General features: G+C 55.5%; 6 protein-coding genes and 1 long non-coding RNA gene across 12 annotated transcripts; 5 read left to right on the top strand and 2 right to left on the bottom strand.

The window, feature by feature from the left end:
* Window positions 1-12,168: 12,168 nt before the first annotated feature.
* Window positions 12,169-20,381, top strand: LOC125345725 (proline-rich protein 36-like). Its single transcript, XM_048337768.1, has 6 exons — window positions 12,169-12,438; window positions 14,542-14,850; window positions 18,024-18,852; window positions 19,183-19,398; window positions 19,570-19,676; window positions 20,169-20,381. Exons 1-6 carry the CDS (start codon window positions 12,169-12,171, stop codon window positions 20,379-20,381), a joined length of 1,944 nt encoding a protein of 647 aa, XP_048193725.1.
* A 45,123-nt stretch (window positions 20,382-65,504) lies between these two features.
* On the top strand, window positions 65,505-73,313 carry Shh (sonic hedgehog signaling molecule). Its single transcript, XM_048337765.1, has 3 exons — window positions 65,505-65,804; window positions 70,289-70,550; window positions 72,520-73,313. Exons 1-3 carry the CDS (start codon window positions 65,505-65,507, stop codon window positions 73,311-73,313), a joined length of 1,356 nt encoding a protein of 451 aa, XP_048193722.1.
* A 13,959-nt stretch (window positions 73,314-87,272) lies between these two features.
* Rbm33 (RNA binding motif protein 33) lies at window positions 87,273-165,252 on the bottom strand. 6 transcript variants are annotated; one of them, XM_048340523.1, is made up of 19 exons: window positions 165,172-165,252; window positions 156,954-157,032; window positions 155,056-155,104; window positions 151,618-151,694; window positions 149,220-149,532; window positions 145,403-145,522; window positions 133,380-133,551; window positions 127,508-127,719; window positions 124,971-125,253; window positions 121,827-121,885; window positions 109,653-109,785; window positions 108,970-109,313; window positions 107,489-107,794; window positions 105,725-106,009; window positions 102,868-103,527; window positions 95,281-95,490; window positions 93,212-93,400; window positions 89,942-90,030; window positions 87,273-89,691 (listed from the first exon to the last, which is right to left on the bottom strand). In XM_048340523.1, the coding sequence occupies exons 1-19, from the start codon at window positions 165,212-165,214 to the stop codon at window positions 89,643-89,645; spliced, it is 3,672 nt and encodes a 1,223-aa protein (XP_048196480.1). In that variant the 5' UTR covers window positions 165,215-165,252; the 3' UTR covers window positions 87,273-89,642. The 6 variants fall into 6 exon arrangements, with proteins under 6 accessions (XP_048196480.1, XP_048196481.1, XP_048196483.1 ...); XM_048340524.1 differs by having other exon boundaries at window positions 95,281-95,487; window positions 165,172-165,251; XM_048340526.1 differs by lacking the exon at window positions 95,281-95,490 and having other exon boundaries at window positions 165,172-165,251.
* LOC125347352 lies at window positions 96,775-108,317 on the top strand. Its single transcript, XR_007210151.1, has 3 exons — window positions 96,775-96,820; window positions 104,164-104,169; window positions 108,190-108,317. It is a non-coding gene; the product is annotated as an uncharacterized LOC125347352 (long non-coding RNA).
* A 55,874-nt stretch (window positions 165,253-221,126) lies between the features above and the next one.
* On the top strand, window positions 221,127-226,748 carry Cnpy1 (canopy FGF signaling regulator 1). Its single transcript, XM_048337971.1, has 3 exons — window positions 221,127-221,373; window positions 223,057-223,153; window positions 226,702-226,748. The coding sequence occupies exons 1-3, from the start codon at window positions 221,230-221,232 to the stop codon at window positions 226,737-226,739; spliced, it is 279 nt and encodes a 92-aa protein (XP_048193928.1). The 5' UTR covers window positions 221,127-221,229; the 3' UTR covers window positions 226,740-226,748.
* Window positions 226,749-235,295: 8,547 nt separating this feature from the next.
* On the top strand, window positions 235,296-236,459 carry LOC125345720 (putative uncharacterized protein NEXN-AS1). Its single transcript, XM_048337764.1, has 2 exons — window positions 235,296-235,517; window positions 235,947-236,459. The coding sequence occupies exons 1-2, from the start codon at window positions 235,296-235,298 to the stop codon at window positions 236,457-236,459; spliced, it is 735 nt and encodes a 244-aa protein (XP_048193721.1).
* A 12,449-nt stretch (window positions 236,460-248,908) lies between these two features.
* Window positions 248,909-253,076, bottom strand: En2 (engrailed homeobox 2). The gene is made up of 2 exons (XM_048337970.1): window positions 252,426-253,076; window positions 248,909-249,738 (listed from the first exon to the last, which is right to left on the bottom strand). Exons 1-2 carry the CDS (start codon window positions 253,066-253,068, stop codon window positions 249,422-249,424), a joined length of 960 nt encoding a protein of 319 aa, XP_048193927.1. The 5' UTR covers window positions 253,069-253,076; the 3' UTR covers window positions 248,909-249,421.
* Window positions 253,077-282,779: the final 29,703 nt, after the last annotated feature.

Genomic DNA, 282,779 nt, shown 5'->3' with positions numbered 1-282,779 from the left:
GTGGGATTGGGAGAGATGGAGGAGGAGGAGGAGGAGGAGGAGGAGGAGGAGGAGGAGGAGGAGGAGGAGGAGGAGGAGAGGGGGACGGGTGGGATTGGGAGAGATGGAGGAGGAGGAGGAGAGGGGGTGGGTAGGGTTGGGAGAGATGGAGGAGGAGGAGGAGAGGGGGCGGGTGGGATTGGGAGAGATGGAGGAGGAGGAGGAGAGGGGGATGGGTGGGATTGGGAGAGATGGAGGAGGAGGAGAGGGGGTGGGTAGGGTTGGGAGAGATGGAGGAGGAAGATGAAAGGGGATGGCACTGATCAAGATGCACTCTTTTCATAAATTGATATGTTGAATTGAAATCCCTCTGTATAATGACTTGAAGATAGTTCTTTTTAATTAAGTAATTATAGGTGTACAGCTAACCATGCAGGAAGATAATTTTTCAGGCCATTCTGAAGAAATACCCTCATGACCTGGGTTCTATAGTTACTAGGGGAGCACTCACGTCAAAGACAAATTCATTTCTGGAGAAATAGGGAAGTAGGTTATTTTGGATCCCTAAGAAACTAAAATAACTTTCCTCAAAATAGCGAACACATCATAGATTTGTGTTCGTTGCATAAAAATGCTGTTGTGGCTGTGCACCTAGAATCCTAGCTACTCAGAGAGCTGAGATCTGAGGATCAATGGGCAGGAAAGTCTGTACGACTCTTGTCTCCAACTGACCACCAATGGAAGTAGAACTCTGCCTCAAGGGGTAGAGTGCTGGCCTTGAGCACAAAAGCTCAAGGACAGACAGTGCCCAGGCCCTCAGTTGAAGCTCCAGGACCAGTGTGGGACGGGGGAAACCTCTGGCGGGCTAATGATACCTTACACTCAGCTTCTCTGGGGATGCCACTGTCCTTAGCCACCAGTCCCTGCCCACCCCAGGTGCTGATAACAACAGCAGCAGCAACAACAAATCACTCTGTCCTGATACACTGGACCAAGGAGCACTGAGCTGTTGCCACTGTCCTGAAACCCGAAGGGATCATTAATATTCAGACAAATTACAAAAGCAATTACAACAAAAGGTGAATGGTACGAATGGGGCCTGGAATTGGCTGGTGGGTTTCTCCAGTAGCAAGCTTGTGGAAGAAAACAGGCCATGGGTGCCATTCAGCTTAGAACATTACAGTTCCATAGGTGACACATAAGTCACTTGGGTAACTATGCCCACTCACTGTCTTACACGAGTCTGTCTCTTGGGGCCCAATCTATGAAGTGCCAGAGCCATCATCAGAGGAACAGAAAGTAGCGATTAGTTCTTTAATGGCTACAGATGTCTGTATTTGAAAAACTAAAAGTTCTGAAGACTGTTGTACAATTATATAGACAAACCTCTCATTTCTGCACGATAACATAAAAATGGTAACAGTGGAAAATTTTATGTTCCATAATTTTTACCATGATCAAACTCTTTAAAAAAAAATACTTGGAGAGCACTGGTGGCTCACATGTATAATCCTAGCTACTCAGGAGGATGAGAGCTGAGAATCATAGTTTGAAGCCAGCTTGGGCAGAAAAGTCTGTGAGACGCTCATCTCCAATAAACTACTCAGAAAATACTAGAAGTGGCACTGTAGCTCAAGTGTTAGAGTGCTAGACTTAAGCATAAGAAGCTCAGAGACACCACCCAGGCCCTGAATTCAAGCCCCAAGATAGCACCAACAATTTTTTTTAACGAACTTAAAATATAAATAAATAAATATCCTTAATCATAACCACCCAATTCTAGTACTAGTGGCTCATCCCTGTAATGTGAACAAGCAAGGGAAGAAGACTACAAGGACCTGAATTCAAGGCCCAGCTCAAGCCCCACCCAATATAATCTGAGCTCAAGGAAAACTAGCTTTGTGTACAGGCTGATATCCACAGTTCTTCATCTGAGGAAACAGATGTACAAATGGTACAATATCAAAGAAACAGAACGGGTGACTGATGTTTCTTTAAACAGAGTGGACAGACAACAGAAGTTTCTTTCTCTTCTCAAATATCTGTGGAGGAAATATTTTTGTATCCTTTTCCTACCTTTCAAACATGTGGTCAAAAGGGAACCCTAATATACTGTTGGTGGGAATGTAAACTTGTTCAACCACCCCAGAAAGCAGTATGGAGGTTCCTCAAAAAAATTAAACATATAATGACCCTATGGTCCAACAATTCCTCTCCTGAGCATTTACCCAAAAGATTACAAACCAGGATACAGTAAAGCCACCAGCACAACCATGTTCATTGCAGCACTGGTCATCATAGCCAAGGTATGGAATCAGACCAGATGCCCCTCAGTGGATGAACAGATCAAGAAAATGTGGTATATATACACAATGGAATTTTGCTCATCCATTAGAAAAAATGATATTGCACTATTTGTAAAGAAGTGGAAAGACTTAGAAAAAATTCTAATAAGTGAACTAAGTCAGGTCCAGAGACAAAGGATGCACGTTTTCCCTTGAATTGAAGTAAGGAAAACGGATCTGGCCTGTGCCATCTTGGCCACATGGTGGTGGTTAGGGAATTGGGTTTAACTGGTGCCATCTTGTCTTTATGGTAGAGGGAGGGAAGACCCACCTCCCAGGTGATGGGCGTGCCTGAATTCCTAGAGGTGGGGGGGTGGGGGGGAACTTGGATGATGAGTTACTGGACCTGTCAGTCCTGTGCCTTGAACTCTCGAGCTTCCTGTGACCCTGCCCCTTGACCCTGATTCTGTTTAGGCCTGGATCAGCCCGGGCACCATTCGTGCTGTGCCTCCTGTCTCAGCGTTCAAGTCTCCGCATCTCCTGGCTCTCCTCCCGGCCAACATGGCGCCCCACTTCAGCTCTCCATTGGGGCTGATTTGGTTTGTTGGTATTGTTTTCCTGCTCTTTCTTCCTTTCCCGGATTTCATGGCTCAGTTTCCTGAGTGTTAAGTATATTCTCGGGGCTGCAGATCTTTGTGGCGGGAGTCCATTTGCAGACCACGGGCACTCCAATAACAGGCTCCAAATTCCACCTCTCAGAATGTGGCTTCTCTGTTTTCTCACCGTACAACATGTAGAAGCTAGATCTAGCTTATGAAGTTTTAAGTAAATATGTCGGATGGTATGCAAGTGTATATAAATGTATTCAATGAAATATGATAGATTCAAGCAAGAACTCAAATACTGTAATTTCTTAGAAGGCCAAACTCAAAATTCAGCAAAATAAAACATCAGGAAGCAGGTACTTGTAAGGAATGGGGTGGGGTCAGGGGGAAAGGGGCAGATGAATAAAGAGGAGAGCAAGGGGGAAATGCAGATGAGAATCCAGTGTAATCCTACAAAGCTAAGAAAAGTGAGAGAAGAGGTAGGCCGAGGAGAGAAAGGGCGAGAACGGTGAAAGAGCGACATTGGTCAAGATGCACTCTAGTCGTATGCATTCACGAACTATTTTGTTAAATAGCAACTCCTTTAGTACAACAAAAGATAATTGTTTTTAAATTTTTTCAAAAAGAAATCAACTCCAAGGCCTTTCTTCCTGCCATCTAGCCTAACTGCGGTGACCAGCGTTTGGTAAAGGGGCGTAGACAGATGGCCTCGTGGCGGTGTTACTTAGGCCTGCACATCAGACTGGGGAAACTGGTCTCTTTAACAAAACAGACCTTTCCTTTGCTCATCTAGAACTTTCAGTCACTTAGTCTCCATGTGGTGTCAGCATCCAGGCCTCTTGTGGGGTGTTTTTTTTTTTTTGTGCCGCTCCCCGGTTTATTCGTATTTTGTCATTTTAGGGTTATTCCTGGCTTGGCTTCGAGCACGCGGTGTAAAACGGGAGCTGGAAAAGGGGGACGCGCTGCCAGCGGACTGGGTGCTGGCGGCTCCTTCGGCATCCGCCTCCTGGGCTGAGAGCCTCCACGCTCGGGGTCCCCACCAGACGGGGCGTCCCCTCCTTCGCTCACCCTCCCGAGCCGCTAGCCAGGCGCCACTCCTTGCTTCATTCTCCCCGCAGTCCTCACGTTCAAGTCACTTCCTGAAGCGCAGTGTGTGCCTGACCATTTGGACTTGGGCTCCCTCGGCCTTCTGCGTCTCTGACTGAAGCCAGTGCCCCCACCCTGGAGGCCAGGGTCCTCGCGGGGACACCTGGCCCCGTCCACGCTGCTGAGGCTCACTCGGCTGAGCACCCCCGCTGGGGTCCCGTCGGGGGCCCATGCTGCTCACCCTGGACCACGAGTCCTCGGTGGACTCGGCCCCTCTCCACCACCTTCGTCAGAGACACACGCTTCCGCCCACGAGAACGAAGCCAGCAGCCTTCCAGAGCAAGACGAGTCTTCCCGGGTAGCCCGGACGGGCCTCGCGTTCTTGATCCTCCTGCCTCCCCCTCTCAAGTGCCAGGACTGCAGGCGTGACCACCACGCCCAGCTCTGCACGAGCACCGTTGTACTTGGCAACAGCTACCACACGACTGATGAGGGGAACGTGCACAGCGCAGACACCCCAGACGGGGCCGGGAGGGGTACCCCAAAACGAGAAGGTCTGGATGGCGTGGGCTCCGCCGTGCTAGAAGGACACGCAACTTTAAAACGGATCAAAGAGGAGTTTCTGGGGCCTTTCGATTGAACATGAGCAGACTGCTGTTGACGGCCAGCCACCGAAACGGCAGACTGCGACGGGGAGAACCCCCGCCTCGGGCATCACTGGTTCAGCTGGGGGGCAGGGCACACGTTAGCCGCCCCCCCCCCCCCCGCCAAGGATCACAAGCCAGCTGGTTATCTCGAGATCCTCCACCAAACACAGAGACAGAGCCGTTCGGCAAACCACACGTATCTGTCTTCCCATTAGAATCGAGGAGACGCACCCGAGTCAAGTGACCCTTTTCAAAGCCACACCGTCAACGGAGTCATTAATTACATGATTGCTTTGATACTGCGATCCAAACCTGGCACTAACAAAAGCCGGTCCTCCCCTCTGCCGCTCTTCAGGGCCCGGGAACACTGGGCAGCTTTTCCGCCGAGTCCGCGACACCCCGCGAGGTGCCAAGGGACCTGGCAAACCACGGGAACACATTGCTCTAAGCCGGGGACGGAGAGCTCGGCTTCCAGAAGGAAAATGACTGGCATCGGGACTGGACGCAAGTTGGGAAGAATCAAGGGTGTTCTTACAGGGATTTCGTTTTTGTTTTTTTTTTTAAGATTGAGGTCAACGCCTGAGCAGCAGAAGCGGGGCTCCCGGTGGGGGCGGAGGGGTGCGTGGGGCCCAGCGACCTCCACTCTCTGCCCCCATCCGGGGCTCCCCATCTTTTCCCTGCCGTCTATGCGGCTCGGGGCTCCCTGGCGGGCACAGAAGGCGGCCGGGGGCCCCTCCGTCTCCCCCGGCAGCGAGGCCCCCCCCCCCCCGTCACCTCCCGGAGGAAACGGTGCCCTGACCTCCGCCCCGGAGGGGAGGCTGCAGGTGTCAGAGACGGGACGGGCAGGAGAGACGGGCCGACAGCGGCCCCGCCACGGCTTTGCACGCCCGCGTCTCGGGAGAAGCAGACGCCCGTGCCGCCCGCCAGCCCGAGGGTGCCCGCGCTGGCCAGACACACCCCGGACCCCCAGAGCCACGCACAGCCCGGCCGCAGAGCCGGGGCGCGCAGCAGGCCCGCCCCACGGGGCTGGGGTCCCCCCCCCCCCCCCGCCGGGCTGGAGACAACAGCTCAGCTCCATCCACCCTTGCAGAACCTGGGCTCGGGGTTTCTAAGAGGCCGTGACGTGAGGCTCTGGAGGGGTGACGTGCAGAGGCCCGGCACACCAGACCCCACACGCAGCCCCCCGGCCTCTGCCGCGCACGCCCCACCCACCCAGGGTGACCAGCGTGGGACCTGCCCGATCCCATCGCACCCCGGGGAGCTGCCCGGTCCCCGAATAGCGTTGAGACGAGGGCCAGCCCTCCCCCCAGAGTGGGAGATCCCGAGGGTCGGGGGGTTCACCCACACACGCGAGCCTCCCAGGGTCACCACGCCCTTCCGGTCCCCCGTGACAGAAGGAGGGGGCAGGAGTTCGGTCTACACCTCCCCTCCCCCAAGGGACGGAAGGAGGAGGGGGTTCAGTCTGAACCCCCATGACGGAAGGAGGAGGGGGTTCCGTCTGCGCTCCCCCCCCCCCCGTGACAGGGCAGGAGGCGGGGGTTCCGTCCGGTTGGCTGGGGCGGTCCCCAGGACGCAGACACCCAGCCTGACCGTGCCCGTGGCCGCCTTGCCTGGAAGGAAGAGGCGCGTGCGCGGCCAAGCCAGGGCTCCTCGTCACGTCCTGCGGTGGCCGCCGCGGAGGAGGAGAAGCCGCACCCAGCGCGCGGGGCTTCGTGAAGAGGAGACGGCCGCCGCTCGCTGCGGAGGCAACCTCGGCTCGCTGCAACGCTCCCGGTGCCTCTCGGAAGGTTCTGGCTCACGGCCACGCCCCTGGGACGACGGGACGGCTGCCGACCTGGGGGCCACGGGCTCCCAGGAGCCACGCGGCAAGCGGAGCGCTCGGCACGGCCGGGCGAGCACGAACCCCCACACGCTCGTGCAAGCACGACTGCATCGTCCCTGGCGTGCTCCGCGTGTCCCTGCACGGTGCACACGCGCGTGCGAGAGAGACAGACAGACAGACAGGGAGGAAGGGGGGAAGAGGGACAGGGAGAGAGAGAGGGAGAGAGGGAGAGAGAGGAAGGGAGGAGGGGCTGCTCCCCGGTCCCCAGGCCCCACGGTGTTAGGGAGCAGGGCGGTGGAGCCGAGCCGGGCAGAGGCTCCCCCCCCCACCCCCGAGCCCACACAGGCCCCCAGAGGGGCCCCAGATCCTCGAACCACAGACTCACACGCGCGCCTCTCACGCTGGCCGCGCACACGGCGCTCAGGCACCCCAGCTGCACCCCGGACGGTAAGAGGCCACTCCCTCAGTGTGGGGGGGCGGGGGGGATCGATGAAGACACCTGCAAGAGACGCGGCAGGACTCACTACCAGCGCCATCGCCACCAGCGCCAGCGCCACCGCCACCGCCACAGTCGCCATTATCACTGCTGCCATCACGATCACCATCCCCCTGCGATCGTCATCCCCGCCGCCGCCGCCACCACCAGCTCTGCCGTGCACACCGGAGCGTGGCCGCCCCGTCCTCGGCGCTCAGGGCCTCGGGACGGACCCCGAGGGCGGAGCCCGCGGTGCCCCAGCCCTGCCCCGGCACCACCCCGGCCTCGCCGATATGCCCCCCCCGCCCCGCTGCTCCCCAGAGACCCTGCGGACAGACACGCGTCCCACGCTGTCCCCGAGAGTCCCGCTGCCGGCCCACGGCCACAGCCACATCCAGGGCCCGGGGAGCCGGTCCCCGCGCCCAAGAGCACCCGGGAGCAGCGGGGCGCTGGCTCCCTCCCCCCGGGGCCCTGCCAGGGCTACCTACCCCCACGCTTGGAACCTTCCGGTGCTCGGTGAATAGTGAGTGAGTGAATCAGAGGAAGTGTTCGCTGGAGCTCGCTCACGCTAGGGTGTCGATGGCTGATAGGCATCTTTCCCTGAGAGCAGCCTCTGGCGGGGAGGGCAAGGGGAAACCCACGCCCTAAGGGAGGGAAGCAGAGGGAGCCCCTCCCCCTGTCCCCAGCCCGCCCCGAAACGTGGCCGGCATTGCTCGGAAGACTAAGCCTGAGGGGATCCCGGTTCAAGACCAGCCTGAGCAAAGCATACGCAGGACCCCACCTCAAAGCAGCGAAATCAGAGATGAGCTTGGTGGTGTACACCTGTCATGTCCACTACGTGGGGAGCATAGATTGGAGGGTCACGATCCAACCAGCCCAGTCGCAAAATCCGGACCCTATCCAAAAAAGCAACGAGCGCAAACTGGTTTGGAAACGTGGACAAGGGGTAGCACATCCGGCGGCAAGTTCAAACCCCGGTACCGCTGGACTTGCTAGAGACGGCCCGGAAGCTCGAGCCTGCAGCGCCCATCTGGGCAGCCTGTCGGGGGGGGGGCCCTCCTCCCCCCAATTCCAGGCCCGGCCACCCTCCACGGCTCCCCACTGGCCCCGGCTGCCCCCCCACCCCGGTGCAGGAGGAAGTGAGGGCCACAGTTCACCCCCTTCCGCCGGACAGCGAGAACCAAGCCTTCCGTGCGAGCTGGGTTGGTGGCAGCCCGAGAGGAAGAAGCGGGGCTTCCCGTCGCAGGCGCAGGGGACGGGATGGAGAGGGAGACTTCCAGCCGCTCCACAGACGAGGGAAACAGTCACCCCAACGGCGGGCGGGGACACGGCTCCAGCAGCAGAGCGCTGGCCTAGCAAGAAGGAGGCCCTGTGTGCAAACCCTAGTGCTGCCAAAACACAAAACAGAACCACGAGCACCAGCGTTTAAAAAGTCTCGTGCGTGTGCGTGCGTGTGTATGCATGTGTATGTGTATGTGTGTGTGCATGTGCGTGTGCGTGTGTGTGTGTGTGTGCCAGGTGGTAACTGTGAGGAGGCCATGACAGCCTTGCCTCCAGGACTTCCCTGCAGGTTTTCCTGGCGAGAGAGACCAGCCGCAAAGGGCCACGGAGGCGGCGTCCTGGGCAGTGGCCATCCGGGTGAGCTCACCGAGGCACGCGTGCTGGGGAAAGAACCAGAAGCCAGAGCCCCGTGGCCAGGCGGCTCCGTGTGGGCTCTGGGGAAGCCGCCAGAACGACACCAGCAGTAGAAGCAGGATGCCAGCGAGCGGGCTCTTCACAGGGCTGGGACCGTGGGCGGCAGGGACCCCACCGTGTCTGCGCTGCCACCAGAGGGGGGGATTCCAGGTGTGATCTGAAACCAGATGGCTTGTGCACCGGCAGCAGGGGCTGCGCGCGAGCGAGGCTTTACTGGTGCAACTGTGCAAACACCGGTGGCACTGTGTTGAAATTGGAGAATTACAGGAGAAGAACTGGAGGCAACGGTCACGTGTCTACGACACTCACGTCTACCTGTGTCTGAGACCGAGGGGTGTCTGGGACACAACCGTGCCCATGGGCCAGGAGCCCAGAAGGACACGGAGGCTACAGTCGAAATGTGGGTGCCACCGGCGGTACGCAAAGCCCGAGCCTGGATGGAGTCCCACGCGGCTGGGTCCCTGTGACGCCGCTGTGGGCAGGGAGTGGCTGGAGGGTCCGGAGGGGTTACGGAGCCGGGCGCGCGGTCCTGGCCCCTCGGCTGCTCCCGGACTACGGCGAAAACGTCCGTGAGCCCACTCTGGGCTGAACTCTGCCTCGGTGACCTAGTCTTTATCCATGTGCTAAGACCACGTAGCTTTATGATGTGTCCATTTCTGCAGGGCTTGCCCGCCCATTGTGTTTGCATGCTAGTAAAAAAAATGAGGTCAGAGAAGAGAGATTGGCCCCGATGGTGCTGGAAAAGGGGAGAATTGAAGGCCACGAACAGGAGGAAGAGACTGAGATTCATTGCCTTTGTCCATGCAAAGATTGTCCCAAAGCAGGAAACGTGCTCCCCCTTGTAACCAGTGAGAAAAAGAAACATTTGAGTGCAGATGTCCGTTCACGCCCACGTATCCGTTTTGATAGAAATTACATTGAATGTATAAATTAACTTGAGTGCTGGATAGAGTAACAACTATAGCTGCCTGTCCATGAAGGAGGTGTATCCCTGAACACCGTCTTTTCCTTATCTCCTCGCGTTGGCTAGGATCTTAGTGCCCACGTGTGGGAAACGCGTGCTCCTTGCCACGTGTGGGAAACGCGTGCTCCTTGCCACGGGGAAAAGCAACAGACCTGCCTCGGCCGCCCTTCAGCGACGGGTTACCTCAACGTTTCCCACGGCTCTCTGTAGAGCTGCCCATCTCTATCCCTGACACGCGCACACGCGCACACACGCATACATGAGCACGCACACGTGTGCACACACACACACACTCTTCCTGTGGCCTCAGCCCACCTCCCTTGCGGCAGGCTCCTCCACGGCAGCCACGCAGGAAGAACTCTCCTGGGGTCCTATTTCACTTCCCCCAAACACAATGTCTGTGAAACACCCCTGCTCTCAGGAGGGCGCTGTCTCCTCGGCCCCCGGCCCGGTGCCATCGTGGCGGCGGGGAGAACGCTCCCCGCTTGCTGTCCCTCACCGCAGCACGGGCATCTCGCTGTGTGTGGCCACCGAGGGAGGATCGGAGGCCAGGAGAGACTCCGGGCCACGCCGCCGCCCTCCCTGCGGGGCTTTCCTGGGGCCCGCGGGCCTCCCCTCTGTCCCCCCAGCCCCGTCTCCCCCGCCAGCCGCAGCCCGAGCTCCTGCTTGGCGGCGGATCGTGCGCCATCCGTCCCAGCTTCCCGGTCCCCGTTCCACACCTCGAGATGCAGACCCGATTATGCCCGCGAGGAAACCGAGGACCCCGCGTTAAATCGCCCAGCGGTGGCCGGGGGATGGCCGAGTCCCAGCCCCGCGGGGCCCAGACGGAGCCTCGGCGGCTGTGGGTCAGCGGGGCCGCACGGGGCAGGGGCCACGGGGCCACACCTCACCACGACGGCCACGGTGACCGCGTGGGCCCGGCACAGCCGTGGCGGTGTGGACAGCGGCGATGGCGCCACCGTCATGATGCGCGTCGCACAACGCGGATGGACGCCCGTGGCCCCGTGACGGGCGTGGCCACCCCGGGCTCTGCGACGTGCCGGGACGTGGCGCGGGGCGTGGAACTCCACCCCGTGGCTCCTCCTCCGGAGCTCTTCCCGTGACTCACGGAAGTCGTTCCGGGCGGGGGACCTGGTGGAAGGAAACGCTCTGCTCTCGGCTCCTTGCTCTATCGCTGGGCTGCCGACATCGAGGGCCACAGTCCCGAGGCCCTGGGCGTGGGCAGGGAGGACGGGAAGGCCAGGGGACGACGATGCCCACGCGCCCCGCCCGCGTGCCCGGTCCCGAGGCCTCCGCAGGCCTCCGCGACCCCCTCGGGAGACGCGCTTTCCCGGGGAGGGGGCGGCCGCCCCCGCCCTTCGGCCTCTGTGGCAGTGTCCGGGGGAGGACGCTTCTCTCGGCACCGAGCGGCTTCGGGTTGTGGTTTTTAATCCATTCCATCTGACTATTCACGGGGCCATCGCAAAGGATTAATGAGATAACACTTGTAAAGCGATTGGCGGTAACCGGATGAAAAGCGCCTACAAATGCGAAGCCTTAGCATTAAGTCTCCCAGGAATCGCACGATGTGTGATGGCATGTCTGGTAATCTATACTTAATTGTGTAATTTTCTGGTGCCCAGAAGGTACACGCAGGCACAGATGAGTAAATCGGATTTCACTCCGTGAGGTCACTGGTCATTCACGTTTAATCACCCCCCCATTAACAAGGAAAGGTTCTTGTTTTGCCGTTCCCCCCGCCCCACCGTGCCTACACAGGTGCGCTGGGTCCCGAATGGGCTCATATCAACTGGGCAGGGCAGCAAGGCTTCCTATCGGGGTCCCCCCCCCCGCCTCTCCACCCTTCCCCAACAAACACCTGCTGGGCCATCAGAAACACTCGGGGCGTGGCCGGCGCACAGATAGCACCCACCCGCGAGAGACAGCCACCGGCCCTGGTGTGCAATTAACTACTACCCTGCAGGGCTGGCTCCGAGACAGGCTGTGGAGACGGCGGAGCGCGTCCCAGGGCCAGCACCTGCCCCCCTGCTCCTCCTGGCTGGGACGCACACGGGCACGGAGAGGGGGGACCCCAGCCTCTGGATGCGCACGCCTGAGCCCCGGAAAGGGCTGAGAAGGAAAGCCACCGCGGGGGCCCCAGAGAAGGGGCCCTGCCAGCAGGAGACCTTGCCGGTGGCTGTGAGTCAGAACACTGGTTTGACAGTTCCCACCCGGGACTGGGGACCCACGGTGAGCCAGCGCGGGGGTCAGCGCGGGGGTCAGCGCGGGGGTCAGCGCGGGGGTCAGCCTCCAAGTGGAAGCCAACTGGAGGAGGCCTCGCGGGGCCGCGCGGGGCTGGGGGGACCCACCTCGGCTACCCAGGCCCGGCCCGCCACAGAGGCCGGGTGTGACGCCGCAACGTCCCTAGTCCCTCACGCCCGCGCTGGCAGCCAGCGCACCCCTCGTCTCCCCCAGCCCCCTCGGTGCCCGCGCCCGGCCATCCCCACGGGGTAGAGGGGCGCCCCGCTCCGTGCCGGGGGCTCTGCGGGTGGGCGCGGCGGAGCGAGCTCTTGGCTCCCTTACAGAACGTGGGGGACCGTCGTTCCGCCCAAGCTTGAGAGGACGCCCGGAATGACGCCCCGCCAGATAGCGGCCGATAACGAGGACACCCGCCCCGGCGAAGCGGGGCCCCCGTGCCCGCTGGGGCGGGACGCATCGGACCATCTGGGTACACGGGGTCTTCGGCCCCCGCCCCGCCTCGCGCCGCCTCCTCCCGGGCCCGGTGCCAGGGGCTCCGCTGGCCCGGGGCCCGCGGCCCTGCCTGAGAAACTCCCTGCCGGCTCCGGAAGGCCGTCGGGAGACAAAGAGCCGCGCGAGCCGGGCCCGGCAGCTCGCCGGCAAGTATGGAGGCGTTCCCTGCAGACCTGCCGTGTCCCCCCACCCCGCCCGTCCCCCCCACCCGTGGGAGAAGCGGGAGCTCCAGCTTCTGGGCCGCGCCGCGCACCTGACCTCCTGCTCCAGCGCATTTGTTTTCAGGGCTCGTCCCCTGAGGACACCACCGCGCGACGGGCAGGGGCCCTGGGAGCGCCCCCCCCCCCCGGGACCGGGACCACGGTGGGCGCCCCGTGCAGCCGCCCCACCAGGACGGAGCTCTCAGCCCCCTCGGGCCGCGTCACGGGGGGCTGGCCCAGGTGGGGGCGGGCCACACGCCCGTCGCGGTGGAGGAAAGGCCGCAGGGTGCACGGCAGGCCCGTGGCCACGCCCTCCGCACTGCGTGTCCCGGCGGGTCTCTGCAAGGCTCCGCGCTCACCGCTGGGCTGGGAGCGAGCCTGTCCTCAGCCCCCCGCCCACCGCGGGACACGGACCACAGGGCCCGGCCACAGGGCACTGACCACAGGGCCCGGCCACAGGACACTGACCACAGGGCCCGGCCACAGGACACTGACCACAGGGCCCGGCCACAGGACACTGACCACAGGACACTGACCACAGGACACTGACCACAGGGCCCGGCCACAGGACACTGACCACAGGACACTGACCACAGGGCACTGACCACAGGGCCCCCCCGCACGTCCGCTGACGACGCTGCGGGGACTCCAGCAGAGGCCAGGCCGCGCCTCTGAGCTCCTGACGCGTTTCCTTGGGAAGTCAGTCAGCACCACCCGACCCGGGATCTGCTTCACAGGGACACGCGCATCCTCGCACACCTGACCTGCCATCTGCTTCAGTGACACGCGCGTCCTCACACACCCGACCTGCGCTCTGCTTCACAGTGACACACGCATCCTCACACACCCAACCTGCCATCTGCTTCACAGTGACACACGCGTCCTCACACACCTGACCTGCCATCTGCTTCACGGTGACACGCGCATCCTCGCACACCCGACCTGGGATCTGCTTCACAGGGACACGCGCGTCCTCACAGTGACACACGCATCCTCGCACACCTGACCTGCACTCTGCTTCACAGTGACACGCGCGTCCTCGCACACCTGACCTACCATCTGCTTCACAGTGACACGCGCGTCCTCACACAGCAGACCTGCGATCTGCTTCACAGTGACACACGCGTCCTCACACACCCTTCCTTACACACCCGACCTGGGATCTGCTTCACAGTGACACACGCGTCCTCACACATCCGACCTGCGCTCTGCTTCACAGTGACACACGCGTCCTCGCACACCCGACCTGCGATCTGCTTCACAGTGACACGTGCGTCCTCACAGTGACACACGCATCCTCGCACACCCGACCTGCGCTCTGCTTCACAGTGACACGCGCATCCTCGCACACCCGACCTGGGATCTGCTTCACAGTGACACACACGTCCTCACACACCCGACCTGCGCTCTGCTTCACAGTGACACACGCATCCTCGCACACCCGACCTGGGATCTGCTTCACAGTGACACACGCGTCCTCGCACACCCGACCTGGGATCTGCTTCACAGTGACACACGCGTCCTCACACACCCAACCTGTGATCTGCTTCACAGGGACACACGCGTCCTCACACACCTGACCTGCGCTCTGCTTCACAGTGACACACGCGTCCTCACACACCCGACCTGCGATCTGCTTCACGGTGACACACGCGTCCTCACACACCCCACCTGCGCTCTGCTTCACAGGGACACGAGGGTCCTCACACACCCTTCCTTACACACCCGACCTGGGATCTGCTTCACAGTGACACACGCGTCCTCACACACCCGACCTGCGATCTGCTTCACGGTGACACACGCGTCCTCACACAGCCGGACCCCACACGCCTCCCTCGACAGTATGTTTACATCTAACAGTCAGTAGGGTGGAGCTGTATACCCACATGCTCCCCACACACGCACGCACAAGCACACACACCCGGTACACACAACACACAGGCATGGGACACATGCACATCTGCCTAGGACATGCACACACACACACACAATGTACACCACAGACACACCCTCAGCACACACAGTGATAATGTACATGTGTTTCGTCATGCAGGCATGGTTCCTTCGCTCACCGCGCACCCACAGCACACAGAGGGAGGAGCGCACGGCAGAGCCCGGTGTGATGGAGAGGCCGTGTGCCCATCCCCACGTGCGCTCGCCCCCAGAGGACACCGGAGCCGTGAAGACACAGTCCGCACTCGCCCGGCTCTCTCCATGTGCCCAGCACGTGGCAGGCCGCACGCGTGTGCTGGGGACTCGAGGCTCTGGGGACCTCACGAGCAGTCCAGGGGCCGAGCCGGAGGCCAGCGGCCATCTCCCGACCTGCAGTGCTCGTGAATATGCAAGTGGTGATAATTACCGTGTGAGCCTCCATTCATTCATTGACTGGCCTGCCATGGTGACAGCTGCTCAGACCTTACGGCTGGGTTGAGGGCAGAGCGTTAGACTAAGAAAGCCTTCCTTATCCTAGGCTTCCTTCCTTATCCTAGGGGTTCTTCAGTCCCGATGTCTAGGTGCAGTAAGATGGACCAACAACACAGCACAACTATCAGGAATACGGCCTTGGGGGTTCTGGGCTCCCTAGAGTTCCACCACTCAGCTCCTTCAGCCCCTGGGGCTCCGGTGCATGCGTCAGCTGGGGAGGACAACAGTAAGGACCGGCATAAATACCCCCTACCTCCACCTCCAACTGGGGTGGGTGGCGTCGGAAGGAAGCAGCCTTGAAGCTGTCTGGGGAAGACCGACAGGGCCGAGCAGAATGGGCAGGTGTGCAGGCAGAGTGGGGGCTGGAGGAGTTATGACAAGAGGAACATTCTAGAACCACCGGGTCAGACTACACAAGGGAGGTCCCTAAATGAAAGGCTGGCTGTCACCTGCATGTTGATACAGAAATCTCGATCTCAAGAGCCGTAGACCCCATGTTGCCCCAAGTGCTGAATGGACCCAGACCGCCCTGGGGCACACATCCCACTGAGCCCACACAGCCCACCAACCTCTGCAGGGCTCAGGTCCAGGACCCCTGGGGCAGAGAGTCCTGCAACCTCTTCCTGAAGCTCCCCAGTGAGCCCTCATTGGAAAGCTGAGGAAACTGAGCCGGGGAAAAGAAGGTGATATCCTCAAGGTCAAATGGCAGGCCTTGTCAGACTCAGCACTGCCCCCAAGTCCCCTCCATGGAGCCCAAGGGGGCAGCACAGACCCGGGCACCATCCTGGCCCCACCCAGGGCCCTCTTTTCTCACCTCTTACCCCCCTCTGGTACTCTGCCTCTGTCTTCACAAGAAGCTAGAGCCAAAGGCTCAACCACAGGCAGCAGAGATGCACTGGCAAGTGGCAGGCTGTTGATCCCTGAGACGCATGGCGTCTCCCTGTGTGCGCTGCCCTCCTTCCCTCGCCTCCCTCTCTGCCCTCCTCCCAGGTCCCTGTCCTCACACATCATCTCAGGGTGCAAAGAGCCAGTCAAATAAATGCTATCCAGATGAGAATAGGAGTTCATGTTTCCAGATCCAGATGCACAGCAGGACAGAGGGGCACTGCTCTCAGAGCAGGGCACACGCTCCAAGGTCAAAGGCATTAGAGAGTGTTTACATCCCCGTGCCGCTGCTTGACATCTTGTGGCAAATTAGGTAACTTCTGAGCAGCTATAATTGTACAATCCAATACTGCAGGCGTGAGACAAGGAGAGTTTGAGTTCCTGAATCCGCCCTCTGCCAATGCTGGGTATTTTTATAACTGACCAAATCCTGGGGTGAGCAGGAGCCCATGATTCATGAGCTGTCTCCAGACAAGGAGGTGGGGCAGATGCCAGCACAGACCTGACGCCCATGCAGACCTGACCACTGCAGACCTGAACACGGCAGACCCTGCCATGCAGACCCTGAACACTGCAGACCCTGCCCACTGCAGACCCTGCCCACTGCAGACCCTGCCCACTGCAGACCCTGCCATGCAGACCCTGAACACTGCAGACCCTGCCCACTGCAGACCCTGAACACGGCAGACCCTGCCAACACAGACCCTGCACACGAAGACACTGCCAACTGTGGACCTGCCCACGCAGACCCTGAACACTGCAGACCCTGAACACTGCAGACCCTGAACACTGCTGACCCTGCCCACGCAGACCCTGAACACTGCAGACCCTGCACACTGCTGACCCTGCCCACGCAGACCCTGAACACTGCAGACCCTGCACACTGCTGACCCTGCCCACGCAGACCCTGAACACTGCAGACCCTGAACACTGCAGACCCTGAACACTGCAGACCCTGCACACTGCTGACCCTGCCACGCAGACCCTGAACACTGCAGACCCTGAACACTGCAGACCCTGAACACTGCAGACCCTGAACACTGCAGACCCTGCCCACTGCAGACCCTGAACACTGCAGACCCTGCCCCCTACAGACCCCGCCCACTGCAGACCCTGAACACTGCAGACCCTGAACACTGCAGACCCTGCACACTGCTGACCCTGCCCACGCAGACCCTGAACACTGCAGACCCTGAACACTGCAGACCCTGCACCAGCACAGACCCTGCCCATTACAGACCCTGCCACGCAGACCCTGAACACTGCTGACCCTGCCAACACAGACCCTGCACACGAAGACACTGCCAACTGCGGACCCTGCCCACTGCAGACCCTGCCCACTGCAGACCCTGACCACTGCAGACCCTGCCCACTGCAGACCCTGCCCACTGCAGACCCTGCCCACTGCAGACCCTGCCCACGCAGACCCTGAACACTGCAGACCCTGCCCACGCAGACCCTGAACACTGCAGACCCTGCACACTGCAGACCCTGCCCACTGCAGACCCTGCCCACGCAGACCCTGAACACTGCAGACCCTGCACACTGCAGACCCTGCCCACTGCAGACCCTGCCCACTGCAGACCCTGCCCACTGCAGACCCTGCCCACGCAGACCCTGAACACTGCAGACCCTGCACACTGCTGACCCTGCCCACTGCAGACCCTGCCCACTGCAGACCCTGCCCACTGCAGACCCTGCCCACTGCAGACCCTGCCCACGCAGACCCTGAACACTGCAGACCCTGCACACTGCTGACCCTGCCCACGCAGACCCTGAACACTGCAGACCCTGAACACGGCAGACCCTGCCCATTACAGACCCTGCCACGCAGACCCTGAACACTGCTGACCCTGACAACACAGACCCTGCACACGAAGACCCTGCCCACGCAGACCCTGAACACTGCAGACCCTGAACACTGCAGACCCTGCCCACTGCAGACCCTGCCCACTGCAGACCCTGCCCACTGCAGACCCTGCCCACTGCAGACCCTGCCCACTGCAGACCCTGCCCACTGCAGACCCTGCCCACTGCAGACCCCGCCCACTGCAGACCCTGCCCACTGCAGACCCTGCCCACGCAGACCCTGAACACTGCAGACCCTGCACACTGCTGACCCTGCCCACGCAGACCCTGAACACTGCAGACCCTGAACACGGCAGACCCTGCCCATTACAGACCCTGCCACGCAGACCCTGAACACTGCTGACCCTGACAACACAGACCCTGCACACGAAGACCCTGCCCACGCAGACCCTGAACACTGCAGACCCTGAACACTGCAGACCCTGCCCACTGCAGACCCTGCCCACTGCAGACCCTGCCCACTGCAGACCCTGCCCACTGCAGACCCTGCCCACTGCAGACCCTGCCCACTGCAGACCCCGCCCACTGCAGACCCTGCCCACTGCAGACCCTGCACCAGCACAGACCCTGACCACTGCAGACCCTGCCCACTGCAGACCCTGCCCCCTACAGACCCCGCCCACTGCAGACCCTGCCCCCTACAGACCCCGCCCACTGCAGACCCTGCCCACTGCAGACCCTGCACCAGCACAGACCCCGCCCACTGCAGACCCTGCCCACTGCAGACCCTGCACCAGCACAGACCCTGCCCACTGCAGACCCTGCCCACTGCAGACCCTGCCCCCTACAGACCCTGCCCACAGCAGACCCTGCCCCCTACAGACCCCGCCCACTGCAGACCCCGCCCACTGCAGACCCTGCCCACTGCAGACCCTGCCCACTGCAGACCCTGCCCACTGCAGACCCTGCCCACTGCGGACCCTGCACCAGCACAGACCCTGCCCACTGCAGACCCTGCCCACTGCAGACCCTGCCCACTGCAGACCCTGCCCACTGCAGACCCTGCCCACTGCAGACCCTGCACCAGCACAGACCCTGCCCACTGCGGACCCTGCACCAGCACAGACCCTGCCCACTGCGGACCCTGCACACTGCAGACCCTGCCCACTGCAGAACCTGCCCACGGCAGAACCTGCTACAGCCAAGCCGGGCCTACAGAACAAGCACATGCACGTGGGGACCCACCGTGCTGAGGCATGAAGGGTGGCTTGCGGGTGACAGGAAGAGGGCCGTCCCCAGGACAGCCACAGGCCAACGCAGCTCAGAGATCACTCGGTGCCGCAAGGCAGCCAGCTGCCATGGGCGACAGCCAGAGGGGAGACCAGGGATCTACCCACAGAGGAACCTGGCTCTCGGCCCAGCTTCGTCATTGATCTGTCTTGTAATGCCGTCATTGTTCTTCCCTGGGCCTCAGTTTCCCCATCTGAGGGTGGAACACAAGGGGATTAAATACCAGGATGTGGAACTTGCTAGAACTTGCTAGAGGTGCTTTGCCCTACTGGGGCCACACCCGCAGCTCGCTTGCTCACGCTTTCTCTGGGCGACAGTGTCTTCGCGGGGGCAGCCTTCCAACCCGCGATCCGCCCGCTTCCGTCTCGCAAGAGCCTGTGGTCTCGGGTGTGCGCCACGGCCTCCCGCGCGTCTGTCCCTCCAGACTCAGAGCGGTCCCTGAGGCACAGCAGCAGCGAGGCACCGCGACTCGCACCCGTGGCCTTCGCGCCGCTTCGTGAAAGTGTGCGACGGCGTCTTTCCCTTCGACCGTGGGACGACTGCTGAGACCCGACAAGCCACGCTCCCGGCGGCGTGACTTCGCACTCCGGACAGCTACCCAGAGACAGAGGGGAGACCCGGGCTCAGGGCGGCCCGGCTCGTCCGGCCTGCGCGAGGGGCGTTCTGTTTCTAGGCCACAGTGACCCACGGCTCACGTCCCGGCACGAGGAGCCCCGAGCCCGCGCCGGCGACGGGCAGGGGATCCAGCGCTTTGGGCCACGCGCCACGGCCGGCTTTCTGGTGGCTCACGGGAGGTAAGAATCTCGTGGGCCTTCCTGCCCAGACTGGCTTCAAACCTTGAGCCTCAGATCTCGGCCTCCTGGGGTCGCCCGCACCCCGCCCTTCTCCCCTCCTCTGCGTAAGCGCTCTTACGTCGGGCGCACTTCCCTGGGGAGACGCGTCCATTTCCACGGCCTCCCGAACCCCATCTCCTACGACCTCAGGGGAACCACGGCACACGCCCGCACACTCCCGAGTGGACGGAGTGCCGGAGAAGCCCCTGGAGTCCACCCCTGCTTGTTGTGCCGGAACAGATGGCTCTGCCCAGCTGAGGCCGGGACCGCCTCCCCGCGTCCGTCCACCCGCGCCCGCCACCGACCGACCGGCCCCACACCAGCCGGAGCCCAGGCTGCTCAGGCCCCGCGCGGGTGGTCGGCCCACCCCCCCACCCCCCGTGCGGACCTTCCCTCCAGCGGCTCGGGGGCCCGCTTGTTATGACGCATTGTGTCTCAGACTCCTACAGGCTCTGAGCAGCAGCTGGCACCGGGGCCCCCATTGTGCAGGGAGGAGGAGGCCTCGGTGCCGGACTTCCGAGCAGCCCCGGCTGAAGGTCAGCCCGGGAGGGGACGAGGCCCGGGCCGGCGGGGTGAGCCAGAGCCTCCGGGAACTGAACGTGCCTTTGTTGGGCGGCGCGAAGGTCAGACGCTGCCATTTGAGATCGCCTAGACACGCGGGGCGCCCCGTGCGGGGAGGGGGGGCCGCGCGGGCTGGACGGTCAGCCCCTCCCCCCCCCCCGGCCTGGCCGCTGTGCTCGCGAGCTCCTCTGATGGGGCGCGGATGGGGCACGGATGGGGCGCGGATGGGCCGCGGATGGGGCGCGGATGGGCACGGATGGGGCACGGATGGGGCACGGATGGGGCACGAGTGGGGTCTCTCCGCACTGAGTGCCCGCCCCGCGCGCCAGCGGCCTTCCGCGTGGAAGGGACCCCAACACAGCCGCAAGCACCGGGGCCGGGGGAGACGTAGCCGCGGGTGGATTCCACCTGCAGCCTCCGTGAACGAGGAAGCGAGCGAGAGAGACAGCCGTCTCCAGCGGGGCCCTAACCCTCTCGGGGCCCGCCCCAGCTTCAACAGCCGCTCTCGCCGTGACGTGAGCCCGCCGCCCGCCCGGCCCCGCGCCCCCTCCTCCTCTCTCGCCACCCTCCATCCGGGGGCGTCGGGCCTGCCTGCCCGCCCGCCCGCCCTTCCGTGCAGGGCACGGGGTGGGCAGTGGGCTGCGTCTCCTTTAGGAAGCCCTCTTCTCAGCCTCCAAACCGCTGAGACGGTGTCACGCCGGGCCTGTCCCCCCCCTCGCCCCCCCATCGCCCCCCCCCGATCCTGAGCCCCTCTGGGGGCCACCCCTGCCACGGGCGCCTGACGGGGGTCCGCAGCCCCGGGCCCGCACTGCTGGAAGGCCGTCTGGGAGATGAACACCGGCGCCACGCAGATCCGCGCACCCGCAAGCGCCAGCCAGGAGGCGGCCAGAGCAGGCGCTTACGCTGTTAGATCAGCACAGCCGTGACGGGGCGCGGCTCCGACCGGCGGGCCCGGCAGGCTCGCTGCTGGCTGTCTACCCCAGCAAAAGAAATGAAGTCCGTCTGCCCAAGAGATGCCCACACGGCCCTGCTTCCGTGAGCCTTGTCCACAGACGCCAAGAAACAGAAACCATGCGGGTATCCGGGGATCGATGACTAGACGAGGGAAGCGTGGCCTATGCACGCGATGAGGCCATTCGGCCGTTACAGGGCATGACGTTCCGCCGTTTGCCGACACTTGGGGAGAGCTGGACGCCGTGTTGTTAGGTAAAATCGGCCACACACACACACACACACACACGGGTGGGGTGGAAACGCGGAGAGCAGAGTAGAAGGGTGGTTTCAGAGGATGAGGAGAACCGGGGAAGGGGAGGAGACAAGAGAGACGCGGTCCCCGAGCCTAACCGTATAGTTAAATAATAAATAACAGGAGCGATTCCGGGTGTCCCGAGGCATACTGACAGCACCCCGGGAGCGGTGCAGAGAATACTCCGGCACACCTGCAAGGAAGGAGCGTGACTGTGCCCCTCGTAAAGAAAAGACAGAGGCTCAAGGTGCTGCAAAGAGGTGAAACTGGAGTCGGAGCGCATCACAGGGTGCCAGCTCAGTACCATTGCCGTAAGCACCGATACAGAACCGAAAACAGCAGAGGTCAGCCACCTTCCCCTCGCCAAGCCAGACCCGCCCCACTGGTCCAACTTCACCACCTCCGCCCTCCTCCTCCTCCCTCCCCTCCCCCCTCCCCTCCCCCCTCCCCCCCTCCCCCATCCCCCCCTCCCACCGCCCTTCTGACGGCTGCCTCCTCCCCAGGGCTCGGGCCTAATGCAGTGGCTTATTGATCTCTTTGGGAACGGACCGTACAGAGCCAGTGTGGAGGCCCGCGCAGCCCAGAACGCCCCTCCAAAGGCTTCCGTGCCTTTCCACCACAAAACCAGCTGGAGGAAGGGTCCGGATCAGACGCCCCGGCTGGATGAGCCCCAGGCCCGGAGCTGCGACTCCACACACCCCCCACCACCACCACCACCCCCCCCCCCGGCCTCCCAGGCCCAGTCAGCTCTGATTCACAGCAGCCTGCCGGGCCGTGTGCAGACAAGCTCCACGTCGGGGCCGGCCTTGGGCCAGCACGCCCTCTCAGCCTCAAACATTCCTCCACCTTCCCCCGGTGCACGCCCATGTTTGCCCAGCTTCAAGGCCTCGCTCTCCCCACTCTTGCCTTTGTCTTGAGGGTCCCCAGGAGGTCAGCTTCCCTAGGAGGCCCCCCACCTCTCAAGGGGGGGAAGCAGAGATGCAATCCTACTGATAACACGCCCTTCTCTGTTAGTACAGCTCCCAGGGCAAAGAGCAGCGCTTGATCCACCCAAACAACCCTGGGTAAGCAAACGCTCCACCGAAGACCTTAGGCAGCCAGACCTTCCCCGGCGCTGTGGGAGAAGCCAAGATAAGGTGGCGAGGTCCCAGCCCCGGCGGGGCACCCCATCCTGCACGAGCTTCTTTGTGTCTCAGAGCCAAGCCCCGGGGAGGCCCCTTTATGGAGGGAGGGGGCCGTAGTAAAGGCTGAGGGAGGAAGAAAGTCCTCGGTCCTCAAAAGCAAACCACTGTGCTGCGTGCCCCGGCTCTGAGCGCTTTACAGGGAGTGGATTTATTTCCTTCTTATCTCCAGCTTGGGGGGGGGGGGCGAGGCAAGGCGTGTGCACCGACAGGTGTTACGCTCTTCAGACAGGCAGGTGGCGGCCACTCCTCCCTCCCTCCCTCCCCTCCTGCAGCCTGCAAGGCCACCGTCCTCTCCGCGGGGAGCTCCGGGCAGCGGGCAGCAAGCGTGTGTGAGCGATAGAAACGCCCCACCGTCAGTGACGGTGATGGCTGTGCACCTCTAACTACACCAGCGCCCTGAATGTCACACTGCAAAAAAGGGGATGAAGCCATAAAGCAAAACCAGTGGGGTCCAAGCAGGTTCACGCCCGCCCCTTGCCTTCCGCCTGGGACTCCTCCCTCTGAGCTCGTCCACAGACCAACCTACCTTCCTCACCACCCTTCCTACGCTTGCTCCAGGTCCCTGCAGGCCACAAGCTCCAGGGTGCCGAGGTGTAGACTCACGCTCTGTCCCTAGACCCAGGTCAACTGTTAGGGAGGAGACACTGACCAAGTCAGTGGGCAACTGGACCGGTGAGTAGAGAGATGGACGAATGGATGAATGAAGGGAGGATAAACGATGGGTAGATGGATAGGTGGATGGGTGAACAGGTGGATGAACAGGCGGGTGAACGCGTGAGATGGGGGATGGAGAGGCGAGGGGATGAACCGGGTGATGCATGGGTGGAGGGTAGATGAACGGATGGGTGGTAAGTAGGTTCGATGGGTACATGGATGAGTGTCCGGATGAAGAGGGATGGGTGCATTGCTGGATAGGAAGATAGGTGGTAAGTGGATGGATGTGTGGAGGAGGAAGATGGATAAGCATGTGGATGGAGGTCTATGGGTACATAGATGGATGGGTGGATGGGTGGATGGTTGGGTGGTGATTAGATGGATACGTGGGTGGGTAGATAGAGAGATGGATGAGTGGATAAACAGATTCGATGGATGCATAGAAGAATGCGTGAATGAAGATGGATGGGTGCATAAATGGACAAGTGGATGGATGGATGGGTGGATGGATGGATGGGTGGATGGATGGATGAATGGATGGACAGGTGACTAGGTGGATGGACAGATGGCGGGTATATAGATGGGATTCTTTTTTTTTCCTAATGCAAAAGCAAGGCAAGGCTTTATTCAAGCGAGCTGCAACTCGGGCCTCGTCCTACCCACCGACACAGCGGAGGTTAGGAGGGAGCCTCTAGCTGCGATTACAAAGAGCTTATAAAGGCAAAGAACAAAGTTACAACAATCAGGTGTTCAAGCAAGCAAGATTAGGACACAGGTACAAATCTGATTGGCTCAGGGCTCGAGGCATTCTGGGGGCGGTCAGAGTTAAGCATTCCCAGCGGTTAGAGTTCTAGACCGGCTGGGCCCTAATAAGCTTGTCCTGGTTTGCTCACAGGGCCTGCTTATCTCAGGTTCACGTGGTAAAGTGGGGTTTGTGTGGTAAAGTGGGGTCAGACTTCAAAGTCTGGCACTTCATTTCCCCCTTTTTTCTTTGGTACCTTGAGAGCCAATCATGGATCCATTCTGTCCATTTCAATGGCTTGCCTGTCTAGGGGATGATATAGAGATAAGGCATGGGCCAATAGGGCCCAAAGTAGTAACCAAAAACAACTCTGGTCCCTTGGTTTTAAAGTGGGGCTGATGGGTGAAGATCATCCATCTTCTGTAGCTTCTTCAGGCTGACTGAGGGGTGTTGACCTTACCTGGCCAGAAACCTATAGCCTTAGTCTACTTTACCAAGGGACTGCCAGATTACTTCAAACTGGAAATTAACTTTCAGCTATACAGGCTTACCATTAGCTATATAACGTTTAAGATACGAATGTCAGCAACAAAACAATACATGAACTTCTCAGCTGTGCTTAGCTGGGATTCTTATCCTCATCCCCACAGGGAGCTTTAGCCATGCGCTAAGAACCGTAGGCACACCCTGCAAGGACAGTCACATCTAAGGAGACAAGGGAAGCTCGGGAGCCACTGAATCTAAGAACCATCACGCCACCCCACCCTAGCCGAACTGGTCCCCGCCGCACCTCTGCCTAGCAGGAGCCATAGGGAGGGCGACGCAGAGAGTCCAGGTGCAGACTAGACTGCCATCTTCCAGAATGCCTCCCCCACTTCCTCCCTCCCCCATCTCAGCATACCCCGGGCATGCCCCGCTCTCTCACTGCTAGAGGACCAGGGACACTCATATAACAAGATTCCTTCTCTATGTCTTTCATTACCTCACCCCCCAATATCGAAGGAAGGAGGAGGTGGAGGAGGAGGGAAAAGAAAAGAGAGAACAGAATCGAGTCAGAAGGCAAATGCACACTGAATCAAAGGGGAGCCCAGAGTCCTGGGTGACAAATCCCGGGAGCCGGGTGAGCTCACCGCCTCCGAAGGAGGAGGCGCGAGGGCCCCGGTGGGTCAGCAGTGACTCAGACCCATGAAGAGCTTTGTCTCTTGTCACAATGGTGGGACAGTGAACAGCCCCATGCAGAACAAAGCAGTTCTGTGGAGCAGCCACGGCGCAGAGGGCAGCGCCGGGGACTGAGCGCCGGGGACAGACGGGAAAGTCAAGTGTAGGCTGAGGGTCCGCGTAAGTGCAGAATCATTTCGGGTCTTCCAAAAGGCAAGTGCTCACCGTGGGCCGAACACAAGGCTGGGAGAGCGAGAGAGCGACACAAGGGGACAGCCGTGTGACTGCCCAGAGCCTGGCCCGGCGCTCCCCCACCTCCCTGCCCCCCCCCCCCCGCAGCCCAAGCCGGACCCGAATCCCAACACGGGGCGGAGAGATGCCCTTGCAATAGGACCCTCTTCCCACACGAGCCCAGGGAAGGGGTCCGACCCCTCGCGGAGAGGCACAAGGCCCACGGTGTCCGTGCACACGGCCGCCAGAGCACCTGGCAGCAAGCACCCGCCTCCGCCAGTGCCGCGGGCGCGGGGGGGGGGGGGGTGCCCAACCCGGGGGGAGTGCCCAGCCCAGCCCGGGGGGAGTGCCCAGCCCGGGGGGGGGTGCCCAGCCCGGGGGGAGTGCCCAGCCCGGGGGGGGGTGCCCAGCCCGGGGGGGGGGGTGCCCAGCCCGGGGGGGGGGGTGCCCAGCCCGGGGGGAGTGCCCAGCCCGGGGAGAGTGCCCAGCCCGGGGGGGGGGTGCCCAGCCCGGGGGGAGTGCCCAGCCTGGGGGGAGAGTGCCCAGCCCAGCCCTGGGGGAGTGCCCAGCCCAGCCCAGCCGGCCAGAGAGGAGCTCCACTCCCGAGAGCCGACAGCCCGCCATCGCAGCCTGGCCCGTCTCTCGCTTGCCTGCTGCGTGACCACGGCCCGGCCACGGTGCCCTGGACCACGCGGGCCACTAAACGAAGGGCTTCGTGCTATGGCGGCTCACGCAGAGCGCCTCTGAGCAAGGAGGTCCTCCCCACGCGCGCCCAGACGGCTGTGCGGGCGTCCCTAAGGCTCCAGCTCCATGCCCTTAAGTCCCCCTCCGCGGCCTCGCCCCGCCCCCTCCGGCCTCGCCCCGGCCCCTCTGGCCTAGCCACGCCCCTCCGCGCCCTCGCCACGCCCCCTCTGCACTCTCGCCCACGCCCCCTCCCCGCCCTCGCCCCGCCCCTCCGCGCCCTCGCCCCGCCCCCTCCCGCCCTCTCCCCGCCCCTTCCCACCCTCGCCCCGCCCCCTCCACGCCCTCGCTCATGGAGGCCGCCGGCCGTTCTCGCCCTCCCCTCCAGCGCTCCGGGTGACTCGGGCTCCCGCTTGGTGTCGCGGGATCTCACCTGACTGACTCTGCGGTTCCCACACGGAAGCTCTCCGATTGAGGGGAGGCGCTGCACCCCGCGCGCGGCCTCCGAGGGGACCCCGGGGCCCAGCCCTCAGCCGCGGCCGTTCTCTCGGGGTGGGCAAGGGCGCGGGGGCCACAGCAGGAACCTCTGGGAAGACCAGGACCCCGTGGGCCCGCGGTCCACAGACGCTCAGGCCAGGGCGCGCGCACGCACACGCGCACGCACGCACGCCACCATGTCACCCCAGAGAGCCATCCTGTGCCCAAGGGACCAGGGCCACAGGCACGGCCGGGTTGGACAAGACAGCTAGCGTGCTCCCCGCGCCCGCGCCCCGGCCTCGGCGTGCTCCCCGCGCCCGCGCCCCGGCCTCGGCGTGCTCCCCGCGCCCGCGCCCCGGCCTCGGCGTGCTCCCCGCGCCCGCGCCCCGGCCTCGGCGTGCTCCCCGCGCCCCGGCCTCGGCGTGCTCCCCGCGCCCGCGCCCCGGCCCCCGGCGTGCTCCCCGCGCCCCGGCCTCGGCGTGCTCCCCGCGCCCGCGCCCCGGCCTCGGCGTGCTCCCCGCGCCCGCGCCCCGGCCTCGGCGTGCTCCCCGCGCCCGCGCCCCGGCCTCGGCGTGCTCCCCGCGCCCGCGCCCCGGCCTCGGCGTGCTCCCCGCGCCCGCGCCCCGGCCTCGGCGTGCTCCCCGCGCCCGCGCCCCGGCCTCAGCGTGCTCCCCGCGCCCGCGCCCCGGCCTCCCGGGCCTCGGGTTGAGTGCTCAGAGCGCGAGCAAGGCTGATCACAGCCGGCCCCGTGCTCCCCCAGTGACACGCGCGTGTCCGCGCGTCAGGAAGACAGACAGGATGACGGGCACGGTCCTTTTCCTGAGCGCTTAAAGCCGATCGTTATTTCCGGGCCGTTCTAGAAACGACTCCAGCGCGCAGCCTCGGGGACTCGAGCGCACGCGAGACATCGGGGCTGAGTGTCGGGGTGGCCACCAGCCCCCGTCACCTCCCTGTCAGGGGAGCTGAGGAACACCGTGCAAGCGACGCCCCTGAAGAACCGACGTCCTCGCCCTGTGTCCGGGACCCCCGCGCCCCGGCCCGAGAGGTGCTCAGGGGTCCTGAGCAGGACAGGGGCACCCGGGGGCGGGGGGGGGGGGTGGGGGGGTGAGCTGTGAACCTGGCTGGTTTCACAGGACAGAGACCTTGCAACGTGGGGGGGGGGGGGACCTCGAGGGAGGCATTGCCCCATGATGCCTTATGAGTAAAGAAGATGGTGGAGTGTAAAGCTCACAGAAACCTCTGATACAGACAATACACAAGTGACCGGATCCACGCGCACACACACACGTCTCCAACGCCCCTGCCGGCTTTGCAAGCTCTCCGCACCCACCTCTCTGGAGCTGTGTGACTCGGGGCAGCAGCTTTACCTTTCTGAACCCCCGTGTCCTCCTCTGCAAACAACCCGGACTTTCTAGAACGTAGACGATGGGAAGGCAGCCCTCCTCCATCTCCGTGAACTCCATGAGAGCTGGCGGACGGACCGTATTACACGCGCGCTTACTCTACGGCGCACCTTTATTGTGAAACCTCGCCTGTAAGACTTCTTACAAGTGGAAGCCCTTCTGTCGATCGAGATCCGGGTTCCCGGCTGTCCTTTGCACGTCTAGCCGGGTCTGCTGCCGCCTGCCCGCCGTTGCATCGCAGACATCTCCCGCGTGAGGGGACAGGGCCAAATCCAGTGTCTTGATATAATATACAGCGCTGAAGAAAACCTTCCTGTGCTTAGCGTTTGGTTATTTAAGACTCCCGGGACGAGCGGCTGGCTTAGCGACGGCTGGGTCGAGTGATTTAAAGATGAGGGTTGTTGATAAAAGGCAATAAAGTTACTTCCAGAAAATCACACTCACATCTGCGTATGAGTGTGCCACACTGACTTGGCCAGCAAGTCTAGCTCTGATCTCACCGTCTGGTGTCAGCCAACTGGATCCCCAAAATAAGACCTCTTTAGTTTAGGGGGAATTATGTGTCTATTGGCAGGCTGAACATTTTATTTATTTTTATCGGTCACTTACTTCTGGAAAGTGTCTGTTAACACCAATCATTCTTCTCCTAGGATGCTCAATGTTTTCTTATTGATTTTTGAGCGCATGTAAGGTTTTGAACTTTCTGTCTGCCGTATGTGGATATTTTTCCAGTACATTTTCTTTTTCTTTTTTTTTTTTTTTGATGTTTTCTTTTTCCACATGAAATTACTGAAGCCAGGGGTGGGGTTGGGAAGGCAAAGGAGATGATGCAAAGGCCCACGTGGACCAAGTTGCATTGCACTCACACGCTGCTCTGCTGGAGGGTAACTCCTGTCAACAACTACTTAAAGACAAGAACAAAGTAAAAAGGACACACGAATGATTAATTTTGCTTTTCCGTAGGAAGCAGAATTCTAAATTCCTTTCCTAATAGTTGTCTAGTGTCCTGGTTCTGTTCTTTGAGTAGCCTGTTCTTTCCCTATCGATGTGAAAAATTTAGCTTGAACAACAAAAAATGAGTGCTGGCTCTGTTTGCCAGTGTCCTTTTTCTGTTCTGACCACCTACATGATTTTCATGAATACTTCCTCACAACTTCATCCTGACAGAGCAGAAGAGACTATCATGGGTTTTCTTTCCCCCAAAACATTGTCTCTTTCCATGTATTCGTTCATTTCTCTAATTTAAGATCTGTTGCCTGCTTCGGACAAGACCTGAACATGATTTCAGTTGGAACCACATAATTTTTTTAATTATTTATGAGAAAAATATCTTTATAAAATGGACTCTTTCCACTGGGAAATTTGGTGTATCTTCCTATCTAGTCACATAGAAAGTGTTTGGTGTCACATCGTTCTGTGCATTCCTTAAATTTGTTCCAAGTTGGTTTTTTGGTGTTGTTTTTTGGGGGGTGGGTGGGTAAGTGATGTGTGTGTGCGTGTGTGCGTGTGTGCGCGTGTGTGTGTGTGTAAACAAGCACACACACCGGTCTTGGAGCTTGGACTCAGGGCCTGGGCACTGTCCCTGAGCTTTTTGCTCAAGGCTGGCACTCTACCACGTTAGCCACAGCTCCACTTCCAGCTCTTAGTGGTTAATTTGAGCGAGGTAAACGTCTCATGGTTTTCCTACCCAGGCCGGCTTTGAACCTGGATCGTCATATCTTAGCCTCCTGTAGGTAGAATTGCAGGCGTGGGACACCGGTGCCGGCTGCTCTGAGTTGCTTCCTATGCTGCTCTGCATGTGATCCTTCCTCCTTCATGTTTGCGGGCCGGTAGAGACCAATGGGTGGCACACCTTCGGGGAAATACTTTTATGTCGTGACTAGCTGACGTCGCACAAACTATGGATTGCAGTAGCGCTTTCTTTCTCTGGAATTCTCGCAGGGAGACCAGCGAAACACGTACACGTCGCGACCCCTCTGCCTGCCTTCCTTCTGGGTGCTGCTTGAAACCACAGGCTTTGCACCTACCACACAAGCATGCTGCTACAAAGCTGCGCCCAGCTTCCTCCGCTTCTCTACAACTTGGAGATCAGTGTTGAAGTGGCAGTGTGGCCTTTCTTGTTCCATTCTTGACATTAAGGGCTATCTCTTCACTGTTCTCATTGTAATGGCGGTGGTAGGTTTTAATTTAAGACAGATGATTAATCAAATAAGGAAAGAATAATTCTTTTCCCTTTATGAACACAGCCTTTTTTAAAAAAAACAGTTTAGATGGACATTTTTCTGTCATTTGTGCCTACGAGTAGGATAAAATGTATGAATAGTATTCTACATTAAACCAGCATCTTATTTATGAGATAAATCCTTATTGGAATCGGGGTGTGATCGTATTTCCGTAGTCTGTTGGGTTGATTAAACAAAATTCTAGTTACAATCTAATGTACCCATGAAGATAAGTGAGCTTGGGTTGTAATTTTCACACAACTTTGATCGAGATTAATATGCAAATTACGCTACAGCTGAGAAGGCAGACCTGGTTTTAAAAAGCGTCTGGTGTACAAAACGCCTTAGCTGCAATGTCTTTTTTTTTTTTTTTTTTTTTTTTGGCCAGTCCTGGGCCTTGGACTCAGGGCCTGAGCACTGTCCCTGGCTTCTTTTTGCTCAAGGCTAGCACTCTGCCACTTGAGCCACAGCGCCGCTTCTGGCCGTTTTCTGTATATGTGGTGCTGGGGAATTGAACCTAGGGCCTCATGTATCCGAGGCAGGCACTCTTGCCACTAGGCTATATCCCCAGCCCCTGCAATGTCTTTAAACACGTAAGAAATTTGTTTTGGATAGGTGTGGTGGTACGCGCAATTCCCGCACTCGCGAGCGTGAGGTCCAGACCAGCCTGTGCGGTTTAGTGAGGTCCCGGCCCAACAAAGCGGGACCCCAGGGGCTCACGCCTGTCAGCCTAGCTACTCAGGAGGCTGAGAGCTGAGGCTCTGGGTTCAAAACCAGCCCGGGAAGACAAATCCAAGAGACTCGAGAGACTCTTATCTCTAGTAACCAGCAAAAATCCAGAAGGCCTGGATCAAGCGGTACAGGAGGAGCCTTGAGCAAAAACCTGAGTAAGAGCACATGACCTGAGTCCAAGCCCTAGCACCAGCAAAAAAAAAAAAAGAAAAAATAGAAAAATAAAAGTAAGCAAGCAAACAAACAAAAGGAATCAGGCTAACTTTGCAAAACAAGTTTGGAAGAAAAGTTATTTTGTGTTTGCATATTTATATAACATTAAAAAAAAAATCGGGCTGGGAATATGGCCTAGTGGCAAGAGTGCCTGCCTCGGATACACGAGGCCCTAGGTTCGATTCCCCAGCACCACATATACAGAAAACGGCCAGAAGGGGCGCTGTGGCTCAAGTGGCAGAGTGCTAGCCTTGAGCGGGAAGAAGCCAGGGACAGTGCTCAGGCCCTGAGTCCAAGGCCCAGGACTGGCCAAAAAAAAAAAAAAAAAAAAAAATCTGTTTCCTGAGAACGTAAGCGTGTTCCACTGGTAGTGTCTGAATTCTGGAACCATGTTTTCTTGACAACATATAAATTTTATTCTAATGATATTTATCTCCTCATGCTTTGAACACCTTATTGAACCAGTTTTGTCAATTTGTTCTCCCTTTTCGTTAATGTACTTATTTCAAATTACTATGTGGAATCGTCGCTATCTATGGGGTGCTGCGGCTTCAGAATGCAATGCGATTCACGGACGGTGAAGTGAGGCCAGCTGAGTCCAGAGGCTGCGGAGACTCACCAAATCCGTCGCCATCCTATTCGTTCGCATCTTCTACCTGGATCAATTTGCACCGACGCGTGTACGTCTTTCTCTACTTTGGAACGCTGGGTCTTTTTTCTTTTTCGTTTGGCTTCTTGGATGCCCTCACTCTTGTCCCGGCAATGGGTTTGTGGACTGGCAATCTACCTGTGGGTGTCCGTCTTCTCCACCGCGTTCCTTCCGTGCACGGCGCTGGTTCTCCCCCCCCCCCCCGGGAGTGCTGGTGGGAAGAGGCGTTTCCACTCCCTCCCTGGTGCCGGTCACCTCCCTGCGTGACCATTTCCCCACGCGGCGGCCCTTACAAAGCTGACGACGAGCAAGCCCAGGGCACACGGGCTACGCAGCGTGGCGACCGCGGGCCGGGTCTTCCTGACGCCAGCTGGATGCTCTGACTTGGGCCAGGCAGGTGTGCTCTGCCGCCATGGCCCTCTCCGTCTGACTCTTTGTCCCTCGGTCTCTGTCTCCGTCCCGTGTCCTCCCTCCCTCCCTCCCTCCCTCGATTGCTCTGCTGCTCTAGCTATCTCTATAGTGATCTCTCTCTCTCTGTCTGAAAACATGAAACAGAAGCAAAACTTTTCTTCCCGAAAAATCCCTGCTCCAAACTATTACAGCTGTGCTCTCCGATTCCACAGCTTCTCAGCTAGAACCTGGTCCCCACGCACACGCGCACACGCACGCGCACACACACGCACACGCACACGCCGGCGCGTCTCAGAACCCCTTCCTCTGCCACGGGGATGGAAAGCACAGAGGACTCCTGGTGAGGACCGAGCCACCAGCCCCCCCCCCCCCCGCACCTGCCGCGCCCCGTCCGCCATTGCCCACGGCCAGCACGCCAGCGGGCGCCTACGAGTCACCCACGGAACGAGGGTCCGCGTTAAGACAAAGCCCATCTCCAGCCCTCCTGGGGCCCCTTTTCTCCAAGTCCACATGGGCGCCGACTGTGGGACGCGGCTCCCTGCGGCTCCCTGCGGCTCCCGGTCCCTCTGACCCGCTCCGACGAGCGAAGCGGGAGCCACGGGGCTCCGCGTGGGGAGCAAGGGCGCTGTGAATCCAAGGGGGCGTCGGGGAGGGCAGATGCCCCTCGTGGCTGCCCCACAATGCTCGGCGCCTGACAGCCAAGGCTGGCGCCCTGTGACGTCACAGGTTAAGGTACCCTGGGCACCTCTGTCGGGGAGGGGGCGCCCCACCCTGGTCAGCCAGTCACTGCTCTAAAACAATGCCAACGGGAGACAAAGTTATTTCGACCCGCTCAGAGACCGAAAGGCCTTGACTGCTCTGCGGCAGACAATAGGAGCAAAGACTGGAAACGGGGAGGAAGGAAAACACGATTAAATCACAGGGGTGACGGCAAATCAATAGGAGCAGAGCGCGATCGATGCGCCCTGGCCGGGGGTAACGGGGAGGGCTCGCGCACGCGTTCAGGTCGCTTCAGGACCGTTTCCTGTCCACGTCAGACGGAGACAGATTTAGGAGAACCACGTCGGGTGGGGGGCTGCCATCTGCTTCAACGTCTAATTAGATTCTCTGAGTGCGGTTATGTCTTTTTCTTCCTCCTTAATTCACATGATGGTCAACCAGTTGCGGCCCTGCGCCCCGAGGAGACGCCAAAGCCAATCGCACGTGGGCAGCTGGGTAGTCGCCCGGCAGAATGACTCCCAGTGAACCAAGAGGCCAGCCCTGGGGCCACAGCGAAGGTGGGGCCCCTCCCCACACTCCCCTCCGTCGGTGGACCCCGCCCCCCACCAGACCCACCAGACAGCTTTCCAGGGCGAGCCAACGGGGGATCTCCGTGTCCAGCGAGAGAGGAGACTCCGCCAGGAAAACAGTGGAGCCCGGCCCCCGAGCTTCAGAGCTCCGAGCCTCCGCTCGTTCACCTCTGCGACGAAGCCTTGGGTGCTGGGGACTCTCCTGCCGTTTTTAACCTCCAAGATTTCATCCCATTCAAAAACAGGGGGCTCAGTGAACCAATTAGGAAGTGCGCAAAGGAGCTAAAGAGAGACTTCACAAGAGAAGAGATAAAAATGGCAAAGAAACACATGAGGAAATGCTCAACATCCCTGGCAGTAAAGGAAATGCAAATAAAAACAACCCTGAGATACCACCTCACCCCAGTTAGAATGGCCTATACTCTGAACTCAGGCAATAACAAATGCTGGAGGGGGTGCGGGGAAAGAGGAACCCTTCTCCATTGTTGGTGGGAGTGCAAATTAGTACAACCACTTTGGAGAACAGTATGGAGGTTCCTCAAAAAGCGCAACATAGACCTACCCTATGACCCAGCCATACCACTCCTAGGCATCTATCCTGAACAACAGGTCCCAAGATATCAAAAAGACCTTTGCACTTCCATGTTTATCGCGGCACAATTCACAATAGCCAAAATATGGAAACAACCCAGATGCCCCTCCACAGACGAATGGATCCAAAAAATATGGCACCTATACACAATGGAATACTACATAGCGATTAGGAATGGCGAAATATTGTTATTTGCAGGGAAATGGTCAGAACTTGAACAAATAATGTTGAACGAGACAAGCCTAGAACACAGAACACAAAGGGGCATGATCTCCCTGATATATGACTGTTAAGGTGGGGGGAGGGGGAGACAGTAGAGACCAGGTCTGTGAAACCAAAAACTGCTTGTCAAATGGTATTTCCCACAGGTTTGGGTCAGCGACCCTACAATATGTAACTAAAACCAAACAACTACTCAACATATAAAGGTCAAAAATTGACCTCTCAGTGGATCACAATAGCTCAACAGCTATGTATGTATGATCATATAAGACAAGGATAAGCAAACTCTATTTTTGACGTTATATTTAAAGTTCTAGATGAATTTCCTTTGGCGTAGGCCACGTGGCTACTGTATACGTTCTTGGTACACTGGGTATTGTATATATGCCTACCTGATCTAGGGAAGGGAAAGAAAAATGAGGGTGTAAGATAGCACAAGATATGCACTCACTGCCTTATTATGTAACTGTACCCCTTTTGCACAACATCTTATCAATAAAATTTAATTAATAAAAAAAATGACAAAAAAACATGGGGCTAACGTTGCTGTGATTTATTTTTGCGGAGCAGAGCCAAACGCAGGGAAGGAAGTGATAGCAAGTTGTTCACCAGGCGTCCTGGGCAGCCATAGCAAAGCAGCGCTACACACAGGTCACAAGCACGTTACCTGCGCGGAGATCCACACGAGCCACACGCGGCACGCCCACCTCCTGCATCGATCTGCGCACGGAGGAGGCCGGACGTGGCCGGGGGCCTGCACTTGGCATTAATGGGAAGGCTGAACTTTTCAGGACCAAAATAGCATTATCCTCTGAACTGAGGAAATGGGAGGCTGTAAATAAAACAGATGCGCTTGCTAGCTCGGAACGGCATCCGGGCGGCTCTCCAAAATACCTCCCCCCTCGGGACCCATAGACCCCCCCTCCCCCTCCCCCTCCCTTCCCCCCTCCCCCCTCGGGACCCATGGACCCCCACCCCGGGCAGCGGAGGCCTTGGATGCCACCCTGGGGCTCTGGGTCAGCAACACGGAGCCTGGGCTAATGGTGTGGATTTCCTGCAGACGGGGCCCCCGCGCCCCAGATGGGCCTGGCTGTCGGCAGAGCAAGGAAAACGCCGGCTGGAGCCCCCCCCCGCCCGGCAGCGAGGCGATGGTCCAGAGGAGGGCAGGGAGGGACGCACCACTGCACCACTGGCCCCCTCCAGCTCAGAGACGTAGAGCCGGAGGGAAAGGCCCGGCCTCGGCCTCCCGGCCTCCGGGGCTGTAGCAGTGTGCGGCAAGCCCAGGGAACCAACACAGGGCCGGAGCCGCCCACCCCCGCCCAGGAAGGGGACGGCAGCCGCCGGGAGGCTGTGTCCCGTGCCCGTCTCCGCGGCACGCAGGAGGCGGGAGGTGTGGAGGGTGAAGATCCCAGGCCCGCAGGGGTGGGGAGGGGGAGAGGTGTCGAGGTGCGCCCGGGGTCCCGCGGGGCCCCCCGCGTCTCCCGTCATCTTCTCCTGCAGGAGTCTCAGGGAGGAGAATCCGGAAAAAACGGCACGTCCGTGCAACACTCCACGCGGGAGGCGGGCCACCACGGGTGGACAAGGACCCTCAGCGGGGGGACGTCCCGCCGGCCCTGCGTCCCGCCTCCAGCCCGAGCCGGCCCAGGCCCGATCGGACCCCCACCCTCGGGGTGCAGACGCGGAACCCACGCCCGCCCGCAGGGCCCGGGCTCCTCTCCCCACCACACGCACGCCTCCAGGGAACACTCACCAGCGAGCCTGGCTGGGGGTCTGTGCCGCGACCCCGCCCGGGGGGGCGGGAGCCGCGGAGGAGGGGTGATCCGAGCCCCCAGGGCAGCCCGGCCCGGCGCCGCCCCAGCCCCCCAGCTCCGCTGCGAAGAGAGAAGTCCTCTGTCTGCTTTCTCCGCGCACCCCAACAGCCGCTCCGGACTCCACTTGCCTCCCGTGTGGAGGACCACGGGGGCCGGGGGCCGGGGGCAGGCTGGTCCTCCAGGGCAGGACGCCTCCGGCATCGTTGTCTCCCCCCATCCAGGCCGCATGCTCGCTCTCTGAGCTGCTGAGACACCAGTGCGTCGGCGGCCCCAGCGTGAGCGGATACCCGAGCAGGTTCTCACTGCCAATAGGCACCGTGTGGCGCGGGCCGCCGTGAGAATGCCCTGTGGCAAGAGCGGTAGCTCCGTGGGCTACGTGTTCTCTGCCGCACCTCCCTCGGCAACCCCGCGGAGCAGAGGGCGTGGCTCTTCCCCCGTAATTACACAGACACAGAAACCCCAACTTCACACCACGCCCACATGGCTAGAAGGTCACTCCCCATATGACTGTGTTGTTGCTGTTCTTGACCACTTAAGAAAGTTATTCTTAAGTCAACAGCCATGTAAATGCTGGCAACAATCAGATTTACTCTCCTGCCAGTGTGTGGGCCAAGGCATAGCATAGGTCACCTACAGCCCAGGTCAGGGACAGCACAGGGCAGGGACAGCACAGGCCAGGTGTAGCACTGGTCAGGTGTAGCTCTGATCAGGTGTAGTACTGGTCAGGTGTAGCACTGATCAGGTGTAGCACAGGTCAGGTGTAGCACAGGTCAGGTGTAGCACTGGTCTGGTGTAGCACAGGGCAGGTGTAGCACAGGGCAGGTGTAGCACAGGTCAGGTGTAGCACAGGTCAGGGACAGCACTGGTCAGGTGTAGCACAGGTCAGGTGTAGCACAGGTCAGGTGTAGCACAGGTCAGGTGTAGCACAGGTCAGGGACAGCACTGGTCAGGTGTAGCACAGGTCAGGTGTAGCACAGGGCAGGTGTAGCACAGGTCAGGTGTAGCACAGGTCAGGGACAGCACTGGTCAGGTGTAGCACTGGTCAGGTGTAGCACAGGTCAGGGACAGCACTGGTCAGGTGTAGCACTGGTCAGGTGTAGCACAGGTCAGGGACAGCACTGGTCAGGTGTAGCACTGGTCAGGTGTAGCACAGGTCAGGTGTAGCACTGGTCAGGTGTAGCACAGGTCAGGTGTAGCACAGGGCAGGTGTAGCACAGGGCAGGTGTAGCACAGGTCAGGTGTAGCACAGGTCAGGTGTAGCACAGGGCAGGTGTAGCACAGGGCAGGTGTAGCACTGGTCAGGTATAGCACAGGGCAGGTGTAGCACAGGGCAGGTGTAGCACAGGGCAGGTGTAGCACAGGGCAGGTGTAGCACTGATCAGGTGTAGCACAGGGCAGGTGTAGCACAGGGCAGGTGTAGCACAGGGCAGGTGTAGCACAGGGCAGGTGTAGCACTGGTCAGGTGTAGCACAGGTCAGGTGTAGCACTGGTCAGGTGTAGCACAGGGCAGGTGTAGCTCTGATCAGGTGTAGCACAGGTCAGGTGTAGCACTGGTCAGGTGTAGCACAGGTCAGGTGTAGCACAGGTCAGGTGTAGCACAGGTCAGGTGTAGCACAGGGCAGGTGTAGCACTGATCAGGTGTAGCACAGGGCAGGTGTAGCACTGGTCAGGTGTAGCACAGGGCAGGTGTAGCACAGGGCAGGTGTAGCACAGGGCAGGTGTAGCACAGGGCAGGGACAGCACTGGTCAGGTGTAGCACTGGTCTGGTGTAGCACAGGGCAGGTGTAGCACAGGGCAGGTGTAGCACAGGTCAGGTGTAGCACAGGTCAGGGACAGCACTGGTCAGGTGTAGCACAGGTCAGGGACAGCACTGGTCAGGTGTAGCACTGGTCAGGTGTAGCACAGGTCAGGTGTAGCTCTGATCAGGTGTAGCACAGGTCAGGTGTAGCACAGGGCAGGTGTAGCACAGGGCAGGTGTAGCACAGGTCAGGTGTAGCACAGGTCAGGTGTAGCACAGGGCAGGTGTAGCACAGGGCAGGTGTAGCACTGGTCAGGTATAGCACAGGGCAGGTGTAGCACAGGTCAGGTGTAGCACAGGGCAGGTGTAGCACAGGGCAGGTGTAGCACTGATCAGGTGTAGCACAGGGCAGGTGTAGCACAGGGCAGGTGTAGCACAGGGCAGGTGTAGCACAGGGCAGGTGTAGCACTGGTCAGGTGTAGCACAGGTCAGGTGTAGCACTGGTCAGGTGTAGCACAGGGCAGGTGTAGCTCTGATCAGGTGTAGCACAGGTCAGGTGTAGCACTGGTCAGGTGTAGCACAGGTCAGGTGTAGCACAGGTCAGGTGTAGCACAGGTCAGGTGTAGCACAGGGCAGGTGTAGCACTGATCAGGTGTAGCACAGGGCAGGTGTAGCACTGGTCAGGTGTAGCACAGGGCAGGTGTAGCACAGGGCAGGTGTAGCACAGGGCAGGTGTAGCACAGGGCAGGGACAGCACTGGTCAGGTGTAGCACTGGTCTGGTGTAGCACAGGGCAGGTGTAGCACAGGGCAGGTGTAGCACAGGTCAGGTGTAGCACAGGTCAGGGACAGCACTGGTCAGGTGTAGCACAGGTCAGGTGTAGCTCTGATCAGGTGTAGCACAGGTCAGGTGTAGCACTGGTCAGGTGTAGCACAGGGCAGGGACAGCACTGGTCAGGTGTAGCACAGGTCAGGTGTAGCACAGGTCAGGTGTAGCACAGGGCAGGTGTAGCACAGGGCAGGTGTAGCACAGGTCAGGTGTAGCACAGGGCAGGTGTAGGACAGGGCAGGTGTAGCACAGGGCAGGTGTAGCACAGGGCAGGTGTAGCACTGGTCAGGTGTAGCACTGGTCAGGTGTAGCACAGGGCAGGTGTAGCACAGGTCAGGGACAGCACAGGTCAGGTGTAGCACAGGGCAGGTGTAGCACAGGGCAGGTGTAGCACAGGTCAGGTGTAGCACAGGTCAGGTGTAGCACAGGGCAGGTGTAGCACAGGGCAGGTGTAGCACTGGTCAGGTATAGCACAGGGCAGGTGTAGCACAGGGCAGGTGTAGCACAGGGCAGGTGTAGCACAGGGCAGGTGTAGCACTGGTCAGGTGTAGCACTGGTCTGGTGTAGCACTGGTCAGGTGTAGCACTGGTCAGGTGTAGCACAGGTCAGGTGTAGCACAGGTCAGGTGTAGCACAGGGCAGGTGTAGCACAGGGCAGGTGTAGCACAGGTCAGGTGTAGCTCTGATCAGGTGTAGCACAGGGCAGGTGTAGCACAGGGCAGGTGTAGCACAGGGCAGGTGTAGCACTGGTCAGGTGTAGCACTGGTCTGGTGTAGCACAGGTCAGGTGTAGCACAGGGCAGGTGTAGCACAGGGCAGGTGTAGCACAGGTCAGGTGTAGCTCTGATCAGGTGTAGCACAGGTCAGGTGTAGCACAGGGCAGGTGTAGCACAGGGCAGGTGTAGCACAGTTCAGGTGTAGCACAGGGCAGGTGTAGCACTGGTCAGGTGTAGCTCTGATCAGGTGTAGCACAGGGCAGGTGTAGCACAGGGCAGGTGTAGCACAGGGCAGGTGTAGCACAGGTCAGGTGTAGCACAGGGCAGGTGTAGCACTGATCAGGTGTAGCACAGGTCAGGTGTAGCACTGGTCAGGTGTAGCACAGGGCAGGTGTAGCACAGGGCAGGTGTAGCACAGGGCAGGTGTAGCACAGGTCAGGGACAGCACTGGTCAGGTGTAGCACAGGGCAGGTGTAGCACAGGGCAGGTGTAGCACAGGTCAGGTGTAGCACAGGTCAGGTGTAGCACAGGTCAGGGACAGCACTGGCCAGGTGTAGCACAGGGCAGGTGTAGCACAGGTCAGATGTAGCACAGGGCAGGTGTAGCTCTGATCAGGTGTAGCACAGGGCAGGTGTAGCACTGGTCAGGTGTAGCACAGGGCAGGTGTAGCACAGGGCAGGTGTAGCACAGGGCAGGTGTAGCACAGGGCAGGTGTAGCACAGGGCAGGGACAGCACTGGTCAGGTGTAGCACAGGGCAGGTGTAGCACTGGTCAGGTGTAGCACAGGGCAGGTGTAGCACAGGTCAGGTGTAGCACAGGGCAGGTGTAGCACAGGTCAGGTGTAGCTCTGATCAGGTGTAGCACAGGTCAGGTGTAGCTCTGATCAGGTGTAGCACAGGGCAGGTGTAGCACAGGTCAGGTGTAGCACTGGTCAGGTGTAGCACAGGGCAGGTGTAGCACAGGGCAGGTGTAGCACAGGGCAGGTGTAGCACAGGGCAGGTGTAGCACAGGGCAGGGACAGCACTGGTCAGGTGTAGCACAGGGCAGGTGTAGCACTGGTCAGGTGTAGCACAGGTCAGGTGTAGCTCTGATCAGGTGTAGCACAGGGCAGGTGTAGCACAGGTCAGGTGTAGCACAGGGCAGGTGTAGCACAGGGCAGGTGTAGCACAGGGCAGGTGTAGCACAGGGCAGGTGTAGCACAGGGCAGGTGTAGCACAGGGCAGGGACAGCTCAGGTCAGGGCCAGCTATTCTGTGCTGCAACCCTGGCTGGAGCCTTGTCTTCCATCCCTGTTAGGTTCCCGCAGACTAATAACTCAGTTGATGGACACCGAATTTGTTGGAACTCACGTTAATTCACTCTACTGCTTCCTCTGACAGATTCTCAGTCTCCCGCCTCTAGTCCGGGGCCCGCCAGAAGTGAGGAAGATAAGCGGCCCGCTAGGATGCGGTGGGTAAGCTTTTCCTCCGTGCCGAGAGCGAAAGCCTCCCTTCCCTGCCTGCCTTGGTCCCGATCCCTGCCCCCGCGTGCCGGGTCAGCACTGGCACGGAGCGGGCCCGGCGAACAAAGCATCCTCAGGCCGAGGAAGGCGGGACGGATGGGGGCGACACCTGAGTCCACGAGCCGAGTGTCGAAGGCACGTCCTCGGTCTCCACAGACTCGTGGCTCCGTGCTTCTTCCTCGCGTTCCTTGCTGACCTTCGTGGACTTGCTGGAACACACCCTCGGGCAACCCTCTCAGAAGAGGTCCACGGAAGACGAACTGCCTCTCCCCTCTCCTTCTGCCTCGTGTGTCCTCACCCGGGGTGTGGGTGCCGGGAGACACGGATGCCGGTGTCCGTCCCTCTTTGGGTGGCCCTGCTGGACGGCTCTCCGGAGCCAGCCCCGTGGACAGCGAGGAGGCGCCGGGTCTCCGTCCGGGGCACGAGGGCGCCAGAGAGATCGTAGGGAAGAACCAGGTGTGCAGAAGGGGGTCAGAGGCACTGTGAACATCCCAGGCCACGGGGCGACGGGGGAGCATGGGAGGAGCACGGGGCGGGGGGCAGGGAGCATGGAGAGACGGGGAGCGCGAGGTGCGGCTGCCGAGAGGCCTCCACGGCCACCGTGGCGCTGGGACTCGTGGACTCTCGGCCCGGTGGCGGTGGGGATTTCTGAGGGGCCGCAGATGGGGCTCGAGGGCCCCAGGCTCCGTGCGGGGTGGGCGGGGGGGGGGGGGTAGGCCCTCCCTGCCATGTGGCCTGGCCTGTCTGAGGCCGTCTGTCTGTCCAGGCCAGGGTCAGGAAAGCCTGGACACCAGCGAAGCGGCATGGATCTCGACGCCCCGGCATCTGGACAGTGGTGTCCCGGATGAAAAGCTGAGGACCGAGGACCGCCCTGCAGAGCTGAGGACCGCCCTGCGGGCTGAGGACCGAGGACCGCCCTGCGGGCTGAGGACCGAGGACCGCCCTGCAGAGCTGAGGACCGAGGACCGCCCTGCGGGCTGAGGACCGAGGACCGCCCTGCGTAGCACCTGGGGCGTTACCCTGAAAAGACCAGGAGTGCAAACCATGTGTGTCCAATGGGAGCAGGACAGGTACCAGAAGAAAGCACGCACGGAGGTAAAAGAGGCAGGGCTGCGGGTTAGCCCTGGGCACCCCCGAGGCCCACCAGACCCAGGGCTGTCCTCTGCCGGCAGGCTGGACGCGCGCACACACACACACACACACACACACACACACACACGAGGCCCACCAGACCCAGGGCTGTCCTCTGCCGGCAGGCTGGACGCGCGCGCACACACACACACACACACACACACACACACACACACACGAGGCCCACCAGACCCGGGGCCCCGTCTCTGCTGGCGGGCCAGTCGAGGCTCCGCCCTGTGTGTCTGGGACTGGCTGCAGACACCGCACCGGGAAGGTCTGCCCACAGTTAGCAGCCTCAGGTCAGCCCTGCCCAGCTGCGCTGGGGGACCCCGCGAGGTAGGGGCTGGAATCCCCACCTCCCCGCTGTCCGAGCCAGAGGCCGGCTGCTCGTTTCCCTGAGGCCTCGTCCTAAGGACGAGGACCGCCGGGCCCCACGGCTTACAGGGGCTGCCCCCCGACACCCCCCTCGCCCCCCGAGCTCCGAGCCTGAGGCTGCCCTGCTCAGGTCGCAGTCAGGCAAACCTCAAGGTCAGGGTCAGCCATCCCTGAGCAGAGCCCGCCAGAGCCTCCGGGAGGCATGGCCGGAAGGGCGGCAACGCCCTTTGTGTTGGATCATCCGGCCGAACCCCACGCGGGGTCGGGTGGAAGTTTGCATTTAACTCTGCTTGTCCGTGGTAAGCACAAGTTTACAGCCCGGCACGGGTAACCGGAGGAGAATCGCTGAGATGCCATTTGTTGTCAAACGACGCAGGAAGAATGGCTGACCACGGAGCAGGCGGGAGAGGTCTCTGCCAGGCCGAGACAATAGCTCAGCAGAGCCAGTGTTTGCCTTCCTTAAGAATAGCCTTCTCATTTATAAAGCATGAGTAATCGAATCAATACTGCTGAACCCGAGCCAGCGCAGGGCGGGGCTGGTGCAGGGCCTGGGACAGGTGACCAGATGAGAGCCCTCCATTTTCTCCTGGGGCGGAGAGGTCAGTCTCCCGTTCAGAGTCACGACGGGCTTTTCTCCTTTTTCCGGAGATGCAACGTGCAGTCTCACGTCGGTGAGAAGCATGGCCCCTCGTGGATCAGCCCCCTATCTTGACACTTCAGCCTTCAATCGCTAGGTGGGCTCCTCGGTACCCATCCTTCATTGAAAACCCGTGAGCTTGAGTGTGCGCTGGGCCCCGGGGGCTGGGCCCGCTCCTTTGGGGGGGCCCTCCCGCCAGGTGGGCGCCTCCCCCACCAGGAGCAGCCGGCCGGCTGTGGCTGAGGCGGTCGCCATGGTGATGGCGAGTCCCAGGGCCGGCCAGGGCTGCGAAGGCCTGGGCGGGCACAGGAGTGGCCGAGGGCCGCGCCGCCTGGCCCTCCAGGCCATACTGGGGGACGGGGGGGGGGGGGGGGGGGGTTGGGGGGCTACAGTGACTTCTCATGTTGTGCTGCAATCCCCATCAACAGCCACATGCAACTGTGGCAACCGTGTCACCAGACCGGCCGGGGCTCGGCTGGGGTTGAAGGCCCGGCCCGTCTGGAGACCTGGCCCGGACGCTTCCCCACCGCACCCGGGCTCCACCCGCCCTCCCGGCCCCACCCGGTCTCCTGCCAGCGCCCGTCCATCCTCAGTGCGGCCCTGCCTGAGGTCATGTCTACAACCCGGTGGCCGTGTCCCCGAGACCAGGCCCAGCCCTCGCCGCGCCCCGTCAGTGCCAGAGCAGAACCAGGTCCCTGGAGAGGCCCCGGTGGGTGACGGAAGGCGGCCCCGGGGGGCACTCGGGCCAGCTCCTGGCTGCGCCTCGGGGGGCCGAGGAAGGAAGCACCGACCTCATGCGCCCACCGCCCCGCTCTCCTCTCTCCCCTTCAGCTCCTCCCTCCTCCTCCCCCTCCCCTCCCCACCCCTCCCCCTTCCTCATCCTCTCTCCCCCTCCACCTTCTTATTCCCTCTGCCTCTCACCTCCTCCTTTCTAGCTTTGTTCTAGTTTTCTAGGGTTTGTTTTAAATATTTTATTACCTCTTAGTCATTGTATCAAGGAGCTGCCACCTTTGACATTTCCCCCCCCCGCCCCCTGCAACCCACCCCTTCCCTCTCTTTGCTTGGTTTTTCAGTTATGAACTGAAGTTTTAACAAAGCCGTTTGTGTGTACAAAAATTCTAGTTTTAATCAATGGTTTCTGGTTTCCTATTTTCTAGTTTTCCGGGTTTTCTGTTTTCTAGTTCCCGTGCCTAAGCCCTTTCCTCCTTCGTAAAAGTTATTCCGAGTTTATTTTGTTCTTTTTGGGTATTTTGAGTTGATGCTTATAGAAACAATAGAAAAGGTAAATGAGACTGAAAGCTGATTGTTTGAAAAGGTTTTTCAAAGCTGAAAAAAACCTTTAGCTAAGCTAAGAGAAGAAGAGTAAACTCAATAAATAAATCCATAAAGAAAAGGAATGCTACAATTGATATCCCAGAAATACTCAGCATCAACAGGGAATAGCCTAGGAGAAATGGAAAAATTCTTAGACTTGTACCACCCAGAAGACAACATCAGAGGAAATAGAAAATCTAAACAACTGGTAATAAGTAGCACCTCCCAACAATGACCCCCGCCTCCATCATTTAAGTAGATGTGACCAAACACTAAAACACTTGTCCTCCTCAAACTCCAAAACACAAGAGACAGCACTTTTCACTTACGTTACAAGGCCAAATCCTCCCAATAACACAGCCACACTGGGGCACTAAATGAAAAAAAAAAAAAAAAAAAACTATAGGCCAATATAAACAGAAAACTCCTCAACAAGTTAAGAGCAAATTGAATGCACCAGAAACTTTAAAAGGCCACATTTCCTACCCAGTAGGCTTTATCAGAGTGCAAGGGCGCTTCAGTAGACACAAATAAATCAGTATCAGTCACCGTATTTACAGAGTACAGCACACAGGCCATGATCATCAGTAGCTGCAGAGAAAGCATTCGACAAAAGTCCAACACCCTCTGGAGAGAGTCGAAAACTCCCCGCCAAGTAGGCAGGGAGGAAGAGGAGTAAAGTGCTGTACCTATATTAGGTAAGAGGGATCAAACTGCACGCGACAAAAGCCCTGTCTGAAAAGCCCAGAGCGAACGGGTATGGAGCATCCTACTTCAGGGCAGAAGTTAAAAGCTTCCAGTAAGGTCAGGAACAAAACAAGGATAGTCACTCTCATCACCGGTGCTCAATACGGAATGGAAGTCTGAGCCTCAGCAATTAGGCCAGACAAAGAAACACAAGGCTGGCAAATTGGGAAGGAAGAAGTAAAATTATCTCTGCCAAGAATACACTGTTGGAGCTAATAAATGTACTGAGCAGAGTTGCAGAATAGAAGACCAACACCAAATTCCACATACTAATAAGGAACTATCTGGAAAAGGCATTAAGAACACAATGCTGTTTATGTCTTCTCTGAGCTCTGTTAGCTCCTTCCTCCTGCTAACTTCGGGCTTGGTGTATTCTTTCTTTTTTTTAAATGTAATTTCATTTTGTTGTAAAGGTGATGTACAGAGGGGTTACAGTTACATAAGGACGATAATGGGTACATTCCTGGTTGAACATTCTTACCCCCTTCAAGTTTCTCCCACTATCCCTCCCCACACACACATTTATTCTTTTGATGGTTCCTCCAGGTAGAAAGCCAGGCTGTTCATGTGAGATCACCTTAATAGAGTCATTTATCATTTAAGCTTCCCTCTTAAAACTGTTTGTGTATACCCATAAGTTTAAACTGTTGTGTTTTCATTTGTCACAAGGTAGTGTTTCGACTGATTTTTATTCTTTCAAGGCTCATTGATTAAGAGAGTTTTGTGAACTTTTCAGGTATTCCTGAGTTTTCTTGATAAGTATTTTGATATAGGTACTTAGTTTAATTTCAGCCATGCTACATTTAAGACATGCTTTAATTTGAGATATGCTCTGATCTGGTGAATGTCCCCTGTTCACTTAGAAAAAATGTGTATTGGAGCGGAGCACAGTGGCTCACGCCTGTAGTCCTAGCTACTCAGGAGGTTGAGATCTGAGGGTTGCAGCCCAAACCCAGACTGGAGAGTAAAGCCCATGAGACTCTTATCTCCAATTAACCAGGAAAAAGCTAGAAATGGAGCTGTAGCTCAAATGTGCTAGCCTTCAGCACAGGAGTTCAGGGACAGCACCCATGCCCAGAGTTCAAACCCCAAGACCAACACTGAAGAAAAAAAAAAAGCATGTATTTTACTGGTAGTGGGCAGAATCACCTGGACGTGTCTGTGATTAATACACAGTGATTTCAAATCCACTGACTGATTGCTGATTTTCTGTCTTAATTATTTATCCACTGTGGGAAATGGGATACCACAGGCCCTGACATCACGTTGCTCTTTATTTCTCATTTCAGTTGTTGACACTGATGATGTATTTAGCCTTATGAGTTACTATTGTCATGTCTTGATGGCCTTACTTTTTGTTCGATGTATTACAATCTTTGTCTCTCCCTTGGTACTGTATGTTGGACTATCATGTCTGTATTTCTCTTTTGGCCTACAGATGTCCTTAAAACCAAAGCGAGTTTCTATAGATGAATCCCATTTCTTATCCCTTCAGCCACTCTGTCTCCTTTGATGGAAATTTTAATACATTTGTGAATTAATTGAGATAAAGATTCACTGCTGCCATTTGCTCGTTATTTTCTCCCTGTTTGGTCATTCCTTTTGCCTTTGTTCCCTAGCCATCCTTAATTTTTGTAGTGAGATGCTGTATCTTGTCTACAGGTCTTTTCTTTGTAGCCGCTGTGCAAATTACTGACAGCATTTTGTAACTGTGCTCATCTATTTTGGACTGAGGACAGTTTATTTTCACCACATACAGAAAACTTCGGTCCTGTCCATCCCCTAAACATGGTGTGTTTGGAGCCGCGGCTCCCAGAGTGTAACGTTCTATATGGCGTACACGCTAAGGCTGACTAAAGCTTACTTTCAACATATTGGCATTGTAACCTTGTCATTGTGTCTTATACTTTGAGATTCATAGACCACTGTTGCAGTGTCATTCTCAATTTGACGATATATTTCTCTTTACCAATCGATTTTATATGGCCATATGTGCTTTGGTTAGTAATTAGTGCCTTTTGGTGTCCACTGAAGAATTTCCTTTAGCAATTCTTGTTATGTAGGCCTACTGGTGGTGAAATCTCCCCCTTTTTGCTCCTAAAGAAAAGTCCTCATCTCCCCTAATTTATGAAGGAGTGACTTTACCAGATATTCTTTCTGGACAGGATGCTTCTTTTCTTTTGGCACTTTGAAACACTCCTTTTCTGCTGAGCCATTGCTCTCCTGGTCACCCAGGTCTCTGCTGAGAAGTTCACTGGTCGCCTAGCCCGCATTCCTGTGTACTGCTGGGCTGTTTCCTCTGGCTGATTTCAAGTTTTTCTCTGTCCTTGACTTTTACAACTTGATTGATCTAAACCTAGCTTCAGAGTTTGAGCTTCATTGGTCTTGAAGTTTATATCTCTCCCCAAGATCTGGGGAGTTTCCAGCTATTGTTTCCTTAAATAAGCTCTCTTCCCCATTGCTGCTGCTGCTGCTGCTACTTCTGTCTATCGGTTTGCTTAAGACATTCCAAACGGCCTATAGGCCTTATTCACTCTTTCTCATATTTTCCTTGGAGAGTTTTAAGAGACCTGTCTTCAAGTGCATGCATTCTTTCTTCTACTTTATTGAGACTGTTGTTGAAGCCATTACGTTTTCTATTTCATTCATTCTATTCTTCAGCTGTGGGGTTTCTGATTGATTTTTTATGACTTCTATCTCTGTTGATCTTTTAGTTATCATCTATGTATTTGCTTTCCTGGTTTCATTGAATGATTACTATATTCTCTTGTATCATGCTGAAATTCCTTAATGTAATCATTTCTAATTCCTTTAATTCCTTTTTTAGGTGTCTTGTATATCTCCATTTCTTTGGTTTATTACTGGAGGAGGACCGCGTTCCTTGGCGGTGTCGTTTCCTTGCGTATTCACACTTCTTGCGCGCACCTGAGGGACGACAGTGAGGAAGGCCGCTCCCCTGCCTGTCGGTACCGGGTTAGCCCCATACGGTATGACACCCGTGACTTCCGGAAGCTCAGCGACAGGCAGGGTCAGGGAAGACCGTGGCCCCCTCGGCAGCTAAGTCGGGGTACTGGGTCTTCCGCGGTAGAGCTGCGAGTGACCCCGGCCTCCCTCTGCCTCCCTGGAACGTCCCCGTCAGCGGGTTCTCCAGCAGAGAGCTATGGGAACGTCGAATTCCGGAGAACCAGGGCCCCGGAGCAGCCGTAGAGCCGAGCTTTGGGGTTTGAGGCCTTGCAGAACTACTGCGGCACCTCGATCCTACGCCATGGGGGCCCTTTGCTAAATCTCAGGACGGGCAGATAATCCTTAGAGCGGGAATCCAGGATCTGGGACGCACCCCAGCAGCCCGGGCTCACATCGGACCCGGCAGCAACGCATCCGTGGGTAGTAAGAGGTGATCCGGTGATTCCAGTCCCGAGCGAAGCAGAAAACATAGGTTTCCTATGGATGCCGGGGCACACTTATCACTCAGGCCCAAAGGTGGGGAGTAGCACGGCAACAACTCAGGCTGGTGGAGGGTGGTCCACCACCATCCTGGGGCGGGCTCTCGGCGTGGTGGGGGGGCCTGGCACCGTTGTGGTGCTGGCTCTGAGCATCGAGAGCAGCGGGCATAATGCCACAGGGGCAGAGGACCCAGGGCTACCAGGGCAGAGCGCACCACGGTAGCGGCTCCGACTCAGGACCGCTGGGTTTGCAGCTGCCCAGGGCCCGGGTGTGGGTGGGTTTGGGTTGGACGAAGTCCCTGGAGACATGGAGAGGACCTCGGGAGCGTCCTGGAGCCGCGATGGATGGAGGTCAGGGGGGCGGGGAGCCTGGGAACGGCCCCGGGCCGGGCCGGGGCTGGGAAGGGCCGCGTGCAGGATCAGGACTGGCCAGGCCCAGAGGGCGCGCCCGCCTGCTCCCGGGCAGGGGCTCCCGGGCAGGGGCTCCCGGGCAGGGGCTCCCGGGCCTCCCGCTCTGCCCGAGGCCGCCCCTCCAGCCCCCGCGGAAACCGCAGCTCCCCGGCCCCGCGCCCCGCCCCGCCCCGCCCACGCAGTCTCCCTCCTCAGCCTCCGCGGCAGCCACGTCCCCCACAGCCGGAGCACAGACGCAGCCTGAGTGTCCACCCGCGGGTGGACGGGACCCAACCCTCGTCTGCACGGTGGGATCGCGCACACACGCACACACGTGTGCACACACACGCGCGCGCACACACACACCTGAAAAAGGTGAGCGCTACCGACGCGTTCTACACCACGGCTGGACCTCGAGGACAGAACCCGAGGGCAGCGAGATGGACGCAGAAGGACGGTTGCCATCGGATCCCGCTTCTATCAGACACCTGGATTGCAGGGACGGGAGGTCAGCGTGACAGTCCCAGGAGCCCGGGAGGCGGGGGGGGGGGATGAAGGGGGGATGGCCTGGGGGGGGGCGGACGCTCAGATCTGCTATCGGGGATGCAGAGGAGTTCCACAAGCAGCAGAGGCGCTGGCCGCGCCCGCGGAGAGTGTGACCGCTACCGTAACGGCCCGAGGGGGACACTGTCTGTGTAGCTACATGCTGCCACAATTTTTACGTGTGAATGAGCGAATAGACCAGAACGATAGGCTCGAAATGGGTGAAGTGTATATAGTTGTAATGATATTTCAATGGATTGGAAAAGGAAGGAGGGAGGATGGGAGGGGAGGAGAGGGGAAGGGAGGGGAGGGGAGGGGAGGGTTAATCATCTTTCCATCATTATAAGAAACACCTCAGCTGGAAGAGACGCTCGGCCCCTTGAGCGGGGCTGCGGTGTGGGGAAGAAAGGAGGAGAGGCCGGAAGGGCCCGGGCCCCGTGTCGCTCGAGCCCGGCCTCCTGGAGTCTCCGCTGCCTCTGTTGGGGTGCAGCCGCTAGGAACGGCATCGCGTCGGGGACCGGGCCCCGAGGAGCCTTCCCGCACAGACTCCGGAGCCGCCCGGAGCCGCGCGAGAGCCCAGCCCCCTGCGCGGGCCTCCGGGCGGGCGGCCCCTCCCCGGTGCCTTCGGCTTGGCCCCCATTCCAGAGTGGGTGAGGCTGGAGGTTAATCATTGACAGCACCTGTGCCCAAGGAGCCGCTGGGCCCCAAGAGCCAGCGCTTTGAGGAAACGGTGAGGAGGAACCTGCCAGGCCCAGCCCTTCCCCAGGGCCCCACGGGGGACAGCCCCAGGCAGGCCGAGGAGGGAGGAGGGGCGTGGGGGGGAGGGGAGGTGGGGGGGAGGAGAGGCGCGTCCCCCCGTCCCCGGCCACCTGACCCACGGGGCACTGTCATTCTCCCAGCTCGTTGTGGTCACGTGACAGGGGCCGCGCGGCGTCCCCCTCCCGTGTGCCCGAGGGCCCCCACCTCGGTGGCCACCAGGAAATGTGGGTGTCCCCCCTCCCCCCCCACGCCGCCTGTGTCCCCACGGCACCCACAAGTGAACCGACACGGTGTGCACAAGGCCACGTCGCCGGCTCAGCGTGTGCGGCTCTCACACTCACGTCTGACAGGGATGGGACGCGCCCCAGCTCCGGCCCCCCTCCCCCCTCCCCTCCCCCTCCCCCTCCCCCTCGCTCCTCCCTGGCCACCATTGGGAAACCAGCCTCCTTCACCACGTTCCTACCCCGGTGTGTTGGGCTACGCGGGGCCAAGAGGCCACGGGCCGAAACCGCGAGCCGAAATAGACCTGTCCTCCTTTGGTCTTGTTGTTCAGGCGTCGTTTTTCTCGGCGACACCGAGTCACTGAAGCAGGTACTGGGTAACCACCGCTTTGAAGAGCAAGAGCACCTCCGAGGTGCCTGCCAGCGCAGCCACGCTTACCGGTTACCGCGCCGCAGCCAGGCTGAGGAGGCCGCCCGGGTGCCCAGCCACCAGGGAGGAGATGAAGCAGCACGGGGCGGCACCGACGGACACAGCCACGCAGCCGCCGTAAAGAAGAATGAAACTAGGCCGTTTGCAGAAAAACGGGTATGGAGCCAGAGGTCATCCCATCGAGCAAGAAGAGCCCAGCTCCAGACGCCCAACACAGCCTGGCACCAGAGGCTCAAACCTATACTCCTGGCTCTCCGGGGGGGGGCGGAGGTCAGGGGGTCACGGCTCTGGGCCAGCCCCGGCGGAAGCACAAGACCCCGGTGCCCTCGGGAGCCCGGGCGCCGGCCTAGCCGCAGGGGAGGCGTGCACAGCTGCGGGACTCTATTCGAAAAATAGCAAAAAGGCAAAAAGGGCCTGGGGCGCGGCCCGAATGACGGAAGAGCTTCCCGACACGCGCCAGGCCCCGGGTTCAAACTCCAGTCCTACCCTCCCTCCCCCCCGCCCCTCCGAGCCAAAGTGTCGCATGTTTTCACTCATGAGTGGGACCTAGACCTAAGATGAAAATAGAGGGGCATGAGTACAGAAAGGGGGGCTGAGGGGGGGTCACAGGAAGGGACGGAGAGCAGCCGAGCGGACCTCAGAGTGAGAGGACCAGAGCAGGGGTGGATGGAAGCCTATCAACATAGAACATGCTATAGAGAGAAGAGAGTTGACCAGAAAACATAGAACATGCTACGCAGAGAGGGTAAACGGACAGGTAGACAGAGAGGTAGGCGAAGAGCGCGTGCTAAACCCCCCACGCCCTGTGTGGGCAAGCGGGGGTCCGGAGGGAGGAGTAAAGGAGCAGGACGGAGGGGACCGGTTTATTCACGGCAAGAATCGCAACGGACGCCCCGCCGGGGAAAGTCAGCCCAGGGGAGCCCGTCCACCCGGCCCGGCCCGGCTCGGCGCCGTCTGAAGCGTGGCCTCCCGGACGGAGCGATTCACCCACGCACGAAGCACACCCACAGTCCGTGACGGGACTGAGACGGCCTGAGACACAGCCGGTCACGCGCTCCGGGACGCCCTCTGGTTCTGTAAGGAAAGGGACCCGTGCACAGGAAGCCCGACGGCAGGGTGGAAATGACAGGGTGGGCCGGTGGCTCCGCCGCCTTGACTCTGCCGTCGGGCTCCCGGGCTCCTCGGCGATGCTCCTGCTGTCCCGAGCCCCAGGGGGGGGCGGGGGGGGGGCGGGAGGAGAGCCCCGCCGTGCTCCGGGGGTTCGAAGCTTCCTCTGTCTCCACACACAGCCCAGGACGAACCGTGCCTGAGTTCAGGGAACACAGCTCTCCCGGTAGACGGGGTCGTTTGCCAAGTCGAAATCCAAGCCCTTCGTACGTTCAGTCAGGAGCAAAGACGAGGGTTCTTCGTGGAGAGCATGACAGATAGAATCGTAGCGACCGAATCCCCGGAGAGCAAGTTGGGTGCTGCAGCCTCGCCGGCCCAGGGCCGTCCCCCCCCGGAGACCGCAGGGCCCGCGGGCACCCAAGCCAGCCCCTGACAAGGAACGGGGACGGCTCTCCGGGGTCAGCGGTTCCGCGGCCGCTGGCACCCTACGGGTCAGTGTGAGAGGGAGGTCAGATCTGGCCAGTGCCATCATTGACAGTGGAGGGGCATCAGGTTGACTGCAGCTCAGATTAGCGCAGAAGCCGACTCCATCTCCACTAAGCCCTCCCCCACCCTAGCCAGGGAAGCTCCCCTTGATGATGATACGTCATGTAAATTGACCACCTGAGGCCTGGGCGGTTCAAGGGCACCTGTGCCCTGCCATGGGTAGGCGTATCCACCTGACGTCAAATCCACGTGCCCTCCAGAGCGGGCGTTTCCACCTGACCTCAAATCCACGCGCCAATTCTAACTAGAACGATAGGTTGGTCCAAACAGATACTAGGAGACAGACTGTAACTCTACTGGCCACCTGCGTGCGGCCCAGCATGCTCTGTGAGTGTTGTATCCTCATTGGCCGCCTGTGTGTGGCACGTTTGGCTGTGATGTTTGCCTTATAACCAGGCTGGAAGGCCACCCGTGCGGGCTGTTCCGGCATCCGAGTCTGGGCTGCACACGTGCGGGTGGTTCCGGCTCCCGAGTCCGGGCTGCGACCAAGGCCGGTCGGTTCACTTTTTGTTCACTTTTTACTTCCCCAATAAATCCGTCTTTTTGTCATCTTGTAGCTGGAGGCTGTGTGGTGGACTCTCGGGGGAACCAGGAATCCCCTCCCTGGGGTGGGGGGGACCCCGTTTCATTGCAGCGAACCCCCACCTTACCAGTGGTGCACTCGCGTGGTGTCTTCCCCAGACAGGAAGCACAAGCCCTGCCTTCCAGACCCCGGAGCTGCACCCCGAGACGGCGTGGCAGGTAGCGGCTGCTCGCTCGGCTTCCGGCTCCCGGGGCAGGGCTCAACTCCTTAGCCACGGAAAGAACGGCCACCCGTGAACGGGGCTCCAGGCCACGACCTCCACGGGTGGCCCTCGCACGCCCTTGCACACACACACACACACGCACACGTGCGCTAAGCGTCAGCCCTTTCTCTGGAGATGGCATTAGTCTATCTAAAACAACCAGGGGAATCAAAGCAATTTACCCCTTGAAAGACCAAGTCGGTGAGCATCTAGCTGCGTGGTCATGGCCCCGCGAACACAACGAAACCGCTGCTCAGCCAAAGGCCGTGTCCCACAGAGGCTTCCGTTCCGTGGGCGTGGCTCGTGGATCGCCAAGCGTCCTTATCGCTTGCTCTGCCATTTCTTCACGCTAAAGGTTGCCAACGTCATGGAAATTCGTGGAGAAAGCCCGATGTGGCGGCACTTGTGCCCTTTGAACGTTTTTTTTTTCTAACTCGGTTCATTGAGCTTTAAACTGGATGATAATGAACTCTCCCTCCCACCCCGGGCCCCTGGGCTTGGACGATGCGGTGTTCTGTGACGTCATCGGAAGGCATTCTGAAACTCAGCCTGCCGTCTTCCCACCGCAGCCAATGCCTCTGGAGTCACATCCGTGCCCCACGCACAGCAAAAGGGAGGGACGGTGAGAGCCAAGACGGCCCGGTCACGCAGTGTCACGAGCTCCTGCGTGGCCCCATTCTGTCTCCTTCTCCCCTCCGTCCAAGCTTTCTACGCGTCGTCTCTCTTACACACTTCCACCCCACCCCCCACCCCCGTGGCTCCAACCACCAGCAAACCTGGGGCAGGAAGGGCATGTGTTCCTCCTGGAAGTTGAGCAACGGGGACCCCACAATAGCTTCCCAGGCTTCTTGATAGAAATGGCCAAGGCGGGCGGTGTCCGGGCCGCCCGGGCCGGGCCTGGAGGCCGTCAGGGTTTCCATCACCTTCCCCTGGGGTCCGCACAGGTGTGGCAGGTGGGGACATTGGCCAGAGCTGCTCTGGCACTTCACCAGCATGGGGGAAGTACCTTCTGCGGGCCAAACGCCTGCCTATAAGGCCGGCGGAGGGGGGGGCCAGGACCTGCGAGACTTCGTCCTTCAGGTCGCGGCCTCTGAGGGCCCGGAGCCCAGCGACCCCTCAAGGCCAAGTTCCTAGGAAGCCGCCGGGCTCCAGCAAGTCTTCTCATAGCCCTCTGGCCAGCGTGTCCTCCTCTGACTCGGGGTCGCGGGGCTCACGTCGCTCGAGATGCGCAGCACGCATGAATCGACTTGTTGGGTGGCAGCTCATTTGTACAAGTTAAAGGTGATTAAAAAAAACACAGTCCGACAAACAAGCTGGGTGTGGCGGCCAACACCTGTGCAGGCCTAGGCAGGAAGAGCAAGGCCTGGGGCTGACCCGGACAGGAGCACGAGACCCTGTCTGGAAAATACATCAAAAGCAAAAGGAAAGGCAGGCACCGGCGGTCACGTCTGTCATCCTAGCTATTCAGGAGGTTGAGATCTGAGGATCACGGTTCAAAGCCAGCCTGGGCAGGAAAGTCTGCGAGACTCTTATCTCCAAAAAAAAAAAAACAATTCAGAAAAGGTGGCAGAGCTCTAGCCTTGAGCACAGAGAGGCTCGGTAACGGCTTGCAGACCCAGAGTTCTGGCCCCAGAAGTGGCAAAGGCAAACAAAACGGGATGGGGCTCAAGAGGGAGCACAATTCACTGACAGGCACAAGGCTCAGGGCTCAAACCTTAGTGTGATAGATAGATAGGTAGACAGACAGGCAGACATGTTTTACATGGAGTCAGAAAACCTGCATCCTCTTGCCCTTGGCTTATGGACCCCGGGCCGGCCACCCGTGAGTGGGGTTTCTGGAGACTCTCAGCAGGTGGCCCGGCCCCAGTCATTCCACCTTTACACTCAGGGGCTTCCTGAAAAGTAGCAAAACTGCACCTGAAAACCTCCAGGGTTTAGGGTGCCAGCCAGCCGGACCTTCGTCTCCAGCAGAGGTCCTGCTACACCAGCCCCCATCTCCCAGGGCACAACCTGCCCCCCCTCCCTCCACCCCCCTCCCTCTACCCCCCCCCCCCCCGCCCCAGGGAGGCACTGTCCCTGGCTTCTTTTTGCTCAAGGCTAGCACTCTACCACTTGAGCCACAGTGCCACTTGTGGCCTTTTCTGTTTATGTGGTGCTGGGGAATCGAACCCAGGGCTTCCTGCACGCAAGGCGAGCGCTCTACCGCTAAGCCACAGATTCCCAGCCCCAGATTAAGGATCTTCAAACTATTTCAAGTGCCAGTGATCCGTGCCTGTAAACCGCGCTGAGATCTGAGGACTGCCGGTCAACGCCAAGCCAGGCAGGAAAGCGTGCGGGACTCGTCTGCAGTGACACACCGGCTGAGCCCTAGAGCGCCAGCCCTGAGCACCACAGCCCAGGCACAGCGCCTAGTCCCAGGGTCCAAGCCCCAGGAACGGCACCCCCCCAAAAAATCAGTGCTCTACACAGGCGCACAGCCCGCAGGACGGCACCAGGGACGGGGAACCCGGCCTGCCTGCTCCGCGCGAGCTGAACCTAGAGCCCGAGGGCTTGAAACCCGGCCCGCCTGGAGGACATCACTCTGGCAGGGCCCACCCTAGGCTGCTCCGGCCCGGGCTCCCGGGTGGGTGCCGACGGCCGGTACCCACCCCGGGCCGGGGGCCAGCCCGTTCTCTCGCGCCAGCTTGACAGCCGTCAGTGTTGGCGGTAGTCGGCGTGTTAGCGCACGCTCGCTCAGCTTCACCCGCGCCGGGCTGGCGTCTGACCCCCCGAGCCCCACACGGCCCCTCTCTCCCTGCTCGCCGCTCGTCCGTCGGAGGGCAGCGTCTCAGGTCTGTTTGCCTGGGCCAGCTTTGCACTGGGATCGACGACAACGCTCAGCCTGCCCGGTAGCCTCACTTTCCGCACCTCCCGTGCACACGCGGGCCGGAGGCACACCGCCGTGGAGGGCGGGAGGAGGCGGGCGTCCTGGTCGCAGGCGGGTGAGACCGGCCTCCGCCCCCCCCGCCCCCCCCCCCCCGCGCCCACCGCAGCCCAGCAGTCCACACAGGGCCTCCTTCGCCTTCGCCTTCCTCCTCCCGCCTGGGCCGCAGGCGCGGAGGCCCGTGGCCCGCGCTGGACGCGGAGGCCAGGAAGGAAGCGCCCTTCCCGTGGCGGCCGGCTCCGTGCCCTCTTTCATGGCGGCCCTCGGAGCACTCTGCGTCTGTTCTGCTTTCTCCTCTCTGCCCTCTGCGTGGTGATTTATCTGGCTTTCAGAACACAAGGCTGAGAGGCCCTAATTGTGTGTGTGTGGCTTCTGGGGTTGTTTAGATGTATAAATATTTTAAGAGGGTTCTTAGTCCTTCCTAGCAAATACCTTAGGAATCCTAGTACCGGGAGAAAACGCCTTCTCTTTTCCTATTAAAACAAGGGAAGTTTTTTTTCTTTTCTTCCCCCTTCTCTACCCTAAGAGAGAGAAAAGACAGGAAACTTGTCACACCTTTAAATGTCCCTCGAAAGCGCGTGGCACGTCCCGCTACTCGACAGCCGCTCTCCGGATCTCCGATAGCGTGGGTTATCCATCGCCCCCTGTAGGACTCAGCCCTCCACCCCCAAACCGGAAAACAGCCACCGTCCGGAACAGCCACCCTTCACTGTAACGAGGCCTCCTAAGGAACATGGTGCTGCCGGATGAGACGAGGAACTCACGCCGCTAATCGGAGACGTTCTGAAGGCCACGTGGGCCACAGGAAATGCCACCACTGAGTTCCAGAAGAGCCCAGGCGCGTGAGTAGACCACATCAGAACAAGGGAAGGGACAGGGCCCGGGAGCGGGGGGGGGGGGGGGAAACGCCCTGGATCGGGGCAACCTACACCCACCCCTGCCTGCCCGCCCAGGCTTCTTGCCCTGACCTCACGGTTGGGCGTGGAGTGGACACTGCCTGGCCCTGAGCCCCGCACACACACACAGGAACACGCACCGCTGCCCGCAGAGCCGCTCGGAGGGAGCCGCGATGCCGGGAGCCAGGAGATGACGGCAGAGTTGAACGATTGCCTAAAAGCAATTACCGATTGGAATTACTTCCACGAAGGAAGGTGACCGACGGACTAGCTGTCACGGCGCAGCAAACGTGGCCACCACCTTCTTCCTAACTGCTACGTGGACGAGGCGACCGGTGGACACGCCGGGCGGAGAGCGGCCGACGCCCGCCCGCAGGCCTGGAAAGGGGTCCTGTAAAACCAAGCTGGTCAGGGCGGTCCCCGGGGACCCTGTCCCTGCCCTCCCGCCCCGAGGACGCCCTAGCCGCCCCTAGATGTGAACACGGAGCGCGCCCGCGGCAGGCCTCACTTGCCGTGTGATACGCGAATGGGACTGGACGTTGGGAAGTCACCGCCGCGCCTCCCTCCATTCGCCTCACCACGCGGTGTCCTGCCTCTCTCCTGCCACCACACATACCGGACGCGGAGCGGTTGCCATGGCGGGCAGCGGGGGTGGGGGGGGGCTCCCGGGGCCGGGGCGGGGGGGCTCCCGGGGCCGCAGGGGGAGGGGCTCCCGGGGCAGGCTTTGTCTGGGCCCTGCTCAAACAGAGCGCTGGATTCCGCCTGCGGGTTTGTGTACTTGGGGTGAGCCGCCCCACGCGGAGAGGCCGGGGGAGAAGGGCCGTGTCGGGCCCGCTCTCATCCCTCTGGGTCTCTCTTGGCATCCCGCCCTCCCCCAGGCCCCCCACCTCCCATCTGGGGACCGGCAAGCTTCTGGAAGGGACGGCTGGACCCACAGGCTCAGCTGGAACAGGAAGGCGCTTCTGGATCCGTGAGCCTTCAGGCCGGGCCTCCTCCTCCTCCTCCCCCCTCCGCGGGGGCGGGGGGGGGGAGGTCACGGCCGGCGGCCCGCACCCGACCGCCCTCCCTGAGGACGACGTAAACCCTCCACCCCCTCGGCGGGTGCAGAAGCGGAAGGGGGGCTCCGCTCCCCGGCAGCCGCGTCCCTGCGACGGATCCCCGTCTGCTGTCAACAGCCACGGGAAGAAGAGCTTCAGCCAGAACGATGATTTAATTTAACTCAATTCGATTGACTCTCTTTTTGTCAAATTAAAGTGGCTGGGTGCCAGTGGCTCTTGCTTATAATCCTACTTAGCCAGGAGGCCGAGGTCTGAGGACGGAGGCTCAGTGACAGCCCAGGCAGGGAAGTCGATGAGATTCCCATCTCCAATCACTGGATGCTCAGGGACAGGGCCTGCGTCCTGAGTTTAAGGCCCCAGGACCAGTGCGCTCTCGTTCTCTCTCTCTCTCTCTCTCTCACACACACACACACACACTCACACACACACACACTCACACACACACAGCAACCTCTATCACAGGCCTCCTCCGTTTAAAACCCATTAGATGCTTCCTTTCACTTCAAGCTGCGTCTGGCCCGACCGTGAGTGTGCCGCCGTGATGCTGAAATCCCAGTGGCAGTGGGTGTCGCCATCGCTTGCCCGGTCACCCGCTTTGTCTCGTCGGGGTCCTGTACCAGTGGCAACCCGCGAAGCCCATTCCCACCAGGCCTCTGGTTCGCCCAGCCGATGGATACAACTGAGGAGCACTTGGCGAGCATCTCCAGAGGGGAAGGGAGCGGGAACCTGAAGGCGCTCTTGGAACTCAGGAGCTGAGCGGCGGGTACCACGACCGCGGCCACGTGAAGCTCAAGCACCGGAAGCACAAGCCCCGCCGTGACCCACAGACCAGACGACCGTGCGGGGACCCTCCCGCGCTCGGCCACGGGCCTGGGGCCACGGGCCACGACGCCTGACGGACCGACACGGGAGTCCACAGGGCGCGCGCCGGGTACGGCGACCACCCCAGTGTCGCACGCGGAGCGGGGGGTTCTGTGCAGGCTCAGGGCTGGAACCCGGAGCGGGGGATCACGCTGAACACTTCCTTCCTCACTAAGGTAATCAAAGGCTCTGAGTAAAGAGCCCAGAATGGCGGGGCGCGGGGGCTCAGGATCGTGACCCCAGTTATGAGGGAGCCCAGGCGGAGATCGGAAGGGGGGTGATTGGAGACGCGCATGGACAAAAGGGAAACTGAGATCACATTTCACCAGGTCCACTCCTGTCACTCACGGGAGCTGACGCCCACTTCCTCCTGTCACTCACGGGGCCTGACGCCCACTTCCTCCTGTCACTCACGGGAGCTGACGCCCACTTCCTCCTGTCACTCACGGGAGCTGACGCCCACTTCCTCCTGTCACTCACGGGAGCTGACGCCCACTTCCTCCTGTCACTCACAGGAGCTGACGCCCACTTCCTCCTGTCACTCACGGGAGCTGACGCCCACTTCCTCCTGTCACTCACGGGAGCTGACGCCCACTTCCTCCTGTCACTCACGGGAGCTGACGCCCACTTCCTCCTGTCACTCACGGGAGCTGACGCCCACTTCCTCCTGTCCCTCACAGGAGCTGACGCCCACTTCCTCCTGTCACTCACAGGAGCTGACGCCCACGCCCCCTCCTGTCACTCACGGGAGCTGACGCCCACTTCCTCCTGTCACTCACGGGAGCTGACGCCCACGCCCCCTCCTTTCACTCACGGGAGCTGACGCCCACGCCCCCTCCTGTCACTCACGGGAGCTGATGCCCACGCCCCCTCCTGTCACTCACGGGAGCTGACGCCCACGCCCCCTCCTGTCACTCACGGGAGCTGACGCCCACGCCCCCTCCTGTCACTCACGGGAGCTGACGCCCACTTCCTCCTGTCACTCACGGGAGCTGACGCCCACGCCCCCTCCTGTCACTCACGGGAGCTGACGCCCACGCCCCCTCCTGTCACTCACGGGGCCTGACGCCCACTTCCTCCTGTCACTCACGGGGCCTGACGCCCACTTCCTCCTGTCACTCACAGGAGCTGACGCCCACGCCCCCTCCTGTCACTCACGGGAGCTGACGCCCACTTCCTCCTGTCACTCACGGGAGCTGACGCCCACTTCCTCCTGTCACTCACGGGAGCTGACGCCCACGCCCCCTCCTGTCACTCACGGGAGCTGACGCCCACGCCCCCTCCTGTCACTCACAGGAGCTGACGCCCACTTCCTCCTGTCACTCACGGGAGCTGACGCCCACGCCCCCTCCTGTCACTCACGGGAGCTGACGCCCACTTCCTCCTGTCACTCACGGGAGCTGACGCCCACGCCCCCTCCTTTCACTCACGGGAGCTGACGCCCACGCCCCCTCCTGTCACTCACGGGAGCTGACGCCCACGCCCCCTCCTGTCACTCACGGGAGCTGACGCCCACGCCCCCTCCTGTCACTCACGGGAGCTGATGCCCACGCCCCCTCCTGTCACTCACAGAAGCCTTCCCTACACCATGAGCACCTCCAGGGAACCAGGGAACCTCCTGGCAGGGTCCATGCTCCACTGGGACTAGACCAGTGCCTTCAGGGTAGTTAGTCGGGGTTTCCCGTGGTGAAATCTCCGAGGAAAGCCTGACCTCCCGTGACCCCAGGTGCCTGTGTGGGCCGAGGCTCAGGAGAGGAGGTGCGATCCCCCCCCCCGTCCTCCCCCCGTCTCCCTGGCTCTCTCTCTGGCTCGCTCGCTCGCTCTCCAGATGGTTATCGTGTCCTCCTGCCCGCATGACAGCCTTGGCCCTCGGAGGACTTCCCCAGCACCAGGGCAGCGCAGGAAGCAGGCGCCGCGGGCTGTGTCTTGCTCCCCTAAGGGGGAGGGGGGGAGGGGGTGCAGCCCAGGGGCTGCCCCTCCACAGTCACTCTGGAGAGAAGAGCCCAGCACCGCCGCCGCCGCCGGTACCCTCTGGGTGCCACCCTGCCTCTGTGCCCCCCCCGGGGACCAGCCTCTCCCCGCACACAGGCCCCCCCCTCCAGACACAGCCAGAAACTCACCATCACCCCTGGGCCTTCGAGGCCGCATCACAGAACACCGTGTGCACGGGGCACGGCCTGGGGGGGGCGCGTGGGGGGGGAGCTGGGGCCCCGGAGCCTCCCGGCCGGCCGGGCGAAGGCCGGGCCCCGGGACATCCAGCGAGAAAGTCAGCAAAGCAGAAAGTTTGATGGGGTTGCCGGGAGGGAGGCCGGGCCCTGCTCGCCGGCGTCTGTCTTCAAAGCGCGGGGGGATTCTAATCGCCTTCCCGGGGGCGGCTGCCCCTTAAGCAGCTCGCAGATCGAAGGGGCGATAGCCCCACTGTTGAGCTCCAGTAGCCGTGGTACCAGGAACAGCCCGGACAGACGCGGGATCGGAGGAAGACCAGAAGGGGAAGGCCCTCTCCCCGGGTCATGGGGTGCCGGGGTGCCCGCCCTCACTGCGCTCCCCGTCTCCCGTGCCCCCACAGAAGCCGGCCCCCAGGGACCACACAGCTGAGGCCTCTTTGGACCCACTGGGAGGGGAGGCAGGAGAGGTGCTGGCCCGGTGGGGTTCAGGCTGGGGTTCAGGCTGGGGTTCAGGCTGGGGTTCAGGCTGGGGTTCGCCCAGGCTGACTCCCCGCCGGGTCCTCGACTTGACGGGACGCGGCTTTCTGCTGGCGGGTGGGTGAGCTCCCCAGCTGCCCCCCCCTCGGAGCTGCTGTCCAAGCCTCCCCCCCGCCCGTGAGGCCGGGGCAAGGGGGCCCGCCCTGCCGCCCAGGGCCCGGAGCAGATCAGGACGGGGGTCCTGGGAAGGCCACGGCACCGCCGGGAGGGACGTCCGCCCCAGAGCAAGCCCGGCCCAGGGCTTGGCGGCCCGATGGCGCTGCCCGGGGCGGGGTGGGCGGGAAGACCCCGGGGTCCGCCTGACCGCGGGCTGGCGGGCGGCGGGCGGCCCGGTGCGGGCGCGGCCAGCGCCCGGCCGGGCAGCGCTGAGCACGGCCCAGAGGCCCCGTCCTCGCCTGCACTGCTGGGCACCAGCGCGGGTGCGGGGAGCCGGGGCCAGGGCTGCCCCGGAACCTCGCCCCATGCAGTGCCCCCGTCCACCACCGCCAGGGGCTGGGGTGTTGGCCAGCGGGAGACGCGCCCTCCGGGGGGGGCACCGGAGAGCCGGGGGGCTGGGCGGGCGGGCGCAGGGACAGCCTTCCCCGCGTGCAGAGACCTGGCTGCCCATCCCTGCCGAAACCCAGCTGCCCCGACTGGGAAGCACCCTGACGACAAGCCCGCTGGAGGCCGGCGTGGAAAGAGGTGGTGTGGAATGGCTGTAAGGAAGAGACAAGGGACACCGAGGAGAGGAAACTGACGCGTGAAGTGCGGGCGGGGACTGGGGTGTGGGGCCCCCTACTTCAAGCTGGGGGGCGGGGCAGAGGATGTCAGAGCGGCTAGCCAGCCCGTTCCAGGCCCTTCCAACCCCAAAAGGTGGAATTTCCCAACTGCTCCGAGCCCAGGCGGAAGGCAGAGTGAGGTCGCCATCTAGCGGCGGGGGCTGGAAGGGGGGGGAAGGGGCAAGGCCTCCTGGGGGAGGGGCGGGAGGCAGGTGGGGAGGGCAGGATCACGGGTGGGTGGGTGGGTGGGTGGGAAGAGGAAGGCATTCCTGGAGGGAGAGGTGCAAATGGCCATCAGGAAGAAGGGTGGGGCCCGAGCAGGATGGAAATGGCCCCCCGAGGGTCCTGTCCGGTGGAGGCTGGGGTTTGGAACTTCCAGCTCGCCCAGGCAGGGGCCCAAGTCGTCTGGAGGGGGAAAGGCAACGGGAGAGAGCCATCTGGCGTCTGGAGGAGGAAGGCGGCGGACGGGGTGGCCGGGCCGCGGGGAGGGAGTGCGGGCAGTGGGCGGCCGGGCCCCGGGTGCAGGGCCCAGGGCCCAGGCTGCAGCTTCTCTCCCCGGGTTCCGTCTGGCACTCTGGTTTCCAAGACAATCAGTGGAAACTCTGACCGCCCCCTCCCCCTCTCCCCTCCCCCTCAGCGAGCCCTCCAAAGCCAAGCCCGGGCGGCGGCAGGTTTTATGGCGAATCCTTACTTTATCCTGGAAAGGCCAGCCTTTGACCTGCCCTCTGGGTGTCTGGAGCTGGCCAGACAAGGAAGTGTCATTCCTGTCTCTAGGGCAGGGCCACCAGACAAAACCTCCCCTCCCCATACCAGCCGCGAGGGAGCTGGTGTGCCCGGGCGGCCGTGCCCACACGCGGTCCTGCCCAGCCCAGGCTTTTACCTCCAGAACACTCCCCACCGACCCTGCGGAGAGCACTCTGCACGTGTGCGCGCGCGCGCGTGCAAGTGTGCGTGCCTGTGGGCCTCTGGGACCCAGCACCCACTGGGCATCCATTGATCTGTAGCCCAGGCCTGAAGGACTTCTAGGAAAGGGGGAGGGCTGGAGCCACAGGGGCCGCCCCGCGCCCCGACTTCCACATGGGGTCCCAGTGAGTGAACCACGCCACCTCCTTGCTGGAAACACTTGCTGGAAACTTCTTCCTAGAGCACAGGGAGAGAGCAGCCGAGTTCTGCCCCCCTGAAGACCCTGGGTCTTTGCTCCACACCCATAGCGCGCTGGAGGCGTGTTCCTCCACTGGCCCAGGAGTCCACACCTCTTGAGGATTCCTTCCTAAATCCCAGACTAGAAAAGTGAGCGTGAGGTGGGAGAGCTTGTGCAAATCACCCTCCTGGGGTGGGGGTAGCGGCCAGACTGGCTGGACCTTGTGTTCTTTCTCTTGAGATTCCTGGCAAATGGACAAAATGAACGAATGAATGAACGAACAAAGGAAAGGGAGGGAGGGAGACGAAAGTGCATCTGCAAAGGACATGGCTAGAAGGTCCTATCGGGCTGGCGGGGGCCCTTCCCACACTGGGATGGGCCGGAGGCCCAGGGCAGCATTTGGCCCCACAGGGCAACAGACTTTATTTCTGAGTTGTAATCAGGGCTTTTGTTGAGATTTTTTTTTTCCTTTTCCTGAAAGCAATGAGCAGATCAGAGACGCCCCTACTTGGGACCTGGGGACTGTGTCCTCCTGTAGGCTGGATGAGTGCGCGGTCCCCGAGGTCCCTGGCCTCCGGCGGCTGCAGCCCCGGGATGGTCACCGCTGTCCTTGGGGCTGACTCGGAGCTCCTCCTGGGGTCAGCGCGGGTGGCCGGCACTGTGCTCCAATGCATCTTGCTCCTGGAGGAGTGCATGCCCGCCTCCGTCCCCGCCAGGGCCCGCAGGCCCCTTCTCCCCACCGGGGCGCTGCACCCGGGCCCGCGGGGCTAAGCCCAGCACCTGCCCTAACCGAGGGCTCCCCCTTCCTTCCCGGAGACTGAGGCTGCGTGCTGACGGGTGGCGTTCCCCGCTCCTCCTAAAGCACTTAGGGTCGCCATGCCTGGCGTGGTCGCCGGTGCCCCGGGTGGGCACCTAGTCCCGATTGGGGCCCGGGGTGCGGCCGCCTCTCCAGCGGGCACGAGGGCCGGCGGCTTCTTCTTCACGCCTGCGGCCGGGGAGGGGGGTCCAGACTGTCCTTCAAAAACTTGTGTCGGTTTTCAGCGAAGCACCTACCATTGCAGAGCCAGTGCGGGGGAAGCGCGGCGGGGCACACAAAGCGCGGGCCCGGGGGGCTTCCGCGGGCGCGCACCGCCTCCCGCCGCCCACCTTCCGCTCGGGCCAGGCCTTTCGTTTTTATTATTATGTCTTTATTTTATTTCCACTCGGGGCCTCAGGTGAGAGGGGAGCGAGGAGAGCCGCGGGGGGAAGCGTAGTCTTCAGGGTTAACACGGGAAGACGAGCTGGGAGGCGGTGGCCAATCAGATGCGCGCCTGCCAGCTATAATATAGTGCGGCAAGGCAGGCGCTTTCATAAGCTCTCCGGGCTTCCTCCCCTCGGAATCCAGCCTCTTTTTGTCTGTTAATTGCTGTCTCGAGACCCAGCGCCGCCGATGTGTTCCGTTATTAGCGACCCGCAGCCCGCCACGGCAGCCCCGGCCTGGGTGGGGATCGGCGGCGAGTCCCCGGCGGCGGCGGGCAAGGTGATCTAGGAGGCCACCGCGAGGCAGCGGCGCGGGAGGGAGCGAGCCGGGGCGCCGCGGAGCCGCGGAGCCGGGGAGCCAGCGAGCCAGCGAGCCGGCGAGCGGGGAGGACGGGGAGCCGGGCGCACCCGCACACCGCCGCCCGCCGCGCGCGCCCGCCCGCGCACACAGCCCCCCGCGCGCGCGGGGACGGCGACGGCCCGGCCTCCGCGCCGCGGGCTCCGGGCTCAAGATGCTGCCGCCCGCCAGATGCCTGCGGCTGCTGCTGCTCTCCGCGCTGCTCGTGGGCGCCGGGCTGGCGTGCGGGCCCGGCCGGGGCTTCGGGAAGAGGCGGCACCCCAAAAAGCTGACCCCGTTAGCCTACAAGCAGTTCATCCCCAACGTGGCGGAGAAGACGCTGGGGGCCAGCGGGCGCTACGAGGGCAAGATCTCCCGCAACTCCGAGCGCTTCAAGGAACTCACCCCCAATTACAACCCCGACATCATCTTCAAGGATGAGGAGAACACCGGCGCCGACCGGCTCATGACTCAGGTAGCGCGCGCGCGGCGGGCGGGCGGGCGGGAGGGCGCGCGGGGCTCCGCCACGGGGCTCGCGTGGGGCCGGGCAGCCGGGCGCCGCCGCCGTGTTTGCTCTCGGGGCGGAGGAGAGGAAGGCGGCGTGGCCCTCTCCCTCCCTCCCTCCCCACCTGCCGGCCCACCCCACACCTGGCCCCTTCCGGGAGGAGAAAGGAGGTGAAGGGTCCGGCGGCGGCGGCGGCGGCGGCGGGGTGGCGCGCGGGCTGGGGGTGGGGTGGGGTGGGGACACGCAGGTCCCGCGGGGCCCGGATTGGATTCGTCTTCTGGGCTGACCTCCCTCCCTCCCCCCCCTCACCCCACCACCTGCCTCGGCTCTGCTTGCAACTTGGGGTGCCCCTCACTTGGAGGGGTGCGGAAATGGAAGAAGGGATTGGGAGAAGTTGCTGCCGGGGCTCCGTGCAAACCCAGCCTGGACCTTCAGAACTGGGGTGCCCCCCCCGCCCCCCAGCCCCGCGCTCCTTCCCCTTCTCCCCCTGCTTGTGGTCAAGCCTGCCCTCACCATTGGGCCTCATCACCCCTGACACCAGCGAATGCTACCTGGGCCAGCCCGGGCGCAGCTCCAACAAAAGGCAGGGACACCCGAGGCGCCGGGCCTGCCCCCCCCTGCCCAGCACGTAGCGGGTCTGGGGCCCCCCGCGCCCCCGATTGCGTCCTCGGGCGCGTGAACACACCCGTGTGTCTCTAAGGATGCTCCCTCATTGGGCCCAGCCCGCGGTACCCGAGGGGAGGGACGGGGAACTTATTGGCATTGCATCACTTTAGTTTTCAACCTGCTTGCATAAGAATCAATAGGAGTGCGGGGTGGGGGGGCGCGGGGAACGGCCACGCGGAACGTGAATTCCGCCTCCTCCTCCGCCGCCGCCGCCGCCGAGACCTCGGGCCGCCAGGCGCCCAGCCAATGCCAGACTTTCCCGAACTCCACGCACGTCTCGCCGGAGCTGGAAATGGGTTTCCTCGCGAATATAGGTCACCATCCTTCTCACTGCCCTATTAAAAGACTCCAGTCCTACCTGCGGGCTCGGGGCGCCGCGCGGCCGGCGGGAGCGGCGCGGGGCAGGGGCTGCGCGCGCCTCGCCACGGGAGCCGGACGCGGAGCCCCGCTCGGAGGTGGTGGCGAGGGGGCTTGGGGGCCGAGGGGGGGCGTGGAGGGAGCCCCGGCCCTTCCCCCTCCCTCCTCAGCCCGACCACCTTACATCTGGACCGCGAGTGCGGACGCGCGCCGGAGCCCGAGCGCTGCGCGTGCGGCCGCTCACTCGGCGCGGCCCGCGGGGTGCGGTGCGCGCGCTGGCGGGGTTGCGGGGCGGGCGAGGGGGGGGCTGGGACGCCCAGCCCTGCGCACCTCCTCTCCCCGCGGACGAGGGACTGGACACGGGTCCCGCGAGAGGAAGAGGGACCGTACTAAAGGGCGCCGCTGGGGCGGAGGACCCACCCCACCCCCGAGATCCCGCAGGTCCCGCAGCCCGAGCGGCTGGGCGCCCGCCCCTGCCTGCCCCGGGAGGGCGGGCGGGCGAGCGTCAGAACCGGGGTCTGCGGACTCGCCGCGCGCGGAGGCGGACGCGCTTCAGTTCCCGGGGTGCCGACCCCTCCGCCAGGGTCCCGGGGCGCGCGGGGCTGCGCGCGGGCGGCCGGCTCCGCCGCTCCGGGCACCGGGCACCGCCCCAAAAGAGCCCGGAGCCGGTGCGGCCGCCGCCGCCGCGAGCGCGGGGGAAGGAGAGGGGCGGCTGGGGCGGGGCGGGGGCTCGGGCCGCGGTTGCGCCGAGCCGGGGCCGCCCGCCGCCCCCGCCCCCGCGCCCGGGCCCCGCGTCCCCGGCCGGCTCCCTCCCCCCCGGAGACCGTCCGGATCGCGGCCCCCGCGCCGGGCCGGGCAGCCCCGCGCCCGCCGCTCGCTCTCCGCCGCGCGCAGGCAGCATTTGAACTTCTGACCTTCGGCCAACTTCCCTCAGCCCCACGGAACGAAAACAAATAGCTTCTTCCACCTGGGTAGTGGCCACTCCCGTTCCCAACACCAAAGGAGGGGGCACAAACGGCCGGCGAAGGGGTGGGGGGCGCAGGGCCGGGCCAGGACCCCATCAGTGACCCCACAGAGGCCCCCCGAAACACGCCGCCGGCCGCCTCTCCGGCCGGCCCCGGCTGCGCCTTCCCAGGCCGCCTCCCCCGGCTCCGGGAGCTCCGGGGCGCAGGCGGGGGGGGCGAGGAAAGGACCCAGGCCCCGCGGGGGTGTGCGCGCGCTCGCGGGGAGCCCCCTGCCCGCCGGCCCCCAGCTTTAAAAGCCACCGATCGGGGCCCAGGTGCGCACCCCAGTGCTCCGTCTCGCCTCCCTCCCCGTCTGCCTCTAACGTGACTGCCGCCCGAGTCCCTCAACCATGGCAAGATCGTCCCCAGTGGAACTTTCGGAGCCGTTCTGGAGCTGGAGCTCCGGGTTAATATTAACTCGGAGCGGGAAGCTCAGACAGACACTGCCCCGCGCAGGCCGGGCCCGGCCTCGGGTGCCGGGGCGGGAGGCCTCGAGGAGCCGCCGCGGGGACCCCCGAAGCGCACCGTCGGATCCATCTCCTGGTGCTTCGGGGTGCTGGGGAAAGGCGCTCGGGTGCCGGCTGGGGGGTGGGGGGCGTTTCCGGGTCTGCGGAGAGGGTCGGTTTTTCCCTAAGCCTGGAGCTGTTCAGGGGCCGGGGGCCTCTCCAAGTTGGGGCGCCCCGTGGGGGAGGTCAGCCCACCCTGGGCGGGTGCGCGTCGGTGGGCGGGAGCTGGGGCGTGGGGAGCAGCCCGGCCTCCGCCGACACAAAGCCGCCCGGCGGGCCCCGCCGGCTTCACGGTGGCTGCACCGGGTGGCACACGACCCGATGAATTAATAACCCTCCCGGGCTCCCCGCTCCTCCGTGTCGAGGGCCGCGCGCGGGGCCGGAGCGCCAACGGGGGAACCTGCGACCCGTCCCCGCCACCGGGGCTTCTTGCGTGGGGTCCTCTCCCCGGCGTTCCCCAGCCCCCTGGGGTCCCCCTCACCCACCCTGCCCTCCCCCTTTAAACAGCTTCCCGGGTGGAGCGGCGCCAGGCTGCCCCCTGCCCAGCCGGGAACGCGGGTGGGGTGGGGGCTGGACCGGGGCTGGCGTTGCGCGTGTGCGTAGCGCGGTGTGCGCCTGCGCGCACCGGCTTCCAACCCCGGCTGCCAGCAGACCCAGGTTTACCCATTGATTTTCGCGTAAAAACCCATTCGGTCCCCAAGATGACCTCGCTCTAACTCTGCCCTTCGGACTTTTTCACTGAAAGCACACCGCTGGCAGGCCCAGAAACGTGCAAGCAGTGACCTGTTACCGGGGCCGCCCCCGGCCTCCCCGCCCCCTCCACTCGCCGCGTGTGTAACTCTACAACCATATTGCCGGGGTTTATTGCCGCCAGATACACAAGACTTTTCCTGTTGCGCAACTTGTCAGTCCCTGGAAGGCTCCGCCACCGCGCGAGTCCCCCTGGCTGCCATTACGGCCCCATCGGGGCAGCTTTCCGTCCCCGTAACTAGAGTCCCGGCCTAGCGCCCTGCTCCTTCTGGACAAGATGGGGGGGATCAGCCCCAGCCTCTACCAACGCCAGCCTGGAGTTAGGCCTCGGGGCCCCCTCCCCTCCCTGCTCCTCCCAGGGAGCCCCCCCCCTTTTTTCTCCCATGGTCTCTGCAGTGAGAGAGTGGCCCGCACACCCACCCACCCACCCGGCCCCCTTTCCTGAACGAGGCTCCCCACCCCAGGTTCCACTGTGTGTGTGGGGGGGGGGAGGGATGAGAGGGAGACCGGCTCCTCAAGACCACGGCCTCCCTCCCTCCCCCACCGCCTCTCTCCCACCCACCTGCCCTCTCCACCTCTCAAGTTTGCACTTCAAACTTGCCGGACACCATTCTGCACCGGGGGCCGAGACTAGAGGGGGAGGAAGGGAACAGGTTAAACAAAACAAGCACACAATCAGCCCTCGGCCGGCCGGGCCGACGGGAGCTCGGCGGGAGCAGGAATGTGGCCGCCGGGATCAGGAATGTTTGTCCTCGGCCCCGTCTGGGCTCACCTGCTCGCCTTGCACTTGGCGGCCCGCGGGCCGGGCGGAGCTGCTCAGGGCGGGCGGGCGGAGCCGCGATCGCCGCGCGGCCTTTCAAACCCCGGCACCAGTGCACCGGGCAGTCTCCCCACCCAGAGGCCCCGGGCCCCTCCAGCCCCCCTCCCGGGGACCGAGCCGGGCAGAAGGTGGAACCCTGCACGGGGGGGGGGGGGGGGAGCGGACCGGGCAGAAGGAGGATGGAGGGGAGGGGGTGCGGGCTTCACCAGGCCCAGAGCTCAGTCAACCCCAAGGGGGCCTTGCTCTATCTGCGGCCAGTGCGCCCCCCCCTCCATTCCCCATGGCCTTATCTGCGCACCACCCCGGCCCTGGGCCTCTGCTAACGCCCCCGGGCCTGCCCTGTCTCCGCAGAGGTGTAAGGACAAGCTGAACGCCCTGGCCATCTCGGTGATGAACCAGTGGCCCGGCGTGAAGCTGCGGGTGACGGAGGGCTGGGACGAGGACGGCCACCACTCCGAGGAGTCGCTGCACTACGAGGGCCGCGCGGTGGACATCACCACGTCGGACCGGGACCGCAGCAAGTACGGCATGCTGGCGCGCCTGGCGGTGGAGGCCGGCTTCGACTGGGTCTACTACGAGTCCAAGGCGCACATCCACTGCTCGGTGAAAGCAGGTAGGCCCGTCCCCACCGCCGCGCCAGGTGGGAAGGGGGAGCGCGCCCCCTCCGGGAGGCCGCCCAGCTGGGCAGCCCTGCGGGACCCCGGCGGGGAGGGCGGCCCGGCGGGCTGGGCAGAACTTCCCGGGGGTGGAGGCCGCCCTGGCTGGAGCTCTCCCTTCCGACGAGGGCGCTGGGGTGTGTCCGGGGTGCGAGTCCTCCCCCTCCTGCCCGCTGGGCCCCGTGGGCTCGGCACTCACTTAACTCCCTGGCACGCCGGTGGCGGGAGGCCCCGGCCCCGTGGGTAGCACTGGGACCGTGTGGAGGCCGCGCCGGGCAGGTGGGCGCCCGGGCTGGGCCGAGCGGCTTCCCCGCGGGCCCAGTTCCCCGGGCCTGCAACGCCTCCCGCGGCGGCGGGAGGAACGGCGGGGACCGGCGCCGTCCCCGGGCCCGGGCGCGCGCGGCCTAAGTCGCGGCGTTCAGCGAGGCTCTCGCGGTGCATTTCCGCGGAGCCCCCCCTCCCCAACTGTGCGTTCACGGCGCGTGTGAGCAGGGAGCACTTCACGAGTGTCAGGGCACACTGGGTGAGGGGGGGGAGGAGACACCAGCGTCCCGCAGCCGGGAAGGCGGAGCGTGCGGCTCGGGGCTCAGAGCAGGGGCCGGCGCCCTCGGCGGGGTCCTGCCCCGGGTGGGAAACGGAGGCGACGAGCCTTCCCCACCCCCCCACGCGCGCCCCCGGGGACCACCCCGGCCCGCGGGGTCCCCCTGGCGGGGGTCCCTCCAGGTCTCCTCCCAAGTGAGCCGCGGCGACGGCGCCCGCAGCCCGCGCCCCGCGGAGCGCCGCTCATTGGCATTCCGCGCACGCGGGCCGGGGCGCCGCGCCGTGCGTGTCAAGCCGGGTCGTGAGACTCGACGGCTCGGGCTAGCCAGCGCCCCGCAGTCCGGGGGGCTGCGTGCGGCCTCCTCCGAGGGCCGGGCCCGCACTGCATGACGGAGAAACCAATGAGAAGATTAAAAGCCCCGGGTAATTCCAGCGGGAAGGTTCTCCCCGGCCATCTCTATTTGCAAAAAGCCTGATCCCAGAGATTGGAATGCAAAGGAGATGGGGACCCCCCGCCCCTCCTCCCGGGCCCCCTGCGCCCCGCCCCCGCCGCAATCATTGTCCTGGGCCCCGGAGCGCCGGGAGGGAGGGCTGGGGAGCGCGGGTAGTCAAGGGGCCTTGAGAACCGGCGCCCCGAGCAGGCCCAACCATTTAAAATTCAAATACGCATCTCGAGTGCCGGGGAGCGCGGCCGGGCTGAGCAAACAGAGCCTGTGGGGCCCGGCGGCTCGAGAGGCCGAGTGTGAATTGCGCGCGGGGAGGGGCCGGCACCTGAGTAAATAGGGAGGGGCGGCCCGAGGTGCCGAGCGCGCGGGGGGTGGGGGAGAAGCGCCCCCTCTTCCAAGAGGGTCTCCTCTTTATTCCAGCGAGCGCGGCGACAGCGCCGGGCTCTTTATTGGATTTTAATTAGAAAATCCACACAAGCCTCGGGTTTTCACACCTCGGGGCCCCGGTCCCTGGAATGTTTGTGCAGTTGCTACAACTACTGCAGCTATGTCCCCTCCCCGCCCCCCCCCCCGCGGGCCCGACACCGGGGACACCGGGGCCGGGCCGGGGAGGGGACGGGAGGGGAGGGGAGGGAGGGTCCCGCCGTTCAGCTCGGCGTCCGGCCCACCGGAAGGAGAACCGGGTGCGCCCGGCGCCCCGCGAATATCCCGCGCGGTGCGGAGCTGGGTGTGCCCGGGAGGGGGCGGGGGGAGCCGGGGCCCGAGGCCCGCTGGGAACCCGGCCCCGTCCGCACTCGCCCCCCCCCCCCCGGGGCGGTGGGGAGGCGTCGGGCTGGGCGTCCCGGGCCCCCCCCCCGGGGGCGCGTGCCGGCTCCCGCCCGCCCCCAGGCTCAACACCTGTCCCTCTTTCTCCCCCCCCCACCCACCCCCTCCACCGCAGAGAACTCGGTGGCGGCCAAGTCGGGCGGCTGCTTCCCCGGATGGGCCACGGTGCACCTGGAGCAGGGCGGCACCAAGCCGGTGCGGGACCTGCGGCCCGGGGACCGCGTGCTGGCGGCGGACGCGCAGGGCCGGCTGCTGTACAGCGACTTCCTGGCCTTCCTGGACCGCGACGACGGCGCGCGCAAGGTCTTCTACGTGATCGAGACGCGGGGGCCGCGCGCGCGCCTGCTGCTCACCGCCGCGCACCTGCTCTTCGTGGCGCCCGCGCCGCGCAACGCCTCGGCCCGGGCGGGGCCGCCGGGGCGCCGCGCGCTCTTCGCCAGCCGCGTGCGGCCCGGCCAGCGCGTGTACGTGGCGGCGTCCGGGCGCGGCGGGGAGCGGCGGCTGCGGCCGGCGGCGGTGCACCGCGTGACGCTGCGGGAGGAGGCGGCGGGCGCGTACGCGCCGCTCACGGCGCACGGCACCATCCTCGTCAACCGGGTGCTGGCCTCGTGCTACGCCGTCATCGAGGAGCACGGCTGGGCGCACCGCGCCTTCGCGCCCTTCCGCCTGGCGCACGCGCTGCTGGCCGCGCTGGCGCCCGCGCGCACGGACGGCGACGGCGACGGCGGCGGGGACGCGCGGCGCGCGCCCGGCCCCGGGCTCCCGGGCCCCCCCGCCCCCCCGGCGCCCCGGGCCCCGCCGGCCTCCTCGGGCGTCCACTGGTACTCGCAGCTGCTCTACCACCTGGGCACCTGGCTGTTGGACAGCGAGGCCCTGCACCCCCTGGGCATGGCGGCCCCGGCCCGCTGAAGGCCGGGGGGGGGGGGGACGGGCGGGGGGGGTGGGGACCCCGCGGGCGGCGCCGGATCCAGCGAACCACACCACACGGGGGACGCGCACGGAACGAGACTTTTAATTATAATAATAATAATAATAATTAAATAATAATAATAATAATAATAATAACGTAGGGCAGTCCAAAGTAGACTATAAGGAAACAAAGACCCCGGGAAGTTTTGTTGTTGTGTTTAGTTTATATATATATCTTATTTTTTTGCATTTTTTCGTTATTGTTTTATTTTGGTTGTTTCCTCCTCTCCTGGCTATTTATTTGTTTGGTATGAATAGATATTTTAAATAATATGAACCGGATCTTCAAGAGCCTTAACTAGTTTGTGTCTTGGATAATTTATTATTATCATGTGAACTGGACTCACGGGGAAAGATTATTTTGTGAGGCCAAGCAACCTGCTCAGAGTCTATTTTTCTACATGTCCCTCTTCTCGAGTGTGCAAAACGAAGTTCTGCACTTCCGCCGCCTCCTCCTCCTCCTCCTCCTCCTCCTCTTCCGGTCCCCTCTCCTCCCCTCTCCTCCCCTCTTCCTTCCCCTCCTCCTCCCCCCCCATTCCTCCCCCGTCCCACCCCCACCCCCACCCCCAGCCATGCTCCTGCTTTTTGGCAAGTGTAATCTCAACCACGCCTCGTGGGGGTCCACAAATTATATTTTTATACGCAGAATTGTAAATTAGATTTTTTGAGAGATCAATACTTAACTGAATGACATTTCATTTTTTTGAAATAGTGTAAAATATGAAAATATATTATTTTAATTTAACTAGTTTCCAATGTAACAGCCATCTTCTGTACTGTCTTCATGGTTTAATATTTGCTTTGTAATCACCATTTTGGCCACGTTCTTGGGAGCCATGACTGTTACACACGTGTACACACATGCACACCCACACACACACACAACTCTTTTGGGGGACAAACTGGAAGAACTCTGTTATTTTTAACCTCAAAGAATTTATTAGAAGAGACTATTTTTTAAAAGCACACACAGTGAGGAACCCACAAGGATGGAGCCTGTAGTTTGTACAGAGAAGAAGAAAAAAAAAAACAAAGGATTTTTTGCATTAATAAATTGAGAAATAACTGCTGTAAATTTACTAAGATGTATTTTGGAATATTTTGTAATAGTTTTATAGAAATAAAGTGTGCCACGCACCAACTGGTTAGTACAAACACCTGAGCGTTCCTCTCGCAGCCCTTTCTCTTCGCTGTGTGTGGCCTTTGTCTGGGAAACCGAGAGCCCCGCCATGCTAGGTGGTGAATTCAGGCCGGCGGACGAACCCCTTCGTGCCCTCCTTGGCCGTGGGGGGGCCTCTGCCCAGTCTGTTCCCCATGCCAGGGCCTTGCTGTCCGCCCCCCCCCTCCCCTCCCCTCCCGGGCCCAGCGCCCCTGCAGGCCCGGAGACACAGGCCTGAGCCGCGCAGAGGCGGCCGTGCGCCCTGCCCCGCCTTGCTGCCCCCCTGGACGCTCGCTGGGCCCTTTCCACGGAGGGTCCCCAGGCCCCGGGCGGGCCCTGAGCCCTGTGGCCAGCCCACCCCACCCACCGGGGCTGCGTGGGGCTGCCCCTGCCTGAGGACCCCGTCCGGCCCGCTTGCCTGCCCCCTGCTAGGCCCCGAATTCACCCCTGGGCCTCCATCGGTACCCAGGGCGGCTGGGGCTGGGGCAAGGGCTCTTTTCAGCCCAGAGGCGTGTGCCCTTCGCTGTGGCCGGGGGCCCAGGGGGCGGGCTGTGGAAGGTCCCGCTTCGCGCTCGGGGCGGCCTGGTTCCCTCCGCGCGGGGTGGGGGTGCATCCCCAGGAACACGCCCCCCCCCCCCCCCAGCCTCTCGCCCAGGAGGCCCGGCCCGCGCAGCCAGCCTCCCCGCACAGCTGTGCTTGGCGTCGGAGCCGCACTGTCAGCCCGGGTGGAGGGGGTGACCTCGCTCGCTCTATTCCATGGCCACCCTGTCGGTCCCCGTGTGAGTCCGGGGAAGGACCGGGCACCCGATGAGCCCGGGGGGGGGGCCAGGCCAGGAGGAGCTCTGCTGACCAGAAAGAACACCTGGCCCCGGGCGGCTCACCCCGGCTTGCTCTTCCAGGCCCCCGGCTTGCTCTTCCAGGCCCCCGCTTGCTCTTCCAGGCCCCCGCTTGCTCTTCCAGGCCCCCGGCTTGCTCTTCCAGGCCCCGGCTTGCTCTTCCAGGCCCCCGGCTTGCTCTTCCAGGCCCCGGCTTGCCCCCCGGCTTGCTCTTCCAGGCCCCGGCTTGCTCTTCCAGGCCCCCGGCTTGCTCTTCCAGGCCCCCGCTTGCTCTTCCAGGCCCCCGGCTTGCTCTTCCAGGCCCCCGCTTGCTCTTCCAGGCCCTTCCATCCCTCTTGTAAAGGTTCTCAGTCGGTGTGATAGCGAGACAGGCAAGGAGAGGAAAGCCACGGTCCCGAGAAGCCGGTCCCGGGCTGGAGACGGGGCCCACGCGGCCCACGCGGCCCACGCAGCCCCCGGACGCCCCAGCCGGCCCAAGGTGGAGTGCGCGCCCTGCACGGCACCGGCGAGGACTCCGTGCGTCTCGGCTCCTGTGGCAAACAAGCATCGCCATCCCTGTCCTCGAACCCCGCTCCCGTGTGCTCGCTCTGTCTTCTGGATCATTAAGGAACTTAGAGACTCCCAGCCTTGTCGGCTTTGTGGCAGAACCCCATCCCCCGGCGCAGCCGCCTTCCTCGCGGCCCACCTCAGAAGGTGGTTCTGGAAGCGTGGAGAGGGCTGGCGGGTGGGGGTGGGGGACCCCTGACCCCTGGGGGGGGGCAGCAGAGCCCCTGCCCGGCCCCCCCCCTCTGTGGCTGGCCTCAAGCCTCATGCACATGCCGAGGGCCGTCGGGGGGGAAGCTCAGGGGGGCTGCAGGAGGAGGCCAGAAAGTCACAAGGTGCCCGCCAGGGAGCCACACAGACGCACACGCGCGCGTGCACACGCGCACACGCGCACGCACACACGCACGCACACACGCACGCACGCACACGCACACACCCTGGTTTCTGGATGGAATCCTGAGTCCAAGGGTTCATTTGCCCCCCCCCGCCCCCCCATCCACACCCCATGGGGAAGCTCCCGCCTGCTGACCCCCCGGACGGACGTCAGCCTAAAGGCCCCGCGCAGGTGCCCTGGGGCTGCAGGCCCAGGCCCGGCCCGCCCGCACCGCCGACCGTCGGTGTCTGGGAAGCCCAGGCGCCCGGGCCCGGCTCCGCCGCATCCAGAGGCGTGGACGGACTCGGAGCCTTGCCCCCGGACGGCCGCCCTCCGGGCCAGGTCGCCTGGCTGCTGCCCCGGACCGCCGCACGCGCGGGTGGTGTCCCGGCCTGCCCGCGGCCGCGCACCCGGCCACCCCGGGGCAGCACCCCAGGGCTGCGGGCAGGCCCCGCGCCCCCCTGGGCTTCCTGCAGCCCCCTGACCACCGCGGAGGGGCAGCAGGAACGGCCCTGGGTGGCGGAGGGCTGGGCACCGGGGGCTTCTCCTTACTCGCAACCCCCCATGCCTTCTCCAGAAGCGGGAGGCGCGAGGCCTGAGCAAGCGCGTGCCCCGCGGGGCACAGGCCGCCGCCTGCTTCCCGGAGCCAGTTCCCCAGCTCAGGAGGCCCGGCCAGCATCCGGCCCTGCATGGAGTCTGAGCGCCCTCTGGTGGTCACATCGGGGAAAGATGGAGGTGGCCTCAGAGAGGGGTGGCCCGGAACTTTACGAGGGGAGCAACGGGGACAGGCTGCCCTGAGGTTGGGAGGACAAGGACCCGTCCTTCCTCCTGCCCTCGTTAGGCGCCCTCCCTCCACAGAAGCTTGGGTCGATGGCCTTTCTTTCTGCCAAGGGCCATGTGGATCTCTAACTTGGCGGGGCCATGCACAGTGATCAGTACAGGCAGACCGCCACCGCCCCCAAGAGGCGTTTGCCTATCCTAACCTGTGCCCGTGATTCTGCAGGACATGCAGGGCCTGGCATTTCCCCCTCCAGCCTCCTGCTGCCCCGCCCACCCATACACAGGATATATTTATCCCGCCGTGGAGAGAAAAGAGGAAAAGATGACAGTATTAGAAGAAGTGAAGCCCCACTGGGCACCGGTGGCCCCTGGTGGCCCCTGCTTATAATCCAAGCTACTCAACAGGCTGAGATCTGAAGAGAACAGCTCAAAGCCAGCCCAGGCACGAAAGACCGTGACACTGTTATCGCCAATTAACTGACACCCCCCTCCCCCCCAAAAAAAAAGCCAGAAGTGGAACGGTGGCTCAGGTGGTAGAGCTCTAGCCTTGAGCCAAAAATCTCAGGGACAGTGCTCAGGTCCTGAGTTCAAGCCCCAGGACTGGGACAGAAAGAAAGGGGGGGGGGAGCTAGACATGCCAGGCACAGCGTCTCTGTCTGGCCACCTGAGGGCCCACTGGGCAAGTCTGTGTGTCCAGAGCCACCCCTTGCGGGGTGTCAGGGCTCGAGCTAAGTGGGAACTCCCTCTTCCGGGGCGGGGGCTGAGGGCTCCTCCAGAAAGCAGCCCATGATCTGAGCCCTCGAGAACCCTCACATGGGAGCCAAGATGGGGCTGAGCCTGTCCACTCAGCTCAGAAATTCTCTGGGCCTGTGTCCTAACTTTCCTCCAGGTTAGGCTGAGAAGTCTACCTCCATGGAGGAAAAGATGACCTTCCAAGGCCATTTGGCCTTCAGCAATGTGCTCTGGTTCTTTTTTATCTTTAAATAATTGTACGAAGGAGTTTATGAATAGAGCATTATCTTGATCAACGCCGCCCCTTTCTTCACTCTTCTTAATTTTGCAGGATGTGCACTGGACTTCTTGCTGCATTCTCCCCTTCCTCTCTTCTTCATTTGTCCACCTCATTCCCCTTGACCCTACCCTATACCTTTCAAGTCCCTACTTCCTGGTATTTTATTTTGCTGAACTTTGATTTGGGACTTCCAAGAAATTATGCTATTTGAGTTCTCCCTTGAATCTACCACGTCTCAGTGAATACATCTGTACACACTTGCATACCACCCAATGTGTTAATTTATCATTTATAAGCTAGATCTAGCTTCCACACATAAGGGGAAACATGGATCCTTTGTCTCTGGGCCGGGCTTACTTCACTTAACAATCTTTTCCCAGGTCTTTCCAGTTCTTTATAAACAGTACAGTGTGATTCTTTTTAATGAGTAAAATTCCATCGTGTATATATACTACATTTTCTTGATTCATTCATCCATTGAAGGAAATCTCCACTGATTCCATACCTTGGCTATAGAGAATAGTGCTGCACTGAACATGGTTGTGCTGGTGGCTTTGCTATATCCTGGTCTGTAACCTTTTGAATAAATGCTCAAGAGTGGGATTGCTGGATCATACCAACGTTCTGTTTGATTTTGTTTTTGAGGAACTGCCACACTGCTTTCCAGAGTTTGAACAAATTATAAACCAATCAGGTAGGTTCATAACAAGCAGTGAGACTGAAACGGCAGTAAGAGGCCTCCCATCCAGGAAAAGCCCAGGACCTCCAGTCTTTACAGCCGAAATTCTATAAGGCCCTCAAAGGAGAACTCACTCCCTTACTCTTCAAACTCTTCAATGCAATAAAAAGGGAGGGATCACTGCCAAACTCAGTCTATGAAGCCAGCATTACCCTCATCCCCAAACCAGGTATGGACACATCAAGGAAGAGAATGATAGACCTACCCGTTTGATGAATATGAATGTAAAACTTCTCAGTAATTTCGGCCAACCAAATTCAACAACTAATCAAGGAAATCACATATTATGCTCAAACGGGATTCTTTCCAGGGATGAAAAGCTGGTTCAACACACAGAGATCCATAATTGTAGCACATCAACAGAACCAAGGACAAGAACCACATGAGCATCTCAATAGATACAGAAAACGCTTTTAACAAGATTCAACACCCTTTAGGATAAAAGCTCTGGAGAAACTAGGAATACATGGAACATTCCTCAACATAATAACGGCTATAATGAAAAACCTATAGCCAACATTATACCTAATGGTGAAAAACTAAAACCAAATCAGGGATAAGACAAGAGTTTCCCGTCTCTTCACTCCTCTTCAACACGGCGCTCGAATTCTTTTACCCCAGGACCCCCTTACCCCAGCGAACACTTTCACCTCAGGACCCCTCCCCACCCAGGGCCCCTCACTCCGGGGAACCCCTCATCCCGGGCCCCCTTCCTCCCCCTGGCCCCAGGAACAGCACTCTGAGCTGAGTCTGTCAACTCTAGGACTGGGATCACCTTCTGGTCTAGTGTCCTGTAAGAAGCACCGTCCCTTCTATCCAGGGCCAGCTGGGTCTGTGTGGACTCTTCAGAGCTCAGACTGGGGGTAGGAGAGAGAGCCTGAGCTGAAAGTATCTGCACTACAGTGTTCTCTCCCAGCCAGACGGCACCGGGCACCTTGCCCCTTCCTCGCTGCTCCTGACTGCAGCAAGTAAATGTGCCCAGCAACTCTGCCCCTCTCCCCCGGGGGAGGGGATGGGAGCAGTGAGACACAGGCTGCCCTGAAGACAGGCAGGCACACCATGCCCTGCTTTTATGTTGAGACAGGACCTTGCTAGCTTTTCCCCTGGGGTGGCCTTGAATACCAATCCTCTGTGTCCCTGCCTCCTGAATAGCCAAGGTTATAGGTAGGCACCACTGTGCCCACACCAGGAAGGCGTTTTAGGAGGAAACGTATAAAATGGGTGCTCAGCATGCAGCCATGTACGCTAGTCTGCTGCCACTCACGCAGGTCATGGGGCTCCCCTGTGCGCGCAAACTTCCATCTGGGAGCCGACTCAGGTCTCACGAAGGCCACGCGTGCAGCGCACAGATGCCCGCACGCCCTTCTGCCCGCCCCCAAGACTTCCTGTCCTTTCTCATCTGGTCTCATCTGGGCTCCCAGCCTGCCTGTGAGTGTGGTAGCCGGGGGGGGGGGGGAGGGCAAAGGGACACACACCTGGCAGGAAAGGGGAAACGGAGTCAGGGAGGACAGCAGTCCGCCTTGCTTCTTCTTGCTACACGTGGTTCTACCCAACTTGGAGGGCTGGTGTGTTATTTTTCTCTTGCCATTGGCACAGTATTGAGTCTGGAGGGCATTGTGGGAAGCCTGGACTTTCCTCCAAGTGTCAGCCCCTTTGAGACATGAGCTCAGGGTGTTTCCCTACTCATTTGTATCCTCTTCCATCTCTTGCACGGATGGCTCATAGTCTCCAATGTGTATTTCCTTCATATCCTTGGTAAGATTTTATCCCCAAGTATTTCACTTTTGTTGACTATTAGAAAGGAAATTGGTCCCTCAATGTCTTTTTTCAGAGTCTTAGGTTAGTATATAAAAGTTCAAGTGATTTGGGTATGCTCATCTCTTAATCCTACAACTTAATGGAATTTATTTATTGCAGCAATGCTTTGGCAGAATCTCTGATGTTTTCTACACCTAAGATGCCATCTTCAAGCAGAGACTGCTTTATGCCTTCATTTCTAATTTTGAAGGTTTTCTTTCTTCCCAGGGATGTGTGAGTGGAAGTAGGGGAAGCAATCGCCCTGCCTCCATCCTCCTCACAGGAAACAATCCTGTTGGCTAGAGGTTTCTAAGGTGGTTTTCATGGGGTGAAGCCCATTCCCTCTGTACACACCTTGAGAGGATTTTAATCAACAAAGGAGCATTTAATTTTATCAAATGCTTCTCCTGAACCTGTTTGTTTTTTAAATGGAGGTCTTGCTATGTAGACTGACTTCAACCTGTAGTCCTGCTAGGAGCCTCCCAAATTCTGGGGGGTTACAGGTACACTGGCACGGTGTGTGTGTGTGGGGGGGGGTTACAGGTGTGCCCTGGCACATGGGGGGGGGGTTACAAGGTATGCACCATGGTGGAAGGTTGCAGGTGTGCGGCCTGGTGGAGGGTTAGAGGTGTGCACCGCCACGGTGCTGTCTTGTGACGCCTTAACGTCTACTGGTTCGCCCGTGTTTCCCGGGGGCGAATCCCACCAGGTCAGGTGCTGTTGGATTTGGTTTGCTGATTCTGGGATAGCAGACTACACTTTCCTTGCATTTTTGTCTCCTTGTCTGGCTTTGAGTCATTCTGAACCCTCTAAGGATCCTGGGAGAAGGCAAGCACTGGTTCATTCTGCAGTGAAGCCTGGCCAGGGGGTGTTGTGGGGAGGTCCCTCTTCCAGTTTGTTACTGGTCAATCACATTTTGTTTCTTCCAACCCAGTCTTGGTCTACCGTAGTTCTAGGATGTTCTCCACTTCCTCAGCAGCCCCCTCCATTGGTACACGGCTGGTCCAGTGGCCTCTGATCCCTGTTTGTCTGTGGTGTTGGTTGTAATGTCTCCTCTTTCACTTATCTCCCTTCTTTTTTTTTTTTTTTTTGGCCAGTCCTGGGGCTTGGACTCAGGGCCTGAGCACTGTCCCTGGCTTCTTTTTGCTCAAGGCTAGCACTCTGCCACTTGAGCCGCAGTGCCACTTCTGGCCATTTTCTGTATATGTGGTGCTGGGGAATCGAACCCAGGGCCTCATGTATACGAGGCAGGCACTCTTGCCACTAAGCCATATCCCCAGCCCCTATCTCCCTTCTTAATCTAGCTAACAGTTTGTCAGTTTCCTTTTCAAAGAACTCTGTTGTACTGGTCTTTCCTGTCATTCTGGTCTCTTTATTTCTGTTCCAATCTTTTTATTTTCTTCCTTCCACTAACAATGCCCTCAGCCCGTGCTTCCTATCTAGCTGAGCTGTAGTCTGGCTGTTCACTTGAGAGCTTTTTCCTCGGCGCTGTCACTACCAGTGTCCTCTATGCCGCTTCCTGGTGTCTCCTGAGTTGTCCTATGATGGGACTCTTTGCATTTACTTTCGGACATCCCTCTTCATTGCTCCTTTGACTCAAGACTGTAGTCGTTTCCACTATTTGTGGCTCAGTGTTCCTTCCTCCTGTGACTGATTTCTAATTTCACTCCATTGTGCTCAGGAAAGGTATGTGGCATGATTTCACTTTTTGTTACTATAAAGGTGAGGTATAGAGGGGTCACAGTTACATAAGTCAGGCAAAGAGTACATTTCTTTTTGGACAATGTGACCCATTCCCTCACTCCCACTTTTCCCACCCCACTCACAAGCTGTACAGTTCATTTTCAACAGTGTCCAGTGAGTACCACTGCTACATTTGTTCACCCTTCGTCCATTACTGTGCCTCATGACTTCACTCTTAAATGTGACCTGGAGGTCAACCATGGTGTAGCCTGGAGAATGCAGTGTGTGCTTGAGAGAAAGAACGGGCATCCTCTCTGATCCCAGCTAGAGGGCACAGGTAAGAGGATGAGTTTGAAGTTGGTCACTGGCAAAAATGTGAGATCCTATCATAAATAACAAAAGTAAAAAGTTGTTGCAGGCATGGCTCAAGTGAGAGCATGGGGCTCTGAACTCAAACCCCAGTAAGGCCCCCAAAAGCTGTGAGGGCTAGAGAATGAACAGGATGAAGGCACCTCAAAAACAGAATCAACACACAACCAGCACCTCCTCTTCTGCCTACAGAGCCCAAAGAACAATACTTACATATCATGCATACAGAGGCATTGCTCCCAACAGCCAGGAGGTGGAAGGACCAGATGCCACCAAATGTCCAACAGATAACCCAGTCAGCCAAGTTATGTCGTGCACGCACAATGGAATAATACGCAGCCTCAAGGTTCTAAAGTGTTATAGAAATGGGCCTTGAGGGCTTAATGCTAAGTCAGAAGGCCATGCACTCAAGGACAAGTCCCAATCCCTCTTACAAGTCATGGGCAGAGAGTGAACAGTGTGGAAGAGGACTGGGTACAGCGATTCCCCTCTCATTTCTTGTCTTCTTAATTAGCTAGAAGTTCATCTATATCTAGATGATTTTCTTCTAGGAATCAACCTTTTTTTTTTTTTTTGCTAGCCCTGGGGCTTGAACTCAGGTCTGGGCTACTGTCCCTGAGCCTCTTTGTGCTCAATGCTAGTGCTCTACCATTTGAGCTACAATGCCACTTCTGCCTTTTTCTGAGTAGTTTATTGTAGATAAAAGAGTCTCAGAGGCTTTCCTTCCCAGGCTGGCTTCGAACCACAGTCCTCAGATCTCAGCGTCCTGATTAAGTAGGATTCTAGGCATAAGCCACCTGCACCTGGTCAGACTCTGTATAAAATATCTTTACTTAATTCAATCTCTTCTAATAGAAGAGGCTGCGTGCCCGTGGCTCAGCCTGTCATCCTACTCAGGAGACTGACATCTGGAGGCTCACAACTCTTTCCGAGCGCTGTTGAGCGGTGATCTGAACCAAGGAGCAGCGCACCCAGCTGGACGTGCGGGGTAGTGCCAGCTGCCCCCGGGCGTTTCCGCCCTGTACCGGCTCTGCTCCGGCATCTGTCTCACTGGCCATCAGCACTCAGCACTCGGGGGGTGGCAATGGGGATGACCAGAAAAGGTGCTGCTGTGCCCCTTGTACTGGCACTGCCGCCACTGCCCTGTGCCCAGTAAACACCTTCCCTATGAGAGCTGCTGGGCAGGGGCGGGGCAGGGGCACCCCTGGGGTGGGGTTGGGGGCGGGGCGGGGCAGGGCATGTGCACTGCACACCCAGGTACCCTGAAAGCTTTCTTGGAGTCTCCTGGGACGGCACTGCTGAACTGAAAATACGTTGGGAAGGAGATCCTGTGACCACCTCGCACGGTCTGCATGGAACGAGCGCGCACGGGGCGGGCCACGTGCGGGCCACACGCGTGGGGACGGGCCTCCCTTTCCCCATCCAGCCTTTTCATTTGTGTTGAGTCTCTGGTTCTGCCTGGGGAGCTTGGCCTATGAGCCGTGGCACTTGGTGGCATCGTGTGGCTGGGCGGGTCAGCCCGGGCAGCAGGAGGAGGCAGCGGTGTCCCTGGAGGAGACACTGCCGGGGTGGGCGGGGCATGGAGCGTGGCGTGGGGCGACGCGCAGAGGCAAGGAGACGCAGAGGCGAGGCGGAGGCTGTGAGGTTTTATTGACACCTTTCCAAGTACAGAACAGCTGGAGCACATTTCAGTAGGCAATCACACAAATGATACACAACAGTACATTTCCTTGCACCTACGTCATGACTATTCTTCACATACAGATTGAGACAGTCCCAGGGGTGGGTGTGGCCGAGCGACAATGGGGAACAGCCAGACCATTCCTACAGGCAAGCGGGCGGCGCCCCAGGAGACAGGAGGAGGAGGAGGAGCCCAGAGGAAAGCAAGGCGGGCATCTCTTGGCGCTTAACCGCTTGGTGAGCTCCCAGTCAGTCACGGGCCCCCCGCCGGCCCCGGAGCCGCGGGGGCCCAGGGAGGCCAGTGCACGGCCACACGGCCACCACTTCCAAGCAGAACGAGAGTGCTACCACTACCACGGACCCACGCCTGGGGTCCTGCAAAGGCAGGGGGACAAAAACAAAGAAGGGGATGATTAATGACACGCCAACCACACCTGAGCGATGCTGGCATCTGTGGGCCCTCACACACACCTACAGAACCAAAGTGCAAAAGTAACAGAAGCCAACAAAAGGTTACTCCCATTCGGACCCGGAGGGGCGAAGCACGAGGGAGGCCTGCCAAAGCAAAGGGTTAGCGGCCGGGCGGGACGGGGCGGGCGTGCATGCCGAAGCCAGCTCGGGGCTGGGCGTAGCGGGAGGGGGCGGCGGGAGGAAGCCGCAGGTGGACCGGTCCGTGTGACGGCAGGGGTGGGCTTCCAGTGGGAGAGAAGAGAAGAGCGAGCAGGGGCCGGGCTGGGGTGCTGTGGCCCCCGGAGGGCGGGAGGAGAGAAGCGCAGAGGAAAGGACACGGGATCCGGCGCGGCCCTTGCTGCACCTGGAAAGGAAGAGCAGGACTCAAGCCAGTTAGATCCTTGCACAAGAGAAGCCTTCTCGCCCGGGCCTGTGGGAAGCAAAGCTGGGTTGAGAACCAGGGGTCAGGCCCTCGGGACCCCCGGCACGGGGCTGGGCGCGGCTGTGGGTAGAAAGAGAGTTCTGCAGAATGACACTCCAGGCTCCAGCCAACGCGGCTCCCTCTGCGCATGCCTTAAAATGAAAAGTTCAGTAAAAAGTCAGGAGAAACGTGGCAGAGGCCGACTCTGTACGGCAGAGGAAATCGTCAAATACACAACATGTCAACAACGTCACACCAGCCCGCTTGTCCCATCTGTGGAACACGTTAAAAACGCACACACACAAAGACTACACAAAGCACCTTTCTACAAACCTTTCAAAACTAGTAAAGTGAAAACAAGGAGAATACAGTGAAAACCTCATTCTACTTCCACTGGTTAGAAGGAAAGGAAAAAGGCAAGAACTTGAGAGCTTTCTCACTAAAAGCATCTGCTCCAGTCACCCATCTTCCTTAAAGGATTCCTACCAACAGAGTCCAAAAGAGTGACCTGTCCAACAGTCTCCAGAAAAGATAGTGACAGTGTGTACGAGGGTGGCCCGCCCGCCGGCAGGTGCCGGCACCAGGAGGCATACCTCGAGATCCAATATGAATCAGTGGGCTGCTTTGGTTCCAGTACACAAGGCCATGGGCTTATGTACCTAGGAAGCATTTTAAGAGATAAAAACTAAATAGGTTGCACAAAAACCTTACAGAAAATCCTTAGGATTCAATGATAAATCAAGGCCAAATGCCTTTGGGGGTCCTATTGAAGAAGGTGGAATGACACCCTTTTTCACAACATCTAAATAAATGGTTGAACGCTTATGAAACACAGGGACCTTCGAAGCTAAGGTCGTCCCCTTCTGCTCTAGGTCTCTGTGGAGAGGGGTCTCAGTCCCTTCCTCTACCCTGCATGCTCGGTCGCTCCCTCTCAATGCACCTGGACAGCAGTGTCAGGGCCAGCCACCCTTTTCCAGGCTTCTCCCACCCTTCCAGCCCTACTGGAGCCTGAGTTCAACCCTCCAAGGGGGAGGGAGGGAAATACAAGCCAGGCCCCATACAAGGCGCAGGAGCTCCTGGGGCTGGTGCTACTGAGTGCCAAGGCTTCTTCAGCCAGCATCTGTCCAACAGTCTATGAGCACGTTGAGCTTACCTTCCCAGTAAAACCACAGAGAAAAAGGCAAAACAGAGTTAAAACAAAAAACAACACCAACCAAAAAACCCAGAAGTCTAAAGGAAAGTGACAGGTGCCCAAACCCAGTCCTATGAGCAAGGGACCTTCCGCTAGCCCACTAACCTACATTCCCCTGGTGAGGGGAGCCCAGCCCTAACGCCCAGCACAGCGACCCTCTCTAGGAATGCCACCCGAGGCCTGTCTCTGGGGTTCTGGGTCTGACTACAGAACCACCCCTGGAGGCCCAGTGAGGGGTGTGGGCAGCAGACCGCCCACACTGACCCCTCCCACCTGCCAGCCTCTCCTCTCTTCCCCCCCCTCCCCCCCACCTCTGGCCCCTTGCTGGTGTCTGCAGCATTAGGCAGAAGGCTGTTGGAAACAAAGGGCCCCAAGTTCCACAATTCAGAAATGCACCTATAAAGCCAGCCTGGACAACTGTTCAGGACCTTCACACATCCCATTATGAACCCACTTAAGACTAAAAAGTAATATGGGGAAACGAATCCCAGCCCAGCCCAGCCCAGCCCAGCCCCGCCCCCGCCCACTCCTGCACGATGAGGCTGGGGGCAGGACCTTCCAAAGAAGCCTGTGAGGACGGGCCCGCCTAAGAGTTTCTTTTGGGAAAAGAGCTCAGACTTATCCTTCAGAAGATTATCAGGTAAGGATTTCACAAGTGTGGCCATGCCAGGGGTCATGCAAGGTTATGACCAAGTAAGCAGCTACGTGAACTTACATTACAGTACAAATCAACAATGCAGAAGGAAGAGGGGAGTGACTTGGTCTCATGCCATCATCGCCTGCTGATCCCTCAGAAGATATATCCATATTCACTGCTTTAGCTTCTTGAATTTGTGAACAAATAATACACAGATGAGGGTAAATGTATTGACTTACTACCATCTTTATAAAAATTGAATGTATACACAAACACATCAACAATTACGGAAGTGTCTCCATTAAACTTTGATGAGACAACACAAAAGAACTAACAAATAGCTAAGATGTTGCTGAGCTGAAAGCATTTCCAGTAACTTTTTAATTTTAAAAGGTCCATATTTACATATGCCAATGCTTTTGCATCTCATTTCAAATGCATGATAAAAAAAAAAGAACAAAGATAATGGTTGCAGCAGATCTTCCACGAGGTCAGGTGCGTGGCTGGACTTCACTGCGGACGTGCACCGGAAATGGAAAGGCAAAACTTCCTAATTCTGCTTCTCTCCTTCTCTGTGGTTTCCTTCCAGGAGACTAAGCCTGTGCCTCTACCGAGCCCATCCCCTGTGACTGTTCTAACCACTCCAGGCCTGGCTCTCATGTGACGCGTGCGTGCTGGTGTGTGCAGTTACAACACACAGCTCCGGAAGTCTATCTTCCACAATGGGGCGGGGCTTGTTTCCCTAACACTGACTTTCATGCTTCAGTGCCTACTTCTCAAGAGATAAAATGCAGACACAGGCGAGCCACTTGGCAAACTGTGAAACTTGCTAATAAGCCCGTTGGATTGCACAAGCCTTCCCAGGGCCCGGCGAGGGATCCGTGGTTTGGCTCTCCTCGGACTAGCACCTTATGGCTACCCACCTATCCACTCAACTGAGCCCAATAAGCTGCCATGTGCACCTGGGAGCACACCTGTGTCTAACGAGCGATGGCAGGCCACCGCTGATAGCACAGGGATGCCCCGGGGCCCAGGCCTGCTACAGGCCTGCAAAGCTGAGCCACAGGCTGTGTCTGCAAGGGGCAAGTCAGGGGCTTCTGGAACAGAGCTGGCAGCAGAGCTGCAGGGTTTTCTAGAACAACCTGTGAGTGCTGACATCTCCTGGGTCCAAATAACTGCCCACATCCCCAGAATTCCATGGGCACTAGGAAGCAGAATTAGTGCTGGGTCAGGTCCCATGGGGCCATGTCCCAGGGGCCTCCACGGCCGCTCTCTCTCTCTCTCTCCTCACCTTGGTGACGCAGCCGCAGTGTACTGCAGTGCTCCAGCTTTGGAGAGCAGCTGCCGTGAGTCCACGCCGCCGCCGTGGCCTCTACAGTGGCTTAGAGAGCTGCAAGGCTCGGGCCAGTGCTCAGTGGGCTAACCAGGGACAGGAAGTGGGTGCAGCCTTCTAGCTCCCCCCGCCCCTAAATCTAAAGGTGGTGTGGAATCACAGGCACCTGAGTGTGCCACGGCCACGCCCTGTCAGACGGCACCCCGCTGTGGACCCTGCACACCGGCGGGAGCACGGGTGGGCAGCTCTGTCATCCAGCACAGAGTCAGCTGACTGCAAATACCCCCCAGGACCATTACCACAGATACACTTTTTCTGGGTGACGGTGTCCCCCAGACAGCATGTCTCCTACTACATGCGTGGAGAATGGCAGGCCCTCAAAAGGCCCCTAAAACAAAGGTTAAAAAAAAAAAAAAAAAAGAGCACTGACTGTGCACATCACCCGGCTGGCAACACAAACACGCCACCCAGGGAAGCATTTAAAAGCAAAACTCAAAGAGATCTGATGCCCTCCAAACTGTACCTCCACTTTGCACGGCAGGGGACTGGGCAAGAGGGCTGCCGGGAGGCAGCAGAGCTCTCCCGCCTTCGGTGGCGGGGGCCCCCGACCCAGCTAGCACTTGCGTGTCTGCGAGTGCTCACCTAGGACTCTGGAAGGCGCTGCTGGCGTGTGGGAGACAGTCACAAGAAGCAGAATCGCCACTTCCACGGCACCCCTCCCAGCGCCCGCTCACACCATGGCTTCCCAGGGTGTGCCTGCACCAATCCAAGATCACCCCAATTTTAACCTACGTTTTTACCAGAGCCTTTGAGGGCTTTCTGAGCAAACAACTCCAGTTAAGCCTGGGTAGAATGCTCTTCTCTAGCCTGCACTGAAGATAAGCGCAACCATTATCAAGTATTCTTTGCTATGGAAACCACTCTGAACATGTGCCAGTGATATTCCTTCCTGAATGCGAGCTGCTGCGGCCCATCACCCAGGAGGCCGTCCAGAACAGGGTCTACGTGCTCTGTAAGCACTTGGAAAACAAAAGAAAAGGAGGACTGGAGTTCTGACAACAGAACTGGAAGCAACCTAACACCAGACTCTGCTCATCACGTCCCAACGGTTTAGCTCTTCTGGAACCACCCTGTGGCTGGTGGGTGTCCTGAACAACAGTTAGCAGACTGTGCACTGGAGACCTGTGCTCCTGGGGTCCCGCTGGCCAGCAGCCTCCTCGAGGACATTCCACAGTGTGTGCAGTGTGAGGCCCGACTCTGGGGAATCACTCTACGATCAGGGCCACGTTTATGTGGGACAAGTCGACCATGTGCCTGCGGGAATTCAGAAAGACGTCAATACCACATCAGCACAGCAGTCAAGTCACCCAGGAAGGCACATCCGCAAGCCACACCTGTCCCCGGGGAAGGCGCACCTGTGACTGACGGAGCCCCATGGCCTCCACCCGGCCTTCTCAGAGAAGGTGCTGTCTGCATCATCCCGGGAACTGCAGCACCCTACACCACGGCGGTCTGCGCCCCAGGACTGCGCCTCCCCTCCCACTGTCCCCTAGAGCGCAGGTACCTGTGGAACTTCTGCTGAAACGCCAGCGCGTGGGCTGGCTCCTTGAACTTCGCAATGGCTTTCCGCTGCTGGGGAAGCATCTGTAAACTCTATAGAGGAAGGAAACAGACATTGAACGTCACCGTGCAAAGTAAAATGTAAAGACTTACATACTGTGAACCTACACTGTGTTCTGTAACACAGATTTCTTACCCTACAGTGATCAAACTACAGGATGAAGAACAGTAACTTCCTCCCAAGAGCAGGAAGTGTGTATTCACTCAGTGGTGTGATTTTCAGGGAATTCGGGGCAGCAGTGTGAGCTGACACCCATCGCTAGGGCCATGAAAACCAGCTGGCTAGCCGTCTCCCTTCCTAGAGATGCTTGCCTGTTGCGATGCCCTTCCCGCAGCGGTGCTGTGTGTAGCCCTGTGAGCACATCTCATGGAAGGACCTCACGCGCAGCAGGCGCACAACATCATTTAACCACACAATGTGGGAGCCTGAGTCCCATCTCCATTTTATACACACAGTCAACCTAGTTCATGTAAGTCATCTGCCAAATGGCACATGTCAAGACAGGCACAGCAAAGCCCACACCGACAGCCAGTCTCTCTGCAAAGCCCACATTCCTACCACTCCAGTGCTCAGAAGGGTCAGGACTGCTGGAGGAAATGACAAAGCCGGCGCAGAGCTGAGAGGGCAGTTAGCACACAGCCAGGGATACAAACAGCTACTATTACTGCTCACACCTGATGCTGGCCTTCCCTTAACTCTTGAGAATTGCGCGGAGTGGATACGCATTTCCTGCTCTTGTAAGGAACGATTTTTGTTCTCATATTACCGGATTTCATTTATCATGGGATAAAAGAATCTATTTTTCTTCTTAGCACAATTTTAGGTATCTCAGCAAGGCCCTTCGGAGTTCCTGCGAGCCTGCCTGCCTGCCTGCATCCTCTGAGGACAGAATGGCATGGGGTGTGGGGGGCGGAGAGACTACCAGGCAGGGCCCTGAGCTCTGGAACAACCCCTGCCCCCAGCATCGCAGTCTCAGTCTACTGCACCTCCTCTCATCTGAAATTCTAGAGCACACCAGGTCCATGTTTTGATACATAATTACAACAGTCCTGCTCTAGAAAGGTCTGTGAAAACACTGTAAGGAGGTAGAGCGGTTTCACCACACGAAGTCCCCAGAGCCACAAGTCACCTGAAGAGCAGTTTCACGTGCCATCATTTCACTTTCTACGCTCAGAAAGCTGAAGGAGTAGGCGAGCCCCTCTGCCCAACACTACTGCTTGTGGCAAAGCGAGCAAACACTAGGTGGTGCCCTATCCCAAGCAGACAAAAGGCCTTTTCTCCTCAGACCTGGGAGGCAGCTGACGCCTGGAGCCAGCCGGGCTCTAAGCAGTCTCTAAGCTCGCACCAAGGCAGGCCACTTCTCTCTACCTCGCGAGTGCTGACGGGACCCCACTTACCCCGGTCTTATGCCGGTCTTCCTGTTAAGTAGGAGGTGAAGAATTTTGTAAACACCACGTCTAAACATCTATGAACTCCACTCAAAGCCACCTCACATCAGGACTGGCAGAGACTGAGCACTCTGCCTCCAGGAAAGAGGACAAGGCCCCGCCACACGCTCAACCCACGGAGGGGCCTGACCCACAACACCTTCCATTACCCAGAAAAGGTTCTTCTTTCCAGATCTTTCCTCTACATAAAACAAGCCACTAAGCAACTGCAACACTGCTTTTGCTAGGATTTTTCAGTGGTGCCATTAAAAATTATTTATAACACAATTTCTAATTATCTTCAAAATGGTGGGGAAAGGTGGGGGGCGCTCAAAAGATAGATATAATCTCAAAGTATAAAATTCAATTTATAAGACGGGTGAGACAGAACTAGTGGTAAGGAGCTCTGAGCCCCAAACTGTATCCAGAAGAAGCAAACGGTGCCTGCTTGCTAAGCGCACCATTATCCCATAGTAGTCAAGAAAGCGAGCAGCCAGCCAGAACCCAGCAGGCCATCCACACAGACCGTCGTGCCAGCATGCCTTCCCGAGGGCAGACGGGACCATAGACACCATCCCTTCGGCGGCACCAAGGATTGGCCAAGGTGCAAAGCAGTGGACAAGGCTCGGATACTCTGAAAGCCGGACTCGGCACGAGACTAGGTGGTCTCCGATTAGAAGAGCCTGGGAAGTGCAGCTACATGCGCCCACCATCAATTCTGGGCCTGTACATCAATCCGCATTATGCAGTTGCTAAGAAACCACATATCTTGCACCATTAATAGACAGCGTCTGGCTATACCCCCTACTCTGGCCCTCAAATATGAGATCCTCCTACCCCCACCACACCTGACCAAGAAAACCTATCCCTCCACACAAGTCTGATGCCTACCATCGACAAAGCATTCCCAAATGCACACTGGAAACCGGCTCTCAAGATAGGGGCTACGTTTTCAGAGCTAAATACAAGAATCCAAGAATCCCATAATCAAGGTAGCCATAATTAACCTAAGTATCAGGCATAGTTCTGGAGGACTCTCATCCATTCTTCACTTCCAGGGCTCTCAACAGTAGGTGGCTGTCTAAAACACATTATACCTTACTTATGTCAGTCCCCAAGTTCACCTGGGAAGCGACAGAGTAGGATAAACGACGGCATTCTGTGCCGCATCCGAAACCTCTACTGGCTGTGTTACCGTGACGTAACCATGTGTGGGTAGTGGGTGTGTGACTGACAGCAGCCAGGCCACCCCTTCACCTTAGTTGGCTGCAGGCTCGGGGCCCGGAGGTAGCAGAGGCCAAGGGCTTCCAAGAAAACCTGGTCACAGGACAGAGGGGACAGTGCTCGTTTCTGACTCGCTCTTGGAGCCAGTGTGGCAGAGTACTTAAGCATTAGAACTAGCCCAGTTTGAGAGAAAGAGACAGTCAGAGTTGCTGTCCCATTTACAAACTCCACACTGAGCTGCACAGCTGTTAATCTGTGAGGCTGTTTGAGGGAACCAAGCCCAGGTGAACTACTTTAAAACTGAACAGATTATGATTAAAATGACAGAATACGTAAAGGTGCTGTGTACATGTGGACTCCACATAAGGTGAGGATTTCAAGGAAAAATGTGCCCAGTTGAATTTACTAGGTTCTTCATATGTATAGTTAAGCATCTGAGCCTCTCGAGTCTGAAGCAAAGTTCTAGAGTCAAATGTGAACACGTATGGGTTTTCTTCTGCAGGGCACTGGCCTCTCGAGAGGCAGCTAACGCTGGCACCAGCACCCACCACCCGAGACCCACCTGGATGGGCCCCACGGACATCAGCAGGCTCTTCAGCTGGGCATCGGTGGTGGACGAAGATAACCCCTCCACGGACACCACACAGGGCTGGGGCTTGCACTCCACCACCCGCAGGTTCTGCTTATTTGGCATCAGGCGCCCCCGGCACAGGGGGCCTGCCAGTCCTCGGCCTCGTCCATGCATGACAGCCTGGCAACAACAAAGACGACATCCAGTGTGGTTGGTTAGCCGCATACCTACTAAGACTCAAAACAAGCAGGTGTCTCCTGAGCACTGTTCCTACCCCGTGACTCAAGGTGGCTTTAACAGCTGAGACGATGTTTGGGGGAGAGCTGACCAGGCCTGCAGTGAGACCTGTGGAGAATGCAGGAGGCTGCAGAGCTGTCTCAACTGCTGCAGTGCCCATCCTTCTCACACTGGAGCACAGGCCAGGCGTGGGCAGACTCAAGGAGCACAGTGCTAAAGCCACCTGGCAAATCCTAACACATTTCAGGATGTCCGCTCCCATTTTACATTTTCCATCCTAATCCTCAAGGACAGGCTCTGCAACAAGGCTGCGCCCCGCTGAGCGCTACCCTCCGCCTCAAGGGCTTACACTCACATCCCACGTTGTGAATGTGCATACACCCCCTGCAGATGCACACTCCACTCAGGCACGTGTACATCCCCATGCACGCACACACCTTATTCATGCAGACCCCCCCACCCATCCATGTAAACACCCCAATGTACTGCACACACCACTCTCCTGTACATGTGCACATACCCATGTACAGGCACACAAACACCCACACGTGTACGCATACCACACATGTACATAGATATGCACACACAGAACAATCTGCTGATTACTGGCAGGGCCCCAAAGCACCATCTTCCAAAGCCACTCTAGACTCAGATCCGCTGCCTGAGGAACCCTTAAAAGAGGTGGCAGGGGGGTGACAGTCCTGCTGCACTCCTAGTTAGACCATTAGGAGACTATCCTCGCTTCTGGGCCCAGGCTAACCAGGAACGCAGAGGCAGAGAAGCCCTGAAGAGTGCCAGGTTCCTGTAGGGCCCATCTCCAATTCTTAATTGGAGGCCAAGCAAAAATGGCCTCCAGTCTTCATAGGCAGAGGAAGAAAGAAGGCCACATGGAGACCCACAGATCAGAGTAGACAGTAGGTGACGGCCACTCTGGCAAACTCCTCCGTCACACAAGGGACAGGTCCCAGAGTCACACGGGGAAACATGACACAAGCTACTAGCAACACCAGCTAGAAACTAGAAGCAAACAAGCTGTTTCTGCCCTGACTGTAACAAGTAACATCATTAACACCAGATTTTTACATGTACCGCCACACTAGCTCAAACAAGAAGCCGGGCTCTGCAAAGCGAGGGTGGAACAAAGGAGGAACTCGGGGCTGTGCACCTGCCGAGTGTTTCAGGTCACGCGGGCAGGTCACCTGAAGGACACGAGGCCGGACCGGCCCTACTGGAGCCATCTCTCCACATGTGACCGCCCTTCACCGCGTTAACAGACTCCGTGACAGACAGGCATCGAGGCTGTGCGCTCACTCGGCGCTGTGCTCTCCTGACCCCTCTGCAAGAGGCACAGCCTGGGCCACCCTCCTTCCACCAGGCAGGGCGCTGCTGCTCGCAGGGACACAATGTGTGGTCAGATGTGCTTGGACGCTAACAGGACGCCTCTCCCTAGAAGCTGAGGAGCAGCCTCTGCCACTGCTCTGCATGGACCCGGGCGGGATGGGCCTTCAGCAGGGCACACACGCTCGTGGGTGTCCAGGCTTCCCGCCTGACCGCTCAGCCCATAGGCCACTCCAACTCCACCAGCCTCAGTCTCCTCTCTCTGAGCCCCAGCTCTGCACGAGGGGCATCCGAGTGGGGAGGCAGCAATGCCATCTAAGCCTCTTGCTTGTGGGCCTCTGAGGAGTTGTTTGTAAGCTAGGAACAGTGAAACGCCAGCTCGCAGTGTGCTAACCTGAGTACCACCCGGGGCCACGCGCTGCACACCAGGGAAGCCACGGGGCTAGCGCCAGCCGACCACAGGGCAGGGGAACGAACGGCAGTACCTTCTTGGCCGGGTGAATGCCTTGGATGCTTTTGATCCCAGGAGGAACAGCCGGGTGCATGTGCGGCCCCACTGGCAGGTGCGGGGGCGGCTGGGGGGGCCCCTTAGTCAGCGTCACCTTGCGGGCAGGCTGCTGTCTCACTTCCGAAGGCTGAGGAAGCCGCTGGGCCTGGGCCTCTGGGTGAAAAAAGCCATCGCTCTCTCCTCCCTGCTGAAACCAACAAGGCAGCGTGTGGATCAGTGTCTGCCCAGTGCCAGCCACAAGGCAGAACCTCACTCACAAATACAACTCCACCTAGCACTTCGCTGGAGCCAGTGAACCACTATGCCCGGCTCGTCTGTTGAGATAGGGGCTCACTAATATTTTGCCCATCCTGGCCTCAAACTGTAAGCCTTCCAGTCTACCTCCCTGCTGGGATTGTTTGCGGAGGCCCAGGCTGGTGTTGAGCTGCAATCCTCCCATGTGACACTCCTGAGTAACTAGTATTACAAAAGTGTGTTATCAAACACACAGAGCTCCAGTGTGAAGTCTTTTGTTATGCTAACAGAAAGAAGACAAAGATAACCCCCAAGCTTATCTTTAGGAGGCCATTTAGTGGAAGAAAAGAGAAGGAAGCAAAGTAAAGCTGACAAAAACAAAACAAACAACATAAAAATGTCAAAGGAGGCAGAACTGGCCAGGGCGACATAAGGCAGCTCCACGTCTGTTCTTCCAAACAGGGACACAACTGGAGACAACTGCCCAAGCCACCATCTCAGGGCAAGAGGAATACAGGAGGAGCACTCACTGCTAAGATGACCAGAGAGTGTCGTCTGCGGCCTTCTGACAGGGCCCTGCAAGCCTGTGGGTCCTGTTTGGAATAAGTGGCACATCTGCCAGAAAACAGAGAGCCAATGAGGAAATTCTGGGATGGCAAGAGGCACAGAGGGCCCAGAGGCAGCTCCCACTCGGTGCACAGGGGACTGGGGGTGGCAAGAACAAGAAGGGCAGCCTCCACACAGGTCACGAGTCTACACTGCTCCTCGGGACTTCACTTTAAACATGAACTGAAACACAAGTCAGGCAGTTACACTGCTATACAGCTGTGCTTGACTTTTTTCCTGAAGAATATTGCCAAGTAGGAAAGGCAATTTATTTATACAAATAAACAAGTTATTTTATTTTGTAAGAAAAATGTCATTTTTCCTTCCAATTGAGAGAACAAGTAATTACCTTTCAGCTTAGCACAATGGAAAACTAACTATAGGGAAACAATCGTGAATTTCTGAGTTAACTCTAGGACATGGGCTAACATAAGCTAACAGGTTGTAACCCAGAACAAACACATCTTTCTATCAGTGCCCATACAGACACTGACAAAAAGATCAATGAAAACCAAATCAAACCAAACCTATGCATGGGGACAGCATTGTAAAAGTACCCATAATTAGTTCTGACACAGCACCGTGTATAGGTGTTTTTTAATAATCTTTCACTTTTTTCCAAAATAGAGGAAGGGAAAGAAGCTGGGCTGACCTTAGTCAACAGTGGGGACACACTGGTGGCTTTCCCCACAAATAACTGTCTTTCAGTGAACACAACAGAAATGTATCTTTGCTTCGTTGCTATCTATAAGGTGCTATCTGAATTTAAGTAAGCTCAGGGGATACTTTTTATCAACTTAATCATAACAAAAATGAGGTTTGTAGCCACCAACATTAGCAGGACAAATTTATTTATAACAAATGGTTTAAATGTACAGATAAAAATGCCTATTGATACTGTCAGGGCTTCTTGCAATTTGACAGATCAAATCTTATTTTCATTCTTAAACCCCATGAAGAGTGATATCACTGACTTGCATTCAGTAGCAAGCAAATTGATTAATCCCTCTCCATAGAAATCTCAACCCTTGATTATACCTATCAGGCATTAAGCAGCATTATTCTGGAGTGACAACACTTGACAAATTCCCCAACCATTTTCCTCAGCCTTTATGGCCCTGCTAGCTTGTATTAACCCTGATGAAAAATTAATTTTCCTTATCTTCTTCTAAACCCCAAAATCCAAATCCGCCAAACTGGCAACTCTTTCTGTAAAGGTATTATGAAAACCTCTAAAAGATTAATTGCATGTCTTCAGGTGACATTAAATTAATTTCTGTACTCATGACAGACATTTGATACTCGGTGCTGAGAGGACAGATAACATTGTCAGGACACACAGAAGGACAGTGGCGTGGTGTCCCAGGGCAGCCTCTCATGAATTCCGCGTCCGATAAGGCCACCCTTCCCTGTCACCGCAGCCTGCCGAGCACACAGCCACAGTGCTCACCACACAGGTTTCCATTAGCCACAACAATGCAGGGCCTATCCTGGCCATCTCTGTGACGCTTGGCCAGAATCTGCACAGGAAACGATATGCAAGCCACATCAAGTTTCCAAACACAAACACATTCAAGGTTTCTCTCTTTTCTTGCTGCAGACTGCTTGGGTTAGAAGAGAGATGCTAGCTCTCTCCAAGGTCCCAGGCCAACTCTCCACCCAAGCCTCTGGGAGGGATAGAAGACTCTTCAGCAGGGAATGCTTGCTTACCCTCTGCATCATGCCAAGCATGCCAACGCAGACACAACTGAAAGCTACAATGCCATCTTGCCTCTGCCTGCTTCTGCCCATCAGTCCATGCAGGGTGAACACAAGCCAAATTCACAAAGTAGATAAGTTCCTAACTGCTGGGCTTCAGAAGGAAAAGGCTCCGCTGCACATCTATCTGATCTTACAGTACAATGGGAACAGTGCTTGTTCCCGTTACAACCTGCCTTTCTGAGCTTCGTGAGGTATGAGAAAATCTTTAAAAAGTTTGTTGGTTCCTGGAGGAACAAACCAAAGCCCTGAGCCTCTGAAGGGATCTGGCAGTCCAGGACTTTACAATCTACAAAGTACAACTTTCCCCTCAAAAGGAAGAAGGCTCACCAGGAGTGAGACACACTGGGTCCACCACACGCTGTAGCTTCTTGGTGGCTAAGGCCATGGAGCCTGGATCTGCCAACCACAGCATGTCGCTCACAGGTGAGGCTCCACTCTGGAGCTCTCTACACAATGGGCCTGGGGGAGTGGCCTGGGGGAACTGTCCACTGCAGGTGCCTGCACTGCACAAATTTGGCTGCCTCTGCTGCTCACACCTCTAAGTCCACAGCGGTTTCCCTTCGCAACCCAGAACTCTATCCTCAGCCCTGTCCTTCACACTTCCAAATACAGAAGGCAACGAACAGGCCAAACAAACATGGTTCCAGGTATGCTGCAACTTAAATAAAGGAATTAGAAAAGGAAACTTTTTATTGCATGACAACATGGCAGAAGTAATACTAATAAAAATTAATGTTACTTGCTTTGTTCCCCCCAAGTTTTGCTCACTTCCTGCTATCATTTAAAGGTTTACAAAAATACCTATTACTCTCATCCTCAGAAGTCTCTAGAAAATACTGTTGCCTTTCCTCCCCCTCTGCTGCTTTTGACAGAAAAAAACAGCAAACCTTGGGGATGTCATTAGCTTAATACCTGCTTTCTTAAGTATTTATAATGTCCTTGAAAGTATCCCAAATTCTAGAGACAAATGGGACAGAAAACCAAAGCACCCCCCCCCGCCCCGCCCCAAGAAGCAGCAGTAAGCAGGAGTCAGAGGTCTATAGACAGCGGCCAGGGCAGAGGTGTGTGTGACGGTGGTGGTCCCAGAAGCCCTGCTTGAGCGGGGCTGTGAGGAAGAGCCCAGAGGGACCCGAGGCTCAGAGCCACAAGGAGGGAGGGAGCAAAAGGGCAGAACGTAGCGGATCCCAACCTAGCATGCACTGCCAAGAAACCGCACTTCTAAACTTCGAGTTGCCCCAAAATGTTAAGATGATTTGCTGATGTGCAGGATGGAAGGATAAAATGAATGTTTCTTTTTGTTTCTAAACTCAATGCTCAGTAGTCTTGTTTTATGCCTTTCTGTATACCAACATTCAGGTTAAAACTTAAAACAAGGTCTGCAAATAATGACTGTCAAATATTTTGTTTTCCTAAAAGACAAGAATAAGTGAACTCAGACACTAGGGTCTGACTGTTACCCTAATATACCTCTGCTGGAACTCTCAGTGGCTTGGCACTGTTCTGGCAATGACCCAAAGCAGCAACTCCATACCTTCCCACACTTCAAGTCAAGTCGCCCGATTCGTTTCGTTATAGAAAAACTCAACAAATGAGGGGGGTTCCTACTTGGGTACTGGCTCAAGCAGTACCAACACAGACTGCCTCCGCCCCCAGGTTATTTCTGTTTGGGTCAGTTCCGACACGGCTGTCCTGTAGCTTGTGAGCGCGCCTCACCGGGGTTGGCACCAGCACTTCTTCCTCAGGTCACTGAGGAGTGCTGGTAGAAAGGCTAGCTAGAATGGGGAACGGGGCCCGGAGCATGGGCTCAGCTTGCTCAACAGGTCATATATGTGAAGCCCCCAAGACCTTTCCTTCATCATTAGATGCGCTGCACTTTGCTCACTGACAAAGCACAAGTCCTTACAACCCCTCTGCTCACAGAGGATGACCAATGACTAAGATTCACGCTAGGGCCAAGTTCACGGTAACAGACAAAACAATCCAGTTAGCTCAGGACTCCTGGCCCTTTGCAACTTGGGAGGGAGGAGAATTCTGCTGAGAGAACAGTGTACACACAACTGTGATGCTTTGGGTCCCAGAGGTCCTCCAAAGCCACATGTGAGGGCATGGTCCCCGGCCAGGGGTGTTAGGAATGCTGAGGCCTAGTGGGGAGAAGTCGGTCAGGAGGGACATGCTGCGAGGGGCTGAACCTGGCCCCCTCTTCCATCTGCACGCCTCCCTTCCAGCCGTGAGCGGGCACTCTCCACCACCACGCATGGTGCCACCAGACAGCCGGGCACTGAACTCATGAAGTAATTAAGCCTTCCAAGTCCATTACCTCAGCCTGTCACTGCGCTGGAGCACTGATGAACACACTCCCACTAGAGGGAGCCAGAGCCTCCAAGAGACAGGGGCCCCGGGGCTGGGCAGAGAAGGGACAGGCTGCATGCACATGAACAACTTTCCTCACAGGCAAGTTGGATGCAAAAGGATACAGCACCAGCCGGCAGAGGCTCGCTGGCCACGCCAGTTACCAATGACTGTCGTTTTCTGAATAAAACAGAGTAAGAAGACCAGACTGGCACAGCAGGACACAACAGCTGTTAAGCTTGGAAGAAGGATGGGCAGTGGAAAGCTCAAGAGAGGAGAGTGGCGGAGGGGTACTCAGCCACAGCACACCTCCCGCAACCCCTAACACTCAACAAAGAGCCCTGCCCAGAGACAGTCGTCTTGGCAATACTAGACAAGTCACTGATCTGGGTGCATGGAGGCAGATGTCAGATCCTTTCTGTGGCCATCCTGCCAAACACACACAACCGGAAACTGATCAGGGGGAAGCAAAAGGAAAACTCAAAGTACACAAGCCTCTGCTCTTTCAAAATGTCAAGGGCAATAACCACAACAAAAGGTTGAGACCTGTTCCAGACTACAGGAGATCAGAAAGGTGGTAAGTAAGGCTGGTCCTAGCCCACACCAACTGCCTTAGGTAACAGTCTTGTGTTGGTGTGGGGCTTCCACGCTCTGACAAACAAACTCCAAGTGTGGTTCTGCAACACAGTACCTCTGCCTGCCCACCTACTTAAGCACGGTCTAGGGAAAAGTGTGTGCATTTGTGTGTAAGGACAAAGCACACATGTCTGATGTAAACACCAGGTGAGGCAGTAAAGGTGCCAGAGCTCCTTGCGTCCTTCTTAAAACTCTTCTTTAATTGGATACAACAAAGTAAAGCTCACAAAGGAGACCGGGTTAGTATACACTGCCTCCCTAAAGAAAATCCAGGAATAACTGCTGAGAGGGCAGAAGGTGAGAATCCATGAATTCAGTCTAACTTTGCCAAAGTGAGCTCCCCTGGTGAATGGGGACTTTCTATAAGCATCATCATGACAACCTTTTAAAAAATGAAATACAGAGAACTCTGACTCGGCAGCTGGCTTTCCTGCTAGGGCATCCACGGCTCTCACATGTCTCTGTGTGGCCCAGAGAACAAAGGGCTGTTGGCTTCATTTGCTGCCAAACTTCTAAAATTTTCATTACCTTGATCACAGTAACACACCTAAGTGTCCGCTTTCCTTTTCTTGGAGAACACACAAGACAGCCACTGTGAAGAAGTCGCTTCTCTCTCCCTCAAACTAAAAGGACAATGTAGTGATACTACTCAGCTCTACAGCCCAAAGGCCCTGCACTCCTCGCCGTACCCGGCCACATCCAGAACGAGAGGAGAAGGCCACTCACCCCACTAGTGAACAATAACCTACTGCAGCCAGGTGACCAGCTGCCTAGAACTCTTCAAGACTAGGCCATTTCTCATGGGCCAAAGCAGACGTCCCAGGACATGGACTTAATGTGCCTCCTACCTCTGGGTTGACTCACAATGGCGGAAGATGACTTCATTCAGTTTAGGCAGGTACATATTTTACAACCTTTTCATCTGCTCTATTATTACCTTAATAAGATTATGTATTAGTTATGACCAAAATTAGAATTAACAATGTTGTTCTTTTGTGTTTTAGGGCAATCTCTACTAGTTGACATCCTCTAAAAGCTCCTGCTTACAACTTTCCTCTTTCTTCCTCAATCTATAGTGAAATTGGCATACAACACATGAACTGTATCCCTTGTTACAGAATTCACTGTAATTAAGAGCAAAAGAGGTGAGTTACTCACTGCAACTAAGTAAGATTATTTGGCAGGAAAAGGCAGAAAGTACTCTGTATGCCCCTCTTGCCAGGAAAACCTCCTATACTGGGATCTATCTGCAATGATTTATTATTTTAGAGAGCTGAACTTGTCCAAACTATAGCAGAAACCCACAGTTCATGTGCCCTACGAACATGATCTAAAATGGGTGCTTTGAAGAAGAAAGGAACGAGGCATGACACACTCCACTGTCGAAAGCATGTGGCAATACCACACATGCTTTCCATTTAGGATTGTGTTACTCCTTTAAAGAGAAAAGAGTAGCCTTTAGACAATGTGCCGTAAAGGTAGACACAGACACACACACACAGACACACACACACACACACACGCACACACATACGCTGCCTGCCACTCTGCCATCTGCGCATGGGGGCTCTCCAAATCTAATGCTACCCATTAGATAGATTATGTGCTTTGTGTAAAGGGCAATTTTATTTCTACAACTCTCATGATAGTATAGTTCAAGTTTGTTGAATTTGTTATCACAAATTTGTTTATCACAATTTATCATGAATAATCTACAAAAATAATCTATGTAAAACTGAGAAATGTACAATTATAGTATGTCACACTGATCTTTCAGTAAGACTCAAGAGATAACAGAATCAATGTGGGTTCCAGAATGAACCAGAATTAAGCAACAATTAGGATACCACCTTCCAAGAATAAAGGGGTAGTCGACATGATTTAATTTAACACAGGCCGTTTTTAACTCTCTTTCTGTGGGAAGCAGGACCTTCTAAGGAAACAGGTGAAGAAACACACATAAAACTCGTCCACTTACCCCTCCTGACAAGGTAATCACCCTGACTTTAGAGCTGACATGCGGCCCGTCTCCGCCACCGCCACTGCCAGCCCGGTGCATGACAGTCCTCTTCACACCAGGCTTCATGTCCTGAGGACGGCCCTGGAGGGGTACTGCTCGGGGCACCTGCTGAGGGGGCAGCTCCTCCACATCCACAGGTTTGATCGGGAGTACTTTCTGTGGCGGCTGGGTCTGACTCTGCGGTCCTGTTCTGGCAGGCCTCAACTGCTTCAGTGGTTTCACCTGCTGTCCTTGATACTGCATATTAGCACCACATGGGACAAAGTTTGATGTCTTAGGCTGAACATTTGCCACAGCAACATCTTGGTTTTTAACAAGCAGTCTTGTTTTCACATTCTGCCTGCCCTGGGTGCCTGGAAAAGGCAGCAGTGGGTTACCGTTGGTAGGCGAGGGTGCAGCCGCCGGCTCCTCTTGCTCCACGGGAGCTTGTGGAACATACAGTTGCAGCTGCTGCTGCTGCTGCTGCTGCTGCGCAAGTCTCTCCAGAAGCTCCTTCTTCCTGGCACCAGCCTGCTGCTGCCGTCGTAACTCCTTCTGTTTCAGGATTTCTTCTCGTAGGCGCTTCTGCTCTTCTATCTTTAAGCGATATAACCTTGTTTCTTCATCTTCGTCAGGAAACTGAAATGAAAAATGCAGTTTTACCTGGCGACACACAGCAAAAACACCAATCTGTTTGGACAAACTAAGCAGAGACGTAAACCCACAAACCTTTCAATTTAGTGTCTGAAAGGCCTTCAAAATCTTCTAGAGACTAAGTATAGTTCTTTCCTCTGGGAAGGGGGGAAAAAACTACATAGCTAAAGCTAATTTGGAAACTCTTATCAGCATACCAGCAACGAAATAATGTAAATTCCCACTCATTTACAAGTTTGAAACCAATTAAACTATCCATTTAAGATATCAAAATGTTTCAAATAGGATTGGCAACAGTAGTGAGGCCCCACTGTCACTTGGGTTTTATCTGGTTCTTCCCTGACAAACCAACAAAAGGTGGGGTTGTAAATGTCCTGAAAGGCCCTGATTAGAACTATTGATTTTTCGTAGGGAATTTTCAGCCTGATCTCAAACTCATTTGTCACAGAATAATTGGCTATAATGAACAGCACAAGTCAATCTCTCTGACCTTGAACTCGGGCACCCTCCTCAGAATCAAAATGTTACCAATTGCAGTATTGGAATATTAATGGTTTAGAAGGAATGCCTGGGCTGGGAATATGGCCTAGTGGCAAGAGTGCTTGCCTCCTACACATGAAGCTCTAGGTTAGATTCCCCAGCACCACATATATGGAAAACGGCCAGAAGGGGCGCTGTGGCTCAGGTGGCAGAGTATGCTAGCCTTGAGGGGGAAGAAGCCAGGGAGGGTGCTCAGGCCCTGAGTCCAAGGCCCAGGACTGGCCAAAAAAAGAAAAAAGTAACCATGAAAATAGGACTGAAGGCATGGCTCAGCAGTATGAATGCCTGCGAACTCAAGACCCTGAGTGCAAACTCTGGTACTGCCAAAAGCCAACTACATTATCTGTATCAAGTAGCTCTATAGAAGAATTCTTACAGCATCTATCTCCATCAAAAAAGGACAGCACAAAAGGAACAGACATGGCCAGTAATACGCCATTATTATACGAGATGTGTATGTGACATTCACTTTCTTTTAGCCAAATCAGCTTACACATATGAATTCTAATCTAGCTAAACTACAAGCACTATCAAGTTTTTTATAAACTATCCAGCTCAATTTGTAAATACATTTTTTCCATAGATTGTAAAGACACATCACCCCCCCTCCCAATTTTTTGAAAAAGCACAAGCTTATTAGATGTATCTTAATGTTTTCACTTTATACTGCTGATTTGGTATCACTACAATTCTGTAGCAATTTATCAGAAAAAAAGTATGAAGGGAAACAAACCAATTTTTAAAGCTAAAACCAGGGTTGACTGGTTTCTAATATTAACAGATCACAACTTGCCTAAATTCTTCTCTGAGTATACTTTACAAGGCTACTTCATTCCATCCTATGTGACTTCAGCTAATATAGATAGAAGTAACTTCTGCATACCTGTCTCTTACCCTCATTCAGTAGGTAATAAAGTGAACTATGCAAAATATATTTATTCCTCATACTTACAATATTCTTTTGTGCCTAGTTAAAGACTAACTAATCTATCTGTATATACACTGCCATGTATACATAAAATTTAATATTCTTAACCAGACCCCCTAAAATCTTGAAGACCAACAGTAAAAGTGATCATACCTTCTAGGAGTCTGTCTTGTGACAAGAAACATAAAGAGACCTACCAGAGCACACCAGGGGCAAGCAGCCCACAGCCCACAGAGCCTATAGCTCACACCCTGTAGTCTACAGCCCAGCCCAAAGCCCACAGCTCATAGTCCACAGCCAGATCTGACTGACTCTGTACTTGCCTCAAACACAGGCAAGTCTCATATGAGAACTGCTTATTAACTGCCTTATGCTACATGGCAGAGCTGAGTCATGAGGAAGTTTGGACTAAAAGGCCTGAAAAGTACTTGGATGCTCCTTGGTTCCTTTAAGGAAAATATCTGTAAGCCTGGTATATGCTGATTCCATGTAAGATAACAACAACTGTACTAATACATACAATCAAACACTGTAAACAAGCAAGAGAATACACCTTTTACAAACACTGCTATTCTAGGCTAGAAGAAGGACTTCCTTGAAAAGAACAGTGGGAGGAACTTGCAAAGAACACGCGGGATGAGAGCTGGGAGGTACAAGCTGGTTGTAGGCGTCCTGTTTGAGAGTGAGGACTTTTTAGTAAGGAAAATGTCCTACCTCTGGTTCTGCTTTTGCTTCTTCCTTTGGTTGAGCCACGGGGCTAACAGGCTTGACCTTGGCCTCTGTCTTTCCCTGTGAACTCCTGGAAGCCATAGCCCGGGAGGGTGGGGACGTGCTGGCAATGGGCTTCACCTGAGCTGCAGGAGTGGAGGAGCATCGACTGCTACTCATTTCCATGACATGTGATGGTGCTATGGGTAATTCACGCAAATTACTGTTTCTGGGAGCCGTGGGCTGCATCTGCTGCATGGGCCGTTTGGTTACATTCTGAGATGCTGCATTCTGTCACAGGAAGGAAAGAACCCTGATTATTACAAGTGGAAACTTGGTGAGTGGAACTAAACAAGGCACATTACCAAGGGAAAATACAGTAGTCTTCTCAGTGGTAACCAACGTCTCTTTAGCAAACACTTTCTTAGATGCATAAATACTGATACATACCCTAATGCCAAGACTTTAGTTAGTAAATGTACTATATTTGCCTAGAGTCAGGCTCCTGGTTACAGAAGTCATATGGGAGACTTTTCTGTTGCAGTTTTAGTAGGAAAGCCAACAGGACTCTTATTTGCCTCAAACCAACTAGATCAATGGCACACCATTTCCACTTCTAAATTCAAGGCAGAATAGGAGAGAAACCATACATGAAGTCAAGATCTCGTTAAAAAGTTTTTTGGAGGCCACAGGCACAACCAAATTCTATCCAAGAAAAGATTCTCAGTCCCTTTCTTCTTGACGACGCCTTGAGGAGCTTAAGATGCATGACACAGTGGGGGACTGCGCTCCAACCCCAGGTCCCTATGCAAGACTACAAGGCTCTCCAGGAGAGCTGTCTGCTGCTACCTAACAATACTCCTTAAGACAAAGAGGTGGGCATTAAGAACACTGAGGTGCAAAGGAGTGACAAGCTTGAGGCTAAAGGATAAACAGAGGACAGACTTTACAGTTAAGATCTCTAACTGTGAACCACCCTGAACTATTCTTTCCTGAGAATAAAATTTGGAGTTATTTAATGATCCCTGCTGCTCTGCTATATTCACAGCAACATATTCCTTTCTACAAATAGATATATGTTACTCTCCCACAAATGAATGCAAGCCCCTCAAAAGCAGGATCCTGTCTCCGCTGTTCTCTGCTGTATGTCAAGGAGCATTGGTGCCTGAACAGGACAGCCAGCAAGTGCTTCCTGAATTCATTTATTTATTTAGTGTCCAAAGAGATGGAAACAATCTGTGTCGAAAAGTAAGCCATTTAGTTGCTGGTGGTGATGTTAGGCAGGGAGGACAAGGGGAAGGTGACACAGAAAGGGAAGGAGAAAGGGTGAACAAATGCAATCATGCTATTCATATGAACTATGTAACCTGCGGTCAGGGATAGGAGGGGGAAACTGGGGAAAGTGGAGGAGGAGGTAACACTATCCAAAAGAAAGTAATATAATTACTACCTGACTTATGGAAAGATAACCTTTCTGGTACAACACCTTAATAATAACAATAAATTTATGTTTTAAAAAAAGACACTTGGCAAGGGTAGAATGACTATCACCCAAACTTACTCAAGTTACATGCTTACGAACAGCTACCATGACAGAATTATCTAGAAGGGATATGTCACTAATTTTTGTTGTCAAGTAATTATTTCTTAGCAACCACGGTACACTTCAGAAGATGTATAGCATAGTGATTAATGTACATAAGAAGTGGAAAATAATCTAACTCAGAAATGACCCCCCCACCCCCATCCCCCACCCCAGTTTCTGCTTACGTGGCGCAGGCCCTGGCGTGGAGCACACTGTATCCGACTGCTGTTGGGCTGCGGCTGGGCAGTCTGCACGTGCGGACGGAACTGCGGCTGAGACATGGGCATCAGGGGAGGGGGAGGCGCAGAGAGGTGGTGGTGGTGCGGCGGGGGCGGCTGGTGCGGCGGGGGCGGCTGATGCGGCGGGGGCGGCTGGTGCGGCGGCTGCAGCGGGGGCTGGTGTGGAGGCTGGTGCTGATGATGCTGGGGCTGCGGCTGGGGCTGCTGGGGCTGCGGCTGATGAGGAGGTGGCAATGGAGGATGCAAGGGTCCCTTCCGTTCCAAAAGAGAAAAGCCACAGTGGACAGACAGGTGTCAGTATCGCCCAATTCAACACTTCCCTCAAAGCCTCCACAAGAGAACTTCAGGTGCCACCACGTCACCTCAGACTGGCTGAAGGGGATACTACTCTCCAGTGCAGTGACAAACCAACTCTGCCTTACGTTCTGTCTGTCCAGGCAGAATCTATGGGAAGGAAATCGCTGCCGATGGGAATACACGCACCGTCTCAGGTACGTTCCTCCCAGCCCTAAGACACAGGCTTCACACCAAGCCCCAGTGGAGGCCCCGGGCCGCGGGAAAGGCACCTCCCACAGTGGGCGCAGGGGACGGGACACAGTGAAAGACAACTGCTGACAAGTTCCCCGGAGAAAAAAAGATGGGGTGAGGACTGAAAAAAATAGGCACCCAAATGTTCAGTGTCTACTTCTAGGTAATGGAATTGTTGAACTTCCTTTTCTTATACTTAACTATATTTTAACATGTCTCAGTAAAGATGCTTTTAATAAAAATAATTTTTAAAAACACTTCTTTAATCAGAAGCAGAGGCATGGCTCAAATGATAGCGATCCAGCTAGGGAAGGGAACTGGAGTTCAAGCCCAAAATACTGATAAAATAATTAAAACGTTAAACAACACAACAACAGTGTATTTAACTCTCTGTTAACACTCTGTATCAAAGCCATTTACCTGCTCTGGTGTAGATTGCTATCTATATTCCGGCAGAGCAGACTCACGTAACCACCACTGTATACTTTACAAGAAGAATGCTGGTAAGAGAGGAACGTGTTCATTCCAGCCCATGCGATACACAGACCAGCAGAGGGCACGCAAGTCTAAGTGGAGAATAAGACTCCTTACCTCCCACAGAAAAAGGTCTTTTCATGTGTGCTGCAGAATAATCTGGCCAAGTACTGTGTTTACACAAGCAAGCCTTTTAAGGAATCTCATGAAGGCAAACAAATCACATGTCTTGATTTTATTAGTAGTGCATCCTTTAAAAAAAATAAACCCTAATAGTGACGTTTTTCACTTTCCCCCATATGAAAATCATTTCTTCCATCTCTCCTAGTATTAGGGAGATAATCAAATCTTCTGCAGTGGAGTGAAAACCTCAAATTCCAATGTCATGTGACCCCAAACCTCAGCACCACGCTTGTGTTACACACCTGCAGGCTGGGCTGCGCATGAGAGGGCAGGAAGGGCTGTCCAGGGCTGGGCAGGAACGGCTGTCTAGGAGGAATGAAAGGCCGAGAGGCTGCTGACCCTGGCTGGCTGAAGTGCAGGACCCCCACTGGCCCTGGGGGCTGCAAGGCGGGCCTTACGGGCCTTTCTCTCGGGAACACTGGCTGCTGTCCTTGCTGATTAAATGCTGGTCCCGGCTGAGTGAATGGTAAGGGGTTCTGAGCAGGAACGGGGTGACTGCTGTTCAGCAGTGTGGGGGGAGGTGGCGGTGGAGGAGGACTTCGCTGTTCCAAGAAAAGATGACTGGGGAACCTTGGTTCACCTGAAACTGGACAATAAAAGAGCATTAAATGCAAATTAGAAAGATCACATCTTTGTTAAGACAAGTTTTCAAAGTGTCTTACTGTGAACAATATTTAGAAATACTGGCAGTGCATACTTAGAAACAATTTTAGATTTTACCTCTTATTTCTAGATTGCTTTGAAGATCAGTTTCTGTGAACAATCTCTCCTCTGGGAGACTCACATTTCAGATACCAACACTGTCCAATGTTAGTGTCAGATGGGCAGAACCACTAGAGAACAAGCCCTGCATCTCTAGCTGGGAGTACACTCATCTAACACAGCATCTGCACGCCACCCTGTCCAGTCATCCTTCTCTGCGTACCTCCCAAGAAGAAAGGGTCTCGATCCTGGGGTGGGGGTGGGGCTCTCCACTGGTCCTGCAGAGGAAGTCGTGGGGGCTGGCTGAAACTGTTGGGCACAGGTCCAGGTGTATGCTGTGGAAATTCTGGGGGGCCCTAAAGAATATTAAAAAAAAAAAAAAACCAGGACAAAAACAGAATAACCTGTTATTTTTCAGACATGTATACAATCCCAAGTTATCCCCCATATCAATATGGACAACCCCCCCTTCATAAGCCCACTCTACATATACATATATATATATATACACACACATATATATGTGCACATATAAACATCTTGCAAAGTGATTCTGCTATAATGATAGTCAAAAATAAAAATGCATAAGTGTTAATATTAGCAGAGCACCAGGGAAGTTATTATTTTACAGTTTATTGAAATCTATAAAGTTACTGACCTTCTTTTCTACTAATACAATAAATTAATTGTCCACTTTGGACATTCATGACGTATCTTCTCAAAGATGCTATTCTTCGTTATCTATTTAACAAAAGCATAGCTACAGCTATGCTGTAGTACCTGAAGCTACTTTACTTCCAAAAAATTCAGTTTGTACTATGACAGAAAAATGTGAATGTTTAAGAAGTCAAATTACAAGTATTACAGTCAGATAAAATAAATGTCACAGATGAAAAGTTTTCAATTATTACACATTTGCAGCAGAACTGTATAAAGACAAAGCAAAACTGCTTCACTTTCTAGTTGGTCTTTAACCAGTTATGATTTTTGTTTTGTTTTTGTTTTTGCCAGTCCTAGGGCTTGAACTCAGGGCCTAGGCACTGTCCCTGAGCTTCTTTGGCTCAAATCCAGTACTCTATCACACCACTTAAGTCACAGCGCCACTTCTGACCTTTTCTATTTATGTGGTGCTGAGGAATTGAACCCAGGGCTCATGCATGCTAGGCGAGCACTCTACCACTAAGCCAAATTCCCAGCCCCCTCACGAATTTTTTTTTTCCTCATGAAATTTTTAAACCACCATATTTCCCTAAGAAGCAATATCTAAAGAAGCATTGCTCCTGAAAGAACTATTAGCCACAACCAAAATAATCATTTCATTTTCGTTGAATGTCATCCTTGAAACTATGCTAGTATTCCCCCACTTTAAAAGGCACACTAGTTCCTCATAAACTTCAAACGCTAGTGCTTGTCTGTCATTTAATAGGACCACACATTCTGTACACTGGGAGTGCCTTTTCAGATTGCACATGCCATTTGCCTCCGTTAAAAGCCAACTCTGCTGGAGGTATTAAGAACACTACAAAACAAACACTCCATAAGCTACAAGCCTACATAATACCCAAAATAATACAAAAAAAATTAGGCACAACCACAGATAATCTGAACGTAAGTACTTGGAACTTAATGAAGAGTGGGGAACAGAGAATCCCAAAGGTCAAACTCTTGCAGCTGTAAGGATGTCAATTAAGACAAAACCAGAGTAGCAGATGCTACTGAAGAATGGAAGATTTATAATTGAGCACACATGCAATATATCCTATGTACCACTAGAAAGGTTTTTTAATAAATATGTACATGTTTAACAACAGTGTTGATTTGGGACTTCATGGCTCTGGTGTTTTGATATGGTCATCTTCTTGTTATCTTTACTTTGGTAAGATGATGGAAAAAATTATTTTTCTTTTTTCTGTGACAGTTCTGGAGACTGAGCCTAGGGCCTTCTACATGAAGTGCTCAGCTACTTGAACTGCACTCTCAATGTAGGCTTTGCCCACCCTTTTTCATTTTATTGCAACAGGGTTTCCTACCTCTGCCTAAGGTGGCCATGAACACGTGATTCCCCCTGCCTCTATCTCCTGCATAGCTGGAATTGTATGTGTGTACCACCATGCCTGGTTCTCAAAAACTTACTTCTGACAACACGGGTTAGGAATAAGTTCCATGAGATGTTCCAATGACTTGCCTATTTTCTTCCAGGACCACAATGCTATCTTCTGAAAATATTTTTACACTTTATATGAAGTTAGTTAAAATATAAGATGTGTAACATCCCTGTCCCTTGCCCTCTCAAGTACTGAGTGCCAGGACTCTAAACAGAAGCCACCATGTCCATTTTTCAATAGTCATTAGCACTTCCTGGATAACAAATCAGCAATCAAAGATTCAGCATTATTTTTAAAAAACATTTAAATGTTTCTTGTAGTATCACTCTCTCATTTGTGGAAAAGTCAGACTAATTGCGTGGCCTCCAACCCAAGCAAATGATCAACTCTGGCCCTGAGTTAAACCCTTAACTGAGTGGCTAGGCTGGCTGTCCTCCTAAGTTCTGTGAGGATGCACTGAACTTGACTTCCTGGAGAGAGAGGGCCCAACGGAGGGATTCAAACAGACCAATACAAAAGAAACCAGTAAGGCACATTCAAAAATGAGACTGTGAAACAACAGCACAAACTTGTTCTCGTACTGAGTAGCTTCAAAGGGCAATACCCCAGTCCTGGGAAACAAGCTAGTATCTGTAATAGGTAAGGGACATCTAGACTCTTTTAATGAAAAATCAGTACTTATAGGAAAACTAACTCCCATCTGGAAGCCTTTCCAATCTTTAATGTGGTGGTAAGTGAGCGCTACCTTCAAGGAACTGCCTGTGCAGGACCACCCGACCGCAATGGGCTGGGGGTAGAGCTCCATGTAATTACACAATTCTGGAGGAGTCACTGCAGGGCATGCCAGGCGTTTTGTCAGTTACAGGAGATGAGGTCGCCTGGAGCTGGCTCTTCTCTGCTGGGCTCAGCTCTCAGAAAAGACAGGGACTGCTGGTTACTCTTGATTCCCTTGGTTTTGCTCATGATTACAACAAGTAGAAGGAGGTCCTAACCTACCCGGCCTTCATGATTTCATATGAAACCAGATTTGTTTCTACTTAAAAGCAGACTCAAGGGATCTAGAAGGATGTTGGTTTGGTGTGAAATCTGTATTGGTGGAACTACATGACTGCAGGACAGAGCTTCAAGTGTCAGCTCAACAGTTCTGATCTCCTCTTCCCCCTCACTTCCCCCTCTCCATCAGACAGCCAATGTCAAGTCCTCAGCGAAGAGGTTTCCTCACTACACATAAGGCAAAATGTAACTAGGAAAACAGACTGGTCCCACTCTGCCCTAAGTGGAAGGTCTGTTACATTTTTATTTCTATCTCTGCCAAAGGTTAAGATCAAATTAAAGTACTCTTTGCTTAACTCTCTACGTCCTTTCCTCACAAAAGAAACTCAAGGAACGTGAATAGTGCAATAAACATTGAAACTGCCTGCAAAAATAGGTATACATTACTTCCTGGGTCTCTAATCATTATCAGGTCCCCTGAAAACTGTCATATATTTGTAAGGTTGTCCTTTTGTTTGTTTTGCTTGTGTGTTTATTTGAACTCAGGGCCTCAAGGTTGCTTGGCTTTTGCTCAGAGTTGGAGTTTTACTTGGCTATGCTTCCAGACCTGCTTTCTGCTGGTTATTTTGGAGTCTCATAGATTTTTCTGACTGGCTGGCTTCAATCCTGGATACTCCAGATCTCAGCTTCCTGAGTAGCTAGGATTACAAGCTAAATCACCTTTGCCCAGCATTAAATACTCAAAACATCTAAAGACACTTTTGTGTATTACACAGAAAATACATTGGGATCTCAAATCAGGCCCTTTGGGGATGTTACTGTTCTAATTTTTTATTTATTTATCTTTTTGCCAGTCCTGGGGCTTGGACTCGGGGCCTGAGCACTGTCCCTGGCTTCTTTTTGCTCCAGGCAACCACTTGAGCCACAGCACTACTTCCAGCTTTTTCTGTTTACGTGGTGCTGGGGAATTGAACCTAGGGGCTTCATGCATGCAAGGCAAGGACTCTACCACTAAGCCACATTCTCATCCCTGCTATAATGATTTTTATCTCTTCCTCAAACTTCCTTTTCCTTTACTAGGTTCTCCATTGTACTATCTAAATGGGTATTGACAGGGGTTGCCTTATGATTTATAACAAAGCCTTCCAATTCTCTCATCTGCTCAGTAAAACATGATAACCTGGGCAATGGCCGGGAAGAACTCTATTCTAACTTGTAGACGCACCTGCAAAGGAGCGCATCTGAGAGAGCAGCACCTGTTCCAGAGAATGAAGGGGCAGAGCCCCGGCTGCTATCCTCCAGCCCCGCCACCTCCCAGCCGTAGCCCTGGGAATGGGCAGATTTTGTCAGGTCCTCAGTTTACTGAGAACAAGAGTGATAGTAATGCCTATATCCAGCCAGCCTCCCCAGCTCTACTGCAGAACAAAGTCAAGTTCCTGTCAGGAAACTCCTTTCCCTCAAAAGATGGTATTTAGCACTAACTCCTCATACCCCACATAACATCACCAGAGCATTTTACAGGGTCAAGTCCTAAATGTAAATACAGATTGGCAAACAGGAGGAAGTAAGTCTGAACAACGGCAGAGCTACCCATTTAGTATGTAAAATTTTCTGAATTTTCCCAAGTGGCTAATATCCATGGATATAAGTTAGCAGAAAAAAAAGGCATTATGCGGTGCCGGAGGTTCCCAAGCTATGAGATTAGTCTGTGCCAATGAATACTCGTGGACAGGACATTTGTGGGCCATCTAGGTCACAGAGCCACACCTTAGATGCTGCAAAGGCTATCCTGACTTATGAGTACTGCTCCTCCAAGGAATGCCCGACATAGTAGGAGAGAGAAGCATGCCATGCCACCTCAGGCTCAAGACTCTGAAGACTTAAATGCCAGGGCTCACCCCAAAGACTGGGAAAAAGTTCACAACTTACCCCAAACTGTATTAGAGACCTGCTCTATCCCTTTCCTGCTTCCCTGGAGCCCTTGAATAACCGAGGTGACCAAATTTCCATCTGAGATTTGTTTCCACTGCTCTAAGTCTTCGCCCAGTTACAGTCACTCCAAGCCTGGGATCCTGGTGGTCTCCAAATGGCGCAGGGAATCTATGCTGGCTCACTGAACCCTCGGGTGCATGCCTTGGCTAGCATGTACCTTCTGCCTCTCCAAGTGCACTCCGTTGATGGTTAGACAGAAAAAGAAACTACATATGGGTCCTCAAACAACACAGAACTGCCGGACTAGCCAGAACCTTCTCGTTCTTATGCAGAAAAAGAAAATCTTTCATTCTCAAGTCACCTTAAGTTCTGTCACAAGCCCATTCATTGGGGCTATTGCCCCAATGCCAAACTTGACATAAACAGCCAAGAACCAGATTAAATAGCCACTTTCCCGTGGTTGGAGAAGTCTAGATTCTAAGTGAACCAGATTCTAAGGGTTTATCATGGCTTATGAATTGCTCTTTCCATCTTAGCACAGTACTTTGGCTGGGATACATCTGACTTCAAGAAACCAGGGTTCTAAGATTTCATGTTCACTCCTTTAGTAATTTCTATTGTCTCCTGGGTATAAAGGATAATGAATTATCAATTTCCTTTAACAAATGCAGAAATTATTTTAAGACTGTTAGTGAGCCGTGACTATGTCACTTAACAAAATTTTGAGTACTGTAATTTTATCTTTTGAAAGAAAAGACTGCTTACTTTAATCCTTTCAAATCATTGCTGTTTTCCTTTTCTTTATATCCCTTTAAAAATCCAAGGTAAGAAATTACCATTCTCTTTCCTATAATTCTTACACAAATTGTATTTTCACTTTTTTTGCATCTCTTGTTAATTACATGATGTTATCTATATTAATCCTGCTCAGGAAGAACTGATAATTTGGTTACAAAAAAGAGATGGCAACTTTGCATAAATTGCTTAACACAAAGTTAATCGTATAAAGCTGAGAACAAAAAGGCTCCAACAGCTATTATGTGACTTATCAGCTTCCTTAAAAGGTCAGTTGGTATGTTTTAATAAGACTAATTAAATACCTTAACAATGTCTTTGAAATTTCATGAATCTTTCAATAAATTATAACCTTCCTATATAACATATTTTCATTTATTAATCTCACTTAAAATGCAAAGAACTACATAAGAAACCAATTGACACTTAAGAACACCTCTCAGTTAACTCTGATTAAATGGGTTAAACTCAAAGAATAAAGACCACCAGTGACCCTGACATAATTAAAACTGCAGCCCTCTATCATACAATGTGTTAATCCTCTTATCTCAGTATTCTCCATAGACTTTTTTCTTTTGGATTGTGCCTTGTTTAAATACCTACATTCATTTTCCTAGAAGGTATTTTTGTATTTGCACACACTCGCTAACCACTTAGGAGAAGTGCACAGTCAAAGCCAAGTAACAGGCTTCAGACTATAGGAGAAGAAAACACTACATGGATTTATTAAAACAATGCTACTGGTTTAAACAAGGAAACCAAAGCACACACTACAAATGGAAACACTTTTTGTTCTCTGGCCAAGCCTATCAAGAACTCCTCCATTCTTTCAGAAGAGAAGGCCTAGGCAGGTTCTCTCCAAGCTCCTCCCACACCACTGCACCTGCCAGGCCCTGCACCCTAGCTGAGTGAATGCCCACTCCGCACCTGGGACAGTCAGGCTTTCAGTGTTATGAGGCGACTTCATGGAGACTGTCTTTAAAACTCAGCTTATTAAAGAGTACATTTTTATCTAGAGAGCAGGTACAGCCTAAGAATTAAGATGTAGACAGCCCTGGTTCCAATCCTATCAGGACAGATAAGTGAACTTAAGCCATTCATTCTTCTAAGACTAATCTTTCCAATCTGTAAGATGGAGAAAATAAGATACCTCCGCTTCACAGGCAAAGGTTTGCTCTAAGCAAAATTCAATAATTATTCAATAAATGTTTTACTTATCCTTAATCTTCAACGATATGTGTTCTAAGGAGACTATATTTCCTCATTTAAATAAAAACAAGAAAGAAAACCTAGCTGGACACCAGTGGCTACTCAGGAGGCTAAGATCTGAGGCTCGAGGTTTGAAGGCAGAGCAGGCAGGAAAGTCCGTGAGACTCTTAGCTCCAATTAACCATCAGAAAACAAGATGTGGTGCTATGGCTCAAAGTGATAGAGCAAAAGAGCTCAAGGACAGTGTCTAGGCCCTGGTTCAAGCCCCACAACCAACAAAACACAACAAAACTATTAAAAAGCAAAGCAGCCAGGTGCTAATGGCTCACACTTGTAATCCTAGCTACTCAGGAGACTGAGATTTGAGGATCTCCTAGGCAAGAAAGTCTGTGAGACTCATATCTCCAATTAACCGCCAAAAAGCTGGAAGCAGAGGAGTTGCTCAAGTAGTAAAATACCAGTCTTGAGCGCCCAGGCCTTCAATTCAAGTCCCAGTTGGCACCAAAAAAAAAAAAAAAAAAAAAAAGGAAAGCTGTGATGTCAGCAGCAAGAGAGAGTCAACAGTCTGTGTTAAGTCCACAGTCCCCACCTACAGGTTCTTGTTGACAACCGATGTTCACACCAATGTTTCTAGCCACTCTCTTAGGAACGGATGAACAAGCTCTGGTACCACGATATCCTGGAATACCACACAGCAATTACATTACAAAACAGATTAGTCTTGGAATATGCTGCGTAGAAAAAGCCCAACTGCAAATACAACACCTGCAAGATTCCATTTATATCCAAAAACTATAGTACAACTGAACCAACAGGGTGAACCAAGGCCTGGGTGAGAGCAACAACAGAATCTTTTGTTGACAGAACTGTCCTCTATAACCACTATAGCAATTATACAATAGTAAGCAGTTTAGTAAAGTTCACAGGATGGTATACCAAGAAAAGTGAAAAAAATTGTAAACTTTTGGAAGCATTGGATTTAGATACTTTCAGGACCTCTTTCAAAGTTCATCTTAAAAAGTGCATTTATTGGGAGTTAGAGATCAGGAGGATCAAAGTCTGCTGTCAACCCAGGAAAAAAGTTATGGAGATCACATCTCAACAACAAAAACAAGTGGACATGGTAGCCCTCATCAGTAATCAGTAGGAGGACTATAGTCTTGAGTCTGGCCCTAGGCAAAGCCTAAGAACTATTTGAAAAATAACTAACACAGAACAGCGATGGAGGTATGACTCAAGCAGTAAAGTGCCTGCCTCATAGGAAAGGAGGGGAAAAAGGGGGAAAGGAAAAAAAACAAACCACACACCTATCGATGCAGCCTGTTGGGGAACTATACTCCCAACACCAGAGTTTAAAATTCTGTGGTACTGTCTGACATTAACAGTCTTACTCATTAAACTGCATGCTGGCAAACTGTATTTCAAGGTTCAAATCTATTTCTACAGCATCATATAATCTAAAGAGGTTTTATTTATGATGGTGTGTGTTGCTACTAAGGTAACAAAATAGTAGTTAGCCAAAAATTAGTTTGTAAGTCTCTTACACCTTTGCAGAGTAGCTAATGGTACATGGTACCAACAGTAGAAACCAGTTTTACAAGACTTCAATGACTGCTGCTAGCCCTTCTCACCACACCACCCATACCCAGGAGCCACCAGGCAAGTGAAGAGTCACTGAATCTGACAAACCCCCTTCTTTAATGGCTGTTGCCCCTTGTGTTTAGCTGCTCCTGCTGCTGCCACTGATGGGAATTCATTGATATGATTGAATTTGATGGTATGATAATGTATGGTAATCATGATTAATCAGAAACTCTGGAGCAAGTGCAGGATGTTGGGTATCATGTCACCTGCATTTTAAGCTGCACTCTCTCCTTGCAAGCCTGACAGCGTTTGACAGCTGGAAGGATCTCCTACCACATTCTCCTGCTACTACTCGTAGATTTGATAAGAGAAAATGTCCATCATTCTGCCCTACCTTAAGTGCTAATAATTACAAGTCATCGCCAGCATGTTGTAAAAACAGTAAGCATTCAAAAGCAAGACTTTCTTTCCTGGAGAGAATAAAGTCTGGTTTCTCATCTGCAAGAGCTACAATCAGAACGAAATGTGATTTGATGCAGCAGTCTTCTCAGACACGATTTGCATGAAATGGCATTCAGGACACGTCCAACAAGGCTCAATCACGAGCACCTGATACAGCGCGGTGCAGCGCAGCCGACTCCGTGTTGCACTGCCATGCAGAGCAAGTGTGCACACCAACTTCCTCTGCTGGCTCAAGACAAGTAATAATACAACTGCTAAGAAGACCGATTTAAGCACACAATTTTCATTCTTCATTTAAGCAAAGAGCACTAAGATATTATTCAAGAGCCAAATGAGGTGGTGTTTAACTAGTTAACTAAAATAGCAGCATTGCTCACATAACCAATGTGAAAGCCAAAGGCCTAAATCAATTTTAAAACACCATAGGTCAAGAGTATTTCAATGCAGATCTTGGAATTTACCCATAAAATAGCAATTGGACAGAAAAAGTTCTCAAAATTTCGAAATAGTCAAAATAACTGACATTTTAGTGATGTTAGTAAAGTGAACTTAAAAAATTACAGCTTGGAAGACAACACATGAATTATGAGTTACTATGAGTCATTAAGCAATAGGCTTACTAATTTCATATTTATGACAAAACCTTTGTGGAAAAGAGTAACTAGACTATAAGCGCATAAAACAAAGAACATTTGGAAAACAAAATTCAAATAGAAACAAACACAGAATCTGACTATGTATGAATCACTGCCCCACTCCTCTTCCCTATCATAAACAATTGCGAAGTTACCCCTGGCAATCTGGACCTGAATCTGTTTCCTTGGGACATGAAACAACAGTGAGTTTGGAAGTCTTTGTGCTAATTTTCATCCAATTGACAACTGAACAAACCAAGGCTTGTTGTGATCTTCTGTTTCCTCAGTTTAGGCCCCTTTAAGTGAATTCTCCTTGTTCTAAGCATAGATACTGTCCTATCCAAAGTGTCACAAAAAGTGTACTCCTAGTCTCCCCTAGCCCACCCCTCAGTTGAGCTGTGTGTTAAACTCATGCTTATAAGATTATCTGAAAACTCCAAGTGATTCATTTATACTGCAAAACACTTTAATAAAAAACATTGAATTATATTGTTCTACATTTATCCTGAAAACTGCAAATGCTTTTCTATATAAAATGTTATTCTTATGATGCAAATAAAACATGCAAACAAGCCTAATAATAAGTTTACCACAAATGTTCATAACCCTAAATGATAAGTACTTAAAATGCTGGTACTTAAAATGTTGGCACCACATGGATCAACTACTTCATGAAAAGGAATTTCTAAAGTCTAAAATCATCTAAAGTGTCATATTATCGTTGTAATGGGATCTCTCCAAGGAGGGGACCACAATGTAATGGGGTCGGGGGGGGGGGGGGGAAGATCCTCCATTCCTCTAAGAGTCCATCACTCAAACAGTCTCAAGTAAAAAGATGGATTTATTGGGGAAGTAAAAAGTATACTGACCGGCCAGGGTCATGGCCCAGACTCGGGAGCTAGAACCAAGACTGTAAAAAGCAGGCTGGCAGGCCAGGGCCGCAGCCCAGACTCAGGAGCTGGGACTGCGTGCCCAGGGCCACGCCGGGGCTGGGTTATAAAGGCAAATACCACATGGTCAAGCCTGCCACACACAGGTGGCCAATGAGGTGACAACACTTACAGAGCATGCCAGGTCACACGCAGGTGGCAATGGAGTTACAATCTGCCTCATAGCAACTGTGTGAACCAACCTATCATTCTAGTTAGAGTTGGCACACGGATTTGGTGGGGTCACATGATGCAGGTAGATTCACCTACTCCTGGAAGGGCACAGGTTTAACCTTGAGCGTTCCACACCTCAGGGGGTCAAGCAGTTTACACAATCTTATCACAGCGAAGGGAAACTTCCCTGGATAGGGCAGGGGAGATCCTAGCAAAGATGGAGTCAGCCTCTGCCCTCTTTAACTAATCTGAGATGGAGTTAATCTGATGCCCCTCCACAGCCAGTGTTGGCGCTGGCCAGATCTGACCTCCATATTACATTCCCCGGCTCAGACCCCATTACAATCACGTCTGCTAAACAAATGCCCTGAATAGGACTGGTACTTATTAAGTAGCAACTGAAAGTAACAAGTAATCTTTTTTTTTTTTTTTTTTTTTCCCAGTCCTGGGCCTTGGACTCAGGGCCTGAGCACTGTCCCTGGCTTATTTTTGCTCAAGGTTAGCACTCTGCCACTTGAGCCACAGCGCCACCTCTGGCCATTTTCTATTTATGTGGTGCTGGGGAGTTGAACCCAGGGCTTCATGTATATGAGGCAAGCACTCTTGCCACTAGGCCATATTCCCAGCCCGTAACAAGTAATCTCTACAAAACAAAAACTAAGTAGTTTAATAAGACCAATAAGAAACAGGTTTGGAAACCATATCATAATTACAAATAATAGCTACAAATCAAGAAAGCATCTAAAGAATGCTCAGGATCTTAAATCCAATACTGAGCATATTTCTGAATAATTACTGGAATAATCATACCTGTAGATTGTCCATTTAAACCAGTTTGGTAAATCCAATATGTTACCTACTCAGAGTTAGTCAACCAAATGGGCCATTTATATATTTCATGAAAATCAAACTATTTAACCTAAATTAACTCTGCTTTACATATAAATGTCCACTTTTCCCCCACAATGTGTTTTAAAGAGAACATGTGCTCACTACTGTAATAAAAACCATAAACTCAGACTACAAATCAAACAAAAATCCACATGTATGTATTTAAACGACATAAAGGATATTTTTCTTCTAGATATAGATGAATATGGGCTTCATTTTCAATCTCATTTGAAGTGGACACTTTCATTGGAAACGTAAGACAAATTGCTCATTAAGACTCTGGAGGTTCTTTTACAAGAAAAGTAGGGAACCTCATTTTTACTCCCTACAACTGACACACATAATCTGTCACGTCTGCACACACACATACCCTACCTTCTCCTAAGGCAAGAGCCTTCCTGTACCACTTAACGACGGGCAATAACAAATCAGAATTGATGTTCTTTAAGGTGAAAGGTACTCCACAGATGATCCTGATCAATAATTTTACAGTTAAACAAAATTAACTCCACTCTCAAAAACCCATTGACTTTAAGGATTTAACAAACATTTCACTGCAGAGATTCCTGTCAATATTTACCATCCTTACAACTGTGTTTGGCGGGGCCCCTGCCTGTGCAGTATTAGTAATATCTCCTAGTGAATGTATGTTCTCCTCATTAGAGCAGAAGGAGCAGCTGCTACTCACTGGGAATCTCTGGGGTCCCACGGCAGGCCTCGGCTGGCTCGGAACTGGCAGCAAGGGCACTGCAAGAAAACACCTGCATTACAATCAGATCACTGCATGTCCACACCTATTGGAAAGGATGGCAAAGTACAAACACGCACAGAATCACACCTAAGAACTCAGTATTTTTAATAACTCCGTAAAAGGAGGAGAGAAAATAATTATTTGGGGGTACATAATAGCACACACCTAAGCTTAAATTTTAATAGAAAATTACTGCTTACAATTAAAACATTTTGCAACAAAAGATAAAATTAATTCCTCTAAAATAAACAACTTAGTTTATTTTCCAAACTTGTATCCAGGCTCTACAAGCAATCAAGCTCCAGGTACATTTCCTAAAATCATATACAAATTTTAATTCTCTAGAATCCTGGGAGAGAGTAGAGGGAAAGGAGGAGGAAGAGAGGGAAAGGAGGAGGAAGAGAAAAGGGGGAGAGAGAGGTAGAGAGGAAGGAAAGCAGAGTCAGAAAATACAGCACACGCTGGAAACTGGATAAAAGGTTCACTACCCCCATGCAAAGGAGGGTCAAAACTAGCTGTGATACTAAGATATAGTTTGACTTTTTGTTTTCAAACAAGCAGAACTCACCAACCTACAAGAAGAAAAAAGAATCAAGTCATTTTTATCAAGGCATCCCACAACAGGGAAAGAAATGAGATTTAGCTGGGGCTCTACTCTTTAAAATATGCCCTTCCGCCATCTTGATTTTGAAAAGCTCTCCTCCCCCTACGCAGGCAGGAAGACAGGCGGAGCTCACCCTGTATCTCAGTCCGGCTGAGTGGCCAGGGATAAACAGGCCTGGTCCTCTGATGGCAACCCAGATGCTCTCAAGAGGGATCCTAACTTCTGCATTCAGTGCCAGCCTGTCAGTGCCACAGTGCCCCAAGACTCCTGTGCCTGTCAACTCGGGAGCAGTCAGAGGCTGCTCCCAACCTCTGACGTTTCTTTCTCTGCTGCACCTGCTGGAAGTGCAAGGTGACCATAGCCGTGCTGGGTACCAGCCCCAGGCCCTTCCCCTTCATACTCTGACAGAAAGCTGGCTTTCCTGAGAGCGCCTCTTCTTCCACAGCCTTCTCACCAAGGGTGGGCTGCTCTCAACCCCAGCCCTGACACTCCTGTGCCACCTAGTTGGGCTCCTGCACTGCTGCCACCACCTCTAGTACCCTGACTCTCAGGCTGTAGTCCTTTGACCACCATCCTTTCTCCAGCTCACTTTCCTACACTGCCTTCTCTCCTCTAGCTCTCCTTCTCCGGGACCAGCCTGAACCATTTCCCCCTCTTCACCACCTCCTCCCCACCAGACCAGACCATCATTTATCGTGATCTATGAACCCGGCCCCCCTACACTGCTTTGGAGGTGAAGGCAGTGGGAGAGATGCTACCCATTCTCACTACTGTCACAGTCCGGAAAGGCCACCACAATACTTCCCTCTCAGACCTCTCCACGTCCTACTCCCACTTGACTGGGAAAAGTAAGGCCATCCAAAGAACTTATCGAAGACATCCCCACCCACTGACCCCCGTGCAGCCGTCTGCTGCATGCACTGAGTGTCCCTGCTCGGACCTTCCTCAGCATACTGCCTGTCAAGATGTTTTTCATTTCACCTACTTAAATACCAGCTCTTATCTCCAAGAGTGTATTCTCCCCATCTGAAATAAAGACCCTCCCCTCAAGTAAATCACTTTCTTGTGCCAACCACCAATAGCTTTATTGGGGACCACACTATTAGACCTGTCCACACACTGCCCTCCTGCTCTGGGCCCCCATCTTCACTGGCCAAGACCTTCCTTCCACCAAGTGAGCATAGGCAGCAGCCTGCCTACCCACCTGGCACTCACTTCCTCAGTCCTATCCTCCTGCCTGGAACCTCCACCAGAATCTCCCCTCATGCAAAGTGCCTCAAGCTTCCCAACCAATCAACACCCTCCCCTCCAGAACCCCAGATCTACCACGTGCTGGCGATGCCCCAATATGCACTTTAGCCAAGGCCCCAAATCTGAACTCACACATCAGCAACTTCCTCCACATCTGGGTGCAGTGGCTGGTTTAACAGGTCCTGAAGAGAACTCCCACCTCCCCCAGCTCAGGTAATGACAATACCACTCCTCCATGTGCTTAGCCAATCCACTAGCAGACCTGCCACCTCTCGCTCTTACTACTGCCATGCCAGCATGGGTCTCTCCTCTGCTCCCTTGACTCCTACAGCCACTTCCCAACTAAATGCCCTCTTTCACCCTGCTCCCCTAAAGCCTTACAGCAGTAAAATGGACCCTTTCAGACAAAAACCAGGTTGTATCATTCCTCAGTACAAGCCAAGACCCGAGGACAGCTCCAATATGATAAGACCGCATTCAGTGGTCTCTTTTAAATTATTCACACAAGAACAAGTCCCCGACTAGTGCTCATCCCTAAACCTGTGACCTTCTTGCCTGAAGGGCCATCTCACTACCTTCCTGGCTTCCTTTGATTTCTCCTGTTCAGTGAAGTCCCTGACCCACCTCCTTTCCTTCTCCTCTCATACCCCCCTGCATCTAGTACCACCCATGAGCACTCCTATTACACTCCCTTATGTGGACTGCCAAGCTCTGAGGAAGCAGAGGCCTGAAGAAAGCTTCTGCTCAAAGAGCCCTGCTGAATGAAGCACCAGGACCAGCAGGGCCAGATATGTAGCTGTGCTCCAGGGGGGCTGGGCTCCAGGGCAGCTGTGCTTCAGAGGCGCTTTCTCAACAGCCTCTGGCTCCAGTGCCCCATTTCCATCATGGTAACACCAGCAGTTATCAGGTCATAATAATAAGTGAAAGACAGCCAGGTTGCTCTGCACCAGTGGATAGGAACTAGGGGACAGAGACATGCGGCACTGGCCACACTCTCCCCGTGAGGCATCCCAAGCATTACCTCTAGAAGGGTGCTTCGGCCTGAGAGCGCGCTCACTCTCCTCTCAACCCCAAAGCAAGACAGCAAGGGTAAATGCGGCTAAGTGAAGGGAGGCAGGCAAGGCAACAAGGCTCCTCATGAACCTGAGCCTGAAGAGAGACAGCACCAAGGGCTCCTGTGCAGCCCTCGAAGCCTCGAGGCTCAAGCCACTGGACAGGACACGTACCTTGCACAGGGGTCACCACGGTGCCTTTGAAGTGCGGGTTGATGTGGATGTTTTTGGGCTGCTGTGGGGTCACAGGGGGTGGGGCCAGCATCATCCTCGGAGCCTCCATGGGTGGGGGCATGTGCACACCCTGTGGTGGGGAGGGGTGGTGGGGGTGCTGCAGGGGGAGCAGGGGCTGGAGCTGCTGCTGCTGGAACAGACTTCTGATTGGCTGCTGCTGAGGTGGGGGCGGGGGCGGCGGCGGCTGTGGCTGTGGAGGAGGAATTAACCTTGGAGAGTGAGCCTACGAAACACAAAACACAAAACAAGAAAAATTCAGACGTCGACCCTCAGAAGCAAAGGAAAGGAATGCCGGTGCATTATGAGCTGACAATGCCAACATTTTCATCCTTAAGTAGCTACACAAAGGGATTTCAATCCAACTCGTCACAGTGTGTGTGAACAATGCATCTTGACCAAGGTCGTCACTCTACTCTCATCTGTCTCAACCCTACCCTTCCCCTCGTTAGCTAGTTTCCTTTTTACAAGTGGAAACTGAATACTGACTGTACTCACCCATCCTCCCTCCATTGGTCTGTTGCCCCTTCCCTTGACCTAACCCCTACTTCTCCTGCAACACATGTTCCAGATTCCTGTTATTTATTTTACTAAACTGTAGGTTAGTTGTTCAAAGGAGTTACACCATTGCAATCCTCCTCTGCGTATACTTAACTCAATTTGTTTGCATATATATATATATATATGCATATGGCCCTGCCTGTTTTCATGCATGATTGTAATTTAGAACTAACTTCCACATGAGAGAAAACATCAACCTCTGTCTCTCTGAGCCTGACTTACTTGTTTTCCAGACCCACCTACTCTGCAAATGACACTATTTATTCTTCCTGATGGGTGAAAACTGGTGCGACCATTATGGAAAGCAGTTTGGACTCCTCAAAAAACTAAACATAGAACTATCCTCTATGATCCAGTGATACCACTTCTATTCACCCCAAGATCACAAGTTAGAAGATACTCATTGGCTGCCATCTAGTTTAGCAAGCAGTTTCCCTTTGGTAATGCCAAACCACGAAGGGAGGGCTTCTGAGTTCCAAGTGAAAGCTGCAATGTGGATGGACACTCACAGCTGTAGGAGATGGAGTACACTAACATGGAAGAATCCCAGCCATAGAAAAAAGTGAATGGATCAAGGGCCAAGGTCTGATGAAGAGCAAAGAGATGCTTCAGAGGCACAATGAGTAGAACTGAGACTATACCGCAGGTGGCCCTGGCTGGCTATCCTGCCTCTGGGGGACATTTTCCAGAGATTCCAGAGCCTGCTTACAAAGTCACATTCTCCCCACTCTATGCTTCTCCTCTCTCTTACTCCTCACCCTGTGATGTGCACATGACTGCAGGCCCTGGCTTATCTTTTTCACTTCTGTACTGTCCCCACAGAGAGCACGTCATTCGACATGAGGACACCCACCGTAAACAATAACCACATGTGGTCATAATTTAAGAGCATAATAGTTTAAAGGCAAAATCCTGAGTGGGTTCCTAGCAAGTATGCTATGACAGTCCTCTTGCTTTCATTTGTTTCTTGAGCTTCAATTCTTCCCCCCCTTTCTGAGAAGCTGGACTTAACATATGTGTATCACTATGTCTGGCTTTTTTTCCCCTTTTTGAGACACGGTCCTGCTATATTGCTAAGGCCAAATTCAAACACCAAGTAATCCAGGCTGGCCATGAACTTGTGATTCTCCTACCTTAACTTCTACCTTAACCTAGAATGCTGCAATTAGACATGTATACTACACCTAGTTCCGTGTGGTTTTAAATGAATGAGGTGTAGGGAATGTGCAACAGCCAGGTAGAAAGGTTCAAGAACAGCTAGAAATGTATCTCCAGAGAAACCGGAGAAGGAAAGAGGTTAGGTGGGGATGAAACTCATACAGAGATGGTAGAGGATGGCGAGGAAACTGTTCAGAGGGAAGAAATAGCAAACTCTAACAAGTAACACAAGAGGGATTTCAAAACGCCTAAGAGATTCTAAATGTTCTCACCAAGAGAGACAGAATGCAACAGAGAAGATAGTAAGAATGTGGAGTGATAGAGCTAGACTAATTAGCTTCACAGAATCTGTATATACTGTACCATTTTATAACATGACTCTATATGGAATGGAGGGACGGAGAGGAGGGACAGAGAGAAAAGGGACATTTTTAGAAGAGAGTATACCCAACAGGAGCCTCTGTCTAGCAGCAGGAGACCAGTGCTCAGCTGCAGTGGGGGTCATACTGTCAGAGAGGGCAGCAGGCAGGCACCTTTTCCCCAGCAAGTAGCTGTAGGGTAGTTTTATGTGTGACTGCTGGATCACTGGAGGCCTTAACTATGAACACTACTATGAAACTTTGCTACAGACAGCAAAAGCAGAAACTTTCAGGCACTACTACTGCTTCTCTTGAATTTCTGACTAAGGAGTGATGGATTTCTGTAATCAAACACACTTTCACTGCTATCAAGTGTTCAGGTATCAGAGCAGAACCGGTTACCAGAACAGGAGGTTGTGTGGGAAGCAGGGCAGGCCTGTGATCCTTCATCCTTGCCCTCTCATTGCTCTCTCTTCTCTGGTCTCCCATTCCACGACCCATCAGAGAGCCACCACCTCGTCTTCCTCCTCGCCGGGAACCGTAACGTCCTTGTTTATGCTGTCGTTCTCTTTCTTCAAATTCAAGTAACGCAGCTTTAGCTTCTGCTGAAAGCTCTATTTGAAAAAAATACATACATATTAGATGTCTTCAAATAGCCTACACTAGGTTCTTGTGACAGGAAAGAAATGTGTGATGACAATGAGCCTAGGCAGCAGGTAGTTCAGCCACAACTCAGAAGTGTGACACCAACCACCCACACCACTTCTATCACTTGTGGTATCTATTGAGCAATGTCTTTCCTGTGCAAGAAAACACAAGTATCACCCATCTATTTTAAAGTCTTTCCACATGAGACCACAACAATATGCTTTGTGAAACTAAACTGCAGTCAAAGTTAGAGTTAATGACTGCCTTAGGCAGCTGAGCCTTCTGGACTCACTTCTTCTTCAGGCTGATGATACTGGTCAGAGCTCTCTCCTCAGCCCAACACCAGCACAGCTCTTACTGAAAAGAATGCTTTTAATATGCAATGGCAAAAAAAAAAAAAATACTCTGGAAAACAAGTTCCCAAACATTCTGACTTGAAAATAAAGCTATCAGTGGACCTACTGAATTCAAATAATTTCCTAAATACAAAGCTCACTCAATACTATTTTGCCTCAAATTTTTATAATCACATAAAAATTTCATTCTGTAAAAATGTTTACTTAAGTGCATGCAAAAATCACACAAGGAAAAGCTTACTACTCCAAGAAATGTGGAGTATTGAGCTGCTGCTCACCTCTTTGCCCATGCTCAAACACACAAAAAAACATAGGCACTAGGCCTAAGAAATCTCCAACAGCACGTTATTCTATGCTCCTCAAGCCAGGACACATATAAGGTGTAATAAGAGACATTGCATTAAATGTGTACTTTCCGAAGACATCATTAAATTTTACTCAAAACTACATCATGGCTTCTCAAGTAAAGGATAAACTTTAAGGAGTCTACCTCCTAGCTTGCATTCTGTCACCATTTCCAAACTCTGAAAATTCTAAAATATATCTCATTTTCTTGAAATTGTTCTACGGTATTCCCCTCCCCTTCAAATGAACTGCGAGCCTATGTGAAAGAAAATTTAATCTGATTTTATTCTAATCTTGACTACATGATTGGTTCACACACACATTTTATGCAGTGAATCAGCAATTATTTTTCTAGTGGTTCTGAATGTCAAGATTAATTTCACTATCCTCAGTAATAAAATGGTTTCAAATGACATCTTTAATCAGCAAGTAAAAATACTTTCCTCCAATTGAGACAAGCTGTCATAGAAGGTCACCAAAATATGACAGGATGAAAATTACATTTGTAACTTCAACTGAAATGTTAATTTCCCTTTAAATGTTTTTTGAACTATGTCCAGATTCCAAAGTGAACTATATAGCAAAACATAACAAAATTTTATACTATGTAGCCTCTTCCTTAAACAGTAAGATCATATCTGCATGCAGATAATCATAGTTGCTGGAAATGAATGATCAGTAGCATATTGTTTAGCAAAAAAAAAAAAAGCAAATCACAATCTGGGACTTTTTTTAAATAAGCATGCTTAACTGAACCAATTAATATTTTAAACCTTGTAAACACAAGAACCAAAGTAATTGCTGGCACAACCAATCCTGAACAGTCTGGTGGTAGGTGAAAATCTTTTTCCACATACGCTGCCTAAAACTAAATTAAGGATTAGTTCAAAAGAACACTGAGCGGGTGTTGAAAGCAGGTTCTTCATTAGGCTAAAGCAAGAAAAAACAATTCAATATAATGCGTGTGCATCTTAGCGTTAACACAGAATTTGAACGTCTACTTGAAGATGATGAATAAAAAAGTAATGTAAATGCATCCTTGCCCTTCTCGCTCATCCTGCTTTCAAAGACCATCTGAGGTTGACTTTCTAAGAAACAGAACTGACAGCTCTGAACTTCAGAGCTCATACAGCAGGGAAACTGGTCAATGACATCCCATTTGTAGAGACTGCTACTGACATTTTCATTCACAACACTACATTCCTAACATACATGTTCTCGCCATCCTGCTCGACCAGGTTTCCATGAGAGATCTTACACTTACAGCACCTTTTGCATGTGATAACCTAATTTACCTGAATATGAGGTCATGCACTGTCCTTGGGAAAATTAAGAAAATAGTCACTCAAATCTTTTTTTCTCTAGGGTTGAATTTCCAGAAATCTAGCTAAGGAAAAAACTAACCATTCAAGTTTCTAATATAGACGAAACTCCCAAATTCTACTTCTTAACCAACCTAAATTCAAAACTACAGGTCAAAAGTAGTGCATTGGATTCCTTAATGGTTATGACTATCACATATAGTGTTTTGCCAATCTAGAGGACATTGTGTATCTGAGTAAAAAACTAAAAATAACCAAAACTCCCTTCTACATTTTGAAAATAACTCACTTTACATGTAAACCTTTTAGGATCAGAGCCTTATTTGATTCATTTTAAAAACAGAATGTTCAACATTAACCATTGTATTACTTGCCCCCCCCCACCCTGCAGAAAAGAATGCTTTTATTTTCAATCAAAATATTAAAAATATATGCCAAGTTTACTAGTAACCATAGCTATAAACTGTGGCTTGAGGACAACTTGGGCAGAAAGTTCACAAGAGCCCCTTCTCAACCCATAGCCTCAAGCAGTGACACAGGCCTATCATCCCAAACAACAGGGGAGGCAGAGATTGTAGGGATCAGATGCTTGGCTAGTCTGGGCAGAAAAGTCCCCAGACAAGGGAAGCTGGATATAGTGGAATGTGCCTGTGAACAGGAAGCCCAAAATTCGTCGACTGTGACTCAGACACACACAGGAAGGTTTACCCCGAAACTAGTCAATGAAACAAACAAGGACTGGCTGTTTCTTTCATTGGCTCAGAGATACCATGCCAGTTTAGCCAGCCAGAGGCCCTGAATTAACATCACAATACCACCAGAAACAAACAATTTTTTTAAAAATCATGAAACAAGATAGTATTCTGATAGCAAGATACTTTAATCTCAGTACAAAAGTAAACAGCTTCATACAACCAAATAAATGACATTATCTCTGTACAAATCCGGAGGCTTACTTCTATCACTAGAAGATACTTTATACAAATTTCTAGTCATCAACTCCTGTGCCCCATCCTCAGTGTGAAGTACTCTATTTTGGGGAGCTACTAACAGTTCTGTGAAGCTTGAAATCGCATGGATGCAGTCGCTGAGCTCTTTCACTCAAGGCTAGCACTCTACCACTTTGAGCCACAGCGCTACTTCTAGTTTTTTAGTGGTTAATTGGAACTAAGAGTCTCACAGGTTTAACCGCCCCATCTGGCTTTGAACTGCGATCCTTAGATCTCAGCCTCCTGAGTAGCTAGGATTAAGGCATAAGCTACCAGCACCTGGCCAGACTTTCTTACTGATGGAAAATATTTCTGTGCATCAGGACCAATCCTAGCTTGTGGTTACAGGAAAATGTGTGTTTCCAAACACAAAGCTTTCTTAAATTACTCATCACAAGCATATGGGGAAAAGGGACTTTTCATGTGCCCTATTACTAGCCAAAGAACTACATACTACCCAAATGCACATAAAGCCATTTCCTAATATTTACAAAAGTTGTGTAACATAAAGCTGTCAGATGCCTTGAATATTTAAAATTGATGGCAACGACTTTGAATGAAATAAAGTATATACTGTGTGCCAGTGGCTCACAGCTACAATGCTGGCTACACACACAGGAAGCTAAGACCCGGAAAAATAAGGTTCAAAGCCAGTGCAGGTTGAAAAGCCTGAGAGACTACATCTCCAATTATCTAGCAAAAAGCCAACCTGGAGGCATGGCTCAAGTGGTACAACAAGAGTGTGAGGCACTGAGACAAAAAAGTAAAGGAGGGAACAAAGGAGGGAGCAAGGAAGGGAGGGAAGCTCTGAAAAGAAGGAAATGAAGCAAAGGTCCTGACAAGAAAGAGGTGAAGGAATAAATAACAATTAGGAACATAGGCACGCTGGACATTTCAAAATAAGGACATTATCACTACTTGGGTGACAGAAGTGGCTGCAGCAAGATAGCACGGGTCAACAGAGGCTGAGAGAGAAAAGGGAAATGATCTGCAAAATCAGGCCACGCAGCCAGCTGCAGAGTTTGGAGAAAGCTCTGAGACCTCGCAGCTACCCACGAGAGCTCAGCTGGGCTCATTTTTCTGGTCTTAAATGCATGTAATCAATGCCACAGCCAAATAATGGAGCCTAAGACCAAGTAGAAAAAAAAAAAGCTCTTTCTCCCTTCCTCCCCACTGCTGCCCAACGGTGCAGAGCCCTCTCCCTTGTTTATCTTGCTCAGATCCCAAACTGCCATCATGTCTTTGCTCCGGTGCTTCTTTTGCTGCTACCAATTCCTCCTGCTAATGTATTTTAGTTTCCTCTTACCTCATGTTTTGAGATTTCTGCTCTATCTCTTTTTATTCAGGGCCAACTTTAGATCTAATTTCTCAGAAATATCCTAAGTCTCTAAGAAATGTTTTATTGCTAAGGAACTGGGTTTCAATCAAACTAGGTGAGAAAGAGAAAGAGAACTTGCAGCCATCTCCAAAAACTCTATCTAGTGAAGTATCATGTGAGGAAGAGCAGCTTTCTGTGCTGACTTATACAGTATCTGCCTAAAGAATCTATCTTTTCTTTAGAGACAAATGTTCATGAGCTACACTAAAAAATAACTACAAACAATGGTTTCTAAAAGCAAAAGTGATGCGGACTAGGATATAGCTCAGTGGTAGCACACTTCCATAGCATGCAAGAAGCCTTGGGTTGATTCGCAGAACTGGGGGATGAGGAGGGGCAATAAAGATAGATGGGGACCTTTTATTGAAACCAAAGTGCAAGGACAGGTGTGGTCCCACATTCTGTGACCTTGCTGCTAGAAGGAGAGTCACATCCTGGCAGTTCTGCCTGTCTTCATCCCAAAGAGCAGTATTTGGAAATATAACTTTCCTACATGCCACTATTGACTAAAGAATCAGAATAGCCACACGTGGGACCCAAATCCATCATGTTTTAACAACCCTTAGGGGGTAATCCTAAGCAAGGGCTTCTATTGCTAAGCTATACCTTCAGTTTTCTGGGGCAATGCTGATGTTCACACAAATATCAGAACCACTGCTAGGTGGGAAAGGACACTGGAACGAACTATACCAGAGAGGGGTGGGCCATGACTATTAGTGAGCATTAGTCTGTGGTTGATATTCCATAAGCAGTGCTTGCTCAAAGTGACATTCAACTGATTACTTCTAGAAAACAAGTCACCACACTAAGAACAGAAGAACACTCAAAAACAATGGCTGTGAGACATTCAAAGTACAAAATAAAACTGGTTTGGTCAAGAATGAGCCCTGGCAACCACTGACGAGTACCTCAAGCACAGCTAGTGGCTCTGTCCAGCATCCCTATGCCAGCTCAGGACAAGCCTGGAGCCAGTGGTACGAGGGAGAGCCGCTCCATACCACAGACTCCAGAAGAAAATTAACAAGGTATCGCAACCTTACATGGTTTATTCAAACACTGTTACTCAAGACAAACAGCCATCTGGTAAGATAACTGTCACAGTACCACAGCTGAGCATCACTTTACACCAGAGTCGCCTACAGTCAACTGTCTTTGCCTGTGTGATCCATCATAACAATACTATTAGGAAATCTGAAATGGGATGGAAGGAGGATGGAAGACAGGCAATAACATTACCCAAAGTTTCTGGAATGTTCCTCCTCTCTCTAGTTACATCTGAGAGCCTAATAATTGTTCCTTCTTTTCTTTCAGTTTTAAAACGTAATCGACCAGATTCTTCATCATCATCATCTTCTTCATCTGACTCTTCTTTTATGTCCTTCTGCAGTTCCAGGGTTTCCATACCTCCCTAGATGGCAGATACAAAGCACACAGGGAGAAGTATAAGTTCATGTTCATCCAAACTTAATATTAAACATGCTAAAATAGTTTTAAGGTATAAGATGCAAAGACACTTCAAACTGTCCTAGTATAAGGCCACGTGAAACACTAGGCTAACTCTAAGAAAACTCAAGTATTAAAAATTAATGTTGGAAAAAGCACAAAGTTGTGTCAACCAACATATAATGTTCTACACTTTTCCTGTTACTTACACTTCTTAGGCATCAATTCCAACTATTCCTATTGTACCTGAGTCCCAATCCAGATCACAGCAAATCAAGTCCGATGTAACTGACACCAAATAAAATTTCAATATAAGTTACCACTTAGGAATTTCACATCACTTAGATCAACTTGCATCTACTAAGACCATGAGCGACGTGATAACTGGCGTTAGATGGCATACTCCTTCCGGCCACGAGGGCTCCAGTTTGATTCTTGGCCCTTTCTTGGACCTGCATAGTCCAGAAAGCAGTCCAAACCAGCTGCTGTTGCTCTACTCTTCAAGATCCTTATCATCCACCTCCTTCCATTTTCACTCGATTTAGTTCTAGAGTTAACCTACTACTCACTTATATTGTTGTCACTTCTTCACACTAAAACCAAGTTTCATTACATCAGTATTTGCCATAAAATGTCCTCCAATCTCACCCTAAACTAGTTTCTCTATAGACAATTCTGGCTTCCAGCCATGAGAGCCTGTGGACTTCCCTCCAAGTTAATCACAGATGGATGACAGGTGCATGTAGAATGTGAGGTTCTTTAACCATTTTTTCAGTATAATTTATTTTTCTCTTCTTTCTTTTTTTTAGAGAAACTGGGGTTTGAACTCAGGGCTCTGCACTTACTAGGCTGGAACTCTACCACTTCAGCCATGCTTCTTATCCTTAACTACTTCATGAATTTAATGAAGACAGGCTCTGCCTCTATCCTTGCCTCTATCCTTGTAATTCATAATTTCAAATATCACTTTCAAGAGAAACTTATAAGCAAATGCCTAATAAAATTTCAAATTAAAAGAATCCCTATGGAAAGACTTGGAAAAAAATCATACCAAGTGAAGTGAGCCAGACCCAAAGAAAGAGACTCTATGGTTTCCCTCATAAGTAATAATTAGTACACCTCTAGGATAGTCCTAGCAGAAGATCACAATAGCTCAACAGCTATGTATATATGAACATCTAACATGATGCTAAGTGAAATGAAGTCCAAATTATGAAAGTAAGTGGTTTATCATTTTTGTTGTTATTTTCAACATACAATGTGCAACTATGCCTTTTTCTTTTGTCTTTCTACCCCAGGGTTTTATCCCTGATGTCATTGTATCTGATTTTGGTACCCTGGCTATTGTATAAGTGTTTATCGGTACTAGGGAAGAGGATCATCAAAATGGAGAGATAAAGGGTAAAAAGCAAACCAATGCAACAGCAATACTTACAAGACAATACCCTGTAAACCAAGTATACAACAACTCAGTGGGGGAAATGGAACTGGGGAGGGGGGAGGGGAGAGAAAAAAGGGAGGAGCTAACAAGTGTGATTTTAAAAAATACACTCACTGCCTTATGTATGAAACTGTAACACTTCTGTACATCACTTTGACAATAAATTCATTAAAAAAAAATATTGGGCTGGGAATGTGGCTTAGTGGTAGAGTGCTTGCCTAACATGCATGAAGCCCTGAGTTGGATTCTTCAGCACCACATAAACAAAAAAAGCCAGAAATGGTGCTGTGGTTCAAGTGGTAGAGTGCTAGCCTTGAGCAAAAAGAAGCCAGGGACAGTGCCCAGGCCCTGAGTTCAAGGCCCAGGACTGAAAGGAAAAAAGAAAGAATCTCATAATACAATCATTCCATATTCTTCCTTTCTTTCAATGTAAGAAGATAAAACACCAAGTCTCTAAGACAAACACAACAACCAGAAACATACCTTCAGGAACTCAAATGCCTAAAAAGAGAAAGACAAGGGACAAACTAATTTCATTGTAGCCTATGTAATTTCATCATAGCTGTAATGTCACCATTCAGCTTTAAGGTTCAGTCTGCTGGAGAATGCTAAAGCACCAGCATCTCCACACTCTTTTGTGAACTCTTGGATTTCTGTTTCCTGGGCATCTGAAATCAAGACTGTAGGGTAGCTGTTGAGGTCCAGGCTGCACTGTAACATTCCAGTAGAACGTCTCTGCTACCTCCACATGCTGCAGACAGTGCTGCCTCAGATCACTGTGTACCAGTCATCGGAACCTGTTCAAAGCAGATTCTGACTTGGGCCAGCCCCAGGGAGGAACCTGTGAAATGCAGCATTTCTCCCAAGATCCCAGGAGAAACCAATGCTCAGGACCATAGATGACACAGAATGGTAGGGCCACAGAGGAGAAAATTCACCACCATTAAAGCACAGATACTATTATAGCCATACTGGAAATTCAACTAATTGTGACTGCAGCTCTAAGACTACAAATCAAACTGCAGTGACTGGACAGTATTTGTAAAGAGCCTGAATGGCCCCTGGCACCTCAGCTCTAAAGTGCCACTTGTCCTAGATGGCACAGACCGAACCAAGGAAATGCCTATCCTGAAGGAAACAAGCCCCTGTGGCCTTGTGCAACAGTTTGCTCAGGAAATCCACAAGAAGGTACTGAACAGGCTGTGGATGCCATGATTTACCAAACTATAACCTCACCAAGGAAGACATGGAGACATTCAAGGCCCTGATAGTGATCTTGCAGATCAACAACGGCTAGAACAGACAACATGGATACCATGATGCTGGCAAGCTCAAGATTCCTGTCTGCAGCATACCTGCATAGCTGTAAAAAAGGGCTCCCATCATTTGCTACATCTTCACTGTATACCAACAAAACATTTGTCTACCAGATTCCGCAAGTAAAGACTGGGAGCAGATATGAGGGGCAGCCTCAGGAGAACCCCAAATTCATGGGGACATGCCTTGTCAGCTTTGGTGCCATGAGGCAGGCAGTTACTGTTGAGCCAAGGCATTTGGACTCAACAACACATTTTATGACTGCTACTTGTAGGATGAGATAGAACAGTCTCTAGGCATGAGAGGGTCTACACCCTGCAGAACTTTCACCGTATGAGTGACTGTATATCCGTCAACAAACATAACCACCACTGTACCAGTGACTTGCCTCAGACAGATGAGGAAAGAGGCATTCCTGGTGAATTCAGGAAGAAGCCTTAGCCCAGGCCCCCAAAGAGAGCAGAATTTGAGGGGCAGCTTTTACCACACATGAAGGACACTTTAACTTTGCTCAGGGTCCACTGATAAGATGCACTAAATTTCATCTGTACTCCCCACAAGGCCTGGAGTACTGAACAAACATCATGAGAGAGAAGAAAGGCAGCTGCCGTGGAGACCTGCTAAGATCGAATCCCAGAAAGCTTGAAAAAGACTAGGAAAACAAGGCATTTTTTAAAATCATATCAGCAGCTTGGTAATAAAACAGCAAGCAACTTGTAATGCAAGTATCACAAGTGTCGCTCCAGGAGGAATCCAGGAGGATTCTCTGCAGCCCCAGAAGCACTGTCCTCGTAGGCATCCCAGTGAATCACAGCCTCCTCACAGAGGGACAGCTGTCCAAACTCCAACTCCTAAACTGGCCACAAACACACAGAGCTAACCGAAAGCATCCCAATGAGCAACAGCAGAGAGCGCTGAGCAGTAATCACTAAGATAAACTCAAGACCAAGAGAGGGAAAATGGATGATCTCGGGCTTATACATTATTGATGTTACAGTGTCAAGGTTAGAAAAGCTAAAAAACTGAAGATGTGATCTGCTTATGAAAGCACTAAAAGACTAGGACATGAACTACCCAACACTAACTTCCGTTATTGTGGGTTAAATTTTCATCTGTGCGTAAAATCACAAATAGACCTTTCTCTTCCATCAGTGTCTTGGGCACAACAGGAGGTCCTGAGCATCTTGCTCTAGAATATTGCATCAGGAGTTCCAAACATCAAAATAATAAGTATGGAGCGATGTACTGGTGATCATGCCTATAATCCTAGCTACTAGGAGGCTGAGATCTAAGGATCACAGTTCAAAGCCAGCCTAGGCAAGAAAGTTCTGAGGCTCTGATCTTCAATTAACCATCAAAAACATGGAAATGGAACTGTGAGTTGAAGCCCCAGGTCCAGCACAAGAGAAAGAGAAAAATATCCCCATCTTATGACTAATTCTGAGCAGAAATGTCTCTCTCACATATGAATTGCTACCTACTGAGCAGGAAGGTTGGTTTTAAGCTCACTAATTACCTCTAATGAGCAAAGGGGGGAAAAGGAAAAAAGAAAACAAACTAGGTCAAACTAAGACTGCAGGCTGTAGATTTCCCATTGACCCATAAAAAAGTAAATAAAAAAGAAAAGTATTACATTTCATAAGCTGTTTCTACTCAAAAAATATTTTCTCTGTTTCAGATCTTCAACTGTTTATCAAGTACCAAAGTCTTGAGCTGCCTTTATGTCTCAGGAAACATGTTTTAGGTTTCTTGTCAGAGTGTCTATAAACAAACCCACTTTTTTAGACACTGATAAATTATTTTCTTCACGTTATTTTATACAAGAACATTTCAGAAGTGTTATTAGACGTGACTGATTTATAACAAATCATACTAGATGTGTATCAACTACTTACATCTTCTATACATAGTCTTTTGTGAATCATTGCCTTTTTGCTTAAAAAGGTGGCCTACTTTGAGCCTTTGTACAGTATGATACATTTTTGGTTCCGTGACAAAATTATAAACTATCCAAAACAGGAAAATAATTATTTTATTTATTTTGATTGTAAAGGTAGGCATTTAGTGTTCAGTAGAGTTTTCAATAAAATTAAAACATTAGAAAAGTACATGGAATTCAGCAAAATATAAAATAATCACAACCAATTAGGATTCTTATAAACACAAGCTTGATCTAACATTCGAAACTTTTTCCCCCTTTTTTGGAGATATTAGTGTTTGAACTCAGGGTCTCACACTTGCTAGGCTCGCACTTTACCACTTGAGTTTCTAGTCCTGCTGTTGTGCTGGTTATTTGGGAGTAGTGAACTTTTCTGCTTAGAGTGGCCTCACACCGTGACCATCCAGATCTTAGCCTTCTGAGTAGCTAGGATTATAGGTATGAGTTACTGGCACCTGGTAAGTGACAGGTCTTATCTAGGGGAGTACTCCAAATCTATGAGGGTGATCCTCCTCCTCTTCCCGTTCTAAAAACTGAGCTTAAGTTCCCTCCCTGTCTTCCCCTTACTTTTGTGAGGGTAGCACAGAATTCCTTCCAAGTAGGGTAAGGGGAAGAAAGAAAAAAGAGGAAAACAGAAAAAAAGGAAAGAAAAATAAAAGAGAAAAGAAACAGGATGCAGTGGCAGACAGAGCCTTGCCCAAGTGGTAAAGAGGTAGCCACCACCAGTGATGCCATGTAGGTATGCTATGCCCACTAGTACAACCTAGGTACATCCACTCTACAGTACTTACTCTCCATGACCCTGAACTTCAGTGTAATCATGAGAAGACCTAGAATACAAGATATTATCTTACCAGATACTTGGCTAGCACTTCTTAAGAATGTTGTCATGAAACAGGGAAAAACTGAGACACCCACACAACAGGGGACAAAGGGGAAACAAGGCAGCAATGGCACCTGGAACTGGATCCCACAAGAAAGAGTATTAGTGGAAAACCCGGTGAAATGGATGTCATTATGGTTACAGTTCTTAAGAAGGAAATTTAATCCAAAGTAGTAAGATAAAGGATATAGAAAAGTATGTATCAATAGAATTACCCATTTCTGATTTTTAAAAAATTTGAAGCCAATGATAGAGGAAAAATAAAACAACTTCCAATCTTAATATACTATTTCTAGGTAGCATACTTAATGATCAATTACTGAGCATCTTCCCCTAACATGAAGATCTTTTGCTCTCAATGTTTCTATTGTACTAAATAGTACAGGTCAATAAAGCAAAAGAAAAATAATAAAACAAAAGGCTAAGACTGTAAAGAATTTAAATGGTACTTATTAACAGACATCATTGAAATTATGTTAATCTTCCTCTTTTTATCAAAGTGATAACTACTTCAAAACCACAGCCAAACTTAGTAGATACTAAAAGATACAGTCTAGAATTTATATGGAAAACCAAAGGACCAAGAATAGCCAAAATAGTCTTGGGCAGTATTAGTGGATTTACACTACCTGATGCCAGGATACACTAGTCAAGACTGTAATACAGGCATAAATGTGAATCAGAACAGAAACAAAGACTAGAAAAAAAGACTGAAGCATAAAGGGTCCACAAGCACGGAGCCAATCATATAGGAAGGAAAGTCTACTTAACAAGTAGTGGTGAAACAATAAGGGAACAGTGTAACTCGTACTCCATACACTTGCCAACTGAAGCAGACCTAATCCTAAACTTAAACTAGGTAAAAATAAACTTTCTGGAATAAATCAGGATGAAATTTTGTCATCTTGGGATGAGAAAAAATTTATTTTAGCTCCACAAAAAGTAAAATTACTCAAGAGAAGATCAATTTGAGGAAATGAAAACAATCCACAGACTTATAGAAAGTATTAATACAGTAAATTCTTGGTCAATAGATTTGATATCCACAATATATAACTATCTACCACAATGACCACTCCTTAGGACTCAATGAAGAGTAACATCATCAAATAACAGGAACAATGAAGACACTCTTACACTATGGGAAGGGGTAAAAAATACAATCACTTAGGAAAACTTTTTGGCAATTTTTCATAAAATCAAACATATACTTTGTCTCAGTGATTCCACCAAAAATACACCCACAAAAGGATGATTAATATCACAGAAACAAAAACACTATAAATATCCCAAATATCTAATATCAAGAAAATGTATTAATAAAGTATATCAATAAATAGAATAAACTGATGGATTTCAAGATGTGAGAGACACATGACTTCATTTATATGAAATTCAGGCACCAAAATTTACTGTGTACTCAAGATAAAAAAAAAATTGATTCCTGAGTATAAACTATTAGTACAATTTTAAAGTATCTCTAAAATTTGTTCTCATTATATATGCCAAAACTGTTTAAAACAGGGCTGGGGATATGGCCTAGTGGCAAGAGAGCTTGCCTCCTCTACATGAGGCCCTGGGTTCAATTCCCCAGCACCACATATACAGAAAATGGCCAGAAGTGGCGCTGTGGCTCAAGTGGCAGAGTGCTGGCCTTGAGCAAAAAGAAGCCAGGGACAGTGCTCAGGCCCTGAGTCCAAGCCCCAGGACTGGCCAAAAAAACAAACAAAAAAAAAAAAAAAAAAACTGTTTAAAACAGCAAGCCTAATTTTACACACACACACACACACACACACACACACACACACACACACAGAACAGCACAACTAGCACTAATGTGGCTATATAATTAGAAAGGACCATCTTTATAGTTAAAATTTTTCCACTTTGTTTCAAATATAGTGGTTTCTTTCCATTAGCCAAACACTACATAAAAGAAACCATCTAAGGGCTGGGAATGTGGCCTAGTGGTAGAGTGTTTGCCTTGTATACATGAAGCCCTGGGTTTGATTCCTCAGCACCACATATACAGAAAAGGCCGGAAGTGATGCTGTGGCTCAAGTGCTAGAGTGCTAGCCTTGAGCAAAAGAACTTCGGGGACAGTGCTCAGGCCCTGAGTCCAAGCCCCAGGACAGGCCACCAAAAAAAAAAAAAAAAAGAAAAGAAAGAAAAGAAAAGCCACCATCTAAAATAGGTTTCTCAATTTAAGTTAATTCAAACATAATGTACCTTTACAACTCCTAGACTGGAGTCAAGTGGAAATTGCAACATAACTCCTCCCTCTTAGGACAGAGCAGTGCATTGCTACTACCCATATCAGAGGACAAAATGGTACAGTTACTCAACACTGCAGACATCTGATTTTAAGAGCAAGACAGGCAGGTGCTGGTAACTCACACCTGTGATTATAGCTACTCAAGACAATGAAGAAGGATCAAAATCCAAAGCCAACCTGGGCAGAGAAGTTCAAGAGATTGTATCTCAAAAATAAACAGGAGAAAACAAAACAAACAAAAAAAAAAAAACAGGCCTGGAGGCTGGTGCTTGCTTAGCAATCAGATGACCTTGAGTTCAAACCCCAATACTAACAGAAACCAATGAAGCTAAGACAAAGGAAACAAGCCAAGGAACTAGGAAAATATCAAAAAGCAGGAATATGTGGCTATCAGGCCATAGAAAAAGGCCAGAAGTGCCGCTGTGGCTCAAGTGGTAGAGCAAAAAAAAAGCATAGAGGGACAATGCTCAGGCCCTGAGTTCAAGCCCCAGGACTGGCAAAAAAAAAAAAAAAAACTCCAAAACAATCTTTCAGACTAACAATGCAATTATTCTACTCACTTGAAGAAAATATGCCCAAATTATCTGTTGCCACAGAAAAAGCCTAGTGCATCATATACCTACGACAAAGAGCATTAAACATGCTACTCACAATAAGCTTTACAGAAATTCTTCAGAAAACTCTGAAACAAGCAACACATACAAACTAAATTGAAACCAATCATCAAGGAGGGTAAAAAATTAAATTTATAACTCTTAAAACTACTTTTGATTACTAAACTCTAAATCATGAGGCATACTTTATTACGCAAATAATTTACCTCTTAGTAGATGGTATAAAAACATGACACATTTAATTTGGATATCATACGGAGATTGCACGTAAGAGTTGACAGCAGCAAAAAATCCTAAGAGTTCCACACAGGTAGCCTCTAATTACCTTGCAAATAAAAGCATCAAATTATGGAACTACCCACATCTTCCTGTTTCTTCATAATTTACAAAGAATTGGCAAAGAAAAAAAACTGTTTAAGAATGAACGCTGTCTAACTTACTTTCTCCTTGCCAAAACCAAAAAACTTTTAAGTCAGAAAATCATATCTAAAAATTAGACTAATCCTACCATCTACTGGTTTTATTGTTATCTAGGATTGTAGGGGGTGGAAAGATTTACACATGCCATCCATTTTGCTTCAATTTTTATTTCACTGAATATATTTTTATAAGCTCATTTTCCTAGTCTACTTTTGAATTACTTCCTCACATTATCTGCCTGCCCTTCTTTCTATAGCATATATCCAAATAGATTGAATGCACAATGTACTGAATATTAACTCTTACATTCTGACTAAATTAGCTATATGTACTAAAATATTCATTCTCAGGCTTGTATGCAAATGCTTTCCCCTATCTGTCATGTGTCTAAGTTTGTTTAGTGTTTACAGTCATTTGTTTATGATCAGAACAGTTTTTTCCCTGTCTTAAAAACTCCTAACCAACCGCAAAAGTCAAAGCTGTTACTCCTTATCTTTTTGTCAATACCAAAACTTCCGATTTTAGTTGAACATATTGCCACCTTGCTAAAGACTTATCTCTAGCTTTCGCCATTCACCGGATGAGCCCATGACAGGTTTAATTAGTGATGTCTCTGAGTGATATGGGAGAACCCTAAAACATTTCAGTATGAAAGGGTCACCTTGGGCCCTTTCAATGGAAAAGGCCTGGAATACTAGTTAAATCTGAGGAACAAGCCTGGGTACCTACCTGATTAACCACCAATAGCAGATCCCAAATGCCCTCAGGTGTTTTTTGTTGTTGTTGTTGTTGTTTGCACTATGAGATATAAAACTAGTATTTGGTCAGTTTTCTGTCTTGTAGGTAAGCATAATGGCTTAATGATTGAAATGCTTCCTCCCAACACATTTAAGTTTGGGGGAAGGGTGATTATATGTACAAGAAGGTTACTGCTGAAATCTTCCATCTGAGATTCAATATTGTTTTAAACAGAAATCTCACTTTTTACAAAAAGAATCTTTCCTCAATCTGTCTGAAGTTTATGCCTATTAACACACATGCTTTCACTAAAAAAAAAAAGTTGTCTGTTTACTAACGTTCCTCCAAAGACCCCATTCCTTCCTCTTTCCCTAGTGTGTGTGCCTGTCACTTCCTCCTCCTCCTCCCCTACGATGTGTGTCTTGTCACACTTGCTTTCTCAGTTTTCTCTCCCTTCCCTTCCCTTCCCCCACTCCCAGAAAGCACTGCAAACTGGAAGACAAGTAGCCATTTGTATTTTTAATAGTTTAATAAATTTATTTCCAAAACTAAAGTTCAAGTTATCTAGGTGAACAAGCTACAGGCTGTCACTTCCAGGAGGTACCAGGCAATGTAATGCTTGTTAACATACTATACAACACAACAGTTTATGTACATCAGAGACCATTTGAAGATTATGAAAAAATTTCCCCATTCCAAAATATACTACAAACAAAATGTAAAAGAACAGGAAGGGCAATAAAGATTTTTAAAAATAGCACAAACTAATTTTTTAAAAAAGAACATGAAATTAATGGACACCAAAGTCCTTGGATTTCCTCTGGGAATGAGTCCTGCCTGCCCCGCGTCTTGCTTTCACAGCGTCACCGTCTCTGTCTGACATCATCCCATCTAGTCACTCCTTACGAGGTTTGACTAGGCTGGCCTGAGCCCTGCGCCTGCTGGCACCTGTCTTCTTGAGCTTTGGAAACATATCCTTTAGCTTTGTTGTGATTCCTTGGAGAGACACATTTTTCTACAAATGGAGAGTCCCTGTGCTATTATTTTTTTTCCTAACTCTCAAGTTGTTTCAAACAACATCAAATGTAGCTACAGGAGGGAAGAAGGGGTGCATCCAGGAGCCAATTCTGCTTGCAACCAGCATATGTGGTATATTAGGAAAAAGAGCCTACTGGGTCTCTGTGTAACATACCAAATAAATGCTAAGTCAGTATCAGCCCTGGTGATCTCTCAAGACCAGGGAAATCACACTAAGGAAAATTATTGAGAAATAATAACACTTATAAGGACATCTTCTTAAGAAAACCAACAGAAGCCAGATGCCAAAGGCTCAAGCCTATAATCCTCGCTACTCAGGAAGTTAAAATTGGAGTCCTATAGCTCAAAGTCAGCCAAGCAGGAAAGTCCTTGAGACTTCATTTCCAATTAAACAAGGAAAAAGCTAAAAGTGGAGCTGTTGCTCAAATGGTCAAGCACTAGCCTTGAGCAAAAAAGGTCAGGGACAGCGTCTAGGCCCTAAGCTCAAGCCCCAGGGCACAAGTGCACTCACACTGCTGCCTCCCCTCCCTCCCCGCCCCCCCAGCCTAAGGGTTTAGCCACAAGGTCAGTTCTCAATGACAGAACAGCACTGGATAATCCAGAGCCCTAACCTCTGTGAAAACTGTTTCAGAGGGTCACAGGAAGGGGAGAGGGTAAAGATGACCTGGCCCTTCCCCACAGGATCCCCTGGTAATAGAGTCTCTGCTCGTACATTCCAGAATTATCAATGTCTTTTCCTCCCAACGTCAAACAGTAAATGCCCAGAGGGTGGGAGAATCCAGCTTCCTTCACCGTACCTCTTCCATACCTAAGAGGTCCCAGACACAGGGAGTCTTGCATTGTTTTTTGAATAATGGCCCAAATTAATTAACTAATACTAATTAAAAGTAATTACAACACTGCTTTCTAAGCATTTTTACATTGTTGAGCAGTAACACTAAATTAATGTATAAGATTAGCACTCAAACTTTCTGGAAACCATGGCATAACAGACTCACTTCTCAAAGTGTATAGAAAGCTTGAGCATGCTACTACACTGACAGTTCAAGAAAAAAGATCAACTTTTCAATGAGGCTCAAACTGTGCTGATTTTAAACCAGGAAGGAGGGGGGGAAAAAACACCCAGGAAACTTTAGAAGTTGAACAAATACCTCGTGGGTCTCAGGAGCAACCTGGGAATCAGTAATCTCATCTAAGTCATCTTCAGCCTCACAGTCTTCCTGTGCTCGCAGCCCTTGGTGCCCACCATAAGCCTGCAAGTATTCTTCATCCTAACAGCCATTAAAGAGAAGAAATGGTTTCTCACCAAGCTTTTGGGTGTTTTTTGTTTTTTCTTAAAAAGCACTTTTCATCTGACTTGTGTGGCATTTTCTTAGTTACCTGACTCAGCACAAAGTAGAGCACCTCCTTTGTGTTCATGCAAACAAAGTACATTGGTATCATGCTGGCCTAGTTGCCTGCCACCAGTAGTGACATGGACTCTGTTTCAGGTCCAGGTGCCCTGTTAAAACAGCTCTTCCTCAGTTCCACCCCAGAAAAGCAGCCTTGGCAGACCTGAGCAAGTGCTCTACTGAGGAGCTTGGCAGCAGGAGGGGCTGAAATCATGCCCATTCTCACCAAACTCATAGTAATAGAAACTACAAAAGTATGGGCAATCTAACTCAACATAGTACTTTTTTTTTTTTTTTTGGCCAGTCCTGGGGCTTGGACTCAGGGTCTGAGCACTGTCCCTGGCCTTTTGCTCAAGGCTAGCCCTCTGCCGCTTGAGCCACAGCGCCACTTCTGGCCATTTTCTGTATATGTGGTGCTGGGGAATTGAACCCAGGGCCTCCTGTATACGAGGCAAGCACTCTTGCCACTAGGCCATATCCCCAGCCCCAACATAGTACTTTCTAAAACTCTCAGACTGTATTGGTTTTCTCCATCAAGCCCTCCCTTAAGCCAAGGGCTGACTTTCGATTTTGCATGAAATGCTAGGGGCAAATCAGCAGGCACTTTTGGGCTCATGTAAGGAAGCAGGCAAGCTAACTGGAGATTACCACCGCCAAAGAAAGCAGAGATGCTCCTATATTATGAGCAAATTACAGAGCTGATCCTATTTAGCAAAGGCAGGCTTCCCAGAGGCTGCATGCTAACATTGTACAGTATAGCAGAAGTAGCCAACCCTAAAAAAATGTGCCACCTTCAGACCCTGACAACCTACCATGTAATATGTATGACAGTCTTGTCCATAACCCCAAGAAACCAGCTGTGTCCAAGTGAGGAAACTACCTTAGTTTGTAAGCTGCCTCTCAAGATGATCTGAATAGACTCTCAGTTCTATTTTTTAGAAGAAACTTAGCTTTTGAAAAAGAACTGCCACTTACTTACTCTAGAATCATCTTTGGCAAAACAATCAGATCAGATAGATGCTGATCAAAATTCCAGCCACTATAAAATGGCAGATAGGCTCAACTCTTAACTCTCACTGGAACAAAAGAAACTGCTACCCCAAAATTGTAAATCTGAAAGTGTTTTTACCAATGAACGCTTTATGAATCTAAATCTATGTTAATTTTTGCAAGTCCTAAATACACTGATTACACTAAAATATTCATCGTCAACAAGTAATTTTTACCATTTTATTGATGACCAAGCAATATATAGACCTTTCTACAAGAATACAAACTTTGAACTAAAAACCACTATTTATTCTCAGGAAGAATATCAACAAAATTCATACTTCAAGTTACTTTGGAGCATGAAAATCAAGATGACAAAACTCAGCTGCCCACAGAAAGCACCTCTGAATCTCTCTCTTCTTGGGCAAGAGTCTTTCTAGTTGTACATTCTGTGGTTCAAAACAGTTATGCCTCAACAGTCCTTAGAACCAGAAGTGAGCTCTCAACGAAAAGAACGTGCTCATGGAGCCACCATTTCAGAGGTTAAATCTGGCTGCAGAGAGCAGGTTAACAAACCTAATAACAAGGAACCAGTTAAACACACCATGTAATTAGCCACATACCCCAGGGCACAATCTACTCATGTGTTCCTTAGCTTAAGGATAAATAAGAATTCCACAAGTCAGAAAGTCTTTAAAAAAAAACAAAACCATCAGAGAAGCCTCCAACTGCCCAGCAAGAATGGAGTATTCCTGTTTAATTCCACACACCTTTTCCTATAGAACACAATCTTTAGATACTACCACAGTGATGAACAATGGAAAGAAAAAAGGATGGCCATGGCTGCCACACCAAACTAGTTCACAACAACCTTCAGACACATTCTCTCACCATCCAAGATGACATTCCAAGTTGAACGCTCTCTGTGAAGACATTAGGACACTTTCAGAATTCCTAAGTAAATTTTTACTTTTTGTAATTCTGACAAAAATGATTTGTTTTAATGTGAAAGAATTCTATGGAAATGTTTTAATCACCAAATTTGATTCTTTCCAACATCTGAATCTCAGACCACAGACACTGGACAATTAAGACTGGATATATGACTACAAGCCCTTATGCAGAACACAGAAGAAAATTTCTCTTTACAATTCAAGAATGCTCCCATGTGATCAAACACTACCCTCAAAATCATCTGTCCAACTAAATTCTAACTTCATGAGCAGTTTCACGTGTTTTATGGTTTATCAATAATTTGTGTCCAAATGCCAAAGCGATATCAGTAAAGCTATGCTGCACAACTGAATTTAAAGGAGAAAGGGCTCCAGAATCATTAGCCACTCTGATGATTTTGTCACCAATTTTATAAGTGATTTCATAAGGCCTGGTTTGATTTTTCTCATTTTAAAGTAGTGTCCTACTTTAACAAAGAGTACAAATACACCGGTATATCAGAAGATATCTAATCCCTCATCCCAATGAAGGATTTATTGCCAAAACACATCATTTCAAGGCTACAAGATAAAACATCCCCATGATGCCTTTGTATGACTCTATTAATCAAACCAATAACACCTTTTCTGAAGAACAGGCATTCAGAAAGAAAAAAATTTCTAGGACACAAACACAATCATGACTGGAAATAAACATCCTCAGGTTCCATGTAATTAAACAAACCCTCTGAAAAGTATGCATGTATACATATAACCAACCCTCAGTAGTTTCTGAGCATCTTCCTCAAATGACAGCACACCCCAATGAAGACACAGTCAATAACTGCTCTCTCAGGTGCTCTAAGGGGCCTCCCACCTCCTGCTGGCCCAGCATTCCAAGTTCCACTAAGCCTCACAGGACCCCAGTGCTCCAAAAACCCCAGGGCTCTACACAAATGCTGAGGTCACCTCCCTCCTGTATGAATGTCATTAAGTGCTTAACTGAAAAAAGCAATCTCTTTAGAGGGATCACTATGACAGAAGAGCAAACGTACATACAGTACTACCTTTGTCTCTGCAGATGGTTCAACTTAAAGAAAACCTTTCTGAAATAAAAATCAGCACCATCTTTGCTTGCTGATTACAGATAAGAAATTATGTGTGACATTTTCTATAACATCCAATCTCTTTATTCAGGTTTGGACAGTTCTCAGTTACAAAAAAGATGAATGAACAGGACATCAATCACTCTGGAATATTAGCACCTTAAAGATGTCTTTAGCAGGTCAATAATCTTTTCACCTTAGAAGGACTTTATCAGATCTTGTCTAAAGCCTGGATAAAGCCCTGCATTAAGTACTTCTAACAATTGACAGAGCATCTCCACCACACAAAGCTGTTTTCTTCCTTAGGGTGCAATCCTCAAGGTCACAATTCTTTGCAGCCTTCCAGAATGACAAAAGAGCATTACCTCCGGCCAAACAAGCTGTCAACACAAACTTTGTCATAGCTCAGATAAAGAAACTGGCAGACAGTGATAATAAGGTCTAATTTCTCTTCCTCCCAAGGGAGGTAAAATAGATTTCAAATCAGTCTAGAAACCCAAGAGCAGGAAGCCATGTTATCTTTGGCCACACAAAGGAGAAAAGACTCACTGTAAATTCATCTAAAGGTTCATTGATTTCGATGTCCAGCACTTCATCACTGTATAGCTGCTCCTCCTCCGGCTCTTCCCCATATTCTATCTGGTCTTCTGTTAATTCTGTCCCGTGGCCTTCATACTGTCCTTCCTCTGTGTATTCCTGAGGATACAATTCTCGTCCGTCAGGTTTGTGGTAGGCTACTTCATCCTCTCCTTGTTCGTACTCAGACTCCTGTTCTCCAGATTGGTCATTTGTGTTGTCAGACAGCTCAAACGATGTAACCATGCCAGAGGTGGCATTGAGACTAATTGTGACACCTTGAGAACTACAGAGGATAAGAATACAAAAGAGAATAACTACTGTGAGTGGAGCTCAAAGCCTCATCAAGGCATAAGTGAGTTCTTATAAAAATTAAACTACACCAACCAGGTTTTTCAAGTACTTGATAGGATATAAATGCACTGTTATTTAACGATGAATGAATTCAAACCCTACATGCCACACTGAGCTGGTAACAAACCCACCATGCAGACAGCACCGCCACTTGTCAGCTGTAGCTTAACTGACCAAAAGAACCAGTCAACCGCAGGAAGAAATAACATTTGTTATCTATCGATTAATCATACACCTAAAGAACCAACAGTAAGATACAGGATAATATTTCAAATGAAAGACTCTGCAAATCTATGTTGACACATATTAAGTATCCCACCCTAACACAAAACTGAATATACCACACAGACTCTAAGCCATTGTGCCTGAAAATTTCCCAAGATATTTATCAAGGCCAACCAAACTCAAAAGACTTAAATATGACAAAATGTCAAAGTACATGATTGTGAAATTTATTAAACTGGTAGAATCATTTTAAAGTAACTTTTTACCTATAAAAATTAAACTTACTTTAGAAAACCTACTACAAACTTATGGCTCAATAGAACATGGCACTTTGCTAATTATATTTATACCAAGATGTTTACAGTTTTCCAATGTTTCTTCACACAAGTGAAAACCATTTGGGCCCTGGCACAGTGGCTACACCTATAATCCCAACTACCTGGAAGGAGAGTTAGGAGGATCATGGACAGCCAGGGCAACAGTTAACAAGACCTCATAGCAAAGAACAAGCTTGGTGTGGTCAAGAAGCCTGTAATCCCAGGTACACAGTGGTGTAGATAAGAAAACTTAGGTCTGACACCTACTTGGGGAAAACAGTGGGAGAAATTATCTAAAAATAAAAAGCAAAAAGTGGGGCTGAAATATGGCCTGGTGGCAAGAGTGCTTACCCCGTATACATGAAGCCCTCCCTGGGTTTGATTCCCCAGCACCACATACATAGAAAACCGCGAGAAGTGGCGTGGCACTGAGGCTCAAGTGGCAGAGTGCTAGCCTTGAGCAAAAAGCAGCCAGGGACAGTGCTCAGGCCCTGAGTCCAAGGCCCAGGACTGGCCAAAAAAAAAAAGCAAAAAGGGCTGAGGGAATGGCTGAAGTAGTAGAGTGTCTGACTGGCAAGTATAATGCTATGAGTTCAGACCCCAGTATCACAAAGAAATTTTAAAAAAATAAATAAATCCCACCTACCAAAATATTACCAAGTATATCACTCTACAAAAATAACTCAGTAAACAAATACGTATTAATAAAAACTGAAATGAAAATAAATGAAATGAAATGTGTAAGTTTGAGGTAACTGCCCTCCAACCAAAGAAAGAAGGTTTCTTTTTTTTTTGGAAAGGTGATGTGCAGAGGGGTTACAGTTACATAGGTCAGGTAAGGAATACATTTCTTTTTTAAGTGTCACCTCTTCCCTTGTTTTCTCCAAACTTTTTCCCTCCCAAACCCTCTCTCCTTCAAGCTGCATAGTTCATTTTCAACAGTGTCTAGTGATTATCACTGCTGAATTATTTCGCCCTTTGTTCCACTACTTCTATGCTTACCCTTATCCTCCCCCAAAAGATAAACTTAAATACTACAAAAAGTACAGCAATCAAAAACAGCATAGCAACAAAAGGAGAAAAAAACAAACAACAAAAAGTAAAATAAAAAACCCAGTGTTTCTATTTCTTGGCATTCACTTTGATAAACATCATTTTATATGATCATATGTAAATAGCTGCTATACTTTTGTGATCCTCTCCTAAGAAGATCCTTCAATCTCATTCTGTGAATTTAAACAACAAAATAGATAGGGTACTGAGCTTTCATGAACTGCACCAAACAGAAATGATTTTAAACTGGTGATTTATTTCTAGAACAATCATATGGGCTTCAGAATATACTAACATCCACTTAGAATATAATTACTCATCAAAGATATAATATCACATTATTCAATTATACTCCATAATTACAAATGGTTCCTATCAATTTGGTTAAATAAAGAACATCTTAATGAGTTAATATTGAGTACCTGAAATTTTCCTCGTCTTCATTATCACTCTGTAAAAGATCATCATTCAACTCTTCATCTGACAAATCCGACTGATTCTAATTAAAATAAGAAACCTAATTAACGAGTGTCACTTCTATGAAAAGAAAAAACTTGTTACAAAAGGGCATGATTACACTCAATGTGTCTAATTCATGTTACTAAGACACTTGCCAACCAGGTTTCCTCAGTCTGGAATAAGTATAGACAATGCAATGGTCATCCACACAGCCTCCTGACTACCCACTCCTGTGACTTTTAGATGCCACAGGCAAAGCACAGAAACAGCAGTGTAACAAGCAAAGGTAGCCTAACCTTAACACAAAGGAAAAAAAGGGAGGATGTCTGAGTTATTTTATTATAGGTCAATTTAAAAAACTGTCGTTTCTCAGTTCCTCAGTTTATGATAGTGCTGGGCACTGATCCACCAGAAAACAGAGGCAGCCTTGTCATACTGATGAGAGTGCCAAGGTTTGTAGTGTTTGTTAAACATATTCCAATATTCTACCTTGGGGGACTAAGGGGTCACACCTTCCTCCTCTTTGGTTATTTTTTGTACGTACAAATTACTGCTACTCTTCTAAAAGACAGTCAAAGCCACATGCACATTCACACATACTCATACATACTTTTTTTTAATGAAAGACAAGTTTACTTGGTCTTCTACTTAAACAAATGGGGATTTTTTTTTTTTTGGCATCTACCCCTTAATCTTCAGTGATTCTGATAACCACAAGTGGTTTTAAGAGAGCCCATCTCCTAAGGACATCACAGTAAGATTAAAACAACAGGCTAATTAATAATCAGCTTGCTTAAAGGAGTATGGATCTAACAACACTACGTTTGAGACACTCAAAATGAAGTTTCTATTAGGCAACAGCCTGCCATCCAAACTGAAGCAGTTTTGACAGTGAAACAACACGCTGCTAACCAGGGGTGAGCCAGGCTTGTCATGGACAAATTCAGTGAATAAAACCTCAAGAAATGAATGACTCAGTAACAGCCAAACTTCATTCAAGGGGCGGCTTCCTTGGGTTTTTCAGGTAAATTTTTAAGTATTTGCCAAAAAACACTGAAGTAATAATTTAGCAAGCAAACAAAGGACTGCATGCCGTGGTGGGCCCCAACCACAGTCAAATGTTGCTTCCTAAGGACTCAGTCTTTCTCAAATGAGAAGCTACAAAGTAATAGACACCAGAGATATATACAAATGTCCATTTCGCTGGAAAAGCTAGACTTTCCAAGACAGGGAGGCTAAGTTCCAGGGGCCAAAGTTGGTTTTCTGCACATTGCAATGAGGTGGGGTTGTGAACAGTTTCTCGGGCAAAAGGCAGGTAAGCTGGGGAGAGTTCTGCTGAGCATGGTCTGCAGGAAAGCAGGACAGTAGGAAGCAGAAGTGGTAGTGGTGAAGTCCCTGGTGAAATCCCTCCTCCTGACCTTTATTCCCATGGGAACGGAAGCAGAAGGAATGACTTTCTCCAGGGCTCACAAGGAGGAATCTCACAGAGCAAAAGTTCTAAAATGGGAAAAGATAGTTCCCAAAACATTCTCCCCCATGTGGCCTATGGGACACGCGGGATGACCAAGTAAAACACACAAGCAGTGAAGGACTGGAAGCCAGCAGCCCACTTCTGTAAGGATCTTACCCAGTTTTTTAAAATTCTGGATTAGTCACATCAGCCTGCTTCACCCTTGCATTTAATCATGCATTTAAAACCTTTCTGACACGGAGGAGCCTCTTCTCTGACAAACGACTGTGTGCAACCTCCGTGTGTGGCTGTGTGTCTCACTCTGTCAAAGGGGCTAGGAGCCTCTCCAGTTTAGGTACACAGTGGTACAAAGGCCTGGCAAGGAACGCATCCATCAGGAAGGACCCATCACTGGCTTTAGCAATAAACTCACTAGTAAATACCTCAAGGCACAGTCTCTGAACCATGCATCAAAGAAACAAGAATCAAACCACCAGGAATCACTTTCCATAGCTCACAGTGATAATGATTATTTTTAAAAAGTAGCATCAAAGCTCAAAATGGATAGGAGAGAGAGATGCTTATAAGTATACATATTAGAAACAGAAACTGACCAAACATTTCTGGAAAGCGATGTGGTGATATGAAACAAGGCCAGAAATTTATGGCAACTTCCAAAGAAAAGAATTCTAGAAACATACTAAGATTTACTTATTAAAACATCATTATATTTTCTGAGATTTACTCCAAGTTAACTGAGGAAGGGGGTAGGTAGAGGGGAAGTTAAGAGTACCTGTAACTGAAAATTGATGACATTTGGCTCAAAGGCACATTAAGATAAGTAATATTGTTCTCCTCTTACACACACTTGAGGTCTTCTGGTGGTAGTGGTGGTATGTGTGTTGTTTGTCTAATTGCTATGGTATACCAATATCCCTCCCAAGCTTCATGGGTTACAGTGGGAGAAGTCTGGGCAGTCCAAAGAGAAGCCAGCTATGTGGAGGCTAATAATCAGCATGAAGTAGAACACAGAAAGAAAAACTGGCTAGGAAAGAATCCTAAATAAAATTCACATATTTAGGGAAAATGCTAATAGTACAATATAGAAGGTTACCAGAAAAATGGCAAAATGGATACTTTTTTTAATAAGACCTTAAATAATATTAAAGACAAAGTAAAAAAGCAATGAAATGTAGAAAAAATATCAGATAAAAGGTAAGAATCTACTATGTTATTTGAAATACTGAAAAACTACTGACAAATCTTAACCTAAAAGTATAACAAGCTTTAGTGTAACTGTTGAATAAGCCTTTATAACTCTAAAACTTAAAATTTAAGCGTTAAGTAACTATGTTGACATTGAGAATAGTAAGTTCTTTATTGAAAAATAAAACTTTAAAATTTCATTTTCATCTCTCGCTTAATGTTTCTACCTTTACGTGTTTTGTAAAATAGATTGCTATAGTTTACAATATAAATATAAAATAGATTGCTATAGTTTACAATATAAATATACACATATGAAAGATAATGTAACTTAAAATGTTTTTACAGGAATTTTTAATCTTAATGAAAATTTTATTTCAATGTTTATCTTCAAGCTCATCTACGAACACCCCCAAAAGTGAATTCCAGAATGAGTATACAAAATATTGAACTTCCAAATTGTATACTCCTTTAAAGCAAGAAGTTTTATGTCATTGTAGTCCCGCATCCAACACTTGCTTTAAAGAATTTATTGTATGAGTTATAATTACCTAAGGATTTACTAATAAACAACCAACTGTGCATTTAAAAAGAGAATTCAGACTAGAAGTATATTGTAAGTCCATTTCCAGTAATATAACAAGGCAAACAATAATTCAATTTACAACGTTTTTACATAAACCAATTTTCCAGTTGTGTATCCCATGCATATGTTTTAGTACAAAAGTACTTGTATTTTGCTTACCTTTTTGCCAGAAAGTAAATCTTCTCCAAGTAAGTCATCTTCAAGTTCACTAGAGGGAACAAGAGAAATGCCAAAGCGTTATTCCTATTAAGATTGGAAAATAGGCGGGTCACTTTGAAATGTGGTAAAGCCTGGTAGGCTTGGGGCTTTCAGGAGAAACTGCTACACTTTCCTTCTGTTTTATTAACAATGAAAATCCCTATTTCAGTTTTGCTCTAGATGAACAAAAACATACAGGTACATCTTTGAAAAGGAGCCTTCCTCTACATTGTCATTTTAAGTATCTGAAAGTGGAAAGTAATACCAGTCCACACTAACTGGGATGGTAATAAGAGCAAGTTCTACTGAAGAAAAGTAAATAAACTTTCATTTGTAGCTTTTGCTGACCAAAAAGAAAAAAATATGTGGAAATTAAAAATTAAAAAACAACAAGCTTTAGTGACTTTAATCTCTAACGAGAGCTTTCTTTTTTTTTGTTTTTGTTTTTGTTTTTGCTAGTCCCGGGCCTTGAACTCAGGGCCTGAGCACTGTCCCTGGCTTCTTCCCGCTCAAGACTAGCACTCTACCACTTGAGCCACAGTGCCACGTCTGACTTTTCCTACATATGTAGTGCTGAGGAATCGAACCCAGGGCTTCGTGTATGCGAGGCAAGCACTCTACCACTAGGCCATATTCCCAGCCCCAACAAGAGCATTTTTGAAAAAAGATAAACAGCCTCATCAGTTACAAAATTAAGTGGACTGTACAAAGAAAGCACAGTATTCCAGCCACAGGATGGAGACTAGCACTAAGCCCACAGGACAAGTATAGTTTACAGATCAATAACTCAAAGTCTATCCAGTACACTTACCAAACACTGTTTTATAGGTATAGCTCTTAGCTGACTAATTCTATCAAGTAGACAATTAACATCACCTTTATTTTTCAATGAGCTATCACAAACTCTGAGATGTCAAAACAACTTGCCCAAGATCACTTGCCTAGAAGCTGTGACGCAACAGGTGAACTCATAGTCAGATTTCAGAGTCCAAATCCCAAGTACCAACCACACAGCCCATAGAATAAACAGGGTCTCTCATATAGTCATCAGTTAGATGGATAGAGCTTAACAAATGATGTACATATGCAAAGAAGTTTACATTATACATTAAAGAATAGATTAAAACTGTTACAAAATTTAGCTATGAACCCCCTGGCCATCCCTGGTAATTTCAGGATTAGTCATGTGACTCTCCCCCACAATAACTAGTTTAACTGTTCTAGAAATTTTGAAAAGGAAGCACACTGCCTAGGAAGAGGTTTCCTTATTTCCCTGAAGGAATTCTTAAGGATTTCACCAGGATCACCATTTGGGTAAGAACTACCTTTTTGGCTAAGAATCTTATGAAAAACTGGAGACATTAACCTCTTTGAAATCAAGTACATTTTTATTTACAAACAGAAAAGTCCTGAAAAATGCTCCAAAAAACACCTCCCCCCTTACCTAGTGTCATTCTCCACCAGAGGAGCCCAGCACTATGAAATGGCATCTGTCTTTACTGTGACTGTTTCTTGTATGCATTCTTAAAAAGGCACTTTTATTTTCATTAATAAGCAGGAAAATGTAATCAACACATAATAGAATGATAATTTTATCCAAATATTGGGTACTCTGGCACACAGTTATACCAGTGAATGTTCTGGTTGTCCACAAAGTCAATGCCAGTACTGTTAACAGTACAGGTCTGGCACAGCCCTTGGAGCAGTCTTCTACCTGGAGAGCCCTCACTAGTCCACAGGGACTTATTTGGGACAGATTATCAGGGAGCCACAACACTATTTTCAGTCACATCTCTACATATTCCAGAGGAAGGATCAGAGTCAGCCCAGACTCCCAGATGGAGGAAGCATGCATGTACCTGTCCCACTCCTCATCAGCAGCTCTTCTTCTCCAAGACCGCTCTGCACCAGGTTTATCAAACTGATCAAAGTCATCATCTGTGAGGAAGAGTCCATTCAAGTCAGTCAGTTTTGCAAAATCAAGACAAACACAATAATCAACTACAAGACAACTGAAGGATTCCTACTCTGACATTTCAAGGTGCAAAAGATGCATATATTATGAGTACATTAGACATTTTTTAGTATTTTGTTTTTAATTCTTTTTATTTTTGTTATCTTTAAGTAACTGTACAAAGGAGGTATCATATAACAAAGCAGCTTATGAATGCAATGCATCTTGATGAATATCACCCTTTCAACATTCTCCCCCCGCCCCCACCTACTCCTTCCCTTATTTTTCTTAATTTTGTGATTTATACAATGAATTCTTGGAAGTGTTGCTGTGGCTAAAGTGCTAGAGCACTAGTCTTGAGCACAAAGAAGCTCAGAGACATTGCCCAGACCCTCAGTGCAAGTCCCAGGATTGGAAAAAATAAAAAATGAATTCTTGACTACATTCTCCCCCTCCTTTATTCATCTACCCCTCTCCCCTGGGCTCCACACCACCCACCCCTTGTATGTACCCATTTCCTGGTTATTGATTTTTGCTGGGCTCTGACCTGGTCTTTTTTAGACATTTGTAATAATTAAAAATATTTTCCCCCCAGGACTGGAGATCAAACTCAGCCTCACATTTATTTGCAAGGCTCTACCACAGGACCGTGTCTCCAGGTCCTTTCTGCTTTGGTTACTTTTATGGTAGGGTCTCACTTTATGCCCATCCTGGGCTGTAATCCTCATGCTTCCCATGCCATTAGGAAAGACAGGCACACACCATTGCACCCAGTCATTCTACTTCCCCGGTAACTGAAGTAACAGGTGTATACCACTGCCACCAAGTGAAACAGAGCATCCTAAACTTTCATACCTGGGCTGGCCTCAAATGAGATCCTCCTCCCCCATCCCTGCCACTCAAATATTACTGCTACTCCTAAGATGTAAACCTGAATCAATACTTCATGAAACCATACCCAGAAACATATGTTTGGAGCTCAGCAAAAATTTATGTGACTACATAACCAAAAATCCATTAAAGATCAAACTGATGAATTAGAACACAACCAAAATTTAAAACATCTATTCTCCAAAAGAATATAAAAACAAGAAAATTAAAGTAAGTCAGACTAGGATATAAAGTGCTTCAAAGTACTCTACTGTTTGCCTGGGTCCTGTGCTTTTTTTTCTAGTAAATTGAAGCACCTAAACTTAGGAGGAGGAAGTTTGAGTTACTAGGTGCCCCATCAACAGTTGGCATCTTTAGTGAGCACCTTGCAGTACTGAGCTCTGAGTCTGCAGGACCTGCTCTAACTCTGGAGTGTCACAACTGAAGGGAAATGATGATTTCATAGAATGAAGGCTGAGACCTGAACAGTCTGCCAGTCAAACTGTCACTTAATATGACAAAGATGGAGACATATTACAAAGATGGTGATGGGACACGGTGTACTAACCCAAGATTTGGAGACTTTTAAGGCAGTCTCATTACAAAGACATGGTTGACTGAATTAATGATGAATGATGTAGGTCTTCAGCTTTTTCCTCTCCTGGGAGGCAAGAGGCTGGGGATGAAAGTTCTAGCTACTCAGGAGGCTGAGATTTGAGGATCACATTTCAAAGCCAATCTGGGCAGGAAAGTCCATGAGACTGTTATCTCTAATTAGCCACCAAAAAAGGCCGAATGTGGAGCTATAGCTCAAGAGGTAGAGTGCTAGCCTTGAGCAAAAAAGATCAGGGAAGGCGCCGAAGCACTAAGGTTCAAGCCCCAGAACCAACAGAAAAGAAAAAAGGGGAGGAGAAACAATGAGGGAAGGGAAGGAGGGAAGGAGGTAAGGAGGGAGGGAGGGAGGGAGGGAAGAAGGGAGGGAGGAAAGAGGGGGAAGGGAGGAAGGTGGTATCTATATACAATAGGTTAACCTTTAAAAGGAAAGACATTCTGGCTGGGTACAGTGGCTGAGGCCTGTAATCCTAGCTACTCAGAAGGCTGAGACCTGAGGATATTGGTTTGAGGCTCTTTATCTCCAATTAAACATCAAAAAGAAGGAAACAGAACTATGGCTCAATTAGTAGAACACCAGCCTTGAGAGAAAAAAGCTCAGGGACAGTGCCCAGAGGCCCTTAGTTCAAGCCCCAGGATTGGTACCAAAAAAAAAAAAAGGAAATTCTGACACACATGGCAATTCAACTACACATAGAAACAAAGGTGTTACACTCACTGAAATAATGACTCAGTCTTAAGAAGCATGCAGAGTCCTGTGTAAGCCTGGTTTTAGTCTTAAATTCTCTCCAGTCATTTCCCTATTCCTTCAGATTATTACAGATTCTTTTTAAGGTTCTAACTTATATCAGTCCCATCAGTGGATGGATTTTATAGTATTATGAGTCATGCTAAGCAGAAACATGGGAAGATGATGAATGTGCAGTAGTCCAGAATTTGAAAAATAGTACACACCCAAAGGCCAAGAGCAATAAGCAGGACAAGTACAGTCAACACCTTGTCAGGACAACCTCATTCCAAGTCCAAACCCTTGCACTAACATTTCATTTCCATCTGCTGGCATTTTCAAACACACACCAATAAAAACTTTTCTCTTTACCATTCTCATCATTTCTTCCTCTTTTCCAGGAATTTGGACTTGGATGATTAGGAACATTATAGACTATTAGCTTGGGACACAGTTTTAGTAACTATCTGTTCTACAGTCCCCAAATTTTAGCCTATGGGCCAAATAGGGCCAGCCATGCATTTGCCCAAATTCAGTCACCACCCATTCGTGTAAATAAACATTTAAATGAACACATCTATGCCAATGTAATCACATATGATTCATGGCTGCCTTCCAGTTACAAAGAGCAGAGCTAAGCTGCCACAACAGAAATCATGAGCCCTGGAAAGTCTAACATTCATTATTTGGCCCTGAACTATTTGCAAACTTTTGTTTCAAAGGTTCTCAACCTTCCTACTTCATATATATATTCCTATTCTGAGTCAAAGTTCCTTGTTTTATTTTATTTATTTATTTTGGCCAGTCCTGGGCCTTGGGCTCAAGAGCCTGAGCACTGTCCCTGGCTTCTTTTTCCTCAAGGCTAGCACTCTGCCACTTGAGCCACAGCGCCACCTCTGGCCATTTTCTACATATGTGGTGCTGGGGAATTGAACCCAGGGCTTCATGTATATGAGGCAAGCACTCTTGCCACTAGGCCATATTCCCAGCAAAGTTCCTTGTTTTATATAAGACAAATCTAGACCGGTTGTTGAAATATTAACTTTAAAAAGCCAGGTAATAGTCAATAATTTTCAAAGTCAACATATTAGTTCTACAGTGTAAATATCAACTTCTGAGTAGCCAAGCAAAAATTTTAAAAAAATGTTTCATTGTATTGTTTTATATACAGTTGGTACTCATTGTTAAAAAAAAAAAAAACTGATGCAGTAAAGGTCCTCGAGACAGGGTTTTCCTAGAAAGAACCTTCTGTTTATGAAATAAGGAGCACATTAGTCATCTTGAGAATAAGTCTGGTTGAAGACAGGGCTTTGCCGACTGCCAGGGGAGCCATGGAAGCCCCGCTCACCCTGAGCAGACAGGAGGCCCACATCAGCCAATTCCATGCTCCCATCCTGAGACTAAGAGTAACTGATACCCTACTTCTTTTCCAGTGAGTCTAGACACTCTTTTTAAAATGTGAAACCTAGATTCTTTTACCGTATACCACTTTCTAAGTTGGTAGTTTAAGAGACAGAATGCTGTGCTGAGAAGGGCACCTGCCCAGCATGTGTGAACCAAGTGTGACTCCCCAGCACTGGAAAACACATGTACACATACACATATGGCAAGAGACAGACAGAGAACTGGATACAAAACTTCCAGAGAGGACTAGCAGTACCTGAGTTCAAACCTAGTACTAGAAGGCAAAACAACTTTCAGAGAAGCCAGGCACCAATGCCTCACATCCTAGCTACTCAGGAGGCTGAGATCTGAGGGTTGTGGTTCAAAGACATGGTGGCAGGAAAGTCCATAAGACTCTTCTCTCCCAATTAACTACTAAAAAACCAGAAATGGAGCCGTAGCTCAAAAAAAAAACAAAAAACTTTCCAAGAAAAAAGATAACATAGAAATTTTGAGAAATTCTAATGACATGTCTTCTTAAGAGCAGAACACGGCAAGTCATCACAAATTTAAGAAAATGAATCCCTATCCAGAATTCTGAACCCACCCAAGTTGAGTGAAAAGTTAAAAATTTGTTCAGATGCACCAGTTTCCAAAAAAATTTTTTAATCTACTTTTGTTGAGTGCTGGTAGCTCATACCTGTAATCCTAGCTTACTTAGGAAGCTGAAATCTGAGAATCATAGCTAGAAAAGTCCATGAGGCTTGTATCTCCTATTACCCAGCAAATGGAAGTGTGGCTTTAGTAATAGAGCCCTAGCCTTGAGTAAAAAAAAAAGTCATGTTAGAGTGTAAGGCAGGCTGAGTTCAAGCCCCAATATAGGCATCCAAAAAAAAAAAAATCTATCTTCAACACACCTACTCTGAGAAAGCCACAGTATCAACTGTGTATTAACATGGAAACATAAAGAATATTTTTCTAGGTAAACGTAAATTACCATTGTATTTTAAAAAGCTAAACAGACCAACAATGATGAAATTGAAAGCATAACTTAAAAAGTCAAATGGCTAGACACAAAGTTCTTCTAGGACTTAATAAAAAATTTACACTCATCATAGCATACACACACTTACAAATGCAAAGGAAGGGGACTTAAGTCAATAAATATCTCTTGTGATCATAAATAAATTCATTTTTGCATGATACTCCAGATTATTTCCTCATGTGTTTTCCTTCCCGGCATCCTCTTCCCAGGCTTTGGTCTGTGTGTTGTTTGTTCTATCTACCACGGGTCTTTGAGCCTCAGGTGACCCAAAAGTGTGCATATTTGTCTTTAAATGTTTTGACAACACTACCTTTGTTGTTAAACTTCAGCACTGAGAGTGTTTTAAGTGGGGCAAAATAAAGGCAGGCCTCTGAGCTAACTGCTCAGGGAACCAATCAACAGCCACACATTTTTAGAAAAAGCCCCATTAGCCTAAGTCAGCTACCAAGAGAGGGCGAGGGAGGCTGACTGTACTCCACCCTACTGATTGTACTCCACACTACTCAAGAATTGATGGCCCCAAACTTCCAATTTTGATATGACTCCATCCATCCTAGGAGTTGAATGAAGTAGCAAAAAAAAAAAAAAAAAAATCAGGTATTCATGCCAATAGTTAAAACTGTCAAGCTGTGTGCCAGTGGCTCAAACCTGTAATCCTAGCTACTCAAGGCTGAGATCTAAAGATAACAATTCATAGCCAGCCCAGGCAGGAAAGTGTGAGACTAATCTTAAAGTCAGTGAGATTCCAATTAACCACCAAAAAAGACAAAAACAGAGCTGTGGCTCAAGTGGTAGAGTGCCATCCTTGAGCACAAAAGCTCAGAGACAGCACCCAGGTCCTGAGTTCAAGCCCCAGAACCAGAACTGTCAAACACCAAACCAAAGATCTTGAAAGCACACAGAGAAGTGACTAGTCATATGCAAAAGATCCTTAATTAAACTGGCATAACGACAATAATTTTTGAAGCCATCCAGGCCTGAAGGTAGTGGAATAAAGTATTTAACATGTTAAAAGAAAAACCTGTCAATCGGCTGGGAATATGGCCTAGTGGCAAGAGTGCTTGCCTCGTATACATGAAGCCCTGGGTTCGAGTCCCCAGCACCACATATACAGAAAAAAAAAAAAAAAAAGAAAAACCTTTCAATCAAAAAGCATGCATATGAAAAACGGCCCTTCAAATCCTATGTTCAGGTTGGGAATATGGCCTAGTAGCAAGAGTGCTTGCCTCGTGTACAGGAAGCCCTGGGTTCGATTCCTCAGCACCACATACATAGAAAAGGCCAGAAGTGGTGCTGTGGCTCAAGTGGCAGAGTGCTAGCCTTGAGCAAAAAGAAGCCAGGGACAGTGCTCAGGCCCCTGAGTTCAAGCTCCAGGACTGGCTAAAAACCCCCAAGAATTTACGTTCTCAGGCAAATAAGCCTAAGTACATCACTAGTAAACATGCTCAACAAGAAATGCTAAAAGGAGTCCCTCTGGCTGCATGAAAATGAAGCAATTCTTTCCTCCACTCCTCAAATTCCAGCAGGTGAACCTAAAAAATTAAGGGGTTTTGTTGTTGTTTTTGCCTGTACCAGAATTTGAACTCAGGGCCTGGTGCTTGCTGGACTACATTTACAGCTCTTTTCACTTGCTATTGTCTAACAGATGTTCCTGCCTAGGCTAACCTCAGATCAGCATCCTTTGAATCTCAGCCTCCTGAGTAGCCAGAATTAGGCTGTGAGCCACCAAGCACCAGCTCAGAAATTAAGCTTTCTTGAAGGAAAAAAAAAGTTAAGAATTAAGTACCCACACACAGATAACTAGCAGGACACAGATGTCAGCACTATGGGAGAAGAGATTCCACAAACACTCTACTCAGTAAATTGTATCTAAATTCCACCATTAAAATTTGTCTACAGTAACACACTAGATGGTAAAAGACAAAAAAAAATATACATATATGCATATACATACTTGGACATGATAAATTACACAGGATTTTCAACATTCACACAGTGAGACCAAAGGAAGCTATTCTTAGGAGAGGATCAGAAAGGCTCAGTAGCTACGTGCTTACAATCTTATAAACGATACTTGGAATGGGAACAAGAGACTGTTATTTGGGGTTCTTTCCCCCTCCTTTGTGGCTGTTTTCATTTTCTGTACTTTTTTGTCTTGTATGTAAGTTTACCTGTTTGGAGGGTCAAGGGGGAGCACAGAAACGGTGGCACAAAGCGTGAACAAATGCAGCGGTAACACTCACTAGACTGCTATGTTGAAAATGAACTATACAGCATGAGGGGCGGGGGGGGGGGGGGCCGGAAGGAAAGAGGAGGAAGCTAGGGAAGAGGTGAGAACGCCGCTCAAAAAGAAATGTACTCATTTAGCTGACCTGTGATCCCTCGGAACACACCTCGATAACAATAAAAAAAAGAAATGTTAAAATGATAACCTGTCTTAATGTCACGCGGTAAGCGCTCTCTGCACTGTGCTGCACACTTTCCTGGACGTAGTACAACTATATAAAACAGGAGGGGCGCTGGTGGCTCACCCCCGCAATCCTACCTCCTCGGGAAGCCGAGGCCTGGGGAGGGAAGCGCAAATCGAGCTGGGGGGGGGGGGAGGGAGGGGAGGGAAAGTCCTCGAGACTTTCGTCTCCAATTATGAAGCGGCCACAGACCAGAAGCGATGCTCCAGCCCCGGGATCGGCGGCTGCCCCCGTCCGCACCTCCGTCCACAGCCCTGAGCTCCGGCCCACTTCCGTCCTAACGCATCCTTTGCTCCAGCAGACTACAGATCCCTTCTGCACCCCAAGGCGAGCCGTGCACGCCCCGGCTCCGGTAATAACGATGCCTTTCTTCTTCAGTCCGTGCGAGCCCAAGTTCGTCAGAGGGGGTGGAGGTCCGCGGCGACGGGAGGGACGGCGGCCCCGCGGGCGGGCGGGCGGCGGGAGGGGCGCGGCGCGCAGGTGGCAGGTGTCGCCGGGGGTGGGCGCCTCCCAAGATGGAAGCCGGGAGTCCAGCCCTCGGCCTCGTCACCGACGAGCTTGGCACCCCCGCGATGAACGGCGGCAGCAGCAAACCCCCCCCCCCGCCACGACTTCAGCCCGGAGAGCCCCCCGACCCGCGCGCGCTGCCCCGGCCTCGAGGGGGAGGGAGGCCCGGGCGGGGGGGGGGGGACCCGGCGCGGACAATGGCGCCCGCCCGCCCGCCCGCCGGCCCCGCGAGCTCCGCACACCACCGCGGGAACGGCGGCCCGGGGGCGGGGGGGGTGGGGACGAGCGAGGCCCGCGCCGGCGTCGCCGCTGACAGCCGCACCCCGACAACGCCCCGCGACGGCCGCCGCGCCCTCCCCTCCCCGGCGGGGCCGCCCGCCCCGTCCCGCCCCGCCCCGCCCCGGGCCCCGCCGCCTCGGGCCCCCAACGCTCGGGCCCCGCGGCGGGCGCGGCCGGGGCTCCGGCGGGGCCGGGGCCCGCACCCCGGGGGCGGCCCGCTGGGCCCACGTACCTCCGGCGCCCGCTCCTCCGCCCGCGCCCAGGGCGGCCGCCATGGTGCCCGCCGGGCCCGGCCTTCGGCCGCCGCCCGAGCCGCGGGGCGGGCCGACGGGGCTGGCGCGGACCGGGGCGCCGGCGAGGGCGCTGAGGCGAGGCCGGCGCGGCGCGGTCGGCTGCGGCCCGTCGCCTCCGCAGGAAGAAAACAACACTACGGCAACATGGCCGCGCCGCGGTGCACGCCGGGAGGAAGGAAGGGCCGGCCGCGGCGGGCGGGCGGGCGGGCGGGAGGCGGGGAGGGAGGGCGGGAGGGCCGGGCCGGGCAGGGGGAGGGGCCGCGCCCGGCCGCCCAGGCCCCGGGCCCCGCCCCGGAGGTGCCGCGGCGCGCGGGCCGGACCGAGGCGGCCTCCGCGCGCCCGCCGGGCCCCGAGCCCCGCAGCCTGGGAGCGGGAGCCGGCGTCGCCGCAGGCCGTAGATCAACCCCGGGTTGTCGTGCGGCGCTTTGCAGCAGTCGGCACAGCTGCGGTTTACGATGGCCCGCCCGCCGTCGGAAGCCGGGCCGCGGCGTCGCCCGCGGCGGTAACGGCGGCGGAGCGCGCGCGCATGCGCCTAGCGGCCGGCTGACAGCTGGGGTCCGGTCCCGGGGCGCGGCGCGCCGGGGCGGGCGTTGAGTCCTCGGGCCGCGCCGTGAGGCCCTGACCCGAGTTCGGCGGCCCCGCGGCCCCGAGCGCGGCCCCCAGCCGGCGGGGCCCGTGTGGAAGGCCGCGCCGGGGCCGGGGGTCGGAGCCGGGCTGGGGACCGGGGGCCGAGGGCCGAGGCGGAGCTGGGGGCCGGACCGGGGGCCGAGGCGGGGCTGAGGGCCGGGACCGGGGGCCGAGGCGGGGCTGAGGGACCGGGGGCCGAGGCGGGGCTGGGGGCCGGACCGGGGGCCGAGGCGGGGCTGAGGGCCGGGACCGGGGGCCGAGGCGGGGCTGAGGGCCGGGGACCGGGGGCCGAGGCGGGGTTGGGGCTGAGGGACCGGGGGCCGAGGCGGGGCTGGGGACCGGACCGGGGGCCGAGGCGGGGCTGGGGGCCGGGACCGGGGACCGGGGCGGATCTGGGGGCCGGGACCGGGGGCCGAGGCGGGGCTGAGGGCCGGGACCGGGGACCGGGGCGGATCTGGGGGCCGAGGCGGGGCTGAGGGCCGGGACCGGGGACCGGGGCGGATCTGGGGGCCGGGACCGGGGGCCGAGGCGGGGCTGAGGGCCGGGACCGGGGGCCGAGGCGGATCTGGGGGCCGGGACCGGGGGCCGAGGCGGGGCTGAGGGCCGGGACCGGGGACCGGGGCGGATCTGGGGGCCGGGACCGGGGGCCGAGGCTGGGCTGAGGGCCGGGACCGGGGGGCCGAGGCGGATCTGGGGGCCGGGACCGGGGGCCGAGGCGGGGCTGGGGGCCGGGACCGGGGGCCGAGGCGGGGCTGAGGGCCGGGACCGGGGACCGGGGCGGATCTGGGGGCCGGGACCGGGGGCCGAGGCGGATCTGGGGGCCGGGACCGGGGGGCCGAGGCGGGGCTGAGGGCCGGGACCGGGGGCCGAGGCGGATCTGGGGGCCGGGACCGGGGGCCGAGGCGGGGCTGGGGCTGAGGACCGGGGGCCGAGGCGGGGCTGGGGGCCGGGACCGGGGGCCGAGGCGGATCTGGGGGCCGGGACCGGGGGCCGAGGCGGGGCTGGGGGCCGGGACCGGGGACCGGGGCGAATCTGGGGGCCGGGACCGGGGGCCGAGGCGGGGCTGGGGGCCGGGACCGGGGACCGGGGCGAATCTGGGGGCCGGGACCGGGGGCCGAGGCGGGGCTGGGGGCCGGGACCGGGGGCCGAGGCGGGGCTGGGGGCCGGGACCAGGCGTGGACGGGCAGGGCGGGTGGGAGCCCGGGGTGCCGTGGCCCCGGGCGCCGAGCGAGCTGAGCCTCGCGGTGGGTGGGGAGGGCCGTGGTCCCAGAATGAGTGAGTCCTGGAGTGCTGGCCACCTGAGAAGCGGGGCCGGCGGCGCTGCGGCGAACGCCCCCCCCCCCACCACCACCCCGGCCGGGACCCTCGGGAAAGCTCGGGGCCGCACTCGGGGCCTCTGCTTGTCTCGTGAGCTGTCTTGGTCTCCGATCCGAGCCCCCGTGGATGGAGCCGGAGTGCCCGGCTCAGTTCACCAGGACGGCTGTGGGCTTCAGCACGCCCAGGAAGGAGTCCATGGCTGTGTTCGCTTTTAGTTTTTGCTAGTTTTCAGTTCGGTACTGCAGTGAGACAATAGAAAGACCCGACGCCGTACTTTTAAAAATGGGCTTATTCTGGATCACAGTTCTGCAGGCTCAAGGTTCCGAGACCAGTTCAAGATGGCAAGTTCCTCCCCCGTACCGACACCACATCTGGTTGGCCGTGTGTGTGCGCGCGCGTGTGTGTCTGGTCTCTCCAATGATCTAATCTTACCGTTTCCTAAAGTTTCCACCTCTAAACGCCAACAGTGGTATTCCATTGCTATTCTCTTGATGCCACTAGCATCCAATGTCGGGGAATAAACTTTTGCATGAGATCAGGGGCACGAACCAAGGTTAGCACATGGCATGTATTTCACCACTCTGAGTACTATGAGGCCCAGGGATGGTGACCCAGGATCGATCAATAACCCAGGAGTGGTAACACTTAGATCTTGATTTCTAAATTAAAGGAACTGGGACATTTAAAGGAAATATCTAGTCATGGAAGATCGAGTGATGTCAGAGAATAAAATGCTAAAAATAAATACTGGGGCTGGCAATGTGGCTTAGCGGTAGAGTGCTTGCCTAGCAGGCACCACATAAACAAACGGACTGGTGCTGTGGCTCAAGAGGTAGAGCGCTAGCCTTGAGCAAAAAGAAGCCAGGGACAGTGCTCAGGCCCTGAGTCCAAGCCCCAGGACTGGCAAAAATAAAATAACTAGAAATAGAAAAGGAAACTAAATTGCAAACCTCCCAGTGGCAAAAGCTACAACAATTCAAGCAACAGAGTAACAGTGAGCCTTGTAACCCAGAGACAAACATTGAGGGATTTGATCCAGGTATGTGACTAGGCACATCATAAATGGAGAAGGGTCACTCTCCTTGACATAAGGATTTCATAAACCAAAAGTGGGAAATGAGAATCGTGAAACAGTACAGTAATCACTGCTGTACAGTCTGCAGTGGACACAAATCAGTGAGGGAAATTTTGAAAACATAAGGACAGTTTCATAGCTTCAAAACTTTCTACCCAACATATTTAATTCTTGTGGAGGTTTTTATACACATCCATAAATTTTTTGTTAATCCCCTCTCCGGGAAGTCTTATTCTCTTCCCCTTGAGTATGAGCTAGACCTAATACCATTTCTCACAAGTAGAGTATAAAAAGGGAAAATGTTGCTTTAAGTGGAAAAACATTCAGATGTGACCCTCATCGAATGGCCAAGGTCACTGATCAAGCTATACTGATATCATCGATCCCCCAATGTACTATGGTGAGGAGAGAATAGCACTTCTGATATTCATCACTCAAAAGTCCATAATTTCAGTCCAACCATGAAAAAAAAGGAACCAAAATTCATGAATCATCTGCAGAACCCTTGGCCAATCCTCTTCAAAACTGTCAAACTAATGAAAGACAAAGGATGGGCCACAGATGGGAAGAGACAAGGGGCAAAATACATTGACCTGGATTTTAGAACTGAAACAAAAATCACACTGTAATGGGAAAAAAAATGAGAATTCCCAGTAAAACACATGGTTGGTAATAGTTGGTAACATATCAAGCTGTGATCATTGTTTAGTTTTTAGAATGATTCTACTTTGATATATGGCATACCTATCGGATATAGCTGAAGAAAAGCTGAACTTGTATATTTGCTAATCTACAGGTCTAGAATTAATGCCAATGAAAGGAGAAGCCTATAAATGATGCAGATTAAAAAAATGCAGGCACAGCATTAGAAACTTTTCCAATGAAAGCTAGACAAAAATATTTGAAATGAATCAGCCGAGCACCAAGATTCATGCCCGTAATCCTTGTGTCTTGGGAAGCGGAGACCTGGAGAAACTGAGGTTCAAATACAGCCCAGGCAGAAAAGTGTGTGAAACTCCGTCTGTAACAAAATGCCACACTGGAGGTATGGTTCAAGTGTGTAAAACCCCAGCAATGAGTTCAGTTCCCGGTGCATGTGCATACACACACACACGAGCAGTTATGCAAGGAAAAGCATTGGGGACACCAGCAAGTGAGCGCACGGAAGAGACCCCTCATGAGCCATACCAGCCATAGATCTCTTCCTTTAGAAACTACTTCCTGCTGAACAGACGGTGGCCCCCCCCCCCCCTTCAAGTGAATAGAGGTGACTGGAAAGAGTTGTGAAGTAGGTTGGTGAGTGTTTTCCTTATGGTATTACCTGAAAGATGAGGTCCCATCATGTACACGACGTCCACCCGGATGGTGCTCTGCCCCACACACTGGGAGAAGAGGTTCTCCTCAACTAGACATGCCCCAGAGAGGAGTCCTCCTCAGCCGATGGGGCTGCAGGTAAGTGGGACACGCAGGGGCATGTTACATCAGAAAGGGGATTAGCTGGCCCCGCCTGTGTCCCGCCCTGGGGCCACGTGGCTAGCTGGCCCCGCCTCCCGGCCTTGGGACCACGTGTGGCCAAGGTGGCGCCTGGTGGTGAACCCGGAGGCGGTCCTGTGGGCTGTGATGGAGAATTAGGCCGCCTCTTAGGATTGGTCCCTGGGCCCTCCACCCTTGACGGACAGCTCAGGCCGCCCCTCCCAGTCCCTGGATAGGTGCACATACACCCCTCCCCTTCCTGCCGCTCCCTGACCTGATTGGCTCCTGTGCCTTATTTCATGGTGGGATCTCCCTCAATAAACGAGACTTTGCACCGACATAGCTCCCCGGCCGTCTGTTAAAACACGTGCTAAAATCCCACCCAACCATTTTTTGAGACAGTGTTTGGCCGCTGTGTTTTTGCCACGATGGCCTGGTTTTGCAGGTCTGTGTCCTGGCTTACGCAGAGCAGTAGTCCTGAGAGCCATGGCGGCTCCCAAGCTGGGCAGGACCACGCCTCACAGTGCCCGGGGTGTGGGTGTGGGGCTGTGGGTGCTGGCAATTAGGAAACTGCCAGTTTGGTCTTAGCTTCAATTAAAGCAAAAGTGGGGGGGGGGGGAGAGAAGGGCCAGGTTCCCTGGACAGTAGTTCTTCAGTGGGTGGCCGTCATCAGCACTGAGGTGTTTGTGTGATGACGCTATAGCTCTTGGAAGTACTCTTTTATTCACAAATGGTCCCTATATTTAGTCTTTTTTTTTTTTTTTTGCCAGTCTGGGGACTTGAACTCAGGATCTGGACACTGTCCCTGAGCTTCTTTTGCTCAAGGCTAGTGCTTTATCATGAGCCACGTTGCCACGTCCAGCCTTTCCTGAGGAGTTCATTGACGACAAGAGTCTCACGGACTTCCCGGCAATCCTCAGATCGCAGCCTCCCCAGTAGCTAGGACGACGGGCGTGAGCCACTTGCACCCGGCTCTTACAATATTTCTTAACTGTTGTTTTAAGCATGTGCGCCGTTTCTCTAGCCACTTTTTCATAGAAGCCGTGATTTCTTTATCTTCCTGGCGGTCTATTCTGCTTTACAATAATTCCCCTGCCGGAGGCAGGCAGTCGCCCCAACTCCTATCTCCTCGGGCATGTGGCATGTGCAGGAACATAACACATTTTACACCGCTCACAGAAATCTGTCTTCTGGTATAATGGCATAAACAAGTTGTACACATGAAGTTTTGCCATTATTTTTTACTTTTATAACAATAGGTCTAGGGCTGGGAGTGTGGCCTAGAGGTAGAGTGCTTGCCAAGCACGCATGAAGCCCTGGGTTCGATTCCCCAGCACCACATATATAGAAAAGTGGCTGCTGTGGCTCAAGTGGCAGAGTGCTAGCCTTGAGCAAAAAGAAGCCAGGGACAGTGCTCAGGCCCTGAGTTCAAGCCCCAGGACTGGCAAAAAAAAAAAAAAGGTCTAGCTTGATAAAAAGTAAGTCTAATTGAAGAATGGCATTCAATCCTTATGGGTAAGACCTCTTTTTTTCTAACTTATTGGTAGCAATGAAGTATTGCAGACGATGAGCTTTTGTCCCCCCTTAGTCCTCCTTTTTGAGAAATCCCAATTCTTTATGATTCATCCTAAGGGACAATCATCAGGAATGCTAACTATACCACCCATCTTGTTAATTTCACTCTAAGCCTGGAGGAAAGGAAGAAAGTAGGGTTTCTATCGCTCGAGCCGCGGCCTCAGTGCTTTGTGCTGTCGTTATTCTTCACGTAGGGTCACACCTGGGCCCCAGAGGGCCTGCACCACGGCTGGCTGTCACGCAGGTCACTTTTCCTTGGCTGAGCTGCAGACTTGCTGCTCTCAACCATGGCCCTCCGGATCTCAGCCTCCCGCTAGCTGGGGTGACAGGGAGGAGCCACGGCATCAGACTCAACCCAATGTCTCTTGAATACTTGGGGAGCGGGTATTTCAAGGAGGACGTGGGTTCCTCGGGGTGGTTCTGAGAGCACAGGACCCCCCCCCCCTTGCAGGAGCCACCCCTCCCCGTGGTGAGCTCAGGCCCCGGTGCTCTCGGGATGGATGGTGCTCTCTTCTGCCCTGGCCGCAGCAGCGCGGAGCGGCAGGTGGCACCGCCCTTTTCCCCACGCGTGGTAGCATGGCACGGAGCTTCTTCCCGTCCTCAGAGGTGCGCGGTGGCGCTTCGTCGCGACTTGAATTTGTGCTTCCCCAACCATGACCATAGGTCTTCTTGCGGACATATCTGTGCAAACCTTTTGCCTCCTTCTACTAGGTTGTTTTCTTGTTGCCACGTTTTGAGAAAACTTTTTACGCCACTGGATCGAAGCCTTTGTGTGTTGGGAAATATTTTCTCACAGTCGATGACATATTTTTTTCATGCTCTTAAATGTCTTTCAAAGAACACAAGTTTGTGATTCTGGTAAAGTCCAATCTATCTTTTTCCCCCCTTGGGATACTAAAGCATCTTTGCTTAACCGAAGATTGTAAAGACTTTCTTCTAGAAGTTTTATGATTTAGGTTTTGCATTTAAGTCTATGGTCCATTTTGAGTTAATGTTTATTATGGTGTAAGTTATTTTTTCATCAAATTATTTCCTGATGCTGAAGGTAATGCAGGCTCCTGAGAGAAAATAAAGAGTAAATTTCCCTCTTCCTTAGTCCCTTTATGCAGCTAAAATAAACCACCACCCGGGGAGCTTATAAAGCACAGCAGTTACTCCGGGAGGTCAAGGTGAGGCTGCAAGGGACGAGGTTGGTGTGTGGTAGAGTCTGCGCCCAGCCTCCAAGAACCTGGCTGCCCACCCTCTGAGAAGCAAAGCGAAATGAAGCCCTGCAGCGCCTTTCCTTATCATCAACGCAAACACGAACACTGCATTCAACTGGCTCGTCCAGATAAGCCAGACTAGGACAGGGAAACTAGCCTTCACCCTGCTACTTAGAGACGACTTTCCTAATGCCCCCAGATACCCATCACCCACAGTATTACGCCCTTTACTTCTGCGACTACAAACATAAAATCATCCAAACATTCAATAATTTAGTTCAGTACTTTTGTTGTGATGTCTATTTGGACACGGGGCTTGAACTCTGGGCCTGGGAGCTGCCCCAGAGCAATTTTGCTCAAGGCTAGCACTCTACCGCTTTGAGCCACAGCTCCACTTCTGGTTTTCTGGTGGTTAATTGGAAATAAGAGTCCCTTGGAGTTTCCTGCTTGGGCTGGCTTGAACTGTGATCCTGAGATCTCAGCCTCTTGAGTAGCTAGCAGCTAGGATTACAGGCGTGAGCCACCAGCGCCGGCTGGGTGTTTCCTTTCTTGGGAGATTTCCTTTATCAAAAAGTTTAGACAGCAAAACATCCTGCCTAGAGTTGGGCCTCGCACAGTGGGAGTGTACCCTGGGTCAGGAACCAGATCTCCGCTCACCTAGTAATCCTCTGAATGAGCCAAAGGCTGTCAGCCTCTGACTTCCTTCCTTGCTGGAAAGGTTAGATCATCTTCTCTCCCACAATACTCGTTATTAATAAATTCCGTGTGCGTGTGATAATTTGATTGGTGAATCATGACATCTCAGTATTGGCTCTAGCTAGTGAGGTTAAACATTTTTTTTTCAATGTCCTCCATCTTTTGTAATTACCTCTGTTATTGCTCTGGTTATCCATTTTACTTATAAGTTAGCATCTCTATTAGTGGCCTTACTAGGGCATTTTCATCATTAGAAAACATCACATAGTCCTGTCAGCTTGACATCTTTACCATTAGTGCAATGTGTGGAAGAGACAAGGAAAATGTATTTCTATCAATCTTTGTGTTGTTGGCCTCTTGATTTCTTGAAAAATAAAAAAGGAAAAGTAGGTTTTTCTGACCTTTGAATTCTTCCAGTACCGTTCTGTGCTTCCAAGACAATTAAGACACAAATATTCCTTATGTATGACCTTATGCTTCTTAATCCATGATTGATACCTTGTGTTGAAGTCACGGGGTGATGTATAAAAGAATTGTCTCAAAGAACGCCAACGTGTTAATAAAAGGCAGGTTGTCAAATGCGTTTAGAAAGAAATCAAGGGAGAGCGAACATAATTTGCCTCTCCGGTGTCTTGATAGCATCACAGTGGGTGCAGAACCTTTGGGGTTTCCCTCCTGGTTCCTGGCGGACTGGAGCCTTGGTGGTGCCACCTGCTGGTCATTATCGGCACTGCGGGGCAACGGCTCCTGGAGACAGGACCAGCATTCAGTTTGTAATCCTACTTCCTATTTATACACATGAGCTAAGGAGGCTGCTCTCTCCTCAGTTAACAACTGGATACACACGCTCCAAAACCAGCCATCGCACAGCCTGATTTTAAAAATCTTGTTTTGAAGCACGGCAGCAGCCTTGAGCATGGTGGTGGTGGTGAGGATGAGGAGATGAGGAGGATGATAAAGAGCAGCTAGGGAGCTGTTGGGACTGGAAAGGGTTTGCATGTACTGACATTATTACAGTGTTTAGAGCATAGTGTGGCAATGTGAACCTTTGGCAATTACACCTCTGACATTGACTATTGCGCCATGTCTCCTTGTTCCATTTACTCAGAGGGAAAACAGAAGCGGGAACAGGTTGCTGGAGTTCAAACCCGGCTGAGTAAAGTATATTTTGCTTTAAGCAAAGCAAGATTTCAGACCAGAGGTGGTATGGCTCAAGTGGTAGAACTCCAGCCATGAGCAGAAGCCCCAATGCTGGCACAAGAAGAATAAACCCATCCTAAACAGCAAGTCAGCCTGATCCACGGATTTATCACATAAGAGTTGGGAGAGGGTGTTTTGGTTTGGGGGTTTTTTGGTCCCAGTCCTAGGGCTTGAACTCAGGGCCTGGGCAATGAGCTTTCTCCTCCCTCCCTCCCACCCTCCCTTCCTCCCTTCTTTCCTTCCTTTTCTTTCTTTCTCAAGGCTAGTGCTCCACCACTTGAGCCATCCCTCTACTTCTGTGTGTGTGTGTGTGTGTGTGTGTGTGTGTGTGTGTGTGTGTTTAAAGATAAGTCTCATAAACTTGCCTGCTAGGTTGGCTTCAAACCACATTCTTCAGTTCTCAGCTCCCTGAGTAGCTAGGATTACAGGTGCAAGCCACCAGCACCTGGCTAAAATTGTAAAGAAACAAAGAGCTATAAGGACTGGAGGCATGGCTCAAGTCATAGAGTGCCATGAGCAGAAAAAGCCAAGGAAGAGCATGAGGCCCTGAGTTCAAGCACCAATACCAGCCCAAAACAAAACAAGAAGCAAAACTCTATGGCACTGGTGACTCACGCCTGTCATACTAGCTACTCAGGAGACTGAGATCTGAGGATCGTGGTTCAACGCCAGCCTGGGTAAGAAAGGCCATGACACTCTTATCTCCAATTAACCACCAGAAAACTAGAAGTGGCATGTGACTCAAGTGGTAGAGCGCTAGACTTGAGCTGAAGAGCTCAGGGACGGGGCTGGGGATATGGCCTAGTGGCAAGAGTGCTTGACTCGTGTACATGAGGCCCTGGGTTCAATTCCCCAGCACCACATATACAGAAAACGGCCAGAAGTGGCGCTGTGGCTCAAGAGGTAGAGTGCTAGCCTTGAGCAAAAAAGAAGCCAGGGACAGTGCTCAGGCCCTGAGTCCAAGGCCCAGGACTGGCCAAAAAAAAAAAAAAAAGAGCTCAGGGACAGCATCCAGGTCCCAAGTTCAAGCCCCATGACTAACCCCCAAAAAAAAAATCTGAGGGCTGAGAATGTGGCTTAGTGGTAGAGTGCTCGCCTCGTATACATGAAGCCCTGGGTTCGATTCCTCAGCACCACATACACAAAAAAAGCCAGAAGTGGCGCTGTGGCTCAAGTGGCAGAGTGCTAGCCTTGAGCAAAAAGAAGCCAGGGACAGTGCTCAGGCCCTGAGTTCAAGCCCCAGGACTGGCAAAAACAAAAAACAAAACAAAACAAAATCTATGTGGGCCTCCCTCAGAAGATTGGGCTAGTTAGTTCTTTAGGGATTGTATGGCATGGATTTCCAGACGTAAAACGTATCTGAATTGAGCTTTTGCATCTCCATCGCTTTTGAAACTTCCTCAGAGATACAAAATGCAGTCATTTTCTTAAGCATTCTGTGAATTTATTGATCTGTTTGGACAAAAGAGGAGAAACTACGAAACAACTCCCCAGTGAGCCCCATCCCTCCCCTCTGCAGGCAGCAGAACTGCTTTAGAGTCAGATCAAAACACGTTGGTACAAATACAATAGCTGTTGGCTTGACAGAAGTACTGGGTGTGGGATCCCGAGAGGAGAGCCCTCCAGGGCCCCCCGGGACTCCTCCTTCCAGCGCCCAAAGGCCCGAGGCAGAACGCCCACTTTCACATCCCCAGCCCAAGCTGGCTGGCTGCTCGGGCCGGCCTTTGTGTCACCAGCGTCGTGCACCCTTTCTTTCTGGTGAGGACCCGAGGTGCCCAGCTTCCCTGCAATCAGGAGTGTAGCTCAGATGCTGCCAGGGGCTGGCGGGGGGGGGGGGGTGGAGGGGGAGGCAAGGACCAAGGGAAGTGAGAGGGCGGCTTTCCTTTGTGCTATAGGGAAGCACCACGGACTGGTGGCTTGAAATGAACAAGTGTGAGACGGGCGTGCCGCATGGGGGGTCCCGGTGAGGATCAACCGCTTCCTGGGTCTCAAGGCTTCTCAGTGACATCGCACGAAGGACAACACAAGACGTCCTTCCGGGGTCTCTCCAGTCCCGTGGTACCTGAACGCAACGGCATCTTACACAGCCCCGAGAAGGAATCGAATAACACCGCCGCCTGTAGGGAAATGGCTGGGACTAGAACAAGTCATGTCAAGTGAGGTAAAGCCAAGCTCTGAAAGGCAAACAGCATGTGCTCTCTCTGATATGCAGAAATTAGATTTAAAACACACGGGGATGAGATCAGTTAGACAGGATTCTAGCTACTCACCGTGAGAGAAAAAGAAGTGATACTCAGGGAGAAACAGAATGAAGCAATGCCTACGTGCTTCCTAATATAAAATTATATATGTATACATATATATAAACTCTAAGATATGAAAACAAGAGGTCTCTTTATTCTCTCCTCTTAATTTTTTATATATATTTTTTAGTGATCCTGCCTTCTTTTCTTTACGTATGGTGTACTCACGTGTATATCTTCAGGAAGATGGGGAAAGAGCACAGAGCCCGAGAGAAAAAAGGTGAACAAGCGCAGCGGCGGAGCTCGCTGGACGCGGATGAAGGGTGAACTGTGCAGCTCCTGGGTGGAGACGGAGGGAGGGGCTGGGAGAGGGGGAGGGGAGGGAGGACACCGTACAGAAGGAAAGGCGTTCGTTGCCTGGCTCATGACATTGTAATCCTGTATATCGCTTTTGTAATAATAATAAAGTAAATTAAAAAACAAAAACAAAAGGATAGACTGGGAAAAAGCAAGGGAAGGGGCGACATGGTCCCAAAAGAAGTGTACTCTTTATCTGACTTATGTATCTGTAATCCTTTTGTATATCACCTTTATAATAACTCTAGTAAATTTTAAGGGCACTAATCTCATTGAAGGGGCTCCGTCCACATGACTAATCACCTTCAAAAAGCCTCCCCTTGCCCATGTGCTGGCCGTTCACGCCTGTTATCCTAGCTCTGTTCAGGAGGTTGGGATCTGAGGGTCGTGGTTCAAAGCCAGCCTGGGCAGGAAAATCCATGAGACTCTTATCTCCAGTGAACCACCAGAAGAAAACTGGAAGTGGCGCTGTGGCTCAAAGTGGTAGAGCGCTAGCCTTGAGCAAAAGAGCTCAGGGACAGTGCCAGGCCCTGAGTTCAAGCCCCCATCACCAACCAAGAAAAAAAAAAAAGCCTCACCTCTTAGTACCATCTCCTGAGAGGGTGTGATTTCCAGTATGAGTTTTGGTGGACATGCCCTCCTCCCTCCCCTGAGCCGCCTGCTACTTTACACCCCTGCCCCCCATGTGACCAGAGGGATTTCACTCCTCTTCCTGTTCAGTGGCACCTGTGTTGTTTGTTTCACAGTCTGAAGGTCAAAGAACACCGAGTAATGTGTCCACAGTTCCTGATGTACAGTAAAGCCGGACATTTTTGTTCGTTTGTTTGTTTTTGTGGGTCATGGGGCTTGAACTCTGGACCTGGGCGCGGTCCTGAGCTCTTGAGCTCAAGACTAGCGCTCTACCACTTGAGCCACGGCGCCACTTCTGGTTTGCTGGTGGTTAATTGGAGAGATAAGAGTCTCACGGACTTTCCCGCCTGGGCTGGCTTTGACCCGTGATCCTCAGATCCCAGCCTCCTGCGTAGCTAGGGTGACAGGCGTGAACCCCCAGCCCCTGGCCTGACTTTTTCTTTGAAGCGTTCAGTTCTTGCAGCCCCATGTCCCATCCCATGGGGACAGGAGAGAGGCCCACACGTTTGTGTTTGCAGAGGCTCCGATGTCGTGCGCCTTGTTCTCAGAACCGCTTTGGAACCAGGGATGCTGTCCTTTCATTTTACAAAACTATGTGTGTGATCGTCTGCTCTTCTCTGACGCCGGCGGCTGAGGAGGCCCCAGCCACCAGGCTCCAACGCCAGGGCTCCCGTGCAGAGTGGCAGGCATCGCGGAATTCTTGCAGGAAACCCCTTCTTACGAATCGCCCGTACATAGTTTGTGCCTTGCAAAATAAATACTTTATCTTGTTAGACATTGAAATTTCGTTTTCTCTGCGGTTGTTGCTGAACTGTTTGTAGAAGGAGCTTGGGTTTAGGATTATAAATAAGATTATTCCTGGAGGGCCTCTTGCAGTGCAATACATTTTAAACCTGGTGAAATTGTAGCCTCCAATTGAAGTGTCAGGTTTCCAAGCCAATCTGGTGTAATAGAAGCAGAAGGGTTTTCAGTTGCCTTTGCGCACTTGACAGAGACAAGGTGCAGCCTCCTCGACGGATTTAACGCATCCCCACACCTGGGGACACCCAGCTACCACGTGAAAACCCGGTGGACATGAGCCTCCCCCGGGGGCTGAGAAACTTCCAGGCTGAAGAACGGGAGGGCGCAGCACACACGATTACACAGCAGCCTTAGTCAGTCAGGGCTGAGGGCCCGCGAACCGCTGGGCGTCAGCATGGCGTCTGTGCGGCCTCGCTAGAACAGCGGCATCCCCAGGCAGCCCGACCACGAACACTGTCCCCCCCCCACACACACGGAGGGCTCCCCAAAGCCTCCGAGGTCTTCTTGACCTAGTGGAGAGCTGGCGAATGGCGGCCACACGGATGGGGTGGAAGCAGCTGCCTTCTGGGCCAGAAGCTTGGGGCCCAGCCCCCCTCACCGCAGGCGGGCTGCCCGCTGGGGATGGTGAGGCGGTTTCCTCGGCTGGTGTCTGGATGGTGGGCTGTTGGCTCCCGCCGGTTTCTGTCGGCTGGGGTCCCATCCCCGTCGGCGGGCCGTCTGATGGCCGCTGTCCACCGTCTCACCATTCGCTCGTTCTTTCTCTGGCCTTTCGCAAGCTTGTGACCGGCCTGCAGTGTTCCCATAGCAAGACTGGAGGACGGCGTGAGGGATTGGCCAGGTCTGAGGTTCTGTAGCAAGGCTACGAAGCAGCAATGGGGGCCAGGGAAGGCCTGGGTGGGCGCTGTCTGTAACGGCCGGCCTTTGCATTGTGCTGCGAGAGGACCAGGGCGGGGGTGCGGGGAACGCGGTCTGGAGCACTCCCAGTGTGCTTCCTTCCCTTGGGAACCCAGGCGCAGTGGGTGGGACCACACACGGAGGACCGAGAGAGGCCGCCCGGTCGCACAAGGAGTGAAGTGGCTGCTCCGGCCTGAGCCTGTGTCTCCACGCGTGTTCCGGAAGCCACTGGGCGGTGGGGATTTACCCAGTGCCCTTCCCCTGGATGTGCGTGCGGGCAAACGCGCTCTTGATACTCAGTCTCCAGAGCGGCGAGCCAGATACACTTTTTCTAGAACTTTCAGTTCCCCGATCTGAGCAGGTCCACACGGACTCGGGGAGAGATCCTCAGTCCAGGAGGAGGGCACGGAACCCCCTGGCCTGGGTGTGGCTGGGACTTGCTTGGTGTCGCCTCTGCTCACCCAGCCACGGTCCCCAGCGGGCGTCCCCTGTGTGGGGAGGGACGGAGCCCCACGAGGCTTCGGAAACCACGCCAAGCGCACACGCAGAGCTGCACGGGACCCACCCGCGTGATCTGTGCCCTCCGGGGCTGGCGGGGCGGGGGGGGGGCGGGGCCTGGCCGGGGGACCTCGAGGGGTGAAGCTGGGTACGGTTCTCCCGGCGGGTGGGCGCCGGGCCCCCAGATCCGTCCCCTAGAATCACCTTCCTCCAGGCCGCCGCTCCGTTAACTGCCCTCTGCCGGGGCAGCGACATCTCCCGGCTGCTGCTGGCCCAGGGCAGTGTCTTCCTCCCGTCCAGCCCGCGGCAGGCCTTCCCCAGGAGCCCTTCTCCTAAACTCCCTGAAGGGCTCGGCTGTGCGCGTCGCCTTCCCCTGGGACTCGGTCGCACCGGAGCTGTAACCCGGGAGAAGACGGCCAGCCGGGTGAGGGGGTGGTTACTCTGTACCCCTCCACAGCCGCACAGGGTAGCCATGCCCTATGGAGGCCGGGAAATTCCGAATCTGCTCTCTGCAACCCCCCCACCCCCCTCCCGCCCACCTGGCCCACTCAACCCTCACCCGCCTGCTTCCCACGGTGCTGCGTGCCGGCCGGGTTCTGCCGTCCCCCCAGCCATGGCGGGAGGACACGCCCTCCTGCGGGTGTGGAGGGCCAGGGACTCCTTGTGCAGGCACAAGTGTGCAAGAGACACAGGTGGAGGTGGTGCTGGCTTTTCCCTGAAGCCCCAGAGACAGGGGCCACTTTCTGTCTACACGGATGGGAAGTGGAGTTTCCCAGGCGAGTGTGTGTGTGTGTGTGTGTGTGTGTGTGTGCGCGCGCGCGTGTAGACACACAGGGCTTACGGGCCCCAGCGTTTATTTAAAGCCAGCGATTGTTGTTGGTTGTGCTCCGGGGCAGGAAGGTCATGTGACCCACGCCCAGGAGGTTCGGGATGTAAGTGAAAGAGACAAAACACTTCAAGGAGAGGAAAATACATCTCCTGGTGAGAGAGAGGCTGCTTTCAACCCCAGATGGGAGAAGTTAGCCGCTTTTTCTGTGCTCATTTGTTCTTTTTTGCCTGGAGGGTAAATTTTCCACACTCCCCGGCTGCTAAACCCTTTGGATGTGAGAGGCTGTGTTCCTGCGTGTTTATAGTCTCCATGTTAAGAGGCATCTAGCGATTTCGCTAGGATATGGCTGCCAAGTACTGAGCTGGGCTTGGCATCAGGACCTCCCTGCCTCTATGGCTTCCCGGGGCAGGGGTCAGGGGGTGGGGGGACAAGTCCACCCCTCCGCCCGGATGTCCGGTGCCGGGGCAGCCCGCTGCAGGGTAGCTCAGAGGCCCCGCCATCATCTTTGCCTTGAAAACCACCTTCCTTCCCGACTTCCTCTCCTCAGGAACACGGCCCGCTCCTGCAGACGGCACCGGCATGCTGGGCCCCGCAGGCGGCCGCGGAGCCGGCCTCCGCTTGCCAAGGCCATGGCCTTGAGCAGAAGGTCTGCGCTGCGCTCCCCACCCAGCATCCCCGAGCCCGCGCAGACGCAGAGCGCGGTCCAGGTCTGGCGGGGACGGAGGACGGCGCCTCCGGGTGAGCGGCCCGGCCCGGGGCGCTGCCGGGGCGCTGGGCGCCGCCGCAGGCGTGGCTGTTTAAAGGCTTCCACCGGGGCTGGGTGTGGGGAGGGCGCCGCCCGCGCGCAAGGCCCTGGGTTTGAGCCTCGAGCTGACCCCGGCCAAAAATGGTTCCATCATGCATCTGGGCGATCGTGACCTTGGAAGTGACATACCTGGTAGGCACCGGAAAGAAGTGTCCTTTGCTGAGCCCCCCCCCCCCCGCAGTGCACAAGGAGGCTCTGCTCACACGAGGCGTGCCCCCGCCAGTGTTCTGCGGTGGGCTGGGTGCACACTGACGGTTCAGTGAAGGACACGCTGCCAGCAATTCCCTATGAGTGCCACAACAGGTGAGCAGGGACAGACGGGCACCCTGGCTTCAGACACCAGTGAGGGAGGGGCTCCCCGCTTCCACCTCCCTCCCCCCGCCCCACGGCCTGGTGCCTGGCACCATCGGTGGGGACAGAGTCCTTGGTCCGGAGGGAGGTTCCGATGTGCGGGAAACACCCTCCCAGACGGGCCCAGGCCTCGTGCGCGCCAGCGGTGGGGCCAAGCCAGGGGACACCTGGAGGTTCGTCGATGGGGACACGGAGCCGATGAGGTTGGTGTCCGAGGGGAAGCGGGGAGCCCCTCTCAGTGGTCCTGGCAGCCACCTGCCGCACCCCTCTGTCCTCACCGAAGCCCCGGGCGGGCAGCTCTGAGGCAGAGACGCTGGCCGGTCGGTCGGTCGGGGTCGGGCTCGGGCTCCAGGCCGGCCCAGCTGCTGGGCGGGCTTGGGGGGGACTGATGCGGGGAGAACGAGGAGCCTCGTGTCGGGACCACGGCCCTCACGTCCAACGACTTGTTTCTCCCCGGGTGAACCCTGCACTCGATTTTGTGCCTGATTATAGGAAATATTCTTTAAAAGATACAAATGGCTACAGTAAAAACCCACCTCTCTCTTCTTCTTTTCTTTTCTTTTTTTCCCCCAGTCCTGGGGCTTGAACTCAGGGCCTGAGCACCGTCCCTGGCTTCTCTTTGCTCAAGGCTAGCACTCTGCCACCTGAGCCACAGCGCCCCCTCTGGCTTTTTTCCGTGTATGTGGTGCTGGGGAATCGAACCCAGGGCTTCCTGCGTGCGAGGCGAGCGCTCTACCGCTAAGCCACGATCCCAGCCCACCTCGTGCTTCTTGTTCCTGTCCTGAACTAACAAGTGTGCTGCTGTTGCACACTCACCACTGGAAGGGGGGTCACACTTGGCGGATCTAAGGCGACACCATCCCACCTTACAGGCTAGCCCTGTGCGGGTCCCTGGGCTGCCCGGCTGCACCCCTACAGTCACCTGGGGCCACTGTGAGTCCCCCGCCCCTCCCATTGGCCCTCAGCGGCCCAGCACACACGGTGGGCCAGCCAGGGACCCAGACCAAGCCTCTCCCTGTGTGAGAGCCCCAGTGTCCCACCCAGGGGGGCTGTGGGGGCCCTTGGCATCCTCCGCGGCTGGCTTGTTTCACCTAGTGGGTGCTGGTCCCCTCTCGTTCCCTCCCCGCTTCCTGAGACCCACAGAGCCCCAGGGGACAGGGACGACAGCTCCACAGCTCCACAGCCCTGTGGGGACCAGGCAGGCCATCCAGCAGCGGATTTGAAATGCAAAAGCGGCTGCGGCTGCTTGCCCGGTGACCCCTCCCTCCCCCTCCTTCCCCTGTCCCCGCCCCCCCACCCCCCCACCCCCCACCCCCGCCGGATCAGTGCCTTTGCATTCAAATCACGTCGCTGGCTTGGATTTGCTTTCATTTTGCATTTCATAAACCTTATTTTTAGAGTAGGCTCAGAACAATCTGGAGCTGAGGTCCCCGGTGAGGTGAGCACCCCGCCCGCCCCCTCCCCCACCCAGCGGTCCCCGGGCTGCGATGGATGACTCCGCGGGGACTGGTCCTCCCCACGGCCACCGCAGGGCCCCCATCGGGACGGCACGCAGGGAGCATCCCTGCGCTGCAGTTCTCTACCTATCAATGGCATTTTATTTATGTATTTTGGCCAGTCCTGGGGCTTGGACTCAGGGCCTGAGCACCGTCCCTGGCTTCTTTTTGCTCAAGGCTAGCACTCTGCCACTTGAGCCACAGCACCACTTCTGGCCGTTTTCTGTATATGTGGTGCTGGGGAATTGAACCCAGGACTTCAAGTACACGAGGCAAGCGCTCTACCACTAAGCCACAATCCCAGCCCCTTGATTTTATTTTTTTTAAATAATTTCTTCCCTCCCTCCTTCTCTCCCTCCCTCCTTCTTTCCCTCCCCCCGTCTTTCTCTCTCACACTTTATAGGATACTATTTAGACAAGTCTGCCCCTTTCTAAAATTACATCACAAATATCCTCCCATAACTCTTATTTGGGCGATGGTACTGGGAGTTTGACCTCCGAGCCCCACGCATCCCGCTGGTGCTCTCCTGCTTAAGTCACGCCTCAGCCTGGCCTTTTGAAGGTTAGTCGGAGATGGAATCTCAAGGACGTTCCTGTCCCAACTGATGTGTTCTGGATCTCAGCCTCCTGAGCCGCGGGGATGGCCGGCGTGAGCCCCGTGCTTGGCACCGCTTTGGCCTCGACCTAGGCGGAGTTCCTGGCGTTATGGGGCATGCTGGTTGGCTAGCTCCTCTGTGGGAAGTGCCTCCCGCCCCGCCCCCAAGGCTGGACTTTTGAGAGGCTCCCTTGGTAGCAATGAAAGCAGGCAATTCACTATGACAAAGAGCCAGAAGTGGCACTGTGGCAAGGAAGACCCAGAGTTCAAGCCCCGGTACGGGCATGTGTGCGCACACGCATGCACGCGCGCGTGCACACACACACACACAGATGGCCGCCAGTGGCTCACACCTGTAATCCTATCTCTCAGGGTGCTGAGATCTGAGGACTGTGGTTCTAAGCCAGCCGGGCAGATAAGTCTATGAGACTCTTACTTATTGCCAATTAACCACCAAAAAGTCAGAAGTGGCGCTGCGGCTCAAGTGGTAGAGTGCTAGCCTTGAGCAAAAAAAGCTTAGGGACTGTGCTTAGACCCTAGGTGTAAGCCCCAGGACTGACACACACACACACACACACACACACACACACACACACACACACTCCCCAGAGGGGCTGCTGAGCTGCTGAATGAACCCCTTGACTTGGAAGCAGGTAAACATTTTTACTCAGGGTTTTGTGTCTTAGAGCCCAGAGGACTGAAGGAGGAATCGGGGGTCTGGGGGCAGTGGGGGGGGGAAGGGGGGAGGGCGGCGACCTGTTGGGGGATGGGGCAGGTGGAACACCTGCTGGGAGCCGGGAAGGGGAGGGAACTGAGGTTTTTGTGGCTAGGATGAGGGGTAGGGCTGGGTTGGCTGGGTGCGGGGGGGGGGGGGGGGGGGGGGGGGTGTTGAGAACCCGGAATGGGTGTGGGGGCCCAGGAAAGGGCTTTGGGGCCGAGGGGCTGGGGAGGCCAGGATGGGGGCGGGGCGCCGCGCGGCCTCCCACACCTGCCGGGGGCCCCAGGTGCGGCGCCCGTGGGCTGGGCGGGGCCGGGCCAGCGCGGTCTCCCGGGACTTTAAATGGCACTTGGCTGCTGCCTGCGGAGGGACGGAGGGACGGGAGGAGCGCTGCACCTTTGCACGGACGGACAGACGGACGTGGCCATGGAGGGTGTGCGGCTGCCCGTGGTGGCCCTGCTGGCGTTGCCGGCCCTGCTGCTGTGGCCCACGGCCGCCCGGGGCTCGGAGCAACCCGAGCAGCAGCCCGACGTGCAACCCGACGACGTGCGCTGTGGAGGTGAGGGGCTGCGGCGGGGCGGGGGCGGGGGGGGCGGCGGGACGACGGGGCGTGGGTGGGCTTTCTGCGGGAGCGGCGGGTGTGTACGGAGGGCCCCCCGCCGTGTGCGTGGCTGAGATGAGCGCCGGGGGTCACGGCTCCCGGGCAGTCGCCGTGGTGGTGACGGTGGGGGTCACACCACGTGGCCTGCGAGCCAGTGCGCCCCCGGTGGCTCTCGGGGGGCTGCTCGTGCCTGGCTTGCCCCCACCCCAAGAAAGACCAGCGCCCCCATCTCAGCCCGGTGCCTTCGGCGATGCCGGCAATCGCCAGCCTCATTTGTTTGCTCTCCTGTCACCATCGCCGGGCGTCACCCGAGGCCCCACGAGCCTCACCCCCGTCATGGCCGTGCTCTCGGCTTCCCTGGAGATGGAGCCCATGGGGCCGCCAATAAACACTGAATGAAGGGGTCAGCGAGGGGCTGGGAGCGCGGGGAGGAGCCGGTGGCCGGATTGGGACTGGGGTCCATGCCCAAAGCCACTCATCCCTGTGACTGGTGACCTGCGAGAGCTCCGCCGAGCTGCTAGTGGCTTCCGGAAGGATCCAGGCCCGGGGCTGTCTTTGGCTCACAGTTCACAGGGGCCGAGGAGCGCGATCTGTGTGGCCGTTTCCCCCACGAGGCTCCGCCCTGCCCGCACGGCCTGTCCGTTTACTCTCGTGGACCTCGGGTCTCTGCCCTGGGAGGGCCTCGCCCGGGGTGGGCGTCTGTCCCCGCCCAGGCCCCGTGGCTGGGGCTCCCGGCTCGCTATGGAAAGTGCAAGTGCACTCCTGTGGACCAGAGCCTGGCCACCGCAAGTCCCGGGAGCGTCCGCGGGCCCCGCACGCCCGAGCCACGCCCGGGCTTGTCCCCGAGAGCGTACTCCGGCGCGGGGCACGCCACCTTAGCCGTCTGCAAGGGTGCAGCGTAGCAACCTCAGCCACGTTTGTCTTGTTGCACAACCACCACCACCACCGCTGTCCACCACCGTCCTCGGCCAGTCCTTGTGGAAGTGCAGCTCTCTTTTCCTCCCCAACCTGTGGACCCTCCACCCACCCTCTGCCTCTGGATTTGCCTACTCAGCTGGAAGCACAGGGCACGGTCTTTCTCCAACTGGCTTCTTTCACTGAACATCATGTCCTCAAGGTCAGAAATCCCCTTCCTTTACAAGGCCAGTTCACCCATTCATCTACCTGCTGTGACTACTGCCACCACCAGTGTGGGGTGTAAATACTTCTTTCACACCCTGCCGTCAGTTCTTCTCTAACCAGAAATGGAATTGTATCCTATGATCATTCCATGTTCCTTCTTTCAGTTACTATACTGTTTTCTAGTGTGCCATTTTTGCATTCCCACAATCGGTGCAAAGGGTTTTTGTGGGGTTTGGTTATTTTTTTGTAACATATGTTAGTTATACCTGGACGATTTCATTGTTATATTTCCACATGTTTCCAACCTGTTCCAATCCATCCCACCCCTTCTACCACTCTCCTTTCCCCCGTTCAGCCTTCCCAAAACTCATGTAACGCTCACCGTTGTATGTTGCTATGGGCAAGCGACCTGCTTCGACCATGTTTACTCTCCTTGTTAGAACCAGGGTTCTAATTTCTCCCCATGCTCACCAGCCCTCCGGATGGTCCCTCTTTGGTCCTTTCTTTGCTTCTTTATGACACATAGGATGATTACTGTTCATGTGCCATAGTGCCTGCCTATGTGTAGAATTCTTCACCTTGTATTTTCACTAACAAATTCTTGGAAGTTTTCCCTTGACAGTTTCTGTGGATTGTCCAGGGTTTGAACACTTTACTAAAGTACAGTGCATGACACCCATTTACATATTCCTTCAGTGACTCGGTATAGTTAAGAGTTTTGCTAATCTAAGTGAAGATAGTCACTGAATTTCATTTGCATTTCTTGAATTTATGAGCAAGATTGAATATACTTCCCTTAACTAATGACTATTTGTTATTTCTTATGCTAAGAATGGTCTATCTTAGCTCATTTCTCCATTAGACTGTCACTTTTTCCTTACTGACTTATAAGAACCTTTGAGCAAAATTAAAAGAGCTCTTCCCATACGTATAAGTTTTTAAAAAAAAATCTTTCATTTATCTTTTGAATTCATCCATGGTAATTTTACTCCACAGTTTTTTTTCCTAGTACTGAGATTTGAACTCAGGGCCTTCTGTTTACTAACAGACACTGTACCACTTGAGCTATACCCCTACCTAGCCCTTTCATTATTTTATGAATGACGATTTTTATGACTTGCCTCTGCCAAGGGCATGCCTGGACCATTACCTCCTTATTTATGTTAACTGCATAGCTTAGTAGCAGGTGTGTGCTAAGATGCACCATTACAGCTTTTATTGGCTGGATAGCGCCTCAAAACATTTCTTTTGCCCTGGCTGGCTTCTAACGATGATCATCCTTGCCTCTTGAGTAGCTAGGATTACAGGTGTCAGCCACCGTACTCAGCTTTATTTGAATATTTTCACCATCTCCTAATGATCAGAAAAGTTTTGACATAGGTTTTGCACATTTTTTTCCCCTTTTAAATAGAAAAACCAGGGCTGGGGATATGGCCTAGTGACAAGAGTGCTTGCCTCGTATACACGAAGCCCTGGGTTCGATTCCCCAGCACCACATATATAGAAAATGGCCAGAAGTGGCGCTGTGGCTCAAGTGGCAGAGTGCTAGCCTTGAGCAAAAAAGAAGCCAGGGACAGTGTTCGGGCCCTGAGTTTAAACTCCAGGACTGGCAAAAAGAAAAACCAGAGTTTGAACTCTTGGCGTCAAACTTGCCCCGCTTGCTTGCCTAATTGGCGTGCTACCAATTAAGCCACACCTCCAGCCTGGCTTTTTGCTGGTTATTTTTGGAACTCTGTCTCTCAGGCTTGCCCCGCGTTGGCTGACTCTGACTTGCAATCACGTCCTTCAGCTCTCTGTCTCTAGAGTAGCTCGGATTACAGGAAGGAGCCACGAGCGCCCTGTTTAGACTTCGTCTAATATTCAAGAGCACTTAGGTTCACATAAGAACGGAGGAGAACAGGCAGTTCCCACACAGGCCTGGAGTTCACTCCTCTGCCCCGCCCCGCCCCCTGCAGAATGTCTACTTGTGACAGCCAATGAACCTGCATTGAGACTCATCACCACCCAACCCTGCCCTTCCCGGGGTGGGAGCCAGTGCGAATTACGTGTCGCACAGCAGCCTCGCTGCCCAGAAGTAGGCCTTTGTGCTGTCTGGCTGCGTAGTCCGGCTAGTATTCACGAGACCTCTCTTCTCTGTTGGCGGGGCACCGGTGGTGGCTCAAGCCTGTGACCCTCTCTACCCAGGAGGCTGACATCTAAGGATTCAGTACCAGCCTGGGCAGGACAGTCTGTGAGACTCTTGTCTCCCATTAAGCAGAAAGTGGAGCCGTGGCTCAAGTCCGCCCCTGCCCCTCGGGCCCACGCGAGCTACGCCCGCGGGAGTGTGTCTGCCCCCTTCCCGCACCGGTCTCGCTTGGGTCCGTGCGGCGTGCCAGGGAGGAGGCGCCCGGGAAGGGGGTCCCGGCCGGGGCCAGCTCGGCAGAGGCGGGGAAGACCTGAGCGGCCTGCGGGAGTCAGCCGTGGGGGCCTTCCGGGCGGGGCTGTGACGCCGAGGGGCTCCGAGGGGCTCCGAGGGGCAGGGGCCCGGGGCTGGCGGCCGCCCAACGCCTCGGCCCTGGGCGCGGAGGACTCGTGGACTCGCGCATTGATTTAGTGACAAGCGCTCCTGCTAGGAATCGATCTCATGTGTTCATTCCACGGAAAACGCCTTAACGAGTTCATCCGGGCGAGGCGACAGGGGAGTCCGCTGGCTCGGGATGGGGTCCTCGGCGGGGTGGGGGGGGGCTCTCACTGACTCGGGGTGCGAGATGCCCCCCGAGGTGCCCGGCTGGCGCTGGCTGCTGCCATCCCCGGAGAGGCCACAGGCCCGAGAGCCTCCGCCGGGCTTCCGAGGGGCACATAGAGGGGATCCCCAACCAGAGGTCCCTCCCCCCCCACGCCCCAGGCCTGCCTCCGCCCCCTTGCCACTAGCACATCCTTCTGGAATATGCCCGCCTCCTCATCTGATGGGGGGGAGGGGGGGCATCTGCGACCTGGTGTCTTTTCCAGTGTCCTACAAACCTGTCCAAGCCCCGACTATTTCTGAGCTCCCCACGCCTCAGGGAAAGGTTGTGTCCGGGGCGGGGGGGGGGGGGGGGGCTGCCACAGGAGGCCACGCCCAGAGCGTGGAGATGACACGGGCGGGGGGGGGCCCTCCCCTCCCCCACCTTGGCTCCTGGCCTGGGGACCCCAAGCTAGGGCTCATGGGGGGGTGCCGTCTGGGGGCGGGCTCGGCCCTCCCCTCCCGGCGCCCGGTTCCCCGGAGGGCCACGCTGCGGTGGGCGGGTGAGGCCGTCCTCCCAGCCCCGGGCGTGGAGAAGGCGGGGGGGGGGGTCCCCTGCAAACGGGAAGCGGGGCGCGCGGCCCGCACGGGCCATCTGCCCGTTCCGCAGCACGCTGAGCCCCGACTCGGGCCATCTGCCGCGCGCGCTACCTGTCCCCACCGCGCGGGGCGCTGGCGCCCGCCATGCCTTCCCCCGCCGCAGGTGACGCTGGCCGGCCTCCCGCCCCCGCGGCCCCCGCCATGCCCTCCCCCGCCGTAGGTGACGCTCGCCGGCCTCCCGCCCCCGCGGCCCCCGCCATGGCCTCCCTCCCGGGCTCCGGGGCCAGGGGACGGGGCCGCGCCCTCCTTCCCCCGGGCCTCCGGAGAGCCCACGGGCTTCCACGCGGGAAGGGGACTCCCTCCCGGGTCTGTGGAAAGGATCACACGCATGACGGCTCCCCACGGGGCCTGCCCCCCGGGCCGCCACGGAACTGCCCCCCGGGCCGCCACGGAACTGCCCCCCGGGCCGCCACGGAACTGCCCCCGGGCCGCCACGGAACTGCCCCCGTCCACCACGGAACCGCCCCTGGCTTCTTGAGAGACAGTGAAGGCCACAGGCCGATGTCTCGGGAACTCACCCAGCACGGCCTGGCGCCCAGGTGTGTGACTCGAGAGAGCCGTGCCCACGCGGCCCCTGAGCCCCCGCGAGGTTGCAGGGTTGACGAGAAGCTTGCGTAAGCCAGGCCCGCGAGGTCCCGGGGCCCCAGGCATCCCGCAGGCTCGCTCCCTGCCTGCTCACGCGCTCTCGTTTTTAACGCTGTGTGGTGTGTCACGCAGGCGCAGTTGTGCTTCCTAGGCAGACCCTCGGTTCCGTCGTGGCACCTCTCCCCCCTCCGCTGGCTGGCCGGGGCTGGGCGGGGGGGGGGGGGGGGGGAACCGCTGTCTGGACTCAGCAGGGCAGCTCCGGGCCTCCCCCTGGTGGCCGGTCCCCTCGCGGGGTGTTTTCACGGCAAGGGCAGAGGAGTAAGAGAACCACGAGGAGACTCTGGTCACCTGTGTGACTTTGGTTTGTTGGGTTTTCAGTGATCGGCGGTCTTCTAAGGCTCTGGACCTAAATGGATCGTTCTAGAAGGTCCGACTAAGTCAGTGAAGCCACAGGGCTGCGCCCTGTGTGCTGCTGTCCCAAGCCCTTCGCCCTTGAGCCTCCTCCCCGAGTCTTCCGGCCCCCAGCTCCTCATCTGCCGCGGCCCGGGCGGCCCAGGGGGGTCTGACCAGACACGCAGCTCGCTCCTGAAGTCTGCGTCGTCCCGAACACGCGGCTCCGGCAGGGGCTGGGGACGGGGCACGCACCAGCCTCCCTGGAGAGCCCGGCCCACAGTGCTCGTGGCCCAATCGGGGGGGGGGGCGGGGAGGGGATGGCTCCTTCCACCGAGGGAAGCACGAGCCAGCCGTCACCCGCCGGCCCCCTGCGGGGCGGGCTCCGCTGACCCCACACCGCGCCGGTCTCTCGGCCAGGGGCCTCTCCTCCAGCAAGGGCTTCATAGGAGCCCCCCCCCCGGCCGTTCTTCCTGGGCAGGGCAGGTGTCTGTCCCCCCTCCCCCTCCAGCAGGTTGGATGAGACCAAGGCTCTTGGTGATGGCGGGGCCCATGGGCTCGCGGGACAGACGGCGAAGCGCACCCGGGCGGTCTCCTCGTGGCTGTACGCGGGCCACGCCCGCAGCCGCGGGAGGGAGGTCGCTGGAGCGGTGGCCCAGAGCCACGATCGCAGCCGACGGCTCAGGGGGAGCCGGCGTTGGGAGCACGCGCTCACCGATGTGCCCGGGAGGGGCTGCACCAGCCAGCTCCGCCCGTCCACGGCCCGACTCCACGCCTGTCCACACGGAAGGGACCCGGCGAGGGCCACGGCTGCGTCCTGGAGACAGACCGGCTCTGCAAGGTGAGGCAGGGGCTTGCCCGCCCCCGGCCTCCGTTTCCCCATCTGTGAAATGGGCAGGTGCTTGCGTGACTGGACACAGAGACAGGTTCAGGGCGGCACGTGTGTGCAGGGCTGCTGTTGTCACACACGGCCCTCGGGGTCCCCTGGGAGTCTTGGGGCAAGGCCTCTCCCCGGGGTGGGGTGGGGGGGCCTCCCCGGGCCTGGGGAACGGCTGCTTTAAGCTCACAGGAACCAGGGGGCAGCCGTGGCAAACAGCCCGGCTGGGGTGTCTCAAGGCTTTCGTCTGCATGGTGTGGCCTGGTGTGTGTGTGTATGCGTGTGTGTACGCGTGTGCGTGCGTTCTGGTCCTGTGGCTTGAACTCAGCGCCTGGGTGCTGTCTCTGAGCTTCTTCCGCTTGAGCGGCAACCCCGCCTTCGGTGATTAATTGGAGATAAGAGCCGCGCGGACGCTCCTGCCCCGGCTTTGAACAACAACCCTCCTATTTTAGCCTCCTGAGTCGTCAGGATTACAGGTGTGAGTGCCGGTGCCTGGCTCCACACTTCCCTTAATGTCATTAAATATGTCACAGATGAGCAGTGTCATGCTTAGGAAATGGGATTAATACGTTTTACTCACGTACTTGTCCGTGGTGGGGCTCGAACTCGGGGCCTGGGCGCCGTCTCGGAGCTTCTTCCCTCGGGGCTGGCGCTCTGCCGCTTTGAGCCACCGCGCCGCGTCTGGCTTTTGAGCTTTTGAGTGGTTAATGGAAGCGAAGAGCCCCGTGGATTTTCCTGCCTGGGCTGGCTTCAAATTGCAATCCTCCGATCCCAGTCTCCGGACCCGCTGGGATTACAGGCGTGAGCCGCCAGCGCCTACTGGGATGGAAGTTTTTAAGAGCCGGCAGTCACCGTCTTCCCCCTAAGCGAAGGTGGATCGTGCGGCGGAAGCTGTGCACCGGGGCAGGGTGGATTTCTGGTGGCCGGGCGGGGGGCCTCCCCATCCACGGCCCCCGCGCTCGGGCTTTGACTTAGGGCCCTGGACTCGGGAGGCCGACGGTCGGCCACCTGAGCCTGACCTTCAGCCCCCCTCCCACTGGTCACCTTTGAGGAAGGGCCCCGCTCGTTGCCTGGTCTCCGATTCTCTCTCGTGCACTTGCGTGTGTTGCCGGGGAGGAGCGAGTGTGTACAGCCGTGCTCGGCCCGTGTGCCCCCCCCCCGCCCCGGGGCTGGCTGGGATGGCCGGCGGTACCGGGCTCCGTTCGGAGATGGCCTGGCGCGGCGACGCCCCGGCGTCTGCGTCCCGAGTAGCCGGTACGGCAGCCCCGGGCCGCCCCCTTCCCGAGCGAAGGCCTTCCCCTGACTGCGGGGCCCCGGCCCTTCCCAGCGCGACGCCGAGGCCTGAGCACCGGAGACCATCGGGGCCGGAGGCCCACGGCACGGGGCGGAGGCGGCGTGGCCCCCGCCCGATCCTCGCCGGCGGAGGAAGCGGCCACGTGCGCGCGCCCACGGCCGGCCGAGTCCTTCCCCATCGGGCCTCGCCTCGGCCGCCGCCGCCGGGTGTCCGGACGGACTCGTGAAGCCGCTTCCTCGTTCACACCCGGAAGACACAATTTGGGTTAAAACTCAGTGGGGAGCCCCTCCCTCGCACGGTTGCCCTGGTGATGGCTCTCTGCGGGCGCCTCGGGCTCCGGTTTTGTCCGCACCAGCTGGCCGAGCCGCCTCCTCGCGGCCCTCCCCGCCCCACCTGCTGTCCCCTTGAATCTCTGCCCGGCGCGCGGACGGTCACGGAGCCGGCGGCCGTGGCACCGCTCGCCAAGCTCTGGTCGGGTGGGCCAAGGGCGGCGGAGGACGGGCCAGGCCCTTCCCGCCCGGCTGGGGGGGGCCACCGCTGGCCCCGGCCGCGCTTCACGGGGCCCCGGGCCCCCTCGCCAGTGAGCGCCCCCCACGCCACCCGGGACCGTCTTCCCTCCGCACAAGCCGATCGGTGAGGCGGGCCTCCTCGCACCCGGCTCCCGGAGTCTGCAGATAAGGCTAGAACCACCGACCACACGAGAGAGGCCGAACCAGGCTCACGGTCGCCACGACGCAGAGAGCGGCACCCGACCGCCAACCCAAACACTTCGTATCTCTGGAAGTGGATGTTCCCCCTTATTGCTCCTTAAGGGGACTAATTGCCCCCCTCCCCCAATTCACGCATGAGGACGAGCTCCTGTAAGTACCTCTTGAACACAGAGGAGGCCTGGGAGGGAGGCCGAGCCCCACACGGCTGTGGTCCTGCTCAGGAAAGGAGGTCAGGACGCAGACACACACAGAGGGCCAATCGACGGCCTCACGGTGCCGGGACGGCTGCCACGGTTCCAGCCATCACCCGCAGGGGATGAGTTCAGAGGTGCCGCCGTGTTCTCACCGGGACGGCCGCCACCAGCTCACACCCGCCGCCTCCTCTGTGGCGCGTGCCATTGCAACCCAGCAGTTGCTGGGCTCGGGCTGAAGTGGGCGGCGGCCAGTTTCTCTGACACCTAGGGGAGCGGGGGGGGGGGGGTTGGTGGGGGGGCGAGGCACGGAGCCCTGTCTGCCCCGCCCTTCCCGTGCGATCCACGCGGGCTGTGGCTCTCACTCCCCAAGGAGCTCTGGAATCCGGGGCTCCTCCGGGACGCCCGCAGCTCCCCGGCCACGTTGTCTCCCGTCCTTCTTTCCCTGGCCGGGGCCGATCCGCCTTCGGGTCTCCGCGGTTGTTCTCTCTGGGGCCTCTCGTGAGCATCTCGAGCGAGCGAGCAGCGGGGGCAGCGGGGCGGACGTCGCGGTGGAGCCGGGAGCCGGTGGCTCGCACCCGTCACCCTAGCCACTCGGGTGGATGAGATCTGAGGATCGTGGGTCAAAGCCAGCCAGAGTAGGAGAGTCTTATCTCCGAGTGACCAACAAAAAGCCCACCGCGGGCCCGTGGTCCGCGTGCTAGAGCACCAGCCTTGAGCAAGAAAGCCGAACGGGAGCGTGAAGTGCCGAGTTCAAGACCCAGCCAGCGCCGGCGCAAAACAGGAAGTCGCAGTCTGTCGACCCGGTGGAATCGTTTGCAACCGTGTTCTAAGGGGCTGGTGATCGGCAAGACAAGACCTGCGATCTGGAAGTGAGAAGGAACCGAGTGAGGAGGAGGAGGGCCAGGCTTCCCGGGGTGGGGGGGCGGGGGGGATCCCTGCTCTGCCCGGCTTCCTGTGGGTGCAGAACAGCACTGAGAACAGAGGCTCCTGACTCAGAACCTCCCACGGCAGGTCCTCGGCCCGGGCGCAGGCCCAGGCGGCCCCTCGGGCTGCCTTCCCCCCCCCTCCCGCACCTCCTCCCTCCTGGCCTTGGGGCGTCCTTCCAGCTGGACTGCGGATCCGAGGAGAGAGGCCGAGCGTCCTGTCTGGGTCCTAGCCGGAAGGTGCCCGCGGGCGGGGCCCCTCCGGGGACCGTCTCCCCCCCACGCCCGTCCTTGCTCTGCATCGGGCAGAAGCTGGGGACACTCCTGGCTGACCAGCGTGACAGGCCCAGGGGCAGGCACGGAGCGGGCGGGCTGTGTGCCCGGTGTCTCTCGGTCTCCTCTCCGTCGCCCCCTGCGTGCTGCGAGGCCTCCGCCCTCGGGGACATCCACGCACCAGCGCTCTGACGGCGGGCTCTGGGGTACCAGCCGCTGCACCTGCAGGGGAGCCTGTACGTGACGCAGGGCGGGTGGGGTCGCCCCCCGTTCTGTGTGGCTGTCCTTCTGCTTCTGCGGGGTCAGGACTTTCACTGTCTTCTCACAAGGCTCAGGTACCACCACGAAGCAACCCTGAGTCATCCTCGCTGTCGTATTGGGGCTCTGCCTGGCTCAGAGAACGTTCCAGAAAAGAAAGGCCTCTTGTGTCCTATTCCCTAGTGTCTTCCCCAGGCAGGGGGAACAGAGGCACAGAGGGCACAGGCAGTCCTACCATTGGCTAGCTCATTGAAGGATTGATTCCTGCCTTCTTCCCCAAGATGGAGCGAAACAACAGGCTTGATCCCGTGCCTGCCACAGGCGGGTTACCCCAGCCTGGCCCCAGCCCCGGACACCACCCTTGGTCCCCAAGAGACAATAGCTGGTCAAGGACATCGCCCCGGGGCCCCCACCCATTTTCTGTTTCCTAGTTCCTTGTTACGCCCCGTATACGCTCACCCCCAAATCCAGCTAGCCGCGCAACCTCCAACCCAAACAGCCCTGACGTCTGAGAGCACCGCCGCCACCGCACCCCACCGCAGCAATCCCAACCGAAACCCTCCAGGGCCGCCCCGGGCGGGCGCGTCTGCGAGATCCGAAGGTGGGCTAGGCTTCCGGCCTGGGCTGGAGGGAAGTCCCGCAGAGCCTGGGCCGGCCCGGTGGCGGAGGCAGGTCCGTCCCCCACCCCCCGCAGCCCGGGAGTGAGCACCCCAGGGGCCTCGGAATCCACGCGCCGACCCAGCACCCAGGCCGTCCAGGAATCTCCCCTTGTCTCCTCCTCCTGTCAGATCTTCCTTTGAGAGGGAACGAGGGAGGCAGTGGGTGGGGGAGTGGGTGGAGGAGTGGGGGGCCCAGCTGGGCGGGGGCACCGTGACCCGCCAGTGCCCCCCAGGAGGCCCTCTCCTGCCGCCTGCTCTAATAAACTCTAAACTCCAGTGATTTAAGCGAAGATTTCAGATTAACATTTAAATTAATGCCGGACTAGAAATCGGGAGCCCAGGTCGCTGATGTGACTCCTGATAACGTCTTCTGTGACCCGGGGCGGAAATGTTAAACGGTTTTCCCTCTCCCGGAGCTGCCTTCAGCGGGGAGGTCAGGGAGGGCTGCCCCGAGCCCGGCTCCCTCCGCACCCAAGCCCGCACCTTCGCGGATCGGGGGGCGGCTTTGACCCTGCGAAGTCGGCCACGAGTGTGAATCCTCACCCCGGGCACTGGCACCGAGGCGAGAGGACCTGCGGGTCTGCGAGGACGGGAGCCGCGGGACCCGCGGGAGCCCAGGTGGCCCAGGGCCCCGCCCGCCTTCTGGGCCCCTCCGGTTTGGCAGGCCGAGGCAACCTTGGGGCCGCCACAGCCACGGGGCACCCGGGGGAGCCGCCGGGCCGGAGCTTCGGGCAGAGCCAAGAGGGCACGCGCGCGTGTGTGTATGTGCGTGCACGTGTGTGTGCCTGAGGTGTGTGTGCGCAGGCACTTCAAGGCCGTGGGCTTTCTAGGGAAGGCTTCTGTCCTCCGCCGCCCGGGAAGGGGCCCAGCCTGTCCCTGGAGGAGGCTCTCCCCGCGCACTCTGCTCTAGATGGGGTTCAGGGGGAGCCCAGGAGAGCTGGTTCTTCAGGAAGGCCCCGGAAGCCTCTTGCGTCCACACCTGTGACGGCGGGTGGAGCCGGCTTTCATCCCGGGAGCCGTGGGGGGGGGGGGTGGGAGGGGGGAGACGGGTTGTGCTGCTTGTGCAATGCCACGCCTGCGCTGTGGGGCTCGGGACGTCACGTGACGACCCCCCCCCCCCCCCCGGCCAGGTGCACGAGCAGGCCCCGCGGCGTGCGGGCCCGGCGCTGCCCGGAACCCGAGATCTGAGGATTTAGGTTCAAAGCCAGCTCAGGCAGAAAACTCCGGGTGGTCACGGGCACGGAGGCCGCTCGTGACCTTCCCCGCGATGCCCCGGGCGCCACGGGGACACCCGCCCCCCCCCCCAGCCCGCGGCTCCACGCCTGGAAGGGTGAGAAGATGGACTGTTAGGAGCAAAGCAGATTTGTCACCCCTCAACAGGGGGTGTCCGGGGCCCCGCGGGACCTCAGGTTGAGCCGGGACGGATCGTCGGGAGCGGGGTGTGGTTCGGACCAAGCCTCGCTCGCGATCCGCTTGGTACCTGGGTCAAACGGAAGCAGGCCGGGGCTGCGGGCGGGGGGAGAGGCTCGGCTCAGGGGCTCCCCTCTCTCCACACAGCCTGTTGGACAGGCGGTGGGGGGGAGCCTGCGGGGGTTAAAGGCACCGTGGGCATGGAAGAGAGTAGAGGAAACTGAGTCACAGCCCAGTTACCTAGGAAACCCCTGCCTGGTCCCCAGCAAGCGTTCCCAAGGCCGCGTCCCGGCTAACGGGGGCCCCCGCCGGCCCCGGCGCTTCCCTCCCTGACCACGCCGTCCTGTCCGCGTCTCGTTCAGCATGCAGGGCCCTGATGGACGAGGTGGAGTACGACGTGACCAAGGCCCGGCAGAAGAAGACCAAGGTGGGGTCCTACCGAATCAACCCGGACGGGACGCAGGAGAGGAGAAAGGTAGCGGAAAAGAAATGATGTGCCAGTGTATAATTGCGGATATGGGCAATTACCAACCATTTATCCAAACAGCAGTTGGTCTTAATCTGCTAACCTTGCTCTTGTTCAGGGTATCCGCTCTAAATTGCTTCTGCGTCCTGGGGGACCGAAAGTAATCTTTACGCTTGAAATTGAAGTCTCTCTCCCAGCACCTAAATTTTGTGTCTTGTCAAGTTGGAAGACATTTCGGGACTGTTGTTCATCAGAATAAAAGAAAATAGCGCGGGCACGGTCTGTGGGCGAGGCCAGCGGGGGTCCCTGGGCAGGCGGGGGTGGGGGGGAAGGCCACTCTCCTCGTGGGCACCGTGCCCCTCCCCCCCTCGCTCCGAGATCCGTGGCCTCCGAGGGGCTGGGGTGGACGGGAGCCATGTGGCCATGTGAACACAGCTCCCGCAAGGTTTGGAGGAAGATCTTCGTGGGGCCAAGGGGAATGGGTGCTGCGGGGTGGGGGGGGGGAGTCCCGCCACCTGCGGGGCAGCTGCTGCCTCTAGCAAGCTCCGGGAGCCACCCTGGCAGCCGGCCGGGAGCCCGTGGTGGCCCGTTCCCCGCGCCCTTCGGGAGGAGGCGGGGTGGGGGTGGGGGGGTTGTTTCTCGGCATCGCGTCGCCGGCCAAGGCGTCCGGATGCCGGGCGCGGGTCCCTCGTCTTCCCTCGCGGCACCTGTGCTGGGGCGCGTGTGACAAGGCTGCCCATGGCAGCGGACCGCCACCGCCATCCTGGAGCTGTGTCTCGGGATTGTGGGGGGGGGGGGGGGGGGCGGCTGGGCCTGTTCGCTGCCCAGTGTGTTGAGTTGTGGAGAAGAGGCAGGTCGTTTCGCAGAAACGATAGAGTCACCTGCTTTCCGAACGAGGGGGGAAGTCCCCCCTGCCAATCGCCATCTCTCCTGGAGACGGCCGGGGCCATGAGCTTCCTCTGGGGCCCAATGTTACGTGCAAAGGCTGTGCTATGCTGTGGTCTCTCGTCTCTCTGATAGGTCACCCTAGGGTCTGTGTAGCCCCACAAGTAGGGACACCTCCATCCTGGAGTCCTGCCCTTCCCCCCCCCCCCCGCCCACCATGGTTATCTGAGCACGGAACACATTCTGCTGTTAGCGTTTGATGAACCCGTCTCAGAAACAGAGACACTCCGTCCTAACCTCCCCAGCCAATGCAGCAGATACGTCACCCGGAATTGGGGGCGGCTAAGTGGACCTCGATCTGGCAAGAGAAGAAACAGGCAAGACGCAAACATGGCAGAGCTGGTGGGGAAGTCTATCAGGGAAGGAATGTGGCAGAGAGAGCAAGCACGCGGCAGGGACGCGTGCACACACGCGCGGAGACTCGGCCTGTCCTACTGTCTCCCCGGAGGCAGAGGGAGGAGGCCTTGGAGCCCCGGACCGTGGCTTTCCGATTGGCGCATCTTCGTCCTGTTTCCGGTAAGATCCGGGCACCAAAGGTTTAGAGCCCTTCTGTCCTCGGTCTTTGGTCCTTGCTACCATTCTCATTTTCTTCGTCCTTACCTTCCCGCTCTTGTGTGTTATGCCAAGTCGCGAAACGACCACCAAGAAGACCACCGAGACTCAGATGTCCCGAAATGCAAAAGCAAGGCAAGGCTTTATTCAAGCGAGCTGCAACTCGGGCCTCGTCCTACCCACCGACACAGCAGAGGCTAGGAGGGAGCGCCGAGCTGCGATTGCACAGGGCTTATAAAGGCAAAAAACAAAGTTACAACAATCAGGTGTTCAAACAAGACAAAATAAAAAAAACAAAGTTACAGCCATCGGTGTTCAAGCAAGACAAAAAAACAAAGTTACAGCAATCAGGTGTTCAAGCAAGCAAGATTAGGACACGGGTACAAATCTGATTGGCTCAGGGTTCGAGGCATTCTAGGGGTGGTTAGAGTTAAGCATTCCCAGTCGTTAGAGTTCTTGACTGACTGGGCCCTAATAAGCTTGTCCTGGGTCTGGGTTCACGTGGTAAAGTGGGGTTCGCATGGTAAAGTGGGGCCTGACTTCAAAGTCTGGCTCTTCATTGTGTAGTCCCCTGCCTGCCCCCATTCCCTCAGCAGGCAGGTCTTGGTTTACCGGCCTCGCCTGCCAGCTGTAAGTTGTACGGGCCACAGTTGACTGGCTGGCAGCTCCCCTCCTCGCTTCCACCCGCCGAGAGCCCGCATCTGACCCCCGGACTAGGTGGATTCCACCATCAGGCAGAGCTAGGAAAAGGCTGTGTGGCTGTGTGTCTGTGTGCGTACATGTGTGTACGCCAGCTTTACTTCAAAAACGGTCTTAGGGTCCCGGGAGAGGCTCACGTGGCAGAATACCTGCCCAGCAAGTACACTTGAGTTCAAACCCCAGTGCCACCAAAATATAAAGACGGTGCACATTTTTGTAACTCATAATGAGGGCCGTCACTTGGACCAAAATAAAGGAAGGAGGCCGCCTCACAAGTGGGCTTCTTCTGTGAGTTCAAGCCTCAGGACTGGCTCGCTCCCACAACAACAACGCCTTCCATAGGAAGCAACATCCTTCCGCTCAGCAAACCCTCCTCGCTAGCGGTCCCTAGCGGCCACCCGGCCAGACCTGAACCGCTAACAGGGCAGCGCGGCCCGGCTGCCTGCCCCGCGTGGATGGGGCCGGGCAGCGTCTTCGCCCGCCCGGAGGCCGGGGGTTCGTTCGGAGGCGGCGGCGTCTCTGAGTCCTCTGGCTCCGAGCTCTGAGGGGCAGAGCTCAAAGCAAAAGCAGGCCCGTGGGGGGGCCTGGCTGGGCAGCGCCCCTGCTCGGTCCCCAGGCACAGCCCCGCCCCTGCCTTCCCCCTGCTCGTCTCTCTGAAGGTGGGAGGAGACCCTGGTCTGGAGAGCTGGCTCCCTCCAACCCTGGGAACCCGAGTGCGGACGCGGGGGGGCAGGGGCGCTGCCCCCGGGGCGTCCAGCCTGGGTGTCGGCGTTTGAAGAAGCCCTGGAGTCTGGGATCCTGTGCTGGCTCCCTGTCCCTGACAGATCCCATGCCCCCTCCCGCCCCGCCACATTCCCTGCCCACATTCGGAGTGTTTCTGAGTCCAAGGGTGGGTGCCGGGCTCAGGCCCAGGGCTGGGCCTGAAGGGCAAGCTCTTCCCGGGGCCTCCTGGCTGTGTGTCCGACGTCTGTTTCCGGGTGTCCCTGATGGAGCAAAGCTCGGTCACCTCGGGGGCTCTCCTGGAGGGCGGCCTTCCTGGAGAGCTCTCCCTTTCAGGACGAGGACCCGTTGGGTCCCCGGGGCTGGGGGCTTCTCTGGGGCCTGGAGTGGTTTGCAGGCCCTGCAGGCCCTTGTTCTCCTGTGGGCTGATCAGAGACCAAAGGGACCTGGGGCGGTGGCCGGGGAGACCCGGCCAGGGGTGCGGCCAGGCCCTGGGGAACGGAGTCCCGGCTCTCCCCGAGTCACCGCCGAGCAAGACCCAAGTAAGACGCCCCACACAGCCAGGGGACCCGGGGAACCCCAAAGCCAGGCGCCGCTGGCCGCTTCCCGGGCCCCAGGCGGCGGTGTTGCGGTGATCGCTGCTCAGCCTCCTTTGTGTTCAGTGGCATCCACAAGGTGTCCCAGAGGTCCTGTGTGTGCGTGTGTGTGCGTGTGTGTGTGTGTACACACACGCGCTGGAGTGTGAACACAGGGCCTGGGCGCAGTCCTTCAGGTGTTCGTTTGTTTGTATGTTTATTGATCAAAGCTAGCACTCTACCACCTGAACCCAGCTCTACGTCTGGCTTTTTGGTGGTTAACTGGAGATAAGCGTCTCATGGACTTTCCTGCCGGGGTTGGCTTTCAACCATGGACCTCAGCTCTCAGCCTCCCAAGTAGATAGGATTACAGGTGTGAGCCACTAGTGCCCAGGGCCCAGAGGTTGACTAGGAAGAAGAAGGAAGAGGAGGAAGAGGAGGAGGAGGAGGAGGAGGAGGAGGAGGAGGAGGAGGAGGAGGAGGAGGAGGAGGAGGAGGAGGAGGAGGAGGAGGAGGAGGAGGAGGAGGAGAAAAAGAGGAAGAGGAAGACAACATAGAGCTGGTGGAAGTAGTAGCTACTCAGCCCGTCAGCCTGTCAGCCTCAGATCCAGAATGTGTGGCCTGCCTGTTGTGCTGCAATTCTCTCCTCAGCCAAGGTTTCAGTGCCGTTCTGGTCTTTTCATTAAAAAAAAATGAAGTTCACATGCAGCACTGTTTTGCTTGGTGTTGTTTTGATTCAGGGGCACTTGCCCCCCCACCGGCCCAGATTTCTCTCCACCACAAAGCCGCCTGGGAGGGGGCCCGCGGGGGCCTTGAAGTGAGGTTCAGAGAGCTGTCTCCCAACACGGGGGGCTGGTGACAGGCGGGCCGCCCCTCCTGCTGGTCCGCCTTGACATTTCCATTTCCCAAGCTGCTCCAGAGCCTCTGTGTTCTGCGAAGCACCGTCAGCGGGGCCGCGTCCAGGCGGCTTCTCTGTTCTGAGCAAACGGGGCTGTGGTGACGAAGGCCAACGATAACCCGGCCCAGGGCGACGCGGACGCAGCTGCTGACTCCTCGGTCCTGCGAGCGTCTGTGGCTCTCACGGTCAGGCCCAGAACATGGTGGAGAGGAATGGCTGTTCTCAGGTCGGGCCACAGACTGGCGACCAAGTGTGGGGCGCACCTGCCTTGCACGCAGGGACCCCGTGTCCCTGGGAGCTGGGCCACCACAGTTCTCTGTGCCTGCCGCCTCGGGGGGCCCTGGCAGCGACGCCCACAGCAGGGCCTGCGGTCCTCGTTCTCCGTGACCTGGGTCCCCGCGCCAGCCAGTACTGGTGGGACGCACCTAGATCTTGGGGGGGCCCAGCGCCTGGTGCCTTCTTGTTCTTCTCCTTTTCTTGTTTCTTTTGCAGTACTGGGGTTGAAGCCCAAGGCCCTGGGCCTGCTGCGCAGCTGTTCTGCCACTGGAGCCATGCCCCAGCCCTTTTCGCTTTGGTTATTTATATTCCATCATTCAACCATTGGGGATTGGGGCGTTCATAACATGGTGGGGGCCCAACCAGCAGGTACAAGTCTGTAACATATCAGAGTGCAGCTCACAGAAAAGGACCGTTTCATGACACTTCTCCGCATAGATCAAATCCCAGAGTGGAAAGCCGCCGTCCCATGGCCGAGTCGCCTAAAGACGCTTCACTCGCAAAAGTGAAGAACAAGCGGACGACGCGGTGGCGACTCTGATGGCCGCGGGCACCGCCGGCCGTCCCGGGAGTCACCGTGGCGGTGGAGGCTGGGTCCGTGTGTGTCTCTGTGTGTGCCTGAGTATGTGCGCTCACGGGGCCTTACCTGTGCGTGCCTGCACGCGTGCATGTGTATGGGTGTGTCCGCACGCACGCGTGTGCGGACGTGTGTCTGAATACACGTGTGTACGTGCCCAGCGCGCAGGACCTCCGCGCTCCCGTCTCTAGCAGAGACCGGAGGAAGTGCCGTTACCGCGTGTGGGGCTGTGGGCGTGGCTTGTCCGGGCATGGAGAGCTGTTGGCATCTAGGAAGGGGGGTGCTGGCCAGGGGGCTCCCTGCGTGGCCCGGGCCCGAGGGGCTCTGCTCTGCCTCGTGGGGCCGGCGGGGGGCCCTCTCTCCCCCGGGACCTTGATCCTCCCTGGCCAGCTCTGCCAGGTGTTCCGGAGTCCCCCTCCCGAGCCGGAGGACCCAGGAGGCCTCTCTCCTCCTGGCGGTGCTGGAGCCCTAGCCCTGACTCCTGGGGAGGGAAGGGGGGCCCCGCCACCCAGAGCAGGTAACTACAAACCATGATGTTCCCCTCTAAATAAGACAACTGCCTGAATCCCACAGACACTGCGTTTCCTGCCAAAGGTGCTCGGCGTTCCCGCGTGCCTGCCATTGCCGGCGGCCGGCGGACGTCCCAGGTGATAACTTGGGGTTTCCTCTTGGGGTCTCAAGCCCGAGGGGAGGGGGTGGCTCAGCCAGGAGGGGGCTCCTGCCCCGTGCCGTGGATAACGGGGTGACCGGGGACTCGTGCGGCCTCCTCCTCTCTGCCCTGAGGGTCACCTTGAAGGTGGCCTAAACGTCCTCACAGGAGGTGCGGATGGGCACACCCCAAGGCTGCCCGGCTCCAAGCGTCGGGTCCTAGGTGGAGGGGCGCCGGGCCTTTCCTTCCTGCCCCGTGCTCTGCCCCACCGGCCCCTGCCTGGCGGGGGCTCCCGGGCGGGCAGGGGGATGGGCACGGCCCCCTCCGCGTGCGCGTTCTCAGCCGCGCAGCCTGCAGGAGAGGGCTTTCTAGAGATGTCCAGAATTTCCAGCTGTAGGGAGAACCCGATTGACCGGGGGGCTCACGGGTTGCGCGTGAGGAACGAGCGGAAGCAGCGGTTTCTGACGCAGCGAGGCAGCGGCTTCTGAGCCGGCCTCCGTAGCTTTCCCCTCGCCCAGCCGGGGGTTCGCGGGCAGTGTCCCCTGCAGGGTGGACTCCACTAGCAGGGGAGCACCTCCATTTTGTGACGAAGCGTGGTCTTCAGACGCAGCGTGGGATCTTCTTTTCTTTTCCTCCTCCTCCTCCCCCTTCATTTTTCGGCAGTGCTGGGGCCCCCCACTTCTGCTGTCGTTTGTTTCTGGTGGCATCTTGTGCCTTTGCTCAGACATGGCCGCCGCCCGCCTCCCGGGGGGGGGTGGAGACCGCGGGCGATGCCTGGCTCATTCGCTCAGATGAAATCTCACTCGTGTTCCCTGGACTGGCTTCAAATCTCGGTCCCCTTTCTCTGCCTCCTGAGGAGTCGGTATTGTTAGATTTCTTTTGCACTCAAATTCTGTGTTGTCGGACTTGATTTTTTTTTTTAACGTCCAGAACATTTTTGAGGAAGAGATGATGAACACCATCAAAGGATGCATCCGGATGTATCCTGTGTCTGCCAAGAGAGCCATTCTTCCTCTTTAAAGATGATGTCTTAGAGAAAGACATAGTCAGTAGGGAACACACACACACGCACACACGGCTGTCTTGTGCAAATGGGATACATAGAACTTTCTTCGTCATAACTCAGCAAAAGAGAATTCTGCCAAGCTGTGCCCCGGTGGCCCAGGACTATAACCCTAACGACTCCAAAATGAAGGTTGTGGCCCGAGGTCAGCCCAGGCAGAAAAGTCCATGAGACTCTTATCCTCAAATAACCAGTAAAAGGACAAAAGTAGAGGTGTGGTTCCAGTGGTAGAGCACCAACTGTGATTGACAAAGCCAAGCGAGAGGCCGAGAGTTCAAGCCCCCAAACCACCATAAAAAATACAAACCAGCAAGCACACAGAATGGTCTGAGTTCTCAGAGGTCTCGGCCTCCACTGTAGAGCATTGGATCGGGCTTGGATCTAAGGGCAGCCGGGCAGCCGTGAGCCCCCCAATCCTCCTGGCTCCTCCTGGTGAACACGGGGCGTGTGTGCCGCTAGGACCAGCCGCAGTGGAGCGGTGGCCCCTGTGACCCGCCCTGGTCACGGTGCCCGGCTCTGGCCCTCGAGGGAGGTGACGAAGCAGAACAATGCTGTCCCCCGGGCTGGCCAAGGCACTTCCTGGGGCCTGGCCCCCTTCAGCCTGACATTCTTGCTGGGATTTCCTGTCCGCTGTCTGCCGTGATGGCTGTGCGAGAGTTCCCCCAGGGTCAGCGGGAGCAGCTCTTAGGAAACGGGAATACAAACAAGGAATTAACCCTCTTTGAAAAGAGGCTCTGTCAAACTCTGCACCCCCATCAGACGGGGAAGCGCCCACAGTCCTAAGCCCAGAGACGGCAAGAGAAGGGTCCAGGCCAACGCTGCCCATAAAACCTGGGGTGGGCGGCAGGGGCGGGAGCCCCAGATCGCGCAGGCCCAGCATGCCCTGGGGCGCACACTCAGAACCCTGGGTGCAGCCCAAACATTTTTTAAAGCTTTGAAATGGTTTGTCGGCCCCTCCTGAGAGGAGCCAACTTGCCTGCGTGTCTAGTGCTTACCATTTAGGGGCAGGAAGTCTTTGGGCTTTGCTTCGTGTGGGAGAACAGCGCAGAGTACCCAGTGTGGGCGTGACTCTTTGAATTTGGGTTCTAGCCACGTAAATGTGTAGCACAGAACGTCCAGAATTGCAGCATCATGTGAGCTAATTCCGCCCCCCCCCCTTTATAAGACCTAACTAGAATGGGAAGCTTATTCACAGGAGTTGGGGGGGGGACCCCGCTGAAGGGGACATAGCAAATAAGCTGTTGGCAACTATGAAAATGGGACAGGGAAGCCCGTTGGGAATGCTATTTGCTCGGGGAAAGGACCCAGGGAGTGTGGTAGAGGGTGAGACCGATCGGAATGCAGTGTGAACATGCCTGGTATAAGAACAATGAGATTTGTACCCGTGCCACAGTAGAAAGTGAGGACAAGCCGGGCGCTGGTGTCCCACGCCTGTAGCCCTGGCTGCTCAGGAGACTGAGACCTGAGGATCGCAGCCCAAAGCCAGCCTGGGCAGGTAGGTCTGTGACGCTCTTATCTCCAATCAAACACCGAAAGGCCAGAAGTGGCGCTGTGGCTCAAGTGGTAGAGCGACATTCTTGAGCACAAAAATCTCAGGGACAGCACCCCGGCCCCGAGTTCAAGCCCCAGGACCGGCGTTAAAAGAAGGGGGATGAGAGAGTACATGGCAGACGGAGAAATACCCAGGTCCACTTATGTAACTGTCGCCCCTTCATACATCACCTTCATCATAACAATTGAAAAAATAAAAAGAAATACTAAGGTCAAGGTAAAATGCAGGTGAACTAACATGGTAAAAAAAAAAATCATAGGAAACAGCCATAAGCAACAGGACGGAGGAAGCCAATCGCCTGCCAGTGTGTGTGTGGGGGGGGGGAGGGGGGGGTTGCTGCCACTGAGGCAGCCCAGGGGGGGGGGGGCCTTTGTGGTAGACAGAATGCAGATAGGAAAGCCGAGCAGCTGGTCCAGAAGATTACGAAAGAGAGCTAGCCACTCCGTGAGACGCAGTAAGATTCCCCACCGGACTCCCCAAAACCCTGTCAAAGCAGCGGGAGCGGCGCTGGGTCCTCTGCCCAGCTGCCCGCCAGGCTCTCTTGTACCCGCCTCCTGATCAGCCTCTGCTCGCTCTTCTTCTCAGGCTCCAAGTAGCCTCACAGGGAAGGGAAGATGAGTACGTGGTCCACAGACGGAACACCGAGCATGGACCCCCACACCCAGCATGCCCCCCCACACCCAGCATGGCCCACAGACAGAGCCTCCCGGGCCCAGGGCACACACCCTGCGGGCTTGCTGGCTGGTGCCAGGGCAGGCGGGTCAGCACTGGGCTGGCGCAGGGCGTCGGCACTCAGCGTGCAGAGAGGTGGACCTGGATGGACGATGGGGAGTCGGGCAGGAGGAGGCAGGCCGGGAGCTCCCGTGGCTATCCGCCCCTCAGCCCGTTTCCCCCGGGGCTCTGGGCAGCGGGTGAAGCCGTGCCGTCCTCACGTGGGAGGAGACGAGACCCTGGCACCCCGTGGGTGGAGGCCAGTGGTGTTCTAAGCACCCCGCGACCCAGGCGGCCCCCCGTGTATCGCGCTGGGCCTCCGGGTTGGAGGCCGGAAGGGCTCAGCGGGCCTCTGACTGTGTTCTCACACTGGGGCGCCTTTGCGACGGGTTCTCGAGCGAAAGAGAGAGCGTTGAGGCTGGGTCTGGAGACTCACACCTGTAATCCCAGCTCCTGGGGAAGCTGAGATCTGAGGGCTCTGGGTTCAAACTGAACACGGGCAGGAAAATCTGTGCGGCTCCATCATCTCTACATAACCAGGGCAAAACGGTGCCGTAGCTGTGGCTGAAGTAGTAGGGAACTAGCTGAGCGAGCAGAGACAGAGACAGAGACAGAGAGAGAGAGAGAGAGAGAGAGAGAGAGAGAGAGTGCAAAAGAACTGGGAACCCCTGGCACTCATGAAAACAGCACCCAGGCCTTCCTTCTTGGGCGGGGGGAGGGGGGGAGGGCCAGCCTCGAGTGCAGGGAGGGTGGCTCTGACTCTTGGCCTCCGGCTGGACTCGAACTTCTCTCCCGTGGGAGCTGATGTGGCTCCGGGGTGGCTACTGGTGGCCACTGTGGTTTCCTCTGCCATTCCTCCAGGGCGTGGTCGGTCCTCGCTGACGACGCTGTCCGTCCGGTGGGCACTGGGGCCGGGGCCAGGCCCTCCCCAGGGGCTGCCGCGGGGGCCAAGAGGACGAACTTAACGCCGTTAAAGACACGTGGGCGTGGACGGGGCTCCAGGGGAGAGATTAAATAATGTATAGTGAGAGGAGGAGTCTCGGTCTCTGACCCACCGCTTAAGTGAAGTGAAAAAATAATTAGGCTCTTTGGGCCCTTCTCATGCCCTTTCCTGAACGTTCTGAAGACATCGGAGGGAGAGAGGCCTCTAGCCACGTCCGGACTCTCCTCGTCCAGGCATTCCTTCTCTACGGAAGCGCAGGACGAGGCTGGTCACCGCTGTGACGGAGGGTTCCTGGGGTCTACTGACGAGCTCGCCGGCGTAGCGAGGCGGCCCCGGAGCTGCGCGTGGGCACGGTGGGCGGATCAGCGAGCGAGGCCAGGACCGCAGACCTGGGGCCTCTGCGGCCATCTGCACCCGTGTTCCCTGAGCCCCGTGGCCAAAGCCGGGTCCGCAGCTGCGGTGGGCCTCCGGGGGGGGGGGGGGAGGAAGGCAGCTAGGTCTTTGGGGGTTTCCCTGGGGCAAGAATGGCCCCCTACCGCCTCTCCAATCTCTCCTGTCCCCCTCACGCAGGCCTAAGACGCTAAACCGGAACCCCCAAGCAGCCCTTCTTCCTCGTAAGTCCTTCACTGCTGGCATTGTCGTCACAGCGACCGAGGGCTGACACGTCCCTGGAGCCCAGAGGCCCTGTGGGCGCTGAGAGGCGTCCGGGTGGGACCCGCATGGGACCGGTAGAGTCCTCGTATGTCTAATGACCCAGCAGCCAAGGTCTGAAGACAGCAAATGTGAAGTGCAGAGGAGAACTCAGGGAGAAATGTTTCAGAACACATTTTGCCAAAGACATCACCTGGTATTGCAAAATTGAGAGAATTTTCCGAAAGCACTTTCGGATGCGGACGCGTGGTGATGGAGAGGAGACGATTGCGAATGGTTTTTCGCTGTTTTGTCTCACTGTCTTCATCCCCGGGCTGGGATGAAGTTCACGCTGAGCCTACCGCTGCCTCCCAAGTAGCTGGGATGTCAGTGGTGAGCACCCCCTCACCCCCCCCCCCCAAAAAAAAACTTCTGCATCACAACGGCTTAGCATGGACACTGCGGCAACATGAGAGTTTTCCTGGTCAGGCGTGTGGTTTTGTTGTCCTTTCACCACATTCAGAACATTTCTGTCTTTTTCTTGCCAGTCCTGGGCCTTGGACTCAGGGCCTGAGCACTGTCCCTGGCTTCTTTTTGCTCAAGGCTAGCACTCTGCCACTTGAGCCATAGCGCCACCTCTGGCTGTTTTCTATGTATGTGGAATCGAACCCAGGGCTTCATATATACGAGATGAGCACTCTACCCCTAGACCATATTCCCAGCCCTAGGTAGATACATTTTAACTTGAATCCAGGTTAGTCGCCGAGGCCCTAGCATTTTAAATTCCTCCTGCAGTGTAGGAGAGGACCTGCATTCTTGTGTTTCTGCCTGTAATGGGTCATACCATTGGTACCATTGGTCTACTGTTGGGTCATATAGCGAGCCAAAGATGGCACCTCACTACTGTCTTAAATTGTCTTTCATGGCTAGCTGCAGGCGTGTTTTCACTAGTGTGAAAGGCATTTCAGCTTCTTCTGTTTGTAAGTTGCTTCTTTATTGAGCCAGGAGTGGCTGGCAGCTCCAGCTTCGAGGCCCTGTACTCTGCAGGGCGATGGGAGGATGGAGAGTCGGAAGCCAGCCCGGGCTACACAGCGAAGCCCTCATCTCCACACGCAAATGACCAAGCTGCTTTGCTCTCATCTTTACCCATCTTCCTCTTGGGCGGCTTCGTGTTGAACGTGACCCTGACGTTGACAAGCCCGGGTGGACACGGTGACTCTGCTGTCCCTTTGGTTCCTGCTTTCTGGGCTGTGATTCTTGGGTGGCCTGACTCCTCCCACCGCACAGACCCCTCCCCTTCCCAGGTGGGTGGCTTGTGGTCTGGGAACCCCGTGTGTCCCGAGGGAGCTGGATAGCACAGCCGAAGCCCTGCTGGACCCGAAGGGTGGCCAGGGGGCTCCCCCGGGGACTGGCGTGAGCACCCTGGTTCACTGGGCCTGGCTAGGAAGAACTTTCTAACTCCCTAACAGCATACAAAGCACCGGGAGAGATGCGACGAGCTCATTAACCAAACACGCTGGTGACGAGACGGAACTTCCCACCTACCACCGGGGCACGTGGAGGGATTAAATGCTCTACCATCCTCCGGGAGGAGAAGCAAGGCAGATGAGTCAGTGCTCCTGAACGGAGGGAAATAATAATTATCAGAGGGCGCAGAGTGATGAGAGCGAATGAGAGATTATGGTAGCTTAGCAAAGAATTAGGGTTAATTAACCAAAGGCTGGCAACGCAGCCATTTTCATTTTGTAGACAAAATAACCGATGGGAGGGAGAGCAGCTCCGGGTCTCTGGCTGGGCTGAAGGTGACAACTGACCCAAGCCCTCCCTCGGGCCCTGGAGAGGTGGGGACCCCTTCTTGGTCACGGGAGGTTGAAAGGTGGGGAGGCCTGCAGGGGAGGCCTTGGGGTGAGGCTCGTGGGGCGGGCTCCGCCGGGAGCGTGGCGGCGTGGCCACCCCACCCCGGACCGTGCTCGCCGCTTCTTCGCTTGTAGATCAGCCCTCCGTCTCTCGAGGAGACGCCGCAGCCTAGGCGGCCCGGACGGGAACGCGGCCTGGTCCTTCTGGGGGCGCCTGTCTATCCCAGGCTTCCTCCCAGCTCTGTCCCGGCCTCCGGGGGGAGCCCAGCCGTGGCCCTCCGCCTTGCTGTGTCTCTCCTCTCCTGGGGCATGGTGACAGGGGGACCCCGGGGACCCCGTCTAACAGCGGACCTCTCCCTCACGAGTCACCTCTGCTGGGACCCAGCTCCGCACACGAACACCAGCGTGTGCAGGAAGGTGAAGGTCAAGGCCGGAGCCATTTCTGGGGACCCAGTTCCACCAGTGCAGGCTTTAGAGATGAGCCCCCGGGGGCTCCCTGGGCTCCTGGGCTAGGTGGGCTTATCTGCCTAGCAGGTCTTCCTGAGGCGAGGCTGGGGAGGAAGGGCCCCGGGGCCCCCCCGCCCCCCACCCCGTGTCGGGGATCACTCTTCCCCGTTCTGCGGGAATCACTTCACAAGCCTGGCGCGAGGTCATGGCGCCGGCGTCTAAATCCATAAGGCATCTAACCTCGGGTTTTGTAATTCTGTCACACTCGAAACAAGCTGTCAAAACTGTCTGGCATGACTTATCCTTAATAAATCCCTAGTCCTGTTAATTGCTCCTTATTCCACCGAATAAGAATTGTTTGAATCCACAAATCGGGTGAAGAATGAAGGATAATGGGATGCGTTTAGGGGATTGCCAGTGTTTCTCCCGCAGGACAAAGGCGGCTCTAAGTCACCACGAGCGCGGTGTGGCTCACGCACACGCGCACACACACGCACACGCACGCGCGCACCGAGAGGCTGGATTTACCCGGCTCTGCCTTTCAGGCTGGCTGCTTGCAGAGGCGCCTTCCATCCGTGGGGGCTTTGGCAGGAAGGCCCCGCACTGACAGTCTTGGAGGCGTGGGCTGGCCAGGCCTGGCTTTGCCTGGGAATCCCCCCTCCCCCCTGCTTGGGGAACACCGCCCCCTCCCCCCCCCCCCCCCCCGGGCAGGGCACTGCCCTACCTTCACCAACACGGAGGTTCAGACGGCAACCTCGGCATCGGTGAGGCCTGGGTGTGTCTTCAGACTTCCACATACACGTGGAAGGGATCACCACCCTCCCAGACCGTGCTTTCCCCTGGGAGGAGGATGGAGGCCCTGGCTGGGCACTGGAGCTGCCTTGCGCCCCACCTGCGGCCCAGACAGAGGGGCTCTCGACAAGGGCGTAGCCAGGTGCAGGGAACAGAAGCATGGCGTTTAACCGGTGTCCACCTCCAGGCCGGGCCTGGGCAGGGACAAGGCCCGAGTGGCCGGTCAAATCCCGGGCTCTGCACACGGCCTGGCTTCCTGGCCCAGGACAGGAGCCGCCATGTCCTCCTCCCCGGGGGTCAGGAGGATCCCCGGGTCCCCGGAGATTGCTCCAGTCTTGACCGTCACCTCCACGCACACGCCAGCGTTTGGAGGATTCACGCGTCGTGTGCAAAGGCTCCTGCTTGGGTCCTGCCGGCCAAGGTCCTCAGGCGGCGGCAGTGGGTGAGAAAGCATGGTTCCCCCCTCCGGTGCGGGTGCCCTGCGTGCCCGTGTGTGTCCGCTGTCGCCCACGTGCCCATACCCGGAGAAGCCTAAGGTCCGTCCCTCTCCCGGGAGAAGAGAGAAGATGGTGTCCGTGGGGCGGGAAGGCCCGGGCGCCCGCGAGCACACTCGGGCACACACAGGGCGACACCACACGGGGCAGGCACGCTGGAGCCCGGGGTGGGGCTCGCCTAGACCACCAAGAGCCAAGATCACAGGTAGGACCGGCTACGTGGCTCAGCCTGTAATCCCAGCCGCGTGGGGGTCGGGAGCGGAAGGACTGAGGTCTGAGGCTGGCGACACGCGAAAGCACTGAAGCGGAAAAGCACTCGGTGTGCAAGCGTGAGGCCCCGAGTTCAAAGCCCGGCGAGGCCAAGGCTAAATAACGAAGGCATGGCCGTCTGTGAGCGTGGCACGCTCTGCGACCTGCAGCTCTCGGTCTCTGTCTCTCGGCCATCGGCACGACGTGATTAACTACAGCTTTGTCTATGGACCCTGAAATCTGGCTCTTTCTAAATGCAGTTGTTGCTCCCTAGCGAGACCTTCCAATGCCGTTGGCTTCCTTGGTCGTCACACCCGCTGGAAACTTCCCCGGGCGGTTCATTCCAGCCACGAGGTTCTCACACCCGGGAGACCATTGGCAGAGTCCTTGTCTTCTGGAGCTTTCAGGGAGACATCCCCTTCTGAAGTCTGGGGACCGTAACTCGACAGAAAGACGACATTACACAGTGTCAAGAAACGGAAGGCTTGGGGCTGGGGATGTGGCCTAGTGGCAAAAGTGCCTGCCTCACATACACGAGGCCCTGGGTTCAATTCCCCAGCACCACATATACAGAAAACGCCCAGAAGCGGCGCTGTGGCTCAACTGGCAGAGTGCTAGCCTTGAGCAAAAAGAAGCCAGGGACGGTGCTCAGGCCCTGAGTTCAAGCCCCAGGACTGGCCAAAAAAAAAAAAAAAAAAAAGGGAGGCTTAATGCAATCTCTAGTAGTTTGAGTTTTGGGGGATAGGGGGGGCTGCTTAGTTTTCTCACTCAAAGCTCTACCACTTGAGCCACATCTCCACGGGCTGGTGCTTAATTGGATATAAGATTCTCAAGGACTTTCCTCCCCAGGCTGGCTTTCAACAGTCCTCAGATCTCAGCCACTTAAGTAGCTAAAATTGCAGGTGAGAGCCACCGGTACCCAACTGATTTTTTTTTTTTTTAATATTGCCATCACCCTAAATATCCCGATACCGAGGAACGATGACATGAGCTATGGATCCCTATAGGCCGTTCATTGTGAGCGCATCACAGACACAGAGGTAGACTGTGGGACGGGGGATACAAAGCTGACATCACGGATGCATGAGGACTCGGAAGAGGCCCCCTCGGTTTACCTGGACCCCCTCACCCCTTCCCGTGTTGGGGCCCCATTGCTGGAGCCAAGCTGCTGTTTCGTTGAATGTATTGACTTGTGGAGGCTCCCGGTTCCTAAAGAGGAAACAAAACAAAACAGGACAAAGGGATTCCACGGAGTTAGGGCAGAGCTGACTCGCCCAGCGGTGTCTTTCTTGGCCGCAGAGAGGTCCGGGGCTGTGAGGGCCTCGGCTAGCTCTTCACGTTTCGCGCTCACTCCTTCCTGAATCGCGATGGCCAGGGCCCTGGTCTGCGGGCCTGGAGTCCGTGGGGAGCGGCGCCCGGCCCCGGGCGCCTGCTCATCACTTGCGTGGTACCAGGTGTCTCTGCGACCCCCGCTGTGGCGCTGCATGTGTTGAGCTTCGAGTCCGGGTCTGAACGGGGGTCTGGCTCTGGAAGGGCCTCTGCTGGGGGAGAAGCCCAGCCCCCGGCCTTCCCAGCTGGCCTGGGAACACAGCAGAGTCCTGGCACGCAGAGCTCCTGCAAGCGGGCCTGCCTGCACCGCGCTCAGAGAAGCCCCGAAACCCGCCCAGGAAACGGCCCCGGCAGGGAGAACGGTGGACTCCATCTCTCGGGAATGGCGCTGTTGTGGAGCCTGCCCGACCGGCCCTCAAGGGCATCTCCGGCCCGGGAGAACCGCAGAGTCTCGGGGCAGGAGCTGCCGCACGCCAGGACCACCCTTCCCGGTCTCCTAGGCGTCCGTTGCTGGTTTCTGTGAGCGTCAGCAGAAGGCCTCCACTCTTGGTTCGTTTCTATGGTGCTGGTGCCGGGGGCCAGGGCTTCGTGCACGCTGGGCTTCTGTGGCACTTGGGCTGTCGGGCATCATCTTCTCCTCGGGGCTACGGTCTCTCAGCGGAGCCTCTCTAACCAGCCTCGGGAGCGAGGGCGTCCGCCACCCAGAAAGAGCGCTCTGCGCTCTGCCTCTGAGAGCTGAGGCAGCTTTTCTGGCTCATTCTATCTTTCTTCGTACATCAGAATCGTGTGTGTGTGTGCGTGTGTGTGCATGTGTGTGTGTATACAAGTGTGGGTCCTGGAGCTTGAATGCAGGGCCTAGTCAGCGTCCTTTAGCTTTTACACTCACAGCTAGTGCTCTACCACTGGAGCCACATCTCGACTTCGAGGTCTTTGCTGGTTGATAAGAAATAAGAGTCTCACAGACTTTCCTGCCGGAGCCGGCCTTGAACCCTGGTCCCCACAGTCCAGCCTCTTGAGCGGCTAGGACTACGGGTGTGAGCCTAGCCGCCGCCGGCACCCAGCTTGTGTTGCGTTTGGAGATCTTAGGGGTCGCAGCCCCGCCCTCCCCAGGCCACGCCCTCCCAAGGCCCCGCCCTCCCCAGGCCCCGCCCTCCCCAGGCCACGCCCTCCCCAGGCCACGCCCTCCCCAGGCCACGCCCTCCCCAGGCCACGCCCTCCCGTGTGACCCACAGCGCTGGGCAGCGCTCACAGTCCTGGCTCCGGTCCCAGCACTGAGACCTGACAGAAGGGCGTGGTGACGCGTGTCTGTGCACATCTGTGCGCGCGCACACACACAGAGGCCGCGCCCTGGCCTACGTGACCTCTCATCTGTGTGACAGAGGGTGCGGACACACAGGCACACACATCTGTGCACAAATAGCTACACAACACCCATGCAAGTTGAGACACACGCCTGCAGAGCGCACACGTGTGCGGCACCCCATCGGTTCACACGTAGACGTGTGTGCACATGCGCGGGCACTCACACACATCTGTTCACGCATCCGGGGTGGTTCTCAAGAGGGAGGTCCGGGGTAGGTATAAGCTATAGCTATATATTTTTTTAAAAATTATTTTTCCAGTCTTGCAGCTTGAACTCAGGGCCTGGGCACTGTCCCTGACCTCTTTGTGCTCAAGGCTAGCGCTCTACCACCTGAGCCACAGCGCCACTTCTGGCTTTTTTGAGGCGTTTATTAGAGATAACAAACGGTCTCAGAGGGACTTTTCTGCCCAGGCTGGCTTTGAACTGCAATGCTCAAATCTCAGCCTCCTGAGTAGCCACTGGTGCCTGGCTACAAGCTGTATTTATCATGCTCTTGATCCTTTGGGATAAGGAAGGGAGGGAGGGCGGGAGGGAGGGAGGGAGGGAGGGAGGGAAGAAGGCAGGCTCCAAGTAGATTTTTCCAAGATCAAAGTTTAAAGCCAGCTTAAGTAGGAAAGTTCCCAAGACTCATCTCCAATGACACACGCACGCACGCACGCACGCACGCACGCACGCACGCGCGCACGCACACACACAGGCAGAAGCAGAGCTGTGGCTCAAGTGGTAGAGTACCAGCACCTAGGCTTTGAGTTCAGAAGCCAATACCGGCACACACACACACACACACACACACGCACACACACGCACACAGGTGTGAAGTGGGACTACCCACACAGACAGGCCTGGGGTGTCGGGTGTGGGGCGGGTGAGGGGAGCGGCGGCTCCTCTGCCTGCAGTTGGCTCTGCCCTGATCCCGAAACGTGCAACGACGTCTTCCGGCTCGCGAGTCGGCTCTGAGGCAAGCTGGCGCCTTCTGCGTGATCCATGTGTTTGTGCCTCTGTGTGCGTGTGCGTGTGTGTGCGTGCGCGTGTGTGCACACGCAGGGGAGTGCTCCCACCTTTGTGGAGGGGAAGCACCAGAGCTGCCCTTTTCCTCTTCACCTTTTGGTGCTTTACAAGGCAGACCTGCCACCTCCTCCCCTCGTCCCGTGGGTTGGCGGGGGGGCCGGGGGGGGGAGGGAGAGGGAGGGGGGAAGGGGGGGGACCGCACATGTCTGTGTGGGCGAGGAGGCAGACACAGCATTCAGGACATCCTGACCTGGGCGGGCAGAGCCCGTTCTTCATCTGGCCGCATGATCTATTTCAATCATTTTAGGGTTTTGTTTTTTTTTTTCTTTTTCCAGTCCTGGGATTTGAACTCAGGGCCTGAGCACCGTCCCTGGCTTCTTTTTGCTCAAGGTTAGCACTCTGCCACCTGAGCCACAGCGCCCCTTCTGGCTTTTTCTGTGTATGTGGTGCTGAGGAATCGAACCCAGGGCTTCATGCGTGCTAGGCGAGCGCTCTACCACAAGGCCACATTCCCAGCCCTTAGGCTCATATTTATCCAGAATCACAGCCTTCTTTACTACAGTTTAAATGTGTGGCATGCACTCGTGTGCCCTGCGCGTGGACTTAGTAGCTATTCATTGAATGGGATCTACGCGTCCGTCCGCCCTCCAGCCTTGCAGCATTGCCGCGGGGCCCATGGCGCGCTTAAGGTACACACAGCCTTCCCGCGCCCAGGCTTGCATTTTCTTCATCTCACCTAACATTTTGTAACGTTGATAGACTTTTTTTTTTAAGTTAGCCGAAGAGCTTTAAAATAGCAAGTCAAACCAGATAGTAATGCCAAATTTGCATTTATAATGAAAGGAAGTATTTTTCTCTTTAAGTTCGGAAAGAAGTGAAATGGAGTAGGCAGCCCGCATTTGGAGAGCATGGATGTTGGTCCATCCTACTCCTCCCCGCCCCCTTTGTCACTGTGACATTGAAAAGAGCCTTCAGATTAGAAAAAAAAAAAAAAAAAAGATGGAATTCTGGGAAGGTTTTCTCTAAAATCCCATTGTTTTCATTTTATCACACTAATTTTTTTTCCCCCTCACAACCTGAGCATTTATGTCATTGATGCGTGTTCTTAAATAAGCTCAGGTAGAACGTTCAGTTTTAAATAAGAACAACTTAGTTCTGTTCTTTGGGTTACAGGAGGGGAACGTCGGTTACCTGCGCTGAGTTGTCCTGGTCTTTTTGCGTTCTCCTGTCCAAGGCCTGTGGCTAGCAAGAAGTTACCTGCATAAGCAGACCTCGCCGCAACCTAACACCCCGGGCCGGCTCAGCCACCCAGCAGCTGGCCTGGCTCTCCAAATAACGGCTCCCTAAAATTCCTCTCACTGGTTATGTCCAGATGCGGTTCATTTTTTTCCAGTATACAGAGCACTGGAAATTCATCAACCTTTACTATTCCTCCTTAGTTAATTATATTGTCTAATAAAACTAAACAGTCAGTGCTATTTGCATATTATATGAAGAAGTGTCACACAACAAACTCATAGCAGTCAATTAACATAAAAGCTAATTATACATCTCGTCAGCTAACAAGAGTTCCTGGGTCCATACGTCTGCTGTGGCCCCCAGCAAGGAGCTTTGACTTTGCACTTCTAAATATTGACTTTTAGCTAATATCAGCAGCGGTCCCATTTTTATGGATGAAAAGTTACTGATTAAACTCGATGCGATATTTGCTGTAATGCAATTAAAATTTCCACATTAGCTAACCCTCTAGAAAGGAGAATCTTTGCAACAATGTGAAATTAATTATCAGCGACTCCGCAGGTTAAGGCCTGGTTTCCTATCTGAAGGCAACTCCAAAGTAATGATAAAGATGAATGAAATGCACTGGCGTGGCGGTCAGCCTGCAACGACAGACAGACACACCGCATGCCGCTCCACATCAAATCGTGCACCGTCACGTAATTGTATTCCTGATGGTGACAGCTATCAAGCAAGAAATTTACGACAAATTAACAGAGACACAGTAATGAAAACACATGGCAAGCATCCTGTAATTGACTGTTACTAAAGGGTCCTCTGTAATCAACTCCATAGCTGCTTTGCGCTGGCTCTGGAGAAACTAAGGCCGGGCCTCTCCTCTGCTTTTCTGCCATTTTGAAGTTGAGATGCGGCTGGGCTCCTCCACCCGCCACCCCTCACCCCTGCTCTGTTCTGTGGCTCTCTTCTATTTCAAGCTGCGGGTGGGGCTCAACGTGGGGAGAAGTTGGGGTTTGCTTGGATCCATCCGGGGGCTGCAAGATAGCCAGGAAATGATCAGGGCCGCTGCCCCGGTGCTGACTGGTGAGGGGGTGAGGGCAGGCCGCTCCGGCTTCCCGGCCACTGCCTGAGAACGATCCCCCCCCCCCCCCCACCGGCCGGGCCTCCGGGCCCTTGCCATTCATATTGTAATGAGGCTAGTGACTGCGAGCGGCAGAGGGCGGGGGGCCAGGCTCCCCGAAGACTTCAATGGGACGGGTTCCTGTGGACAAGCCCCATTCAAAACCGTCCTGGTGTGGAAAGAAAGGCCCGGTTTGTCCCCCCCCCCCCGCCCCCCTGCACTTCCCGCACGCTCGGAGACCCGACGGCGCGGGTCTTCTCCCAAGTCTTTAAATTTACCCAAGGCGGTTCTGCTCCGTGGGACGATGTTTCCACTTGAATCATGTGCGTGTCAGATGCAGCGATCAGCATCTTAAAAACTAGTTTCTGGGAGGGGGGGTTGGATCTGATGTCTCAGGACTTTAAGATGGAGTACCTGTGAGCTTGGAGAAGTTGTGTGCCAGCGCGTCTCCCTTCCAACCCCCGCAGGCCTTGCTGGGCCTGGTCTCCTCAGCTATCTGCTACTGGAGTATTCCCTCTTAAATCCCAAGGCCAACGGCACCGCCTTTGTACGACTACTTAAAAATAGTGGTTTTACATTTTAAAAACAACAACCCCAGGCTGCCTTCAGAAACTTAGAAAATGGTGGACATTCACATGTTGTTCTCTTCCTAGAATGTACTTTCTGTAAAATAAGACACGGCATGGCCATATTCAATCCTGCAGGGGACTGTTTTCAAAAAGTACAAGCCAGGAAGTAAACAAACAAACAGCTCTCCCAGGAGGTGGAGAAGGCCTTTCACATACCCCGAGACTTTGTTCAAAACTTATTCACAGGCTCAGTGATCTTTGCACACCGCTCGGAACAATGCTTCAGGAAAGGCTTGGTGTAGGCAGACAGATCCGTGATTATCACAAGAGGGCTCTCCCCCAGACCCCGACTTCCCCCAGGCCCCCTCCTCCCAGATCCCCCTCCCCCCCAGACTCCCTTTCCCTCCCCCAGGCCCCCACTACCCAGCACGGCCCCAGCCCCCAAACACAGAGCAGGTTTACTTTTCCAGTGGGGGGAGGGGGAGGAGAAAGGGAAGGAGAGAATTAATTCCTTGATTAATGTCAAGTAATCAAGATTATTATTTTGTTCAATGAAAGAGTCCTCTTTGGAGTAAAATCTAGCCCTGTCCACATCTAGAAACTACGGTGGCTCTCTCTATTTTGTGCATATTAGATAAGAAAGTGCACTTACAGAAGAGGAATCATCTGTGAATGAAACAGTCTTGGTTAATCACAATTTAAGAATTTACCTCTGCATTTTATAACTTTTCGTTCATTTCTAACCGCCAGTGGTTTTTGCTGACTGATGTAAGGATTTCTTCTTACAACGCCTTTAGTGTGAAATCAGGGCATGAAGTAAGTTGGCCCTGGACCGCCACCATTCTTGACTGTACACATTTAAACACCGGGTGCTTGGGAGCATAAGTAGGGGCTGGGAGGGCGTTCTGATTTAATAAGCGACTCAACTGCAAACCTGCGGGCCGGGCTGGGGGGGGAGTGGGTCTGGGTGGAGTGGGGGGGGGGTCGGTTACCTGCGCTCAGGTGCAGCGGGCGGTCACCTGAGGCGCCCTCCTCTCCCCTGCTCTTCCTACGTCCGAGTGAGATGTTTGTGCGTGGAAAGCGGGGAGCCTGCCGGCCCCGCCGCCCTGTCCGCCCCGCGCCACGCCGCGCCGGCGGGTCGGGTGTGCGCCCGGGGCGCGGGGCGCGGAGCCCTTTGTGCGCCCGGGGAGCGCCTGGGAATGGCGCGCGGTGCTGGCACCGGAAGGGTTCACACTGCGTGTGAAAGGGACAAAGAGGCGGACGGATCAACACGCCGGACCCAGCGCATTCACCGCGGTTGTCATGCAACCTTCCCGCTTTGATCAGCGGACGGTGGAGAAGCCCGGCCCGCAAAGCCGGGGCCGGCGGGCCCGGCGCCCTTGGCAGCTCCACGCCCCTTCCCTTCCGGAAGGAACCGTGGGGACGGCACCTTGACCCGTCTAGACGGCACGGGGGGGGGGGGGGGGTTGTCTCGGTTTCCAAGGCTCGGGGCGCACTTTGACCCGCGTCCCGGGCGCGGGGGGGGGGGGGCGGTGGCCGGATCCCCGAGGAGAGGGCGCCCCGACGCGCTCCCGCGGCTCCCAAAGACAGCCCGGGCGACCTTCTTGGGCCCGCGTCCTCCGGGCCGCCAGGGGCCCGTCCCGGAGGGGACCCCGGGCCGAGGGGGGCTTGGAGGGAGAACTTTTGGGTTCACTGCGGACTTCTCAAGACAGTTGGCTCTGGGGCGCTGCCTCTCCCCCCCCCCCTCTCTCTCTCTCCCTCTCTCCCTCTCTCTCTCTCTCTCCCCCCCCCCCTGCCGTTTTCCGTGCTTTATTCTGCGGGCTCAGTGACTTTGCTAAGTGATCGCGCCGGTGCATACTTTCCAGTCGTTGGAAGTTTGTGTCTGTCCGCGGTGGCCGGCGCGCACCGCACGGGCTCCGAGTGGAGGCCGGGCCCCGCGGGGCGCGGGGCGCACGGGGCGGGAGGGGAGGCGCGCGGGGCGCACGGGGCGGGAGGGGAGGCGCGCGGGGCGGACGGGGCGGGAGGGGAGGCGCGCGGGCCGGGCCCCGCGGGGCGCGGGGCGCACGGGGCGGGAGGGGAGGCGCGCGGGCCGGGCCCCGCGGGGCGCGGGGCGCACGGGGCGGGGATGCGCGCGGGGCCCGCGGTCCGCGCCAGGGCCGCCGCTGGTTCGTCTCCGCAGGTGCCCCTGGCCCAGTCCGAGGCCTTCCTCACCGACCTCCTGGATAAAGTGTGCGAGCGCATGAACGACTACCAGCTCGACGAGGACCCGGTGACCAAGCGGAAGACTTTCAAGAGATACGCGCCGCGGAAAGGAGACAAGATTTACCCCGAATACAAAAAGTTCTTCTTTTATTCGGACGCCTACTGGCCTCTGAAGTTCGCGGTAAGCTTCCGGGGGGAGCAGCTGGTTCCCGGGGCTCGGGAGGGCCCCGCGCCGCGCTCTCCCAAGGCTCTTGCGCCCGGGCCCTACCCCTTCAAACGCCCTCCATGCCCGGTGCTGACCGCCTGCCCGCTCAGTGTGAACCTTCTGGGTCACCTCGGGGGGCTGTGGGGAGACCCAGACCCCGACCCAACAGGACTGCGCGCCCGGGAGCGTCCCGGCTCGGGCTCCCACCGCAGGGCGCGGGGCTCCGGCCCGCACCACCCACAGGAGAAGGCAAGGTTGCGTGTTCCTATTGACAGCCAAGGGGCGCGGGGAGGACGGGAGGCCGCGTGATCATCTCCTACCCCAAAAGGCTTCACAGAAGAAAGAAATCTTTTTTCCCCCCTGAGTTAATTCAAGTTTGCTAGCACAAAATTCAAGTTAAATAAAGGCTTAGCTGGCATAATGCCAAATTTCCTTCCAGAATAATGTTGATTTTACATAAATGTTGGACTCTGGCTTGCTGGGATGTGCCTGGCAAAGTATATTGCAATATATTTCACTTTACTTAAGGCTGCTGGATCACACCAAGTGATGGGCAGGCCTGTTTAAAAAATGTATTAAGTTCACGAATTAACCCAAATGTCAGCTGTGGAGGTCCCGAAACAAGGGCGGGAGCTGACATTTGGAGACTTCATTTTAATTAAAAAGCGGGGGCAGTAATTCAGGTTAAAAGTCCCTTGAAATAGGAATGGCAGTGTTAGTGTTTGTAGTTCACAGGTTTTAAATAAACACATTATAGTGGAATTAAAATAGTTTTAAATGCCATTTTCTTTTTTTTTTTTTAAGAGTCTTTCTTAATGAACTCAGAAAATGAGTCCCAAGCCTCTAAGCCAGGGCCCTAGCGTGTCCTCACAGGTCCAAGAGTGTCACCTGGTCCTTTTTTGATGAAGAAACAGTCCAGTTGGAATTTAAGCTGTTCAGATTCAGGTGCAGATCAGAGCTTCCTCCGCTGTGATATGTCAGGTTGTTATTCTTTTTTATTTTTGGAGAGCAAAATGAAATTTGGGCTACCTTTCTAAATTGTGGAAAAGAGATTTTTTTCCTAAGTCACCGAAGAGCACTTTCTCCATGGTGAAACCCAAGACCCATTTGTTTTGATTGCCAGAAAAGAGGCTTCCTTGTTTGTTTGTTTGTTGTTGTTGCTGTTCAAGCCACAAAATGGATTATTATGCTAAGTTGGAAGGAAACTGGTTTAACCATTTCAGGGAGATTTGTTCTTTAAGATGTCTAGGAAGATGAAAAAAGTTGAGACTTTTCAGCTCCTTAATAGAAAACCCGGTTCAGGAAGAGAAATACAGAGAGCCATTTTCCTTCCTTCTCTTCGTCCTCCCCCTCTTCCTCCGCCTCTTCTTCCTCTTCTTCCTTCTCCTCCTCCTCCTCCTCCTCCTCCTCCTCTTCCTCCTCCTCCTCCTCTGTGGACTAATCCCACAGTCAAGTCCCAGGAAATGATGTAATTAGCATTCTGGGGAGAAAGTTGATCTAAGGCAGTGATGTATTAAGCCAAGCTGCAAAGAAAAATGGACTACCTGCTTTACATGGCTTCATATGTTTTGCTAATAAAATGGTGCTAAGAGCTTCCTCGCGAGGTGCCTGCCACTGCGTGTCTCTCTATACACATATGTTGTTATTGTGTTTCTGCAGTGTGAAACTATAATAGAAGAGTATGAAGATGAAATATTCGCACTTATCGCCCAGGAGGCACACTATCTAGCTGACAAGCTGTGCAGTGAAAAATCAGGTACTGTGTCTGATGTAACATGTGCTCAGCCTCTCTCTCTCTCTCTCTCTCTCTCTCTCTCTCTCTCTCCACACACACACACACACACACACACACACACACACACACATCTTGTTTTGCAGAACAAGTCTGGCTGCCTGGCAGGAAGCCGTGGCTCTGACACAGGGTTCCGGGAAGTAGGCCGAGTGAGCCGGGCCAGCCCCATCAGCCCCGGGGGTGAACCCTGCGCACCCCTCTCCTCTTCTTTCTCTGAGTTTGCCATTGAGCTCCCTTGTGGGAGAACCAGCCCTCTGTGGTTCAGATTTACACTGGTAGACATTGGATTTTCCCATCCAGACCAGGCAAGGAGTCTTTCTTTATGACTGGAGCATTGGCTCTACCTGTGGGAGACAAGATTTTTAGCTCAGAAGAAAAATTATAAAGTTTTATGTTTGGGAGATTGTGATGAATATTTTTTTTCAGGTTTCTTTCCCCGAGTAGCTACACTAAAGGAATATTTTTCTGGAGTAGAGGGTAGACTGTAATCTTGCCTCCTATTCTCTCTCTCTCTCTCTCACACACACACACACACACACACACACACACACACACACACACACACGTGCATGCTCAGAAGCTAGGGAAAATGACTAGATAATCGTTGTTGTGCACCAAGTTGAAGTCATGACCCCTGCCTAGCCTCAGCTGGATGAACACGAAGTTAGGCCCATAATACTTGACGCATGTAGAAATCGTGCATTCCTCTGGATATCTTCAAGAAGAAAATGAGGAAAAAAGAATATGGTATTGGTAAATATATTGAAGTATTTGCATGGGTTAATATATTGATTTTTAAAGCCTATGCAGTACATTTTTTAGCTATGTAGAAGCTTGAGATTGTTAGCATTGAGAAGATATAGTCACAGAAATCCACTTCATCAAATTTAGTTCCAAAGTCCTTAAAAATAGCAGTTACTGCATGATTGCAGCTAAGGTCTTAGACCAGAGGGTCACATCCCCGCGAACAGCAGTTGAAGGTTTTTTTCCCCCTCTGTGGATACTGGATTGTTTTCTATTTAAATCCACTTTCAATGGGAGTGTACAGGGGGGAAATACAATGCAATGACTTGATGGAGGGTGCTCAGTTTGAGGAGGTCTTTATGTAGTCACCTGTGAAAGCCGAGTAGGTCCATAGCTGCTTGAAGCTTTGGGGCTTGCAGGGAGACACACGCCCTTGATGAACGCTACTTTCCTGTTTCTCCTTGCAAGGAGCGCAGGCTGGGCAGAGTACAAACAATTTGGTACGTGAACACTCATCAGACGTGACAAAGATAGGTCTAGCCATCATCCCTGAAGGAAAGTTCTAGAGAAATCCAGCAAGTCCAGATCTGGCTTCTACTCATTCCTTCAGCATACTTGCAAGGAAATGAACATTCATACTAGTCCAGAGAAAATATAAGCTTAGAGAAGAAACCTAAGAGATGTGTGGTGTTGGCTGTATCAACGGGAAAGTTGTGGATTGTTAGAGTTTTATTTTTTAAACGACTTCCTCCTCTGCGTGGGGAAGTTGAGTGAAAGGGCCCACGCAGCAGGAAAGCCTGGTGGCCGGAGCAGAGGGCTGAGTTCCTGCAAGTTGTTTCTGCACGAAACAACTACAGGTGCTGCAAACCATTCAAACAGTAAAACCTGCCAATAAATGAACCTTAGACACCAAACTCCCCCTCATCCCTAGTATTGAAGTAAAGAAGGTTTGGGTATTTTGTTGTTGTTGTTTCTTTAAAAATTACTAGGAAAAAAAAAACCCCAAGCAACAGCCAAAGATAAAAATCTCGTATGTGAATGACATTGCAGATCATTTCAACCTCTGTATAAAAAGTAAGATTTTAATGTCAAGGAAAACTCCAGATGCCCTAAAACATGATCTGAAACACAGCCCAGTGAGCTTCCCACTAGAGCAGAACAGCCCTGCTCCGTTGGTAAATACAGCTTTCTCTGCATTTCACACGGCTCTGATGTGATCTGATCTCTGAACTTGAAATGCTGTCTTAGAGATGTGACTGGGTGTGTGTGTGTGTGTGTGTGTGTGTGTGTACATGTGTGTGCTGGAGGTCATGAAACTACACACTCACCACTAACTATTCCCTGGGTATATAATATGTGTTATTGGCTTCTAGGAAAAAGTTCACTTACAAAGAAACACGTATTTAGAAAATAGACATTCCTAGAATTCAAGATGTCATTGGAAATTTACTTTCTATATTTAACATGCAAATTGTATGTGCATGAGTTTTGCTTTTTTTTTTCCCCCCTGCTTACTATAGATGCATTTACTTTATCTGTAATAGGGCTGATGAGAACACATCCAGACCCCAAAATATTTAGCCTCAAACCTCCACCCACCTACACAAAAATAAGAGGGTGGACTGGAGAAGCTTGTCCTTACGGCAAAATTAGGATGGTGGTAGTGGAGTGTGGAAGTACCGCGTGGGTGAGGTTTTCACCAAGACTGTGTTCTACCAGCGTGGATGGGCAGGAGCGACCTCAGCGAAGGCTACCGCGTTCTCTGGGTGTGGGCTCCGGTGCCGTGGGCTGGCTAGGCCAGCTCCCCGGCGCTCCGCTCTGGGGAGGAGCGGGAGAAGGGGCGTCCTCACTTCATCTTTGTTCGCTAGGCAAAGGCAAGGGTGAGCTCATGAGATTGTCCTGGCTCTGTGGCACAGAACCCAGGCTTCCAGGCTTCTCCGACTCTCGTGTTGGCGTCTTGAAATCCAAGTGTTTGACGCGATCTAGGATGTGCTTCAGAGCACAGCTCCGCTTGCTGCGTGGGTGACACATGGAAGACTATTCTTTTGTTTAGAAGGCTGTGTGAGAGGTGTCAGTGGGAATATCTAAGTGTGTTCTGGACTCATCTATTGCTTCCCTGATAACAAATCTTCACATTTAAAAAAAACACCACAACTACAGAATTGGCCACATACCTGTCTACATGCAATACCATACATTTTAAAGTATCAGCTATCCAGAAACAAGCCACCTATATTTAATATATCAACCTTTTTTTTTATCTCTCTGTCTAGACTTTTCAACCCCAAAAGGCAAGGATATAAATTCTACTCTATAAAACAATTGCTTCCAAAAGCTAGGATATTTTAAATAAATCACGTGGCTAAAATAACCCCTAGCTTGTCTGTGTAGAATTGGCAGGCATTGCCTTCAATGGGAAAAAAAAAAAATAGTAGGAACCACAGTATTTCCTTGTGCCTTGGATCTTTTGCCCTTGCAAGCCTCACCCTCTCTGAGGGAGGCGGAACACCTCCACACTGCGGGAGACAGGTCACCACACCTAGCCTGGCTCGGAATCTCCCGGTAGCAGCGCAAGTCAGCGTGGAAGCCTGGCCCAGGGTCCGGGGATAGAAGATGCCCTCTCTGCGCTGGCATGGGTTGGAGATATTCTGTCAGCAAAGCTTTCCCCTACGCCCCCCGCCAGCATGCACTTTTTGTGGGAGGCAAGTGAATGAACGGTCTGGTATAGATAGAGCGTGGTCGTGATGCTGCCTATTATTTTATTCCAGATCTGTGTGGGACTTCTGCAAATCATACAGAGCTCTAGGAGAGAGGTAGGACTGTTGTGGAATGGAGCAAAGTCACAGCCCAGAGGCGATGGCCGGCGTTTATGTCCACAGGTCTAGTATCTGTGCTGTGTGTGTCCCCTGCATGATATTGTTTTGAAAACCTGTTTTTGACTTCATGATAAACAACAACTCTTCCCGTAGATGAAGCATAAAACCTCAATTTCCTCAGCAGATTTGGATAAAAACAGACTTGGGAACAAAGCATTCAATTTGGTGAGAAAAAGTGAGACATGTAAAAAACGAAATAGACATGTACTATATATTTCATAGCAAATGTATATGACATCCCAAATGTAATATGCTATTTGGTAAGACTTGATTGTATTTTCAAATATTTGACAGGCCACAAACTTAAGGAATGCTATTCCAACTAATTCCAAATCTAGTGTTCTGAAGAGTTTAATTTGTTATTGGTAAAATAAAATAAAAAAGAATGACCCCACTTCTTATCAGGAACGGAGTTTATATTTCTGAAAAGTCTGAAGTTTTGAAACTTATTTCCAGAACTTAGTAGAATGGATATAAATGGCAATAATTATCGTAGTCTTGCTTAAAGTTGCCTTCCGGGTGTGGATGGTTTCGGAGTTGGCTGAAGAGCACATTGGGCATTAACTTTAACGGTAGTGAACAGGCTAGTTTGTTGCAAACTCTCCTGGGTGATTTTTCGCCAAGGTTTTATTTAGTAGGTAGATTTTATTACTGGACAATCTGAAGGGGAAGGGGAGCTGGGATGTGATCACAGAGGTCTTTGGGTCCACATTTAATATCATATGAAGTGCAGTTACAGTTACTCCTGGCTATTAAATTTGCGCTCGGTAAACTCTGAGTGTAATGATTGCACATGTTAGGGTGCAGTCTACACTTGTTTTAATAAAGAAATCATTACTGTTGCCAGAGAAAATGGAGTGGATAACATGATGTAATTTCTATACCAAAACAAAAACAAAACAAAAAACTAAAACAGTTGGCTATCTTGCCACGTAATTACCTAAAATTGCACAGTTAGCAATTCAATTGGCTCTTTGGTGGAAAAATCTTAAATGTGGAAAACTTCCAAAACTAACAGCAATCAATTTTTATTTTCTCCTATCTGTAATCATATTAAGTAATAGTCTTAAGTCAATGTCACTTATTTCTTTGGAATTTGAGAAAGGGTGTGTAGTGATTTATTTAGCTATTTGTTTACATTTTGGTAGCTGGTTTAGTGTTTCATCAGCCTGCCCTGTAGCCAATGGGAGAGGAAACTAAGACTCCGTGCAGTTTGTATTATTTTCTAGTAGAGTAGTAGAAACGGGGTAGTGCCACTTAAAGCGCAGTCCCTGGACCCGTGAATCTGGGCCTCCTTGGCAGTTTCCTAACTTGGCTGTTGTTGGCAAAGGCACTGGGGCAGCACAGGTCTTCTCAGAGCGCGAATGACCGGGGGGGGGGGGGGGGGGGGGGGAGGGGAGGGGCCTGGCCCCGGGTAGGAAGCACCCAGAAAACACGAGAAGCTCAGTGGCTGCCCAGGTGTCACTCGCCGCCTTTATCTCCGCATCCTCATCCGCGGTTGTTAAACATTCTCACATACAGATGCTAGGCGTCGAATGTGGGTCCAGTTCCCAACCTGAGGGTACGCGGAGAGAGGCCCCCCTTCTCTGGGCCCCTCAGGGGCACCCCAGCTGTGGCTTTGAATGGCAGAGCCAGGCACCGGGACACTCACCGCCGTGAGCACCCAGGTTTTTGCCAACTATAGCTTTCCACACGGGGTGTTTTATTCCCCCCCCCCCTTGGGTTTTCCGGGTGAAATGGCTTGCGATGTTTTCGCTGTCTCGTGGTTTGTATGTATTTCTCTTTTCCCAGTCCAGGCCGGTTGGGTTTGTGTGAGTGTGGCTTGCTGGGTAACAGATACCCAACTAGAGGTCTGAAAGCGCAAAGCGGGGCTGGAGCGTGGGTGTGTGCAGTCTGAGAGGAGCATCCTCCGCTGCTCCCCGGGGGTGGGGGGGGGGGGGGTGGGGGGCCCTGCCCCGCTCCCGAGCAGCAGCGGGGGACACAGTGGCTGCGTCCTGACTTCCTCCCTTCCTGCGTTTAAAATGACACTTAGGGCCCAACACAAAGACAAAAAAGGCAGGGGGAGAAGGGGGGGAACCTAACCAAGCCAAAGAGAAAACAGAAAGCAACGTCGGGGATGTGGAAGCCAACTTATTTAGAGCTGACGAGAACCGATGTATGTATGTATGTGTGTATATGCGTGTATGTGTGTCTATGTGTGTATGTGTGTATATGTGCATATGTGTATATGTGTGTATGTGTGTATGTGTGTGTATGTGTGTATATGTGCGTATGTGTGTGTATGTGTGTATGTGTGTATATGTGCATATGTGTGTCTATGTGTGTATGTGTGTCTATGTGTGTAGGTATGTATGTGTGTATGTACGTGTGTGTACGTGTGTATGTATGCATGCACACATGCGTGTATGTCTGTGTGCATGTATGTGTGTTTCTGGGAAGACAGGGTGATGCTTCTTCAAATAATGAGTTGGCCTGGCTGTGGCAAGGCCAACTTGGGTTGTACTGTGAGGTGGTTTGTTTGGGTCTCCACGGAAGACTGGCACGAACCTGTCCTCACAACCCACTGACCAAAGGAGCCGAGACAAACAGCATGGTTGTTATGTGAACAGCGCTCTAAGAACAAACCGAGATGGGTGACTCCACTTCCCCGAGCAGTGCAGAGCAGAACTGAGTCAGAGTCCTGAATGCGAGAGACCAACACTTCATTTACCAAGACAAGCCCCAGAAAAGGAGGGGCCAGGCAATATTTTCTACACTGATTTCTCCATTGATGTTGATGTTTGTTGATGCAATTGCTTTATCAAAGTAGAAAAGTGTAAACTCTGTATCAAGCTCAAAATTCAGGTACTAGTGGGATATGAGTAGCTTTTCTTCCCCATGTGTGACTTGTAGTCTTTGTGTAAACAGAATACAAGTTTGCGAGCTAATCATGGATAGGTTCAAGCCCATGCAGTAGTATACAACACAGCTTGGTACCAGCCCTGTTGTTCAATCATCACAATGAAAATACACATGTTAGATGCCAGTGAGGTTGTGTTAATGGTTCTCTACCTATAGATTAATTCCTCTTTATAAATTTATAAAGTTCTACAGGATATTTGCTTTTAGAGCAATGAACCTAAGTGGATAAAATGGTGCAATGCAGTGGATGAAACTGGAGCATGGAGATCACAGAGACTTGTTGTCTAGAAAGTAAATCAGCTAGGAAAAGAGGCAGGCAATGGTGTGTTCCTTCTAGCGTCTGCTTGCCGCCTGGTCCCACGAGTGCGCACTTACCGAGGAGGAAGGACGCCCCTGAGCTGCCCTGAGCAAGGCGGGTTGTCACCAGGAGACCAAAGTTGGCTTCTGCAGGCTTGTGTTTGGGTCTGAATTATCAGATGAAGTTTTGTCCTCTTCTGGAGTCTCTGAGAAAGTATTAGGTGGATGCACACGTAGGTGGAAAGAAACCTAAACACATAGGTACGTAGTAAAAAGTAAACGTGCATTTGCATAAGTAAATAAAATTAGGACATGGAAAATTTAACCAGAGCTTTTATTGCTGTACAGGGTAGATCTGGAGATTCCGACTTCCGGAGCAATGTCTGGAAATGTCTTCAGTTCCTGACATATTTTCTATATTCCTTATCTTGAGAATTATCTCAAGATTGTCATGAAAGTAACAAAAATACTTGAAAGTGACAACACAGAGAGAACACTCAATTCCACGGCAGCAAGAATTACAAAACATATTTAATGTATCAAGAAGTTGTTGGAAAGTAAATATGCTACACGATTACAGTGGAAATACCTTAGAATCTCATGTTTCATTATTCCAGAACCCAGATTTTAACTGCAAACACAATAAGACAAAGCAAAAAGGCTGAACAATAAAGCAATTTACTAGTGAAGTAGATGGCCCTGCTCGCTGGAACCCAAAGGCTAGAGAAAACAGGAGTCTGAACCCATCACCAGGTGATCCATCTATCCACTGTGGGTGCGCGACCTTTGCAACAAGCTCCTGAGGGTTCTGGAACTTTCTCTCAGGCATGTTGATACATGGTTGTCTGAGGCTCCCCGATCAGAGCATTGAATACCCAAAGCCAACTAATTAAACATGGCTGGGACTCAGAACGATCCTTTCTGCGCTCAGCTGAAATATTCATGCCATCCTCAAGGTTGATTCATAGAGGCTGCGCCCGGAGCCCAAGCCCGCCGCTGGCACTGAGCTGAGGTTGGGCTCCTGGCAGCTTTCTGGACAGGTGGGGTTTGCTCGGTGGTGGGTGGTCTGAACTTCGCTGGCAAAGGGTGACTGGCGCCCTGAGGTGGCGCTGCTCTCACGGAGACGGGAGATCGCAACCCAGGGCTTCTCTGGTGGAAATCACCTCCCTTCCCCGTTGTTCTTCATCAAGGGCACTGGTGAGCCACTGCCGTGCCCTCTGCGTTAGAGCAGGAAATAGAAGAGGTGGTGTCTGTTACACAATGAGCCCGGTAAATAGCAAGCAGTACTGAGACGGGAGGAACCCGATGCAGAGGCTGGCTTCGTCAGGGAGCAGATGCTTTGACCTTTAGGATGAGCTGTGCCCTTGGACTGCCTTGCGATGCCATAGAAGCCCAGATTAAATATTAATGCCCCAAGATTAAAGGGGATTGGAATAGCTTTTTGGTTTGGTTGCTGTTTTTATTCCCCCCCCCCCCCACTTTCGGGAAAAGCGATGCCCCCAAACGGTGGGCGAAAGGTGTTGACGTCATCTCCACCATGTGACCGTGTAGAAGCCAGGGCTCCCCGCTTCCAGAGCCCCAGGGCTGAGGCCCGCTGTGGGCATCTGCCAGAGCCGGGGAGGGCGCGTCCTGCCCAAGAGCAGCCCCAGCTCGCGGGGGACAGCGGCCTGGGCACTGTGGGCACCCCTCCAGCACGGTACCCAGCTAGCCGGGGGGGGGGACAGTGGCCTGGGCACTGTGGGAGGGGTGTCGGGTCCGGGCCTACCTCAGCTCCTCATCCCGGTTCCCTTCCGTGCCCTGGTGACCCGCCCCATCGGGGGAGGCCCCTGCCAGCTGCACCGGGCCTCGGGGTGGGCAGCGGGGCCGGGGGGGGGCTGTAGGATGGCGCTGAAGTCAGTGGCCAGCAGAGCCCAGGGCGGTGGGCAGAGCGAGGGGTGCCCTTTGACCGTGCGCCCGAGCTCTCTGGCGGTCGTGTCCTCGGCAGGCAGGCTGTGCCCCTGAGCGGGGCCATCCCTGCCCGCCGGTCCACGTCCCAGAGGGACACTCGCCGCTACGGGCCCAGACAAGGCCCTGCCGGAGAGAAGAGCCGCGAGCTGATGGGGCCTCCCCCCCCCCCCGACCCACTGGCATCCATGTGCACCCCCGAAAGCCCACGCACGGTGCCAGGACCTCGTGTGGGCGGAGCGCTGGTCCGGGCCCCTCTGTCTATAGAGTTGTCGCTGCTCCCCATTGGTGGTAGGGGTCCCCCAAGTCACGTGGTCTACCCAATCGGGCCTGAGAGGAAAAGCCAGGAGTCGCCCACAGACCGGGGCCCGCGAGTGAGCGAGGCAGGTGGGCGTCCACCCGCCTGGCCCTGGGGCTCCTTGGCAGCGAGGGGCAGCCGCGAATCGTCCCTCCCCACGTGGACCTGAAGTGCCCCCCACCGTGGGACGGGCACCCCCTCAACCGCCCAGGCCTCCTTTGCCCCGTCAGCCCGCGCGTGCTCCCTGAGCCCCAGCTCGTGATCACTACGTGCGGCCAGGAGGCCGTGGACAGCCACAGAAGGCCCGAGGGGAGGTCGTGGGGGCCGGCCCGGGGGTGGGGGGCACACACCGAGAGGGGGGCCTGGGAGGCCTGGCCGGGGTCTCCATGGGAGAGAGGGGAGAGGGAGCCCCCCCGCCCCGTGCCGGGCTTCTGCCTCGATCCAAGGCCACCTCAGCGCAGATCCCCAGGGCTGGCGAGGGCCCCGTCGGTCCGCAGGGCTCTGCCCGGGTGCGCGCGGAGGGAGGGAGCCCGGTCCGCGGCCGGGGCCCGTGGCCATTGCCCGGTAGGAAGGACGCGCAGAGACGGCGAAGGCCGCAGGGCATCCGGCTCGGATCCGGAAGCCGCGAACTGCGGCGGGGCGCAGCCGGGCTCCCCCCAGGTTCAGCCTCATCTTGGTGGGAGACCGAGGTGCCCGGCGCTGGGCTCTTGTGGCGGGGGGGGGGGGGGCTTTGCAGGAAGACCGGAGTGCCTGGTCCTCGGCTCCCTCGGGGAAGCCACTGGCCGCCCAGCCGCTGGCCCCGGGACGGCCTAAGCCCGGTCCCGCCCTGGGAGGGCCGCTCCCTCCTTTCTGCTTTGTCACGAGCGGGGGGGGACAGCGTGGCGTCCTGCCCTGCCTGCGCCCCAGCCGCGCGGGGGGTGGGGGTGCGGACACGGGCCCGGCTCGGGGGACTTGGGCTGGGGCCGGTGGCCGCTGGCTCTTCCCTCCCTCCATGCGAGGGGGCGTCCGCGCCGGCCGGCGGGCGTCCTGCTCGGGGGGGGCTCCGGGTGCAGCGCCCCCCTCCCCTCGTCACCCAGGGCCTCCCTCCGTGGGGACGCTCCGGCGGCCGTCCCCCCTCCCCGGGCTCCGGGGCCTCCTTCGGCCACAGGCGCTGAGGAGCCGTCTAGGTCGGAGCCGCCCACGGGCGAGAGCTGAGCCCCCGTGGAGGCGCCGTGGGCATTGTGGTCACCAGAGCGGCTCACGGGCGCACCTGTCATACTCCACGAGCCCCCCCCCCCCCCCCGGCGGAGCAGGCGCAGCCCACGGCCGCCGCCGCCGGGCCCTGTCCGCCGAGGCCGAGTCAGGGGTCTGCCGTCGCGTAAGCGACCCAGGTCAAAGGCCAGGTCTCCTGACCGCGTCACCGCTATGGGCCTGGAGTTCCCACCGCCCCCCCCCCCCCCAGCGCCCCAGCCGACGTGGGGGCCGGGACTCCCGGCCTGATGGCTGATGCCCCGCGGCCTTACGATGGGTCAGAGGGCTTGTGTCCCCCCGACGCCACTCACGGTTAGTGACATGAACCTGGGGAGCGTGTGGGGGCCGGGCCCGGTGCCAGGGCCACAGACGGACCACGGGGACAGTGCCACTCGCGGCAGCCCTTGGTGGCGGGTGGGGAGGGTGGTCAGGGTCACCGAGGCCCCGACCTCGTCCTCGCAGACACTGGCTTCTCCGAGCAATGCTAGGGTGCCGCCGCGGACCCGGCTTTCAGCCCCGACGAGGACGCTAGTGCCGCGCGTTCAGACAGCACCGTCCTCCCGCCCAGAGAAACCGCGGGCCTTGTAGCAAACGTCCTTTGCCGCTGGACATTTCCCGACACCCGCGCTTCTGGTTTGTCGTGCTCGGGGTCCTCCCCCCCCCCCCGCGCCGGAACGCCGCGCACAGGCCCTTCTCGATCCACGCAACAAAGCCAGCGGGATGACGAGGAGACCGGTCGGGTGCCGATGGCGACGTTCTCCCTGTGGCGTCTTTCTTCTTCACCCGTCTCGCTCAGAACGAGCTCGAGCAGCAGGCGGCTGGCGCATTTCCGGGGGGTGAGGAATGAAGGTGGTGTCCTGCGACAGACAGCGGCCACGGGCCACGTGGCCGAGCTGGACACTGCGTCCTAGGTGCGCACGGCTGCCCCGTGGCCCGACGTGCACTTCACGCCGAGAAGAACCCGTCCACCGTCGGGGGAGGCAGACCGGCAACCACAAGGACCATGTCTTCTTTTCCCCCACGAGTTCTTGGAACTCAGATTAAACAATCTAGAGTTCAATTCTTAAATGATCTAGTTATTTAATCGGTTGCTGACCCAAGTACAGAGAGGCCAACCGTGCAGTCCGAGACAACACAGCGATCAAAGCCTGCGGTCACACAACGCCCAGTCGGCCAGTGCCACTCCCCGCCCACCTCCCCGCGCCTTCAAGCGCGGAGTGGCCCAGACACGCCACCCCCAAAGGCGCCCATCCACGCGGATCAGCCGACGGAGACGGCTTGCCAAATGCCGAGTTCTACGAGCCTTTTAGGAAGCGGCAAAGGAGCCACTGGTAACAAGAAACCGAAAACACGGAACAGAATTGTCCAATTAGGGGGAACAGAACATTCATCTTCTCCTCCTCCATCCCCCAGTCCCCAGGGGTCTAGGAAACAGGTAACAAGGCTGCTCTCAGACGCCCTTCCAGCCAGCACGGAGGAGAGCGGAGCTGCTGGTGAGGGAGGGCTGTGACCACCAGGCCCCCTTCCACCTCCTGAGGGCAAAGAGGATGAGACCGGTCCCACGTCGCCAGTATCCCTCCCGGAAGAAAACCCCGCGGGGCGGCAGGCCCTGGAGATGCAGGCCGAGCCCAGTCCTCCCTGGAAGTGCGTGTGTGGACGGCCAGGGCCCGGCTAGTCCTCCTCTTCCCCGGGAAGGTGGACGGCGGGAAGGTGGACGGGCGCTCGCCCTCTGCGCACACGGACGCGCGCTTCCCCTTAGCGTTTCCTTTCCAGCTCTTTGTCCGGGCGAGCGCGGGGTCCTCTTGGCTCAGCCAAGATGCCCGTCCCGGGGGCTCGGCCGTTTCTGGGCAGTCGGTCCTCCAGCGCGCGGCAGTGGGTGCTCCACCTTCGCTCCACCGGAGAGGCGGCTGACGCCGAGCAGGGGGAGAAAGGCCCTGCCCCGGCCACCATGGCCCGCACGCCGTCCCACAATGCCCTTCTTCCCACCTGGGGGCCTTGGGGCGGGCTCTCCTCCCGCCCCCCGACATGCCAGTCCCGAGTGCGGGGCGCTGGGTGCCCTCCTTCCTCCCCCCTGCGCCCCCTCTGCTGTTCCCCGGGCGTCCACCCACCCGGCTCCGCCCCGTCCCTCCTCCCCGTGGCCCTGGGCCGCGCTGTTTGCCCACGGAGGCCCGGCCCCCGCCCTCCCGCCCTGCGGCTGCACCTTGTCACCCAGCCCGGCTCGGCCGGCCTTTGAAGGAGAGCCTCCACTCCCCCCTTTGTTTCTAGGGGGTCCAATCGACTGTTTGCTCATTAAAAAAAAAAACCCTCTGTCCCCCCCCCCCCCGCCCGCCTGGCCTCCTTGCACACAGAGCCCCACAGCCGTGTTTCCTGCCAGCGGATGCCTGAAGCCAGCCATGGCAACGCAGGCCCGGGGTGGGGGGCTTCGTGTCTGCGGCTGAGCCTCTGCCTCAGCTTCCCCTCTGCACAGAGAGAGACAAAGGAAGAACATTCCAGACACTTCGCCCGGCCGCAGGCCCCGGGGCCGCCCTGGCTGGGCGGCGCGGAAGCCCCTGGGACCCGCAGACGCCGGGGCGTCGCGTGGGGAGCCGGAGCCCGGCGGGGAGCGGAGCACGCGCTCACCAGGGCCTCGGCAACACCCAGCGCGGCCCGGCACCCGGGGAGGACTCGGCCTCCACCGCCGGGCGTGGGGCGGCCCCCGTGGTCGGAGCGTCCTCCTGGCCCCACGCCCCGGGCCCCACCGAGCCTGCCGGCCGGGAGGCCCCCGATTATGAATGTAAAGGGCGCCCCGAGAGCGGACGTGGCCGCTTCCTGCGCCGCCTTCCCTTTCTCCCCGGGCAGCGGCGTTTCCTCCGCGGAAGCCCCCGGGCACACAGAAGACGCAGCCATGCGTGCAGCCCGCGGCCATTCACGCCGCCCCTTCCCAGGGCCCTGCGCGGTCGCGGGGGCAGCCGCCCGCTGCCCTGCCTCTGGGAGCCTCTGAGCCATGAATCCTGGGCGTGGGGAGCGGGGGAGCCCGGCCAAGCCGGCCCAGGGGCTCCAGGGACGCCCAGGCCGCGCCCGGGAAGAGCCTGCTGGTGTGGGGCACGACCAGCACGCCCACAGAGCACAGCAGGCCACCCCGGGCTCACGGCCAGGGCACCGGGGTGTCGCAGTGCCCGCGAGGCAGAGGGGGGCGCCTGGGCACCCCGTGCCCGCTGCCCACCGAGGCGCAGGGGCAGCCGGGCCGTGAGGCGGGACACCGCGGCCCCACCCGGACAGAACCGCCCAAGCGTCTCCAGGGGAGCCGCCCGCCTGGGGGCCCCCTCCTCCCGCCCCGCTCGGCACCCTGGGCGCCCCCGGTCTCAGCTGAGATGCCCAGTGCCCGCCGGCCCTGCCTCGCCCCTCCTGGACCCCCACAGCGGCCTCCTCTCCCTCCTCCCCTCCCTCCGCTGCCACTCCCAGAGGCTGCCTCGATCCTCGCACCCCGCAACCTCACAGCGCCTGTGGACTTGGTCTACACGATCCGTCCTCACCCCCCCCCCCCCCCCGCCTGGCCGCAAGCCTTGTCGTCCATGTGTCTGCCAAGCCTAGCCCGGACATCCTGGGTTTTCTCTGCCTTGGAACGATTTTCCTGAGCACCGTTCTTCCCTCTGAACCCGCAGGCGGGAGGACAACGCGGCCCTGGCTCCCGGCTGACGGGCCACCCCGCATCACACCGGGCCCCCTCCCGGCCTAGTCGCCATCGCTTTGGGTGCAGGACCCCCCGATCCTCTGGGATTCAGCCGGGCCCTGGGTGGGGTGGGGTGAGGATGGGCGAGTTCCGGAGCACGCCCAGCCAGGCGGGAACGCACGCGCACAGCTCGCCCTCGGAAAGGCTGCTCCGGGGGGCCCCCTCGACGTTCTTCACATACTAGGAAGGAGGGGAACTCGGCCTTCCCAGAGCCTCGGCTTCCCCCCCCCCCCCCGTAAGATGAGGCAGGAAGAGTGACCTCCCAAAGGGGCATCGCAGAGGCGCGGCCCAGCGCTTGCCGGAGTGGTGGGCACCGTGCTGGACCCCCCCACCCACACGGGGCTGCCTGCAGCCGTCACCTCGCTGAGTTCACCCTTTTGGGGCTCTGGCTCTGGGTGCCAAGGACGCCATGAGCACGAACCCCAGGTTTCTGAAAACAGCAGCTCAAGCGTGAGCATCCCATCCCGAGGCGGTCCTCTGAGTAGGGCCACGGGGCGGGTGCCCTGCCGCCAAGAGATGGGTCCCCAAAGCATCCGGCCCGGGGGGCACCGCGGCGGGCCGAACCTGGCCCCGTCCAGTTCAGAAGGCGGATCTTAGAAGTTGACCAGGCGTCTCCATGGTGGGGGGGAGGAGGGGTCACAACTCCAAGTGTTCTACGTTGGGTCCTTATCTTCCAGCTGGAAGAGCGGGCACCCAGCCCTGGTGACCCTAGTACCTCTCCTGGCCTCCCTTGGTGACGGGGGGGGGGGGGGGGGGGAGGGGGAGAGGTATGGATGGAGGCGAGTGTCCCTTCAACCCCGGTGCCCAGCCTCCTCCCAGCAGCCTTTGCTCAGCTGTCACACATGGGCAAGTGTGGTCTCTGTTCCTCCCTGAGTGTGAACACTTCCCCTGGGAGCTCACGGCGACAGCCAAGAAATCCATTTTGTATAGGTCACCAGGCACCTTTCGCTAGGTGGTGGCAATTTGCTGTCTTTCTTGGGTCTCGAGGAACAGAGCCCGAGTCCACCGGTGGGATCTTGTCAGTGGGTTGCCTGGGAATCGCCCCGCCCCCATACCTGAAGCCCAGAAGCTGGTGTTTTGGGGTCCAAGGACCTCAGAATATTCCTGCCTGAAGCCCCGGCTCGGCAGTGTGGCTGATGGCCGAGAGTCTTCGGAGAGGGTGACCGGTGGCCACCCCCTCTGCGGGGCTGGCTCTTCCAGCTTCTTCCCTGGCTACCAAGTCTGGCCAGGGTGCAGGGGCACCCCTGAACTCTTCCCAGGAACGGTGGCCTCCGGGGAGTCAGAAGAGCCCAGTAGAGTTGGGAGTGGGGGTAAAGGAAGAGCCTTCAAGAGAATGCAGGCCGCCTTGGGGAATCCACAGACCCAGAGCCAGAGGGGAATCTGGAAGAACCCAGAACACAATGCACTGCTTGCCAGAAAAAGCCATGGCAGGGTCAGCCAAGGAGCCCACATCTCCCCAAAGCCAAGGGAATCCCAGCCCGGAGTGTGGGTCAGACAAAATTCACAGGCTGGCATGTTTTCACTAAACATTAGCCCAGACACAGGCGCTAGTCTGGAGGTAGAGGGGCACCGTTCCTCCTGGAGCCAAACTGGGGCTCCCAGCACTGAACAGAACCAGACAGGTGTAGGCCCTGATCCTCCGCCGCTCCTTAGCAGCAGACTCAGATTTTCTGAGCTGAAGTCTACAAGGAGCGGCCCCGCCCCCAGCTCAGGGAGACCCCTGATTGGTGGGTCAGTCTCTCTTTCACCCAGTCATTGGCTCAGTCATTCACATACTAGCCATTCACGGAGCCAGTCTCAGCTCAAATCTAGGAGCCTGGAGAGGCAGGAAAGGATGAGAAGAAAGAAGCAAATGTGTAGAGAAGAGGGGGCGTGGTCATTACGGGTCCCCGAAGGTCACCCGGGGTCAACAGTGCCTTCACCTAATCTCACCATCTGTGTCCGAGTAGGGGACACCGTCCCCCTGGGTCGCCAGGGCCCCGGGCCGCGTGGGCCTCGCCGTGGGGTCCCCATCTAACACGGGGTGTGCAGAAGCAGAGGAAGCAGGGATGTCCACTCCACACCCCTCGTGCTGGGTCGCTTTGCTCCCAGGCTATGGGTCAGTACTTGATTGGGAGGCTGGAGAAGAGGTGGGTGCGCTCGAGGCGTGCCAGTTCCCAGCCCCTGGCCAGAGGCTGAGCTCTGCGCCGGTGGGTGAGGACGAGGGTGGGGGGTGGCCCACGGGGAGGCCTTCCTGTGGGATGGGGTGGCGGTGGTGACTGCGGGTCCCGTACTGCTGAGCCCGCCCTGCCCGGCACATAGGCCTGCCCCAGACCAGAACTAAAGCCTGCCTCAAAAGCGCCATCGCCACCGTTGCCCAGCTGGTCTCCTGTGCCGGGCTGGCTCCACGCGAGATCTTCACCGTCCTCCCCTTTCCTCGGTGACGGCACGCCCGCCGTGGTCAGGGCCTCCACTGGGTCCTGCAGACGTGGTCTGGGTACTTGCAGGGCCTGTGCTCCGCCCCGCTTTGATCCAAGGAGCTTTCCTGTCTCAGGAGGCAAGGGAAGGAATCTGAGATTTGCGGAAAGATTGAGTGAGCCACCGAATGCTAGATGTGGTATTTTTATGGTTAGAACACAGGGGTAGCCCTGGGTGCGGGCCATGTTCCGCGTGCCTGCTATACCACAACATGCTGGCTGGACGAGAGCTGCCATTATCTTCCAACTGCAGACCGGGAGCGGAGGCGCAGGGACGCATGGCGGCTGTGTCCTCCGCAGAGTTGCTCTGGGAGCTCAGATCCAAACCGAGTGGGGACCGTGTCACCCGTGACGCAATCCCGCTCCTCCGATGATCAAGACCGCCCCACCGCCGAGCACCCGGTGGCCGGACAGCTTCACTCCTCTCCACGTCCACGTCCGCGGCGTGGGAGCTGAATGCCATCAGGCAGAGTTGTGAGTGGCTCAAGAGACTCCACACGAAGCCCCCCAGCACCGGCCCTGGCTGCCTGTGGCTGCTGAGTCCCTTCTCCTTGGCCCAGGCCCACTGGAACATGTTCATGAGCATGTATTTGGAAGTGCGTTCCCTGCAGGTACAGTCAAACTAAGAGGGGTCACAGCAGATTTGGGTGAGCCAGTCCCAGAGGTGTCCCTAGGAGACGAGGGAACACTGAGCCTAGATACACAGCTGGGGGCGGGGGGGAAAGGCCCCATGCTTCAGAGACAGACAGAGTGATCTATTTGCCAGCCAAGACTGGCAAGGGCATCTTGCGCAGACAGACGGGGGAGGCTACACTGAGGGGTACACTGTCCGGCATCCGCAGTCTCAGCAAACGAAACCCCTGGTACTTAGCTGGTACCCAGCACGTTTTAGAGGGTACTGCAGTCCGGGCTGGAGCGTGTGGCCCCGGGTTCCATCTCCAGCACCTTGAGAGAACCAAATCAGACAAACACAAAGATCCAATGAAGCCAAACACCTGGCAAATTGGATTTGGAGAGCAGGAAGCGGAAGGCCTTGCTGTGGTGTCCGCTGGCAGCAAGGGGTTAGGAGGAATGGCCCGGAGGGGACCCACGCGGGCCTCCAGGCCTCCCTCCGTGCTTCCTCCGTGGCCTTGGTCAGGTACATCGCCCCTTGCTCAGAGCAAGTACTGTGCGTGTGCTTCCTTACGGGGGGAATCCTAACAGGATGGACTCCCTGGAAATCGAGGGTGGTGAGGACAGGCTGGCTGGGGGGGGAGGCTCTGGAGGGGGGGGGCCCTCTGCCTATCCCCTGAAGCCTGCCAGGGCCTCTGGGGGAGGGGGCTGTGCTTTAGCCTGCCAGGGAACTCCTGCTGGGATGGAGGCCGGGCGGCAGAACGCAGGGAGGAGCCGCCGCCGGTTTCTGCCTGAGGCGCCCGGAATTCTAACGCAGCCCGGAGCAGAGAGACAGAAATTGCCGTTTAGACGGCTGCCAGCAGCAATATTCTGCAGGCGGGCTCTGCCGCACCGTTTAACCCCCCCGTGACCTCGCCGCTCACCCGGCTCAGCTGTTCCAGACTCTTCTGGGGGCTCCTCCGAAACCTCACCCCGGGTTCCCTTCCCCGGGAGCGCAGTGGGCATCCCGTGCCTGCCGTCCTACACCAGCGGGCACTGGGCCGCACCCAGAGCCGGGACGGCGGAGGCGCTTTCTCGTTCCATCAGAGCAATGCCACATGTACAGTTGGAGCCCGGCAAATAATTAATAGTAATGAAAACTGACGTTGTAAAAATTGGAGTGAGAGGGTTGATGGAAAGGAATTGGTTTGGTTGTCAAACCTCGGGCCTAAAGGGAAACAGATTGCTTTGGAGAATCTTTTAATTAATTTCAGACTTTCCCCGTTTCTCCTCCCGCCAAATGAGCTGAAGCCAGTCAGGGCCCTCTACAGAAAGACTGGGGAGGGTTGTTCTGCACCTCGGGACCGTCCAGATCCACGGTGGGGGGGGAGGGGGGAGACTCGGGACTCCCACGACCCCCCCCCCCGCCAGTCAGGAAAACTCAAGATGGGGGTGACGGAGGCAATGGCAAAGAGGGGTTCGTTTTGTAAATTTACTTTTCTTACCGATGAATAAACCAAGAGGTCTACCTCATTCATCGCTAAAATAAAACGGGGTCTCTAACTGCCGGACCAAGTTCAGCCCCTGCACTGCAGCATTAACTTGTATTCTAACAAGATTAAAATATATTTGTCCTGGGGATTAGCATAGTTAAGTCTCCTTTTGCCTTTTTAGCAGTGGCGGGGCACTTTGATCTGCCTTGCGTGGCGAGAGCACGGCTTGGGCCCAGCTATCCGACTGCCAAGTGTGAAATCAGCCTGATGTCATCCCATTCTCTATCTTTTACACCTTTCACCAGTTTAATTATATTTCCGCCACAAAGCTCCAGCGGCTCATTGCATATTCAAGTTTGACTAGGAAGCATTTTTAAAAAAAAAAAAAAGTGCGAATGAAATCCCCCGTGGGGGGAAGGGAGAGGGGCTGGGCTGGGGGCTGCAAATCTCCGAGGAGCAGCGACGGCCAGGGTGACACTGGCGTTTGGTCCCCGATGGATGTTCTCACCTGCGTGGAAACGTGTCTGTGACCTCTGGCCTCGCGTGGGCCTACTGGGCATCAGGCTGGAAGGCCGGCGTGGACCGGAGTGTGAGGGACCCAGCTGGCTGGGGTCTGTGACTCCAAGTAGACTTGAATGCGCTCTTCCTCCGACACGCTGTTTAGTTCTGTGGGGCTTGACGTCCAAAAGGCGCTCTGGTCTCTGCAGAAAAGGTATTTCCCCCTGCAGTTTGATGTTCTGGAGTCCACTTGGACTTTGAACACCCGAGAGGAGCCAGAACATTTGACCTTCATGCAGACCTGGGGGTATGAAGGCCTTTCTGCTCTGCACAACTGCTTGGAATGATGGCCTCAAGTCAGCCCCAACTACAGCTACCCAGCTGCCTTCAGTTCCGCAGGAAGCCTCCGCCCGCAGAGCTTAAGGGCTAGGGAAGGAGGGAGGGAGGGGGGGGAGAGGAGAGAGCACCGTGGCAGAGTGCCTGTCAGGCACACAGGTATTTGAGACACCTGTAGAGCTGGTAGGGCTATGACCAACACCTCAAGAACCCACTCACAGGCTGCAATTCCCAGCCTGGGGGGTGTGGGGGGGGGCGGCGGACAGTCCCTTACCCTGTAATCCTAGCCCATGGATCTGGGCAGGAGAGTCCAGAGACATTCATCTCCAGTGAAACACAAAAAAAGCCACAAGTGGCTATGGTTCAAGTGGTACTACACCAACTTTGAGTGAAACAGCTAAGCAACAACAGTGTCCAGGCCCTGAATTCAAGCCCCAGTAGAGGCACAAGAAAAAAGAAAGCGGGGAGGGAGGGGAGGAGGAGGGAGAGGGGGAGGGGGAGGTATTCTTGGTGGGCTTACAAGTGGGACTATAGGACGTTGCTTCCACATACAAGCTGCACAGAATAGAAATGCAGATGAGTGTCTTCAGCGTTTGAGAGAGTCGGTGCTGGGAAATCTCACCTCCCCGGCCCCCTTTTGTCTGAAACCCCCCTGCCTTGCCCTCTTTTTCTGTGGGTACACAGGTAGATACTGCTCCCCACCATCTGCCTGAGAGGCTTTTGAAAGGTGCAGATTGATGACCTTTTTTTTTATTTTGAATCCTCACTCCTGTTAAAATTGGAGGTTAACAATGCATTGCTTCTTAAATTGAATGATATAATTATAAAATTATCTTCACATAATTAACTCGGGATTATGTTTCATTCTAGCTAGCATGTAATCAAAGCCTGTTATGCTTTTAGCTATAGGAACAGCAATTAATTTAAGAGGGTTACTTAGGCCCTTTACTATTTAGACAAAATAGCTCATCCCATCACGAGGACGCCCATTCGTTCTCGAAGGAAGGGTTGCAAGGTGGGGTGGCCTGATTTGAGGGGTATGCACAGATTCTGTGGGTGTCTCTCTCTCTCTCACACACACACACACACTCACTGTAACATTCCTAGCTCACCGGGGCCCTTCACCATGGCTGTTTCTGGACAAGGTGGCAATTATGGTTTGCAAGGAGAAACAGGGTGTATGCAAAGCTGTGGGCTTTTGTACAAACCCAAGGCAGAATGTCTTGTGTATTGTGAGGTTAAGAACAAGGGGTTGGAGGGTCCTCCTGAAAGGAGGGGGGACTGTGCTCAATGGTCAGAGACATGAGCCTCGGGGCTCTCACGCCCGTAACTCTAGCTCGGTAGGCAGCTGAGATCTGAAGATCATGGTTTAAAGACAGTCCACTCAGGAAAGCCCATGAGACACCCCCCCTCTCTCTCCCCCTTCCCTCTCTCTCTCTCTCTCTACACACACACACACACACACACACACACACACACACACACCTTACAATGGTCAGAGGTATGCTTAGCATGGAAAAGACCCCGGGTTCCAACCTAGCTTGCACGTTAAAAAAAAAAAATCCAAAACACCTGAACTGAACGAAGAGGGTGTGTATACTTGCGCCCTACACTAACAAAGCACATCACTAGCAATTTTAGAAAGAATGGGGGCTGGTATTTCAGGAAACTGCTAGAAAGTATGGAACTACTGGCAGTATTGTTTTCCACCACCCCCCTCCCATCCTCCCTAACTGTCCTACTTTCTCTCCCGTCGTGGATAATGCCTCTCACAGTCAATCCTCTCCCTAACTTTTGCCTGAACAACTGCGTAGCTGCTTCACTGATTAGTAGAACCCAGCGCGGTGGGACGCTCCAGCTCACCTGTGTGGGGGGCCCCCCTCCCCCCGCCCCCCCCCAGGAACAGGGCTCACCTGCAGCCTTCGGGTTGCTGAGCCTATTCTGCTCACTTCCGCCGTTCATTAGCTCACAATAAGCCCTGGCGTGAGGCCCATTAGGTGGATGCTCTTTCTGTGTGAGGAAGAATGGCTGGCTCTCAGGGAGTCTGCCGCCCTCAGCCCAGGGAGCGCGCAGGAGGCGGGTGTGTCTGTGGTGTCTGGTGTGCTCCCCCCGGCAGGGCGTGTGCAAGGCCTGGGGTCTAATCCTCCGCACCAATAATAACTGAGTAAAACAAAACAAAAGTCACGGTGAAACAACAAGACTGCTGCTTCGCACAGACCCACCCCGGCTCCGCGCTCCGGGCACGATGGGAGAGTCTGCGGGAAGGCCGTGGAACTCACGCGCCCCGACGCCCCTCCTCGGGGCTGTCTGGGAGCCAGCTCGGCCCACGGCTTTCTTTGCAGGCTCCCATCTCCCCACCCACCCCCACGACGCCACCGGGGAGGGCCAGGCCCATCGTTCCTAGGGGGTCTCTGAGTGGTTCCCAATTTTCATCTGGAGATTTTTAGCAGGGGAAGGCACAGTGGAGCTCGTTACAGTGGGGGTGCTCCTTTGGAGGGGGGGGGCCTTCCTTGTGGTGGTACAGTGATGGTCTGAGGAGATGCTTGCACCTCCAAAACCCTGGAGGCAGGAAGCGGGAGGGTTCGTGTCGGGGGCTGGGTGGTAACATGGGGGGGCAGTCTTCAGGAGGAACAGAATTTCCGTCGTGTGAGCTGGAAAGGATTGGGAGGCGGGCGGCGGGACGGTTGTGGGTGCTCGGGGTGCGCGTGGGGAGTGGTTAGGGCGGTCGACTGCGTTCTGCGTATTTCGCCACGATTTTAAAAACTTGGGGTTTTACTACGAGTTTAAAACTCGGGGGAAACGGTCAGAATGGCACCACCAGGAGGAGCAGAGCGGTGGCACCGTCAGCCCGGAGCTGAGAGTGGGAGGGCAAAGTTCGCAGAGCCGGGGGCCCCGGGTTTGGGGCTGGAGGAGGTGCGCCCCCCCCCCCACCTCGGCGGGCCCCGGGGCCTGTGATTACCCATCCAAGGCGCGGAGAAAGGAGAAAGGAAGAAAGGAAGTTAGTGGAGGGGGCCGGGGCCGGGAGAGGAGGAGCGAGGCCGCGCGGCACCGTCCCTCCCAGACAAAGGGCCCGGCGGGCGGCGCGAACCCCGAGCGGGCGGGCGCGCGGCGGCGCGGGGACCCCACGGCCAAACTCGGGGTGGAGGCCGATGGGGGGCGGGGCGGGGCGGGGCGGGGCCGGGTTTCCTCCGGACGTGCTCTCCGCGAAGGGTGCTGCTCACCCGGAAGACGCAGTCCCCGCCCGGGGCCGGGGCCGGGGCCGGGGCCGGGGCCGGGGCGGCGGAGCTGCGGGGAGATCCGGAGCTGGGTGTCCGGAGGAGTCGGGGCCCTCGGACCCGCCGACCCGCAGCCGGGCCTTCCCGGGACACCGGGGGCTCTCCGGGGGAGCCCTGCCCGCGGCGGCCCAGGCCCGCGCCTCCCCGGGGTCCTCGGCCTTCCGGGCCTCCCCGTGCCCACGGAGGCCAGCGGTGATGGTGACGGGGGTAACATGATAATAATAATAATAATAGTAATAATAATTATAATGACGTCTGTTGGTGTCTCCTCCCAGCGCTCCGGGCCGGGGCGGGAGCGGCCTTTGCCTTCCCGGGAGCCCGCGGGGTGCGCGCGCGGAGGTGCCCGGGGTGACCGGCCCGCGAGGGCCCACGTGCTTCCCGCCCCGCCCCGCCCGCCGGCGTCCAGGCCCCCCCCCCCCGGGGGACCCCACGCCCGTGTCCGGAGCCCCACGGCCCCGCCGGCTCCCGGGCCCGGCTCCGAGGGGCGCCGGGCGGCGTCGGTGCGGGGGGCCGCGCCGGGCTCTTTGTGTCGGGTCGTCCCGCGCCTCCGCGGGCTGTGGTTTTCGGTGGAACCGGGCGCTTGGGGAGCCGCCCCGGCGCCCGGACGTTCAACCCGCGGCGGGCGGATGGCGCCGAGCGGAGCCCCGCCTCCCCGCCGGGCTCCCCGCCGCCCCGGCCCGGCCAAGCGGGAAACCCGCTTCCAGCGGCGACCCCGGGGCCAGCGCGGAGGAGCGGGGGGGGGGGGGTCCCCGTGCGCACCCCTCGGCCGGCCCGCCAGGGCCCCCCGGGTTCGGGGCTCCGCCGGAGTTGAGCGGCCCACGGGCAGCGGAGGCCGTGCGTCCCCAGGGCGGGCCCCGCGGCGCGCGGACGGGGGCGCGGCGCCCGGGGAAGGCGGCCCGGGGCGCACCGGTGAGAGCGGGGCCGAGCAGGCGGGCACCGGCCCGGAAACCCGTCCAGCCGCGGGCCCGTGGACGTGGACGCGGGTCCCCCTCGGACGCCCGGCGCCGCTCCGGCTCCGGCCCGACCCGCGGCCCCGGCCGCCACCGCCGGCCAGGCAGGCCGCCCGCGGCCGCCGAGGGGCCCCGACCCCAGCGGCGGGAGCTTCGTCTCCCCGGAAGGAAACCTTGGGTTGGGTTTGGTTTTTTCTTTCCCTTCCAATCCGGAGAGTTGGGAAGCGGAGCCGGCGGCCGGGCCTGCGCGCGCGCGCCGCGATCGCCCCGCAACTCCCGGAGAAGCCCTGGTTTTGTGAAGCGAACGCGACAGCCAGGTGGAAACCAAGTGGCCATCGGAGGAGAGCGAGTGGAAGTTCCCACCGAGCCCTACCCACGGCGCGCGGGCGGAGCGGGCGCGCGGGAGGGGAGGGAGGGCGGGGGAGGGCGGCCACCTGTTGTGCATTGCCTCCATTGAAGAATTCCGTAATGGGGGAGCAGCTATCTTTTTTTCCCCCAACTGTTCCTCCCGGTGACAAAATGTGGGCCTAGGAAATGGAGCTGTGGCTCAAAGTGGCGGAGCGCTAGCTTTGGGCAAAAGAGCTCAGGAACAGCGCCCAGGCCCTGAGTTCAAGCCCCATGACCGACCAAAAAAAAAAAAAGTGTAATTTTGGGTGTTCTGTGTTTCCATGCAATATATTGAAAAAGGTCATTGTCTTTAAAATTAAAAAAAAGGACAACAATGCCAGTCTCTTTACAAAGCAGGCCCTGAACCTACTCTGAGATTGCAAGGGTAGCTGAACTTGGGGTGAGGGGTAAGGGTGCTGGAAGTTCCTGAACTCAGAAAGAGAAAAGTGAGTCATTCCACCCGGGACTGCCAAGATGTTACAATAAAGAGGTGTTTCTTTTTATTTCATGTAACTTTCAAGAATTTAAACACACACACAAAAAAAAGCAGGGCTGGGAACGTTCACAATTTTGATAAGCACAGTTGTAAATAGAAACATTCATTCATTTCTTATAAGATTATAAATATTTGATACTGAAAGTGGTAAAATGCACGTTTTTATAAACTAAAAAAAAAATTACTTCCTGCTAAAAAGGCATGTCACTTCACGGAGTTCCCGAAGCAGCAGATGGTTATGCACAGAATTTTCAATGACAACTTTCGTCCTTATAGGTTCCTTTTCAAAAAGGTTCACACTATTATGTACAAGGTGAAACTACTGTTGCAGTAAAATAAAAGAGGTTTAAGGCAAAGAGAGAAGTCTACCCTTAGTCCTGGGAGGCAGCTGACCCCATCTCCAGAGTCAGTCCCGGGGCTGCTGGGCCTGGCCAGCCGGACCTACGGACATCCTTTTCCCATACACTAAACAGAAGACAGTGTGGGGTTTTATATAGAGAGATAAAGTGTTGGCATTTATATATATATATATATGTTCTTGGTGGGAATATATCGAATATATTTAATTTACACTGTACCACACCTTCAAAAAATAAAATGTGTATTTTCTTTAAAAAAAAAAACAAGAAAAGACAAAAAGTGATACGAAATGACTATTTACATACTTTCTTCCTTCTAGATCCCGTAGGGCTCTGAGTCCTCTGAAAGTCAAAGTGGCCACAGGTTCTAGAATTCTGGCCTCCTACAGGCCTGGTGTGTGTCAGTGCACAGGCATACACACAGGCATGCGTACACACACAGACTCGTACTTATCTTGGAAGAGTGTTCTCCACAGCAAAAATGGCCATTCCAAGAAAAGGAAAAGGAAAGGGAACAAAAAGGGAAATGGGAAGAAAAGGAAGACAATGCCAATTCCTCCTTTAGCCCACTGGCAAGGGCCTCTGTGGGGTTTCAGGGTGGCTGACACGTGTGGGGGGAGGAAGGGGGGGGCTGCCCCAGCAGTGGGGGGGGGCCCAGGCCAGACCTGAAGTGGGAGAGTGGGTGCTGGCGAATCACCGTGATGGGGACAGAGACACAGATGCAGACAGAAGCGTGGGGATGGATGTTCACAGAGGCAGTGGACAGAGACGGTAGCGGGTCAGCTAGGAGGGACCCACGTCACCAGAGGTCACGTTTCAAGGCCATCCCCAGACTCAGGCCAGGAACTCGGGAGGCCTCTGGGAAAGGCCAGGGGCTTGGTCCCGCCTCCTGCGGTCCTCACCAAGTCAACACAAACAAGTGGCAGAACTCAGACCAAATAGGAGCTATTTATTGGGTTCACAGTTGTGTGAAATGCAGCAATAAAAATCTTTGGACTTCAGCAAGTTGGGTTTTTTTTAAATTTTTTTCTTCTTTTGAAATAATAATTTAAAAAAGTGTCCGATGTCCCATAATGGAGCTCAGGGGGTTAAAAAAAAAAAAGATGAAACCCTAAGAAGCCCCCTTTGCAAAAACAAACAAAAAAATCCATAAAATTAGCATCATCTGTAAACGCAAAAAACTTTAGAAATATTTTATAGTCAGACATTTTGGATTTTACACCACCTGTAAATTATATATACATAGAATATTGCAGAACCATAGATAACACACGATATTTTTACGAATAATGCTGGTATAATCTTTATACACTGGCCCTTTCGTTATTGTTTTAAATTATTGCATTGTGTGCGCGGGCTGAGCCCTGGCCTCGGCGCCCGCCGCCCGCCGCCCTACTCGCTGTCCGACTTGCCCTCCTTGGCCGTGGTGGAGTGGTTGTACAGGCCCTGCGCCATCAGGTGCACCGCCAGGGTGTTCTTGTTGCCCGTGGCCTTCTTGATCTTGGCGCGCTTGTTCTGGAACCAGATCTTGATCTGGGACTCGTTGAGGCTGAGCTCCTGTGCCAGGCTCTGGCGCCGCTGCTCCGTCAGGTAGCGGTTGGTCTGGAACTCCGCCTTGAGCCTCTGCAGCTGCTCCGCGGTGAAGGCCGTGCGAGGCCGCTTGTCCTCTTTGTTGGGGTTCTTCTTCTTTGGTTTGCGAGACCTGGGGCCTGGGGCGGGCAGAGGCAGAAATGAGTGAGGTGAAGCGAGGCGAGGTTTGGGGGGGGCGGGGGGAGGCTGCTAGCTGGCCGCCTTGCGCCCAGGAGGGGGGCCATGCAATGGAGGGGGGAAAGTGACTGGACAGCAGGAAAAGAGGGACTTGGGGCTGAGCTGGGGAAGGGAAGATCGGGTGTGTGGTGGGAAGGGGGGCGGGGAAGAGGGTCAGGGTCACTGGAGAGGCACTTCACAAACGGGGGGCCCCAAGATAAAAGCCCCAAACAAAAACTTTCTGCCCCCCACTAACCCCCACACACCAGCTCAGCCTTTTTGGAGGCCCAGGCTGAGAACAAGGAGAGGAAGAAGTAAGCAAGTCTGACTGAATGGGGGGGGGGGGAGAGCTAGGGAGAGTAGAGAAGCAGGGGCCCATGGGTGCTGGGAGCCAAGGGCTCCACAGAGAAGGGCAAAGCAGCCCCTCACAACTGCCCCCAGTGGCCCCTGGGCCCAGGTTGAAGCATGTGCCCTTTCTTGGGCTTATGCCGCCCCTGCTAGGCGCTAGCCGTGGCCGGCCCTCACCCACGGAAGCTTGCCCGCAGACTGCTGACCTTGGGCTGCTTCGCAAACTCCCTCCAGATTGCTTTCCCACAAAAGGCTCTCACTTCTAACCCCACCTCTACTCCCTGGGGAGCCGCAGGGGTTTGGGCTGGACTGGCACTGGGGTGTCAAGTTGGAAGACCCAGTCACTCGGAGCAGAGAGGAGTGAGGTGCAGGTGCAGAGATGGGGCCTCGGAGGTTCAAATCCTGGGAGAGGCCTGAAAGGCCACAGGCCAGGAGTTGCAGCCTTTGATCTGGATCCTTCCCCCAAGTGAGGTGCTTCGATCAAGTGGGGGATAGCGGAATGGAGGCTCCCGTGGAAAGGGCTGAAGAGGGCTGGACCTGCCCTCCTTCCGGGCCAGGGAATCGCCCGGCCAAGCTGCGCCCTGCCAGGCTGGGCCCACTGGCGGACAAGGCACCAGGACAGGGGTGAAGAGTCTGGGCCTCCAAGGGGTTCAGGATGGGCACAGAGAACTCCCCACTGCCAACGGGGCTGGGCACGGCCAGCACCTGAAAGCCTGGAAAGAGGGCCCCCAGGTGCCCCAGGGGGCTGGGGGAAGAAAGGTTCAGCTCCTAGGCCTGCGCCTGTAAAGCCAGCACAAGCGGTGCCCCCCCCCCCCCACGCAAGCCAGGGCCTGGGCTTGGCTCGCTGGAGAGTGGCTTGGAACAGCAGTCCAAAGACAGGAGGGCTGGCGGAAGGGACCGGAAGAGGCCGAGGAGCCCATCCGGACCTGACCCGGAGCTTTCTCCAACTCCACTCCCCCCTCCAGGAGCTCCAACTCCGAAGGCCCGGGCTCTCGTTCTAGCACACACCGCTCAACAGCACACCGCACGAGAGGAAGAAATTCCCTCTCAAATCACACACGGCCGGTCCTCCCCGGGTAGATTTTCCTTCAAAAAGCAAACAGGACCCAACCGGCTCCAGCACCCTTTCCATCTCCCTTTCTTAAATGCCCAGGGAAGGGCGAGCAAGGCCCGCTGTTCCGGGAAAGGGCAGCCACGTCGCCGGCTCCCGGGCCGCCAGGGCTTGGCGGGGCCGGCCGGGGCCCGCGGGCCGGGCACAAAGCGGCCCTGCCGGAGCCGATGTGCTTTGTGAGCCTATATGTTAATTAAATATTAACAAAGGAGGGAGGCCAGAACAATGGAGCAAATTTCAGGTCTAGCAGAAGAAATTTGGGGTTCATCAGAAATACGCATTTCCGGAGGAAAGCAGCCCCGAGGCCACCGAGTTGGGCTGGGGACGAGTGAGCACCCCGCGATCCCTAGTCAAGGGCTGGCGAGAAGAGGGGTCCGCCGGCAGATCTCAGGGCGCACGGGGCCTCGCTAATGGCGGGCGGTCGGGCCGCAGCCCCACGTCTAGCGCAGGGGGTGGGTGGCTGCGCCACCGCGGACCCGAGGTTTTCAGATCCATTTGGAAACGCGCCCCGCGGCTCTGAGCGGGGCCCAAAGCCGCCCCCCTTTTCCACTTGCACGGTGCCGGGAAACCCTGGAGAGGGGGGCGCGCTGTTTGTGGGGAATCTCGGGTGCTGGGGCAGTGGAGACCTCCTGCGGGCGGGGAAGCCCTCCAAGGGCGCTGCGCCCTTTCCCCGCGGAGCGGGTGGCGTGACAAAGGGGAGAGGGCGCCTCCGTGCCCAGCCCTTCCCAGCACACCCTCCCGCGCGCCCTCCCCGGGGGTGGGCCGGCGGGGGACGCGGGCCGGCTCGGCCTTCCTCCCTCGGCGCGCGGGGGGGGGGGCGTCCGTCCCCGGCTGCGCTGAGTTAGTTGGGGGCATCCTTCCCGGCTCCCCCCACCCCCAGATCCCTCTGCTCCCCCAAATAAACTACTGCGGAGGCCCAGGGGCAGCGTGGAGACGTCCCCAGGAGGGAGACCGAGGCAGAGAGTGAGACGCGACGCGGAGGGGGCGGGGGGGGGGGCCGGGGAGGCGCTTTCTCTAACGGCCGTCCCGGGGAAGTCCGTGCCGCCGGCCCCCGCGCGCCCGGTCCCGGCCGCCCGCGCCCCCGAGGTCTCCGAGGGTGTCCGGTGCGCTCTTTGTGCGGGTCTGTGCTGGGGGCGGGGGGGGGGGCGGACGCTCTCCCCCTCCCGGGCGCGGTCCCCGGGCGGGACTCACCTGACGAAGGCCGGTCCGAGTAGCGCGTGCAGTAGACCCAGGCCGGCCAGAGCATGGGCTGCGCGCCCAGCGTGGCGCCGGCCTGCGAGCTGTCCGAGTCCGAGCTCACCGACAAGTCGCCGCCGCCCAAGCCGCGGGCCTTCAGGGCCCCGTCCGGGGGAGCCGCGGGGTCGCCGCCTCGCTTGGCGCCTCCGTGCAGCGCGAGCGTCCGGGAGGCGCCTTCCCCGTGCCCCGGAGAGTCGCCGCCGCCGGCGCCGGCGGCGGGCGCGGCCCCTCCGGCCCCGGGCGCGCACGCGGGGCTCGGCCGGGACTCGCGGGCGCTGGAGCCGGGGAGATGCTCGGCGCCGCTCCCGCCGCCCGGCTCCGCGCCGCCGCCGGGGCCGCCTTCGCCCGCGCCCGCGCCGCTCGTCCCCGGGTCCTTCCGCCGGCCGAACTCGGGCCGCAGGATGTTGTCGATGAAGAAGTTGGTGACGCGGTGCGGGTGCGGGTGGTTGCCCGGCGCCGGCGGGGCCGCGGGCAGCATCGGAGCCCGGCGGCGGCCGGTGTCCGAGTCGCCGCCGCTCGAGCCGCCGCCGGGGCTGGACTCAGGCTGCCGCGGCCCCGCCGCCCCCGCCGCGCCGGGCTGGGGCTCGCCGTCCTCCATGCCGCCCCGCCGGCGCCCGCGGGACGCCCGCGCGCCCGCCCCGCAGAGTCTCCCGAGGGTGCGCGGCGGCCGCGGCCAGGGCTGCGGGTCCCGCAAAGTCGCCCGGCCGCGGTCGGGACGCGGCCGCGTTCGGATCCGCCCGCCCGCTCGCCGGGACGGACGCGGTGGAGTCCGGAGGCTGGGCCGCGGCTCCGCGCGCGGTCACCACGGTCCCGGGGCGCCCCCCGGCCCCCGCGCTCCGCCGGCTCCGGCCCCGGCCCCGCCGCCCCCGCCGCCCCGGCCGCCCCGGCCGCCCCGGCCGGGAGCCGCGCTCATGCGGGCGGCGCTCGCCCGCGCTCGCTCCCTCACGCCCGCCGGGGCCCCCCGCCGCTTCCCGGCCGCCCCCCGCCCGCGCGCGTCCCGGCCGGCCCTCGAGGCTGCGGGGCGCGAGCGCTCGGCGCGCCCGCCGCCGCCCGCACGCACATGGAGGCCCGCGCGCGGGCCCGAGCTGCGCCCCGCCGGCCTCGGGGCCCCCTCGGCACGGCCGCCGGCCCGCAGCGGGCCGGGGCGCCCCAGCGGCGAGCGGCCGCGCCCCCGCCGAGCCCCGCCGAGCCCCGCGGCCCGAGGCGCATGGGTGGGGGCCGGCCGGGAAGCGGGTCCGCGCGCCCGCCCTCGCCGCTCGGCCTCCGCGCGGGCTCCGGAGCCCGCCAGGCCACTCGGCGCAACCCGAGACACTTGGACTCGGGATTTTTGTTCTTATTTTTAACCGAGCCCCCGCGAGTGACGTCGCGGGCCGGTCTCCTGGACACGTGCCTCGGGCCAATGGCCGCCGCGCCGCGCGCCCACGTGACCCCCCGGCGGCGGCCCCGCCACGGGAGCGGCCGCCCCCCCCCCCCCGCCCCGCCGCCCCGCCCTCCCTTAAAGGGGCCGGGCGCCGCGGACTCGGCGCGCGGGGGGCTCCCCCGGCCCGGCGAGGCCCGCGATCGGGACCGCGGCGCCCGCTCGCTCGCGGGTGCCCGGCCTCTCCGGGGAGCCCCGCGCCGGCCGCGCAGCGCCGCTCCGCCCGGCGCGCTCCGGTGGACACGCGCCCGCCCGCCGGCGGAAGATTGCGATTTCTGAACATTTCCATATTGTTGATCGCGCGCGCCGGGGGTGGGGGGGGGTGGGGGGGACGAATCCCACAATTCCTTGCACAAAACGCATAAGTGGTGTTAAATGAGATGCGGAGATACAAAGGGGCCGCCGTGGTCCCCGCTCCTGGCCGCGCGCGCGGGGCGGGGAGAGGGTCACTTACGTTTGACGGGGGTAACCTGGCGGCGTCCTGTGGCTAAAACGCAGCGCGGAGTGGGCAGGACTCTCCTCCCGCAAGCACCCGCTGTAAGTGTGAGCGCGTGTGCGTGTGCGCGTGTGCGCGTGTGCGTGTGCAGGGAGGCCAGTGCGGCGACAACCCAGGCTTCCGCCTCCCCTCCCCGCCGGGGCGGCCGCAGAAAGCAGCCAGGAAGATCCGGAGCAGCAGCGGGAGAATACAAACTGGGGCACTTTCGCAGAAGGAGAAATAAAGGCGCACGCAGGGTGGTTGTTTTGTTTGTTTGTTTTTAGATGTATTTTGGAGAAGCAGCGCCGCTGCCTATCCAGATGAACCTTCAAAACCATCCAGGAGCAAAGTGCTCTGGAACACCAGCCGCAGCCCCCACAAACTCTGGTCCAGGGCCCTGCCCAAAGGTGAGGAGCCTGCCAGGCTGGTCACCTCATTTTCTTTGTTTGAAAATCCTTTACTTTCCCAGGAGATCAGGGCCAGTTTGAAAGAGGAAAAGAACTGGGTGTTAAAATGGGGGCCCTAGGGTCCCCTCTCCTTTCTTTTCTTTACTTGCCCCCAATCCATCCCTCCAGTGCAGTGCGGCCAGCAAGGTCCTCCTTCCCTTCCCCTCTTCCTCCTCCCTGAGGCTCCTCCCTGCCTGCTCTGGTTTCCCCCCCAAACCCCTCCTTCGGCCGGGCTTGTCTGTCCATCTAAAATGCATTTTTGATGGGACTTTTCACAAACTTGGAGAAAGACCCAAGCAGGCACTTCTGAGGGTGCAGGAGGACAGGCTGGCAGTGTAAGGCCCTGGAGAGCAGAGGGAGACCCCGGGTTGGCATGGCTGGGCAAGGCACGGGCACACTACTGTGAGGTCCAGCCAGCAGAGCCCCAAGTGGAGGTGTAAGCAGGCAGGTGGGTGCTGGGGGCAAAGGCCATGGCCAGCGGGAACCATGGTCTCCTCACACTAGGGAGGCCTGCCAGGCCCTCTGGAGACTTGCAAGTTGTGCCCTGCTTCCTCCCATCCTCAAGCTCTGGGCTTGCTGTGGGGTGGGTGGAGATTGGAAGGGCTGCTGGGGCTGAGCCCTGGCCTTCCGGCCAAGCCTTCCAGGTTTGTGCTATACTGGTCCCTTGATCCCCACCAGGGGGGCAGCCGGGAGGGAGTCCTGGCTGCGTCACTGAGCCGTCCAGGTGGCCCAGGAGAGGCCGGGGGACTGGGCACCGGGGCTCGGACAGGGTCTGTGTGCCGGAGACAGGGAGAAGCACACCTCCCTCGAGGCGGGCCCCAGGTCTCTTGCTGCCTCCCTCCCTCCCTCCTCTCTTCTCTACTGGAAATACCCTCTCCAATTTCTTACTAGGCACACACTAGCGTTCCTTCGGCCTCAAAACCAAAAAGGAAGGGGGGAAAAGAAAAGTAAAGAAACCGCTGACTCTATTCCCCTTCCGCCGGGTTCTGCAGCCAGAGAAGTCTAGCCACTGGTCCGTGGGCGGGTAATCCATTCCCTTCGGGCTCCCGAAGGGGCGGAGGGAGGCCCCGGGGCTGGGCGGAGGGCTCTTCCCTTGGCTGGCCCCTGACAAGCTCCCCCGAGTTTCCTGGGAGCCTCGGCTTCCCATTGTCCGGGCCTTCGAGGAGCCCCGGAGCTGGACTCCACGTGCGCCCTCCCCCGAGCTGCGGACACAAAAGCAGCAGCAGCCCCGCGCCGCCCGGCCCAGCCCGGCCCCGATGGGCAGTGCCCGGCCGGTGGTGGGCCACGGGCAGCGGCGCCAGGATCCCCGGGCACCCACCCGGCTGGGGAAGCGTCAAGGACACTCCTAACGCCCATGGAGGAAACTCGGGGCGAGTGAGTGGTGGGCCCGGAAGGCAGGCCCCAACGCGGGGCAGGCGAGGCTGGGAAGAGGCGGCCCGCGGCGCTCACCGGATCTCGGCCATCGGTTCCAAGAAGCTTCCAGTGCGTTCTCGACGCCCACCCCAGCTAGGCCCGCGGCCGGGCAGGGCCGGCGCTCCCGGGCGCGCGTGCAGGGAAGGCGGCGCTCCCCACTAGGCGCTCGCCCGCAGCCCCGGCCCCGCGCCCCTCGGCCTCGCGCCCGCGGAGCCGCCCTCGGAGCCCGCGGAGACTCGCGCCTCCCCCCCCCCGCCCCTCGCTGGGGGGGAGGACCGGGCCTCGGAACCCCATTTCCCCGCCGCCCTCGGCCGCGAGCTAGAGCTCGGCACAGCACCCGCTTACGGAGAACCGGCCTCCACCTCCGAGAGGAGCTGCGCCCGGAGACGCCCGGGGGGCCCAGGGAGGGGACGTCAAGGCGCCCGCGGGCGCGCGGCTGCGGACCGAACCCCGGCGCCAGCCCCGGCCTCCCCCGCGGGCCTCGGCTCGCCACGCAGCCGGGAGGCTGGCTTCGAGGCCCTTCCGCCGCGCTTCTCCAGGGGACACGAGATGGCGGGAGCCGCAGCGTCGCCCTGGACTCCGGGGTCCGCGGCGCGCGCGCCCGGGCCGGAGCCGAGGCCCGATCGCCGGGCTCGGGCGAGTCACTGGCGCCGAGGTCGCGGACCGCCGCCTGCCGGGCTTCGGCAACAGAGGTTGCAGCCTCGACCCGGCCTTCAGACAAAGGCCAAAACGAAGAGACGCGTGGCGAGGGGATGGGGGGCCGGCGCCCGCCAACGGAGGACAGGCCTGCAGACCGCGGGCTGGGGTCCAGAATTCCTAGGGCGTCGCCCCAGCCCCCTGTAAAGAGGAAGGGGGTGCGCCTTCCCCGGCAGGCCAGACCTGGAGCTGGGCCGTGGAGGGTGTCGGCGCTGCGTGGATTGCTGCGGAAGGGCCTGTGCTCACATGGAGCCGACCCCCTCCCTCCCCCCACTCCGTGGACACAGTCCTGGCCTGGCCACAGGGAGAGAGGGCCTACTCTTGATGCTTGTCCCCACTCCTGGCCCAGAAAAGCCGAAAAGCCAGGGGCTGTGGGTACAAGGGCAGATGTCCAAGCAGGGGAGGAAGATGGCTTCTCCTGAAGCTTCATTTGTGCCAGGGAAGAATGCTCCCCCCACCCCAGTACAGGGGAAGGGGGGGCACTGCCCAGCTTCCCTTGATGTCCCTCCAGGGCCTGGGTTCTTGCTTCCCAACAGCCTGACCGCCCCAGATTTGCCTGCCTCCGTGCCCCTCTCCTGGCTGCTCACTCTCTGGCCTTCTTGCCCTAGTTTACGGCTGGTCTTTATCCTGGTAAAGCCTGGACGCTTGGGCATGCCAGGTCCTCTTCCTTGGAGGTAGACAAAATGGCATCACCAAACACACCTGCACACTGGCACCGTTGTTGGGGGTCAAACTGAGTCTCTCAGGGGGTCATTGTGGAAAGTAAAGACTGTTGCAGCTACCAAAAGAAGGTGGTGCATTCCAGAAAATCTAGACTTGTACAAGTGAGCTGAGTGTGCAAAGGGACTTAAGGTATAGCCCCTAGGACTCCAGATGGCTCAGCACTCCAACTCCCCAAAAGAAAGATGTAAAGGGGGTACAGAGCTTGGGGGAGGGAGAAGCACCAAGTTTACTATTGCTCCCAGGCGGTGAGGGTGGGGGGTGGTTGTGTCTGCCCACTGCCTCCTCCTGACCTTTGGAAAGAAAACAAAATGTTCCAAGGAATCTTCCAGAACACACTCACCATTACAGAAAGAAGTTTTCTCCTCTTTCTATCCCCAAGGGCCACAGGTGTCCCAGAGAGGCAAGAACAGAGGATCTCACCTAGGCTGCTGCCTGCACTCTCGGAAGTGGGTTCGGAGCGGGTGGATCCAGGATTTTAGGCAGGTCCGAGTTTAACACCTGCCCCTTGCACCCACCCAGCCAAACTGGCTACATAAAGTAGGGTAGAAACTCCTCGGGAGTTCCATAGGAGGAAGACGATATACGATCTCTCTACCTAGCCTCTCAGCAGCCCTAAGTGGCTCTCACCAAGGGGAAGTCTGCGTGTGGTTACAGTAGTCGCTGCATGGTTATATGTGTAGCTAACGTAATGAACAGATGGATTTTTAAATGCACATTAAAGTTGAAATAATTGAATTTGATTTCTTACGTGAAGTACAGTCACGTAGATTCCTACCAAGGGGTGACAATTGTAAATTGAATTCAGGATTCACTAGGCTTGACTCAGTTTGGATCTGTCCCTCTCCGGTTCTCGCCGGCTGGTCGCTCCCGCGGTGTGTCCGTATCTTTTATTGACCTGTGTCCTTGGATGTGTAATGTGTTAGGGAAGCACCAGCCACTTCCTGTATTAACAACAGAAGCAAACTTGAGGGAAGCGTGGCGACCTTTTGCAGGCACACAAAGGCTCAATAATGACCTTCGTGGACTCGCGCTTGGATAGGCTCTGGCATCAGGCAGGCAGGGCATCCACATCACGGGTGCTGGCTCCAGCTACCCAGACAGATGTTCCTTCTCACCGACATTTTGAAATGCTTTCTCCCCCCCACAAAACCTCCTCTCCCCTCTTAAAAACACTCCCGTTCTCTCCAGGAAGCCTTTGTGTTGTGTTTTCAGTTCGGGAGTTCCAGGGTTTGTGTGAGTGTCACATTCGTTAATCCCCTAAGACGTGGCAGGCTCTCGGAGGAAGGCAAAGTTGAGCAACCCGACACCGTTTGAAGAATTAACACAGGCCAAGAGAAAGAAATGGGATCCGGGCAGGGATTTCCCACATATGTAGCTAATGCCCTGAAATTCCTGGAGATTTACACCTCCCCATCCACCAGCGGTGAGAAATAAGAGCTGTTCTAATTAACTGCCCGCTTTCAGTCTCGCACTACCTGGGCTGCCTCTGGGTCACAGATGTGGGGGGCCACACCTGGCGGGTGGGGGGGGGAACACTGGCTACTGTGGCCTGGGCAGGAAAGTTTGCTTCCAGGGAGAAGCAGCATGTTCTCAGCACAAAGCGTAGCCCCCAACCCCGCCCCGATAGAAGGCACACACTGGGCTGTGCACGGGGCTCCTGTCTTCTTTGTTGCCTCAAGTTCCGGGGTGTCTGGTACAAAGCAACCCTGGGAACCCAGACCTGGACAGGGACTGCCTCTCCTTAGATAGGGAGCCTCTGTCCGGGCATATTTCCACTGTGTGTGTCGGGGGGGGGGTGTGAATTTTGGGCTTGGATCTCCAGTGATCCTGTTGGCCAGGTTCAGAGACCGGCCTGGATGCGAGCAACGATCTCCTTCCCATTGTGGAAACCACTGGATCCAGGCACGTGAAAAGAAAGCAGAGGTTTGGAGGTCTGCAGGTCTGCATGGCGGGGGTGGGGTGGGGTTCGCTCTGAGGGACTGGCTGGGAGTCCTGGCATCCTCTCCCCAGCCTGCTCTGCAGGGAGCAACGAGAGGGCCCTGGCGGCCTTGTGCCCTCTGGGGGGAATAACCCAGAGAAGGATCACGGACAGGGCGAGCACAGGGCCTCCCTGAGCAGCGGGGACATGGCCACCTCTTCTCCCCGTGCTGAGCGTTGGCCGGTGCCCCCTACGGCATTCCTGGTGCGTCTGCCTGGCAGGCACTGGCTGGGCCCGGCTGCCCTGGGGGCAGTTGTGCAAGGGCAGTGGGGTGAGCTGACAAATGAGCCTTTTGGAGGCGGACCCGTCTCCCCCAGAATCAGTGGCCCATGTCGGGGACTAGGCCCCTTTTGCCCTCCTTCCAGCCTACCAGGAAGGTGGAGAGGACCCCTGGATGGTAGACCCCCTCCCCACACCCCGTTTTCCTCCGGGGCTGAGGACTCGCCCTTTCCCTGTCTCCCCTCATCTGTGCACATTTCAGGGGTGATTCCTAGAAATGGCTGGAGAGGCGGGGGGGGGGGGGTAACCCTTCCTGGCGTCCCTGCCTTCCAGGGCAAGGAGCCCCTGGTTGGCTTTCCTCCTCCCAGGGGAAGCCTGCTCCCGGCTCCCTACATCTTAGGCCCTGGAGGGGGGAAGGGCGCGCCCTGAGCAGGACCCCCACCCCAACACCCAGCGCCAGGGGGCACTTGTGAATGGACCCCTGAGCTCCAGCCGCCCCCTCCCACTGACACGGGCCAATGAGCAGCCGAGACCCCGCCCCGGTGGCGGGGACAGCAGTGGGGGGCTGGGCAAAGCCCCCAATTTCAAAGCCCAGGGCCAAGGCCCAGTGAAAGGGGGGGGGCTGTGCTAGGGGAGGGTGGACTCCAACAGCACTGCCCCCCCTACCATGTTCCCCACACCTAGCTGCTGGTGAGGAGCTCCTCCGGCCCAGGAGACCCAGGGACGGCATCCACCCCAGATGGAACCCCCTCTCCTACTGCCAGCCCCCATCTTTTCAAGTGGATATTTGGGGTTACCTCCCAGGAACCCCTGGTACTTGGGGAGGGCCCGGGAGGTGCAGACCCCGCCTGGGCCTCACCACAGCCGAATCAGCTAACATCGCCCCGTAGGCAGGCGCCAGGCCCGCCGGTCCAGGTATGTCTCGAACCCTGGGGACGCTGTGTCCTGAGCAGCCCCGAGAACCTGGGGCAGAGGGCAGAGCAGAGGGAGGGGTGCGGTGGAGCTGGAGGATAGGAGGTGGAGGTGAGGAAGGATCGCCTGCTCACTCTCGGCGGTGTGCGTGCGTGCGTGTGCGTGTGCGAGCACATGTGCGCGCATATGCATGCCTGTGTATATGTGTGTGTGCACATAGGCATGCCTGTGCATGTGTGTGTTTGAGTGTGAACAGTGAGAATCATCGCAGCAAGATAGTCCAACAGCTTGGGGAAAAAACCCAGCACAAACCAGCCAAAAGGCGTGCCTGTGGTACCGTCAAAATGACTAAACCGCTGACCCCCGCAGAGAAGGGGAGCCAAGACCCCGCCACCCGGGATAAAAGATCCCCAACAGCCCAGGCGCGGTGGCACCGCCTGTCATCCTGGCTACTCAGGAGGCTGAGATCTGAGGATCGCGGTTCAAAGCCAGGAAAGTCCTCTCCAACTAACCACCAGAAAAATGGAAGTGGCACTGTTGCTCCGGGGCAGAATGCTAGCCTTGAGCCAAAAAGCTCAGGGATGGCCCTCATGACCACACACACACACACACACACACACACACACACACACACACACACACTCCACCTGGTGGGACTTGAAAGCCCACTCCTTTAGAGCTGGCAGGAGGTGGGGGGGGGGGGCGGCTGGCGGGGGAGGGGGGGAGAGGAGGACCAAGAGCAGAAAGAAACATCAGATTCCTCCCTTCATCTTTCTCTGGGGTGACAGAGCCCACACCTCTCAGGAACCTGGGCAGGGGGCGTGGCCTGGAGGGGGGGGGCAGATGAGAAGCCAGGGCCATAGAGAGCCCGGGACAGAACAGCTCAGTTTCCTGGCCACAGGGCCGGGCTGAGAGGCGCCACCTTGCCCCCCTCGGGGAAGCCCAGGGCTTCCCAGCCTGCCCTTGTCCGCACCTTCCGTTCTGCGTTTGTTTGTCTGTCTGTCTGTCGGTCATGAGGCTTGAACTCCAGGCCTAGGTGCTGTCCCTGAGCCCCAGCACCACTTCCTGTTTTCCGGTCCCGGGCTTCCCTGCCTGGGCTGGCTGAGAAGCTCAATCCTCAGATCTGGGATTATAGGCGCGAGCCGCCAGGCTTAGATCCCACCAGACTCCAGATACCCGAATTTCTCTTTAGCTCTGAAGCTGCTGTGTACAGCTGCCTCCTCCAGACTTTACTGTATTAGTAAATGAAGTGTGAGTGTGTGTGCGTGCGTGTGCGTGTGTGATTATACTGCTTATCCCTTAGCTGCCCGGTGCTCTACCCCTCGAGCCACAGCTCCACTTCCAGCGCTGTGCTGGTTAATTGGAGGTAAGAGTCTTACAGACTTTCCTGCCTGGGCTGACTTTGAACCTGGATCTTCAGATCCCTCACCCACCTGAGAAGCTAGGATTACAGACCCGAGTCACTAACGTCCAGCTGAGGTGGAAGCGTTTTAAAACATAGTAATAAACTAATTGATAAATGACAGTATAAGCACGCGGGCCCTACCTTTTTCGAAATAAGGAATTCACCCCAAGAGTGAAGAGTGGTGTTGGACACTCTTTCTCCCTCTTAACTGTTTGGCTCAATAGATGACTTGTTTCTCGTGCTCAACGGTGCAATTCATGGCTGGTTCATGGATAGGAAGAGAACGCAGCCTCTCACAGATGTGTTTGCAGGGAAGACAAGCATTTCACTGGCCTTGTCATGTCATTGTGGACATCATCATCATCATCATCATCATCATCATCATCATCATCATTATTATTAGGTTGATCGTGGGGCTTGAACTCAGGGCCTGGGCACTCACTGTCCCTGAGTCTTTAGCTCAAGGCTACAGCTCTATCACTGGGAGCCACTTTCAATTTTCTGGTGGGTTAATTGGAGATAAGAGTCTCATGTACTTTTCTGCTGGGGCTGGCTCTGAACCATGATCCTCAGATCTCAGTCTTCTGAGTAGCTAGGATTGCAGGCGTGAGCCACTGGTGCCTAGCTGTGGACATTCTTTGACTCAACACTAACCTTCAACAGGCGGTGGGTCTTGAAGGTTGTTATGTAGAATGTTAAGCTCTGTCATGAACCAGCCATGCTCTACAATGTCAGAATCCACCGGTCTCTCTTCCATGTTGAGCGGCTCTTCTGTAAAGTCATGTGTTATTTGGAAAATATTGGCTTACTGAATTGTGCAATCCACGCCTCCCCCCAAAAAAATCAGCTTGCAAATATCGCCATTGACCTCGCCAAAAAAACTCTTGAAATGGTTTGATCCATGATCCTGAGAAATAGAAGAATAGGAAGAAAGAAAGGGAGAGAGAGGAAGGAGGGAGGGAGGGAGGGAGGGAAGGAGGGAAGGAAGGGAAGAAGGGAGGGAGGAGAGTTGTGTGTGATTGATGTAGGACTTGATTTTATATGTTGTTAAATGAGCGTAAGCTGGGCATCAGTGGCTCGTGTCTCTCATCGCAGCTACTGGGCAGGCCGGGAACTGGAGAACTGTGAGGTGCCCTTCCCAACCCAGGCCCTTCTCCCCCTCAGCCCTGTGGGTAGCTGAGATGTGAGAGGATTTAAGTTCCCAGCCATCCTTGACAGAAAACTCTGGAAGATTCCACCTCCATGAGAGAAGCTGGGTGTGGTAGCGCACACTTGTGGGAAGAAGGCGGATCATAGTCCAAGCCAGTCGGATAGAAAGTAAGACTCAAACCCAGAGACACAGGATAAAAAGACAAAGGACTACAAAAGCAATACTTGCGAAACTGTTTGGTATAAACCAACTGAACAACTCATGGCGGGGGGGGGGAGGGGGAGGGGAGGGGGGGAATGAGGGAGGAGGTAACAAACACTACAAGAAATGTATCCAATGCCTAACGTATGAAACTGTAACGTCTTTGTACATCACTTTGACAATAAATAAGAGAAAGAAAGTCAGACTCTATATCAAAATTAACTTGCACCACAAAGGGCTGGAGGTCTGAGGCGGCTGTGCAGAACCTTCTGGCAAGTGGAAGGCCTCACGTCTAAGCCCCGGTATCAAAAAATGAAAAGTTTATTTTCAAAAACAAGACATAGGCAAAATACAGTTAAGCCTCTTACCCACCCGTGTCCAGCTTGCAGCCCGGTGTCGTTTAAGTACAGTCGGGGTGCACCAGTGGCCACCGTGCACCTCGGGAAAGTGCTGGGTTCACGAGAGGAAAACCGTCCTCGGAAAGCCTGGCCCCGAGTGGCCTCCTCCCCGGTCCCACAGCCTCCCTTCCACTTCCTGCCTCTCCTCCCATGACCGGCTTTCCCCACGGAGCAGACCCCACGTGGGGCGTGGTCGGGACTCCCCGCCATCTGTAAGGCTGACCGCCCCCCACTATCCAGAGGCCACGTTTTGTTCGCGCGTGCGCCTGCCCACGGGCCCCGGGTGGCTTCTAGTTCTTGGCGACGATGACTGCGATGGCTGAGCGCGCGCGGTGTAAATCCGTCTCGGAGACTCTGCTTCCGGTGCTTCCGGGGTCATCCTCAAAGTGGGCCCCCTGGACCTGTGGTCACTGGCTCGTCCTTCCTTCCGTCCTTCCTTCCTTTCTTTCTTGTGCTGATCCTGGGGCTTGAACTCAGGGCCTGAGCGCTGTCCCTGGCTTCTTTTTGCTCAAGGCTAGCACTCTGCCACTTGAGCCACAGCCACCTCTGGCCGTTTTCTGTATATGTGGTGCTGGGGAATCGAACCCAGGGCCTCATGTATGTGAGGCAAGCGCTCTTGCCACTAGGCCATATCCCCAGCCCACCCCAGGTTGGCTTTAAACCTAGATCTCAGCCTCCTGAGAATCTGGGATTACAGGTGTGAGTGAGTCACGGGTGCCTGGGAATTCCCTGGGAAATCTCCCCATGATTCTCCCGCAGCGGCGCAACTGAGCGAGCACCGCAGATCAAGGCGGAGTTTCTGGCGGATGCCTTACGGTGTGGCCTCCCCGACCCCAGGGTTCTTCCGTGCTTGGCACCCCCGCCCCGCCCCCGCCCCCACCTAGGATGAGACTTTGAAGGAGCAGGTGTGCGCTCGCTCGGTGGGCGGGCCGAGCTGGGTGCGGTCTCTGGGCTGGGCTGCTGGCAGGTGGCCGGCCGGGTGGTCGCGCAGGGCGGCAGGGGCGGTGTGGCCCTCTGCACTCACCCCTGCGCACACTCCACCCGCACCAGACCCCGCGGGGTTGGAGGAGACAAGACGGGAGAGCTGCACTGTTTATTCTGATGAACTTGAGTAGGAATTTCAAAACCGATCTTCAACTCGGGCCCCGGGCAGCGCTCACGTACGATCGGAACGACTTGCGAGTGCGCCTCTACTTTTCAGCCCTCAACTTTATCCACGTGTGTGAGGTCAGGCTGGTCGGGGCAGCTGGCGGCAGAGGGAGGGTGCCCAGCAGCCCGTCCAGGGCCACCACCGCTGCCCACCTCCCGGGTGCCCGCATTCTCTTGGGGCCACCCCAGGGCTTGGACCGCAACCTCCCTGCTCGCCTAACCTGACCCACCCGCCCTACTGAGCTCCAGCTGAGATCGGCTTGCTGGTGCAGTCCCCTCCCTGCCCGCAATGGGGGCACCTGCCCTAGGGAAAGCTGGTCACGTGCCTGGCTGGGATAATCAGGCTGACCTTGCCTGGTGGGGGGGTGGTGGGGGGGGCTGTGGACGCAGACAGCCCGTGCCCACCCTCCAGCCCTGGAAAGTAGCTCCTGATGGAGTCGTGAGGTGCGATGTCTGCACCCCAAGCCTGAATGCTCCTGGACCTCCCGTCGGTTTCCTGCTTGACTCTCGTTCTCCACGCGCTCAGGAAGGGCGTACGAGCCGTGGTTCTCCCGGAGCAGAGCCCGCGGGGCGGGACACCAAAGCTCTGCCTCACCCCCTCCAGAAACGGTTTCCACCCTTGAGCAGGGTGGTGGTTCCCGCGCGGCGGAGGCACGCACGTGGGTCCCGTCGTCAGCTGGGCGCCGGGTGCACCTGCTGCCCCGCAGGGCCAACTTGTCTCCTCCCCAGAGACAGCAGGGCAGGGCAGTCCGCAGTCGAGCCCCGCGTGCACCCCATGCCCCAGCCTGGAAGGCAGGAGGGCAGAAGACCAGCAGGACCGTCCCGCCCGGCCCAGCTCCGTACCATCCCAACCAGAGGCCGTGCCCTCCGCGACAGGGGCCTGGGGAAATGGAGACGAGGCCCCGAGGCCTCCGGGCCCGAGGTCCCGGCTGCAGGGCGGCTCTGAGGATGGATGGCGAGCGAGCGCCTGCCATAGCCGAATTCGCTGTCCCAGGAAAGGCTGTGCTTCCTCGGAGCCTCCGGGAGTCGAAGGCCCCAGGGCCGACGCCCCGCTCCTCCAGCTGAACAGCCGTCCGTACGGTAGCATGGCCGCCCCAGCCTGCCCCCCCCCCAGGATGGCAGCTTCACCCGGGCTTCACCTCCGTGCCCACAGCTCCGGCCCCACACGCCCTCGGCCCTGCTCCCTCACGCCTGACATGGCGGGGAGCCCCGCCCCCGAGTCCTCTCTGGTCTCTGGTCCTGCTGCCCCGGTGTGTCCTATGAGTCTGGGGTCCCCCCCACCCCCAGCCCCGACCGCGTGCCCTCGCTTGCTTGCCAGGTCAGTGGAGCTCCGCGGACGCCCTTCTCTTCTCCTGGCCTGGCCTGGCCTACACCTACTCTAGGCCTGGGCAGCGGTGTGTGCCGGGGGAGGGGGGTCCCCGAGTGTGAGGAGCCAGGGAGACACCCTGCCCGCCCGCCCGCCCGAGGGCCACCGGCTTCCCCTGCCCACTTTCTAATCTGTAATGAATGGAAATTAGCTCAGCCGTTCTGGAGGCTTCTCTCGAGTAAAAATAGATCTCCCATTGGACCTTGGTCTCCACCCGCCAGCCCGCTTCCGAGCGTGTCCACAGGAAATGAAGTGAGAACAGCAGGGGGCGGGCACCTGCTGCCCGAACCCCACCCCGAACCCCAACCCGTCCCTGCCGCCCACAGCGGCCGGGACTCAGAGCCAGTCCAGGCTCCCCTCCACACAGCGCTGGACACACATGTGCTGTCTATCTATCTAAAACAATAGGCGATGGAATACTATTCAGTTGTTAAAAAAAAAAGAAACTTTGTTATCCGCAATGACACAGGTAGAACCAGGGGACCTTGTGCTAAGTGAACTAAAACAGACACAGCAAGACAAAACCGCGTGCTTTCCTTAAAAAAAATAAAAATAAAAAGTGGACCTGAAAGCAGGATAATGATTAGCAAAGCGTGCGGGGAGGGAAGGTGGGTCAAGGCACGGTGGTTTGGTTTGAGGATGCGCTATGCACGCGTGGGAATATCTCCCTAGGCCCGACTGGATGCTCTCGGCGCACAGCAGGGATTGGAGGGCGTAGGATGAGCTCCGGGCCTCGTCCCCGTCCCCGAGGCCCAGGCTGGCCCCGCACGCAGGGTGGAGGGATGGGTGTGGCTGTCATTACTGAGGGTCAGTATTCTGTCTACAGGACATGCCAGGAAGTGTGCTTGAACCCGCAGCCCGCACCGAGACCCCTCACCATCTCAGCAATTCTTACTAAGTGTGAAGAGGCCACCCCGGCAGGCGTCTAGAGGGCTGGCAATGGGTCTGTCTGGAAACCTCCTAGACCACCAGCTCCACTTCTCAGTCAATGTCCTGGGGGGGGGGGAGGGGATTGTGTGTGCGTGTGTGCACACGCGCACATGTGAGTCGGTCCTGAGGCTTGAACTCAGGGCCTGGGCCCTGTCTGTTCGCTTTTATTCCACTCAAGGCTGGCACTCTAATCACTTGAGATACAGCTCCACTTCCAGCTTCTTGCTGCTTACTTGGAGATAAGAATCTCGCAGACTTTCCTGCCCAAGCTGGCTTTGAACCTGGATCTTCAAGTCTCAGCCTCCCGAGTAGCTAGGATTACATGTGTGAGCCACCGGCACCCAGCAACCCTTGTGTAATTGCGCACAGTAAGACCTGACAGCTGCTCTTCAGGACAGAACGAACTGCTGGTCGGTAGACTTGGTGAGCAAATTGAGAACCTTTCTGAGCCTCCACGAACCTCTATGTTTCTCCATCCCCTCCCTGTGGGTTTTTGTTTGCCTCCTCCTCCAGCTAGGCCCAGACCAGGAGTTCCAGGAGCGGGGACTTGGCCTGTGCCGGCTCTGAAGGCAGGAAGTTGCGAGTCCCCCCGCAGCGCGGGCTGGGAGCTCGGGCAGGGCGGAACACGGCTTCCTTCTGGCTGCACTTGCTCATGCTAACCATTAGCTCCTGACCCTTGAGGGACAGGAGGTGCGGAGAGAACAGGGGGAAGGGGGAGCTCCCCGTGCCCATCATTAAGTAGCGGGCTAGCCCTGGGCCAGCGGGGACACCTCCAGATCTTCCAGAACAAAGAGTGAGGGAAAGAAGCTTCCCTCGTGATTCCTGTGGGGTTGCTCCCGCCCCCAGTGGTCAGGCCAGGGGGACATTTTCCAGGCTAATTGAGCTTTGCCCCCAATTCTATCCTCTCCAAGAAAGAGATTCCTTATTAGTCACTGATTAGAACGTGCTTTAAATAGTTCCTCCGCTCGCTCCCTCACCCATCCAGCGCGGTCTCCACGGGAAGCCGCGGCCCTGGGGACTGTGCTTCCATCCACATCCGAGAGGAGCTGTCAGCGGAGGGCCTGGCCTTCCCGCCGGGGACGGGGCCCGCTTCCATTTCATTTCCATGGGGGCCCGCTCTCCGGCTGTGACAATTAAAACGAGGGGAAAACCCATTTGCATTTTTCCTGGGTGTAATGACCCTCCAAACCGACGCGCAGCCGTCTAGCCGGCAGCGTGGCTGCGTGGGAGCGTGAATAATTCAGCGGCGCCGAGTTCTCCTCTGGACAGGGCCGGAGCCTGGGTTTTGACCCAGTTCCCAAAGTCGAGTCGGCTCACGCGCGCTCTGTCTCCACGCGGCTTCCATTCTGTGAGCTGAGTGCCATTTTGCTCAAAGACATCACATCCCGAGTCAACCCAGTGTCAAGGTTTGGAGACTTAAATTGATGAAGCAGAGACTTAATTTGTTTTATATATCCCGAAGCCTTAAACTTAATTAATTTGCCGTTTGGGGCACGGAGGCACCTTCTGCTTAGGTGTGATACGGCTCTGCTGGGCTCCGTTGTCAATACACAGACAATGGCTGGCGTGGACGGAGCGTCGGGTTCTGGCCGTCGCGGAGCAGTCCGAGGCGTCTGCGGCTCTGGCTGGGCCTCGCGCTGTCCGGCTGCTGGACTAGCCTCGGGTACAGCCTGGCCGGTCTCCCGGGGGTCCCCGTGGGATGTGGAGCTCACTCGCTCCGTCCCTCGTGGGGACAGTGGCTTCTGTCCTGACCGGCCAGGAGACCAGGGCTTGGTCACCTCTGGTCCTTGAGTTCCCAGGGGCTCTGCTGGGGGGCCCCCGTAGACGGCGCCGCCCCCCCCCCGCCCACTGTGGAGCCCCAGGGATGGGTGTGTTCTGACCCCGGAGGCCGGTACGGGTGACAGAGGGGACCAGGGTGGGGGGTGCCGGTGGTTCACGCGTTGTTGGGGGCACGCTGCTGTGCTGGCCAATGGTTACTGTGTCCCAACAGGCCGCCTCCCAACTGCGCTGCTCCCAAGGGGACACGGGAAGGGCGAGAGTGTGGGCTACTGGGCCACATGCACACAACCGGTCACAAAGAGTCCTTCTAGATCCTTCCGGTCCCAAGAGTGGGAACTCCAATGGCCAAGCATCTTCTACCCCACCCCCTGCCCCACAGGGGTCTACAGTGAACTCGGGACCAGGGTGTCTCAGCTGGAGCCACGGCAGGGGGCAGGGGCGGCAGCTCTGCCAGGGTCTCTCTCCAGGCCCCGCTCAGCAGGAAATCTATCTGCTGGGCTGCTGGTCTCAGAAGACTGCGCTGGGCTTGGGCAGCCCCGGCTGGGGGTCAGGAAGCTGCCCCCTGGGAGGCTGCGTCTGGTGTGTCTTTGCTCAGTCGCGGGAGACGCCTTCTTTCCTCGCAGATTCCTGTCCTAAGCCCTTGCCTCGGCCGTAGCTGCTGTCCCCTCGGCTAAAGCCCCTCGACTCTGCTCAGCTCTTCTCCCCGCTTCCCGGCGCTCCGCACCTGCTCAGGAGCCCGCGAGAGCTTTGATAAATCTATCAGCTCGCTCAGCCAGGATTCAGGCCACTTCTCAGACGAGTGGCAAATCCGTCAGCAAGTCCTTCGCGGTGAGCTGCCCCGCGTTTACGGGGAAGCGTTTACGGGGGTATTTATTAAACTCCAGGCCTTATAGGAGAAAGGATAGATTTTTTAAAAACCCAACAACAACACACTAGAATTCCTTCAAAAAGACCCCCGTCCCGGTTTGCTGAGTTCCAGAGACCGTACGGCCGCGGTGGGCGACCCCGTGCCCGACACCCGGCCGCCGTGGCCCTGCTGCCCTGGAGCCGCCCTGCCCGCTGGGCCAGGAACTCCGCGCTCCCGGACACGCGCCTGTGCCTTTTGTTTCCACGCTTCACTCGTGGGGATCGTAGGTATTTGGGGATGTTGACGCGTGTGTGTTCGAGGGCATGCGTAGGTGTGTGTAGAACGCGCATCGTGCGCATCTATCTATGTGCGCATGTCTCAGGCGTGTGAGAATTTTAGACATGCGTGCACGGCTGTATGTGTGTGTGAATATGCGTGTCTTTCGCGCGCATATATGTGTGTAAGCATGTGTGCGGATGGGTTAGTGTGCACACACGTGCACGTGTATAGAGCTGCATGTCTGTGTGCACGTGTGCTTTGGGTGTGTGGTATTTGGCCAATATCAGCATGGGCGTAAGGGAACATGACGCGTGTTCAAACGTTCGTCGTGTGATTGCCTATGTGTGTTCCGGTGTGCACCGGGGTGTGCGCCCTTGTGTATCCTGAGTGCACAGGCGTGTGCAATCTGCTCGGTGGCGAGGGGAGCCAGGCGCAGCTCCGCCGGGCGCTATGGAAAGGCCCTCCAGGCCCGCGCCGCCCGCCTGCAGAGCCGGGCCCGGCCGCCACCCCGGGGCGCTGGGCCACCCGGCACTGACCGAGGATGGATGTTGTAACCGGAGGCCGGAAGCCCTGCCTCAGGCGGCCTGCGGCCCGTCAGGTTCTGGAGCAGGCCGGGAGCCCTGAATCAGAGGGTTCCGGGGCCTGGAGAGACTTTCCACAGCCCTCCACACACACACGCACGCACGCACACACACACACACACACACACACACCCTCCCCCTCATCGGCCAGGCTCCTGGGTGAGACACATGGCTTCCCCCAGGGCCCCCAGATCTCCAGAGGGAAACCAACACCAAGCCAAGCCTGAGGGCGTGCCCAGAGCCCGGCACTGACTGGGCACACCATACAGAAGAGCAGCCTCAAGCCATTAGCTGCTGGGGTGTGTGTGTGTGTGTATACACTAGTCCTGGGACTTGAACTCAGGGCCTAGGCATTGTCCCTGAGCTTTTTTTTTTGGCTGGAGACTGGTGTTCTAAACGTGAGCCACAGATCCACTCCTGGCTTTGTGCTGGTTAGTTGGAAATAAGAGTCTCGTGGACTTCCCTGTGGCAAGGCGGCTTACCATGACGGACGGGGTGGAGGGGGAGAGTGGCTGAGCAAAGCTGCTGACCTCAAGGTCAGAGAGTGGGGGTGGGGGGACTGGAGTCCCCTGCAGTGGCGTGTCCCCGGCCATCTGAAGGTCTCCAAGAGGTCCTGAACGGCCCCATGCTGAGGACCGAGGCTTTAACACGCTCGCCTCTGGGAGACGCTCACCACCCGAATTAGCCCAGAACCAGGGTGCTCAGGAGACTGGGAGCGGACCAGCCCGAGCGGGAGCGTTCACTAGAATCCATCTCCCAAATAACCAGAAGCAAGGCTGGGAGTGTAGCTCACGTGGTACCGCACCGATTTAGATTTAGCAAGCCAAAGCTCTGAGTTCAAACCCCAGTGCCACCAAAGGAAAATCCAAACGAGAGTCGGCGTTGTCGTAGCCGCGGGAGCTCTTGAAGAGGGAACCTTCCTCAGCTCGGTCCAAGGGAGATGCGCCCGGGGAAGATCCGAGAGGCGCAGCTTTGCAGGCACCCGGCACCCACGGGGCCACGAGCCAAGGAATGGAGGCGCCTCTAGATTGCAGGCAAGGCAGTCATGCATTCTCCCAGGCGCCTCCTGAGGGAACCAACCCTCGCTGCTCCTTGACCAGGGCCCAGGGAGACAGGATGCAGCTTCTACCGTCCACTGGGGGCCCTGCCGCAGGACACCTTGTTGGAGCAGCCACAGGGAAACGTGTGCATCTGAGCATGGCTCGAAGCTGGGGTTTCCTCTGCCCTCACCCAGGTCAGCTGGCAGGGCTGGGTCCGGGTATTCAGAGTCACCACGAGAGGCAGACGTTTAGCCACCGTTGAGGGAACTCACTGCTGGCTGGCCACCGGACGGGAGGGTTTGGGCTGCCGGTGACCCCTTCCCATCCCCCGTCCTCCCGCCAGGTGGAGTTCAAGGAGAGATGGTATCGGAGCAATTTCCTCCGCATGGCTCCGTGCAGGATCTCGCTGGCTGTGGGAGTCCAGGCAGGAAGGTCAAGCCCGGGCTCTGTGGCCCCGGGGCAGGAGCAGGAAGCCTAGGAGTCCCACAGGATATTGGGGCCCCTCTGTCCCGGGGTACCTGTGGTGTGGACAGGCCGTCCTGGGTCTCCTTCCCAGCACGAGCCAGCGGCAAATCGGGGAGCAGCAAGAGACATCAGAGAGAAGCTGGGGCCAAGCACACCTGCCCAACCGGCCTGCGCCCAGCCTGCCTCGGAGGGGGGGGGGGGGGGATCCGGAGTCCGGAACCAGCCAGGCAGAGCGGACCTCAGCCGCCATGAGGAGCCCCGAGGCCCCCCGAGGCCCCCCGAGGTCCGCAAGAGCAAGCGCAGCTCCCCAGAGCACGGGGCCAGTGGGGTTCGGCTGGAAGGTGGAATTCCTCCTCCAAGAGGAGTGTGCCCGAGACAGGCATCGCCACACCTGCTGCACACACTTCCCAGCTCCTGTCTGCACACCTCACGTGTGCACACGTGCCCGAGCTCCTCTTTACACACCTCACACGTGCACACATACCAAGCTCTTCTTGCACACCTCACGTGTGCACACACGCCCGAGCTTCTTTTTGCACACTTCACCCATGCACACATGCCCGAGCTCCTCTCTACACTGCTCACACCCGCGCACATACCCGAGATCTCCTCTGCACGCCTCACGCCAGCACACAGCAGAATTCTCTGCACGCCTCACCTGAGCACACAGACCCAAGCTCTCGTGTGCTCACCTCGCGTGTGCACACCCGAGCTCCTCTCTGCGTGCCTGGCACACACAGTCACAACTTTCCTCACACGCGCACACAGGGGCAGGCTCACGTACACACTCTCCTGGGCACACGCACGCCCATTTCATGCCACCAGGACCCCCGCTCGGAGCTCAGGGCTCTGCTGGAGCCGGCGCCGCCCTGGATTCCTCTCCCGGCGTGTTTGCATCGGGCAGGGAGCCCGCTGGGGAATCCGGTTTCTCATCCTCAAGCCCGGCGGCCCGCAGCCCCGGGAGCGGAGGGAAGGACAGGAGGGAGCCCTTCGTGGGGCGGCAGCGCCCTCCGGGGGGGCTTCTCAGCCCGGTGGACGAGGTCCCACGGATCGGGAGCCGCTGGATGAAGGCGCCCAGCTGCGGGGCCTGAGGAAGAACGCCCAGTGGCTGGCACGGAGCCCCAGACGGGAGGGGAGGACGCCCCCTCCCCCGGCCCCGCCCATCCTGCGCCCCTCCGCCCCCCGGAAGCGCCTGGCACACCCCTCCGCGGGCCACCAGCCATCTCGGCCACCCAGGTCCGCCTCTCCCTGCAGCCCTTCAACCTGTGCTGGATTCTCCAGGCACGGGGGAGCCAGCAAGGCCGTGGCCGGGCCCCCACCCGTGTAGCCCAGCTGGCCCGAGGGGAGGCGGCCCGTGGCGGGGGTCCCGTCAGACAGGGGGGCAGGAGGTGCCCACGGGCCCGGAGACCCCCGCTGCCTGTGCGGGCCATTCCGGGGCGGTGGTCCCGCGGAGCCCGGGGGAGCAGCCCGGAGCCCTCGGCCCCCCGCACGCCTCCCCGGCCTTCCCGCGGGCGGGCCGGGCGTCCTGGCCGCTGACCCCGCCAGCGCGGCTGAACGGCAGCTCCCGGGCGCCGTATGAAGTTATGTGCCGGGAAGCCGACAGCAGCCTCCGGGCTGCACTTTTGATCAGCCCGCCGGCTGACATCTTCAAACCCGAGCGCCTTTCCAGCGCCCGCGCCCCGCCTGGCGGTGGCAGGTCTCCCGCTGGGCGTGGCACCGCCACAAAGGCAGACGTGGCCAACGAGAGCACGGCCTCGTCCTGGGGAGGGGGGAGGGGGGGCTGGCTGCCTCCCCCACGCCCCCGGTGGGGCTGAGACACCGCCGCCCTCAACTCCACGCCCCTCCTGCGCAGCCCACGCGTGCCCATCCTCGGCGCGGGGCTTTGTGGGGCCCCTCCGGGGTCTGAGGGGTGACCAGCCGGCCCAGCACCCCGTCGGCCGGAGACACAAACGCGTCTCCCAGGCTTTGTACCTTCCCTGGCAGCTCTGCCATCCACAGCCCATCTGAGCCCTGGGACCCCGGATGGCGAGACACGAGGACAGGCTTGCGCAGTCCCTGTCACCCTGTAGGCGCCAAACAAGACAAATGGGGCTTTGGTGGGGCCATTTTGTTATGCAGCCCCATCACAATGGTAGCTGACAAATAGGCCCTCGCTCTGCCTGCCTAACTGCTCTGTTAGGTGTCCATGATTAGTTCAAAAAGAGGCTTGCTGGTGGTGGAGGTAGTGGCGGTGGTGTGTGTGCGCGTGCGTGCATGTTTGCGTGTTTGCATGTGTGTGCGTGTGCGCACGCCAGTCCTGGGGCTTGAACTCAGGGGCTGGGCACTGTCTTCTAAGCTTCTTTTCCTCAGGTGCTCTACCACTTGAGCCAGAGCTCCAGTTCTGGATTTTTGGGGGTAGTTTATTAGAGGTAAGAGTCTCGTGGAGCCTTTTGCCCAGGCACCGTCTCCTGAGTAGCTAGAATTACAGGTGGGCTTGAGTCACCAGCACCTGCTTGTTTTCTGTTTTTTGAGGAAGAAAAAGAAGCAATTGAATGGAAGCTGCTGGACTTCATTCCACAGCAGCGGGGACCAGATCGAGACTTCTGCAAGGGGTGTGTGGTAAGAGGCAGTGTGGGACCATCTGCTCCTGAGAAGAGAGAGGGAGAGGGAGGGAGAAAGAATGCAAGGAAACCCGGTCACCGTTTTATGATTATTCTCTTAAATCCGGTCCCACGCCTTCAAAGTGGTTTGAAAGCCGTGCTTAAATTGGACGTTCAGAGCCCTCCTTCGGCACGCTGTCATTTCCAGGCACGAGGGGCCTGGGATTCTCGGCTTGGGGCAATGGGACAGCAGTCGGGGTGCTGAGCGGCTGGCCCAGCCTCTGTCCTTTTTGGGGGTGTATTAATCTGACTCCCAGAATGGGGCCCGCATCTGGGCTCCACCATCCCGCCTCCTCTAGCTTCGGGGAAGTAGAGCTGATCTCAGCTTCTGTCGTCAACCCACGCGCTTTGCACGCGGGAGGCCACTGCCGGCTGGATGAAAACACGCTTTCATGGCAGCTGGGTTTCTGACAGAAATACCACAAGCTGGCACCTGGCAGTGTTTCTGGGCCGGCAAGTGAGAACTTTGATTTTTTGCGGCTCCCACCATGAAGCCCGTAGCACTTGGCAGACAGGCGGTGTGACCGGCATCGTTGAACAGGGCTGGGGCTGGGAGGGCTGCCGGGTCGGCTCCCCGATACCAGGGCGGAATGTGCTCGGTGAAGTTTAGGGGTGTTCAACTGGGCCGGGTCTGACGGGGTGGTGGGGTGGCCCGGGCAGGAATCCCACCAGGCCGGCCTTCGGCTTCCTGCCCATCCGTTTGACCGGAACTACACTTCCATCAAGGCCTCTGCTGCCCCATATTGAAACTTTCAAAAGCGGGGCCCAGCGGCTCATGCCTGGAACCCTAGCCAGTCAGGAGGCTGAAACCTGAGGATCGAGGTTCTAAGTCAGTCTGGACAAGAAAGTCCGCGAGACACTTATCACCAACCGGAGCTGCGGCTCAAATGGTAAAGCACCGGCCTTGAGTGAAAAAGCTAAGGGAGAGCAGCCAGGCCCTGAGTTCAAGCCCCACACGTGTGTGCGGATGAGCAAGCACGCACACACACACACACACACACACAGGTGAGACTTCAGGAAATGACTGAAGTGTAATGAGATCTAATATGAAGGAGAATGTGCCCTGGCCCTTAGGCTTAAGAATGGAAACCTTTTGTTTTTCCATAGGGAAGACGAGCCTGCAAGTAATGAAAACTGTCTGTGTCAACAAAACACATAGGGTGTTGTCGGCAGTCACCCGCCCGGCCCACCCTATCCACACCCAGGTCGTCTGCATGGACTGTCTGCCTGGAGTAAGAAGACAATGTCCTGTATTCACAATAGACTTCAACCCACAGCACCTTGCAAAAGTCAGGGGGAGTGCCCCTCACCAAGCCCCACCCCCAGCCCAGGAGCCCCACTCCTGAGCCACTCCCACGGAGACACCCCTCCACGCAGACAGAGCCCACAGAGCTACACCCACAGAGCCACACCCCACAGAGCCCCACCCCACAGAGCTACACCCTACAGAGACACACCCCACAGAGCCCCACCCCACAGAGCTACACCCCACAGAGACACACCTCACAGAGACACACCTCCACTGAGACACACCCCACAGAGACACACCCCACAGAGACACACCTCACAGAGACACACCCCACAGAGCTACACCCTACAGAGACACACCCCACAGAGCCCCACCCCACAGAGCTACACCCCACAGAGACACACCTCACAGAGACACACCCCACAGAGACACACCTCCACTGAGACACACCTCCACACACACCCCACAGAGACACACCTCCACTGAGACACACCCCACAGAGCCATACTCCACAGACACACCCCACAGAGACACACCTCCACTGAGACACACCCCACAGAGACACACCCCACAGACACACCTCCACTGAGACACACCCCAGAGACACACCCCACAGAGACACACCTCCACTGAGACACACCCCACAGAGACACACCTCCACTGAGACACACCCCACAGAGACACACCCCACAGAGACACACCTCCACTGAGACACACCCCACAGAGACACACCTCCACTGAAACACACCCCACAGAGACACACCCCACAGAGACACACCTCCACTGAGACACACCCCACAGAGACACACCTCCACTGAGACACAACCCACAGAGCCATACCCCACAGGGACACACCCCACAGAGACACCCCTCCACTGAGACACACCCCACAGAGACACCCCTCCACTGAGACACAACCCACAGAAACACACCTCCACTGAGTCACACCCCACAGAGTCACACCTACACTGAGACATACCCCACAAAGCCACATGTGCACTGAGTCCCACCCCACAGAGACACACCTCCACAGAGTCACACCCCACTGAGACACACCTCCACTGAGCCACTTCCACAGAGGCACTCCTGCATGGATCTACACCCCATTGAGCCACACCCCACCAAGCCACACCCTACTGAGCCCTGCTGCTGGATCTTCCAGCCACTAGATGAACTGCCATGGCCATTCCGCTGGCTGGAAGCCCTTGTGCCCCTCCTCCTTTCAGACCTTAATGTCACCACCCACCACCAGCGGCCCTTGGGCATCTAGCGGAAGACTGCAGCACCCCAGCCCAGCAGCAGTAACCTCAATGTCTGCATGTGGATGAAAATCCTTCCTAGGACAGTTTTCAGCCATCTTGCTCCAGCCCCATGGCACACAACAGTTAAGACGCTCCTAAGGGAAGTGGCACCGTGTCCCAGGTGGTAGAGCGGTAGCCATGAGCCGAAGAGCTCAGAGTTCAAGCCCCATGAGCGAAGGGGGAAAAAGAGACATTCCTTGGCACTGCCATCTTCTGTGTTGAGCTGAACTCAAACGTGACAAATTCGGAAGTGTCTGGGCGGGAGCGATGGGCTCTGCAGAGCAGGCTGAGCGGTGTTAAGGAGAGGGGGCTGGGCACGGTGCTGAAGACTAGCCTCAGGCCAAGAAGGTAACGTGCTACCCTTTGTCTGACCCTGTGGATAAACACCTTAGATGCCAGCTTTCTTTCTTCCTTTTGGCAGCTGCGGAGCTTGAACTCTGGGCCCCGGCGCTGTCTCTGAGCTTTTTCAATCAAGGCTAGCGCTCTATCACTTTGAGCCACGAGCCCTGTGCTGTCAGAAAGACAACTGTCACCGGACAAGACCGGTGCTCAGCTGCGCCCGTGACCCACGCGTACCACAACTTAGACCCCCAGGCAGGCAGAGGAGCTCGGTTTTGCCTGATTCCCCTCTTGTCCTGGCCCCGGGCTATTTTTAGGAGAAAACAGATGGCACAGAGCACAGACACATTCTCCGTTTCAGCCACAGTTAGGCAGGGGTGGGGGCACTGTTACTGACCACCTAGAACATTACATCTGTGACTTGAGGAAGAAGAGAACTAGGCAGTGCCTTTTCTGACCTCGGGGTTAGGGCCCCATGTGAAGGAAGTCCTCACAGACTCCTTCCAGAACAATCTGCAGATAGCCTGCAGAGCACCTGCCGTGGAGGCTGCAGCTTTCTGCAAGCAAGTCTGAACTGGGCATCCCACGGTCAGGGCGTGCAAAGGGCATCTTCCTGGCAGCGCCCGGACCCGGGAGTGGCCGAGGCCGGGCCCGCGGGCAAGGCCCCGGCAGCAGAGCCCCTCGTGTCCCCACAGTGGCGGCCTGGTGGAGAAAGTCCTCCCTCCACGAGGGGCCCCGCCACCCGAAGGGAGCAATGCACTCGGTATCTAAGGAGGATGCCGCCCTGCGCGGCTCGGGCTGCCGCTACGAGATGAGGGCTAGAGGGAGTGCCACTGACTCCCAGCCGCCGGGTCGATGGCGCGGTCCCGGCTTGCGAAGTCCAGCTGCAGTCCCGACGCGGCCCGTGATCGCTGTTGTGTTTCAACCCTCTCCACGGGAAACAAGTGTGCATATTCACCGCTCCTACTGAGCACATGTCCTCCCTCACAGCATATATACACACACTCACACACATACATATGTATTTATATTTATATACACCTATATTAAATGTTGATAAGTTTACACTCCTTCCCAGTGTTTAGGAAGGAAACGGCAAAACTCCTTAGAGAATTCCTCAAATTGCCTTTGAAAGCGTGAACTCCGGAAAGCTTCGGCCCACCAAACGTCCTGGCATCCGGGCCCCCGAGGGAGGAGGCCCGCCCTGCAGGGCCTTGGACAGGGCTGCCACTCCCGTGCTCCCCATCCACCCCAGCCCCTCCGTGCTCCCCATCCACCCCAGCCCCTCCGTGCTCCCCGGTTCCCCCTCCTGCTCCCGGTCTTACTCGCCCGGGCCACTGTTGCTCTTCAGTGGAAGGGAAGGGCCGCGTGCAGAAGACATCTGACGGGAATACCGTAGGTGCTTCTTGTTGTGTGTGTGTGTGCCAGTATGTGGGGTGTCGGGGGGCCCCTCTGCACCTCATCCTGTTGGCCTCATCATTCAAAACAGGCCTCCTTCGTCCTACCAATTTGCCACCAGCTCCCACATCAAGCAGAGCAGCAGAGAACCGTGCGGGCTTCCCAATGACTTGCAAATTTCCTTCCGCCTCCACCCCTCGGAGCTGAGGCTGATAAATGTTTGACTGCAGGCTGCTCCTGGCTGCACCGCCCGGGTTTTCTCCGCAATATCATCGCAGCTTAAGGACCTGTGGCTGCAAAGAGGATGCATTATTAATCCCACATCCCAGCCTGCGCATATTGAAACGAGCGCGCCGACATTTTAAAGACTCCGGCGGGCTGGAGCCCTCGGAAGGAGGCAGGGTTCGGGGCTCGGGACGGGGCCGCGGGAGGCCAGCACGCCGCGCTCTAGCACAGGGGTGTCACACTCATATTTTAATAAAATCGGGAGATATTTGCTTTGTGATTCTCATTTTGTGGTATTTCCCAGGAGAAAGCAGACTGCAAGTTTTTCCGGTTAATGATTTTCCCACTCACACATACACAATTTATGAAGATACACTGTTCTCAAGATAGAATGTCAAACCCGCTTGAATTTAAATGTCTTTCGTAGCTGGCACGAATCAGGAAGCTGCCTTGCCCTGGCTAGGATAGGCGAGGAGCCGGCTCGGATTTACCTGAGGGAAGGCCGGGCCTCTGCCTGCCCATCCTGTCTCCAGGACGTCTACGCTGTCCAAACGCACCCTCCAGCCGAGACATTCCTACCGACAGACCCTTCCACCCTCCAGCCGAGACATTCCTACCGACAGACCCTTCCACCCTCCAGCCGAGACATTCCTACCGACAGACCCTTCCACCCTCCAGCCGAGACATTCCTACCGACAGACCCTTCGGATCCCCCGATACACACGCAGCCAAGGCAACGTCTCGGAGACTCTAGCCAGCTGGGCTCCCCTGGCTGAGGTCACTCACCTTGGCCTCTGGCCTGGCTCGGGGAGCCCCTCACCCCCGCCAGTCCCGGGGCGCCAGCTCCTCACTTCACAAAGCAGCCAGCATTCCCCCCGCTTTCTCAGGACTCCCCAGGCGAGGCCCCAAGCTCCCACCAGAGTGTCCTGCCTGTGGGCTGGGCCCCGCGGCCAACAGGTGCATAAAGGCAGGGACCAGGCAAGATGGAGACCATGTGCAGAGAAGGATGTGGGTGAGCTGAGGCTCCGTCCTGTGGCCGGTGTTTCTGGATTATTCCTCCCCTTTGAATCAGTCCTTGGAGGACTGCTTTGAGATGGTCTCCGGGATTACTCTCTACCTATTCAAGGGGCCAACACACCCCACACTGCTCAGTGAGGTTCAGGGGCTCCCTACCACCCAGGTGGATGTGAGACCCTCCTACCATCCAGCCTCGGGCTGAGTCCTTCTCCCCGTCCCTCTCTGCCTGCCCTATCCAATCCCTTGGCTAAGCTAGATTGAACTGATGCTCTCGCGTGAGAGGGGAGACCCCCCCCCTCCGGGAGCCCTCCCCAGCCCCGATCCCCACCTGTGGGTCTCAGAGGCTCCTCTCTGCCCTGCACTCAGCTGGCTGCTCTGGGCCTGGCCCTCGGCCCTCCTGGTGTCCGAATGAGTGTGAGAAGAAGACTCTGCGCGTGTACACCTTAGGCACCTGCCTCCAGCCCCCACCTCGGGCCGTCTCTTCGCCTCTGAAAATGGAGTGGACCCATCTTGCAATCCGATCATTTACTTGGCGGGCATACGTAGGCGGTTCTCAGCCTTTAGGGAGGACCATCTGATCTCTTTAAGCAGCTACAAGTTGTGTTTTCAAGCAAGGCTTGTTGGCGGCAGTGGCCTCCGGCCGATGGACTCCCTTTGCGTCCTCCTCCACTCCAGCCTGGTGGAACTGCCCGTGTCTGGCTGGCCAAGCTTGGAGAGCTCCTTCAGAGTGTGTGTGTGGGGGAGGGGGCTCCTCAGCTTGAATGACCTTCAGATGACCTTCACATGCCCTTCAGGCATCCTCCTGGGGAATCTTGGGGGGGCCCTCAGCCTCCACACTTGGGCAACTTCCTGCCCCTCAGGCTTGGGGCCTTGCTCCTGGAAGCCCGCACACGGTGGGGTCTGATGTGCATCTGGGATGGACAAGGGACCCTCGGAGCGCCGGGGCCAAGCTCCGCTTCGGCATGGACCTGGAGGCTGGCTGGCTTCAGCATCCAAAGACCTGGGTTCGAGTCCTGCTCCAGCTTTGCAGTGGCGACCTTCAGCCTGGTCTTGCTTTCTAGGGCTTTATCTCCTCCCTGTAGAATAGAAGAACAGATTCCTTTACCATATGCTGTGGTGACCTTCCTGCCTCTCCCATCTGACCCAGAGAGCAGTGGCAGCTGGGCTGGGGGGGGGGCATTCCCCACTGCCTCTCCCCCCCACACCCAGCCTCTGGCAGCCACCCCCCTCCCTGGCCCTGCCCTTCACTCCCCTGCCAGGCCACGCATGGTGGGTGCTCATGACCAGGTGGGCTGCCCACAGGAGGGGCCCGGAGCATGCTGGGTAACAGGCATCCCCAGGGCCTGTCCCGGGCCATGCGAAGCCCCGCCCCCTCCTGGAGCTCCACCCCTAACTCCACTCCCTCCAGGCTGGGTTGGTCCCCTGTCCTTCCCCACCGTCCTCCCCGGGCAGTGTGTTTGGCCTTTCTAAACTGGGCCATCACCTTTCCAGACAGAACCCCTTAGCACAGACCTGGGGGTCAGTGGAACCAATGAGGGGGGAGGGGAGCAGGTATGAGGACGCCGCTGGGGCCTCCGTGTCTACCGGAAATGGACGGCACTGGAGGAGGGTCTGATTTTATCCCTCATTCTGTCCAGTGCCCTCACCACGGGGACCCTGAGCTCTCCTAGGACTCGAGAGTTCTTTTCTGGATGGCATTTGGCCCTCTCCCTTTTTATTCTCATCTCAATCCCCTTTATGGCTTGACTAAATGCTTCCTTGTCTAACAGTCTCTGGGCCTCAGGAACCTGAGATGGGGAAGCTTCGCCACGGCCAAGGCCGCCTCGGGGTTAGACGGGCACACGGCTGCGTGTCTTTCAGCAGACACGAGGAGGAAGAAGCACAGATGAAGCGTGACCCCACCGACCTCTGGCACAGCACCGTCACCCGTGGACAACCCAGCAGCGAGATGCAGCCTCTGCACTCACGGGGCGATGGCCGCTGCCCCATGGCGACCAACCACAGGGCCGTCAGGTGAAGGTGTTCCCCAAGGTCAAAGTCAAGGTCACCGCGGTGAAGCCAGTCCTGCTGACACTCACTGGGAGCTACCTAAGCCCTACAGACAGACCTGCACCTCCTGCCGAGGAGGACCTGGGGGTGCTCACCGGGGTGCCCCAGGGTGAATGGGTGTTTCTTTGGGCGCACCTCCATTCGGCAGCTACACCTGCCTGAAACGATCTCATCATCTGTGGGGTTCACCCGTGCCCGTGCGTAGCTGATCTGAAGCCGGAAG

This window comes from Perognathus longimembris, chromosome 2 (genome assembly GCF_023159225.1).
Source record: "Perognathus longimembris pacificus isolate PPM17 chromosome 2, ASM2315922v1, whole genome shotgun sequence".
Classification (NCBI taxonomy): Eukaryota; Metazoa; Chordata; class Mammalia; order Rodentia; family Heteromyidae; genus Perognathus; species Perognathus longimembris.
This window is presented reverse-complemented; position numbering and strand designations above follow the sequence as displayed.

Coding starts and splice junctions, on each gene's coding strand:
- Shh (XM_048337765.1), top strand. CDS start 65,505: ATGCTGCCGCCCGCCAGATGCCTGCGGCTGCTGCTGCTCTCCGCGCTG. Junction 65,805..70,288: donor CCGACCGGCTCATGACTCAG/GTAGCGCGCGCG, acceptor CTGTCTCCGCAG/AGGTGTAAGGACAAGCTGAA. Junction 70,551..72,519: donor CCACTGCTCGGTGAAAGCAG/GTAGGCCCGTCC, acceptor CCTCCACCGCAG/AGAACTCGGTGGCGGCCAAG.
- LOC125345720 (XM_048337764.1), top strand. CDS start 235,296: ATGCCCGTCCCGGGGGCTCGGCCGTTTCTGGGCAGTCGGTCCTCCAGC. Junction 235,518..235,946: donor CCCCGACATGCCAGTCCCGA/GTGCGGGGCGCT, acceptor CCCTCTGCACAG/AGAGAGACAAAGGAAGAACA.
- Cnpy1 (XM_048337971.1), top strand. CDS start 221,230: ATGAACGACTACCAGCTCGACGAGGACCCGGTGACCAAGCGGAAGACT. Junction 221,374..223,056: donor ACTGGCCTCTGAAGTTCGCG/GTAAGCTTCCGG, acceptor GTGTTTCTGCAG/TGTGAAACTATAATAGAAGA. Junction 223,154..226,701: donor GCTGTGCAGTGAAAAATCAG/GTACTGTGTCTG, acceptor ATTTTATTCCAG/ATCTGTGTGGGACTTCTGCA.
- LOC125345725 (XM_048337768.1), top strand. CDS start 12,169: ATGACGCCCCGCCAGATAGCGGCCGATAACGAGGACACCCGCCCCGGC. Junction 18,853..19,182: donor CATGCACGTGGGGACCCACC/GTGCTGAGGCAT, acceptor CCACACCCGCAG/CTCGCTTGCTCACGCTTTCT. Junction 19,677..20,168: donor GCGCCACGGCCGGCTTTCTG/GTGGCTCACGGG, acceptor ATTGTGTCTCAG/ACTCCTACAGGCTCTGAGCA.
- En2 (XM_048337970.1), bottom strand. CDS start 253,068: ATGGAGGACGGCGAGCCCCAGCCCGGCGCGGCGGGGGCGGCGGGGCCG. Junction 249,739..252,425: donor CTCGGACCGGCCTTCGTCAG/GTGAGTCCCGCC, acceptor TGCCCGCCCCAG/GCCCCAGGTCTCGCAAACCA.
- Rbm33 (XM_048340523.1), bottom strand. CDS start 165,214: ATGGCGGCCGCCCTGGGCGCGGGCGGAGGAGCGGGCGCCGGAG. Junction 155,105..156,953: donor GCTGATGAGGAGTGGGACAG/GTACATGCATGC, acceptor TGTTCCCTCTAG/TGAACTTGAAGATGACTTAC. Junction 106,010..107,488: donor CACGCCAGGGCCTGCGCCAC/GTAAGCAGAAAC, acceptor TTCCTGTGACAG/AATGCAGCATCTCAGAATGT.